Here is a 288,358-nt window from a genome sequence, read left to right as displayed (position 1 = left end):
TAAGAAAAGGGGTAGAAGAAGATAAGAATAGAGATAGAGATGCTTTGAATTCTTTTTTTTTTTTTTTTTTTTTTTTGCGGTACGCGGCCCTCTCACTGCTGTGGCCTCTCCCGTTGCGGAGCACAGGCTCCGGACGTGCAGGCTCAGCGGCCATGGCTCACGGGTCCAGCCGCTCCGCGGCATGTGGGATCTTCCCGGACCAGGGCACAAACCCGCGTCCCCTGCATCGGCAGGAGGACTCTCAACCACTGCGCCACCAGGGAAACCCGGCTTTGAATTCTTAATTGTGTTTCTTGTCTGACAATGCAGGATGGAAGTGGACTTGGCCAGGATAGGACAGGAAATGAGGACTGTGAATTTGAGTTAGGTTCCTTCCCAAGGAGATGATGATTCCCTCTCTGGTTTTTCTTCATGGGTTTATTTGGAGAAGCTCATGCATCAATAAGTCCTATGTCAGGCCTTATCCCAAGCATTGAAAATACAGAAATGGACAGAGTCCCAGGCTTCTTTGCAGGGAGTCAGAAAGTAAATGCGAGATGGCCATAGGATGTAGCGAGAAAAACAATAGAGGGAAGCACTTAGGGTGGGCACCTAATCAGGATGGGGTGGGGGGAAGAGAGAGTCAGGAAAGATTTCCTGCGGGAGATAAAGTAGGAGCTGGGGCTTAGAAACAAACAGGGATCAACAGGCCTAGAGTTCTATAAGGAAATGGTACTGGAATCTCTTGCCTCAGTCTAGGAGGCTGATGGGTCCTGGTGATGCCCCCAAAGCTAGTGCTTTGCGGGTTTCTCGCTCTGTTTGCGTCTGCCTCAGCTGTGGCTAGAGCCCCAGCATTGGGGGAATGGGGGCTCGGGGTGTGGGGTGCGGGGTGCAGACCTCGGGAATGCTGAGGGTATATGGGTGTGCCCGGGGCTCCATGGAGTTTCTCTTCTGTACAACAAGGACTTTGGACTTTCCGACGTGTTTCCTGAGAAATGTTAGATGCCTCTAACATTTCATCATTTTGTAATTTTATGAAAAATGTTTTGCAAAGCAAAGGAATAGAGTAAACAGGATTATAAAGAGAATATTTGCCTTCTTAAGGGAATAAATTGTTCTCAAACACCTCAGGAACATTCATTTGCATAGAAACAATGCAAATTCTATAGGAGCGGAGGCTTGTTTTCTTAGGTGTTTTGGTAAGTTAACTGCAGATCGTTCTTGTCAATTGAGCTGCACTAGGTATATTAGGCAGTGGTAGAGCTGCATCCATTTTAAATCTTGTATACTTCTGAATATTTGCAATTCCTTCAATGTTCAGAATATTTGAGTTTTCTCTGATCTAGCCTGAATTTTCCTAAATTATTTCTGTATTTAATGGATTATACATATACTGGATTTGCATTTCCAAGAGGGTTTGGAGAAGTCCATCTTGTGTAGCCCAGCTGAACCTCATCCACTTTTAGTTATCTGGGGTTGGCTCACGACCACCCAACAAAGTTCATACAATCTGTTAGGATGCAAAGCCCTATCTGTACTTTTAACTTCCAATGTCTTGTGGTCTTTCTGCATCTTTCTCCCCCTATAACTATGGAGTGCCCCCCATATCAATCAGACTACATAGACTTCCACTAATAATTAACACTTTGCAAGTATTTTATTTGTTTAGACAGCTCTTGAAGATTTGGGCATCATGGAGTTAGTGCCGTGCACAGAACAAAGCTGTCTTCTTGGTTCTGCTCTCTCTGTGCTTCATCCCCTTCCCTCTTGCCCCTCATTCTCTTTCTCTTCTCCCCTTTTCTCCCCACCCCACTCACTCCCTGCCATTCACCCCTCTCAGAGGCGAAACACACCGCACCCCTTGTCCTAAGCGTAGCAGTTTACCAGTCGCTTCCTGTCGCGTGGGCATTTGCTTGGGGTTTTGTTCTCTCCTCCTAATGGTTGCTCAAAAGTTTCCAGATACATTTCTTATTGTGTTACGTCTTGCCAGGGTTATTTCGTGAAAGGGTATCTTGAGGAAATATGCTTCCACTAAGTGGGATGAGAGCAGCTGCCGGGGATGAGTTCCTGGGCAAGAAGAAGAGCCTGTGCAGACTGTAGAAGCACGTGGGGGTCTGGCCGGTTCAGGAACCTCGAGTAGTTCTCTGTGATCAGAGTTTAGGGTGATTATGAAGGTGATCGACAAAAAGATGGAGCTAGAGAAGCAGGCAGCGGTCACATCGCAGAGCAGCCTTGTGACTGTATTTTTCTCCAGCGGGTGATGGAAACTTAGTGAGTCAGTACCCCAGCGCGAGGAAGCAGCACAGCTGGTTGCAAAGCTGCCAGATAGAAGACCGTGCAATGTCAAAGTCCTGGAATAGGGCATGGGTGGGTAGGGGATGCCGAGGAAATACATGTTCATGAGCGAATCAGGAAGCCAATGAGATTTGTGGTTGATTGGTTATGGGGTGAGGGAGAGAAAGAAACCAGTCAGGGAAAACCCCGAATTTCTGCCCTTGATTCTTATTTGCCAAGTTAGGGAATGCAGGAAAAGAAAGAATAGAGATTGGGAGATGTTCAATTATAGAAACATAATTTCGTCTGGAAATATAATTTTAATAACATTGTAACTATCTTAATAAATTGGGCAAAGATGACAAGCCCTTGGACGTCCTTCAAGACACAGACAGCAGGCTGAATAAGTTCAAAGTCACAACTGTCCAGCAACATGTTTGTGGAAGACTCTGGAACATAACTCCTATCTGATGAATCCTGGCCATATCATTTCATATAAGCCATGGCTCACGACTTCGTGGTTCATGTCACTGTAAACTTGCTGTCTGGCTGTCAGAAACTGGGCTTGACAGGGCTGAGGATGTCCACTTTGCTTTTTAATTGGTTTATCAAACAGCGTAAACTCAGCCTGGGATTAATGATTCGTTACATTTTTCTCTAGTCACCGCTTTAAACACGCTTGGTCTGAGCCCTTTCTTTCCTCCTGTCTCTCTCCTTGATAATATCTAAAAAGACTGTGTACATTTCTGGTCATTTTCAAAGGTGAGAACAGTTTAATTTCAGTATTTAAGACTCCTTTTCAGGTATTAAGTCCTTATCAGATGATGTAAGACTTCTATCTCGCAGCCCATTCCAGCATCCTTGCTCTCTGGACCTTCCTGGTCAGATCTGTGAAAGGCGTGATTAGTGGAAAGAAAAGCATTTTTCAATAACTGGTCCTGCACATGGGATTTTCATCTGGTTGGGACCCTGGAATCCAAGACCTGCCTGCAAGGTCATCACATCCCTCCTAAGGCAGGAACTCCAACAGGGAAGAATGTAGATGCAACCCCAAACCTGACCTGGAAACTTCTCTTCCTGAAGATCAGAGATATCCATCCCGAATTGTTCTAAGCTTTTCTCACTGCATTCTAAGACCCTGAGATAAGTCCCAGTAATCTTTAGTTACAGGGTTTTGGGTTTTGTTTTTAGATAATGACACAAAGCCCACATTGTCATCATTTTTACCATAATACAAGTTGAAACTAAAGTGAGCTCTGTGAGTATGATTGGTATGAATACCATGCAATGGAAATTGTCTCTTCAAATCGAATCACACTGAAGACTCAGAAAACAAAGACTGTCCCTCGCCACAAATGGGAGCTATGTAATGAATTCTTTTTTCCCTATGCCTTTCTTCAATTTTCTATTTAAAGAAATTTCTGAAAATACATGAATTATGCAGCTTATCTCTCGGATGGAAAAGAATTTTCTCCTTGGATTGGATGACTGCATATTTATTAATAGCAGTAAAAATTTCCATGTTCTTTTGTATCAAATGGGATGCTGACGAAAATATGAAAGAGCCTTTCCAGCAATAATAACAGTAACCAGTAATGGCTGAATAATTATAAAAGCTGTATGGAACTGAAAGACATTTTAATTTGTCATTACTTCTATGTGTTTAGGAAGGATCTGAATAGTTATTCTGACCATAAAAAAGAAGAGTGTACTATTTTTCCTCATTATGGGATTATGTTCTTAATGTACCACTTTTACTATAAGTTAAAAAAAAAAAACCTCTCTTGTGGTTTCTTCTAACAATGTAACAATGATTGAAGTCTGCTCAGCTGGGAATATATTTGGCTTTCTTACTATTATGTAGAGATACTGCACTTCAAACTCATTTTCATTTGAAAAGTGTTCATCTTTGCAGATTTTAAAAATGAGATTACGCTTGTTTGCTTAGTAGGAACTTCCAACCTTTATGTCACATTAATTCATGAAGATGACAGGGACTATAGAATTTCCTTAGGTCATGACCGGATGGTAGCAGGAACTGAATATGAGATTCTTAAACAGGTTTTTTCTTTTTATAACAACTATTAAAAAGCATCAGTGTTTACCAGTGTCATTCCAAGGTAAAATTTCAAAGCTATTTTTACCCCCAAAATGCAGGTAGTCTCCATTTGCTTTTGGTCTGCGTTATCCCAACAGCATTCAGTTCTTACTCAGGTCCTAAGAATATTTTATGACAGCACTGTTTTTTGGAAAATAAAATGTCATGATATGCTGTGTGCTTCTAGGTGAGTGATAGAGTATTTCTTTGTGGCATGTGAATTTTCATTTACCAGATTTCCACTAAGATATTTAGATCTTAGTGTTGAGGGATAGGAAAATCTATGCAAGGATTTTGATGTGCTCCAGCACTTTGCCGCCCTCCCCACTAAAATATAGCTTTAGGGTCAATGGCAATCGTTAGAAGATACTCTTTTGGCAGCCTGGTTGCAGCCAGAGGATACCTTCAGTACTGTGAGAAAAATGCCCTTCACATCATGTCGACAAGCTCTTTTGCCTTTGATTCTGATCTTTCCCAGGGTTCAGCTCCCACCCTTGACAGCTGATGACCTTGTGCCATTAACTTAGCCGATTTCGGCCTCAGTGCTCTCACCTTTAAAATGGGGAGAAATGACATACATATTAAAGGTGGATGAGGGGATCAAATTATCATGTAAAATAAATGTGAAAGTTTTGACACATGGTAGGCATGTAATACATGGAGGTATCTTCTTACCATAAAGGAAAACACAACTATAAAAACCCGTTAAAAATTAATTATCTATTTGATTTAAATCTATACTTTTGAGAGTAAAACCAGAAACAATTTCTTCCTATTTATCCAACTGAAAATTTGAATGAATCGAAGAGGGCTTATACTTCTTTGAAGTCTAAATGCTATAATGTTGTCCTTCCCTCCCCAAAAGAGGGTTTGGCAAAGAGTGATACCTGAAACTTAAAGATGGGTGTTTGCAATATGCCATATAAAAAATTCAATTTATTATTTTAATTTTAAAGAACTTTCAGAGTGAATTTAGTGTCTGGATTGCCAGTGTAGAGATATCTGTTTGCTTCTACATACACTGAAGTGCATTGGTAATTGAATTATTATATATACATGTTATTTAGAACTTAAAAGGTTCATCGTTATCAATTCAGCTTTATTTAAATTTGATGGCTAAAGTGGTATGGCGGATGGGAAGAGCTTAAGAGAGAGAGAGAGAAAGGGGGGTGGGGGGATAGATGGGACTATGTAATTATGAAAGAAGGTAAGACTGTATTTCCTTCTGTTTTATAGCCTGAAGAATAAGTAGTGAAAACATCAATCAAGAGATGAGAAAAAATAAGTTAGGATTTCTGTGCCGTGGAGAATCGCTTACCAACCACCAGAAGAAGATTCTTTCTGGAACAATGAACATTTCTTATGAGGATTCACAGATTAACATATGACTAATTTAAGTTTTGGAGAGTGAATGAGCTTTCTTTCTTTCTTTTTTTTTTAATTTTGTGGTAAGTTATGATATTTGGATGGTTTTTAAAAACTCTTTCCTGATAATATATTTAGCACACGTTCTCAATTATAATCCTATAGCAAACAGCGGGTGCATCGTTCAAACTTGAAAGCAGTGGAAAATCTCAATTTCCAATTTATTCTCAGATTTCTTCAACATATAATTATTCTGTTAAATCCTTGCTGATCGAGATGTAAACCACTTCAATCATGAAATAAACTTTATTTTTTCATCTTGTTGACGTGATTGGTGGCAACGTGCACAGGACCAGACAAATCACTATCAGTAGAAAATATATAATGGACACAAATTCCCATTTCACATTCCAAAATGTGAGCCATCTTTGCCATCTGAACCAGAATGAAGAGGGTAATCAAGGAGGGATCCTCGTCTTTTTTTTCTGATCATTCAAACAACAGTTTCTCGAGGTTAAGTCAAGTCCTCTTTTGCAAGCTGCCAAAGTAATAACTTAGGAAAAGAATTCGTTTTCCTGCATGATGATCCTCTTAGGCAAAAATGTCTTAATAGCAGTTGACCTTGATGAAACGTTTTCCCAAAGGCATTCGAAAGAAGAATGATCAACCCCATATGAGAGGGAAATAAATGAGGGCTTCTTATGAAGTTGGCCTGAATCGTGGGCTTTCGTGTAGGGCACTGATGATTTGGAAAGAAGTGAGTGAATTCTGAACAAAGGACCGCCTTGGGTATTGAGGTCACCTATTCCTCCGTTTCTCACTGAAGTCCTCTTGCTGAACTGAGATCCAACCACTTCTTTAGAGAGAACGCCACTGGCAGACTGGAAAACCATTACTCTCTGATGGGAACTGTCTCGGAGGTTTACGTTTCTAGGTTGAAATCTTCTCCGTGGCGAGTGGATTTGGAGTCCTACAGGCTGGCTGCAGAGCTGGGCGTTTAAATGCTTCTTAGGGCCTGGCTGGGGTTGCCCTTTGTGCATTGTGACTGATCTCCTGGTGTCAGGATTTTCTGTATGTCTGTGATTTTTCCACAGAGAGCTGAGGTGGTGAAAACTCAGTGAGCAACGAATGAAACGACTTAGGCATCACAGTGTTGTCACGGAGGTGTTTGCAATTTGGCACCGTTCTCTTGAGAAGGGTCCACTCGGGAGAGACCAGGCTTGTCAGTTTCCGTGTCTGCAGAGAGAAGAGGCCACGCCGGCCACGCCAGTCATGGGCCATCCCTTGGGAAGGAAGGAGCCTTTGAAAGGAAGCAGTCTATTTTTCTGTTTTGGAAAGCACACAAAAGAGGTACAAACCTCCAATGATGACTTTTCTTCAAGTGTGTAAAATAAGGCTTTCTTTGTCAATTCTGCTGTAAAATAAGCATTGTCCAAGTAAAAAAAAAAAAAAAAAAGAAAGAAAAAGTCTGTTTCTGTTTGTGGGTGAGCTCATATCCTTCAGTGTTTTTTGTTGTTATTGTTGTTAATAACAATATAGACACGCCTATGAACGTAGATCTCTTTTGCTTTTCAGAAAGGCTGTGCCACACCCTTTATAGATAAGCTCCCAGATATAATAATCAGATTATTTCAGAATTCCTCATCTAAATACCATTGCTCTTTGGCAACCTGTCCAGTGCAAGTGAATACCCTGCCAGAGGTCTGTGGTTTGTTTTCAAATTTCTTTTTTTTCTGCCCCTGCAGATAAAGGGAACTGTCATTCCAGTGTACCATGGAGGTGATGATGAATGTTATTTATATTTGGGGAAGTCTTGAATGGAAGCATCTCTGCTGGGGAAGCTAGCTACTTGTGGTTTCTGTTCCTTTTTTGGGGGGTATGGTTATATTTGCTTAATTAGGTTGTGTCTTACCTTCCAATGTCATTAGGAACAACGGGACTGAGATGTAAGGGAACTATTTTCAAATAGCCAAGTTAATTCTGGTGGAGAGGAAGAGCCCCTTGCAGACCTGCTGCTCTGGAAGGACCTGATTACAGCAGAGATTCGGGGAAAGAGAAGAGTCCAGGAGTTCCTGTAACATCTCAATTCAAGGGAACTGGGGGAGAACGCTATCTATTTGAAAGAGTGAGGATATCCAAATTACCAATATTTAAAGTATTTGCACTGTTCCAGAGTATTTGTAGCCATGTCAAGTAGACTAGACAACGAATGCCCATTTGAAGTTTGACTCCCATGAGAGAAAGATGGTTCGGAGTTAACACACAAGCCTAATGGTGTTCTTACCTTAATGTGAAATGTTTGTATTTAAAAGGATCCTTGCTAAGTGGTTGAAATAGTGTATGTTTTCTCACAGAGATAGAATCTCCCGCAGTGCTGGGCATGTAGTGCACTTGCTTTGCAGAGTTCTTCTTCTTTAACTACGGAGGAAAGCTTCAGGCTGGCTCCTGGGCCATTGGCCACAAATGCCACAGGAATGAGACCCAAGCTAATGAGCTTCCTTTGCATGTAGTCTCCGCAGCCCAACACACTCATAAATACGACCATAAAGCAATCTGCTCAGTAGAGAGGACTCCCGTGATCCCTTTGGCTGATAAAAGGAGTAACGAAACTCCTCAGCAGTTGCTTGACTACAAAGACCAATAGAATTTTTTTTTCCTTTACCTTTTAGGTGACATATAAACATACATGGGAACTGCAGGAGTCTTTATACCTTTCCATTGACCTGAGTTTATGAGACCAGTCAGACCAAGAGAAGAAAAACATGAGATAGATGAAAAAATGCTAATACTCCCACCGGGAAACTTGAGCCCTGGGGTCATTGGGGTGGGCAGGTCTCACACCTCTTCTGAAGCTGACCTTTGAGGGAGGAGTTTCTGACAGGTCACATGAGCACAGCATGTTGGAACTCCAGTAAGAAAATAACCTTTCTTAACTGTCAGGTAATCAAATAACTACCCTTTCTATGTTCCATCCAAGCTAAATATTCATCGTTCATTTGACCAGATCGTACAAAGACTTGATGGTTGTTTTTTTGTCACCAGAATGAGAATGGTCTGATCAACATACTATTGTGGGGATGGATTTTTTTCTTTTCCTGTTTCTTACCTAGTTTATTCATCCTAAAGTCATGCTAAACTACCTCATAGGTTTGTGGTGTGGATTAGCTAATTAATACATGTCAAGTGCTTAAAAATATAAATCTCTGGATAAATGTTGTCTTCGTTCTCTAGTTTAAGACACGCACGTCAGATGAACTGTCTGGTTATTTCATTGTTATCTTCATGTTGATAAATTTGACTTGAAATTTCATATCCAAATATTTTGATGTGAAATGAAATTTTGAGCGTCCCAGCATGGACTGGGGCATCTAACTCAAGTCTGCCAAACGCAGCCCCCAAGGAAACAAAAAGTACCTAGAAGCAAAACCAAAGTGTTTTCTTAAGCAGATTCTAAAGCAGGTGTTCTCCAAGGTGGGGTGGAGAGGCGATCAACACTTAGTTTAAAGAGTGTATTAAGTCATTTGCACTATAATAGTTTAAATGCCAAAAATGGTCAGTGATTTATGTTTAAAAATTAATTAGAATGGGGTGAAGGTTATGCCTATATAATGTAACCCTTAATTCCTTCACATGTTGAGTTAAAGAGGGAGGAGTCATGATTAGTCCATATATTTTGGAACACCTCCCTGCAAGAGAGACTGGACAGAAGAATGTCTACCTTGGTTTGTTTCTTCCTAGAAAAATGGTGAACACTGGTTGTTTTTTTTAAAAAAAGGATATAGCCTAAGAGAAAGGAAAGGAATTAAAATCTGACAGCTTCTTCGTAATGTCATTTGAAGGCTCAATGGCAATGAGTTAATAAGAAATTTTCCTGCCGGCTCTACTTGGTTACCATTTTCCCCTGTATGATTAGTTACTCCTTAGTCACCATTCTGAGGAGCAGTTTTTTTTGCTAATTTTAAATGTCTCAACTTCATTAGCAATTCATTCTGACCTTTAAAAACCACATTCTATAATCTTCAAATTATATGAGTGAAGGAAAAAAAAAAACCTAATTTTCCCTGTCCCCCCACCTCCAGCTATTATGCACAGGCTACCACTGTGAAGAACAGTCGAACTGTTTGTCGTGTGCTAAACTGTCACATCAACGGTGGTTCTTTGTAGTCCAAGCTCAAGTTCTCTCATCCCACAGGTGGCCACGAGAACCAGCGAGGGCTGATTCAACTTCAGAAAGCTGAAGTAATGTACAATGTCGTGCATTTGGCCGCTAAATTTATTCATGTCTTAATTAAAGGGAAAAAAGTGAAATTGCTATACACAATCATGGACCCCTCTCTTGCATCCTTGCTATTTTGAGAACTCTCAGTTCATTTTCTACTTGAAATGATTAAAAGTCTGACTGTAAGACCACCAGTGATGGGGAAGATAAGGTTTCCCTGTGGCGGCCAACTCAGTGACCAAATGTCCTACTTTAAAATTAGTTTCTTATTGTATATTCTCATATTTCTTGATATTGGCTTCATAGCTGGATGGAGTGTTAATCAGTATTCATAACAGCATCCGTACTAATGCTTTTATCACTCAGACTCAAAGAGTTGCCATGCTGGGCCTACCCCATGTCCCATCAGTTTACTACTCTGGCCGTAAATGGTCCGAAGAAGCTCAGAATGGAAGGATGTGATTGGCCTCTCTAATATTAGTTCCAAGAAAATTATGAATGCTGCATAGGTACAAGCAATGTAGTAGGGATGTTTTTTTCTTTTGTCAAAAAGGTCGTCTCTTTGGTGGCGCTTGAGAATAATGGAAAGAAGGGCAGTCATCTTGCAAGGAAGGCTACCTGCAGAAACTCTGAGAACTGTCAAAGCATAAGAAAGATCACACCCAGTAGAGAAAAGACATCCTCTGGCCTCCAGGGGTCCACAGTCAGCTGGAGGAGCATTAATGAATGGTTTGAGTTTTCCTTCCTTTTTTCTTCCACATTCATTCTTCTTTTATCTTTCATGTTGATTGGCAACAAGGACCACACCTTCAGGACTCCTCAGTGGTGTGTACTTTTCTCCACCCCTCTTGCTTAAGTAGATCATGGTGCTGTTAAAAAAAGTGATTAGTAAAAGGAAATACAGCCAGTATATGGAGAATACTTGGCATTTTAGAGACATAGTTTTTAAAAGCCAACAAGTTTCTACTTTGGACTAGGCATCTTTTTTAAAGCCTCTGTCTTCGTTATCTTGTTCTTTACCACTTAATTTAAGGCCAGTTACAAGCTCATCTCCTACCTCTTTATATAAGCTACCATCTCTCAGTGTCCTTTAGGTATAGAGAGTTTAATTGTGATGAAAGCTAACCAGGTACCCTTTGCAAGCCACCCATGGGGGTTTATAATAAACTGAGAGTTCCACCCAGGGACTCCATCGCCATTTACTTCTTTGATGGTACTGAGATGCAAATGAACTAAATACTTGAGTTATTTTCCAGTGACCCCCTGGTTCAGAAATTGCCTATCTTCCCAGATGAATGGTGAGCTCTCTCTGGGTGGATTTGGACTCAATCCTTATCCATTTTTGTACAGTAACACATGTCTTGGTTACTATAGGGCCTCATCTCTGGAGATGTTGAATGCAAGACAGAGTACCGTTCCTACTTTTAGGAAATATCTGATATTATCTGACGTTGATGGGATTTGAAGAGAACAAACCAGTTTTCCTTTGCAATCATTCTTCTTTAGCCAAAGCTCTATTTTTTGAGAATAGAGGCGGGTACCCGAGGAGGGAAAATGCAAAACCAAAATCTATTTATCTTTTTTGCAAACTCTAGTAATTCAGTTTATAACAAGGACTAAAGGGGTTGTATGGGTGTGTTTATCATATGTGCATATATTGATTTAGTAATTATTTATTGAATAAAAAATTCCAGACAAGGGGACACTATAAAAGAAATGATACAGGAGTTAAAAATAACTTGAATTTAGAATCAGTTCTGCCATTTATTTGCTCTATGACCTTGGGCAAGTTATGTAAGTTTTCTGAGCTTCAGTTTCTCAATGTTTAAGGTGGAGCTAATGATCCTTTTATTATAGGGTTGTAAAAATTGAACAAATTAACAATATGCATTTCTTTTCTCCCCTCCTTCTACCATCCAACTAGCTAATAATTGTTTAATGTAAAACAGAGCCATTCAGTGTGAGTTGGAAAAGGCCTTTAAGACTATCTTGCCCACCTCTCTCATTTTGACCATTCTTGTTTTTAAAAACACATGATGAGATAGAACCTTGTATAGAAGAAGGTTGCAGCTAGTATAACTCCAGTAGGAAAGAGCTTCCCAGAAGAGCAGAGCCCAAAGCTTTCCAGAAACTGTAAAAGTGAATTCCCCAGAGGCACCTTCATCTGTCTCACTCCCGCTGCACTCCTCCCCCATCCCCAGGTTCAAGCATCTCTGCCGGCCACCCCTCCCCCCAAGCATCTCTTCCAGTAGCTCCATCTGCCTGCTGGGCTTTTACCTTGAACCAGGACCCACACTTGCGGCTACCAAGGACTGCTCGTGATCAGTTTGGCTCTAAACACAGAGAGAGAAGACACGCATCTCCTCAACATATTTCCATAGGCGGAGCAGAGGTTAGCATATGTTTTTATACAGTATTTGTAATATAGTGTACATGCGTGTGTGTACATAAATATGAATCTGTTGCAACATGACCTATTCATTTCTATATTTGGTTCTATTTTTGATAAGATGCAGGATGAATTGCACAGCTGTGGATTATTCCCCTTTGTTCCTTTGTCTCATGAGAGGAGCCATTTAACTGGAAAAATGAAGCTGGATTTATGACTGCCAGTCTGAGTGGTAATAAATGTCAGGCAGACATTGCTGAGTCCTAAACTTTGTGAGCTTGAGCCCAACCCACTGCATCAATCAGCTCATTACACATGAGGCCGCAACTCCGGAAAGTCAGCTGACTACTCGTGGACATAAGATCAAAGGACCCAGCTCTGTAAATATGTCTGCCCCTTGGCACCCTACATTTTTAATTGTTAGCTGACTAGAATTCCTTATGCGTTTGCTCAGAAATCTGCCCTCTGGTTCAAGTTCACAGCACAGATGCTAGAGAAGCATGGCCAGAATCCCCATCACTGTGGGTGGATGAGTGCTTTCTTGCGGGGTTGGAGCTGGCTTAGTTCTGCCCAGTCCCGTTAGGGACACAGTGGGTTTAGGAGTCCCACCCGCCCCAGTCCCCAAGCCAATGAGAGCCCTACCCGGCAATCAGTGCGGTTTGGACGTGTACTACATAGCCTTCTGCCTGGAGCCTGCTGGACTTGAACTTTTCAGACTAAATATTCCAACCATATCAGGCCGCAGTGTCTCTGGACAGCCCTCGATTTGTGTCTAGCTGCTGACTGCTTTGCACAGAACCCGGCTCCTTGGTCCCCATTCCTGGAGCCGGATCGCAACAAAGAAGGTGTGTTCATTTCACCAGCTCCCTCGATCTTGATGACGTGTCCTACTGACTCTTTCCTTGAAGACAGGGGTCCTGCTCTCCTGTTGGTTCTCTGCACCAGCCATCCTTAGCCTACAACCCTTTTCCTGATATTCTTCTCATCATCAGTGGATGGGGCCTTGATGGCCCTGACAAGTGGGGGGAAAAACAGCCATGCCTTTATAAGATCCACACACATTTTAAATACAGATACATCTTCACTGCTTCAATGATGTGAAGTTAAATACGTAACAGAAATGGTCGTGAATTTAATTTGAAACTCTATGAATTAGGCGGCATTAAGGTGCAAGAAGGGAGTTGAAATGTAGGAAATTTAGGAGTTTTAGCCAGGCTCTGCCAGGAGAGAATTTGGGGCTTTTATAAAGCAAGCCCCTTTGCTCTCTCTAAGCCCAGATTTCTTGGGTAAAACAGTAGGGGAGTTATGGACAGGATGGTCTCAATTTCCGTGTAAAATAGGAAGTCGATGGAATAGTAAAGAAAGTGATAATGCCTTTTACTGTGGTACGGTGTGCTGAAGTAATACCTCCTCCGTTAGGGTTACTTCAGTTTTCAGGAATGTGAATTAAAGCAACTCAGAAAAATTAATACGACCAGATCACAGGAGGGCAAAACCGATGCCACCTGCATCTTCAATGAAGGTTGCAATTACTTTGCCCACAATATTACACTATCAAAAACTCCCAAAGATGTCCAGAGGGTTTCTGGCATTTTACTCTGTGCACTTGGCGGTGACAGGAGGATGCCTTGGTGCTGTCACCATTCACCTCTCCTACGACAAGGCTCCGACTCACGGCTTCTTCATTTTCGTGACCCCGCAATTGTCCGGTGCGTCCCAGGTCTCAACTGACAGTGAGAAAGCACTTTAATTTTATAATCAAGTATGTCAAACAATTTAGCAATAACTAAAGAAAGAGCATGGACTCCAGGATCAAATCAACGTGGAGCTCAAGGGCAGCAGGAGGAAAAGTGGCATCCCAGCCACAGTGACAGTCTGTAGACTGTTCTGCAGCCCAGGTGTCATCAAAAACTCAGATGTGTGTCCACCATCAATCATTTTCAAGCGTCACCCCATGACCACCTGCCGCAGCCCAAGCCGCACGTCCTGTTGCTGCTCCCAGGCTTGAGTCAGAGGAAAACAGCACGCACCAGAGAGCCCTTTGAGAAGCAAGGAGGCAGCATCCTCCAGCCTGGCTTTAGGCGTGTTAGGAAACGACTGTATGAGGAACAGAAGAGGCGGGGTGTTCATTCCTCAGATCAGAAGCAGCAGGGAGAGCAGGGCAGGGGAGTCGAGCTTTCCCACCCTGGAGCCCGATGCCCAGCAGCTTTCAGGCTCTGGCTTCCCCCAGTCCATCCCCTTGGAATCAGGCTGATTATTGAGAGATGGAAATCACTGTCTGCTGCTGTGGAGAACGCCCACTTGGCGCTGGATGGGACAAAGGGAACAATAGAGATAAGGCTTTGGAACACAGCCTACAGGAGACAAGAATCGCTCAGGTAATAACACCAGCCCCACGTGGTCTGAATGCTCTCCGCAGGGACAAAACTTTCTGGGGTAATCATGGTTGTTAGGATGGAGGATGCAAATAACGGGGAGAGTTTAAATTGAATATTTGGCAACACTGAAATCCTCTGAGCGTGCATTGAATTTTTACTCAAAAAAAAGCTTTATTTACATGGAAGGTCTGCAAAGGCTTCAAACAAATCCCTTGTATCATTTAGGGGGAGAAATATTTTCTCTGACCCTCACACTTGGAAATGACAGGTGCTGTCTCCTATGTGGGGGGGGGGGAAGTCCCTTGGAAGAGGCTGTTTTTAGGTGATTACTTAAGCCAGTTTGCTTCTAAAATGGCAAGATTGGCAAACTGCCCATTAGCACGTTGGCATATCAAAAGATAATGATGTTCCCCAGGAAGATTAAAGCACTATATTGGTTTCCACTTCCTGGGCAGAGGGAGCAGGTCGGGGAGGGAGGAAGCGGAGGCCTGGCTTCTGCAAAACGGCTGTAGCTACTCGAAGGCTCTAGATTGTTGGACAGGGGAGGAAAAGCAGGGGGATGGGAAAGTAGGATTCAGGCAAAGTCAGGGCTTAAGAAGGAAAGGAGAAAAGTATGAGTTTTCAGAAGTTTCTTTAGCCATTTGATGCAGGCTAAAGAGGAAAAGTTGAAACTGAACTTTCTCTGTATCACCTACACTGGGACAGGCGCACGGTTTGCAGGGTGCCTGTGGACCATCCTCTGAGGTACCCCAACTGCAAGGTCTATAAAAGGCTCAGGTGTCAGTGTGCTAATTGCAGGTCTGTCACCACCTCGGAGAATCTGGGAAAGGCCTCCTCTGTTCTTGCCCATCCAATGCAGAACGTGTAGGAGAGGACCCAGAAGTTCACCCCAGCCCACGCTGCATCCTGTTCTCTGGTTGCGTCCAAAAAAAAAAATCAAATGGAGGCCCCCCCCTCCACCTTCTGCAAAACAAACTGAGAGGGATAGCTCACTCTGCTTGAGCCTTTCTGTCGCTTGTACGCACAGTTTTTGACACAAGCCCTTTTAGAGAAGGAGATGCAGAGGGAACCTTCTGGCTGCCTGTCATTGCTGGCCTGCGGTGGAAATGTACCACAGTGCATGCCTGCCTTGTTACATCTCAGGTGCCCTCTCATGTGAGGCACCCGGGGACCCCAGCATCCTGTGTCAGCAGGGCTAAGGAAGCAGCTGAGTCCGGGCAGAGACCCAGGGGACTGAGCAGACAGCCAGGGCTCGCACGGAAAGAACTGCTCAGATGGACATTATACGATTTTCAGACAACCTTGCAAAGCCAAATGTCATTCGGAAAAGTGTTCCTATCCAGCGACAGGGCATGGTCTGAACACGGATTTGTGGAAAAGACTGAGCAGCAGGTCAGAAGTTGCCAGGGAAGAGACTGGAAAGAGAGGGGCTGGGTCCCAGCCATCCGGGTGAAAAACACATCAAGAGCTGGTCCGGGTAACACTGGTGTGCTGTCTGTGGTTGGCCAGCGCTCCTCAGCCGGCGGGGCAGGCGGCTACACCCTGCTGGCCCCAGACTGAGCAGGGCCCCCAAGCAGGGGGTGAGAGCCAAGAGAGGACACAGAACTGAAGACGATGCAAAGTCAAAGGCAGAACAGAGGATGGAGCGCAGAACCTCATGGGAGGCTCCCGGAAGCAGCACCGCTGAGACCAAGCCTGCCACCCCTAGGGCAGGGCTTCCCAGAGGTGACCCAGCTTCCCCCGACATCCACAGAATTCTACCAGATAACTGGATGCTGCTCCAACATTATTTCAGGTTTCTCTACGTGTTCCTGAGCAGTTCTGCCCCTGGGATGTTGAGGGGCTCTGCCCCCAGCTGCTGGAGACTGAGTAAATGGCAGATTTCTGCACCAGCCCATTACTGGTAGGTGGTCAGCTTAGCCGAGATATTCAGAAGCCAAGACAAATGGATGACGTAGGTCCTTCAGGGTCTGCCTCAGTGGGCACCAGGCTGCTGGTAAACATCTCCCTAGTAAGAGACAACCTTGGGAATTAGGGCAGCCGAGAGGGGCAGATGGGTTAACGTCTACCTGTAAGTGGTAACTTAGGGTCGTTTGTCAACTCTCAAATCAGCATTGAAAAACAGACCTATTTTGTGCGTGACATTCTGTGCTATTGTAGGTCTTATTTCAATGCATTTCAGATGTTAAAAATACAGTACAGACATTCTCACAGGTTAAGGAGAAAGCTGTGTTTAACTGTCACAAACTTAAAGCTCTAATTAGAACTGCATTTGCTGATTACATAATTCGTATTTAAATTGATAAACCTAGAAAAATGTAACTGCTTATTGTACTGAGGGGCCAACAGAACTGTGTAAGAGTAATGTGAAGCTCTCAAACACATAAACAGAATGCTTTCCATTTGATTAAAGACCAAGGTGTTCCTCTATTCACAAAAAAGTAACTTGTCATGTCATTTTCCTATGATAGTTTGTGAAGTATTCCAGGCCAGTTCAAGCCATCAATAGAGTCAGTGTCTTATGGCTTTAACTATGTTCTGGGAATATCTATGCTTTGTCCTTCTGAAAATCTCCCCCCTCCCCAAATCTGGGGAAATAGATGAGGTCAAATCACTCTATCGGGGGGGGGCAACAAGCTGGTTCTTTACACATTTGCAGAAAGCTATAGATCATACTTGGGCTCTTTCAATGAGGAAAGTCTGTTAAATATCGTAACTTTGGCAAAAGAAGATTAGATAGACCTCCTTAATCCTCCCCTACAAGTGAGCGAAAGTGACTTCTGTGAGAGGCTGCAGGCAGAAAACTGGTTATTTCCATCCGTGTGCCGTTGGAGCGATTGTTGTCTTGGAAACGTGAAGGCCATCACACGTGGAAACAGATGATAGATGGTGAGGAGTAATTGACAAAACCATAGCTAACACGTGCCTGTTGAACTTGGGCAGAGTCTCTTAAAGTGAATCAGAGGGAAGGCAAGGCTTGCTGGCAGACATGCCATCACGTAGCGCCTATAGCATCCTTTTCTAAGGCAAGGTCCTTGTGACGTCCCTACTCCCTCATGGCTGTGCAGTTCTTGGAGTGTGTACCAACCTCCAGCTGAGTGAAATGAGGCAAAGAATCGTAGAGGATTCACCCAAAATCCTGGCTGACTAGCGGCAGAATTAGCGCCAGACCCGCGTGGTGTGATCATTCCCTAAACTATGGTACTTGGTGTTTCCTGAACCAGAGCCCAGATAACAGCCTTGGTCTCTTTGCCAAATCAGGCCCCTAGAATGTCTCATGCACCCCTGAGGTTTGAGAACTCAGGAAAAGAGCCCCAGAAAGAAACCCAGACTCTACGAGGCTCCAAAATATTTGTGATCCCTAACTGATAATGAGAGGACTTAACCTACAACCCCAGGTATATTCCCAACAGGAAGGGGAGACCACCCTTCACAGCTGGACACACAGACATTTCTTCCCTGATGAAGTTCCCGTGAGAACTAGTCAGTTTCCATTGGCCTTAAACCAATGGGCTACCAGGGCGGGGCTCCCACGTGTGTTTTGTTTCTGTGGCCCCTCCCACATTTGCCCTGCTTCTCCGTGACCCTGCCCCTCTCCTGAGCCGACCACACAGAGGCCAATGCTGCTTTTGGTCAATCACTTCTTCCCTGCGTTTCTGGGTTATCGCTGATACACAGTTTGCTCTTTCAGAATCCTTGTAACAGTCCAATGGCTCATTTCCACAAGCACAAGCACACGCAGTATTTGTCATTTAAAAAAAATCCACTTTTAATTTATTCATGCATCATCTTTACTTTTCTCCCCATTCCTAACCAAATGTCTCTTCTTAGTGGTGTTTTCAACACCTTCTCCTCTGAGTAGTCACTGGACATGTTAAGCTTAATCATGTTCGCAAGACACTTCAATACAAAGTCCAAACATAACCAAACCGATCAACCAACCAAAAACAATGGCTTGGGCTACCGTGTAAGAACATAAGGCGGCTTCTTTTGAAGGCAACCCAAATGGACGCTCTTTTGCTCTGGAATGTAGCCCTGCTTATTCTGAATGTTATCATTTGACAGTGTGTAAGCAGAAAACATCCATAGCTGAGTAGTAACAAGCAATAAACAGGCCCTTAACTGTTTCCTAGATGTTGAGAGTGAGCAAAGCCGCTGCAGTCTGGGGCCAGGGTCCCTCCACTGTGTACAGGATGCGTCCTGAACGCTTTCAGTTTTCCATCTGCCTGAGCACCAGTTTTTCTCATGAGCAAAGCCCGACTCTGCCCTGCAACAAATTAGATGATAGGAGGTCAGAACAACAATGCCCTTCCATTCATCCCCAGCTAAGTCTTCCTCCTGTGGGCCTCTCCGGCAGCCTGGGAATCTCCGTCACCCTCCCCAGCATGGGATCTGAGGATGGGAGGGAATACTCCCTACCAGCCTTCTGAAAGAAAGGCCAGCTCTGGCCTTTATTCCTGCCAATTCCTCTCTTTGGAGCAGAATTCAAACACGACCCCGGCTCTGCCCATCTTTTTTTCCATCTGTCATTTGTGCTTACAAAGCTTCACCCCCATACTCTTATCTAAGACTGGATCCTTGATCTCCACATCTGTCATTCAGGTATAATAATACCTACTATAAAGTACAGTGGTGAGGATTTAATAAGACAATATTTGTCAATGTGATTAGCGCTAATTCTTACCCAAAGTATTTCAGAATGGTTTTGGGTATAAGTGTCACAGCTATTATATGTTTATTATAGATTATGTATCTAACATTGTGAACTAACCTTCCTAATCTGGGTTAATACTCTATATTTTATTTGCTGTTGTTAAGATTGTCCCACTCTTCTTACTTTAAATTTTAGTTTTTTCTGCTTTGTTTTTGCTTACTCTACCCCACCCCACTACCCCTGTCTTTTAGCTTCTTACGTCATTTTATTTTAGATGTGGGTTTGGTTTCTTTCTTTTTTTTTTTTTTTTAAATCACTACTGGGAGTTTTTGTCTTTTACCAGGAGAATTAAATCATTACCTATTTTGGCATTTCAGAAAATTTAGTCTGAGGTCATTTTGCTTTACATTTTGTATGTTTCCTTTGTGTTCTCTAAGTTACAAGCACTGTTTCCTTTCTTTTCCTCTAGTCATTTGTAATTCAAATAAAATTTAAATTTTGTAATGGTCACCTTTAAGCTTCTCTAAGCATATACTCAAATCTATAGTTCCTTAATTCTTGATGCAAAACAAGTCAATTTCCCCTAACTTGACTTTAAAGGAATCAGCATGAGTTAAGTCAAAATTGTTCCATCCTCTTGCCCCCCTCCAAGGAAACCCCACTGTGAATGTTGTTCAGTTGTGTTCTGAGACCTCGTGCAGAAGAGGAAGATTCGTCTAGTCTGATTTTCTATTAGCAAGAGTTTAAACACTTAGCTTTTGTTTGTTTGTGTTTTCATGTATCAAGAAGTTGAGATGTGGGCCATCCAGGGCTAGTACAGCTACTCAAGGATGTGTTCAAGATTCCAGATTCTGATTGTGCTTCTCTAGCTTTTGTCCTTGTGTTTATGGCCTGATTTTTGATCTAGGGATTCAGAGATCAATAAGGCACACTTCTTGCTCTCAACATGCTCACAGAGTAGTAGGTACAGTGGATAAAATAAGCCGTAGATTCTTTGACACTGTCCTCCTTTTGGAATCCAGACTGGCTCTGACCATGAGAATATGGCAGATGCGATGCAGTGCCCAGTTTGGGTCGAGGACTTGCAGATTGGTGGCTTCCAGTTCCTTTCTCTCACTGAGCCCTGAGCCACCGGGTAGGAAGTCTGACCACTCTGCTGAGTGGGCCACGTGGAGACCGGGAAGACGAATGGAGTGGATGAGGCACCTGGCGGAGCCCAGCCTTCCAGTCATCCCCACCAAGTGCAGACACGTGACTGAAGCCGTCTGGACTTTCCAGAGGAGACCAGCTGCCAACTGCCTGCTGCCAGGTGACCCTTGGACACCGTGTGGAGTTAACAATTCATGCGGCAAGGCCTGTCTGAATTCTTGACCCATCACATCGTGAGATAAGATAAAATGATCATTTGAAGCAAAGTAGTATTGGAATAATTTGCTACACAGAAATAGATTACGAACAGGGATGTGTAATTAAACAGACAAGTATAAGACAGTATGAAAGGTCAGGGGTAGCTGCTCTGGAGAGCAGAGTTCAGTGGTGGATTAAACAAATTTATAGTTTTAGGCTTTTTGTTAGTTAGAAAGAAGTAATAATAGGCACCTCTTTCTAACTGACAGAAAGCCTAAAACTATATGCGTGCAGTTGAACGACATGGGTTTGAACTGCCAGGTCCACTTACGGGCAGGTTTTGTTCAATGAACACCTACTGCAGTACCTGTGGTAGATTGAATTCCCAGATGCAGAGGAACTCTGGATATGTAAGTCGGTGGACGTAAGTCACACGCGGATTCTCAACTGCACCCCAACCCCCATGTTGTTCAGAGTCAGCTGTTTTTTTTTTTCAATTTCATTTATTTCTGTAATTGTTAGTCAGGTCTCTTTTCTGTGGCAGGTGGTAAAAATCTATTTCAAATCAGCAGGAGCAAAAGGACTGAGAAAAAGAAATTCCAGGGTAGCATCCAGAGGCCCAGGGAAGCGCCAGGGTCCAGGCTGCAGGGACCGCTCTCCATAACCTTCCCAGCAGTTTCATCTGGATTCCTTCCTGCTTGCTTCCTACTCACACTGGTTCTCTGCACAGGAATGAGAAGGGAAGGTGGCTGATGACAGCCCAGCAGAAGGAAAACTCCTTTCCCCTGTGTATTTTTTTTTTTTGGCTGCACTGGGACTTCGTTGTTCCACGCAGGCTTTCTTTAGTTGCGGTGCGTGGGCTTCTCACTGCGTTGGCCTCTCTTGTTGCGGAGCACGGGCTCCAGGTGCACGGGCTTCAGTAGTTGTGGCACACAGGCTTAGTTGCTCCATGGCGTGTGGGATCTTCCCGGACCAGGGCTCGAACCCGTGTCTCCTGCTTTGGCAGGTGGATTCTTAACCACTGCGCCACCAGGGAAGTACCCCCAGTGTATTTTTATAAATATTCTTGGGGAGGACTGGCCAGGCTTGGCTCACGCACTCCTGTGCTCTGAGGGTAAGGAATGGAGTCAATGGGAAGAAGGTCCACGGGCACGTCACAGACACAGCTGGAAGCAGCACTGAGACATCATCACTACTGTCAGAAGATGCTGTACCAGAACTTACAAACTCAGAAGAATTTCCAGAAAAGAGATTTTTGAAAATAAACAAAATTCAGTATATTGCAGTGCAGCATTACTTCAAAAATACAGGTTATTAGGGTATATTAAAATGATTATTAAGTTCCTACTACGTTCAAAGCACACTACAGACGCTAAGCAAGATTAAAATGAAGAGTTTGACCTTAAGAATCTTTGGATCCAGTTTTATCATGATCCATTAAACTGTAGCAGTTTTAACAGTCATAAAAGATATAACTGTGAAAAATTATAGCCTACTTTGGACCAATTTCTGAATATTGTTAAAAATGTAGTTTTATGAAGGGTTCAAAATGTAATTACCTTGAGTAAATCTGTGAAAGAAATGCTGGAGAGGCCGTACCATCCATACTTTATTTTACTTGATTTTAATTTTTTGGCTGCACGGCTTGTGGGATCTTGGTTACCTGGGCCCCAGGCATTGGAAGCTCCAAGTCCTAATCACTGGACCTCCAGGGAATTCCCAATAGCATCCTTTTTTTTTTTTTTTTTTTTTAATAGTGAGGCTTGACCCCATAACTTACACAAAGTTTCTAAAAATTTATTTAATTTATTTATTTTTGGCTGCATTGGGTCCTCATTGCTGCGCATGGGCTTTCTCTAGTTGCGGCGAGCAGGGGCTACTCTTCATTGCGGTACGCGGGCTTCTCATTACGGTGGCTTCTCTTGTTGTGGAGCACAGGCTCTAGGGTGCATGGGCTTCAGTAGTTGTGGCACGCGGGCTCAGTAGTTGTGGCTCGTGGGCTCTAGAGCACAGGCTCAGTAGTTGTGGCTCACAGGCTTAGCTGCTCCACAGCATGTGGGAACTTCCCAGACCAGGGCTTGAACCCGTGTTCAAATGGATTTTATTGATCTAACATTGAATATTGAGGAAAAAATAGACATCCTTTCAAACATATGTTATTTTTTTTACTTTGTTAAATTATTAGTTTAAAACATTTTTATTATTTTAAGATTGATTCTATTCTATAAAAATCCAGTAAAAGGCTGCAGATGAGTGAAAGCTCTGTGGCTATAGTGTGTGTACACGGTTGACTGTCAAGAGTGATATTAAGGTAGTTTACAGAAATATTAAATTTGTTGTTCTTCATATATCATCCACTTTTGAGGGCAGCTAGGTGAAGAGAGATAGGTTTGGCTGAAAACTCTTAGAATTTTTGACTAACTCTTTAAAAGCAAACCTCTCGTGAAAGACATATCTGCCTCTTGGCTTCTTTTCACTTATTTTACCAGCTTTTAATGACCTCTTTCAATCTGTGCCTTGCGTCTGTCTTTATATTTATGAATGTTTTTCCCTGATTGTGTATTTGCTTATTGCTTCTGTTCCATTCATTCCTCTTAACTTTAGTTGTTTGCATCTCTTTGCATCTTGAAAATCTACAGTCAAGTGGAGCTTGGGAAATGCATCTTCCAGATTGCTCTTTTGATCTTTACAGTATTGATTCTGTCTTTTGGGACTTCTGAGACTTCTGATGCAGACGGCAATTCTGTGATTACATTTCAATTGTCTATAATCTTTCCTTCTTTCATCTGACAAGTTTCTAACCTTTCCTGATTTTCAGCCCCCGATTTTTCCATCTCAATTTGTTGTCTCAACAGCTAATCTTTCAATTTCCCTTTTATAAACTGTTCCCATTCTTGGGTACTATTGAGAATTTAAGCAATAGATTTCAAAAGATATTTTTGTTTCCTGCACTAGATGATGAAAAATATGTGTTTGCTCTTTTATGTCTCAAAATATATTCTTGGGTCCAATGTTTATTTTCTTTTTATTGCTACTCATCCTTACACGAGGCAAGAGCTAGCAGGGTCTGTCGTTTGCCCTCAAAAAGAATGGAATTTCCTAGCTCCCCTGTTTTTACCTGTTTGAATTTACATGCAGAAGGATATATTGAAGTTTAGAAGCCTTAGGCAAATTTCTGGTGCCTGGTATGTATTTGTCTAATGGGTACCTCTTAGGCCTGCGCTGTTCAATACAGTAGCCACTAGCCACATGCAGCTATGAATTAATTAAAATTAAATAAACTTAAAACGTGGCGCCTCATTTGCACTAGCCACATTCCAAGTGTTCAACAGCCTCTGAGTGCAGACATGGGATGTTTTCATCTTTGCAGAAAGTTCTGTCCAACAGTATGCTTGACTGTGAGATTCGCCTGCTTATACGTTACAGTTATCTGACTGTGGGAAGGAAGTTAAATTTCTTTCTGTAAAATTAAAACATTCTAGTTCTTTTCTCTGGCAAGATACAGAAAATGTAAAACTACAATCCCTGATGGGTATCACTCTCGTTCTTCCCATTTCCGTCCATGTTATTACAGTCTTATTCTTCCAAGGTGTGAGACATTCCCATTTATTTACTTCTGTTGGCCGCTGCTGGGGGTTTGATTCTCAGAGAGGATGTGCTCAGAAAGAGACTAATTTCCAGAAACAGAGCCTGGCCAAGAGATGCAGGTGTGGGTGGGAGCGCATGAAGAGTGAAGGGCGGGGCCACCGCAGAACCAGCAACTTCACTTTAGAGGTGTGGTCTTTGGCTCCTGGTTGCCAAAGGCCCGTCTCTCTTAAGAGGAGACGCAGCAGGAGTAATGAAAGTCTCTTCGGAGTCTCCACGGCCAAGTTGTTGTACCTTAAATCTTCCTCTGTGTCTTGCTTAGAACAAGACCATCCACCAACCTCCGTATCTCCGGAGAGATTGCAACTTCAATTGGCTTTTGTATTTCAAAGGTTGTTCCAGTGGAAAGGCTGGGAAGGGCAAAACAAGTGTTGGAATCCAGAGATCGTCTCTTCAGATTCAGAGCTGATAGTTCATTAAGCACAGCAATAGTTCAACAAATATGTGTTGGAAGTTAAAGTAAACACACAACCCCCTCTCTCCAATAAAATGTAATAATGCCTGAAGCACGCTTTTTAGAACAGAATCCAGTTCCTAGGCACGTATCTGACATTAAGAAGATGCTTAATGAACGTTTATGGAATGGATAAATAAGTGAATAATACATCTTAAAAAAACCACACAGGGCTTCCCAGGTGGAGCCGTGGTTAAGAATCTACCTGCCAATGCAAGGGACACGGGTTTGAGCCCTGGTCCGGGAAGATCCCACATGCCATGGAGCAGCTAAGCCCGTGTGCCACAATTACTGAGACTGCGCTCTAGAGCCCTGGGTTTCCAGCTGGGTGTCATGCCTATGGGTCTCAGATCTGCTGGGAGCATGGAGAATTGGAGACCAGGAAGGGAAGGGCCAAAGAGGACAGGGAAAGAGAAACACAGCTCCCAGAGAGAGAGCTGGCCACATTCAGGTGATGACAATTACTTGTGTGGTTTTTGTTTGTTTGTTTTTAATTATTTTTGGCTGTGCTGGGTCTTTGTTGCTGCGCCCGGGCTTTGTCTAGTTGCGGTGAGCGGGGGCTACTCTTCGTTTTGGTGCGCTGGCGTCTCATTGCGGTGGCTTCTCTTATTGTGGAGCACGAGCTCTAGGTGCACGTGGGCTTCAGTAGTTGTGGCACGTAGGCTCAGTAGTTGTGGCTCGCGGGCTCTAGAGCGCAGGCTCAGTAGTTGTGGGGCACGGGTTTAGATGCTCTGCAGCATATGGGCTCTTCCCAGACCAGGGATCGAACCCGTGTCCCCTGCATTGGCAGGCGGATTCTTCACCACTGCACCATCAGGGAAGTCCCACTGATGGAGTCTTGAAATGAATTCAATATAATCTTATTTTATAGGTAAAGAAACTGAGGAGCAGAGAGGAAACAAGTTTTTAATCATAATAAGAGCATAGTATTTGGAGCTGAATAAACCTGTATTCCATCATTTGTTAGAAAAGTGTCCTTCCGCAGTGGGTTAAATGACTCAGCCTCAATTTTCTTACTTGTAAAATGAGATTAATCATTCTTGCCTTTTCAAATTCTTATGAGATAATGAGCCTGGTGGCCATTCAACAAAGAATAACAATTATAATTGCAATTATTGTTTTCAAGGACACATAGCAAGTTAGTATCAAAGTGGATCTTCTTGGGCTTCCCTGGTGGCGCAGTGGTTGAGAGTCCGCCTGCCGATGCAGGGGACACGGGTTCGTGCCCCGGTCCGGGAAGATACCACATGCCGTGGAGCGGCTGGGCCTGTGAGCCATGGCCGCTGAGCCTGCGCATCCGGAGCCTGTGCTCCGCAACGGGAGAGGCCACAACAGTGAGAGGCCCGCGTACCGCAAGAAAAAAAAAAAAAAAAAAAGTGGATCTTCTTTTCCTAGCCCTGTGCTCACTCTGTTTTACTTGGTGATGTCGGAATCACATCACGTGTGATGGGAGTTCTGACCCGGAGGTTTGTTGTTGGCTTGGGGATGGGTCGAGAGGGCAGAGCCGGAGACAGGGTGGATTTAATTAGCCCACTGGCCTTCCTCCAGCTCATCCCCACCTTTTGTATAGACCACTGGAACATATTCAAAATATCCCAATTCACTGGCCTGCTACGAACTTCTCTTGTGAAGGTTGGGCTGTTTCCTGACATTGAGACCGAGTGCCTAGTCTTCCTGTAGTTAAGAAAAACCTTCCTTTCCCCTTTGTTTCAGCAGTAAAGACTGGTGTCATGGCCTGTGTCAGGTGGAAGGAACATGCAGAACAGAGGCTGACATTGGTGACATGTAAGAATACACGCAGACTTGGATGGGAAGGCTCTACCGGGGAGACAGATGCCCTCCTCCAACGAACCCAGAGGAATGGAGACAAATCCTCCTCCGTGACAGCTACTCTCTTTATTTCAGCCCCTCTATCAGAGGCCAGAAAACTTTTTTTCTGTAAAGGGCCGGGTAGTAAGTATCCTGGGCTTTGTGGATCAGATGGTCCTGCCACTGTAGCATGGAAAGGGCTGTATTCAATACAGAAATTAATGAGTGCACTTGTATTCAATAGCCCTTTTTATAATGAGGAACTGAGATTCGGATTCCATGTAACTTTCACATATCGCAAAGCATTATTCTTCTACAGATATTTTTCAACCCTTTAAAAATATAGAAACTTTTCCTAGCTTGTGGACTGTACAAAAAATTGCAGGGCCCCATGTGGGCTGTGGGCCATTGTTTGCTGACCTGTCCCATTAAATCACAGACCAGAGGATTTTGAGACAATTCAGGGACTATAGGAGCCGTAGGCGAAGGATGCGAAGTATACAAGTGTGAGTTTCCAGCCCTGCTGTCTCCCACCCTGTGCCATTTGTGTAAATATCTCCTCCTTTAAAATGCAAATCGTTTTTGGATTGGCATACTGAGATGAAAATCATTAAAGCAGGACCAAATTCCCCTTTGGGAATGCCTGGCCCTCTGCAGTCTCAGACATTTCCCCATGAAGCAGGTTTAAAGGAAAAAAGGTCAAAAATACTGACACCTCATTTCAGAAAAGTTACCACCTCATTTGTGGCATCTCGAGTTCCTGCTCCCACGCCTTTTCTTTCTTTTTTTAAAAAATAAATTTATTTATTTAATTTATTTATTATTTTTGGCTGTGTTGGGTCTTTGTTGCTGCACGTGGGCTGTCTCTAGTTGTGGCGAGCGCGGGCTACTCTTCGTTGCGGTGCACGGGCTTCTCATTGCAGTGGCTTCTCTTGTGGAGCACGGGCTCTAGGGCACACGGGCTTCAGTAATTGTGGCACACGGGCTCAGTAGTTGTGGCTCGCGGTCTCTAGAGTGCAGGACTCGGTAGTTGTGGCACACGGGCTTAGTTGCTCCATGGCATGTGGGATCTTCCCAGACCAGGGCTCGAACCCGTGTCCCCTGCATTGGAAGGCGGGTTCTTTTTTTTTTTTTTTTTTTTTTTGCAATACGCGTGCCTCTCACTGTTGTGGCCTCTCCCGTTGCGGAGCACAGGCTCCGGACGCGCAGGCTCAGCAGCCATGGCTCATGGGCCCAGCCGCTCTGCGGCATGTGGGATCCTCCCAGACCGGGGCACGAACCTGTGTTCCCTGCATCGGCAGGCGGACTCTCAACCACTGCGCCACCAGGGAAGCCCGGCAGGCGGGTTCTTAACCATTGCGCCACCAGGGAAGTCCCCACACCCTTTCTGAAAGGCTTAGAGATCTGTCTTTCTGCCCTGTTCACCAGCCAGACTGGCAGGACTCGAGGCCCAAGGTTTCCAGCACTGAGGGTTTTCTAAGACAGAAGAGGGGGCTCCTCTTCCATTCCAGCGGCAAACACCCCTGCTTCCTCGACACAAAGGCAGCCCAGATTTGAGGGGCATATCCTTGCTGTCCCCAGGGCCAGGTGGCTCCAGAGAACTGAAACACACCCGTGTTGGCTGCTGTCACTAGAAGCACCTGCTGGCAGTTAAGCCTGACAGGGGCCAGAGGTAGCAGCCTGCAGAGCCAGTCCTGCCTTGAGAGCCCAAAGCACAGAAAAACAATAGAATATGGTGAGCCGGTGTTCTAGTTCCAGCCTGATTACTAAATAAAAAGCAACACAGTCACTTAACCTCTCTGATCCTAGACCGTCTATAAAATGAGAACCTGGATTAGATCAGCCTTCTATGTGGGGGGCAAAGGATTAGGCGTGGAGGGAACCGTCAGAAATTTAGAAATGTTCTAAATCGAATGCCAGCCTCCTTCCCCCCAAGCAACCCGAACGGATAGGAATTGGGGCGGGGCACAGGCAGGGTGGGACATTTGACAAAGCTTTGCCAGGTATTCAAATAAGAAGACCCTGCCCCAGGCGAGAACCACTGGGCTAAATCCTCCCTAAAGACCCTTTGGACTCTGACTTTCAATGATTCTTTGCAAGGGCTAGAGTCAAGAGTACTTTCCTTCTGTCCTTTCTTAGTAATCTGCTGTGGGTTGATGGAACTTAGTTGGAAACAATGGAATACTGCAATTGTGCCATGTCGATTTTTTAAAAAAAATTTGTTTAGAGGAAATTTGTTCCCTGCAGCGCTACCCTTGAGATGATATTGTGAGAGTTGGCACTGCTCTGGGTTGAGTAGATGCAAGTGCCTCTTGTAAATGGGAAGATGTTGGTGTCAGGCAGAAGCATCCCAGGTAGAAGTTACACATCATGGAAGAAGCACCTTGAACCTGGACAAGGCCAGTCCGGATGGGACCAGCTGATGGTCAGCGAGAACCTGGCTTTACATCCTTTTGTTACTCTAAGCCATGCTTCCTCTTGAGGGACGTTCTTGGGTTTTTTCCTGGTTTTCTAAGAAGGTCAAGATGTTCTTCCAAACTTATATGCTCCAACAGACTCCTGTACCTTCTGTTTTGTAATACACATCACACTTGTAGTTAGTGGCTTGTTGAGTTGTCCATCTTCTGCACCAGCGTGTAAGCTCCATGCAAGAAGAGACCTTGTCAACCCTGTATGACACTCTGCCCAGCATGGTGCCTGGCATATCATGGGAACTGATTAGAAACTTGTTGAATATGAATTATACCTTATTGAAAGATTCTTTGCCTGTAAAGACTTCCCCCCAAAGAACTGTTTGTTCTCTAAACCACAGCAGCCTGGAGAGCTTAGTAATTGCTGTTTAGGTCAGCCTAACTTGCTCAGCCTAGGTCCACAGAAATTCCTGGTACTTCAAGCCCCCATTCTAGGTCAGACTAGAATAAGAGGAAAGGCTACCCATGAGTTTTTCCTTCATCTTCCTGCCCCTCATCCCCCACTCTATCCTTCATCCTCCAGGTCCCCTGTGGGATCGCAGCCTCAGCAATGAAGTCTAACTTCTCCAAATATACAGGTATCTGCTCTGAGCTCTGAGGCCCCTGCCAAAGGCATCTCAGGGATTCGAGAATCTGATGTAATTCTGATGCAGTGCATGATTGAAGGAATGGTACCTTCAGGGCAGAGCCAAAAGTGTACCAGGAAGAAATAGAAAATATGAACAGACCAATCACAAGCACTGAAATTGAAACTGTGATTACAAATCTTACAAAGAACAAAAGCCCAGAAAAACAGAGCTGGAGGAATCAGGCTCCCTGACTTCAGACTATACTACAAAGCTACAGTAATCAAGACAGTATGGTACTGGCACAAAAACAGAAATACAGATCAATGGAACAGGATAGAAAGCCCAGAGGTAAACGCACATTTGGTCACCTTATCTTTGATAAAGGAGGCAAGAATATACAATGCAGAAAAGATAGCCTCTCCAATAAGTGAGGCTGGGAAAACTGGAGAGCTACATGTAAAAGAATTGAAATTAGAACACTCCCTAACACCATACACAAAAATAATCTCAAAATGGTGAATTCTATCAAAAATTTACAGAAGAGCAAACACCTATCCTTCTCAAACTCTTCCAAAATATAGCAGAGGGAGGAATACTCCCAAACTCATTCTATGAGGCCACCATCACCCTGATACCAAAACCAGACAAAGATGTCGCAAAAAAAGAAAACTACAGGCCAATATCACTGATGAACATAGATGCAAAAATCCTCAACAAAATACTAGCAAACAGAATCGTACAACACATTAAAAGCATCATATGCCATGATCAAGTGGGGTTTATCCCAGGAATGCAAGGATTCTTCAATATATGCAAATCAATCAATGTGATACACCATATTAAAAAATTGAAGGATAAAAAACATATGATAATCTCAATAGATGCAGAAAAAGCTTTTGACAAAATTCAACACCCACTTATGATAAAAACACTCCAGAAAGTAGGAATAGAGGGAACCTACCTCAGCATAATAAAGGCCATATATGACAAACCCAGAGCCAACACCATTCTCAATGGTGAAAAACTGAAACCATTTCCTCTAAGATCAGGAACAAGACAAGGTTGCCCAGTCTCACCACTATTATTCAACATAGTTTTGGAAGTCCTAGCCATGGCAATCAGAGAAGAAAAAGAAATAAAAGGAATCCAAATTGGAAAAGAAGAAGTAAAACTGTCACTCTTTGTAGATGACATGATACTATACATAGAGAGTCCTAAAGATGCTACCAGAAAACCACTAGAGCTAATCAATGAATTTGGTAAGGTAGCAGAATACAAAATTAATGCACAGAAATCTCTTGTATTCCTATACACTAAAGACAAAAAATCTGAAAGGAAATTAAGGAAACACTCCCATTTACCATGGTAGCAAAAAGAATAAAATACCTAGGAATAAACCTACCTAAGGAGACAAAAGACCTGTGTGCAGAAAACTATAAGACACTGATGAAAGAAATTAAAGATGATACAAACAGATGGAGAGAAATACCATGTTCTTGGATTGGAAGAATCAACATTGTGAAAATGACTATACTACCCAAAGCTATCTACAGATTCAATGCAATCCCTATCAAACTACCAATGGCATTTTTCACAGAACTAGAACAAAAAGTTTCACAATTTGTATGGAAACACAAAAGACCCCGAATAGCCAAAGCAATCTTGAGAAAGGAAAACGGAGCTGGAGGAATCAGGCTCCCTGACTTTGGACTATACTACAAAGCTACAGTAATCAAGACTGTATGGTACTGGCACAAAAACTGAAATACAGATCAGTGGAACAGGATAGAAAGCCCAGAGATAAACCCACGCACATATGGTCACCTTATCTTTGATAAAGGAGGCAAGAGTATACAATGGAGAAAAGACAGCCTCTTCAATAAGTGGTGCTGGGAAAACTGGACAGCTACATGTAAAAGAATGAAATTAGAACACTCCCTAACACCATACACATAAATAAACTCAAAATGAATTAAAGACCTCAATGTAAGGCCAGACACTATAAAACTCTTAGAGGAAAACAGAGGCAGAACACTCTATGCCATAAATCACAGTTAGATTCTTTTTGAGCTGCCTCCTAGAAAAATGGAAATAAAAACCAAAGTAAACAAATGAGACCTAATGAAACTTAAAAGCTTTTGCACGGCAAAGGAAACCATAAACAAGACAAAAAGACAACCCTCAGAATGGGAGAAAATATTTACCACTGAACCAACTGACAAAGGATTAATCTCCAAAATATATAAGCAGCTCAATATCAAAAAAAACCCAAAAAGCCAATCCAAAAATGGGTGGAAGACCTAAATAGACATTTCTCCAAAGAAGATATACAGATTGGCAACAGACACATGAAAGGATGCTCAACATCCCTAATCATTCGAGAAACGCAAATCAAAACTACAATGAGGTATCACCTCACACCGGCCAGAATGGCCATCATCAGAAATCTACAAACAATAAATGCTGGAGAGGGTGTGCAGAAAAGGTGACCCTCTTGCTCTGTTGGTGGGAATGTAAATTGATACAGCCACTATGGAGAACAGGATGGAGGTTCCTTAAAAAACTAAAAAAAAGAACTACCATACGACCCAGCAATCCCACTACTGGGCATATACCCTGAGAAAACCATAATTCAAAAAGAGACATGTCCACAATGTTCACTGTAGCACTATTTCCAATAGCCAGGACATGGAAACAACCTAAGTGTCCATCGACAGATGAATGGATAAAGAAGATGTGGCACATATATGCAATGGAATATTACTCAGCCATAAAAAGAAACGAAATTGAGTTATTTGTAGTGAGGTGGATGGACCTAGAGTCTGTCATACAGACTGAAGTAAGTCAGAAAGAGTAAAACAAATACTGTATGCTAACACATATATACGGAATCTAAAAAAAAATGGTTCTGATGAATCTAGGGGCAGGACAGGAATAAAGATGCAGATGTAGAGAATGGACTTGAGGACACGGGGAGGGGGAAGGGTTAAGCTGGGACGAAGTGAGAGAGTGGCATGGACATATATACACTACCAAACGTAAAATAGATAGCTAGTGGAAGCAGCTGCATAGTCCAGGGAGATCAGCTCAGTGCTTTGTGACCACCTAGAGGGGTGGGATAGGGAGGGTGGGAGGCAGATGCAAGGGGGAGGGGATATGGGGATATATGTATATGTACAGATGATCACTTTGTTATACAGCAGAAACTAACACACCATTGTAAAGCAATTTTACTCCAATAAAGATGTTTAAAAAAAAAAAGTGTAAGGACTCTGAAACAGACAAAAGATAGATGAATTATGACTCACCTGGGAGGCAAATGAAATACCCAAAAATGAAAAGGGAAGGAGAAAAGAAGAGCTAGGATGGAGATTAGTTTTTATTTTTCCTACCCATTCTTCTTTCTTCCTTTTCCCTCTGTAAATCATGAACCTTTTGCAAATCATTTCCAAAGTTAGAGAAAAAGAGGAGGGGGTCATAACTGGCATGAGATGCTCGCTTCTGAGGTTTTCTGTTCTTGAACAATTTCCCTCTTCATTCTCTGTAGCCCCAGCATGTACAGCTCAAGTGTAGCTGCCCGCAAGCACTCAGGGGTTTTCTTGGCCGGCAGGGCTAGTAAAAGTCCTGCAAATGGAACGGAAGAAGCAGCTTCAGAGCTCTTTGGAAATATTACACGCACTGGGGGGAAATCAACAAAACAAGGGAAAGAGCATTTTAAAATGAGTTGTCTTGTATTTATCCAAGTTCACAGTGGTCTTAGCAGGTTGCAGATTAATACTTCTGGCCAGATTCTGAATAAGCCACAGGGGACCAACAAGAAACTTCCTGCCTGGAAACTAAGAAGGCCTAATGGATCAGCTGTCACTGCCTCTGTTTGGGAGGCAGGTAGAGTTTGTGTCGAGCCATTTCTCCACGTTATGAAAGTCACAGAGTATTTTACATCTTTCAATAACACTCACCATTTGGCAGGCTAATGCATGCCTTTTCCCCTGCCTTTTTGCCAGCTCCTGTCTTTGCTGGTAACCCAACACTGTCTGGATTTGTTCTCTCTCCCAGTCCAGCAGGAAAATAATGGGGAGAAACAGAAGATCCATTTATATGTTGATGAGGAAAAGAAAAATCTTAGATTTCAGGAACTGAAAAAGATTTCCAAGCAGGGGGTACCTAGAGGGAACAGAGGTAGTGGTCTGAGCCTCCCACTGATGGGGGAGACCAGTAAGGGAAGGCATTATTTGGAAAGAACTTCCAAAAAACAAACAAACAAAAAAAAGACGGAATAACCGTCAGTCTGCTTTTTATTATCCAGACACCGATAATTCTAAACAATGCCAGTGAAGAAATATTCCTCCGGCCAGAGGGTTGCTCCCCTGGCCCCCAAGAGATGCAGTTGCTTCAAAGTAACTTTACCCAAGTCTTTTTTTTTTTTTTTCTTTTTTTGCGGTATTCAGGCCTCTCACCGTTGTGACCTCTCCAGCTGCGGAGCACAGGCTTCGGACGCGCAGCTGGCCATGGTTCACGGGGCCAGCTGCTCCGTGGCATGTGGGATTTTCGCGGATCGGGGCACGAACCCGTGTCTCCTGTATCGGCAGGCGGACTCTCAACCACTGCGCCACCAGGGAAGCCCTAACCCACATCTTTCATTTACTGAGGAGGAAAGTGAGGGTCCGGAGAGCCGATGGCCCCTGAGCTGGAGCATTTCATAGAACCCTGGTCTCTTTGCTGCCCCCTGGAGGCCTTCCCTCTCCATTACGCCGCCAGACCCCAGGTGAAAAAACACTGGATGAACCCAGTAACTGGGCAAAATTGGATCATGCTAACCAAAGGGACATATCTGAGAAACTGGGAAAAAAGCCCAGAGCAGCTGCCCTCTGTCCTTGCCTTGTTTATGAGCCATATTTGAGAATTTTCAGTCTTAAGGCTCTCTTTTTCTATCCTCTCCTTCATTTATATAAAAACAGATTTCTTTTCATATTGGAAAATACGGCTATGCTCATATAGGCTCATTTCCATTTTAAAATCATGGTAAGACCCTTCTGATTTTCTGTGTGACTGTGTAGTGGGTAGGAATCGCAGTTCTCAAAGACAGGTGTGCAAAGAATATTGTGTTTTTTTAATTAAAATTCAGTTTAATTTAGACTCACAGTTTTCATCCCACTAAGCAAGCAGAAGGCTCAAGCTCAGGTATTTAGGGGCTGTCCTATCTCAGGGTTGTGGACCCATAGTGCTTTCTTTGCGATTGGGCTGTCCTGCTGGGCCGTCCGCCTGACAGCCCCGCTGGCTTACCTTCATTCTTTGGCCTCCTCTCGAGGGCGTTTCCAGTTTCCCTGGATAACGTTTCTGCCGTGGTGCTGTTCAGTAGGCATTTTGTTGTTGAATTTCCTGGCATTTTAGTATTTATTATCACACGTGATTTTTTTTTTCCTTTTGAAGTGAATTATTTCTCTCCTGGGCTTTGGGGATCAGAGACATGTTATTTCAGGCCCAACTTGAAAAGGAATTAATCCAAGGAAATGCATCCAGAAATCAAGAGAGGCCATGTAGGAGGAATCTGACCGACACCCACATCAGGAGCGATTTTGCATTTGATTTACCCACACGAGGTAGATGAATTCACCACCCAGGGAGTTGTATCTCCCCGAGTTATTTCCCAGTCTGACGTCTCTCTGCCCACAACATCAGCTTTCCACTAAAAAGGGGAAATCATTGGTTTATACCCAACTTTTGTCTTCACTCACTAACTCCACCTGTCAAGCATTTGTCAAATGCCAAGCCTTCCCCCACCCCTGCTTTGCCAACCAGAGAGAAGGAATCGAATAAAAAAGAAGAGCCCGGCCCCGGAAGCTGGAAGAAATTGGGATAAACAGGAGTAAGTGATGGGGTCAAAGGGAACAAAGTCTAGGACTGGATGAGTTTGCCAACCAGACCCACTCCCCTGACGTTAGAATCAGTGAAAAAATACCTAGAATCCTTTCTACTCCTGTGCTTTTTTACAACTGACATAACACCTTCCAGTAAATGACCTCCTTTATTCCTCACAATAGCCCAGGGAGGCAGGCACTTTGCAGATAAACAAATAGAATTTTAGCAGGAAGTCCCCAGCTCTGGGTCATTCATTAGGTTAATAGCACGGTGGGACTGAGTGACCAACCCCTTCCTCCTATGATCTAAGGTTTGGAACCAGCAAGACCTTGACTCAAATCCTAGTTTCAGCCCATATTAACTCTGTGACTATGAGGAAATTCTTTTGTGATGCTCTGTTGGGAATTGTCCCTGTTTTTCACGAGTTTTCTTGTGAAGATTAGATGAGTTAACATAGTATTAATAAATCCCGAGCACAACAGCTGGTACTTAAGAGGGGCTTAATCTCTAAGAATAGGAAGGACCACATTCATTCCAGGATCTGTAGACAGCCAGAAAATTAAAAACAAACAAGCAGAGATTTGATAAGAAATGAATGAAAGGCTCGTTATCCGTGCTGGGATTTCCTAGTTCTTCAAATGAATGTAGGAAGCTTTAGCCTTTAGATAAACTTAGAATCCTTGCCTGACACCAAGTCACAGCCTGGAGCTGACACAGCGAGCTGCCACAGCTCCAGTCCTGCAAAAAACGAGTGTTCCGTCAAACCTCTGCTGCTTTGCATATGTGTGTGCAGTTCTGCTGTAGGGCTCAAGTTCCAGGTGGTCGTACTGAGCTATTTCCATATGTTTGCATAAGCTGCTATCCGGATTTGGAATGGAGCTGTTGGACCATTCATGCTTTTGTCTCGTCCCCATTTTGGAATCTAGCATCTCTTTTTCTCTCGAAACCTCTAGTCCTAGATTGATTATTGCTTTGACCTTGATTAGGTGAGTAACAAATTCGAGACATGAGGAAGTAGTAACTTAGAAGTGTTCTGAACCTCACTGGAGACCAGCTGGATGGAAGCTTTTAGTCCGGGTCTGGCGTAGGGATATCCTCGGAATGCGGTGCTTCATTTTCCCACCTGATGTTTCCTTCCACGAGGGAAAGCTTAGGGAGTATAACGTTCCTGCCTCCGTGCCCTTTGTCTAACTGCTTGCTTTGTTCACAATCAATGGAGAGAAAAAGTGTTATTTATTGTCTTCCTTCAAATACTTTATCACTCTTGGCTGTGCACGTCTAGCCTTCGCCCTGTACTCTGAAACAATCCACCTCGGGGTCTACAGAAGTGGTGTGGGCCTTTATATAGTAAGTGGAATATAATAACATAAGGATGGGGTAGAAGGAGAAACGGGGCGTCTGCCTATATGGAGTGTATCTGTGGGCGTGATTTCCCAAGATCATGGACCCATTTATATAAACTGGACTCATTTATATCGAAAATAACTGCACCAAACCAAAGTAGATCAGAACCCATATGCTGATGGTAAATGCATTCTGTTAAGGTGGGTTCAAAATCCACTATGCTTAGTTAGCTCCATAGAAGCGAAAACCTCTTCTGAGAAGTTGTAGACTTCGGTGGCTGTCTCACAAATGCATTTCACTGGTCACAGGGGAAACCTCATGAAATTGTGTAAATGGATCTATACAAATCCATTCCCACCAGAAGGAATGCAGTTCAAAGTGATGTCCTGTGTATAATAAAAATAGAACCGATCACGTTATTGCCTGTATCCAATGTAATAGCCATAACAGTTTGCAGCCACCAGTATTATGAAGGAGAAGATTTATTTATTTATTAAGAAAATATCTATTGCTTATTTTCTGTGGAGGTAGGTGCTCTGGTAGAAATGGATGAACACAAGGTGGGATCCCCAATGATGCTTAGCTACGAGGATGTAGTATGAGTAACATGGGAAATTAACTAGACAAGTAGATACAAAAAGTACCAAACTGGAGGAATGGATGGTAAATGCTAGGAAAGTTCTTCGAGGGCAGGGATGGTTAATGGGAGTTCAGAGAAGAGGTGAGTAGGGTCTTAGTAGTGAGGTGGGAGCAGTGATGAGGGAAAGTGAAGGTGGGAAACAGTGCCTCAGCCACAGGTACAGCATGGGCAGAAGTTGTAGGATGAAAATTACCTGGAGTTATTACTGTGGGCGGACTACCCTCGACGGCGATGGTTTTGTTAAGACTGAGTGAGAGATCAGGTGAGAACAATGTCTGGCGACCAAATGGTGGAATGTCTTGAAAGCTGCATTGAAAGGATTCAGACTTTACCCTGTAGAGAATGCGGTGTCCTTGAGGATTGTTAAAAGGGGGAGAGGCATGATTAAAATATAAAGATTTTCAGATGAAAAAAAAAATCTATACCGTACAGCATAGGCTGATGAGAGAGAACCTGGAGAGAGAGAAACTGTTCAGTGGATAATGGATTTGTTGAAACAACAGGGTATTAACTAGAATGGTTGTAGAGGCTTGGGGAAGGTAGCAAGGGTACTAGCAATAGAATGGAAGCACAGTTGTTAGGATTTAATGGTGGCTTAGACATGAGGGAATAAAGGGTGGAAAGTTAGACCTGACAAAGCTTTCAGATGAAATGTCTGAGAAAGTGGCAGTAGAGACTTACCACCATGGGAAGCTCGACTGGGAACATTTCAGTTCAAGTAGATGGTGCATCCGTTGGCCACTGCTCGCCTGTCATAGCCCTGCTTGGCCCAAGGCACAAAGGCCTTTCTCTTGCAGACTCAGCCCTGCCTAGGTGCTGCACCACTGAGAACCCAGACTCAAGCTCCACTCAAGCCCCTCCTCTCCAGCGGGCAGGCATTGCCATTGTCTGCTAGTCTCACGGTCACTCCCAGTGGCCAGGTCACTTAGAATCAGAATTTGATGTTTCTATTCCAGGTCTGCATTGGGTCTAGGACACATTCCTGAGACCATTCACTTCAATGACTTTTTGTCACATTCCTGCTACCTTTTATCCCAGGGCTACATCTTGCTTCTGGCTTATTCTGCCTCACTTGGATTTGCCACCTTGGTTTATCATCCTGTTTTCTTCCTGATACTAAGAACTGCTGCCCCTCAACCCTCTGTTCCCAACTGAATCAGACCCCTTAACGATGGATGCCAGTCTGGGATGGATTTGAGTTTGCAGTCGTGGTCCTTCTCCATCTCCAGAGATGATGAGCTCATCTTTCTTGACTGGCCCAGTCTTTGGTATCAGAACAAACCCACTGCTTGGTGTCTTGGAACTCTCGTGAGATGAGTGACTATGACTATTCCCTTAGTGATGGTTAATGATGAAAGTGTGACACACAATTAAAAATGTCAAGGAGGTAGTTCAGCCTAAAATATTGAAGCTGACGCAGGAGGTCAGGATTAGACATCCAGATTTTGGATTTATCTCCATGCATAAACACATCATTACAGTTACTACTAAAGTCAACGTCAGATACACATGGACAAATGAGTCAGCAGGAAGCAGTAACAGCAAAGCTTTGCATCACAAAACATTCCATTCTTATTATCTTTTTAGAAATAAAACACTGGTGAAAAGTTGCTATATTTGGGCAAGGACAGAGCACTATTTCCACCTCAATAATTTTTTGAGAAAAAGAGAGTTAAAAATGAGCAGAGATTAAAAGTCTGAACATTGGGAGAGTCTAACATTAGGGACATGGGAGGGAGGAGAAGAGAATTAGCCGAGGAAGGAGGATGAAGGGAGGTGACAGGGGGTGCAGCTGTGTGGGGTAAGAGGTGACAATCCTACAGAGGTGTTGGGGAGACAGACAAACCTGCTTCCCTGCCCAGGAGGGACTGCCCTCGCCCATTCTTGTGGTCCTTTTTCAGGAAAAGAGTTTGCAATAGCAAAACAACATAGGAAAACCGCCTTTGGTCTGTGTGTTTCTCTTTGGACAGAGGATTCTGAGCAGGAGTTCTCCTGCCTCCTGGCAGTCGTAATGAGAGGCTGGAAGCTTGGTGTGGTCTCTACGCAGGCACCTCGGCCACGGAGGCATCTAGGCCTGTGTCTGTGTCCACAGCACCTGTGGACACAAGACCGAATCTCACGGGGTTGGAATGCAGAACACATGAAAAGTTTCCCTTTCGATATCAAACAAAAATATATCATGGCCTCGAGCCAGTAGATATTCTGGGACTGGCCTTTTTCTTCCAGCCCCTTACATGTAACCAGCTGGAAGTCTTTTAGAAGAGCTGGGCTATTCAACCTCTGAGATGAAGGATTTGCCATTTAATGGGGAGGCCACTTTTCAATGCAGAGGTGGAACGCTAAGTCCTTGGCTTATTCTCCAGGAATTCTCATTCCTTCTTGATAGAAAAGGCTTCGTAGAGAAAGACATGTCAAGGAGCAAATATGTTTTAAGTGTAAAACTAAGCAGGTATATAGATAGGCAGATTTGAGGGGTATGAGACAGTATTCTGTATCCCCAGGGTACCAGACACCTTCTGATGAAAAGTCAAAAGGAAACACCTGAATTCCTATTTCACAGCCAGTATGAGTTTCTGTTGAAAAATTATGGAAAATAGGATCAGATAGTCTTCGAGTTATTGAATTTGGCTCCGAGTAAAGGAAGGCTCGGTTATGGTGAGGGAAGGACTAGATTGCAGGGTCTGGCACTGAACTTGGCACCATCACGTGTGTGCCCCTCCTCGTGTCTCCTTGAAAAGCATGTCTATTGTACTCCACGGTGCACCGCGCCTGAATTCCAATATCTCCATAGTATTTGGGGGCCCAAGGCATTGGATGGGTACATACAGGGACGAGGACCACAGTGAAGGTCAACAGACACGAATTCAAGTTCTATCTCTGCTCTTTACTATTTGTGTGATTCTGCAAATTACTAAAACTCTCTGAATCTCAGTGAACAAATCTGAAAAATGAAAAGATCCCTATGTGCCTTAGGGTTGTCATAAAGATTGAATGGGTTAATACTTGGTAACCTCTACAAGCATCAGGAGAAGGGCATTTTTAAAGCACCAGTCGCTATTTGGAAACCCTCCAACTTGACAAAAATCAAATCACTAAAATTATCACCCAAATCACTGGGAAATATTATTTTCTCATGCAGACAAATAGTTTATGAGACAAATGTTTGAGAATAAGATTGATTTTAACTTTCAATTACTCAATACATTATTGATATTATTTATTAAAAAAAAAATAGTAAAGCACAGTTGGCTGGAAGGAGAGCTCAGAGTTCAGAATCCAACCTCCAGGAATGCAAGTGGTCAACATGTCTTGGAGGAAGACGTCTCCCATTGGCTTCATGTCTAAAACAACAGAGATCTCCAGTATTGAGTTTACTGACAGGTTGTGAAGGACTCTGCTAGGACTGGTGTTAAGGAAGCTGGCACATTCCCACTTCTCACAGACATTACTCAAGATGGAGATGCAGCTGCGACAAAATGTTTCCCGTACGGAAACCTTAAGTGGGACTCCTCAGAAGAAATTCACATGTTTCCATCGTGCTCTGCCGACTGCCCATGCTACACCGGAGATGAAGAAAAGCTACCTGTGGTTGAAGCCAGCTTATTTCAACGTTGTTGGTCATTTATAAACTGGGTGACATCAGGTAGCATATTTAACCTCTTTATATCTGTTGTGTTTTTTTTCCATCTGCAAAAAAAGTTATAAATAGCCCAGCCAAGTAGGTTGTGGTGAGAACTACATGCAATGACGCCATGAAGACCAGGCTACTAAGCGCTAATAAGACTAATAACCAGAAGAATTTCAGCATCAGTTTCCTGCCCTTCTTCCCTGCACCCCCTGCTCAGAGGGTAAATGCTATCAAGTTAAAAAATTTAGAGCAATTTGATTGTATGCACTCTTCTAAAAGTTGCAGATGACTTGCAGTTGATCTTTCCTTTCTAATCTTCCCTTCTGAATGCATTTTCTCCTCTAGATTGGCCAACAAAATTGTGCCATCAACTTCACAATGATTGACTGGGCCACAGCAGGTATCTCCTATCTTGTGGACTGTGAAAGGCAGGATTGTCTTTTCTAAATAGAGTATTTAGGATTTCTTGTGGAATGTCAAAAAAAATCTACTTAATTAGGATGTTTCCATTTTAGTATCAAATTTTTAATTGACCCAGAACAATAGCCACCACAGAATGGTAGATTGACTCTGAGTATCTCAAGCTATTTAGTTTTTTTTTTCCTTCTTATTCAAAACTAAGGTCTTGAATAGGCTTGACGGAATAAGTTGGAGAGAAAAACACCCCACAACTTTTCTACCATCTTTCCTGGATAGTCGTTACATTCAAATTAGCAGAAAGTAAAGGGCTCTGTAAAAGTAGGGTGAAATCCCCAGTTCCTCTAAGGAGTGTCCAGCCAGCAGAATCACTGGGGTGAAGCGTCACTGCTTCCCTCCACCGGCAGGGTTGTCCTGCTCTCACGCCTCATGCTCTTTGCCCTCCCATTTACCGTCCTGACTCTGCCAGCATCACCTCTGAAACATGTATGATGGTTTTGTCACTCTCTGACCTGCCATATTTGAGCAGCTGGTATGGAGCTGGTACCCAGGCTACTGCTGCTGCTACCTTTGTAAGGGAATGGAAAACACCTCCCTCTGGTATTACAGTGTTGACTAGGTTCTCTTAGACAGTGACTTTGTCTCCACTTCCTAAAAGGAAGCTAGATGGAAAATACTTCCGTGGTTGGGATGGAGGACGTTGGCGGAACATACAGGGCATGACACCTCAGAGTGTTTCTTGAGCTGTGTTTAGTTTTCTCCAGTTGCCATAACAACTTCCTACAGATTTGGCAGCTTAAAAGGAACAGAAAAATATTCTCTCCCAGTTCTTGTGGTCAGAAGTCTGAAATCAAGGTGTCTGCTGGGCTGCACTTCCTCTGAAGACTGTAGGGGCATTACTTCATTTCCTCTTCTGGATTCGGGTGGCCGTTGACATTCCTTGTGGCTGCGTCATTCCAGTCTCTGCCCTAGCCTCCACGTGGCCGTCTCTTCTCCCTAAGTCTCTCCTCCAGGTATCTCTTACAAAAACACTTCTCATTGGGTTTAGGGCCCTCCTGATAACCCAGAATGATCTCATCTGTAGATTCTTAGCTTAATTATATCTGCAAAGACTGCTTCTCCAAATAAGATTACATTCACAAGTTCTGGAGATTAAGACCTGGACATTTCTTTCTGAGGGCCCCCATTCAACCCCCTACAGCCTGCTGCGTGGATTATAGACCTCAGAGGGCAAGGAAACAAGGGTCCCTCTTAAAATAACCCAGGCAAAAGCTGGAGGTGGCTTGGACTAGGTAGTGGTGGTAGAGGCCATGGGAAATGGCCAGATTCTGTCTGTATTTTAAATGTAGGGCTGATGGGAAGTGCTGTTGAACTGGACATGGGTTATGAAGAAAACAACAGTAGTCAGGGGTGACTCCAGAGTCTTTGGCCTGAACGGCTGGAGAAGAGGGTTTTCACTTATCGAGGTGAGCAACATTTGGGCAGAACAGGTCTGAGGTGCAACCTGGGAGCCCGGTTTTGCACATGTTACATTTCAGAGGTCTATTTGCGATCCCAAATGAAATGTGATGTAGTCTATTGGTTACATAAATCTGTACACAAGAATCATCAAGACTCAGTTTTCTAAAGTTCATGGTCATAGTTGGAGGAGACCCATGTGTAGACAGACAATAGTAATCCACCTTGATAAGAGCTACTGAAGAGAGGAAAGCAAGTCCCGTGGGGTCTAAGGAAAGGAGTTGGGGGCTGGGCTTAACGGGTTTTGGTGGCCACCCAGGCAGAACTCCTCAACCATCACCGAGAAGCTCCAGAGCAAGGAAGTCACCCAGAGGGAGAGGAGGAAGGAGAGCAGAGAGGGGGACCGTGACAGCACAGGTGGCACTGCAAAAATCTGTTTTATGGGCAGAGAGCCCAAGGTGGTTCCGCTCTGTGGACCTGTCAGTGCCCAGGGGACCTGCTGGCCAGCACCTAGGGAGGAATATTGCCCATAAGGAGTAGAGGAGAATGATACACAGAGACTGGGGATTCAGCCAGGCCCCCCATGGAGCAACAGAGGATGTGGGGGGAGCCATAGCCCATAGGGCAGGAAGGTTGCACACACCTGGGAGAAACCCCGTGACTCTGAAAGAACCAGAGGAAGATGTTTGGAACTAACCTTTATGCAAATTTGCTCCTGGTCAGATGTGGCCTCCTGCCCACTTATTAGTGTGTGTCCTGCTTCGTGCCCTCAGCCTCTGGGGCCCAAGAGATGAGCTGTAGATGATTATCCTTCTGCTGGGAGAGTACTGCAGACGGCACAGCACGAGCCAACACCCAGAAGCATAAACTACTGGCACGTACGAGGGTACTGCAGTGTGCCAAAGCAGCCCAATTCAGGCTCACATTCTTTTACTTTAGAAAAGGAATTTAGCTGTGAACTGGCTCCTCCTAATTTTAATGAGTGGGTGTTCAAGTGGGTACACATATACTATATTCACCCAGTTTGGTGGTAGCTTTCCATCTCTGTATTTGTGTGCACATGTGCTTGTGTGTGTGAATCTCAATGTACATGCCTGGGAGGTGAAATGAATTAAGAAGAAGAAAAAGAGAGCAAAAGGGGTATTTGTGTCTGTTACATACTTATCACCTTTCTTTGTGAAGCCTAAGGTTCCTTCCAGTGAGAGAGGGCAGAGCTGGGAGCTCTGCTTCTGTGACAACCTGTGACAACCTGCGAGGCAGCATCACTGCTTGCAGCCCATGTTAAAATGACTATCTGTCCAGCATGACACCCTGTCAGGATGCAAACTGGACAAGCTGCCTAGAGCATCCCACTTCAGTAGAATCTGAAGGTCAGATGTTGGTGTAATATTTTTTGGAGCCTTAAGGAGAAAGATGGGCAGAGAAGGAGAGAGACCCTCTCTAGATGCTCCTGGAGCCTTGCCTTGGGCTGCCTCGCCCCCAGGCCACCCCTTGTCTGGGATCCTGTCTCACCTTCAGCACTTCCCGTCAGGTGTGCCTGGAGTGCAGTGCTCTGCCCTAAAACAACGGAAAGCACAAGTTTCAGGGACAAAGATTGAGGGCATCCCTGTTGGCTGAGTTTTCATCACGAAGCCAGAACTGAAAGCTACAAAACGAAGTCCACTTGATAAGGTGGTGATTTTGATTTTGATTCAAAGGTTTAAAAAAAAATGTAGAGAAATGAGCAGGAGAGGTAAGTCGCAGCCAAAACCAGATCTTAAAGCGGAGAGGAACCTCTCAGGACCTCTCACTGGGGACATTTGCCTTGTTTGTTAAGATGTGAGATTGGAAAGGCGATCTTTTTTGTTAAACACCTTTAGTAGCCCTCCACCTTTTCAGATTCTTTCAGCCTTCTCTGCTTTACTGCCATCACTCAAGTCAATTACACTGAATCCAAATGATTGGATAATTCTACTTTTAAAAATGGGGAGCGAGGAAATATAAGTCCATCCAGGTCATCTCTTCTGATCGGCAGATGAGCACAGAGATGCTTGCGTGTTTTTGCGGAGCAGACAAGCCTGCACACAGCTCTATTGGTCCTGTCCAGATGCTGCTAAGCTGAAACACTAATTCACGAGTCGTGAAGTGGCAACGTCACTCGGAAAAAAAATTCGGGTAGATCTGGTTGTTCATAGGAATTTATTGACAAGAAAATATTCTTTGTCCCTTATAATCAGGAAGAAAACCACATGAGCACTGCTGTCTTTTTAAAAAATAATTGTAGCTTGTCAGAGTCTTAAGCATAGTCAGGCATAGTTGTAATTCCAAAAGATACACGCACCCCAACATTCACAGCAGCACTATTCACGATAGCTAAGACATGGAAGCAACCTAGATGTCCATTCACAGATAAATGGATAAAGAAGATGTGGCACATGGAATATTACTCAGCCATTAAAAAAGAATAAAATAATGCCATTTTCAGCAACATGAATGGACCTAGAGATGATCATACTAAGTGAAGAAAGTCAGAAAGAGAAAGACAAATACCATATGGTATCACTTATATGTCGAACCTAAAATAGGACACAAATGAACTTATCTGTGAAACAGAAGCAGACTCACAGACATAGAGAATAGACTTGCGGTTGCCAAGAGGGATGGGGGGAAGGGGAGGGATAGATTGGGAGTCTGGGACTAGTAGATGCAAACTACTGCGTATAGAATGGATAAACAACAAGGTCCTACTGTATAGCACGGGGAATCATATTCAACATCCTGTAATAAACCATAATAGAAAAGAATATGAGAAAGAATATATATGTATAATCGAAGCACTTTGCTGTACAGCAGAAATTAACACAACATTGTAAATCAACTATACTTCAATAAAATAAATTAAAAAAAAAGAATGGTCTGGGTGTAGTAAAATGTCCTGGCAGGCACCCACTGGAAGGGTGTTGGTGGGCTGAGTGTGAAGAATAGTGTTAGGCCTTCGCTAAATCACAGTATTTTGAAATTCTTAGGTTCAAGCATGTGGGCACAGGCCAAGAAATGGAACCTTAGCGACCAACACGGGCTCGGGAATGAGGTCCCAGCACCCACTCTGGGCCCTACCTTGGTGAGTGTAGGTAATGCATGAATATTTTTAAGGCAGAGTCAGCAGCTTCCTGACAAGGGAGCATGGGGCCTGGGGCTGAGATTTCCTCTTCACAGGCTCTGCTCCCTTCTCTAATTCAGTCTTTTAGAGTCTTATAATATTTGGGGGACAACAAAATTAACACACAAGAAACCTTTCATGAGCATTTGACCACAATATAGGAATGTGATGACTAAGATTACTAAATTATACGATTAAGCAAAATAGTAAAGAATTCTGTTGTTAAGAGAGTTGATACCATAAAATTGGAAAATTATGAATCAGATTACATATCCTTCATATTGATACTGACCAGGGCTCTTGGCCTTCCCACATCAATAGAAATTGACTAGAGGCCAGACAGGAAATTCAGGCAAAGCTTTATGGGGGCCTCTGCTGCAGCAGGGGGGCCAGGTAGGCAAAAACAAGTAACAGGTTCCCTTGCTCGCTCTCTGAGCTGGGACCAAGCTGGCTCCTCATATGGGGTGAGGGTAGAGGTGTGTCCAGGGGTCAAGCTGGAAGGGTGGCTTGCCCACCTCTTTGGTGGTGTGTGCAGGGGGCATGCGCAGTACACTGCTTTTGCTCCCGACACCCTGTTTTTGCTCCCAGCTCTTCAGAAGTGGCAGTTGGGTTTTTTCTTTTGTCTTTCTTTAATCTTTTGTCCATAATTTGCCCCAGCTGTGCATGCACGCAGTTATATTTAGTCCCATGTAGTTTCTTTGTATTTTGTTGCTGGAGGAGACATTTGTCCAGGTGTAAGCCCTGCAGAAAGGGTCCCAGGTCCCAGGCCTGTCTCAGTATTTGTTGAATGAGACATTAAGTGAACCTTCTTTGGCCATTTCTCTGCATCTACCACCACCCTCCCGGTCTTGGTAATCCCCCAAGTCCCAGGGAGGCAGGGATCCATTGCTTTCAGACCCTGTTCTATTTTGCTTCCTCCAATCTCAGATCAAACAAAGGGCAGCCTTAGTGATGATCGTGAATATTGAACTGAACTTTGCTGGGTGGGGGGATGGGGAATGACCATATAGTCATTTTCATCACTCTGGTTGTCCTGCATCTGCTTAAGGAAGTGAGACTCAAACATTTCGAGGTAGAAGGAAGAATACTGCCATCCATGAAGCAAGGTGCCCCAACCTCTTTTTGTAGCTCATTACAAACGTTGCTTAGAGAGATAAACATGGGGGGGGGGATAAATTGGGAGACTGGGATTGAGTTATACACACTACTATATATAAAATAGATAACTAATAAGGACTTACTGTATAGCACAGGGAAATGTACCCAATACTCTGTAATGACCTACATGAGAAAAGAATCTAAAAAAGAGTGGATATATGTATATGTATAACTGATTCACTCTGCTGTACACCCGAAAGTAACACAACGTTGTAAATCAACTATACTCCAATATAAAATTTTTAAAAAGAAAAAAATATAAACACTGTTACACAAGGACTTAATTTTCCCCATTTTGCTTTCCAAATCAGTGGTAACATTCCAGTCCCCAGTGCTCAATTTGGAGAGATTCAATGAACCTGTACACAGAAAATTAATCACATCACAGTCAGATCCTGAGCCCTCCTGAAGCCATTAAGCCTTAATATATATGTTTTTAATATTAGTTGATGTGGAGTTAATAGAAACCAAGTATCCTAGTTAATTAAACATGTTGCTAGGAATATTTTCAAAGCTTAATTCAAAGTCATATGCTATGGCTTCAGGCACCATTTTCATATCACTGGAGTATTATCAGTTCATCTGGGATAAGAAATAAACACTAGGAAATAGACAGTGAAGAGTGTGTGTTTTCCTCATTTTCCTAATACTAGCTATTTGCAAAACAAAACAAAAATACTGAATCTTTAGGAATTGTCTTCCTGGCAATCCATATGAGTTTCCTCTCTCTCTCTTAAAGATTCCTAACAAAAGCATAACAAGGCCCCAACAAAGCAAGTCTGGAAAACACGTTTGCTGTGGCTGTACCCTTAGAGACTGTATTCCCGCCCCCGAGTATAATTGGCAATGTTTGGAGACACTTTTGACTGTTATGATGGGGAAAGGGGTAGGTTGCTGTGACTTTGAGAGATATGCTAAACATTCTAAATGCACAGGACAGTCTCCCCAACAAAGAATTTTCCTGTCCAAAAATATTAGTAGTGCTGAGGTTGAGAAACCCTGCTGTAGGGAATCCATTTGCTGAGGATAAGATGTCCCAGATGTGCTAAAGGTAGCATCTCCTATAGCAGGGGTCCCCAACCCCCAGGCCGTGGTACCGGTCCACAGCCTGTTAGGAGCCAGGCCGCCCAGCAGGAGGTGAGCGGCCGGCAGGCGAGCGAGTGAAGGCGCATCTCCGCTCCCCACAGTTCCCCATCACTCTCAGTACTGCCTGAACCATTCCCCCTCGACCCCGTCCATGGAAAAGTTGTTTTCCACAAAACCGGTCCCTGGTCCAAAAGGCTGGGGACTGCTGTCCTAGAGAAAAGAAGGCTCCCTCTACTTCTGAAGTGTGGGCACACTCCTGGGTCTGCACCCACGCGCATGTGCAGATCCTTCAGGAAGCAGCTCCAGCCCAGCTTCCTCATTGGCTTCCTCCTGGTGTCCCCATGCATGTTGATAACTTCTACCCCTGACCTAATGTGCTTAGTGACAGGCACTACAGAAGGTCCCTGAATGATGATTTCTCAACTGTACCATGGTGCCAAAGCAAAACACAGGTAATAGAAACTGAAGTCTGAAGCTTGATCTTTTCCCAGGCTAGTCATCTGAGGTAAGACCCTCCCTGGTATAGGTGAGCAGACCAGGGAGCCGTAGGTCCCATGTCATCATGGGATAAACAAGCCACAGCACTGTAACCGTTCTGTACCGGGACAGCCACGCTGTTTTTCACTTAAAACAGTATTCAATAAATTACGTGAGAGATGCAACACTTTATTATAAAATAAGCTTTGCGTTAGATGATTTTGCCCAGCTGTAGGCTAGTGTAATTATTCTGAGCACCTTTAAAACAGACCAAGCTCGGCTAGGATGTTTAGTAGGTTAGAGGTTTTAAATCCATTTTTTAAATTAATTTTTAGTGGAGTGTGGCTGCCTTACAGTATTGTGTGAGCCTCCACTGCACAAAAAAATGAATCAGCCATATACACAGATATCCCCTCCCTTTTGGACTTCCCTCCCATTTAGATTTAAATCCATTTTAAAACATTTAAAATTTTCAACTTACAGTATTTTCAAGGTACAGTGAGTTTATTGGGATGTAACCCCATTGTAAGCTGAGGAAGATCTGTAATGTAATGTAATGTAAATCAGACCCACATATTAATCTTAATTAATGAAAATAGGTACATGTCTAAGTCTTCTCAGCTTTATCTCTCCACTTAGACCATATGCTCCCTCTCTTTCTTATCTAACAAGACAGTGTCTCCCTAACACCCAATACAGAGCTAGCCTCAAAGACGATTTCAGTGCATACTTGTTTGTTGATGGAATGGCATATACTTACCTGCATATATTAATTCACTTAAATTTACAATTATCTGCTCTATTAAATAAAGCACAAAACCAAAATAATCAAGTCACAATGGAAGACATTTAAACAAAACAAACCACCCCCCCAAACAACTCCACTCATGATTAGATTTGGAGGCATAATCTCACAGCATTGAAAACCTGGCAGAAGAAATCACTTATTCATTCACCAAACACTGAAAGAACAGCCAGTATGTGGTTGCCTATTGGGAACACAGGAGAATGAATAGTTTCCTTCTGTGAATCACAAAGTCTAAACATATAAGAGGGCAACTGAGTCACCAGTTCGATGGAAGTGTGATAATCCTTATACAGGTCCAAGGGCTGTGAGAGCCTAAGGGGGAGGGATTTGCTCTTTGGATCTGGGAGACATCTGAGAATATTAGGCTTAGAAAGATGGGTAGAAATTTTCCAAGTGAATAACAACACAAAGGGATTATTTCTTGACAGAGAAAAAACAAGCAAACAAACAAAGATGAAGGAATACAAACTCTTGGTGAGATCAGAGACTAACCTATTATTAGTCTGGTAAAATTGAACTCTCACATGAGTGGCGTGAAATTTCATGAAATGTATGACATCATAAATTAAGGATGGAGAGTCATAGGAACCATGCCGAGGGCTTTGGCTTTTTGTCTATAGTCAGTGTTTAAGAAGGGGAGCTCTCTTTCCTCAGGTCCAAGGTCTTATGGGTGACGATAGGTCGGTTTGCATCTGGAGAAAGCTTTGGGGGCTGCAGAGGCATTGGATGGGTGAGGGAGTTAAATTCAACCACGAAACGTCAGCTTGTTTAAGTAGACACTGAATCTGCAGGTCCAGATAGTATTGTTCTCTGTGTAACTGGGAGACAGTCAAAGAGGGAGAATGAAGACTTTTAGAGCAGTGTCACTGGCAGACCTTTCTTTCTGGAGCTGACACACTCTTTGTGAGCACCTGTGCTTTCCCGTGGCAGGAATCTGTGTGGATGCCTGTCTGCTGTGAAGTGGGCTCAGGGATGAACGGAAGCTGCAGAATCCACTCTCTGTTTGCTGCCAATCCCTTCCTGCTTTCTGTCTCCCCTTGATAGAACGAATAAAGCAAACTGGAGCTATCGGGCCTCAAAGAGCTGCACGAAAATGTAGGAATGAATAACAAGATCGTAGATGTGGGTGAGCACCCAGACTAAACCTGGTCTGCCACTTGTAGGTGGTGGGGCCTTCTGCCAGCAACTGTGATGATGTCTTGTTCGCTTTCTCCATTGCGAAGAAATTCCTCATTTCTTCTTTTACCTCCCCACCCTTCTTTTGAAAATATGCAGTTTTAAAAAATGATAAAAATACTATACACTTATTAGTGGGAAACTTGAGACACGCAGAAAAAGATAAAGAAATAATACAGGTCACCCACATTCCCAACTTCCAGAGACAATCATCGTTCATATTTGAGAGGCATGGGATAATCGGTTGAAGGCTTCATACTCTATTGCAGATAATGACCAAAGCTAATTTGATAATTTTCTATTTTGCTGGAAACCCTATCCCCATACAGGGTCTGTGAATTGGATGGAAAGGAGAAGGTATCACTACTATCAGAAATCTTTGCCTACCTTCCTTCAGGTCACCCAACACCAGGCAGTGATGAGTTAGACCCAACAAGACATGCACCAACTCTCAGCATGAGGCATTTAGCGTATCTTCAGATGTGGTACTAGGGAAGTGGATTGGCCGTGATTGGACCCTACGTGAAAGCGTATATGAGTTGTTGCCTTTGGATTTAAGGCTCTTGGGTGGAACACAGTAGCTGTTGCGGACGATGACTGCCTGGTCACCATTCCACATGGTCATTGGCCAATCATGTCAACTAACATAAGCCCATTTTATATAGACAGCTCTTTTTTCTTCCTTTTTACTGCAGGCTGAAGAGCAGGCACAGGAAGAACAAATCTTAGATTGTCAAATGGGATTCCTCTCATTCAGTAACTGATAGATCTGGAAGACCATGTTGCCACCACAAGGCCTGATGACACCTGGAGCCCACTCTTTATTCATTCAGGTCAACTTATTTCCCTGTTAGACACAAAATCACTGAGTGAGATCCACCGGAATCAAGGTGAATTTTTGCTCTCTTGGTTTACCTGATGGGGAGTCCTGTGGTTCAGTCAATTACCAGGGGCTCTGAGGAACTGTGAACCACTGCTGGGTGTGGCCAGCTCCTGGCATTCATACCTTCACAGTATGACTCAGAGAGCTTTCTGCTCCCATATAGCTTCTTAACTTGATTTACTTAAAATTCTTTGCTTTGGTGACACTGGAGGTCCCACCTTCAATGCCAAGAGGAATAAAAAAAAAAAAAAAGAAGAGATGTGTGGAGAAGGCAGGAGGTGGCACTTTTGTGCCCATATTGTGTGTCAGGGGTCTCACTTCACCCAGATCTTTAAAAATCGGTGGACTGAGCTACAAATAATGCCCGGACATGGCCAACAATGACATACAATTCAGGTCATTATCCTAGACCCCTTATTTGCCCATGATTTTCTTATGCTTTCGCTCCTGGCATGCGGCCCTTAGTCACACCCCCCAGCTTTGCTCTCCGACTCTGGCAACTCCATTGATGAACTATTGGAATCCTCCTTTGATGAACTGAATTTTGGAATCTCACTCTTTTCCAGTCTCTCCATTGGTTCTGCTTTGCTTAGTGGTATGAGATGGAGAACTATTCACTCCAGCCCTAAAATCCTACAAGCTGGGTCCTGGGGATATTTCGCCTCAAGCTCAAGGTTACCACACCCCATCTCATAAAGCATCACTGGGGGAAATGGCGCAGGCAGGGTTTTCACCACTCTATTGCCGGGTGTTTCCTCACCTTTCACTTAACCAGTGAAATTACTGACCCTGACTTCAGCCCAACGATTGCTCCCTGTCTCCCTTAAAATCTTCAGGGGACATCTAATGTTGCCCCATCATCAGTGTTTTCCTTATCAGGGGGATCGGGAAAGTGGGGAAGAGTCCAAACTCTATGACCACTGCTTCTACCTTGCCAGACCCTGGCATGGCCAGTACCGTATGTGGGAATCAGGGTTGTGCTTCTTAATTAGCAAGGAAAATGGGCCACCAGCTTCTTAGAGCAGGTTCTACCTTTTCAAGTCTGCAACAGCACCTTTCTTGGAGTCCAAATGCCCAGGCTTCAAAGTACTACACTCATTTATCACTAAGGAGGGAGTGTACTGCCAGGAAGGCAGGATGGTGGTGCCCTTCAGCAAGTGGCCTGGACGAAGTCTCAGTACAGCCCAGGCAGTTAACTTCCTTTGAGCCCTGCCACTCCCTCAACCCCATCCCTGACTCCTAGCCTCTACCCATGAGGCCGGCAATTCCGTCAGGTTGAAGTAAGACAGGAATAATAAGGATGGGTGGGAGGTATGTATTCCAATCATATTTAAGAGGTAGAACTGATCAGGTCTTGATGACTGCCTGCGTGCTTCGGGTAAGGAACCCGGATTTCTAGGATGACCAGGAGCTTAGCCTAGACTACAGAAGAAGGAGAATTTGGGGAAGAAGAGAATTAGTTTGTTTTGTCATCCATTTATTCTTTTAACAAATATCGTGTAGTTTGGTGTTATTATTTTAATGTATTAAATAGTGTTAATTTACTGTTTAACTTGTTCATTCTTTTGAAGTTGTTATTAACATTTATTAATTGTCCACCATATGCCAGGCACTAATTGAGATGTTGAGTATCGAGCAGGAAACACACCAGACTAAACCTCTGCCATCACGTAGTTTATATCCCAGTGGAGGGGGGAAGAGGATAAAAGGGAAAAATAAGTAAAATGTAGATTGTGTGTTATGGCGAGAGCTAGGAAGAAAAAGAAATCAGGGGAGGGAAGAAAATGAAATACTGGGTGGGGTGGAGGGGAGGCCTCTTGGAGAAGTAACATGCGGACTCACACCTGCAGAAGATGAGAGGATGCTCTGGGCAGGAAGGGGTTCTAGGAGGAGGAAGAGGCAAATGCAATGGCTTTCACGTGTAGGTGAGCTTGGCCTGTAGAGGAAGATGAAGGCAGACAGGGTAGCTGGTGGGAAACGAGCAGGAGAGCAGTAGGAAGTGAGGCCAGGGCAGTGGTGGGCAAACCTGACAGGAGCTTGTGCACTTCTGCAAGAATTTTGGTTTGATCCGTGAGGGGCTGGCAGACCTTTGGAGGGTTTTGTGCAAAGAACTAGAATCTACTTGATAAAGATTGTAAGATGATAATGATGATAAGACTCACACTGATTTCAGAGATGTTAAACTGTGAAGAAAAAATAAACAATTAAAATTGATGAAATGGTTATATTTTAGAAGGATCGCACTAGATATTATGTTGGTGACAGATCTAGAGGGGCAGGGTAGAAGCAAGAGACCCTTTTGGAGGCTACTGCAAATATCTAGGGGACAAAAGAGGGTGGCTTGGATGGTGGGGTTGCAAAGGAGCAGTTAGGAAGGTAACAAGTGGTCAGGTTTTGAAATACTTTCCAAGTCAAGCAGACATCATTAGTTGATGGCATGGTTATAGGATACGAGAGAAAAAAAGAGTAGACAGTGACTCCAAGATTTTTGGTCTAAGTGCCCCAAAATATGGAGTTACCATTTACTGAGGTCAGGAGTTGGAGGAATCTTAAGAGGGTATTTTGGTTTTGGACAGGTTGAGATGCCTTTCAGATGTTCAAGAAGAGATGCTGAGTAAACAGTAGGATATTCATTGCTGTTTTCAGGGGAAAGTCCTGGATTAGAGACGAAAGTCTGGAGTCCTCACCGATGAAAAACATTTAAAGCCAGAAGAGTGAATGGCATTACTAAAGAAGTGAGATGGGATATAGAAAGAGAAGCGCTTTAAAATCTGATCCTGGAGCCCTCCAACATGAAGAGGGAGGAAGAACCAGGAAGGGATGTGAGAAGGAGTAGCCTGTGAGGTAAGAGGAAAACTAGAAGAATTTGGCATCTCGGAAGCTGAGGGAAGAAAGTGTAGCAAGGATTAAAGGGTTAAAAAATTGTGCCAAAGGAGGCTGCTGGGTCAAGTAAGATGGATGGACGTTTATGATTAGATTTAGTGTCTAAGTTGGTCCTTGGTGATCTTGATGAAAACAGTTCCATTTTAGAGGGGTAGAAGGAACACTTGATTGTCCTAAGATCAAAAGATAAGGGGAGGAGACGATTGAGCAATGGTGAGTCTACGTAACTCTTGGGGCGTTTTCTCAAAGAGAAGCAGAGACATGGGGGCAGTAACTGGAGGGAGAAGTGAAATAAAAAGGTTTTTGTTTTTTCTTTCTTAAGATGGAGAAAGAATACTATGTTTATAAGAAAATGGGAATGACCCCAGAAGAGACGGAACATTGGATGATGCAGTAGAGAGGAGGTTATTTCCGGTCATGCATCTTTGCGTGGATGAGAAGGGGTGAGATCAGGCCCACTCGTGGGAGGTCAGGCTTAGTAAGGAACAGGCACAGTTCACCCTCATTAATAGGAAAGAGGGCTCAGTACAGAGGCACAGACAGAGGTAGTAAGTAGCAGCATGGTGGGAGATGAGGGAAATTCTCTCTGATTGCTTCTATGCAATGGGAAGCAGTCATCAGTTGGGCAGGAGGTTTGAAGGTTTGAGGAAACAGAAGGAATGAAATAGTCATCTTGGAGAGCTGGAGAATAAAAAATAGTATGACTGTAGCAAGAAGGGTCACATTGAGATTTGTGCACATAAATTTAAAGTGAGATCTGTCAGCATGATCCAGGGGTGTTCTTTCTAGCCAGGTGCATCTGCTCGGTGCAGGTGCTGAATAAAGGAGAGTCCAGTTGAACAAAAGATGGGGCTTGATGCAAAGTGATGATAATGATGCGACAAAGGAAAGGGTCAAGGCAGGGCTAATGAAAGGAGTGATTGTTCTAAGCTGGGTTAGGAGAGATGTGACGGTAGGTATGTAAAGAGAGACTACAGATATGCGAAGACCAATGGCTTGCAGGGAGTAAGCACATAGGAAGTTGTGAACTGAAATTGTGCTGCTTGGCACTGAAATGATGGAGGTGAAGTTACTGATAATGCTGAAGTCTAAGATGTATTGAATTTGAGTTGCTTACAAGATACACAGATTGAAGTCAGCAGAACTGGTTAGCAAAATGGACCAGGAAGGTCAGGGCTGAAGAAATGGGGCTGGTATTCGGTACCGGTGGTGGCTGAAATCATGGAGGTGAGCGGTCAGAATTGTCCAGGAGACCAGAGAGGGAGAAGGTACTGACTTCTCTTGCTTGTTGGTCTGGAAAAGAGATCAGGCTTTTCTATCATCAGCAAGAAGCAGAAGCAAGACTGTCAAACTCCTTTAGAGATGCAGCCATTTGTCAATGTGCATTTATTTATCCATGAAGTCACGTATGTGGAGACAAGGTCCCCTCGGGCAGGGGTCCTGCGTACCTTAAGGGAATTATGGATTTGGGGAGTGGGGGGAATTTGTAGTCTTGAGACCCTAAGCTTTTATTTTCAAACTTCACTCTTTGCAGAGTTTTGCCAGAAACACTCAGTGGCTTTTCACCTTTCCAGGAATTACACATTTTATCAGCAAAATAACTCATTAAAATTGCCCATCCAGAAAGAGGAAAACCTCTGAGAAGCCTCAGACATGACTTTGTGTTCCCTGGCAATAGAAAGCAAAACTCTCTTTGGGCAAAGGGGCCCACCGAGAGTCCTGCAGTGAAACAAGGCTTGAAGCACTAGAGATTTTTAGAATATTGTTGCAAGAGAACTCAATTTTTTATTGATCTCCTTTAGGAAAAAGCTAATTATTTTTGATTGTCTTGACTGAATCGCCAGCAGTGTGGTTTCTCTATTGCTTCCATGTATATATAAAAGCATTGAACTTTCAGGTGAGTTCATTCTCTGCCTCAACACCAGACAGCCTTGCGTTTCTTAATTTTAAGTGAAGTCGCCAATAACGACACTTTTCTCACTGTTTTACTCTTGCAATGCTTGAAGGGAAATGTGGCAACCTCAGTGGGAATGGCTGAGTCCAGTTATGGAGACGAAACCCACACCCTACAGCTTTGTACCCAGTGAACCCCCCCCCACAAATGTCCACGTGCCTGAGAGTCACGGGGGGTCTCTTTAAAATTTCCTGGGCTCCATTCCTAGAGAATATGGTTTAGCAAATCTGAAGTAGGTCCTGTGAATTTCTTGCAAGCACACAGTTGATGCCTAGTGTGCTGCTCTGAGGACCACATTTGAGAGCCACTACCTACACCATACTAAGGAAGAACAGAACTTTCATCTTCTTGTCTGCAGGGCTCAACTCTCAACAGAACCCTGAAGCTAGACCCTGAATTCTGGTAGACATGTGTGTTCGTTCACTCAGGCCACCATAACAGAGTAGGCCAGATTGGGTGGCTTTAGCAACAGAAATTTATCGTCTCACAGTTCTGGAGACGGGAACTCTGAGATCAGGGCGTGGGCAGGATTGGTTTCTTCTGAGGCCTCTTGCCTTGCCTTGTAGATGAACGTCTTCTCCCTGTGTCTTCACATAGTCTTTCCTCTGTGTCTCTTCTTCTAAAGACACCACTCATATTGGATTAGAGCCCACGCTAATGACCTCATTTTAACTTAATGACTTCTTTAAAAACCTGTCTCCAAATACAGTCAACATTCTGGGGTACTAGGAGTTAAGACTTCAACATATGAATCTGGTGGGACACAATTCAGCCCATAACACCACCCTTCTGTGGTCTGCGCTCTGTGAAAACAGAGCCTCTCTCACAAATGCTGCTGGGAAAGGGCAGACCCCCTGGTGGCCTCTGCAGATTCTGGGGGGCCACATGGAAAGCTAAGAAGGGCAAAGGCAGCAGCAGATGGGACCCAGGGCTGTCTGGACAGTGAGATTGACAGGTTCAGCTTCATGCCAAAAATCCCAGTGGTCGCATTCAGTTCTGGGGCTCCCAGCCCAGCTTTCCTTCCTCTCAGCCTACACGTTGCCAGCTTCCTTCACTCAATTCATGTTTCCCAAGGGCCTGTCACACACCAGGCAATATTCCAGGAGCTGAGGATGCAGAGGTGAACAAAGACACCCCTGCCCTCCTGGAGCTTACAGTCTAGTGGGGAGACAGACCATTAACAAGTCCATCAGTAGATATGAGGTCGGGCAGTGGTACATACAGGATAAAGCAAGAGGATAGGGAGTGATGGAGGCTGTGAAATGACCCTCTTATGCCACCCCTTCAGTTTCACGAATCCGATGCCCTCTCTCACTTCTTCAAGCAAAACATGTTCTAAGGGGGAAAAAAATCTATATATGGAAAAAACTTGAGCAGCCCAGCTCTCCGAAGAAAACATACAATAAAAATACAAAAGGTACTTTCGAACTAAGCCCCTCATTCTCTACCTCAGAATCTTCAAAGCCTTTATTTTAGACCAGGAGTTAAGATCATCTGGGACGGGTTCTCTTTGAGAATCCAGTGAAATTTATGAATGTGTTAGATTCCAGAAAAATGTACATGAGCTTCTGCGGCAATTTTATGGATAGTTTTATGGGTTTTACAGATTTTCTGAAATCTTCCGTGGACTCAGATTAGGAACCTCTCTTTATGGTAATACGAAGGATAGTTAGAGCTGCAATTTTTGAACATTTGCTTGATAAGCTGTACGCTAAAACCATTCAATGCACTGTTTCATTTAACCCTCCCGAGAGAACCGTATATAACGATCGTTATCCTGCAAGCTTATTAAGGATGAAGAAGCTAAGGCTCTAATAGAAAAAGCAAGGCAGTAGAGTAATCAGTGACGGAGCAAAGGCGTGATTCAAGGAGCCAAGAACCACAGTCATAGTCACACCTGGCCTCTGCCTTTCCTTCTTTAACTTTTTATTTTGAAATACTTATAGATTTACAGAAGAGTAATGAAGATAATACAGAGACGTCTCGTAAAATCTTCACCCAGCTTCCCCTAATGTTAACATGTCATATAACCCCGCTAGATTCATCAAAACAACAAAAAATGACACCGGTCAGCTTAATCAAGAAGACAAGGAGGAAATTCTCTGGTGGTCCAGTGGTTAGGACTGAACGCTTCCACTGCAGGGGGGCACAGGTTCAATCCCTGGGTGGGGAAATAAGATCCCGCGTGCCGTGCAGCACGGCCAAAAATAAATAAATAAATAAAATATAAAATAAAAATAAAGTGTACAATTGGCTTAGGAAAAAAGAAGACAAGGAAAACTGCCAGATAAACAGACACAGAATGACAGGCAAAACAAATTGGATCGTCAATTGAATTGTCTGTGAAGTTTCACCAAATGACATCAGGGTATTTGGGATTCACCATGATGATTATATAATATCGAGAAAAGTTTAATGAGATTCAGTATTCTCTTTCAGAATTAGTAGAAGTTCCTGGAACTCTCCTCTTGACAGCACTATTTGGGAGCCCAGGATACAGGAGACTTAGGAGTATCTGAGGGAGAGAAACAGAACGTTAGAGAAATTGTAAAGTGGTCGAGTACGGGGGCTCTGGAACGAGGCTGTCTGGATTTGAGTTTATTAATTCTGTAAACTTTGGCACGTTATTTATCATCTCAGTGACTCCATTTTCTCATCTATAAAATAAGAAGTACTACTTCAAAGTACTACTTTGAAGTTCTACTCCAAAGTCTTATTGAAATTAACTTAGTTAATATATATTGAGGGCACTTAAAGCAGAGCCCAGAATGTAATGGATCCTCAATAAATTTTAGTTATGATAATAATAATAATATAATAGATGTACATAATATATATTACATGGAAAAATTAATATAGTACCTTATCATGAGCACTCTCAAAGTCCAGCTTAAGTTTCTTTACCATTTCTTTATATCTCTCATTGGATTTCTAGTAAGTCCATTGGGATAAACCTTGGATGGGTGCCCAAGGTGTCCATTGGTCCCTTGTCCATTGATCTACCCCCTCCCTTTCTTTTCCTTCATACCCCTCTTCCATCATCTCAGCTTTATTCTGCCACAACCCCCAACTCTAGGGCCCTCGTATTAGCATACATTTTTCACCATGGAGCATCTGCAAGATAAACAGAAGTTTCTTTTATTGATTTTCTCTTGGAATAACTTTAAAATGTTATTAAACTAAAAGAAACTGTTTGCCCCCAATAAGGATGTAACACACTGAAGGGCATGAAGGGTGACCATTACGCTCTATCCCCTACTATAATTTTTTGGGCTTTACAGCCATGGAGACCCACTCTGTCCCTACACACTTATTACACAGAGGTGAGTGGAAGGAGTTATTACATCAGAGCACCTTAAACATCAGGCAGGATCTAGCCACATGGGAAGTGCAACAAAGACAACACTCTATCATCTTCACCATGTTCTCCTTCTGAACTCAGAATCTGGGGTTTGCAAGCTTGGATTCTAAGACTCCAAGGCTCAGGTGGGTGGGAAAGACCCTCTCCTCTGTGCTGTAGGAGGAGGAGAACCCATCTCCCTCAAAGAAGGAGTGCCATTTTCTCCCCAATCCTGGGAGTTGTCAGCTCTATCCATCTTCTTGCCCAATTTATTGCTTCCTCACTGAAGAAAGAATGTAATTCCTCCCTGGTTCTGCTTCTGGTAAGGACCATGAAGGCTCTGAGATTTCACCCTACTTGCCAGCAAACGAGTTAACCTGTTACTTTTTCAAAGATGTTGGAAGGAGACACAAGATTCCTGGGTCAGAGACAAAGGACGTTATTACTCAGGGCACAGCAGACAGCATGAGCTTCAAGTTCACACTGGTTCCTCTTGTCCCCAAGCCCCATGGGGGTGATGCAGTGATGGGCCCGGGTGGATGCTGCCCATGCAATGGGCTTATCTCAGCTGGGGAATCCCAAGCTTAGGAAACCCCCAATCTTTTAAGGAAGCTTCTAGCAAACATGCCCCACGTTTGCCTAGAAGAGACATTATCTTCATTATCCTGATCGGGAAACAAATACCCCCTCTTACTTGGAAGGACACACTTTTTATCTTCAAAGGCTGTTTGCTATGCCACCATCCTTTTAAGATAGTCTGGAAATAAGCTGTTGAAGCCTTATCGCAAGATGTGCTGACATGTAAGACACCCAGAGAGAATTGTCATCCAACATTTTTTCAAGGTGCTCCTGGACAACCAGATGATGATTGCAGACTTGGGGATGTGCTAGTCTCCTCCATCAAAGACAAGCTCTCCAGAAGGTTGTAGCTGGATGTGTCTGAGCATAATGACAGAAATACATGTGTTAGGAAGTTCTTACTTCTTAGGTCTAATGTTGAGAACCATTGGCTTCTTACTGAGTATCTAAAACCTCCTGAGCTTGGGGAAGTGTATATGACAGTCTGAGTTCATCTGTTCCATATCTGTTAATTCACACATCAAAATCAAAGAGGCATACTGACTCTAAGGCTTGGCTATAATGCAATCCAGAGAGGTCCCTGACATGAGCTCTGAAATCTTTGCTTTCTGACAGAATGACTCATCTAGAACAATTACTCAATCTTTTTAAAATTATTGCCCTCACAAGGAGTTTTTTGAGATTCTTTTTTCCTAATTGCCTCTCCTCTATGAAATGTTGATACCACAGATACGGTCTATCTCTTTATTTGTGGCCCACAAACAATTGTAATATCAAAGTTTTCTTGTGTACCCAAGAACCAATGTTCACCTCCTTTGTGGTGATATCACCCACATTGAGAGTGCATGGTCTAGAAGGTTCTTGTACTAATTAGGAAAGATATTAGTCTGGATCCTCTGAGAAGCAGATGCCAAGACAGGTTAAACATGCAAGGATTTTAGTAGGAGAAGTAGTTGTACGAAAGTATCTGGAGGGAGGGAAACAGATACGGTAGTTTGCTAAGCTCAAGCCACAGAGGCCCCATTGGATGTGGTAGCTGAATGTGGACCAAAGGTTATTCACAGACAATTGGCGTTTGTAAATAAGTGATACTTGCTGTCCAGCACTGCTGATTACCCCTCTCCCTCTGTTCACATGTGGCACCACCAACCTTATAGAGAGGGGACGGAAATCCCTTCTGATGGAATGGGTTTGCGGCAGACACATGGAACAGAAGCCAGAGCTTCTCGGGGCTGGCTGCTTCGTACACGTGCCCCCAGGACCTTTGTTAGACGGCACTTGAACTTCTGAATTTTTCCACAGTGCCATCTGCCAGAAGTGTCTTGTTAACGCACTAGAAGTAGAAGATGGGGCCTCCCCTGACAGAGGAGATTCCATGGATATGTCTAGAAGTTCACTCTTATTGTGAAAGGAGAAACTTGTAAATTTGCTCTTGTATAATGTCTTCTGCTTTTCCCCTCAATCCAGGAACCCTATGTTGTTTGTTTCCTTTACTGTGGGATGTACTTCTCCTCCACCTGAGTCAGTTGAACTAAAAGGGTGAATCCTTTTACACCTCTCAAAATGCATATGGTTATCAGGAGAGCTGGGGCTTATGGAATTTCCACCAGCACTTGCTTAATTCGCATGGAATTTATCTCACCTCATGCATCTTTCCTCTTTTCAATGTCATATGTAAAAATATTTCTAACCTCATCAAAAACTTGGAGTTCTTTTTCTGCCAGGTGGTCAATAATTTAGTACCTGCTTCCTCAGCAGTTTCTAATCTGCCAAAAAAAAAGCTCTAGGGCAAGCAGCCACTTAAGTTTCGTGACTTTTATGCCATGGGCCACCTCGAAACTCTCCCTAATCCCCTGAGTTGCCTAACCTCGGAGACATTTTATTCCTTTAACAGTTTCTTGTTATGTTTATTTTTTTTCTTGTTTGTTTTTCTTGTTATGTTTAAACCTAGTTCCAATTACTTATCCCCTGGGACCTACTGTTTCTCCCCCTGCCCTACCCCTCCGACCCACTCCAAAATCATCAGCTTCATGTTTCCAGTAATTCAAGCACAGTTTGCATGGGTTATCCTATTTCTGTCAACCGAACATCCTGAAGAAGATGAGTCTGGATCCGATGTGGGTTGGGGTCCTTCCCCCAGACTTACATCACTTATGGATCGTCTCTGAAGGAGTACAAACTTACAAAAAATTCTTTGTGGGATATTTACCATCTCTCAGCATAACTTTAAAAATGCTAGTCATCTCTTCTCCACCAGTTCAGAATAGGAAAGAAATGTACAGGATGAAGGGGACAAAGAACTGTGTCCTGCTAGACCACCTCTGTCCCCGGCTGAGCCTAGGAATTCCACCTGTAAACAAAGACAGAGATGCTTTGACATTGCATTTTCAGAGGACATAAAGGAACCGGGCCTCCAGAGCAGTCCTGGGTTGGAAGATGGGGCAGCGTGACCTGCTTCCTGGGAGGGGAAAGGGGGGTTATTTGTATTAATTTATTTAAAGAAGCTAAAACTTCTAAGTATTCCAGCCCAGGGGATCCTCTGAGTTGGAAGATGAAGTTACAACCTTCACTTGGTATAAGGTTCTCTTGCACATAAATAGGAAGTTCAACAGCAGAAAATGTTATGTCATCATATGAATAAGGAATGCAGCAAAAATAGAACATTGAGTAAAAGTAGCTCAAACTGTATGACATGCCTGTAAGGTCGGATCTTAACAAACGGCACCGCGACACAGAGGAAAGCTTCAAGTGAGCTTTATGAGGGAGCGCTCCCGGGCGAGTTTCACTGGTCCGAGAGAAAGGGGCCAGAGAAGTCGCGTCCAGTACTGGATGAGGGGAATTTTTATTGGGATAAAAGCAGAAGGCGGCTTGCAAGGGGAGGGGGTGGTTTGCTATACAGGGTAATTCCTTATTCGGTGAGGATACAGCAGGGCCAGGTGTTGGTTGGTCTGTTGTGGGGCGTAAGCCCATTTTCCCTTCCTGTCAGCCCCATTGTTTTCTGGGCAGGAAGTTAGAGTCTCTTGTTGATTCCCAGAACAGGTGAGGTCGTTATGTCCCAATGCCTCTCCTACCTCATACTGGTGGATGTTTTCTCTTACCCCCCGGGGCCTCCTTTCACCCGGGCCAACGGAGCTTACAATGCCTACTTTGCGCTTAATAATAAATCTGTAGGCACCTGATTCCAAGAGTGACACAGTGGCTCCACCCTAGAGCCCGTGGAGATGTGTGAGATTTTCTTAGTGTTCCCATAATGGTGCCAAATGGCCAGTTCAGCCTCAGTTATTAGCCCTTTGTATGACTGTGCCTCGAGGTAGGAATTAGGAGCGAGACCAGTGCAGTGAGAGAGAGTAAAGAGCATGTGAGACAGTTCTTCTTTTGACCCTCTCTTACATCAGAGATGAAAATCTTTTCTAGGAACTCCTCAACAGATGTTACCTTACAGCTCACTGGTCCGAACTGAGCTAATACTGCCCCGGCTCAATCGCTGACAGAGGGGATGGGATTTGATGTTTGATGAGGGACAACCACAGTTTACCTCCCGAGACCTGGCGCGTGGCCTCCTGAACAAAACCGGGCATGGTTGTCAAGGAGGAAATAGAGACAAGTAACAGCACTGCTATGATCGTAAAGGCAGACTTGTGACAGTCAGCTGGCGTATCTTTTTGGCAGTGAGCTCTCTTACCCTTTGTGAAATCTTTTGGAAATGACACCTAAATAAAAGGACTTTGGGGATCATCAATTTCAAATTCTCACATGCCCTTCCAAAAGAAAATCATTGTGCTGATCTCAGTTATAACACATGTCATTTTATAGAAAAACAAACACACCATGAGCTGCGTGGAGATCAGGACCCAATCTTCCTTCATTTCCCCAGGTGCACACCAGACACCTGGAAGATGTTTTCTGCTTGACTTAACGGAATGAAAGTCCATTGAATAGATGAGCAAACTTAGATCCACAGAAGAGAAATGACAAGTCCGAGGTCACTCAGCTAGGTTTCTTGGAGGGAGAGCAGCCAAGAGCAACTTGGCTCTTCCGACCTATGATTTGACTCTAATATTCCCATCTTCACACGCTACTTGTCCAAAGGAGGCATGTGAGGATTTGGGCTGGACCCCAAAAATCAGCCGCTCACGAAAAACTCTGAAGGATGCAGGAGGGTAGTTCTCTCACTACGATCACATATGGAGCTCAAGGGAGAATCAAACCCTCTTGTTTGATATTTTTTAATGACTTTTCCAGAATGTGTGAACCTTCTGTGGGTTCTCCTAAGCCAGAGGGTGGTAGATGAGGGTGAGAAAAACCCGTCACAGTCAAAGTCCTGCGTCTCTCCCAAACTGTCCCCCGCTGAATGACATTTATTGTTGAGACCACTGACGATTAGCATTTTTAAGATGCCATTGTCAGTCACAGCCTGTAACAGGAGAAAGTTTATAGGTGATGATTTCCTTTCCTTATTACAAAGAGAGAGTGGAAAACAACTCCCTTTGGCTACCTTGTGGAGACACTAATAACCCTTCGTCTCTGAGTAGAAACCTTCATGAAGAAACCCTTTCCCCGTCCCTGTCCACGTTCGACCCTGTCAACTGAAGAAAAAAAAACGCACAACCTAAAAGTTGAGAATTATGCTTTACTTGGTGGACATTCTGAGGACTTCAGGCCCGGGACACAGCATCTCAGATAATGCTGAGAGACTGCTCTGAAAAGGCAGCAGGGAGGGGCGGCAGAGGGGGAGAGCCAGGATATGTAGGAGTTTTTGCAACAAAAGACCAGGTAGTGGGAACATCAAAAGATTGCTGTTAATTAAAGAAAACCGGACCTCTCAAGTTAATGAATTGAGCCGCTTTTCTATGTATGGGAAGATGCAAAAGCCTGGGCTCCCTGAAATCATTCCTTTGCTATGCACCTCAGCTCTCTGGGGCCAGCCTCCTGTGTTTTCTCATCCTGAGTCTCCTGAGGGCTCACAGTTGGGGTGGCTGCAGCAGCGGACTGCTAGACGGCAGGCATTCTTTGTCTCCACCCTGAGTTCCCTCAGGGCTCACAGTCCGGGCAGCTGTAATGTAATGGCTTGATGGCCGCAACATCCTTTGTTTACTGATACGCAGGCAACATTTCTGATTCACAGCCACACTCCTTGGAACGGATTGTCTCCGGTGTGACCCCCAGACTAGGCTGACCGGAGCGGTGGCCTTGCCAGACTCACAGCTTCCCGACTGTCTTTACTCAGTCCCTCACCAAAGGCTTTTGGAAATTCATGGTGACTGGGGCATGTGATGATGCCCTGGGGGTCCAGGTAATCTGTGCTCCCAGGGGGTAGGGGAGTGTCAACTTATAAAGAAGACTGAGGACCCAAGCCTTAGGTCTACCTTTGCATCTGAATAATGATCTGTAAGATACATTCCACCCTCCTTTCAAATAATGGCTTGGCTAATTAAAATCAAATTGCAAGTGAGTGGGAGCCCATTAGCTGTATTTTGCTCAGAGCTGTTTTTGTGCACTGGGAGAACCAGCGTTCACTACCTTTCCCAAAGCCTGTGACGTGCGTTATGCTCTTCTCTGCGTCTCCCCTGTGCCATCTTTCTTCTCCTGCTGTTGGTGCAGCCAAGCTCCCGCCTTTGCTGGAGACACCAAGCACCCAGGGTCCCCTTGCTATGCTCCCTGCGCTAAGCATTCCTGAGTGACCGCATCCAAGGTCTCTGCCCTCCAGGGTTTTCCTTCTGCAGGTGTAGCAATACAACTGTAGACACAGGCCCTTGGACTCTAGAAAGGGTATTAGCTCACTTCAGAAAGCTTCTTTGCCCTGCCTGTGGCTCTGAGCTCTGAGTTCTGTCAGAGAAAATACTGCTCCGGCTTCACCAGCATAGGCTCAGGAAAAATAGAAAAATATTCCATTTGGTTTCCAGGTGAGTGCTATCAAACTGTCAATGAACAGATACTCCCAATGCTTTTGAGCCCATCAGAGTGTTGATTCAGCATCGGAATGTGGGACTCGAGGGACATTGTTCCAGCTAATGATTAAGAACTCTCCAGACAATAGGGGCTTCTTAGACAATGGGTGAATTTCCAGGATGTCCGGCCCCCTTCCGAGAAGGAGGGAGATAACAAAATGTAAAAAAGGTGTCTGTCAAAGACCAATCAGGCAGCTGGGGAGGAGGGAGATAACAAAATGTAAAAAAGGTGTCTGTCAAAGACCAATCAGGCAGCTGGGGACAAGTTCCCTCTCTGGTCCGAGCCTAAGCCGGGACCAATCAGCAGGAGAACACAACCCAATCTATAATTTACATACGGGGAAGTGGGAACCTATAAAACTGACATATTCGCGCCCAAAAGGGTTCCTTCTTCGACCTCCCACGTGAGGACCAAGGAACCCCGGTGCACCGGCCTTCAATAAAGCTCTTGCGTTTTGCATCGGCTTCCGACTCTTGTTGTTTCCTGGGCGAGTCGAAACTCCTAGGAGACCGCGCAGGTCTAACAGGAACAGGCTTTGGCTGGGTCAGTGTGGACCCCTCAGTCCAGGAAAGGCTTCCTGGCGGTGGGCAGCTTGGGGCTGGCAGGGAGCCCTGGACCGGAGCTGGGGAAGAGCATGTCGCTTGGGATCCGAGGGCTTTGACCTCCGTATGCCCACTTTGCGCTTGTCAGAAATGAGAAAAACAAAAATGTATCCCAGAAAATGTAGAGACTCTACACAGAACAATTACTGTAGAAGAAAAATAGCTTCCAGATCTACACAATCCCTCCCCCGCCAGCCCCTCTCAGGCTCACCGGCCAATTCTTTCACACTTATAAGGATGAGAAATGGAATATTTCCTGCCATATCGGTAAACAAAGGATGTGACAGTCTTCAGCAAATGCAGTCACCATGAATGTGAGCTGGTGAGCCCTGAGGGAACTCAGGAGGGAAAGAACACCTGCCACCTCGCAGCCATCAGCCTGGGCCACTCCCACAGTGAGCCCTGAGGAAACTCAGGATGTGAAAATACAGGATACAGGCCTCAGATAGCTGAGGTGCATAGCAAAGGAATGATTTCAGTGAGCCCAGACTCTTGCATTTTCCCATACATAGAAAAGCACTAATTTCCTTAACTTGGGATATCTGGTTTTCTTCAATTAACAATAATCTTTTGATGTTCCCGGCTATCTGCCCTTTGTCGCAAAACATCTATATAACCTGGCCCCTCCCTTGCTTCCTTGGAGCAGTTCTCTCAGGGTTAATTGAGGTGCTGCCTCCCAGGCTCAAGTCCTAAAAATTTCCACCAAATAAAACATAACTCTCAACTTTTAGGCTGCGTGTATTTTTTCAGTCAGCAAGGAACAGGGAATTCCTAGACTGTATAAATTGTTCCAGTATGTGGGAAAAAGGGAAATATTCCAAACTGATTTTATAAAACCAAGATAGTATTGATAACAAAACCTGACAAAGCGTGGTTAAAACACACACACGCACACACACACGCACGCACACACACACACACACACACACACATCCATCTAACTTATGACTATGCATTTATCATAAAAATCCAAAGTTCCAAAGTAAAACACTGGTGCATAGAGTCAAGCAGCATATTAGAAGATTAATATATTTCATCAAGGAATGCCAAGGTTTGAATGTTAAAAAATTATCAATATTATTCACCATGTCAACACGTTGTTTTTACTGCATTACCTTGGGTGAGGTATGCTGTGGCCAGATGAGGGTCAAGAGAGAGAGAAACCATAAAGGGTTTTAGTTTTGCTCCTTGCAGGTCCCTGGGGAGAGCTCTGCAGGCTCACGGGCCACTCAGGGGCAGCAGGGGTTGGGGGCAAGGCCCGGGGGAGGGGACTTTGGACAAGGGTCCGTCTTGTGGTGTCTGCAGGAAGGAACAGGCCAGGCAGGGCAAACAGGCTTAGAATTGGCTACTTTGAATGATCTCAGCTGGCTCTGGGCGTAGGGACAGTGCCTGGGTGTCTGGAACCTGGCCCTGGGGCCATCAGAGCTGGAATATGATGGTCCACAATGTAGAAGCCTCCAGAAGGGAGGTGGTGAGGTGCAGACTTAGCCGTTCAAGAAGGAGAATGGACCAGCCTTAGCCAGGTCCTTGTAACTGGGTCAAGACAGCGTTTAGCCATTTGCAGCAACATGGATGGACCTAGAGATTATCATACTAAGTGAAGTAAGTCAGATAGAGAAAGACAAATACAGTATGGCATCACTTATATGTGAAATCTAAAAAATGATACAAATGAATTTACTTACAAAACAGAAATAGACTCACAGGCATAGAAAACAAACTTATGGCTACCAAAGGGGAAGGGGGGGAGGGATGAATTGGGAGTTGGGGATTAAAATATACACACTACTGTACAGAAAATAGATAACCAACAAGGACCTACTGTATAGCACAGGGAACTATACTCAGTATCTTGTAATAACCTATAATGGAAAAGAATCTGAAAAAGAATATATATATATATATATATATATACATATACATATGAATATATATATATATAACTGAATCACTTTGCTGTATACCTGAAACTAACACAACATTGAAATCAACTATATTTCAGTAAAATTTTTTTAAAAAGACAGCATTTAAATAACTACGTTATGTAAGTAAAAAATAACATATCATTTCAGCAGATCTTTAAAAAATATTTAATAAAATATAATAACTTTACTGATTAAAAATAAACTTAATAGAAAAAAAATTAATAAAATTTAAACATTTCCTTGACAGACTTGGTGAAAAGACTAATAGAGTTCTCATTAAAGTTAGAAACAAGATAAAGATGTCTATTATCAATACATATTTAATAATATTCTGAAGAATTATCAATATATGGAGAAAAGAGAAAAAAATAAGTGCAAATGTTAGAAATGAAGTTACTTGTTGCAGTTACTTGTTGTAACCTGGAAAATGCAGGATGATTACTGAAATATTAGAAGCCATAACAAAGTTTAATAAGGAGGCTGGTTTTAAAATTAATATACAAAAACATATATCCATCACCAATCAGCTATAAGTTATAATCGACAAACAAGTTGTCGTTTGAAGTGCAATTTCAAATATAGGAGAAATATCTAGGAAGTAAATTAATGAGGAATATATAGAACTGATAAACAGGAAACTTTAAATTCTACTAAAGATCCTAAAATAATAATGAATAAATACACATATATTTCAAAATAAGAAAATTCACTAATATAAAAATTCTTTATACGTGTTCATACATGTTCTCTAAATTAATCTATACATTTGATATTTCAGTCAAAAAACAAGATGGGTTTTGGGGGGATTTGATAAAATGATATTTTAAAAGTAACATGCAAGAATAGCTGTATCTACTTTTAAAGGATGAATAACATGGTAAAATAATCATTATCAGACATTTAGGTGTACTGAAATTTGAAAATGTCTATATTGGCACATTAATAGATGGGTAAGGAGACCAGCTGATGTAATACAATAGTAAGGAATAGACCCTAATATAAATGAGGATTTTGTGGATGGTAAAGACAGCGGTTGGGGAAAGACATATCGTTAAAACCATGTTAAGGCAACCTGCTATCTTTTAGAAAAATAATAGCGGCAGATTCATTATAAGATTTGAATGTGAAAAGATGGAGGCAAATATAGCTGGATTTCTTTATATAATTGCAGTATGGAGGGGCCTTTCTAAACATGGCAAACCATAACAAAAATAATACCTTTGATTCCTCGAGGCCAAAATTTTAAGAAAACATAATATAAATAAAATTATAAAACAAGTGACAACCTGGAAAAATATTTACAATACATTAATGAAGGATTAATTTTCTTTATATATATATATGATTATTTTAAGTTGATAAGACAAAGAACAAACGACCTATTACAAAATGAGGGTCCAATAATTATATTTCTAATACTTTACTCTGGAGGCATACTCACGCAGGAATGCAAAGTTGCGTTTAACAGTAAAATAGTTGTAGTGTTATTTTTAACAGAAGGAAGAAAAAAAAAAACAGAAAGCGGGAAGGAGGGAATGGTGAGAAGAAAGGGGACGGGAAGAGAGAGAGAGAAGAAATCTTTATGAGGAAATCTATCAATCAGAAGTTGGCTCTAGATAATTAAATTTTTTTCTAGAAAAATATAATATTGCTTTCCCTTTAAATCCAAATGTGCTACCTGAAAGGCATCGATTTTTTCCATTCTATTTTAAGAAAATGTTTCTATTTTTATACTACTCCATATCACCTTGTATTAAAAGGATTCAAAACATAACATGATATGAAAAATTGAGTGAAATAGACAAAATAAAAATTCACATCACTGAAAATACAGAAAAAATTAGAAAGCAAGTCCAATAAGCCAAAGCTATGGAAAACTGCCCATGTTTTTAAGATGCTGTTTTGCAAATTCAGCTCCTGAGCTCCCTGATGGCCCAAGCAAAAAGATAAAAGTATAGAAAAACTCATAAGATACAAGTTTTTTAAATGTTGAACAAAGATTTTCCTTACTTTTGAGCTTTTAAAGTTTTTTTAATTGAAGTATAGTTTCTGTACAATATTATATAAGTTACAGGTGTACAATAGAGTGATTCATGGTTTTTAAAGGTTATACTCCATTTATAGTTATTATAAAATATTGGCTATATTCTCCATGTTGTACAATACATCATTGTAGCTTATTTGTTTGTACCTCTTAGCTCCCTACTCCTATATTATCCCTCACCCCTCCCCACTGGTAACCACTAGTTTGTTCTCTACATCAGTGAGTCTGCTTCTTTTTTTGTTATATTCATTAGTTCGTTTTATTTTTTAGATTTCACATATAACTGATATCATACAGTGTTTGTCTTTCTCTGTCTGACTTATTTCACTTAGCAAAACGCTCTCCGAGTCCATCCATGTTGTTGCAAAGGGCAAAATTTTGTTCTTTTTTATGGCTGAGTGATATTCCATTGAATATATACACCACATCTTCTTTATCCATTCACCTGTTGATGGACACTTAGGTGGCTTCCATGTCTTGGCAATTCTTAAATTTTGAAGAACTGTCTTATGTGGGTTTTTAGATTCCTTATATTTGAATGTAGGCGACACTGGACAACGTAGAAAAATGCATTTTCAACAATATTATCCCTATATCATACGCTGCAGCAAAACCGCACGTGCAATTCCAGATATTTCCAACACCTTTTCCAAATGCCAGTCTATGGCACACGTGTTCCTGGAGGAATGGCAGATGGAGAAGCAGTGTGTTATGCCACAAGAGTCAAAAAAGCACAGTGATTAAGACACGGATCACTTATTGTCTCTGGAGGCAGACTGCTGGGCTTGAATCTCACTCCCCCAACTAATAACTGTGTGATCTTTGGAAAGTTTCTTTACCTCCTCATGCCTCAGTTTCCTTTTTTGTAACATAAGGATAAAAATAATAACTCATAGAATTATGATGATTAAACTACTTAATATATGTGAAGAGTTAGAACAATACACGGTATATAGGAAGAATCCAAGTAGTGTTAGCTAAGGAATGATACAGTCAGTCCATCATATTTACCTCAGAATCATATTCAGAATGCAAAACACTGAAAAAAGCTTTTTGAAAAACTAATATCTTATTTGCCAAGATGAATAATATTTCCCTTTAATCTTTGCACATTAAAAAAGAAAAACAGTTAAACTCTGGACAGCAAATATGGAGATGGTAATTGTACATTATTTCACATTTGTTCTTTCTGTTTTCCTTCTGGGAATCCATCAGTTCTGGGTATTTGTATGGTTCATTTTGCTGACTGAAAGGAGTTGGATGTTTAACAGTGTGGAAAGGCATTTCTACTAGGACAGCAGCAGTTTGGCAGGCACACTGAGAAGCCTGGCCATTCTGTTCCTTGCCTCAGAATTCAGAAGACAGAAAGTTCCAGATGAAATACCAAGAAGCACTTATAGAGACAGGACAACTTTGGTACTTAGGAAATAGCTTCTGGTGTATCCTGGAAGAGTCTTTTCTCTGCTCAGTGGATTTCTGTGTCAAAGATTAGTTTTTGATTAAGGAGTGACCGAGACTGTGTGACCAGATGATTCAGGCCAGCCCACCACTGAGACTTGTGGTTCCATTGGGGTCAGGAATCTGCAGGGTTAAAATGGTCAGTCACAACTGGATCAAAAGGTGAACCAGTCATTCTCTGAGACTAGTGCAGATTTCCTTAGAGCAGTTTAAAAACTACACATGCCCAGGCAATACCCTAGAGATAATGACTTGGTTGACCTGGGTTATCATTTTAATGAGATGCTGATGTGTCCCCCCTGATTGAGGATTACTTACTACCTTAAATTATAGAGGTTCCACATTCAGGTCCATAGAGGCAGGTGGCCAGAGGGAAAGTGTAGCATTCAGAGCATTTATAGATATCACCCAGATTATTAGCCAGGTATATGCTGCCGTTGAAGAGCTGGATACACTTGTCTCAAATCCCAGTCTAAACCCCACAGAAAGGCCACAGCCTCACTGTGACTTCTTCCCATCTGGGGAATATTTGGCTGTTGACCTTTGGCCCTAAGCTCCAGTTTCTGCTGCAGTCACTCAGTTTATGGTGTGTTTCTTTGCCTTTTGTAAGGTCTCCTTGTTCCACCCTACATCAAGCCATAGGTACAGCTGAATTCCTGTCCTTAATTTTCATGGAAAACCACTCATAGATTGTTGTGCGTTTCTAGAATTACAGAAGTTTTGTAGAAGGTGGAATGGGGTTAGGATGGAGTAAGCCAGATGGGTTCTGACCGAATATTAAATATCCTTGATCTTAAGTAGTGGTAGCCTTCAAGGCCTTCCCGGATTCAATTTCAGCTCCATGTTACTTGACCTTCCCCGTTCTCTGCCTTGTTCTAACTGCATCCTGATTGACCATCCATTTTAAAATTAACTGTATTAGTTTATTTCACAGAAACCAAACTGTAAGCATTTAGAATATACAATCTGATGAATTTTGACAATCATATACACAGTAAAACCAGTACCACCATCAAGATGAAGAAGGTTTACATCACTCACAAGTTTCTTCATGCTTTTTTAAAAAAATTTATTTATTTTGGTTGCGCTGGGTCTTTGTTGCTGCGCGCGGGCTTTCTCTAGTTGTGGCGAGCGGGGGCTACTCTTCGTTGCGGTGCGTGGGCTTCTCATTGCAGTGGCTTCTCTTGTTGCAGAGCACGGGCTCTAGGCGTGTGGGCTTCAGTAGTTGTGGCACATGGGCTCAGTAGTTGTGGCTCGGGGGCTCTAGAGTGCAGGCTCAGTAGTTGTGGCGCACGGGCTTAGTTGCTCCGCGGCATGTGGGATCTTCCCGGACCAGGGTTCGAACCCGTGTCCCCTGCATTGGCAGGTGGATTCTTAACCACTGAGCCACCAGGGAAGCCCTTCATGCTTTTTTTCATTCTAACCTCTTTCTCCCCCAGCCACATGCAATCCCCACATGCAGGTGACTTCTTTTCACTCTTGATTAGTCTGCATTTTCTAAAATTTTTAAGAATTTTCTAAAACTCAAATCATAGTATCTACTATGCTGTATTCCTCTTCTGTGCCTGGCTTCTTTCACTCTGTATAAGGATTTTGAGATTCGTCCACGTTTGTTCCTTTGCATTACTGAGTAGGTTCCCACTGTATAGATACACCATATTTTGTCCACCATTCGCCTGCTAATGAATGTGTAGGGTGTTTCTAGCTTGGGGCTTTTGCCAAGAAAGCTGCTGAAACATTTGTGTACAAGCTGTTGTGTGGTCATGTTTTTGTTTTTCTTGGGTAAATACCTAGGAGTGGAATGGCTGGCCCATATGATTAGTGTGTGTTTCACTTAGGAAGCTGCTATATTGGCTGCACATTTCACTACATCCTTGGCAGTATATTATTAAACAGGTAGATGCACTATATCTTTGCCAACAATTGGTGCTGTCAGTTTTTGTTTTTATTTTTGTTTTAGTATTTAAATGGGTATGTGGTAGGATGACATTTATTTTCCGGCTCTAGAATTTCCACTGTATTCTCTTTTATATTTTCTATCTCTTTGCTAAGAGTCCCTGTTTTGTATTCATTGCCAGTAAATATTCCTTTGCCACAAGTTTCTTCATGTTTTTCTTTTTTAATTAATTTATTTTTGTCTGCGTTGGGTCTTCGTTGCTGTGGCGAGCGGGGGCTACTCTTCGTTGCGGTGCGCGGGCTTCTCACTGCAGTGGCTTCTCTTGTTGCAGAGCACGGGCTCTAGGCATGCGGGCTTCAGTAGTTGTGGCTCACGGGCTCTAGAGTGCAGTCTGATACATGTGTTACAGTGGTTTAAAAAATCTTTATCTGCTGATTCCAATATGTGGGACCTCACAGGATTGGCCTCTATTCATGTCTTTTCCCTTGAGAATGGGTCCCATTTTCTTGGTTCTTTTTAGTTTGAGGGTACTGGTTACTGGACATTATGCATCCAATTTCAGAGGATACTGGACATTATGAATGTTATTTTTGGTAACTCTGGATTCTGTTATTTTTCCTCAAAGATTTTGGATATTTGGTTTTAGCAAACAACTCATTTGATTAGATTCAGACTTAACCCCTTTCTCTCCTATAGTGGGCACTGCTCACAACTCAGATCACATCTTTTAGCCTTAGCTGAAAGCTACTTTGAGTCTGCTTACATTTGCCTTTGTCAGGGGCCAGCCAGAAACTTGGGCAACGTTTACATATGGAATTCGGGGCCCTCATTTGTGCTTTAACGTTTCTAGGATCCCCTTTCACTTCCGGTGGCCGGGGTCGCCTCATGTTCTTCCCTTTGGTTCCCCAGTATAGAAAGATAGCTGCCTTTTGGTCTCCCTTTCAGAATCTCGCTGCTTTTGCTCATTTTCCAGTGCCTTCGGCTCTTTTTGTTCATTTGTGTTTTGAATTTTGTGCAATGTTCATAGCTGCTCTCTGTGGTTGGGTCAGTCTGTGAGGAGCTTATTCCTTTATATCATCAGCACCAACCTCTCATTCATTTTTTATGCTAAATAGATAACTATCTCTTGCAGCTTTTTCATCTTATTCCAACCCATATTTCAGGGTCTTCCCTTCCACCCCCAAGTGACTGATGGTGTTTTCCAAAATAAAAATAGGGCTTCCCTGGTGGCGCAGTGGTTGAGAATCTGCCTGCTAATGCAGGGGACACGGGTTTGAGCCCTGGTTTGGGAGGATCCCACATGCCACGGAGCAACTAGGCCCGTGAGCCACAACTACTGAGCCTGCGTGTCTGGTGTCTGTGCTCCGCAACAAAAGAGGCCGCCATAGTGAGAGGCCCGCGCACCGCGATGAAGAGTGGCCCCCACTCGACGCAACTAGAGAAAGCCCTCGTACAGAAACGAAGACCCAACACAGCCAAAAATAAATAAATAAAATTAATAAACTCCTACCCCCAACACCTTCTTTAAAAAAAAATAGTCCTATCCCTAAAGACAAATTTGGGGTATCAGCTGTTAAGACAGATAATCTTCCCACCCCACCCCCCCTTTTTTTTTGGTAACCCAGCCACAGAGCTAATAATTGAAGGTTAGAGCCTATAGGTGAGTGTTTGGGGCAATAAACACAGGGAAGAAGCATGGAACACTATAAAACATTCTATGTTTCTGCAGACTATGCACGACTGAAGAAAAAGAGACCAAGAGAGAACAATAAGTGAGGTCAAGAGAATAAAATGAGCAGTGACCTTATCAAAACAACAGAAGCAGCCAAAGATACAAAGTGGTTGCTCTCCAGCGGAGGCAGCGAAACCCCTGTAAAATGCTGACTGGATACCACATAGGTGCAGTGCGGGGTCTGTCGTCTGCTACAGGAAGGGGCAGATGGCAGGTGATGACATAAAGACACAGAAACGGAACAGAAACTCCCAGTCATTTGCAGTAAGACTATTCCCAGCTCCCCAGCAAGGAGAGGCTGGGAATGAAAACCACCATGCCATCGTTCCAGCATGACTGATGAGTCAATGTGGTGAGCACATTTGCACACTCTGTAATGTGGTCACCTACCAATAGTTTGTGCTTGTTTTCTCCTGAAGTTTAGAGAGATAATCCTATTCCTGTCTGGTTGGAGTAGGAAGTATCTGGTCATTCTCCTACTGTGCACTCAGGCACGTTGCATGCTTGGGGCTCAGAAGACACTGCCACACCAATAGCTCCGGGAGAGATGGTAGAGAGAGACCAGAGGGGCCCATCCAGGAAAGAAAACTACTTAAAGACAGAGTGTTTCCTGGGCCAATCTGATTATCAGTTTATTAGTAATGTATATATGTGTGTATATATTCTACCTCTTAGACCCTCCAGAGTGGCTGAACCACACGTTCTCTGCTCTCTCCCCTCTTTGCTCAGTTCCTTAAATCTATGCAGCTGCTCACAGCAGCATCATACTACAGACAACCTTCTCAATCTCATACGTTCCTCACACCAACCTCCATCTGCACTTGTTCTTCTCAGTCCAGCGACTTGAAAGAGTCATTTACATTTTCTATCTTGACTTTGTCTCCTAGTCACTTCTGGGTTCATCAAAAACTATTATTATGAAGTATTTCAAATACTCAACAACAATGTATGTAATGCACGTATAAACTGTGGATGTTAATACCCGCGAAGCCTTCACCCATCTTAAGAAGAAGAGTGATAGTGATACCAGTGTGCATCTGTCCACAGTGGAGTCCCTTTCCCACCCACCTTTGGTTCCACTCTACTGATGTCTCTGGTTTTCATTTTCTTCCTATTCACCACAGTATAACATATATATATATATATATATATATATATATATATATATATATATATCCATTAGCAATATATTGGGAGTTTTGGTATATTTTCAACTTTGTATAATTTATATGATGTATTTTCCAATACTTGCATTTCCTCTCAATTTTGTAAGAGTCCTTTGTTTTGTTGCAAGTGGCTGCAGTATTCATTTTCACTGCTGTATATTACTCTGTTGTGTGATTATAGTTTAATTTATGTATCGATTCTCTTTTTGAATGGCATTTGAAGTTCCTCCAGGTTTTATCTTTAAAAAAATTTTTTCTCTTCACTCTACATTTCTTTCTTGGGAGACTTACTTTTATAACTTTTAAATATGTTCCCAAATTTCAATTACCCTCATCTTTAGATCACACATTCAAATTCTGCTGAACATTTCCACCTGTGTATTTCACAAACACCTCAAATTCATAATTCTTGAATTCTCCCTAATCTTCAACCTGCATCTAATTGATTACAAAATCCTGAGAATTTGACCCACAAAATATTCTGGAATCCATCTTCTCCTTGGCATCCCTGCTATGACTATCCAAGTTTAGCCTTTTACAGTTTCTCCCTTGGGCTGTTGAAACAATAACACAGTGAGTTTCTCTGCCTTCCCACTTACCCTCTGAGTGGCATCACTGGTATAGCCCCCAGAGTGATTTATCTAAAACTCAATGTGACTGTATCACTTCCTAATTTTAAATGTCCCCTGGTTTTGAGTCACCTACACTGTAAAGTCCAAGCTCCCACCACGGTATCCAGGCACTTCCAGATTCCTTGCACTGGCCTTACCCCCTTCTCCTCCCTGTTTATATTTTAGATGCCAAAGACCTCATGGTTCTTCAGATATACTGTGTGGGTTTCTTCCTCCAGGCCTTGCATAGGAAGTTCCCTCTGCATAGAATACTCATGTTCAGCTGACTACTTCCTTCTCAGTCAGCAAGATTCAGCCCAGTCAGCACCTTCTTATTCTACCCTGTTCCTGCTTGTCCCGTAGACCTTAACCCATCATGCTTAGAGTGTTCATTTATATGTCTATATTGTCTTCTAGAATATAAACCAGAGAAAAGAGACATTTATTTTTATATACTCAGCACTTAGTACAGTGCCTAGCTCCTAATATTTTCTCAAAAGATGAAAATAGGACTTTGACTTGAAATAGTTAAATTACCTCATCAGACCCTATCACAGTGGGCTGAATGAAATACATGTTGACACTACCCTTCTCTTCCTTAATTTTCAAGCAAGTTTCTGATGTCCAGTTAGTTTTTCTTAGTGCATTAGAATCTACAGCTTACGGTCTCTATCAAGGGGTACTTGCTGTTTGTTGTACGTTGGGTATGTTGGTGTCAGTGTGTTTACCCATTTAGCCAGTGTTCCTGGTCATTATCGCTAAATAATAAACTACCTCAAACTTAATGATGTAAAACCACCATTTTATTGTGCTTGCCAGTCCCAAGAGCCAGATACAGGGCACAGTGGGAATGTCTTGTCTCTGTTCAATGCTGTCTTGGTCCATAGCTGGAGTGCCCAAAACAGTGGGGGGCTGGCATCACTCCCATGCCTGGTACCTCGGCTGACATTACTTGAAGTCTTAAAATACCTACCCCTGGCATCTCCAAGCTGCTCGAGCTTCTCACGTAATAGTTTTACTAGTTTCTGACAGGGATCCTCTCCAAGAGAATCAGGTCACCTGGAATTATTTCTGCAATGCGTGGCTGGTTGAAGCAATCACACCTTCCTAAGCCGGAGCCTCTGAGTTCTAACCGTCTGATGTCTAGACATGAGGGACTGATGACTGGATTCACACATGGGCTGCTCTGTGGAAGCTCCAGCTCAGTGCCCAGCTGGCAATCTTAGCTGGTGTCCCTTTTAGGGTGGCCCCCAACTGGGGGGAATGATGGATTTCTCATTGACCTGGCACCCCGCCCCGGGGAGAGGTGAAGTTATCACACATTAGTAAAAAGAATGCATTTCTCAATTTCAAGGATTTGGGCCTTGTTTGTTTCAGGGGCATTCCTGACCTTTAAGGTTGTTTATCTGGGAATACACTTGGCCTTCTGTGATAGATCTCCTGGCTTCCCTGTGGAGAACAGACTCCTACCTCCCAAAGAGTAACTTTCCATGATCTCACTCTCTTTTCTCTCCCCTTTTGTTATCAGTCAAGTTTCTCTGGGTCCTGGAGAGAGAACATATTGCCCCAGGGAACAAGCATATTTCCCATAAATGCAGGCTTCACCCTGGTGCTGAAACACACCGTACTTGGAGTCCGTGCCCTTGCTCAGTTTACACCGGAGTGTGGCAGCTGTGGTTGCCTGGGGCGCCCGAGCCCAACCCCCTCTTCAGTCCTCACACCCAGGCGCTGCCTTTCACTCTCCACGCCCATCTCTTTCAGCATCACCTCTGCTCCTTCCTTCCACAGGTGCCTTCCTTCTGGACAGAACAATGTCCAATCAATCCAGATGCAGATGGACTACAGCTTGCCCCTTCTTTTTTTTTTTTTAATTTATTTATTTTATTTATTTTTGGCTGCATTGGGTCTGTTGCTGCGTGCGGGCTTTCTCTAGTTACAGTGAGCGGGGGCTTCTCTTCGTTGTGGTGTGGGTGTTTCTCATAGCGGTGGCTTCTCTTGCTGTGAAGCATGGGCTCTAGGCGAGCGGGCTTCAGTAGTTGTGGCATGCGGGCTCAGTAGTTGTGGTTCACGGGCTCTAGAGTGCAGGCTCAGTAGTTGTGGCACGCGGGCTTCGTTGCTCCGTGGCATGTGGGATCTTCCTGGACCAGGGCTCGAACCCTTGTCCCCTGCATTGGCAGGTGGATTCTTAACCACTGAGCCACCAGGGAAGCCTTCAGCTCGCCCTTCTTAAAAGCCAGATCATGTTGCCATCTTGGGAGAATCTCTGGATGTGCTTCACAATCTCCCAGATTCACAGGCTTCCTTCCGAGCTGCACGGAGGTCTCTGAGCTCCTCTTTCTGTGGCTCCTTTGCTATCACAGGTGCACCTGTCGCTTGCCCTCCAGTCTTTGAAAAGGCCAGTGTCAAAGCCCACTCTCAGGTTGATTTCCTCCTTCCCAACGTTCTTCTCTCCCCAGCGATGTGCTTCATGGTTTTCCCATCTGCTTCTTTAATAGTAATTAAATCAACGCAAAGGCCACGACAGTCACAGGGCCATTCCACAAGAGGGGAAGAAGAAAAGGTTCTTTTCTAAAATAGAAATTCTAGCGCACCAGGAGGACAGGCATTACAGTAGTCAGTACGCGAGCCATTTTGTTACGGGAAAATCTGGGTTTGTTTTGCTTCTGTCATATTTTTCCTGTTGCTTCTGTCTCTCCAAAGATATTGTCCTACTTCAGAGCAGGGGTGCTGGTGGCATTGCTTTGCTTGAGGTGGGACAGCGGGGAGGACTGCAAATCTGGTTAGCAATTCCTCTGCACCAAAGTCAGCAGATTTGCCCTGTGGCAATTGGCTCCCGGCTGCCGGGGCAAGGCTGGCCCTGCGGTGGGGTGACTGCAGGACTTCGGGCCCCCTGGTTCGGTTTCCAAATGGAACCATCCCCAGGGTGGCCAAGCTGCTGCCATTTGTCAGTTTCTACCGACACATCCTTTACAGATAAGTGGGCTGCAGCTCCGCCATATGGGCTACTAATGGTGCAGCTGCCGCAACAGAGCAGCACACTCAGGGCCGAGCGCAAGAGCTGCGCTGAACGGATGGGGCCTGACAAGGGAAGACTAAACACTGTCTGCCGGGCTCCCTGGGGCTTCAGTACGTACTGATGGAAGCCGAAGAGGATGTCTGAGAAATCTCACGTGCTGCGGGCCCAGACCTGCCTGCTCTGAGCCTGAGGTTTGAGCCTTCCATGCCACCCTCCTTGGGGAGCAAGTGCTTTGGCTTTTTAATTGGGGTACATAACACAGGTGGCCTCTGGACCAAGCCTGAGTGGGAATGCCCCTGTCACTTCACAACAGCATGATTTGGGGCGAGTTAATGGATTTTTCTAAGCCTCAGTTTCCTCATTTGTAAATCGAGGATGCTAATACTTATCTTGGAGGGTTGTTACTGTGATGACTTGAGAAACTATATGTAAAGCGCTTTACACGGGGCCTGGTACAAAGGGCCTGGGCTTTGCAATCAGACAAACCTAGGCTGTAATCTTAGCTCTGCCACCTACTGGCACCTGGAGCTTGGGAGAGACCGAACATGTTAAAGCCTCAGTGTATGCATCTGTATAATGGCTCAACGCTCATTTCCTAGTCAGTTGTTATTAGAATTAAGTGACAATCAATGAACCTAGGAAAACATCTCACACATACCGGAGGCAAGAGGATGCTGATTTCCCTTCTTCTGTAGACACAGCTCGCTCTCACTCATCTGGTGCCTGTGTAGGAAGTGATTTCCCCCGTCACCATCGCCAGTTTATAGAGGCCAGCAAGGACTTGCCTGTCAGGAGCTTGCCAAGGAGTTCATGCATCCAGCTCACACCGAGAATGGATAAAAGTCATTTCCCTTTGTTGAAAAATATGGGGTCGAAGCTGTAGGATATAAAATAACATTTAAGCTATTCCTGAAGGGAAGAGGCATTTGATGAGAGAAGAAAAAGCACCAAAAAGCAAAGAAAACAAAGGGAAGCTGTTTTAGGCAGCTAAAACAGAATGCTACAGAAAGAGTTCGGGTCCATGGAGACGCAGAGAAATTAGCACAGTGGCAAAGGGGGAGTGACAGGACAGGACAGGACAGGAAAAGGAGTGGGGTCATGTGACACTTCTTTGTCCTCTTCTAGCCTCTTAGGTAATGGGCTCTGAAATGGAGAGAGACCACCTGAGAAGGGGCCCGGCCATCCTGAGTCTGCTGGGTTCCCTGAGCGGATGGCACGCACCTGCGCAGAGGAAGCCTCAGGGCTCCCAGATGTCTTTGTGCCGCTGAGGTAGGAGGTTGAGTGTAAGAAACTTACAAGATAAATTCCGTGACTAAACCTCAAAGCAGATGGCAGAGCTGGAACATTGTGCGTGAGGAGGGAGTCTGGTGACGATGAAAGCCAGGACAGTGAGGAATCGTCCTGGGCATCCCAGGCTTGCTGTGGTCAAGGTCAGAGCTCTGATAACAGGCACAGGGCACCTTGGAGCCTTTCTGAACTGTTATTCACGTCTAATGCTTCAGTGTACCCAAGATTCAGCACCTGAGCAAAGAGAGCTACAGGAATTATTGCTTACATTTTTCAGATGGGGAAAAGCAAGTATGGACATCATTAGAATCATAGAGTCTTAGAAATGAAAGGAATCTTGGTTGTATATGTTACCAAAGGGATTTGCAATAGCTCACCATAAACAGAGAGACCCATATATACTGAAGCTGTTAACAGACTGAAAAGGCTAAAGGGACAGAAGAAGAGAGAGAGAGAGAGAGAGAGAGAGAGAGAAACCCAAACCCCAAACTCCTTTTTAAAACGCAGCAACTGGAGCTTTATGCTTCCTAGCAACAAAGACAAAGGGAAACAAGTGACCTTAAGATCACCTAATCCAACCCCCTCATTCTAGGGATTAGGAAATGAAGGTCTATATTATTTTTAAAAGCTTTTCATCAGTGAAACGTGTTTCTGGAGTTTCTGTAGCTAAGCATGGAATTATTTCCACTTTAATGCTGCAGGTTGATGTTTTTCAAATGGGCTTTTTCGTGAGGCACTGCTGACCTCCCAGAAACCAATTATGCACCAGAGCAGTGCCGAACGCTACATGAAAAGTTAACCTTCAAGGGGTTAGAACTGCTTCCACAACAAGAAAACAGTCCCTTTACGGGAGTACCACGGTCCCGACCATCTGCAAGCCTCGTATCCTGGATGCCCTCTCCACTCCCTTCAGCTAGATGACTCCACATCCCTCCCTCCTTTTATCATCCTCACCTTGCTGTCCTGATTTCACCCTAGTTTTCCACTTTCGTGCACGGTTGCTGGGCTTAGGGCAAAGTGAGAGGGGTCCCTCAGGAACCCTGCCTGGATAGTGATTATTTGCTGAAATTTGCCCCAGGAGTTGGGCAGTCAATTTAGCAGGTCATCAGGCAGGTAACTGATGTACTTGAGAGAGCAAACCCTCCCTGGTGCACCAGACAGGTTTTGAAAGGTAACGAGTGGAGTGATGGAGGCTTGAAGCCTCTAGGGCAGGAGAGACAAAAACGCTATTGGAAGGGGCCCTGTTACATCACTAAGTGTTGGGCCTCATGACTCAGCCATGGTATCTACCCCCATGAGTCTCCCTACCCAAGGCACAGCAGCTGAGCTGATCTGTCTCACTTGCTTCTTGTCCCAGCTGGTATGGCAGCAGCCAGCTCGGCCTGGATTGCCGACACCTTCACGCAGGTACAACCTGGCAACATCTCACATCACCCCTGTGCCAGTCGCCTCTTGCTTCCCATTTCAGGGCATCTCTGCTCAGCACATTGCATCTGTGACCTACAGAGTAAAACTTTGATTGGGGGGGAGAAGGGGGCGATTTTTAGTGCTTCTTTGTGGATAACCCTCCAGGACCAGTTACATTTAATGGTGGCTGTTTCCTCAATGTCTTTCGGGTTGTCTCTCTCCCCTGCCCCCTGCTTCATTCTCCTTACCCCTCTCTCCCGCTCTGTGAGGTTCCCTGGTGAATTGAAAGTTGAAAGGCTCTGCTTCAGTCTCAGCTTCTGGGAGAAGCTGGGCATAGACAGGTACTTACCTTCTGGACGATTTCACCTGCTTCTAGTTAAACCGGACCAGGCTTTCTGGTCAGGCTTACTGAGAGAGCAAGTTAGATTCTATGATTGATTTGATTTTTAATTTTGATTTTGGCCACCGAGACTTGATTTGCCTCTTTTGGAGAAAGAACCCTGATTTTCCTTGGGCGGTTATCCATTTACCACCCCTGGTTATGCAGATCTAGTGAAGTTCATTCCAAGTGGAGCTCAAGGAGTGAACATGTGGTTTGCTTCCAGCCAATCAGAGCACTGTATACCTGCTGGCCAATGGCTGATCCAGGATGGTCACATGATCCAAGCTGAGCCAATGTGACACAATAAAAACGTTTGCTAGGACTATTGGATAAGAGGCATACAGTATTTTCCACTGTACTTGCAAGCTTGAACCTAGAAAATGTGGTAACAGGGCTGTGGCATCCATCTTGCTAACCCAAGGGGGAAATCATTTCATGAGGGATCCAACACAGAGGAAAGAGAGCTCCGAGAAGCCAGGACCTGGTGACATAGTTTGACCACACTCTTCCCTTCCATTAAGCTATGGCTGGGGCCCTAGACTTTTTATTTATTTGAGCCTACCAACACATTCCCTTTTTGTGTAAACCATTTTGTTGTTGTTATTGTTCATTTACAATCCAAAGAATCCTGACTGATTTAAGGGTACAGATTTGCAGCTAGTAGATAAGTCCTGGTGATCTAATGCACAGTATATTGACGACACACAATAATACTAAATAATAAACATCAAACTTGCCAAGAGATTAGTCTTGATTATTCTCACCACAAGAAAGAAATAATAATTATGTGACATAATAGAGGTGTTAGCTAACACTACAATGGCAACCATATTGCAATATATAAATCCACCCTTCCTACACCTTAAACTTATACAGAGTTTTATGTCAAATACATTTCAATTAAAAAAAAGAATCTTGACTGATATATCGAGTTCCTTCTGCCTCATGCTCCTTATTTGTGTAGTCCATTTTGGTTGTCACTGCTAGCCTGTTTTCTAAAATTTATGTGTATTAAATGTTGAAGATATAAAAAAGAATAATTTTAAGATAGCTATCTATCAAACTCCCAATTTTTGCCACCCAGTTTAAGAAAGAAAACATGACTGTTTAAGGTTCTCTGTTGCCTCATCTAGATGCTACACCTAACTCTACACCTTCAGAAGTAGCCACTACCTTGAATTTTGTGTTAGATCCCCTTGCTTTTCTTGATAAATTTATCATATGTTTGTATCTCTAAATAATGAATGGTAGTTTTGCATGATTTTTAACTTTATGTGAATGTAGTCATGGTATACATCTTCTTCCTTGGCTTGCTTTTTATTTTTATTTATTTATTTATTTATTATTTTTTTTTGTGGTACGCGGGCCTGTCACCACTGTGGCCTCTCCCGTTGCGGAGCACAGGCTCCGGACGCGCAGGCTCAGCGGCCATGGCTCACGGGCCCAGCCGCTCAGCGGCATGTGGGATCTTCCTGGACCGGGGCATGAACCCATGTCCCCTGCATCGGCAGGCAGACTCCCAACCACTGCGCCACCAGGGAAGCCGTTGGCTTGCTTTTTAAACTCAACTCTGTACCGATGATCCCCGACTTACAATGATTTGACTTAATGGTTTTTCAACTTTAAGACGGTTCGAAAACATTACACATTCAGTAGGAACTGTACTTCAAATTTTGAATTTTGATCTTTTCTTGGGCTGGTGATATGCAGTATGATCCTCTCTCAGGATGCTAGGCAGAGGCAAAGAGCCGTAGCTCCTGGTCAGCCATGGAATCAAGAGGGTAAACAACCGATACACTTATGACCATTCTTCCTCACTTTCAGTGCAGTATTCAATATTACCACGTGAGATATTCAACACTTTATTATAAAATTGGCTTTGTGTTAGATGATTTTACCCAACTGTAGGCTAATGCACTTAAGTAGCCTAGATGTTCAGGAGGTTAGGTGTATTAAATTCATTTTTGACTTACATTATTTACACCTTAGGATGGGTTTATGGGGAAGTAACCACTTTGTAAATCGAGAAAGATCTGTATTCTGGGAATCTTCCGTATTGTTGCATGTAATTATAATGCATTCATTTTTGATGTTGTATGCATATACTATGATTTTTTTCTGCTGTTGTTACCATTTTTATTTCTAGATTTATTTGCTCTTGTAAACTACTGTGCTATGAACATTCTTGTACAAGTCCTTGTGCACCTGTGCATAGGTCTCTTTAAGGCTTATATCTTCAAGAAGAATCTTTCTTCATCTGCAGGTTCATATTTACTAAATAACTCCAAATTTTTCTTTAGAGTGGTTTTACCAATGTACACTTCCATAAATCATGAATAAGTACAGTTTTCCCATAATTTCTCCAAAATTTGATATTATCAGACCTTATTGTTTGCCAATAATGATGCCTATGAATTTATATCCCTTGTGGCTTCAACTTACATTTTTTTCTGGTTAGTAATAATGTTGAAATCATAATGACATCAAAAGGATTTGATCCATGTTTCCTCTGAAGGTAAAACATATATTATATATTACACATCTTTTATTTTAAAGTGAGCACCTGACATATCGTTTTCATCAATTAATGAGAAAACCAAAAAAATCGTGAGGTTGTTCAAAGAGAATTGAAGAGAGTGGAGAATTTGTAACGGCTGATGCTTTGAATGAGGTTGCTAATTTCTACACAAAACTAGTTAAAATCCTACAGTGTAGTAAAACTTCAATTTGGAAGATTATCACTTCTATCTACATAAATCTTTTGCATCTCTGTCAAATGGAAAAAAAATCTTTGCACTCATATCAGACCAGAATCATTTACATTGCTATACATTTTTTATATCATCTATACTTACAGACTTGAAAACTATCCTAATCAACAGTGAATAATAAATCAAACTAAGGATAACATTCCAAGTGGAGAAGCTGGCACGATTTTTCTATAGAGAACCGGATAGTAAGTGCTTTAGGCTTTGTGGGTAATTTGGTCTCTGGGGCAACTACTCTTCTCTATCCATGAAAGCAGCCATAGACAGTATGTAAATGAATAAGTGTGGCTGTTTCTATTCAATTGTATTTATTTCCAAAAAGTAGGTGGCTTCAGTGTCTGACCTGTAGGCATAGTTTGCCAACCCCTGACCTGGAGAATCAGATAATCCACAGGGGAGCCTGCCAGAAACACTCAGAGATACTGAAAGAACATTCAGTAATCCCTCTGGTCTATTTTTTTCTCAGCAGATATTTTTCTTAGCAGTCTTTCCTTTTATCGTAAATAATCTCCCAAGATTATTCTTGATCACAAAAAGCTGGCCTCATTGTGTTTGACTCTAATTCATTTACACAGTTGCCATAAAAAGTGTTAATTTACGCATATAAGCCACATTTTGGTGCTGTCAGCAGATCTAGAGCTCTATGGTGTTGGGGATTGTAAGGCCGGAAAATTAACTTCCCTCTGGAGAAATGAAATAGTTTCTATTATTTTTCATTCCTCTCATTTTCTCTTTTAGTTTAAGGCCAGGGAATCAAATCCAATGTCTATAAATACTGGTGAAATTCTCTCTCCTCTAACTAAGGTTCATGGCCAGCCAGGAAGTGGCCTTCCATACTACCTATAAGCACTGGAAGCTTTAAGCCAGGGGTCAGCAAACTTTGTGTAATGGGCCAGACTGTAGACACTTTAGACTTTGAGGTCATAACAACTCTTTTCCAACTACTCACTCTGCTGTTGTAGCGCCATCAACAATATGTAAACAAATGGGTGTGCTTGTGTTCTAATAAAACTTTATTTACAAAAACAGTTGATGGGCAGCCATGGTTTGCCAACCTCTGCTTTCAGCCATAGAGCAGGTAATAGCCTAGTTTCTCATCAGATATCATAGAAGGTAGAGAAGAGCAGATCAATATTTGAAGACAGATTTATCATTTTAATAGAGAGTAAACCTAATTCTAGTTATGCATCAATATAATATTTGATTCTAAAGGAATGAAAACTCTTTTAAAAGAATCTTTTGAATAAACTCATCAAAACTGAGCCACTTTTGACAAAATGTTAACACAGTTTAATGCTTCTTTTCAGACTCATTATTTGAATGTTATCGTAATCTAAGGAAAATAAAATTCCCTCTTACAAAAGGAATTCAGGTGTTTTTCATCACAATCCTCTTTAACATTTTAGAACATCCAGTCACTTAATTTTAAACAAAACTGTCATATTTTGCACCTAAGCAAACAAAATCACATCTAATGACCTTGCATACTAAGTTGTACCTATATGCTACTATTGCTCCTAGTAGAGCATTCATGTATGGGAAATAAAAATTTTACCAAAGTATGTAACACCTATTTCACAGAAAGAATTTGGAGGTGGGTGACATGTACAAATACAAGCATTTTAACAAAATTTCAAGCTCATTTACATATACAGCATGACTCCTGTGGCCACAGATACCTTTTTTACACCTTTTTAATGTTTATAAGCAGCAAAAGTGAAGACTTCTGTTAACATTACATAGGGATATAGCCACTTCAAAATGCATAAAATAAGAAGTTACAAAGCAAACACTATATATACATATACTATTATATATATTTTACATACATACATACATTTTTCTTGATAGTATTCTATCTTAGAAATTAGTCGAGTATTCAAAGATTATATATATTAAGCAACTCAATTAATACTTGTTGAAGACCTTAAAGTCACCTATGAGATTTGGTAATTATGTTTAAATTGAGATAATTACTACTAACATAAAAGCACTTGTCAGAGTTATAATTCAATTTAAACACATAATTTTATGTTTTTCATAATCTGAAACATTTGTGAGAGTAATGTAAGTTTCTTTATTTAGTAAATCAGTGTAAGAAGTTTAGGAAGATTAGATTCACCAAACTTGTCATCAAGAAATTAAAAAAACAAACACACAAACAAAAAGCTACATCTTCCTTTTAAAAATGAAATGAAATGTGCAGTTGTATATACTCTACACTGGTAAAGTCAGGGAAATAAACATAGCTGTGTGAAAGCAAATTAATTGTACCAGAGACTGATCTGCTCAAGGATTCATTTTATAACATGAGCTTAGCTTCTGATTTAGCACTTTCTATGAGAAGTTTTCTTTTCTTTAAAAGTTAGCAGATTAAAAGCATTAGAAACTCAGGGTTTTTTTATTTTCTGGGAATTGTGGGAATATGAGATTTAGATAAGTTCTTATTAATGTCCATAAATCGAGAACAGAGCACATTTATTTAAGGGACTTTGTAATTTAATTTATTAAAATACCCTGTATATTAATATACCCACATACACTCGTGTGCATGCACTCTCTCTCTATATATGTGTGTGTATATATATATATATATATATACACACACCCACATACACACATGTATACATACATGAGACAAAATGAGAGGTGAAAGCTTTTCCCAGTTACAGACACAGGGAGTTTGCAGCTTATGCTTTACAGCTGGTGTCACAGGACAGAATAACATAGAAAACAAAAATGCATCAATCCTGATCTCAAAGATCTATTCTCCTCTCTCGTGGAAGCAAGGCATGTTCTTGCCCAAACACACACAGAAAAAAATCTAAGAAACCAAATTCTCTGTTATCTCTCCTCCAGTGTGACTAATCCCTCTCTATCTGTTAGAGATTACCTAATGGTAATACCATAAAATCAACCCACCAATCACTGTTGCCACCAGTGGGCAATAACTTATGAGACATGAAAATCAGAACTAGAGATGAACTCAGGGAAGAAGCAGAAGAAGCAAAGACAAGTCACAACAGAGCATTAAGAAGGAAAAACAAGAAAGAGAAGAAAGAAAGAAAAAAAGAGAGAAAGAAAGAAAAGGAGGAGGGGATGGAGGGAGGGAAGAAAGAAGGATGAAAGGAAGGGGAACGAAATCTTAGGGTGCCCCAAGATTCATGCTAGAAGTCAAGACCTAAGTCATGTTTAGACCTAAACAGCCCATAATGGCACTTCTTGGGCAACACAGTTCAAGTAGCTGTAGAAGGTAAACCAACTAGCCATCTCAGTAGGACCTCCAAAAACGTGTCAAATATAATCTTCAAGAAGCTAAAAGCCATGTCTCTCATGCAAACATGAAGTAAGCATGTGTGAAAGATTTATACAACTCATTAATGATAGAACCAGCTAGATGAGAAGGCCTTCTCTAATCTTTGTTTAAATATTTATTGGCTCATTTGCAAGCTCAAAACCTTCAGTAAACCCTTATTTTCTTTGGTTTCTTGCATCTGATTGGCATAGAAAAAAAAAAAGATGAAGAAAATCTTGGATCTTATGGAAAACAACTTTCACAATAAATTTTCCACATCCTTATCATGTCTTTTGATTCCAAACCCTGAGTTCTTTCTACTGCACTGTAACCACAATTCCTGTTTCCTAGGAGCTTATAAAAACTTTGGAAACATGAACAAACAGTGAACAAATAAGGAGCCCAAGGTAGAAACTCAGTGGTCACTGTGGGCTGATTTGCTCATAAAATCAAATTCATGGAGCAGGCAGGAACTGAATGGGTTCTGAAAGTCAAAAGTCCTTCAATAAGAGATATTCAATGGAAATAGGGCAGGATTTCATCTGCAGTATATTTGGGGGGATTTAAGCCAAAGAGAAGGTGAATTCTCAACTGATGACCCAAAAGTTGTCTTTATATGTTGTTCACTGGTAGTAGGTTTTACTGTTTCAGGAGAACAATTAAATTATAAAATATTTCCTGCAATCTGTATTATCTACTTCTCAATTTTATTGTGAAAGCTCCAGACATGAGCAAGTGGTAAATTAATCGGTATGCCCTCTCTCCCATACATGCAATAACTTTGTATATCAGCTTTTAGACAATCCAAGAAACACCTTATTTGAAACCTGGTCAACAGTGAGAAGAAAAAGAAGGGAAAGAGAGAGAGATGAAACTGACTTTCCTGCAAAACTTTAGAAAACAAAGGAAGAAACCATCTTCTAAATAAAGAGCATTTAATGCTGAGCAAACTGAATCCCTAAGTCCAAGATGTGGCCAAAATGACTTGGGACTTAGACTTGCAAGAACTTGATTAATGTCAGTTCTTGGATGGGGTCAGATCAAGGTAAACATGAGATGTTTACGGTGAGTAAGCCAGGAAGGGTAATGGTATAGACATAAGTTGTTGATCCGGGGGCTTTTCTTTTCTTGTTCTCATCTTTATGGGAGAAAGGAAATAAGGTCTCTGAGTAAGACCCCTGTGAAACCACCTGCTGTGGAGCTCCTCCAAAAAATAAAGAACCACTCTTTAGGTGAAAAGTTAATAGCAGCAAGTAGGATAGAAATCTTTTGTGGAACAATATTTTTCTAAGAATGTAAAACAGATATGACTTGACAGTTCTTTCCATTAAAAGATGTTAAGTTTAAGTTTAGATTTCATAGTATTCTAATTCTCCTGCCAAGTCCAAGTTTAGGCATTCTAGCTAAATTTTTTATTTCCCATTGGTTGTCATCTGTAATCCTCAATGCATGTTGATTACCGCCCATGATAAAGAGATGAATTCATTAATGATTTATGGAGAATCCTTAAGGATGGGGTCCTGTGGGCTCCAGATATCCTGATTTAGTAGGTCTAGAATAGGAAATCAGCATGTATTTTTATTTAGTTATTTTAAAATTTATGTATTTATTTATTTATTTTTGGCTGTGTTGGGTCTTGTTGCGCGTGGGCTTTCTCTAGGTGCAGCGAGCGGGGGCTACTCTTCGTTGTGGTGCGCGGGCTTCTCATTGCGGTGTCTTCTCTTGTCGTGGAGCACCAGCTCTAGGCGTACAGGCTCAGTAGTTGTGGTACTCAGGCTCAGTAGTTGTGGCTCGGTGGCTCAGTAGTTATGGCTCGCGGGCTCTAGGTCAGTAGGTATACTGTATATATGCTCAATGCAGTGAACATTCCCTGGCCATCAGATCATGGTCACCTACCAAATGGTATCTGATAAAACATTCTTTCCTACCTGCATACAGTACCTTTCTGAAAAAGCTCAAGCTTGGGGGAAAAAAAAAACTAGGTAAGGCACTTTTTTTCCCACTTGTATCATCTTATATATAATTCAACACTTGAGGTACCTTCATTGAATTTTCTTGGTAAGAGGATGTGAGAAACTGACAAGTAAGTCAAGTAAGAGTCACTAGGGTGGGCATGGAGACATTAACTGAAGACCTTTTTATGCCTTGCGGCGGGTTGAATTGTGTCTCTCCCCTAAAAAGGATTTGTCCATGCCCTAATCCCTGGAACTGGAACTGTGACCTTATTTGGAAAAGGGGTTTTTGCAGATGTATTTGAGCTAAGGATCTCGAGATGAGGTCACCCTGGATTACCTGACAGCAAGCGTCTTTGTAAGAGAAACACAGAGGAGAGTCCAGAGGCGAAGGCCATGCAAAGACAAGGCAGAGATTAAAGCCAGGCAGCCCCTGGCCAAGGAACACCTGGAGCCTCAGAAGCTGGACGAGTCAAGAAAGCCTTCTCCTCCAGAGCCTCCAGAGGGAGCACGGGCCGACCAACACCTTGACTGTGGTCTTCTCACCTCCAAAACTGTGAGAGAATAGATTTCAGTTGCTTTAAGCCACTCAATTTGGAGTAATTTGTTACAGCAGCCCTAGGAAACTCTGCATACCTCTCTAATAAGAGCGGGGAGATGGTCTTCTCTCACTACTGTTTTGTGCAATGTGTATGTGATGGAGAAAGAAAGAGGGATAAGGCCCATGAGGAGATAAGCAAAGGTCTCAAATTACCGGGAATGGCAGATCCCCATGAATTGGAAGGCGTGCGTTCCAAGGACCATGCTAGGAGATGGAATATTATTAGTGACGTGGACACGCTAGTTGCATAGCCAAGAAAACAGAGGAAACACGGGACAAAAGCAGTGGCAGAGGAAGTAGGAACTGGCAGCTTTAGAGAATTTCAGTGGCCAACTGAATGATTTAGTCTGGTCTGGATTTTTCCTTGGGAATGGAAGTTTCATAGGGATAGAAACCCCCCATGATTCTTCTGATGGGAACCCCATGACAGAGACGACTAGGTGCACCTTCTTCTCAAATATCAGGTGGATGGAAGGAGTACAGCACCCGCTTATGCACTCAATGCTTACTCATTAAACGTTAGGTGCCAGTTTTTCCCAAAATATCCTTGCACTACATCACTGTGTCACACGAAACCGAAATGCTCCCTGAAGGGATAATTGCTAGAAAAGGAAAAGAGCCTTGGAGAAAATCTACATTTTTGGATGTTTATTCAACCTTTCTCCTGTGTCAAATGATCAGAAGGAACATTTCTCCAAATAGTCACTTTAGAAAGATTAAGGCTCAGGTCTCGTCAAAGCCAGATAAATGCAGGAGAGAATGCTAGACAGGATAATATCTTCACAGTAATATTTCTTAAATATTTTTCACTGTTTATTTAGTAGAGGAGAGAACAAAGGGATTTCTGCTAATAAATATCTTAAACAGAACTTGATACCAAATTTTTTTATTGAAGTATAGTTGATTTACACTGTTGTGTTAATTACTGCTGTACAGTGAAGTGATTCAGTTATACATATATATATATACATTCTTTTTTTAATATTCTTTTCCACTGTGGTTTATCACAGGATATTGAATACAGTTCTCTGTGCTATACAGTCGGATCTTGTTGTTTATCCATTCTCTATATAAAAGCTTACATCTGCTAACTCCAGCCTCCCACTCCCTCCCTCCCCCAACCCCTCTCCCTTGGCAACCGCCAGTCTATTCTGTATGTCTGTGGTTCTATTTCTGTTTCATAGATAGGTTCATTTGTTGTTACCAAATGTTTAAGGAAACCCTTCTGCTAAAGCAGAATAGATAAAGCAGCATCAATATGCTAAATATGGGTCAATGTGCACAGAAAAACAAGGAAACTGTAAAGTGTTTTCTATTTTTCCGTAATTGTTCTCAATTTACTTTCATTATTTCCAGGAGTGGACAACTTTTGGGGACACATATAATTGGTTTAAAAGGCACATAATTTAAAAAATCATTTAATTTTAGTAAGCCATATTACAGCCTGCATTATTCTGTTCAGAACTTCAGCTAACCTCGACTGCCTACATGAGTGACACAAAAAAACTCAACAGACAAGGTCAGCACTAAAATGGAGTGTTTTAAATGTTTGCTCCAGACATGTCTCCTTCTGCTGGTTTAGAAGTCATTTGTGGTTGACCAGCTACATGAGAAGTTGTGCCTGGAAATGAGTTAAGCGATGCTACATTTTGAACTTTTGTTCTTTATAGACAAACATCAGGGGCAACAGTCTTTCTTTCTGCCCTTTATTCTGGGTCTGGGTCTAATGTCAGTCTCTCTCAGTCTGCTTTCACCAAAGACTTGCACTTACTGACAATTTAAAGCCTGTGAAAAATGCCCTCCTGGTCCAAATCATCTCCGTTGTTTAAGGCACAGTGCCCATCCTGCAGTCTCCAGTAAGCCTTTCATGATGCTGTAATTCTAAAAAAATCCTTTCCTATCAAGTCATTGCAACTCTTGCTTAGGAGTTAAGTTTGAAACCTAATGAATTAACATTTTCTATTAAAACTCTGTGTTTACAAAGAGTTTATCATCAACTACATATTTTAATAATTATCAGAAAACTTTGAGGTAGGGTTTATTATTACTATTTTCTAATTTCAAGATCATGACACTTGAAGTGATTTGCTAAAGGTCACAAATGCAGTGATCAACTGCCCCAAGATTCTAACCCAAGGTACTCATTCATCTATTTGTTCACAAAGACTGTATTTCATTGATTTTAAGGTGCATTTTTTGTTTAAATTTTAACATCTCCAACACTGGTATGTCGTGTTTCATTGGCATTGTTTTTGTTTCTCAAGAGTACAAAATACAATGGCATTTCTCACACTAACGCTATCCTAGATTAGATGGAGTATTTTTCTAATAAGTTGTTACCATATGCCAGGAGCTGTGCTGGGCACAGAAATAAAACTGTGAGCAACACATTCATATTTCCCACTCCCGTAGCGTTTCCCGTAGCATTTCTGCCTCATTATACCACCCGACCCTAGCCTACTGTAAATTGTTTTCTATTTTGTCCCGTGTGTTAGAAGCAATAGTCTTAGATTACAAGCCATTTGAGATGCTGTGGCTGGCCGAATTGCCTTCCTTGTATGTAACCCTTGATATCTTTCCAGTGTATCTTTTTCTGATGCTTATCTTGACTCTCCACGCCAAATGGAAGGGGTCTCAGGTGGTAGAATCATTATACTGATCCATATTTTTACAACATTTTTTCTAGAATTTGGGAAATCACAGCTGCACCAGTGATAGGGAGGCACTCGCGTCTCTGCAGTTTTGCGACACTGTCATTTACCGGTGTTTAGGAGCTGATGCCTAAGGAGCACAGGAGTAGTTAATAGCTAAGTCCCCGCCCCCCACATATACTGGCCCCAAATGCCGCCATCCCACTTCCCCAAACAAGACAAAACTGAAACAGACTCTGTTTCTTTATAGCAGTCTTTACATTGGTAGCTGCCCCAGGTTCAAACGCAGTGAGGTTCTGAGAAATAGTGCAACCAGGAAACCTGAGCTCCAGCCTGGCTCTCCTGCTACCCAGCTGTCAGTCTCGGAACCTCCGTTTACTTGCCTCTAAGATGAATGTATTAGACCGAATGATCTCCAAGCCCCTCCCGGCGTTCACAGTCTAAGAAGTGGAGGCCAGCTAAGGCTGGGTTTCATCTTTCTATTATGGGCCTCCGATTAAGGATTACTATTCAGCAGGTGCTGGTCCCCTAATTAAAGGGATGCAACAACGGTTGGGTAAGAATGGGCTCTGGGAGGCCCCATGTCAGCAGGCCAAGTCGTGGCTTTCACGATTATTTATTAACCCCTATAGTGGCACGAGGCAGAGAAGCCTGGTGACTTAACACCCCCCCCGACCCCATGTCTCCTGGTGAAGGAAAGGGAACATGGGAAAACCAGGAGGGATGATGGCAGACAGAGAGTATTCTGTTACAGTGATCCACACACAGTCTCTGTGCCTACGTAAGCCACGTCTCACGACCAAGTAAGTGACCGATGTGAACAAGCAGCAAATCTACCACCTAAGCCAGGGCCATCCTAGGGACCTCAGGGGAAGTCACCACTGATGATTAGAACTGAAATACAGGCTTGCAGTTTTACTGCTTTCTTTTCGTTTATCTTAATTCTTGGAGTGAGAATGTACTTGTGTGTATGTGCCTTTGTTTGAAGCTGTACTCCCTAGGAAGTAACCAGATTCTTTCATATGTGCAAGGCTACATTCTGTTTTCCCTCTGGACATCTTAGCTCTGAGAGGGGGCCAAGGTATCAGGAATCCTTGAAGAAACCTGATGCTGATCGAGTAGCTGATGACTTCCGACCCACCCTTGCTCACTGAAGGCTGCGATGTAGAGCGAGTGATACAATCAAAAGACAAACCGAAGCCAATCAAAAAGCTGGGAGGTGCCTTGAAGATGCTCTGGTCCAAACGTCACATTTTAAGAATGTGGTGAACTGACTTTCCCAAGGTTGGTTAGTTCTTTTTTTTTTTTTTTTTTTTTGCGGTACGCGGGCCTCTCATTGCTGTGGCCTCTCCCGTTGCGGAGCACAGGCTCCGGACGCACAGGCTCAGCGGCCATGGCTCACGGGCCCAGCCACTCCGCAGCATGTGGGATCCTCGCGGACCGGGACACGAACCCGTGTCCCCTGCATCGGCAGGCGGGCTCTCAACCACTTGCGCCACCAGGGAAGCCCCAGGTTGGTTAGTTCTTGAACTTACATCTCCCTGTTCTCAGTTCAGTCTAATCCCACCAGTCCACCTCCCAGAGGACGTGGCCCTGTGAATCAATGAAGTACCGAATGCTCCAATCAAACAAATGCTCCCCGGGATGTACACTCATCCTATCATGAAGCACTGAGCTGGGAAACAGAGTTTGCCCAAGATACTGTCTCAGGAGTAGAGATGGGGAAGGAGGTGGAAGAAATGAAACATGAATTTGAAAACACTTTAATCAATAGAAATGCAAAATTAGAATGTCCCCTAAGACTTGCTTTGGTGTGTTTTTTATCTTCTCAAGTTAGAAGGAGAGGTAGCTCTGTTATGGTGGAAAGCCTGCCAGACACGACATCAGATATGCAGGTTCTAGTCCCAGGTCTTTAATTTGCCAGCTGAGCAATACAGCTTAGCAGAAAAAACCTTTGGTATGGAGTTCAAACGGAGCTCAGTGAGCCATTCTGCAGTACCTGCCATAAATATATACACAAAAATTCCTAGTGGGTCTCTCTATATCATGTCTATATTATTATAGACATGATATATATGTATATTTGTACATATATTCACAATATGATATATTTATTATATTATCTCTATACATATAATATATATGTGATATGTATATACATATAATATATATTATGTATATATAAATATATAATCAACATATTAACTGTATTTATAGTTTATAGATAATACGTAGAGTTTTTTCTTTATTTCTCTCTATATGTCCCTATGTCTGTATATTTTTTTTTACAAAGAAAATGCATGACAATTTTAGCTCAATCACGTATTAGTGGCTATAAGTACTTTCAAATCCCCTTTCAATGAGGAATGACAGCATATACTTGCAGAAATAGCTGTGTCATTAAATATGATATGACGGGCTTAGCATATAGTAGTTGCTCAAGAAACATTTTTAATTCCCCTGAGAGACATTGCATAATTCTTTATTTTTGCTGTCTCCATTTCTTCACCAAAGGAGCGGGGATGATAATACTAACAAGCCATAAGGTAGTAAAAGTTAAATGTAATTAAAATATGTGAAAACGCTATGGAAGTGAAAGGCAGTGCTGTGGGGTATCAATTCTGAATATAATGATATAAACAGTTTTAAACTACCATTGAAATCATAAAGCAGCGCTACACAAATTGGCATAAAATGAAGCCTATTCCACAATAAACTACCACTAGACACTCATCAGAATGGCTATATTTTTTTAAGTGATAATACCAAATGCTGGCAAACGAATACCAAACGCTGGCAAACATGCAGAGAACCTGGATCACTCATACATTGCTGGCAGGAAGGTAAGTTGCACAGCCACTCTGGAAAACAGTTTGGCCATTCATTGTAAAACTAAATACGTGATTACCATGTGAACCAGTAATTACACCCTGAGGCATTTATCCCAGAGAAATTAAGACTTACATTTACACAAAAATCTGCACATGAATGTTCCCAGCAGCTTTATTCATAATAGCCAAACACTGGAAACAACCCACAGGTCTTCAGTGGGTGAAAGGTCAAACTGGACACCTAGACCCTGAGTTACAACTCAGCAATAAAAAAGAATGAGCTGTTGATACGTGCAACCCTTGGATGAATCACTGGGGTATTATGTTGAGCAAACCCCAACCCCCAAATGCCAATCTTTAAAGCTCATATATTCTATTTATATTAAGCATTCTTGAAATGATAATGTTACAGAACTGGAGAAACAGATTAGAGGCTGAAGGGGTCAGAGGTTAGGGAGGGGATTGGGAGGGAGATGAAAAAACAACATGAGAATCTTTGTGGTGCTGCAACTGTTTTTTAACCTGACTGTAGTGATGGGTCCACAAACCTACACACCTACACACTATCCATAAAATTGCAAGCAAAACAGGGAACATCTGTATAAAATCAGTACGTTGTAACAATGTCAGCATCCTGGGTGTGACATTGTACTATAGTTTTCCAAGACGTTAAAGGTACATGAAATCTCTCCCTGTTATCTGTTACCACTGAATGTGATGCATGCTGAGAGCTGGAAGAATACACTGTTAGTTAGGGCTCAGCTGCACGTAGCAGAATCCACTCTAGCTGGTTTAGGTACTAAGGAATTCAACAGAAGGGAATCAAGCATTCACAGAGTATGAGGAGCTCTAGCCTGAGCTTCCAGCCATGAGTCCCCAAACAATCCTGATGAACAGGCACCGAGAAAGCTGCTGTCTCCACAGCAATCAGCAGCCGCATCAGTGAAAGCTACTGTAGCCCCCGCTGGCTCAAGACCCACTGCTTCAGCTGCCGCCACACCAGCAACTCGGCGTTCTGTGCCAGACATGGACCAAACACAGCGTGGGCGCTGTGCTGCTGCCTTTACTGCTTTCATCACTTTTTCTGCACTTGTATTATTAAAATTTTAACAAAATGAAATACTCCGTCTAGTATTTTGTGCCCTGCTTTTACACTATATCTTCCCACACTAAATATTCTTGGAGAAAATCATTTTTAATGAATGAACTGTTTTCCATTCTTTTTTTTTAAACATCTTTATTGAAGTATAATTCCCTTACAATAGTGTGTTAGTTTCTGCTTTATAACAAAGTGAATCAGCTATACATATACATATATCCCCATATCTCCTCCCTCTTGCGTCTCCCTCCCACCTGCCCGATCTCACCCCTCTAGGTGGTCACAAAGCTGACCAGGAGAAACTGCAAGCTGTCAGGGGAAACTGCAAACTCAGCAGAAGCACGAGCTGTATCTCATTTCCAAACCTCCCACGGTGCTTTGGCTTGGGGACAGGTGGATCACATGGCAAACCTGAGGTTTAAGGGAGTCTGAGAATATGCAGTTTACATTTCCAGCTTCCAAGGTGAAGTAAGACTTGCTATGGGAATTTGAATGGAGCTTAGAGAGCTTTTCTGCAGTACCTGCCACGGATCTATCCCGAAATTTCCAGCGCATCTCCATATCATGTGCTGATGAGCCTTTCTTTTTATTTCTATTCCATTCTCCATGTCTGTTTTTAATTTTAAACAAAGAAAATGTATGACATTATTATTATTTTTTTTCTTTGCGGTACGCGGGCCTCTCACTGTTGTGGCCTCTCCCGTTGCGGAGCACAGGATCCGGACGCACAGGCTCAGCGGCCATGGCTCACGGGCCCAGCTGCTCCGCGGCATGTGGGATCTTCCAGGACCGGGGCACGAACCCGTGTCCCCTGCATCGGCAGGCGGACTCTCAACCACTGCGCCACCAAGGAAGCCCTGTATGACATTATTAATGAAACCAAAAAGCTATTCCATTTTTGAAAAGCCAAACTAAACAAGTATCCAGTGAACGAGGGTGGAGGCGGGGCTACAGGGATTGGACCAGATCATCTTTAAAGTAACTTTAGAGTCCTAGGGCCTGTTTGTCCACAATAAATGACCATCTCAGTCCAAAGAGATTCAGGTCCAGAGCTGAAAACTGAAATGTCTGCAATAGAGCATAATATAAGTGAGTGAGATGGGCCAGGTGAGAGAATATGGAGAGGAGAGGGCTAGCGTAAGTATTTTCTATCTTACCTAGAGAGTCACTGTTCTGCCCCAGCTAATTATTGCCGGGTGAAAATTCAGGATCAGGTTATGCGAGCTTCTGGTTACTTTTTTTTTTTAACATTTTTATTGGAGTATAATTGCTTTACAGTGTTGTGTCAGTTTCTGCTTTATAACAAAGTGAATCAGTTATACATATACATATGTTCCCATATCTCTTCCCTCTTGCGTCTCCCTCCCTCCTGCCCTCCCCATCCCACCCCTCTAGGTGGTCACAAAGCACCGAGCTGATCTCCCTGTGCTATGCGGCTGCTTCCCACTAGCTATCTGTTTTACATTTGGTAGTGTATATATGTCCATGCCACTCTCTCACTTCGTCCCAGCTTAGCCTTCCCCCTCCCCGTGTCCTCAAGTCCATTCTCTACGTCTGTGTCTTTATCCCTGTCCTGCCCCTAGGTTCTTCAGAACCATTTTTTTCTTTTTTTAAGATTCTATATATATGTGTTAGCATAGGGTATTTGTTTTTCTGACTTCACTCTGTATGACAGACTCTGGGTCCATCCACCTCACTACAAATAACTCAATTTCATTCTGTTTATGGCTGAGTGATATTCCATTGTGTATATGTGCCACATCTTCTTTATCCATTCGTCTGTTGATGGACTGGTTACTTTTTAAAGGGAAGTTATGAATAAGGACTTTTATAGATGATATTATAAATTTAGATGTTGGTTTCAACACATTTACATCCTGGCTTCTACTGACTGCAACAGAGACAGCAGCTTCTGATAGCCTGTTGTCTGGGAAGTCATTATGGGAGGCTCAGATTGAAATATTTTTACTAACACCATGAAGTCCAGACAGAACACCCCGGCAAATTAGATTACCCAGAGAGTTCCCAGGTGTGGAAGCTCTGCTTTAAGTCCTTGCTGCACCTGCACTTCTTCTTTTTTTTTTTAATTTAATTGAAGTACAGTTGATTTACAATGTTGTATTAATTTCTGCTCTACAGCAAAGTGATTCCGATATATATACATATGTATATTCTTTTTCATATTCTTTTCCATTATGGTTTACTACAGGATGTTGACTATAGTTCCCTGTGCTCTACAGTAGGACCTTGTTTATCCATTCTCTATATAATAGTTTGCATCACTGCACCTGCACTTCTGTCTCTGAACTTCTCGTACTTTTCTGAACAGCTCCATTGGAGGAAACCCAGTCAAGCCAATGGGTACCGCTAGCATGATAAGAACTTGGTAACTTTTTCCAGAGAACCCCTTGGGACTAAGGTGGTGATGAGTTTGGGGGCTATTGCTGGGATTTGTCTCATCTCTGCCTCTTCCTTGAGCATCGTATCAACTGATGTGGCAGGGGACAAGGCACAGGGTATGAGGGACGTTGATGCTCTGAGACACCCTTCGGTACCAAACTCAGGCCTTATAGCTCCACTTTCAAATATATCCCTCAGAGGAAACATAAAAAGATGAGGATAGGCTGCCAGGGAAAGGTAGAATTGTGTACACACAGGACCTAGCATTTGATGTTATTCTCCGTGAGCCAGGCAATGTCCGAAGCACCTTACCTATATTAACTTGTTCAGTCAAGGTCAATCAATGTACTGGATCCAGCCTACACCTCACTGGAGGTCCAGGAACTGTCTAGCCAGAGCTGATCCAGTGATGGTCAACGCTGCCCTCAGCATCGAGGAACCTGGCCCCCGATGCTGCTGTGTCTGCACCTGCAGGCCGAGGTGCCACCTGCATCAGCTCCTTCAGCCTTTCCTGCTGCTTCTGAGCACAGCCCACAGCCTTAGACTCACACTGAGCTGTCCCTCAGCTCCCACCTGGGGTTCACCATGGCCTCTACAGGGTGAGACCTACTAGTCGCCCAGACATGGGCAAACCAGAAGGTCAGGGCAATTAGCTCCCGGCACTGGTGAGCTCTGATCAATGGAATTTAAGGCTCTGCAGATAAATTCTTTTTTCTAACCCTTGGGAGGTAGTTTCATACTCTTTCTCAAAAGGTATTGACAAGACTGAAGAATCAGCTTGTCCTGAAGCCGTGGTCAACCCAGTTCCACACATCCTTGTATCCGGTCTCCTCTCCCCGTCCCTCTTCCCTTTTCTTTCATTTGCCTATTCAGGAGGCTCACACTCCCCCCAGAAATCTGAGCATGTCATCCTGTGCCTTGTACTTGGGTGTCTAGGGAACCCAGGTAACACTTGGAACTCACCCACGGCTTTAAAGCAAGCAAGTGCCACTGCCAGGGTTAGAGCCCAGGAAGCTGTTCCCAGAGCTTGTGATTTTTAACCACTCAGTATACTATCCCTGAAGGAAAACCTGAAACCCAGGGTTAGAAAGTTAACATCACCTTTAAAAATAACCTCTTCCTTTCTGCCAAGTGCATGGCTGCTCTTTCATTTCTTTCTCCGGGCTTAGATCTAACCTTCACTTTGCTCCAGGCTGGGTGCCGGAAGTTTCCTATACAAACTGCTAACTTTGTTTATTCCATATCCCCCAATGAAAGGATGTCGGCTCTCAGCGGGCAAGGTCTACTTGATTGCAATGGGAGAACTTGAAATGTGGAATGTAAAAGCCATTAAATTATGGCCACACAGCTGTGTTTCAGAGTACAGCTTTGTTTAGGTTGGCAAAAAAAATCCCAGCTTCTCTCCAAAAATACTTACTGTGTTCTTTTTATGAATGAGGTACAAAGGCAGATACAAAGATATACAGGGGTGTCAAACACAGTCCTTGTGCTCATAGAGACCTCCTTCTAAGGGGCAACACAGGTATGGCAAGAAACAAGTTTAGCAGAGTAGTCAAGTGCTACACTCACATCTTATTTTTAAAGAGATCTTTGTTTTTATTCGATCAATTGAAGAAATTTAGGCACATAAGGGTTCTAACATATTTTTTTTTAAGGAGTGGCTTCCCAGATCTGTGTAGGGCAGGAAAAGCGTGGGACACTCAAGGACGATTAGCAAAACCACAGTATATTGGATCTCACCCACAGATAAAGTCACATCCAACTACCAGTCCGATAACAAATGCTGGCATCTATCAAATTCTTGTTCCATATCAGGCTTTTCAAAGCATTTTACCTATTTTAACGTCTTCGTGTTTTCCAAGTGAAGTATGAGGTAGGCGCTGTTAATGACGTCCTCATTTTACAGTGAGAAACTGGAGCACAGAGAGGTTAAGTACTTAGCCTAAGGACACACAGGAAGCAGACTGTGGCCAGCATCTGAGCCATGTGAGCTTGTCTTCAGTCACCCTCTGCATTCACACTGCCCTTCTCCTTCTCTGAGATCTAAACATCCCACTGGGCATGACCTCTGGTGGGTGAATATCTTCTAGCCTCCCTTATGATGTCTGGCTTTCTCTTCAAAATTATGCCATTAATCTTTTAGAAATAATTCAGAGTTTCTCCATATGTGACCTCTTGAGGTGATGGAGATAATATACGTATATTGCCAATCTGGGACACGTTTGAGAATGAAAGGTGAGCACTGTTAATAATTAAACCAGGACAACTGGTGAAACCAGGACTCTTCCAGGTAAGCCAGGGTGAACAGTTACCCGAACCACATCGTTTATTCCCAGAGAGAAACAGCAGAATACGAGTGCAAGGCAGTAGAACATTTATATATTGGTCTCTGCCGCCAGTTCCTGGCACAGAGCTCCTAAAACCCTTGTCATTTCCTAAGTGATAAGAATACTAAGAGCATCTCTTGTTCGAATATTTGTCTTTGAGCCCGTCCCTGACACAGGACACCTAAAACCCTCATAAATTCCTGAGTGATACCAACACTAGGAACATCTTTTGTTCTAACAAGACGACTCTGGGTGGGCTCCTGGGCGGCGGCTGGTCACCAGAAAGAAGTCATGATCAGAAGCTTGGAACGATCAGCCCTACCCTCTCTCCCATTCTCCGGAGAAGGGAAAGTGTTGGAATTCTGTGAGCTGCTCTAGCAAATTAACTGAATCCGAGGATGAGGTTGTGAGAACCTCCAACCTATAGGTCAGAAGCACAGGTGACAACCTGGACTTGTGATTGGCATCTGAAGGGGACAAGGTGGGGAGTCTTGTGGGACTGAGCCCTTCACCCGTGGGATCGGACACCATCTCAAGGCAGCTAGTGTCAAGTGGAGTTAAACCACAGGACACCCAGCTGGCATCCAGTCTGAGAGTTGCTCATTGTTGAGGGGGAAAAAACTCATATTTGGGGTGACCAGAAGTGCCAGGCGTGCTCCTGTAAGACTCGCAGGTGGACGAAAGACACAGCAAGGATGAACTGGGTTTCTCCCTACACAGGAGGTGAGAACTGAGCTTTTCATTTACACCGTACCAGGTTGGAGCCAGGGTGTTTAAACAGAAAACCTCAGCGAGAATATCACGGAGCTAGCAGAGGGAACCAAGAGCTCCTTAGAATGGAATCCTTCAAAGTCTTTCCATTTCTTTAAAGGTCCTATTTCAAACTTCTTAGTATATCATAAAAGGTCCCTCATTATCTGGGTTCCTGCCTGCTTTCCTGTCTCATCTCCAGATTCCTCCTTCCCCCCAGATCCTGTGTTCTTATCAGTGGGTTAAGTCAAGTTTTCCATTCTTCCCACATCTATGCCTTGTACATGCTGCTGCCCTTTTGTAGCCACCATCTACCCCGTCGTGCAAGGGGCAAGCTCCCATGCCCCTCTGAAGAACCAACACAGAGCTGACCCATTTTCTTGCTAGAATGTGAGTCCTTTGCAGAAGAGACTGGGTCCAAGCTCCACAAATTATCATCAGGAGAGTCAGGAGGCTTACCTGGATTTAACTGACTCCAAAGTCAGGTGAGCTGACTCTCAAAGGATTAGGAAGAAGGAGTTTGTCAAGCAGGAAAGGAGGGAAGGAGGGAAGGAGGGAAGGAGGGAAGGAGGGAAGGAGGGAAGGAGGGAAGGAGGGAAGGAGGGAAGGAGGGAAGGAGGGAGCCTAATTTGGGCCAAAGGAACAGCATATGAAAAGGCAGGGAATTTGGGAACATCGTGATGGAAAAGGACAAAAAACCCAGAGAAGGAGGCTGGTAAGGAGGGGGGACCAGGCTGTGCAGAGCCTCAAGGCTGTGCTAACACACCTCACAGAGGTAGAGACTGAACCACACATTTTGCCAAAGGTGGTCCTGAGCTACCAGCGGTTTCAAAGGCTGTTCATTTCTCAGCTGAATTCCTGAGAGCACCAGGTTGTTCCTGGGATGAAGCTATCAAACTCTCTGACACGCCAAAAAGGAAAATAGCCTGTCCATCTCCAGTGTGACTTTGATTAGAAAGATGTTATTAACCTTTCAAACACTTACCATTTTGTTTTCCTGGAGTTTGATCAAGGCCCCCCATTTATCTTGAAAATGCTAGTTTCTGCACTATTTTTAATTGAAGGGCTTTAGGGCAAATTCAATTAACTTGTGGCATAGGAACTGAAACTTACAATATATTCAAATAATTCCACTGCACAGTTCACCAATTAACCAATTTCTACTGTGAGTGCCATTGTCATTCCAAATCTGCACTTGAACTCCGAAGAAATGATGAAGGGCTTCAGCAGTCACAAATAAGTCCCAAATGCATTGGGGCTTATTTAAAGACAACCTGGCTAAAAGGATACCCATCCTAACTGGTACTTAGAGAATCAAGGCAAGGGACCTCAGAGATATTTCAAATTCTTCCTCTTCTAAATGAGTCAACTGAGGTCCAAAGAGAGCGACCCATTCAACAAAGGTAGCAGAACTAAGGCTAAACAAGGGTCCTGCCCATTGCCTGTCTCAGTACTGTCCCAGGCTGGTTGGCTTCTACTTGTGTCCTTGGGTGACATTTACTTTCTAGTGGCCCTGTAAGGAGGGTCCTCGTGTTTTCGGGTGATGAAGCAGTGAAGAAGGTACAATTAGGAATGGAGCTTTCCTGGTTTTCTCCTTACAGACTGTGTAAATTATTGGGTTTATGTTTTATCACCATGAGCCCCAACTGGATCCAGCTCCTCCCATGCAACATGCTCCCAGATCACCTTCTGGAACTATCTCTCTGGAACATCCAGCTCAGGAGGGTGGAGTCCGAGGAGAGGAAGGGGGTGAAGCAGGTATGAGGCTCTAGATCTGTATTTAAGTCCCTCTGTGTAACTGGCCATTCCAAAATGCACTTCAAGGCATAATTGGGATTATCTATTAGCAATTGTTTTTCATTAACCACAGCTGTCCACCCTTGCTAGCAAAGCCAAAGCCGAGCTAGTGAACAGCTGCTTCATATCCCCACACAACTGTTAGGGCAAATGTCCATAAATCATTATGCAAATTTGCCGACTGTGACTATGTTGATAGAACGATTCACAGTTGAATGTACTGAATTTCATGGGTCAAGAATTTTCTAGGCAGGTATATCCATACCTCATCCAGAAGGAGGTTTTGCAGGAATTACCAGGAAGAATTCACAACATGGAGGGCAGTCCTAATCGTTCCCCTGCTTAATAAATATTGTCGCGATAACATCTTTTCAACTAAAATAAAACTTTTGTGAAGAGAATACAATACTGCTGATCCCATTGCTCAGCACAACTATTGCATTTTTGCCTATTTACTTTCCAGGCTTGATATTTAGTCTTGAAAATTTAAAAAACATCCTGAATCTGCCCTTTCACAATTTTGCTTTTTAAAAATTTAATACATAATAATTTCCCCTTATTTCTAGTTGTAACTTCTTATTTTAAATACAATGTAATGTTTTGTCACCTTGATGAGCTATAATTTCACGTAACAATTTCTCTCTCTTAATTGTGTTGCTGTTATACATTGCTGCCATGAATATATTTATGCTTTCTTTTTTTTTTTTTTTTTTATGGAATTGTTTCCTTAGGAAAAAATGTCATGTTTGGACATAAGATGTGAACACATTTATGGTGCAAGCTGTACCTTATTATATTGATTTCTAAAGGGACATACTAATTTGCAATGCCACCTACAGTTTATGTGTTTGCCCGTTTTCCAGAAGTCTCACCATCTTGTCTTTTACTTATTTATTTTGAATTTTTATTTATTTTTATTTTTTTAACATCGTTATTGGAGTACAATTGCTTTACAATGTTGTGTTAATTTCTGCTGTATAACTAAGTGAATCAGCTGTATGTATACATATATTCCCATATCCCCTCCCTCTTGTGTCCCCCTCCCACCCTCCCTATCCCACCCGTCTAGGTGGTCACAAAGCACCGAGCTGATCTCCCTGTGCAAAACTAAACATAGAACTGCCATATGACCCAGCAATCCCACTACTGAGCATATATCCTGAGAAAGCCATAATTCAAAAAGAGACATGTACCACAATGTTCATTGCAGCACTATGATTTATTTTTAAAAGTTTTGCTAATTTGCTAGGCTGTAAAAGGCACTCAGGTTGCTATAGAGCATGCATTTGATGAAATGATTGATTTCAATCACTCGTATAACTTCTACCCTGGTATTTCTCTAGCTTTCTGGATAATTGGGTTTGTGTTGTCCACTCTGGCAAGCTGGTGGGGAAGAAAGAGGCAGCTAAATACTTCCTAAGTCTTTAGCATTGGCAGAGCAGCTCCTAGCTCTTCCAGGACGTTGATAAACCATCACATTGTAATTGGAACATGCCTTGACCTTGACCTTGACCTTAAAAAAGACCTGTGGGGTCCACATGCCTTAACATCTGCCCACACAGTCAATTGAGAGACTTACTCAAGTTGGACCAGAGTCATTCCGAGAGGCTACTTTACCTTCTGGTCTCTGGGGTTTCTGTCTAAGCCTCTGTCTTGACCTTGAAGAATGCTGGTTCCTTCCTTCTCGAATCCCACCCTTTTTTAGTGCTTTCCAAATTAGTGTAAACCATAAGGTCGTTTTGCATTAAGTGGTGGTTGAGAAAGGATAAATCTGAAGAGGTTTTTCTTAGCTGGAGTCTGAGATAAGCAGATTGTTTTTTGTTTTTTGCGTTTTTTTTTTTGTTAGAATGATCACTCTGGCAGCTGCAGAGGATGGATTGCTATAGATTGAGGCAGAAACACCAGATGGGAAGATGTTCTATTAATCCACGTGAGAAATGATGAGAGCTGGAACTAAGACAGTGGCTGTGGAGACAGTGATGGGGGGGATAGACATTAGATATTGGTGAGACTTGATGGATCATTTAAGGAGCTTTTTTGCAGCAAATAATAGGAAAATAAACAGCACAAACTAGCCTCAACAGTTGTTTGCTAATGAGATATTAAATCCAGAAAGAAGGTAGACTTCAGGAGTTGCTTACAGTGATTCTTACTCTGTGTGTCCACTTTATTTTCTATGCTCACTTCTTTTTTATTTTTTTAAACATCTTTATTGGAGTATAATTGTTTTACAATGGTGTGTTAGTTTCTGCTTTACAACAAAGTGAATCAGTTATACATATACATATGTTCCCATATCTCTTCCCTCTTACGTCTCGTTCCCTCCCGCCCTCCCCATCCCACCCCTCTAGGTGGTCACAAAGCACCGAGCTGATCTCCCTGTGCTATGCGGCTGCTTTCCACTAGCTATCTATTTTACATTTGGTAGTGTGTATATGCCCATGCCACTCTCTCACTTCGTTCCAGCTTACCCTTCCCCCTCCCTGTAAGCTCACTTATTTGTGTTGATTTTATTCTCAAGATGAGAGCAAGATGGTCACAGCAATTCTAGACCTATTATCTATCCATGTATGAAATCATCCAGAGAGAGGATCATTTATCATTTCCAGAAGCTTGCCCAGCAAACAGGGACAGACTTTCCTGAAAGCTCCTAATATACTTCTCCTTGATTCTCACATGATTGGGTCACGTGCCCATCCCTGAATCAACCACTGGCAAGGGGGATAGGATTACTGTCAAACCAGTTAGGACTTTCCTGAAGTTGATGGTGGGATTCACTTCCAAAGAAGCAAGTGGGCTGTGTTGAGGGGAGAAGAGGGGAGAAAGCTGAACAAAATCAGAGTTTTCTAGGAATGGGGGAGGCGAAAGTGGGTGTGTAGTAAGCAGTCAACATTACTCAATACAGGTAGGAATTGTTTGGGTGTGGGGGGTGGAGGGGGTGATCATTACGATTCTCAGGTTGACTGAACTGCGTGATAAGGTAGGTTCACCAGGATCAGAAATGAAGCAGGATAAGTGGGTTCAGGCAGAAGACCAGTGTTGAAGGGCATGAGGCATATCTATGTAAAGATGTCAAATAGACAGTTTGAAGCTAAGGAAAGGGTTTGGAGTAAAGATATGTATTTGGAAGTTATTGGCACGTGGAAGTAACATGGCACACAAGTGTACAGTGCGGTCATTGTTGGACAAGATCACCCAAGGAAGTGAGTGAGGAGAGACAAAGAGAAGAATTTCTCTCTGGAAAAGCCAAAGTATAGGCTGGAATGAACTAAATGCATTTGCATATCAAAGAGGTATTCTTGAATTTGGATAGCTGTGGCCATGAAAACTTCTACATAACCAAATGATTTCTAAGCTCCGTTGGACAGCTCATTATTTTTAAAGCAACATCCTCTGCTCAACAAAATTCACTAAATAGTATGAAAAGGGCTTTGGCGTTCTTAGCAATGGGATTGGACCTAAAGTAATACATACTTCATAGATTGTCAAAGTGTTTGGAAACCTTTTATGACACAAATAATCAGCTATGGTTAATAGGCTACATGGTTTCTCTTGGAATGAAGAAATGTTTGATGATGGACTTCCCTGACAGTCCAGTGATTAGGACTCCGCACTTCCATTGCAGGGGTATAGGTTGGGTTGATCTGTGATTGAGGAATTAAGATTCCTGCATGTCATGCAGTGTGGTAAAGAAAGAAAGAGAGAGAGAGAGAGAGAGAGAGAGAGAGAGAGAGAGAGAGAGAGAGAGAGAGAGAGAGAGAGAGAAGAAAGGAAGGAAGGAAGGAAGGAAGGAAGGAAGGAAAGAAAGAAAGAAAGAAAGAAAAAGAAAGAAAGAGAAGGAAAGAAAGAAATGTTTGGTGAGACTGTCGTTGGTGACTTCCCTATTAGCTGTAATAAATTAAGCTTGACAATCTTATAGGAGGACCTTAGCAAAAGCTCAAAGAATATTAAGGTCAAATCTAACTGAAAGTATGGGGATCTCATTCTACCAAATGGAAAGTGAAAGAACAAGCATGCAGGGGGAGAAAGCATCTGAGTCTGCTAGACTTCTGGGAGCTATGGGGACTGCAAACCTGGCTCTGCTGGCTGGCAGTCCCCCACCTGGCAGGCTTGCCCCATGGTGCCGGGATGGAGAGAACCTCCCTCCCAAGTGTGCAGGAGCAGACAGGAAGCAAAGCCCTTCCCACCTGCAGGAGCTGACTAGCCTGAGAAGAGGGCAAGAAGGCTCAGCAGACAGTCCCAACTTCAGAGCTTTCTAGTCTCTTATTTAGAGGACATTTCCCATGTGCATGAAAAGGACCTAATGGACAGTGTTTCTAAGTCAAAGAGAAAAAGTCGATTCAATGCTAGATAGAAGCAACTAAAGGGTCAGTTTTGACAGATGCCTTGGGAAATTCAGGAAAAGTTTACAGGTGAGGGCTGTCTACCTCCGCGGGGTAGAGGTGAGCTCCAGGCTTTTCCGTCTGGCTCTGGAATTCTTTCTATGGTCGACTGGTACTGAGCTGTAGAGTCAGAGAAATTGACCGGGACGCCCAAGGTCAAGTGAGATCAGCTGCTCCCTGGCCATGTGACCCTGGACTCCACTGCATTTCTTGGATTCACTTTCTCTATTTGGAAAAGATGTGACTCTCTGAGGAACAGTCAGTGCAGTGGTTAAGGGCAAATTACCCCCATTTACAGCCTTGCTTAACCACCGCTGGAACTATGGGGGGTTATATTAACCTCCCCGCACTTCAGATTCCACACCTGGAGAAAGGATCCAAGGCCTCCCCGCTGCCCAGAATAGTGCCTGGTCCATACTGAGCAGCGTGTAAGTATTGGCTACTTTTAGTCTAGCTCTCATTTTATGTAAATCTGTAATTCTAGGCCCAGCACTTAACATGCCTCTTTTACCCCGTATCAAGATCCCTAGAAATTAAACGTGTTTCCATAGTCTTGGATGTGTCTTCGCGAAATTCCATAGCCAGAAGTTAGTGTTGCTAAGTTGCCTTTTTATTACTTTTAAATACTTCTAATCCCTTTTAGGGAAAGTTGTTTTCAAAATAAAGTAAAAAACTTGCAGTTAGGCTTTGCAATATCTTATAAAACCATGCCCTCGAGGGTTTCTGTCCTTTGTATTAAATGGAGCTGTAAATAGAATTAATTACCCGAAGAGATGGGTGAGAGTCCATTGGCTGCCTGATGAGCGCTGTCACTGCTCCCGGCTCAGTAACCCTGGCTGCTCAAACTGAGGTCCACTCTGAGTGCAGGGGGTTGGGAGGGCGTAGGGAAAGGATGCTACTTAAGTCTTTCCACTAGAAAGAATAGTGGCATTTTAGGTTTTCATTCATCCCTCTTCCCCCTCATTTAATAACCCTTCAGTTATGAATTTAATGACCCTTGAGATTAGGAGTATGCGTAAGAAGTACTCGTGGTTACTTGTTAAAATATAGATTCCTAGACTTTTCCTTCTGATTTAGTAGAGCTACACTGAGGCCAGCAATCTTCATTTTTAGACAGAACAGCAGAAGATCTGGGCTTCAACTTGGAAAACACTTCTTAACTATGAGGCGTGGTGAAGCCAACACTGGACAGACTTACAGGCAGTGTAGACAGAAGAAAATTTCATATTTTTCCAACTTGTTTTTTTTAACATTTCAACATTTGTTCTGGGACATTTATTTGGTGATAAATTTATTTGGAAACTTATTTAATTAATATTTCTATTAATAAATATTCCAAAAAAATTACCTAATAATACACTTCTACCATCTGAAGCTAACTTCGGGCTGTGAAGAAAGCCAGCAAACGAGATTATAACATGCATCCTTCTGATTTGGAATTCAGATCTTGAATGCCAGTTTCAGAGCACTAGCATCTGATTTATCTTAGACTTGTACTTGCAACATGTAAGTACTTAATTTATATTTTTAAATTTTAATTTACCTTCGAGGATGCTGTGGAAGGCTGGGCCAATTAACATTTCACCAGTTATCTAATTAGTCCCCATGGAAACCTGAATTAATTGGCATTATAATTCCTATTTATTGCAGTGATATTTTAATGTCCTTTTCAGATCGGTATGATGAGTGGTTGCCCAGCTCTTCTTCCCATAATCCAATCTGGGTGGGACTATTGGATATAAGTAGGAAACAGTGCAAAAGAGGAAAGTCTGGGGCTTGGACCAGGCACTAGATATTTGTCAGTGTCAGAAGTCATGGCCAATGACCCAGAATGGTACTGCTATCCAGGCTGTCCAAGGTGTGGATGTCAGGACACTCCACAGGGCTCTCAGGAAAAGATGGCGGCAGTGGTTCAGTGCGAACTACTCTTTGGAAAAGTAGCCAGCAGTTAGTACTCGAAGGGGGCAGGATTCTCAGGAGAGATACTTGCAAGCGTTGCGCGGGGCTCCATCACTTGGTCTGAATTCAAGGCAGAGCTCTGTCCTGGAGTGACCAGCAGGGGCTCACATGTGGATGGTACGTATCCAGGGCTGTAGGACCAATGGGTATCTGGGTGTTCAGGGTTCAACCTAAAGCCATAGGCCCACATTTTGGGCAGCTGGCCAAAGTCCTCTCTCACTCCCTTTTTGGGGATAAATTGCTTAACTTAAAACTCTTTTCTATCTGGTTTAGAACAGCCTCGGGATATAGAAAAGACTGTCTTAGAATTTAAACAAGTTCCTAGTTCCCATGGCTGGGAAGAGAATAAATGGGTTAATCCCCAAGAATAGGGCTTTATAAAGACTCTAACCTGTTTGGAGGGTAAATGCTGATCCCGGAAATGATAACTCCCAAGAGTCAAGTGTTAAGGGAATGGTGTGATCTTCAGGTTTAAATATGCTTCTCTCCTCGTAGGAAGGCTGGGATAGGTACAGGGTTGAATTTCAACGCCCACACCGGTGACATTTCTCCCCGCCCTCTTCACAGCATTTACTTTGATCCGGGCACGTTGCCAACTGCAACGTGTACACCACACATGCGTGTTTCTGACTTAGCCCTCACGATAACCCTAAGACTTAGCACTATTACTTCATTTTACAGATGAGAAAAATGAGTCTTAGAGAGGTTAAGTACTGGGTGTGTCAAAAAGTGCCTTCGGTTTTTTAAATAAAAGACACATTTTTCATTTTCAGCAAGAACTGTATTGAACAACTTTTTGTTCCACTACTTTCTGCTATTTTTCAGGCAACTTCATAATTCTATCTTCCCAAAACTTTTTATCTTTTTGAGCAAAGAACTGTTCCATATGTCTGTTACAGTCTTCCAGGGAATTGAAATTTTTTCCGTTAAGAAAATTGTGTAAAGACCAAAAAAATGGAAATCCAAAGGTGCAATGTCTGGTGAATATGGCGGATGAATCAGAACGTCTCGGCCGAGCTGTAACAGTTTTTGCCTGGTCATAAAAGAAACATGCGGTCTTGCGTTATCCTGATCGAAGATTATGCGTTTTCTGTTGACTAATCCTGGACACTTTTCGTTGAGTGCTGCCTTCAGTTGGTCTAGTTGGGAGCAGTACTTGTTAGAATTCATTGTCTGGTTTTCTGGAAGGAGCTCATAATAGAGGACTCCCTTCCAATCCCACAATATACACAGCATCACCTTCTTTGGATGACGACCAGCCTTTGGTGTGGTTGGCAGTGGCTCATTTCACTTGCCCCATGACCTCTTCTCTTCCACATTGTTGTACAGTATCCACTTTTCATCACCCATCACAATTTGTTTTAAAAATGGAATGTTTTCATTGTGTTTCAGTTGAGAATTGCGTGCGGAAATACGGTCAAGAAGGTTTTTTTCACGTAACTTATGTGGGACCCAAACATCAAAGCAATTCACATACCCAAGCTGGTGTAAATGATTTTCAACTCTTGATCTGGATATTTTGAGTATGTCAGCTATCTCCCACGTGGTATAACGTTGATTGATCTCAATTATTTTTTCGATTTGATCTCTATCAACTTCAACTGGTCTACCTGACCATGGAGCATCGTCCAGCGAGAAATCTCCAGCACGAAACTTCGCAAACCACTTTTGACACGTTCAATCAGTCACAGCACCTTCTCCATACATTGCACAAATCTTTTTGTGCGTTTCAGTTGCGTTTTTGCCTTTCTTGAAATAATAAAGCATAATATGCCAAAAATGTTGCTTTTTTCCTTCCATCTTTAATATTAAAGTGGCTACACAAAAATTCACCAATTCTGATGTCTTTTTTTAAATGTGCACTAATATGACAGCTGTTACATACAATCTAACAAAATCGTTTCGAATGAGGTTAAGGACAACGAAGTGCTACTAGAGCCATCTTACATAAAAAAATGAACGAACCTTTTGGCCAACCCAATAACTTGCCCAATTGCAAAGCAAGCATGTGGTGAGGCTGGGCTCAGAACTCTTTCAGTCTGCCTCGAGATCCTTCTCCTTAACCATATTGCTCTGCTGTTGAAGGCTATACCCTGCATAGAATATACAATGAAGGTTACATCATGTGTGGTGTGTACAAGGAAGGCTATATCTTGTGTAGAGTATATAGTGCAGCTAAAGGAACACAGGGGTGGGAAGAGAAGATAGGGTTCCAAGTGACAGATCTGTCCTTAGTAAACTTAATTTACTTATCTTCCATTCATTAAAAAGTGTATATATATATTTAAAGTGGCTTCTATGCTCCAAGCCCTGCTTTAGCAAATAAAATAGGCAATTCCTGTCCTCATAAAGCTTCAAATAGTGGCAGAGGCCACAGAAGATAAAAACATAAACCTAATAAACACATTACAAAATATAATGCAAACATGGACTTCCCTGGTGGCGCAGTGGTTAAGAAACTGCCTGCCAATGCAGGGGAAATGGGTTCAAGCCCTGGCCTGGGGAGATGCCGCGGAGCAACTAAGCCCGTACGCCACAGTTACTGAGCCTGCACTCTAGAGCCTGCGAGCCACAACTACTGAGGCCCGTGCGCCTAGAGCTGGTGCTCCCCAAGGAAGGGTAGCCCCGGCTCACTGCAACTAGAGAAAGCCTGCGTGCAGCAACAAAGACCCAATGCAGCCCAAAATAAATAAATAAATATTAAAAAAAAATAACTGATCAAAATATAATGCAAACTATTGTTACCCCAAAACTGGGTTCGCCTCTTGGTACGTGTTGAGCCAAAAGACACAACCAAGGCAAAAATCCGGAGAAGGAGGGATTTTTTTACTTGCAGCAAGTGAGGAGAACACTGGAGATCTTTCCAAACCCAGTGTCTCCCCAAACTGCAAAATTGGGGAAGTTCCAAGCTAAAGATACATGCATATTCATGAAGGGCTTTGGGCTGTCAGTCCTCCGAGTCCAAGCTTTAGTTGACTGAGGTCATGAGGGTCAGAAAAGGTCAACATCGTCACCCCTCAGGTTTCAGCTGGTCTGGTAGTTGAGCACTTCAGGCCAACCCTTACCATTGAAAAGAACTGGGAGTCTTTCCAAATGATATATTATCTTTGCTGTTGTTACTTCTCTTGCCTGATAATAGTCATTTGTCTCTGCGTTCTTTGGTCCCCTTAAGATCATTAATTACTGAGACCTGTTCAAGGACAAGCACTGTTGACAGGCTTAGAGGACAAAATGGCTCAGGCCAAAAATGGCTTCTCTTCTGTCAAGAAGGCCATGCCTGGCCCTCTTTCTCCCGGGACCCCCTACCCTATCTGCTTACACTATTCTATTATTACAAATTACAAAATAAATACAAAAGTAAACCTAATAAAAACAAATATTATATTGTTTGTTATCAAGTGACAAGTCCTGTAAGGAACAAAAAGTTGCAGTGAAGAGACTTTGGGAATGTAGGAGGTGGCTACACGGCAATTTTAAATATGGTGATCAGGATAGCCTCAAGTTCACTGAGAAGGTGATATATGATTAAGAAACAAACTTTAAGGAAGTGAAGGTGTTAGGCACATATGAGAGGAGAAAATTCCAGGCAGAGGACCTGAACAGTGTGAAAGCCTTAAAACTAGAGGTTATTTGGAATATTGGAAGAATGACAGGTGGCCAGAGCGGCTGGCATGGAGTGATGACAGAGACTAAGGGTCATGCAAGCCATGAAGGGCCTCCTAGACCATTGTAAGGGATCTGGCTCTTACTCGGTGGGAAATGGGTAACCATTGCAGGCTCTTGGGCTCTTGAGCAAAGGAGTGACACAACCTGAACTCACTTTTTTTTGGGGGGGCCATGCCACTTGACTTGTGGGATCACAGTTTCCCGAATGGGGATTGAGCCTGGGCCACGGTAGTGAAAGCCCAGAATCCTAAACACTAGGCCACCAGGGAACTCCTGAACTCACTTTTTTAAAAATACTTTTTAAAATTGAAGTATAGTTATTGTACAATATTACATAAGTTACAGGTGTACAATAGAGTGATTCATGATTTTGAAAGGTTATACTTTTATAGTTATTATAAAATATTGCCTATATTCTCCATTTTGTATGATATAACCTTTATAGCTTCTTTTATACCTAATAGTTTGTACCTCTTACTCCCCTACCCCTATATTGCCCCTCCCTTTTTCCCCCTCCCCACTGGTAACCACTAGTTTGTGCTCTATATCTGTGAATCTGCTTCTTTTTTGTTATATTCACTAGTTTGTTTTATTTTTTTAGATTCCATGTATAAGTGATATCATATAGTATTTGTCTTTCTCTGTCTGACTTATGTCCCTTAGCATAATGCCCTCCAAGTCCATCCATGTTGCTACAAATGGCAAAATTTCATTCTTTTTTATGGCTGAGTAGTATTCCTTGGAAGTTCTTGGTGCCCTTGAGAAGAGCCATTTCTGAGGTGTGCTGGAGATAAACACCCAAGGGGAATGGCCTTCAGGGAGAACGGGAAGAGAGGGATATCTGACAGCAAGGTAAACAATTCTTTCTAGGAGTTTTACTGCAAAGGGGAGCACAACAGTGGGTCAGAAAGTAGGGAAGAAAAGAGGGTCGAGAGAAAATATCTGGGGTGGATACACGGCAGCATGTTTCCAGTGATGATGGAAACATTCCAGTGGAGAAGAAATGAATGATTCTGGAGAAAGAAGGGAGAATTCCTAGAGCTGTGTCTTAGCTCTTGTGTCTTCTGTGGAAATGGACTCAGAATCTTCCTGTCATTTTTGAGGGGCTGTTTAGAGAGTGAATGATATACACCTCCCCCCCCCCCCCACCGGCTTCAGAGCATCCGTGACTCCCTCCAGGGCAGGAGGAGCCAGTTTCTTGGCACCTGCCAGCCACCGGGCACTGTATTTCGTAAACATTAACTTTAAACTTCACAATAACCCAGAGCTTTATCTCTCATTTACAGAATGGAGAAGTTGCATGGCAGTGCCTCAGGGAGGTTAGGAATTTATCATCGGCCATAGCTCGCAGGACACAGAGCTAAAATGCAAATCCTTGTCTTGATTACAAAACCAGAAGTCTAGTCTCTCTCCCTGGCCAGGCTTCTCTTCCAGTTTTCTTTCCCTGCATCACTTTTCTCTCCTCTCATTCCCTCTGGGCTCTTCACTCTCTACGCCTTGTTGTCCAGACTCTCTATCTCCTCACTCCCAGCCACTTTCCCCTCATTCAAAATCAGCTCTGATAACGTTAACACCTAATGGCAATTAATACCGTAAGTTGCCCCCCAAGAAGTATTATTTCTCTTCTAAAAGGAACCCCCTCCCAAGACAGATCTCCCTTCCCTTCCCACAGTGAGTCTCTAATGGTAGACTTTCACGTATGGCAACTGTTGGAGGACAGAAGAGAGACTTGTAAAAAGCTCCTAAAGCAGCGCTATTCACAATAGCCAAGACATGGCGCAACCTCAGTGTCCATTAACAGATGAATGGATAAAGAAGATGCGGAACATATATACAATGGAGCACTACCCAGCCATAAGAAAGAATGAAATCATGCCATTTGCAGCAACATGGATGGACCTAGAGCTTATCATACTAAGTGAACCAAGTCAGAGAAAGACAAATACCATATGTTATTATTTATATGTGGAATCTAAAATATGATACAAATGAACTTATTTGCAAAAGAGAAATAGACTCACAGACATAGAAGACAAACATGGTTACCAAAGGGGAAAGAAGAGGTTAATGGGTAAATTAGGAGTTGGGATTAACAGAGGCGCACTACTATACATAAAACAGATAAATAACAAGGTCCTACTGTAAAGCACAGGACACTATATTCAATATCTTGTGATAATCTATAATGAAAAGAATCTGGAAAAATATATATATACATATACACATATACATACATATATATATAACTGAATCATTTTGCTGTACTACTAAAACACTGTAAATCAACTATACTTCAATAAAAATTTTTTAATTAAAAAATAAAAAAATAAAATAAAATAGAAATAAAAGCTCTTGAAATCTAGCTGTGAAGGCTAGTCTTTATGCCCCTGAAAGACTTCTCTGTCCCTCCATGCTGTTCGTTTGGACTACTACTTACTCTTCAAGTCCTCAAAACTTTATGACCTCAACATCTGCCAGGTCCACACTAGCTGTTTTCCTCGTTTAAAACTGAGCAATGCTATTGTCCACCCCATTCTAAATACTCCTCTCTCTCGCCCTTTATTCTCTCCTGTTCTCCCTTTCTTTTGCTCTCTTTGTTACACACACACACACACACACACACACACACACACACACGCGCGCGCGCGCACACCCTGCTCTCGCTTGGAACTTGGAGAAGGTTTGGGGAGGATGGAGTGACCTGCCACTGTCGCTAATAGGTCGGATCAATATCTCGAAAGGCGCCCCATCCTTCTTCATTTTCTCACCATGTGGCGATCAATAGTCTTGCCTGACTGTAAAACTTTCTCAGAGGTTCCACACTTTTCATTTCTCCTTATTGTTTTCTGGGCTGGGTCTGCTCTCTCCAAGATGCTCGGGGCAGAAAAGGAGGAGCTGGTCCTAAATTCGCCAAGCTCGTGCTCACTGCTGTGTCGCCCCCGTGGCACACATGTTCACAGGTGTGTGCAAATGAGCTTGTATGCATGTGCACCCATGAACATCTATTTCTTAAATGTAAGAAGATCAATAACAACTACTTTTCTGCACCCTCGGGGAATGGAACCTACCAGAGGAGGAGCAAAGTGCAGGAGGATTTATGCGTCCCTATAAGTTAATGTCATATGGAATAACTCCTTTACGCTAATGACTCGCTGCAGCCGGCAAATAACACGACCTGGCTTCCAGGGATGCTACTCAGCCCCAGCTCACGACGCTCACTCTGGATCCCGAAGCTTCATGCTCTGATGAAGGGCTTGTGGGACGTGGCTCTGACCTTACACAGCACAAGCAAATGTCAATATGCTGTGGTTTGAAGGGCTAGAATGTTCCGTTTACCCAAAATGGAAATGACACCTGCCTGGGCTCATCACAATAGCTCCAGGTCCTGTGTGACGGACTACATTGGGCTGGGTATTGAAAGTAGTGGCTGAAAGGCAAACACACTGTGTGTGTGTGTGTGTGTGTGTGTGTGTGTGTGTGTGTGTGTGTGTGTGTTTATAGTGGGCATATAAACCCACTCACTCCTGATCACGAATTAGTGTATCAAATTAGTGTTAGGAACCTAGACAACCCTGAAGGAATGGGGCCAAGAAGCATGTGGGATGCGAAAAAATGGCATCGCAAAGATGGTCACATCTTAGTCCCTGGCATCTGTGCATGTTACCTTACCTGGCACTTTGCAGATGCCATTGCTTAAGCACCTGGAGATGGGGCAGTTATCCTGGATTTTTCAGGTAGGCCCAGTGAAATCACACAACTTTTAAAAGTAGAGGGGGAGGCAGAGAAGGAGAGGTGATGACGGCGGGAAGGTAAGAATGCTGGGACCACAGAAGGACTCAACTGGCCATTGCGGGCTGCTGGACGAAGGGAGGAAGCCAGAGCCGTAGCACCTGGAGAAGTGTGGCGGGAGCGGTGTCCAGAGGCTGGAAAAGGCCAGGAAACAGCTTCCCTCCCCCGCCACCCCCCCACACCGGGAGCCTCCAGAAAGGCACTCAGCCCTGCTGACATCCTGATTTTAGCCTAATGAGACTTTCGTATAGGACTTCTAACCTACACAATCGTAAGATAACAGCTTTGTGTTACTTTAAGGGACTAAGTTTGTGATGACTTGTTACACTAGCAATGGAAATTAATACAAAAGGAACGTTTTGAAACAGAAGAAAGAGTCCAGACCTCCGGAGCATGGGAGGGCGGGCTAGGATGAATTGAGGGCTGGGAAGACAGGAGGTGGGGCCGCACTAAGTGACCCGGAAAACATGAGCCAGGGCAAGGGCAGTTGTAGCGTGAGGCCTCGGGTGCCCTTCTTGCGGGAGGAGGGAGGCGGGGCTCCGGAAAGGCTGGAGGAGGAGGGATGAGAAACACGTGACTAGGGCGTGTCCACCCCACTCCCCACCCCCGCAGAGCACAGGGAGGGAGCCCGAGGCTGGCTGTGCCCCGGCTGCCCTGGCTCCATTTCCGGATCATCACCTTCCTCTTCCTGTTCCAGCGTTCAGTCTGAGCCCAGCATCTGATGAGGGCTGTCAGATGTAGGCTGCAAAGGACTTTCTCTCAATCCTGGCTCAGCCCTTCGGGTGGTGAGATTCTGTGACACGTGATGCAGGTTTGTCAAGTATAGCTTCACGGATGAAAATTGAGATGAAGAGAGGGTAGCAGGGTAGATAACTGTTTTCTGGAAGCAACCTGTATTTCACAACCTGGCTGGTTCAGAAAAAACATTAAGTTACAGAAACATATGGCATGTTTTTTGGGTTGCTGGAGACAGAGGGTGCGGGCATATAATTTCCAGTGACAAAGGACTCACAACTCGTAGCTTTCAGGGAGAAACTGCCGTCTGTCTGTTCCTGGATCTCAAGTACTGTCTGCAGAATGAACCCTTGATGTGACGTGGTACATAATGATGAACCAAGTTAGCAATGTTGATCTTTCTAGAAATTCTCTCCCCATGTACCCAAACCCACTGAATGGGTGTGAAAATACTGTGAAAAGAGGGGTGCTTGGTGCACTTTATACAGTGACAACAGGCTTACAGTTTAAGCAAGAGGCATCTTTCTTTTCTCTTCCTCCTTAAATATGCCACAAGTCTATAACATCTGAATCAGTGACTGTGACATGAATTTCTCCAGGTGTTTGGTTTCATGGGCTTTTGCCAGGGACCATCCCTCACTCCAGTCTCTGCACTCCTGAGACTATCTCAACTATGGACAATCATATCACAATGTAATGTTAAGAAGTGCAACTGAGCAGAAAATTCTACACAAAATGCCAGGAGTGGAGACGGCAAAGAGAAACTGACAATTCCTAGTTAGATTTGGCCATGAAACCCACTCACCCCACCCCCTCTCCATGGATAAGGTGGTTCTTTTTAGATGGGCATTTGAAGCCCAGAGATGCACTTGCTTCAGTTTTTAGCTCCCCAACTCTCAGGATCCCCACAGACCTTGCGCCCTCCCACCTCCACCCTGCCACTGGGATAACAGCCTCCTTCCTCCAGGCTTGCTGGGCACCCAGTGTGCCCTAAGTGTTACTGCTGGGCAGGAAACCCTCTCAGGCAGGCTGTGGGGATGTCCCACGGCTGCCACCCTCAAGAATCTATGATCTCCCGATACTTAGCCGACGCTTTCCCATGACACTAAATCCTTTTCCTGCCCCCAGGAGATGAGAAAGCTCATTTCCTACTACTCCACGACCTTACTGTCTTTCTCTGATTTTGCTGTATCCCTGCCTTTTGCCCTATGCTTACCAGAGAGAGACTTTTAATCTCTGAAACCTCCCTGTCACACTTTCCTGGGCTATCGCCTCGCCTCTGTACTTTTGGTTTACATACAATTTAGTTCCACTGCTCTCATTGTCAGTCTCTGCAGCCTGGGATGGCATGGTGACAGTATCTGAGTCTCCTTTCTCGTGTACCCCCAGCTTTGAGAAGTTCAATAGGTTTTGGCAAAGTGCCTTGATTTTACAGGTTCAGAATTTTTCACACTGACCCAGTTAGTAGATTATAGTGGGATGAGAAAAGGGGAGCAGGAAAAGGAAGAAGAAAAAGAGGAGAGAAAGAAGGAGGGGGAGGTGCAGAGGAAGTCCTCTGCAGTGTTTTCTCAGGAATTAATTTAAAAAATGAATTTCCATCTAGATTCTCCTGCAGGTCGCTCACCAAGAGAACTTAGCAGAAGTGCGCGTTGCACACACCCCCTGTGTTTAGAGCACCAACGATGGTCCGGTTAACATAAGAGGTGGAGTGGGAGGGCAGTGGTGGAGTTTAGCCCTGCAGCCGGACAGCCTGGGTGCAAATCGCGTCTCTGCCACGTCTCATTGCCATGACCTTGGACATGTCAATTGATTTCTCATGCCTCAGTGTTCTCTTCTAAAAAATGGGAATAATAGGAGAACCTCTCTCCAAGTGTATTAACAGAATTAGATGACTTTGTAAGCAAAATGCTTAGACCAGTACCTGGCACATGGGAAGATTACGTGGCATTTTCTATCTTTGTCATCCCATTGTAAGCGAGGTGGAAATGCAGTCCCAATGCTCCAGATGATTCAGTTACTTAAGAAAAGGTAGAAATTGGATCTTTATTGTGATGTTTAAATATTGGCACCTCATTTAATAGCCTTCAGCACTGTACACACCAAACAAAATACGGCAGAGGGTGGAATTCAGCCTGGAGGCCTCTAGTTTGACAGTCTCTGAATTGGAGAAATCTATAGTAGATGCATAATCGCATGTAATCTTTCCCAAGTTCTGGGTCTTGGAAAAGTCGGTTTGAAGCAGGGCTGCACCTAGATCTTGAATGGACGCAATTGGTGTGAAAAAGAAAAACAAGCACCTGCTGTGTGCCAACCTCGTGCCAACACCTGACAAACACGATTTTATTACTTTCTCACTATGATGTGAAAGGTGGGCACTGTCATCTTCTTCTCACAGATGAGAGGACTGAGACTCGGAGAAATTAAGCAATTTGTCCAAGTTTACGTGGCCATGATGGCAGAGCAGAGATTCAAACTCAGATCTTGCCCCAAAGCCTATGTTCTTGACGACCTTTTAAAACTACTTGTTGGACTTCCCTGGTGGCACAGTGGCTAAGAACCCGCCTGCCAATGCAGGGGACACAGGTTTGAGCCCTGGTCCAGGAAGATCCCACATGCCACGGAGCAACTAAGCCCGTGTGCCACAACTACAGAGTCTGGGCTCTAGAGCCCGCGAGCCACAACTACTGAGCCTGCACGCCACAACTACTGCTGAAGCCCACACACCCAGAGCCCGTGCCCTGCAACAAGAGAAGCCACCGCAATGAGAAGCCAGTGCACCGCAACAAAGGGAAGCCCCTGCTCGCGGCCACTAGAGAAAGCCCCCGCGCAGCAACGAAGACCCAACACAGCCAAAAATTAATATAAGAAAGATCATAACCAGCAACCGAATCCAACTGGAACTAGTCCTTCAGTCCTTCCACAGGCTGATTAAGAGCAAGCAATACTATGCCAGGAGTCTATTTACCAACAAGACTGGGCTTCTGAATTATGAACGATCAGCTCCAAGAAACTCACAGGGCACCTTGCCATTGGCCATGGCCTCTGGCATCCAGGGGGGACCCCCGCACAGATGCCGGGGATACAGCACCAGCTTCAGGGACTCTCACCAGCCCATCAGGAGGCTGTGCTCCATTCTCCCTGCAGGGAGCTCCTCGCAAGCCCTGTTTCTTTCACTCTGACTCCATCTCCATTTGTGTCCTTCCTCTGTTCTAATTGGAGCCTCAGGCTGTAGGAAACCCCAAATATCATAATCAAACAGGCCTCCCAAGTCTGCAGAGAACTGATGGGTAAATGAACCACTGCAAGGAAAGCCACAGAAAATAGACGTTGATCCAGACTTGGAGGTGAAGGCTGTGAAATTGTTTATAAATTGTCTGGATGATTGTAGGCGCTGGAGTGGGGCATGAGGGCTTCCGTCCTCTCTGATTTTTGCACAACTTTAATTAACTTTCAGACAGGAAACAGCATACTCTTCAGAGCCAGGCAGGGCTGGATTCAAATCCTGCCTTTCATACTTACTAGTCTGATTTGAGAGTGGTCACATTTTCATCAAGTTGCAATTTCCATATCTGTGAAATGGACATACTAAATTTTCTTTGAGTGCTGCAGTAAGACTGAAATGAGGTAAGTTACATAAAGCATATAGAACTGGGTTTGGCATATACTCATTCAATGGCGACTCTCTGGCATTCCTGGATCCTCTTAGAACTAGGACCCAAATCTCCAAATACTCATCATGTACGAACTAATGTGTCATTTTCTCCCCTAAGCCTGCTTTTCCTCCCTAACTCCTTATCCATCTGAAGGCTGGAGATCTTAAGTTCCCCTTCTTCCTGGCATGAGGTCCTCTCCCCACCCTTCTGCACTCTGTTCTCTGTCCCTGGAGACCCACTTGCCTGTAAGGATGACAACAGGCTCTCGTGGGTACTTTGTCTCTAGCTGGGAGTGTCAATAGAGAGCCTGAACAGGAGACCAGAACAGAGTGGGAGGGTGAGGTCAGGGTGTTTATCCCCTGGTTCCTTCCCCAGGGGGCTGACCTGGGCTGGCAGGGTCCCTTTTCAGAAGACCAATGCTCCTCTCAAGGGGTCTGCGCTACAGAACTTGCCCTCTGATAACAGATTCCTTCCCTTTCCCTTAGAATCTTGCCCCAGGTTCCTATACAGTCCCTCGTGGTCCCCTACAGCTTTGTAATCAGACTCTTCGTAAAACAAAACAAAACAAAGCCTACTCAAATTAACCTAATTTGATAGGTCATCTGTGTCCTGTATGAATTCTAACTGATTCAGGGGCTGTATCTCTCCTGATGCTCAAATCAAGAATCTAGAAGTCATTTTAATCCACCCTCTCCTGTACCCCTGATTCGCACCAGCCATCAAGCCCTGTCAGACGTACCACCCAAATGCTTCTGTACGTGGTCATTTCCTTTCTCTCCCCAGTGATGGTCTCATCAGCTGAGATCTTGAGCATTGCATGTTTGGGTTTCCCAGCTGCCAACTAAATGATTTCCTTGACTCCACTTGTACCCCTCTTTGATCCGTCCTTTCTGTTCCCAACAGGATGGTTTGCAGACTGTTTCCCGGGTCCCCAGTCCTTAAAAGACAGTGTCCAGAGAACTCAGCACGGCACACAAAACACATCACAGTGTGAAGCTGACTTACTTCCCTGCTTGCTCTCCAACGCCTCCTCCCCTGCTCCCAGATGTGGCCCCTCGGGCCACATGTGAACTGTGCAGTCCAGCCACACGTGACCATCACAGGCAGATTCGGTGGTGCCGTCTCGGCCTGAGAGAAACAGGGATGGAGAGGAAGCGATGCTTTGAATGGATGGTGTTGTTGTGCTAGAGCATTTGTTCCAAGATGCGCAGAGACAGCAGCTGTAAACGTGCTTAGCTCCTGCACTTCTCCCTTGCCCCTCCTAGCGTGAGCTCCACCACTCAGCCTGGGGTTTGAGGAGAAACATGTTTTGTTGAACACAACTTCAAAAAGACGCAGACGCTGAGAACAGACTTGAGGACGTGGGGAGGGGGAAGGGGAAGCTGGAACGAAGTGAGAGAGTGGCGTGGACATATATACACTACCAAATGTAAAATAGATAGCTAGTGGGAAGCAGCCGCATAGCACAGGGGGATCAGCTCAGTGCTCTGTGACCACCTAGAGGGGTGGGATAGGGAGGGTGGGAGGCAGATGCAAGGGGGAGGGGATATGGGGATATATGTATATGTACAGCTGATCACTTTGTTATACAGCAGAAACTAACACACCATTGTAAAGCAATTATACTCCAATAAAGATGTTAAAAAAAAGAAGGAAACTCAAGCCAACTCCATCTGCTGCTTAAACGGAGAAACACAATCTCCTTTCAATATTGGGAAACAATCTCTGTTGGATTTAGTAAGAAACGATGTATCAGTTTCCTAATGAGTTTCCAAAAGTATCCTGACTGTTGCAGTCTTCCTTTAAAGGCACACCGTTACTTGCCCCACAGTCCTTCACACCAAGATGCTGTGTCCATGCAGCACCTCTGCCCAGAGTGTCCTGCCCACCCTTTTCTTATGGGTAAAACCTACACGTTCTCCAAGACTCAGCATAAAGCAGGCAGACACTCCATCCTTTCACCCCTGGAAGCCCTTAGTAGATACGTCTATTTCAGGACTCATCTCATTGTGTCGTAACTGGTTGCTGGACTGGGAACCCCTTGAGAGCAAAGGTGGATCTGACTCTGTCCCCCTGTGTACTTTGCCCTTCCCTGTCACCTGCCATTTGGTCTTCTGGGGTTCCAACTCTGGATCACATCACCTCCCTGGAGTAAAACGTCCACAGCAAGGCTGCCAAGCTGTGGTCATTTATCAAGTAGGTCTGCTACTTCTGCTCCGTGGCCTGGGAGAGACACAGACATATCGGGGAGTGACCAGGCACTTGGCTCCATCCCGTCCCAGGAGAAGGGAGCTTTGCTATGTTGTCAAGCCACTCTAGCCTCTCAGAGAGGCTGGAGTGGTCGATCATGTGCTCCTTTGAGGGACTGTTCTTTACAGGACGCTCAGTCAGAAGCATCAGGTGGCCCCACTCAGCTGCTAAGGCGGAACTCACTTGGGACTTTGCATTGTTACTAAGCGTTTACTCAAAGGGTCTCATTGAAGAGGGCTTAATGAAGGGAATTTGCAGAGGTGTAGCCAGGGTTACTGGACTAACAAGGGACCATGAAGCGCCCAGGGACAAGCAATAGCACAAGCAGTACCACAGCTAGGCTGAAGGGGCAAGAGGAGGCTGCTGTTGCCAGAGCCGGCAAGAAATGCAGCCTTGGAAGTGGGGATCTGCCCCACAGAGAGTGTGGCTCTCAGTGGGGAAGAAGCAGGAGGAAGAAATACCCCAGACTTTCTCTTTTCTTTCTTTCCAGTTCTGCCAGTGCCTCCTAGTGGATGAACCCAATTGTAATCCAAAAAGCAATGGATCCCTGCATGGTCAGCATGTGGGCATCAGCTTCATAGGCCCAGACTTGGAGAGAAGGCTGGAGCACAGATTCAGAGGGACAAATACAGACAAGCCAGTGGTCATGCTGGAATGTTCTGAACTGTCCACGGTGCTCTGCAAGGTGGCCTGGAATCTCGAGGGACTCTTATAGACTAAATTGTGTCCCCTCCCAAATTCATATGTGAAGCCCTAATTCCCAATGTGTTAATATCTGGAGATGGGGATCTGTGGAAGAAATTAGGATTAAATGAGGTCAAAGGGTGGGGCCCTAAACTGATGGGATTGGTGTCTTTTTGAGAGGAGACATGAGAATACTCTCTCTCTCTCTCCCTCTTTTCCTGTATCTAGGTACACACACACAAATGCACACAGAAGCAGCGTGGCTGTCTACAAGCCAGGGAGAGAGGCTTTACCAGAAACTGACCACGTTGGAGCCTTGAGAAAGCAGAGTTTCCTATAGCAGCCTCTAGAACCTTGAGAAAATAAATTTCCATTGTTGAAGCCACCTCACCCATGGTATCCTGCTATGGCATCCCGAGCAGACTAGTGCAGGACCCTCAGAAGAGGAGGCCAAATTACAGCAGAAGGACCACCCATTGTTCCACCTACACCAGTAAGTATGACTTGGCAAAAACTGCTCTACTTGGCTTCCTGGGAAATCCAGATTTCCATTGTATTGATTATGAGATTGAATTCACAGATGGCTAAGACATCTAAATTTCTTTATTTTCTATAACTGATATTAATTCCTACTTTGAGTCTCAACTTTGCAGGTCTCGAAAACCTATTTCCATTGAGTTCAAGGGCCTTTTTACACAGTGGCTTCTATAATGCCAGGTTTGGGGGTGGGCATTTGGTCTTTGATGTCATCCTGTATCCATGCAGGCCCCTCCTGCTGCCCCTTGGTCCAGCCCCAAGGCCTCCTGTGGGCCACAGCTCCATGTGCCCTGTTTGTGCCATTGCTTGGGGGCATTCCTCTGTTCCCACTCTTTCCGTATGTGAGAAACGCTGCCAGGCTGTCTCGGGCCCCCCTTCCCAGGTGCACCCCACAGTCACATGGTCCTCCTCGTCTTCCCATCTCTGACCTCTCCTCAGGAAGGATGGAGGCTGCCGATGTTTGTCACTGATCCCCTCTGATCTCAGAGTCTTCACACTCTTCCAGTATCTCAGTCACCTCCTCCCCAGGGCTTAGACATCTCCACAATGAAATTATCTTGGTCTCCCTTCTGATTCCTTCCCCTCCCACAACCAAGAGAATCATTTATATTCTTGGGAATAGAGACAATGTATTCTTTTTCATATAGTCTTCCAAAGTCAAGAATTAGTTTCCTCTTGTTGTTCTGCTATGTCTTCCTTCCCCTGGAATAATGAAAGGGGAGACAAAACAGATAGGAAATTTGGGTGGCAGAAAAAGGAAGCATTGCCTATTTCAAAGTACCCTCCTCCCATACAGATGCGGTTCATGAAGATTGTAATTTCGGGGGAAAGCCTGGGGGTCTCAGAAGCCACTGCTGCTCACATGTTGCCGGGACACAGAGCAGGGCTACAGTGGCTGCTTCCAGACACCCCCAGCTCCGCTACCTGTGCTGCTGGCTCGGCCCTCCATCCGCCAGTTTAGCCTTGCCTGCTGCAGGCAATACGTGTAGAGCGCAAGAGGGATTCATTCATTTTTCCCAGGTGGGAGACTGAATTCCAGGGAAGGTGGGTTTCAGGCAGATGTTTGCATCTATTCCGCAGTCTTCCTGGATGAAGGGAATGAAGACCGGGTCCTGGATACCTAACCAGAGACACCCTAATCCTTCAGAGCTGGAAGACAGGGTAGTCCTGCCAGCATCTGGGAAACCGAGGTTAAAGCCCTGGAAGGAGGGTGCAGTGTGCACTGAATCTCGACAGGCCAGATATGGCATGCAGAACTGGGACAAGAAGCCAAGAATTCAAAGCCAGGGACCCAGAAGAAACTTCACATCCAGAGGAAGGTGAGCTGAGTGGAGGGCTGTGCTATAAGCAGCCTGCTTTTGGGGTCTGCTGGACAGTAGCTGTCTAAAGAACCAGCTTAGGACTCCAGAGTGGAGAAGGTTCCAGCACTGTGATTGATTAATGCAAACTTTCCTAAAGCTCTTGACAAACGCTGCCTGCTCCAACCAAGCATTGGTGGATGGAAGAAAATATTTTGTCAAAGGCAGAGTAATATTTTTGGTATATTTATGGACGTGGACGTGAACAGTCATTGCTCTTATGAGGATGTATGTATAACAGGTTTTTTGGGTCTGGGAGACATTCTATCTCTGATTTTTATGAGTGATCTGGAAGAACAAGTTTACAGAGATATCCCCAAATTGCCAATGACATTCAGCCTTTCAGCATTTCCTGAATGTGAAATATTAAGCAGACAGACACAGATAAGCTTTCCAGAAGATGTCTGCCCACTTTGAGAGAGGAGGGGTCTTGAGATGAAGGCCAGATGGCTCTTTCCCAAGTCATCTAACAGGGAGGTATTACCTTGGAGAATTCACCATGCCCTTGAAGTCCAAACTCTGTCATTGTCCTGGAGTCACATGGAAGCTGGGACACTAACTCTCACTCATCAAATTAAAATCAAAGTGAAGTGCATCAGGAGATTGAAAGCTGCTTTGGATACAACGGAAGTTATTTTGATCCAGTGAAAAGAGTTCTCATTTTTACTGCTGGGGGACAGCTCTCAAGTTGTGTAGTAAGCACAGAATCAGAGCAAAGAGGTGGGGGTGGGGGGCGCATGGAGAGTCTGGGAGATTTTTGTCCAGGCAATGGTGTGGTATGATGACTCATCCCTACCCTTTGCTACAGAACTCCTCTCTAGTAATTAAATTAAGGTTGCCTTGCAGATTCAGTGTCTTCTTAGCTTGGCCCATGCTGGAAAAACACCGCCAAATTTTGTCCTGTTGAGCGCGACTTTCGTGATCCAGACTGTCCCTTTATGTTCATGCATTAAAATACAATTGAGTAGGCTGTTGCTTCCTAAATATTAACAACATTCTTGTCCTGCCTCTCTGAGACCCAGGTCACCTTCTGTGGAATTGAGGGACAATGCAAATCCTTTGGTCACATATTTACAGACAGTCTCTTATCTATGTATCCACGTTTCTAAACATTGCATGTGGATTTTACTAGTTGAACCCTTGGAAGTGAATCTTATTTCTCTTATTTCCAAGCTCTTAGGGGACGACTCAGACCTCCTCCCCACCCCAGGCTCACATCCACAACATAATGTTCTGGTAGAAGGGTGACAGAGAATATCTACGTGTTGCCTACAATATGGGTAGGGTACAGGGCCTCATTGGTAATCCACTCTAAGCAGAGGGTACCCCTTAAAGTTGAAAAGAGGTTTCATTTAAGGACTTCTTTTATTTTTCATTGAGGTAGAGTTGATTTACAATGCTGTGTTAGTTTCTGGTATACAGCAAAGTGATTCAGTTTATATATATATTATTTTTCATGTTCTTTTCCATTTATGGTTTATTACAGGATATTGAATATAGTTCCCTGTGTCATACAGTAGGACCTTGTTGTTTATCCATTCTGTATATAAAAGTTTCATCTGGGGGCTTCCCTGGTGGCGCAGTGGTTGAGAGTCCGCCTGCCGATGCAGGGGACACGGGTTCGTGCCCCAGTCCGGGAAGATCCCACATGCCACGGAGCGGCTGGGCCTGTGAGCCATGGCCTCTGAGCCTGCACGTCCGGAGCCTGTGCTCCGCAACGGGAGAGGCCACAACAGTGAGAGGCCCACGTACCGCTAAAAAAAAAAAAAAAATTTCATCTGCTAATCCCAAACTCCCACTCCATTCCTCCCCCAACCCCTTGCCCCACCTTGACAACCACAAGTCTGTTCTCTGTCGGCAAGTCTGTTTCTGTTTTGTAGGTAAGTTCATTTGTGTTGTATTTTAGATTGTACATGTAAGTGATATCATACGGTATTTGTCTGTCTCTTTCTGACTTACTTCACTTAGTTTGACAATCTCTAGGTCCATCCATATTGCTGCAAGTGGCATTATTTCATTCTTTTTTATGGCTGAGTAATATTCCATTGTATACACATACCACATCTTCTTTATCCATTCATCTGTCAATGGACACTTAGGTTGCTTCCATGTCTTGGCTATTGTAAATAGTGCTGCTTTGTACATTGGAGCACATGTATCTTTTCAAATTAGAGTTTTCTCTGTATATATGCTCAGAAGTGGGATATATGACAACTCTATTTTTAGTTTTTTAAGAAACCTCCATATTGTCCTTAAGTATAATTCTTTAATAAACTGTCTAATAACATAAAATTATGAAATCAATTTCCCAAATAGGTGATACAGGTTAGCAACATAATAGGTACCTGAAGGTCTCATTAAATTCTTGACAGACCTTTTATAGATTATTCGAGGAAAGATGGAGTTTGGAGGTCAGCCAGAGCCTCTGAAGCTGTTACCAGTGAAGGGTACCAGGTACCCCTGCAGCATAAACCCCCGGTCCGGCCATTAAAGAGATGACACTGGACCACGTGGATCATGACCCACAGAGGCAATTTCTGATTTGCCTCTTCACCCCCCAGGCAGGTGTAGGTCAGGTCTCTTGAAAAAACAGATTGAGACTTAGATCTGTGTGCAGACTTTTTACTGGGGATGCACTTTCAAAAACAATATCTAAAAGAGATGAGGGAAGCAGGACAAAGCAGAGGGAGATTCTGGGCTGTGATACAATTGTGACAGAGATGTCTGAGTGCTGTGGGAGACTCCAGGGCTGGGATGGCCTTGCTTTGAGGAGAGAGAGTCAGGCCTCCATCAACCCTCCCAACCCTAGGGAGGGTGTGTGACCTCGTATGAAGTGGCTCCTTTGACTGAGGGCAAATCCTAGAGTGGTCCTCAGGAGAGACCCTTTGGCCACTGATGCTCCCAACAGCTGGGGACATGAGTGTCCCACCCTGGACAGGGCACGGGCACATCCAGCAAAGTGGGGCTCCTAGACACTGACTAGATGACAGTATCTGGTCATGCAAATTGGGGATAACCCATTGTTAGAACTGATATCCCTGGTCTGGTGTATTGCCTGCTAAGATATGGAAGCACTGGGGGAGAGACATCATTCTAGAGGCAGAGTGACCATTTCACCATAAAGGTGATGCGTCTTCCATGCCACCTCCACTCAACATCCCAAAGAGGAGCCAACACATGGCATCACCTAGCACGGCCTCTTGCCCCCCACCCCCTCACATTCATAGAATCAAGATGGTACAGCACGGGTGACCTGGAGGGCTGCTCGGGGGGTGACACTCTGGGCAGAAAACATGCTTTCCAACTGTGACCCTGATACTGCTGGGACTATGTGGAAGGGAAGCTGTCATCTGCCCATGACTCTTGGTGAAGACGCTCAGAAAAACAAATAGAATTTCTCTGGTGTCCGACTCCCTTCTCTGCTCTGATGCCTGGTGCCCTGATTGTATCCTCTCCTTCACCTCCTTCTCTCTCTTACATCAAACCACTGTTGGGAAATGACATGAAGCTTACTGGCATTAGATGTAGATGACTCATAATCCTCGTTCCCTTTCCTCTCCCCCCACCCCATGAAATATTAGCTTTGATCTTTGGCAGTCAGCTCTAATGCAGATGAGGCATTGGTCACAGTCCTGGCAGCACAAGGCAGAGAAGACAGACTTCTGGAGAACATGAAAGAGACTGGTAGTCTCCCGCCCCGTCTTCTTTCCTGTCTTCTGTTTTGCTGACAGAAACCCAATTTTATTTTGCGTGGCCATGTGCTAAGCTAAAAGACTACCTTTCCCAGGCTCCCACGCAGTTGGGTGTAGCCAAATTGATGTAAGTGACAGTCACTGGGAGACACACAGAAGAAGAATTTCACATCAAGCTGACTCCACTGCTAGGCTTTAGTTTTCATTCAGCATCCCTGCCCTTCTTCTTCCTCTTGTTTGGAACATGAACGTAATGGCTGGAGAGTCAGCAGAGATTTCGAAAAATGAAGTGACCTTGAGGATGATGGAGCAGAAGAGTAGAAGCAACCCAGTCCCTTGAGCACCCTAGTGCTAATATAGCCATCCTGGACCACCTGCTTCTTTCATGTGAGAAAGAAATGAACCTCTACCTTGTTTAGATCACATATTTGGGCTTTCTGTTACATGCAGCTGAAACCAACTGTAATCGATATAGAATTTGGTTCCTACAAGTAGGGCGCTAGAGAAAACAGAACCCAAAATATCAACCTGGCAGGACAGAGGAGGTGGAGAGACTTTAATGTCAATTAAAGATTCAGGTGTTGTAGTCTGCAATCCCTCCTGTCCTCGTTACTGCGGTGGTTGAAACATTTTGTCAATCTGTTGCCTACTGTACCTTGAAAATCAGACCTCATGCTGACCACAGTCGAAGTGTTGGGAAAAGTGGTAGGAAAATTAAACATTTTGGTATGTGCTAGCATCCTCCTGCTGCTGTCAGCGGAGTCCTACCAGAGAGTAAGAAGCTCGTCTGAGAGCTAGCCACACTGTAGGCACTGATGGAAAGAAATACCAATTTACCAAGAGAGACATTCCTGCCTACAGTCTGCAATCTAGGTTGAATAGGAGTCTCATAATTTAAGTCTCTCGGGGTTGAAAAAGCCAAATGCATTTGTACCCCAAACAGAAGCAGTTATGAGTAGTGGCTATAAAATTGCTGAGAGGTAAGATTGATATCCCTTCACAGGAAGTTAGGAACTTGCTGACAAATATAAGATTAAAGGTATTACATTCCCATCCAAGTTCAGTGTATCAGATTAGTCCAGGAAGTGACCATTAATTTGAGTGGTTGAGAAAGCAAGACATAGCAGAGCACAGAGGCCAGTAAATAAAAAATGAGACCCTTCCTGCTAAAAAGCTCCTTTTAGCCTGCAATCACTTTGCATATGACTGAATAGAGGCAAGAAGTCTGGATACTTGGTCAACTTTAAAGAAAACAAGATGAGGGGAGGGGTAAATTAGGAGTTTGGGATTAACAGATACACACTACTATGTATAAAATAGATAACCAACAAGGACCTATGTATAGCACAGGGAACTATATTCAATATCTTATAATAAACCATAATGGAAAAGAATTTTCTAAAAAAATCATTCAATGGTTTCCCACTACAATTACAATACAGACCCCAGTCCTAACTTATGTCCTCAGCCTTGGCCAGTCTTTATGCTGTGAGAGTGGAGATTCTAAAAGCCTATGGTTAGAATAAAGCAGGAAACGCACTCCATGGGGCATGATCTCTGAAGCAAAGCAGGCTGTGTCTGAGTTCTCTAGGACTGCTGGACAATGGAACCGTTGATAGGTCAAGTCCAAGTACACACAAGACAGACAGACATGAGGACAGTTTGCGTTTCAGCTAGCTTGCTACAAGTCCACGGAGTCTAGATGCTTGGTCCCCTGTCTTATCAAAAGCATACTATTGGTTTCATTGACTAAGAGTTATAAGTCCCATGGCCCCGCAGAGAGAAAATTCCTGGGCTTTTCCATTTTAGTTATGACTGTGTGAAAATAGGAAGTAGAGCCTGCTGCCTGATTTCTTTTTTCCCAGGGTGCTAGGGTTCTATTGCTGCTGTAACAAATTGCTATAAACAGGGCTATAAACAGAATTTATTCCCTTATGGCTCTGAAGAGCAGACGTCCTAAAATGGGTCATCGGGGGGGTGTTCCTTCTGATTCTAGGGAATGATCTATCCCTTCGACTCTGCCAGCTTCTGGAGGCTTTCTGCATGCTTGGACTCTGATCCCCTCCTCCATTTTCAAAGCTCCATTTTCAAAGCATTTTCAAAGCTCGGGATCTTCCAATCTGTCTCTCCGTCCCTCTGCTTCCATCCTCACATTGCCTCTAGCGGACTCTAACTTTCCAGCCTCCCTCTTATAAAGACCTTTATGATTACATTGGACCCATCCAGAAAATCTAACCCCCCATCTCAAGATCCTTAACTCAGTCACAATTGCAAAGTCCCTTTTGCCATGACAGGTGACATATTCACAGGTTTCAAAGGTTAGGACATGGACATCTCTGGAAGGTCATCATTCAGCCGACAAACACTAAGGTCGGTTTGATATTCTCTTGTGTGTACTTAGTGGCCTGTGTTTCCCAGATCCCAAAATCTCTTCCTCTGCAAGCCTACCGTATCGTCTTTTTTGCCATTAATTTTTTCTGCAATTAAAACTTTTATCAAGAGACCTCTATTAAAATAAACTTGCAGTGTTAATGTATAAAGCTGTCAGCTCTTCTTTTCATTCCTTGTCGACCTGCACCTATCTTGGAGATAAGGAGAAATCGTCTTTAGACCAATTCAATTTTATTAGGGGAGAAGATGACACGAGAAGTTATATTGCCAGTGTGAGCCTGCATGGGGCTTTGCTGTAGGGACCTTAAGCGAGGTGGAACCACTGGTGGTCGGGGAGTCACACCGTAACAGTGAATAGTGGGAGGGTGGAAAGCTAGTGCTCAGGAAGAGAAAGAGGGTATGATGGCAGAAGCAGTAGGGAAGCAGAGGCTCCTTCTCTGAAGAATGTCTAGGAACAGCATCACTGCAGATAGCTAACATTAACAGAGCTTTGATTACATGTCCATGTAGTAGACTAAATTATTGGTCCTAATTCTTTATACTGCTTCCCATTCAAATGCATGTCCTTGGCCATAGAACTTTTAAATTCCTCCACCAGAGACAGACTATATTTCCCAGGTCCTTGATTTTGGGCTCATCCTTATGACTTGTTTGGCCAACAAGATGTGACCAGATGAGAGGGAATCGGGGGCTTAGTGAACTTGCTTGTTTGGGTTTGCCCTCTTGTGCTTCTGCCGTAGGAATAGGAGACTATTCCTGCCTGGCCCAAGGACGATAAGAAAAACATGGAGCCGCCCAGTGCAACGTGCACTTGGAGTTGCTCCCCCTGGATTCACAGACATATGAGAGATCAGTGCTGATCATTTCATGCCATCGAAATTTTTGTGATTGTTTATGTCAGGTTGCTTATTGCCTGAGCCAGTCAGGAATCATTCTAAATGTTTTACATGTATTAATTCATCTCAACCTCCCCTCAGTCTTACAGAGTAGATATTATTCTCTCTATTTTGCAGATGAGGAAACTGAGACATTGGGCCATTAAGGAACTTGCTCAAGGTCATGCAACTAATAGGTGTTGGAGCTAGAGTTTGAATTTAGGTAGTATTGAGTTCTTAAAATTCACTACAAGATTAGACTCTGGTCAGCAGACGTTTCCTTCCTTTCTGTCTTCTACTCTTTATGGTCCATTTTTAATCTGTTTTAAACTATTGGGGTTTTAAATCTTTCTGTGAGCGTATCAGAGGAGAAATCCACTGGGCTGAGTCTGGGGCCCTGGGTTCTGATCCCACTACCAATAAGGAGTGCAAGATTGCCCAAATGGGAACAATCTAGAAGAAAAAAGATATCTTATTTGCCAATTCATGACCCACATTTTCAAGGCCTGATCCAATGAACAGTACACTGGAAAAACAAGGACATGTGCCCGGAAATCAACCGTAGGTGACTCAGTGGATGGCCAGGAAATGCCCAATTCCAGAGAACTGGCTGTGTTTGAGCTTTTTATAAATAATACTTTCTTTCTTGGCCTCAAACTCCTTAAAAAGAGAGTTTTATTTTTTTTGGAAACATTTAGAAACTGAGTTCACAGGAGGATGATAGAAGCCTAAGAGGTCGTGGTCATTTACAGATGAGACTTAAGGAACCCAAAACATGAATCTGAACAAGACACTGCAAAGTGGGGTTTCCATGAGGCAAATAGTTGGCAAAGGCTGGAAAGAGACCCGAGGTGGTTCAGATGTTTCTCGATAAACACAGGAGGCCCACAAGTCTACTGAGACTCAAAAGAAATAAAAGATTTAGGAATTACTGACCAGGAACAATGAGAAAGATAACTTTGCAAGAATTAAAAAAAAAATTTGTGTGTGTGTCACATATATGGTATCTGCTATCTTTTTAAAAATTTATTTATTTTTTAAAATTTTATATTGGAGTATAGTCGATTAACAGTGTTGTGTTAGTATCAGGTGTATAGCAAAGTGATTCAGTTATACATATACATATAACTATTCTTTTTCAAATTCTTTTCCCATTTAGGTTATTACAGAATACTGAGCAGAGTTCCCTGCCGCTATACAGTAGGTCCTTGCTGGTCATCTATTTTAAATATAGCAGTGTGTACATGTCAATCCCCAGATCCCAATATACCCCTCCATACGCCCCCCACCCCCATAACCATTAGTTCTTTCTCTAAGTCTGTGAGTCTGTTTCTGTTTTGTAAATAAGTTCATTTGTATCTTCTGTCTGGCAGCGATTGGTAGTTAAAAACAAGCTGATAATGTTATTGTGGGAATCATCAAGGTAGCAGAGGCCCAGGAAGACTATTGCCACTGTTCAGTCTTGGATGGTGAGGATGATAATAGCAATGATGACGTCCATCAGATTTATTGTATTGAGTTCTTTATGCATTACTTGATTTAATTTTTCAAAGCAACCCTGGAAGGAAGATACTAATATCTCTTTGACAGATGCAGGGTTTGAGACTTATAGAGGTTACATGATTCTCAAGTCACAGGGTGTCAATGGTGGGACTAGTCTTCAAATACAGAAAGTTTGACTTAGTGCCTCTTAACAAACAGAAAAACTTATAAAAACAGAGGAAGTGGTTTCCATTTTGGAAAAAAAAAAGCAAAGGTGACAGACTCCCTTGGAATTTCTGTAATAGATGAAAGGGCACACATATTGCTGGCTGATGAGGAAACCTGTGATATATGTGAAAAAAGTAACCTATTAAGCTCTTGACCACCCCATCTCCCTGCCTGTCCCAGGGTGAGTATATAAGGGACCTCAGTCCTCCATGGCTTCTACCGTGTTGATCCAGCCTATGCAATATAAACTCTATCCTCTAGCTGCTTGACCCTTGGCCCCTCAGAATGCATCCTCATGCCAGGTGAGGGCTGACCAAGGCAGGAAGAGGACCGGCATTAGAACAGGGGCAGGGGAAGCGTTTCCTAAGGCCAGGAGCCAGAGCAGGAAGTTCTGTCCAAGATAGTGAAAAGTATCAGGGAAGCAGGAGCACACTGAGCCAACATCAGAAACGGAAAAACAGAGTCTTGGGAGAGTCAGGGATGGGCATCAAAGTCAGACCTTTGGAATCAGAAAGCCAAGACCAAGAAAAAGCGGTTAGGGGCAAAGTGGGTTTGCAACCAGGGCGATTATCTTGAATGCAGCTCCGTGTTTGAAATGGGCTTCTGCAAGCCTGGAGGGCGTGACGCGTGAATGTATTCATTCTGCAGGAAGGACCAGGCTGAGGTTGGCACTGCTGTGACTGGGGCCAAAGCTCTGTGTGATGGAGGCTTAAACCCTGGGTTCACAGCTTGCCAATTGCTCCCCAAGGAAGCCTGTTCCTTAAATCACTAGCTGCTAGCTGGAATCAAGCCGCCCAGTGAGCTGGCCATCAGGAACTACAATGCAATCATAATGTCTGATCATAAGTATCTTCTATAATTTGTATTTCTGCTGCAGCCTCCTTTTCCACCAATGCCATCAGTTGTTACTCCCAGACGTCAACACAAGTCCACATGACCCCGACTTCCCCCTCTTCCCACCCATTGCCCAGGCCCAGGTTTGCAGTCACACCAGCTTCCCCTGGCTCCATTTCTGTCACCTCTCTGTGGCATGTACTGGGTGCAGAAGGAAATCTTCTCAGGACAATGGAGACTTCTTTAAGGGTAACAGAGGTTGACAGAATGAACTGCTGTCCAAGGTACCTGTTTTGTTTTTGTTTGTTTTGGGTTTTTTTTTTTTTTTTTTGCTTGTTTCTCTCAAATTAATTATTAATTCCCCCACATCTTTTCTACTCTGGCTTACATTACAAGAAGTTGACCCATGAAAACTACATTTCTCTAAAGCTCTCCTGCTAAGTTTTTGGGTCCAGCTACTGGGAATAATTGGCAGGAGCCCGGAGGGTAGAAGGAAGGGAGAGGCCAGGGAACTTCTCTCCCTCACCCCCCCTCTGCTTTGGGCTGCATCTCTGGAAGGGACTGTGTCTCCCCTACGGTACCAGCTCCCGTCAAACTACACCTCTCTTTGGGCCCAGCTCCCACAGGTGGCCCCCGGCGTGGGTCCAACTTCCACTGCATAGTTCTACCTCCTAAGCTCCTTGTGTTTCTCCAGATCTAGGGGTGACTGATGGTGGTTTCCTCAAATTGCTAAATCTCTGGGTTGCCTCCCAGGGCCCTCTTTGAAATTTCAGGTCCTCCAATATCTTCCAACTATTTCCCCATGCTGAAATACTTCTGTTGGCAGGAACCTGCCTGATACACACTGAAAGGCCAATCAACTGGTGTAGGAAAAGGAAAAGTGTAGAGAAAAGAAGATTGCAGGGCACTAACGCAGACTTTGGAATTGCCGATTTTTCCCTGGGTTTGACCCTGATGTTGCTGGGTGGGCAGGATGCCGAATGGGCCTAATTCATGTTTCCAAATGTGGTGGCCACTCACTTCTACAGATTACCCAAGTTCCTTGCTGCCCTGGGGATCAGACCTGCCCTGGGCCAAATTTCCCAGGAGGAGATTGGTCTGGGCCCCTTCCTTCTGCATAAGTGGTCTCGAAATGCCTTGTTTTCCAGAATTTTTTTGTCGTTGAGATTCAAATACTGTCATAAAATATCTTCATCACAATAAACCCACAAAGTACAAAGTTACTGTTCTGCACCACATCACAGAAGGATGCATAGACATTATTCAAATGTGTTCAGGGCAATTGCCACACAGGCACTTGCAGCAGGCGGATGGGACTTAAAAATAGCACGTTCCATTAAAAGGAAAAAAAGACTCTTTGGTAACAAAATAAGTGACTGTTCTGTTTTGTCCCTTTTTTATACAGACACCAGCCCCCTCAGCAGACTCTTTGCAGAATTGTGGTTTTCCAGGAAATGTAAGGGACAGGCAGTCGTGATACCAAGTGGATCCAGGGAAAGGGGAAGAGACAGAGCTATGGACAGGAGAGTGTGAGACCACCGCCCTTCCTCTGCCTGCGGTCTCCCCAGTCCCCACAGAACTTCCCTGCCTTAGCGAGAGTACCTGTGATGGCTGGTGCACAGGGGCCTGTCTGGAGAAAGGCTGCAGTACCTGGTACTGGAGGGGGAGAAGAATGGAGGGACTTTATAAAAATTCAAGGTGCCAGCGATTTAGAGAGGTTTTGTCATTGTTTGTTTGTTTGTTTGTCATACTTCCCTACTTATATTACAAGTGGAGAACTTAGAACCAAAAGAACCAATTGACTAGACTTGGCCAAGGTGCCTCAGCTACTTAGGGGCACAGTCAGAACTTGGGGTCCCAAACCAATGTTCTTTACCCTCTAACTTGGTGCAGTGTTGAGTCTGTCTACCAAAAAAAAAAAAAAAAAAGTAGAATGTGAGAGTTGTGAGTTAAGTTTTATTTGAGGCAAAATGAGGACTACAGCCCAGGAGACAGCATCTCAGATAGCTCTGAGGAACTGCTGCAAAGGTGGGGATGTATGATTTTAGTGAAGGGGGTACGTGCAATGAAGTACACATTTTGGCAGAAGGTGGCTGCTACTCACGAGGAGCAGATGTCTCCGTTCATGATTTTAGTGCTTTTCTCGATATGAAGAGATGCAAGAAATTAGGCTCATAAAATCTTCTGAAAATCTCTAACTACCTGAGGCCTGTTCTTCTAGTGTTTCCCAGAGCACAGAGGGCCTCGTTCCTGATCTCCACCCTGAACTCCTTTGAGGGTGTGTTGAAAGTCAGGGACTGCAGTGGCTACTGACTTCATCCCTGTAGAGGCAGATGGTGAATGCCAGTCTTTAGGTGCAAGTCTAAAAAAAGCACATGTGTAATAACTTGAATTTCAATTCTTTATCCCACTTATCTCAATAAAGCTGGGATGGATGGATGGCTAGGTAGATAGATAGATAGATGGATAGATAGGTGTGTGGGTGGGTAGATAGATAGATAGGTAAATAGATGGTTAGATGGATGGATGGATAGATAGAAAGATAGATAGATGATAGTTGGATGGCTAGATAGATAGATGGATAGATAAATAGATGGATGGATAGATAGATGGATAGATAGATAAATAGATGATAGATAGATAGATAGATAGATAGGTAGACAGATTATTCACTCCCACACATACATAATAGGAAGTTTCCCACTCAGAAGCTGATGCAGAGTAAGAGTGCACAGAGGATCAGACAATCATTGGGAAATCTCAGTGCCCGTCGCTCCTGGTCACTTGTACATGAAGGAATCGGGGCTACTTCTGTGACCCTGCTGATCTTCATTTTTCTCATCAGCAAATTGTGCATAAAGGCACAAGCCGTAAGTACTTCATATGGAGTATGCTACTAAAATGAATCAAAGTATAGAAGAATGTGGAAAATATGGCATGTTTACAGATATTAGAAAAGAAGCAGGGGTGAGCAAACTTTATCTGAAGGGCCAGATAGTAACTATTTTAGGTTTTTAGGCCAAATACATTCTCTATTGCAACTACTCAACTCTGCTATCATAGCACAAAAACAGCAATGGACAATACCTAAATGAATGAATGTTCTGGATGCCAATAAAACTTTATTTACAAAACAGACAGAGGGTCAAATTTAGCCTGTGGGTTATAGGTTGCCGATCGCTGAGACAAAGTCCTCCCATTCTGTTCAGTGCATCTTCACTGAAAATGCCTCCTGGCTTCTCCTCTACCACATCCCTTCCCTGTCCCAGGGCTTGATGACTCAGCCGCAGCCTTATTTTTGGAGCGCCAGCTTTTTAAGGCAAAACATAGCTCACTAGAGGGGTTTTAAGACACACAGTCATCTGCACCAGAGGAAGGAAAAGCTAAAAGCGCATTTATAACCGTTTATAGCCACAGTCACAGCCAGCCTCCTTTATGAATATGTTTATGTCTGCATTTCAACTCCCAGCCACGCACATAAAGTGATGTGGAGAAGTAAATGGAGTCGTGGATGGAAAGACACGTCAGTGGATTTCATTGACGCTGTAACATAGGACGAGATATAAGCATAAACAACAACTCTAGGTATTTATAGCCCAGCTCTAACTTTTTAAAGCACATTCATATTTATTTTCAGTTATCATGATAAGATTAGGAGGGAGTTTTTACAGATTTGAGAGAAAGATTCTTAGCTAAAGTCACAATCTGAATGGCTTGTAGAACTTGGGGTGAGAGAAGCTCAGAGACTGTCTTGAGGACCCAGCCAAGCACTTCCCCTCAGAATGAGACCTGGGTTGGCCACAGAACGCTCTTCAGCCATGGTCATGCTTCTTCCCAATGCCCTTCTTCCCAATGCTTCTTCCCAATGCCCTTCTTCCCAATGCTGGAGAGTCGTGGACACAATCTTCCTTGAGGACATGATCTACTTCTCTCCTGATTGAGTCCCCTTGATCGATTAAGTCAAAATGAAGAGGATTTTAAATGCTCTGGGATGGATGGGGGAAACATAAATCAATCCTCGCAAGGACCTGGGGATTGGATGAGGCTGGATTGATTATTTCTCAGACCATGGGTGAATTAGTCATCTATGGGTAATCTGGAATCAGAAAGGCTCCCCAGGCTAAAACCTGAAGTTAGATGATTTCCACTGAATGTATGGTAGAGGTCCCCAGCCTTGGAACAGGAGAGGCAGACATCTCAGAAGAAGGGTAGGGGAAGGAGCCCAGACACTGACTTCATCTTGAAAGAAGAGTGAAGATGCTTCACAGTGGGATCAGAAAAACTAAATCAGGTAACTGATGAATACGCTTCAGAAAACTAAAGAGGGTACCAGCGTGGAGAGAGTTCTGCAATGGCTGGGCCACACGACCCATGCAGAGGAAGATAAATTGCCTGTAATACAAGTGCAGGGTAGTTTTGACCCCAGGGGACGAGCATAGGACACATATAAAAGTGTCTTCTTATCCAAGGGCACCTGATGTTGGGGGACCACCTTGGGGGTCAAACATAAGTAAAGATTGGAAAGGTTCTGAAAAGAGCTAAAGAGCCCCTTTGAACTACTAACCTACTACCCACACAAATACTAAGCTGTCATCTTATACCTTTGCCTGGCATCCACCTGAAACCAGCCTTTGTTGAAATCTAAGCTGGGAATCATGGAGAAAGGAGGATGGGGCTAAGCCCAATTTATAATCACGTGTGGTCAGTGAGAATTTATTGCCATAAATTGAATGTAAATACACAATTTGTCAAGCACTCCTTGTACTTAAAATTTCTCGTGATTTTAATTCTGTCAATATTTACTGCTTCACTTAAACCCTCTGGTTTACATGTAATTAATCCTTGCTTTTCTAAGGCAAAAAAGCAAGGATTTCCTGATTTAGAAAGCTGAGAGGCATTTTCCCTTAGACACATTGCAGTATATTAAAATTCTTCAGGAACATTGGTGTTCAAGAGCACGTGGGCCTTTATGACTGTGCAAGCCGGCTGACTCTACTGTGGAGTATTGTTTCTCTGAAAAGTTGTTCCAAACAACTGATTTATAAATGGCTGCTGTCCCTGAGGGTCAGTTTTAAGTTTAGGACTGCAGGTCTGTGCACACAGGTGTGTGTGTGCGCGTGTGCGTGTGTGTTTATTCAACACCTCCCCAGCCCCGTCGCTGTCCCACAGAATGAATACCCAGAAGCCTGATCTTCAAATCATTGTTTTGTTTATTTAAAGGCTTATTTCCTTTATTTCCATTGTTTATTTATATATTCACTTATTTCCTTTTCTCCCCATCCCCTGTCAAATGAAAAATTGTCTGTCGGAAATCAATGCTTCCAGCAGCACCTTGTACTCTCAGCCCATTATGTCCCTGAAGGAAGCTGCAGTGCCACCCATGGGCTTCGTCTCTATTGTGTGGACTAAATAGAATCACTGAAGCTATATTTCTTTTCTATTTTAAGCAGCAGCAAAAAAGAAAGGGGGAGAAGAGCCCTGCGGTTATTTCTTGATTATGCTCACAATGGGGGGATGAAACACGCTCCCCCTCAGTGAAGTGAGTGAAAGCCTTCAATGCAACTCAGGTCGGTTCAGGCAACAACGGATCAGTTCAGTGCGGAGGACACCTCAGTAGAAGAAAAGGTCCGAGGATCAGGTTGTACCCCCAACCCTTTCTCAAAACTGTGAATTTCTTCTTCTGGGAGGTAAGGGGAAGAAGAGGAGGCCATTAGAAAAAACACATTAAAAATATATCAAATTATTAATATAATCTTTTTTTTCCTCTTTGTAGCTGAAAAATTTACTTCATGACCTATGATCTGTTTCTAGGTTAACTCCAAACTTTGAAAACCATTGAACAATGCTTACATCATTAAGACTACATAATTTTAATGTCTGACAAAATGTTATTCTCATCTTCCATGGACATATTTCATGTTTCCTGACTCTTTTTCTTTCAATATTCTGATCTGATTAAAAGTAAGAATAAAAAAGGAAAGAAAAAAGATAGGAAGAAAAAGAATATTCAGCTTCTCTCTTCTACTTAGGAGTCCCTCAAGGAGATAGATGCCAAGAATTAGTCTTCTCTGCTACCCTCTTTGGTCTCAACCTAGGTGTGCAGAATCACTTTTGCCGTCTGCAACTGTATTTCCAGGACAAATCAGGGTCTCTGCTCCTCAGAATTCCTGGGGATAAATTCATGTCCACAGAAGATCTCATAGAATACTAGAATATACAAGGATTGAAGGCACTAGAAGGTTTCACTTCTTATACTGAAAAAAAAAGGGACTTCCCTGGTGGTCCAGTGGGAAAGAATTTATGTACATATGTACATAAATAAATAAATAAATAAATAAATATATATATATATATATATATACACACACACATATATTTACACAACATTGTTAACTAACTATACCTCTATTAAAAAAGGAAGAAAAAAAGAGCCATAGACAATACATAAAGGAATGGGCATGGCTGTGTTTCAATAAAACTTTATTTATAAAAAAGGACTGCCCTGGTGGTCCACTGGTTAAGAGTCTGCCTTCCAATGCAGGGGAAGAGGGTTCGATCCTTGGTGGTGGAACTAAGATCACACATGCCATGGGACAACTAAGCCCGAGCGCCACAACTACTGAGCTTGCGTGCGCCTCAGCAAGAGAGCCCGCATGCCGCAAACTACAGAGCCCATGCGCCCTGGAGCCTGGGCGCCACAACTAGAGAGAGAAAGCATGCACTCCACAACTAGAGAGAAGCCTGCATGCCGGAATGAAGAGCCCGCACCGCAATGCATGACCCCGCAACTAAGACCCGATGCAGCCAAAAAAATAAATAAATAAAATAATAAATATTAAAAAAAAAAAAAAAAAAGAGGGCTTCCCTGGTAGCGCAGTGGTTGAGAGTCCGCCTGCCGATGCAGGGGACATGGGTTCGTGCCCCGGTCCGGGAGGATCCCACATGCCGCGGAGCGGCTGGGCCTGTGAGCCATGGCCGCTGAGCCTGCGCATCTGGAGCCTGTGCTCCGCAACGGGAGAGGCCACAGCAGTGAGAGGCCCGCGTACCGCAAAAAAAAAAAAAAGAAAAAAAGACTCGTGTGATTTGCAAAGAACTGGGCAGGAGAACTTAGTGGATATTTCCCCCGGGGCCAAAATGAAACGGTGGTTTAAGCTGATCTGCCGAGAGAAGGGATGATTGTGTGTTTGCTTGAGAGGCCAGGGGTGGGAAGAGAGGCTGAATAATCAAGATTGTCCATCCATAGAGTTCACTCTATCTGTGCTATAATGGAAAGTATAGGGGAATTGAAGTGAGAGAACCTGCAAGCAAGTTCTAGCTGCACCACTGGTGCAGAGTAGTTGTATAACCTTGGAATGACATTCATACTTTCTGAAGCTCAGTTTCTTCACTTGTATACACATTGGGACAGTAAGTGTTCAGTTAGCATCAAAGTATTTCATGATAATTGAAGGAGAAAATGTGCTAAAAACATTGTGAAAACTAAAGTGCAAATAGATGTATAAGGGGCCTACGCAAGCCAGGTGTTAATCAGGCCCTGATTTCCTGTCTTTCGAAAAATGAATTCTGAATAAGATAGTTATTAAGTCTTGGCGAACATATAGGTGGTTGCTTTAGCTGTATAACAAGCCTATTATTTTGTTCTATTCCTGTTCATTAGTTCATCCCATAACATTGTTATCTGGATACTTAGCATACAAATTGACAAATGAACCACGGTTCTAATTTAATTAGATTTGGAACAATATTTTTAGCACATAATGACTTTCTAATTTGTAAATTTACATGTGGGTTTTTTGAATTGATCTGGGTGAATAATAATAATCCTTTAGAGTTACATAGCATTTCAGAGTTTACCAAACACTCCCACGTAATTTTAATTTGTCTTATTCTCTTAAAAACTCTGTGTTACGTAGACCATGGATTATTATATTTATTTTTTTTTACAGATGATAAACTAAGACTTAAAGAGATTATGATTGTTCCAAAGTCTCCCAGTAAGAGACCAGATCCGGGTCTGGAACCCATAAGGGCAAGAACCCTCCCCATTACAGAACCGTACTTGTCCCTGGTCCCAAGACCCCAATACCACTACCTGACCTTGCCGCACACTTGAAAGTTTTAGGTTACTCTGGTCAGCGCTGAAATTGATGGATTTGTAAAGATGTGGGTTTGCTGAATCACTGCCACTCAAATAATAACATCCATTTCTCTTCTTGGTGAAGGAGAAAAAAATGTGAGAATGGCAATCAGGTTCCTGGATTTCTAGTTACAATTGGGTAGATGTTTGACTCCCAAGGTGGTCCCTTACTAGCAGCCGCCCTGGGACAAAAAGGCACTTTTTTTTTTTTTTTTTTGCGGTACGCGGGCCTCTCACTGTTGTGGCCTCTCGCGTTGCGGAGCACAGGCTCCGGACGCTCAGGCTCAGCGGCCATGGCTCACGGGCCCAGCCGCTCCGCGGCATGTGGGATCTTCCCGGTCCAGGGCACGAACCCGTGTCCCCTGCATCGGCAGGCGGACTCTCAACCACTGCGCCACCAGGGAAGCCCAAGAAGGTACTCTCTGATGTGGCTCTCCAACTCTCTCCCTGGGGTCAAGACTGCGCTTGACTTAGAGGCAATTTATCTTCCTCTTAGTGGTTGTATGACTTAGCCATGGACATGAGAGAGACAGGAGCCAAAATGGGACCACTGTATCTTTTACGACCTGCAATTGGAAGGGACATACCATTGTTTTTGTTGTGTTCTCTTGGTTCCACAGACCAATCTTGGTCCAATATGGGAGGGGACTACAAGGAAGTGACAACCCAGAGACAGATTACGGCTACCAATCTTAGGGTGGGTGTGGGCTATTAGTAACTTCACAGATGGTACTCGGGCCATCACAGGGTAAATGCTGTTAGAGGAGAAATGTTCTCTCTGGAACCCAGGAAAGCAGTCACCTCTGGAGCACTTCTCCTGGCACTATAGCAAGGAAGAATAAGAGAAAAGTTGTACACACAAGGTCCCACATGCCCATGAGGAACAGTGCAACCATTTCCCATTGTCTGAGACACGCAATGTTATAATCGCAAGAGGCAGAGGGCCTCAGGCCATCTCACAGTGGTGGTGAGAGAATGTAGCTCCAGATGGTGTGAGGACCACTGCTGTTGGAGGCCAGACACCGACCTGGTGCTATGACACTCCTTAAGTCAGTCTGGGTTCTTCCTGGTGTGTAACGTTAGCCGCCAAAAAGTATGAGGTGGCAGAGGATTAGCTATAGCTTCACAATCTTGCTACGAGATTTATAATGAAAGAAAGTCTTAGACCAAACTCTTCCCCACATTAGGACATTTACTTCAAAAAGTTTTTTGTTAACAAGTAAGCAAAAAACAATGTGATCAACTCCAGGTTTCTAACCTTAATGCTCATCAAACCAATTCTGTATAGGAAGCTCACCTAGGGCAGATAGAACAATAGTCTAAAGACAGGATTCTGTTATCAGTAGAGCAGGAAATACACAACCAAAACCTTCTGATCCTAGAGCTGGTCACAGGACCGTGTAAAGATCCAGCTTCAAACGCTTTCCCTTAGAGAGAAGGTTGCCAGTGTGGTTAGATGCTCAAGCAAAAGTGAGGGGTGTCTCTACAGTATTCTAGCCGTGCAGCACACTTTGAATCTCATCTATAAGGACCTAAAGCCTTTGATGTTGTTGGCAAATAAAGATAACTGAAGTATTGTGGTATCATTCATGGGTGAATATGACTTAGTATTTTCAAAGCATTTAGCCCAGAGCCTGGCCTAAAGTAAACACTATGTACTTGTTCCGTTTACAAAAAAGAAAAAACATAGCAGCTACCCCTAGAGTGTGCCAGCCCACAATGCTAGGAGTGTGAGTCCCAGAAGAAAGCTTCTGACTGCACTAAAGTATAGTTTTCACTAACACACAAATAATATCACGCTGTTTAGGCTGATGCAATTTTACGTAAATTACAGATTCCACGTAGGTGCTAACAAGCCTAAACAAAATTTGCAGGTAAGCAAAGATCAAATGTGATGAGTTGCATTTCAGTAGATGCTGGCGGAGGAGAGAGTACAGGTGCCGACCTGGCCCCTTCCCCTCGTGATGCCACAGAAGTACCCCTGAAAGTCTGGAGAGAAGGATGAACCTGACAAAATAACGATTTCCTGAAAGTGACTAAATTCAGTTCTTTGCTCCACAGGTGTGGGAAAATGCAGTAATTACTCTAGCACGTAAATTTCTTTCTTAAGTCCTTTCAGATGCTTCAGTGGTATCAGTCATTACTTGAGGGGTGTACTCAGCACTGTGGGATTCTCTGCATTCTGCACTGCAGTAAACCCTCACCTAAAGGCTAAGTGCTTTATCTGCTCTTAATCCCCGACCCATCACCCCAAACCTGATGTTATAATCCCTTTATTGAGTTTCAGGCGGGAAATGACTACTTACATTCTTTATGCCCTTGAAATGTTCTCCCCAAATAAACTCATTGCCCCCTATCTCTATGGTAAGCAGCAAGTCTCTCTCCCCGCCACCCCCAGTGACAGCAGCTGCGTCTAAACCACCCATCTGCTGTCTTTCTGGGGCTCTGCCGTGTCCTGCTTTATGCCCATTTGCAAGTGCACCACATTTCTATCTAGAAACATTCTGCCTACCCTGGTTATTTTTGGTTACTTATCAATCATTGCGCATCTCTTTGGCAGGCAGTGGAACTGCTGAACTGTTGTGCCCCGAGTATGCCCAGCATCTGTAGGCTGGGCCGGCAAGTGGGTAAAAGATGTCAAAATGAGAGGGCAAGTGAGGTCTCTGGTACCTGATACATGGCGACTGGAGCTGGTAGGATGGTGGTGAGGTGCAGGGCGTCTTAGTCTGTTCTGGCTGCTCTAACAGAGCACCAGCCACTGGGAGACTTATTCGCAACAAAAATGTATTTCTCACAGTCCTAGAGATTGGAAATCTGAGACTGGGGATGTCAGCATGGTTGGGTACTGGTGAGAGCTTTCTTCTGGGATGCTGTTTCGCCTTCTATCGTCACATGCTAGAGGGAACCAGAGAGGATGACGGATCTTTCTGGGGTCTTCTTAATTTTTTTTTTTAAATTGAGGTATAATTGACATATAGTGTTGTATTAGTTTCAGGTGTATAACATAATGGTTTGATATTTGCATACATTGTGATCACTCTAAGTCTAGTTACTATCTGTCACCATACATAGTTACATTTTTTCTTGTTTTGTGTGATGAAGACTTTTAAGATGTACTCCCTTAACAATTTACATATATGTAGTACAGTACTATTAAATATAGTCACCGTGCTGTACGTTATATTCCCTTGACCTATTTATTTTATAACTGAAATTTTGTACCTTTTGATCCCCTTCGCCCATTTTGCCCTCCTCCACCCCCCTTCCACCCTGGCAATGAGCAAACTGTTCTCTGTAACTATAAGCTTGGTTTTCGCTTGTTGGTTTGTTTTGTTTTGCAGATTACACATATAAGTGAGATCATACAGTATTTGTCTTTCTCTGTCTGATCTATTTCACTTAGCATAATGCCCTCAAGTTCTATACATATTGTCACAAATGGCAAAATTTCATTCTTTTTTATGGCTGGGTAGTATTCCATTGTGAGATACTCACATCTTTCTCCATTCATCTATCTTTGGACACTTAGGTTGTTTCCATATCTTGGCTATTCTAAGTAACAGCGAAATGAACATGGGGGGGGGCAGATATCTTTTCGAGTTAGTATTTTCATTGTCTTTGGATAAATACTACCCAGGAGTAGAATTGCTAGATCATATGGTACTTACATTTTTAATTTTTTGAGAGCCCCCATACTGTTTTCCTCCATAATGTTTCCATAGCGGCTGCACCAATTTACATTCCCACCAACAGTGCACAAGTGTTCCCTTTTCTCCATGTTCTTGCCAGCACTAGTTATTTTTGCCTTTTTTGATGACAGCCGTTCGGACGGGTGTGAGGTGATATCTCCCTGTGGCTTTCATTTTGTATTTCCCTGGTGCTTAGTGACGTGGAACATCTTTTCAGGTGCCTGTTGGCCATCTGTATGTCTTCTTTGGAAAAATGTCTGTTCAGATCCTCTGCTCATTTTTTAATCAGTGGTGTTTTTTACATAAGAGCACTAATCCCATTCATAAGAGCTCCACCTTCATGACCTAATTCTCTTCCAAAGGCCCTACCTCATAATACCATCATGTTGGAGGTTAGGGTTTCAACATATGAATTTTGAGGGGACACAAACACTCAGCCCAGAACACAGGGCAGAAGGAGGAAATAGAAAGTTTAAGTGTTGGGACCTCTGATCATACGTCATCAGAATAGAAATTCACGTGGGTTTGGAAATATGCACAGAGCTTATATTTTTAAGTTGAGGTAAAATTTGCATAACATAAAATTAACCACTTGAAAATTTACACTTCAGTAACATTTCGTGCATTCATAAAGTTCTGCAAAGGACCTTCTCTATCTAACTGCAAAATATTTTCATCATCCCTAAAGAAAATCCCATGCCCATTAAGCAGTGGGTCCCCATTCCCCCCTGCCCACAGCACCCAGCACCCAGCACTCTGCATTCTGTTTCTCTGGATTTACCTATTCTGTATATTTGATGTAAATGGAATCATGGAACATGTAGCCTTCTGGGCTTGATATCTTTCACTTAGCATAAAGTTTTCAAAGTTCATCCACCTTGTAACATGGATCAGAACTTCATTCCCATTTATGGCTGAAGAATATTCCATTTTGTGTATAGATCACATTTTGTTCACCCATTCATCCATTCATGGACATTTGGGTTGTTTCCACCTTTTACCTCTTGCGAATTATGCTGTTATGAATATTTGTTTATGAATATTTGCTTGACCACCCATTTTTAATCCTTTTGGGTATATACCTAGGAGTGGAATTGCTGGGTCAAATGGTAATTTGACGTTTAATATTTTGAGGAACTTCATATTATTTTCCACAACAGCTGCACCATTTTACAGACCCATCAGCGATGCATGAGGGTTCCCATTTCTCCACATCCTTGCCAAAACATATCATTTTTGTTTTTATTTTTAATTTTTTTATTATAGGCATCCTATTGGGTGTGAAGTGGTATCTCACTGTGGTTTTAACTTGTTATGGATTGCATGTTTATGTTCCCCCAAACTTCATATGTTGAAACCCTAATGTCCCACGTGATGATATTTGAAGAAGGGAATCTCTGGGAGGTGATCAGATCATGAAGATGGAACCTTTCTGCCAGGAGCAGACACAGCAAGAAGACAGTTGTCTGCAAGTCAGGAGACAGCCCTCACTGGAACTCAGCCAGGTGGCACCCTGATCTCAGACTTCCCAGCCTAATAGTTGTTAAGAGTAAGGGAGGAGCAGATGATTTTAAAGTACGCATACCTGCTCTGGAAGGGGACATAAAGACTTTTCCTTGTGTTACCACATTGCCAGCAGTCAGAGTGCTGGACCTTCTCAGGGTAAGCGTAGCAGCAGAGAAGGAGGGTTAATATCTGGGGTGGAACAGGTGGGTAAGTTGATTTTCTGGTCAAGAAAACTGGTGATGCCACGGACCTCTGTGGACTCGGGTGGGATTAAACCCTCTCTCCAGGGACTGAAAGTGGTGCTGAGAACAGCTTATGTGATTCGTGTGGACGGCAGGACTTGCCATTTCTTTACTTCCTATTGCTAAACAATTTATGTCATTTGCCTTTCCTGACTCAATTAAATTTTCTTTACCTACATTGCGGCCAGAGGATTTGGAGGTCAAGGAAAAGCAAACTATGGCGTGGATGTCCCTCTATATCGGGTAGGGGCTTGTTCCTAGAGACAAACTTATGGTTACCAAAGGAGAATGGGGGGGTGGGATAAATTAGGAGCTTGGGATTAACAGATACACACTACTATATATAAAATAGATAACCAACAAGGACCTACTGTATAGCACAGGGAACTGTACTCAGTGTTTTTTAATAACCTATAAGGGAAAAGAATCTGAAAAAGATTCTATATATGCATAACTGAATCACTTTGCTGTACACCTGAAGCTAACACAACATTGTAAATCAACTCTACTTCAACAGAGAAATTAAATTAAATTTTTAAAAATCGCCATAATGTTACCACTTTCTTCTTTCTACAGACGCCCCAGGATGGAGGTTACATAAGACAGCCATCCTGTCCCTCCTGTCCTACAGTGGCAAAAGCAAAGGCAGCTGTGCTGAGCACAGACAATGTCCTGGGGGGATGTTCCAATGCATTAAAAAAAGGCATCGTGTGAGGAAGCCTAATCCCAGATGCATTTACAAATCTCTCCAACAAACTCAAGTGCTATTCTTCCTTGAGGAGTTTAAAAAGAAAAAGAAAACTCTCAAGGGAGGGAAATCTCAGGTATCCTGGAACATCTTCCATTTTAATGAGAAGAAGAAGTTGGCTCCTATCTTGAAACAAAATGTTGAAATTTCCAAGGTTCCTGTACCCACTGCTGTAAAACAAACATGGAGCAAACAGAAACAATGACAAGAAGATATGTCTTGCTGCTCATCTAAAAGAATGGGCTAATAACCCTTAGTGATGCTAAATGATAAAATTACAAACATGAAAGCAAATAGTCTTGATTTGAAGGCTACACATTTTGTCAAACCCCTGCTGATACCAAACCTCTTTTTTTTTGCCGAAGGCACCTGTCTGCTGCTCTTGAGCCATGAAATGATTTGTCATTTCTCCCTAGTGAACTTTTAATGGAGAGCACGAAAATTCAATTTAAAATTGGGAGTTACTACATAATACTATTGTTGATGATGGATTACGGGATTTAAAGGAATGTCCACATCGTAACTTTTTAAGAGTTGTAAACCATCAGAAAGAAATGGCCTTTGTAATACGCTAATGCAGGATCAGCTAAATATGTTCTCGAGAAAATAGTTATTCATGAGACTCTATCATCATCTCATGGACAAGATCATCATCTCATTTCAAAGATCACCAACACCACCACCACCACTCAGGAAGAGGGCACTGGATCTAGGTGGGTAAAAATATGATTACGTCTCAGATGGGATATTGACAGCCAGTGGTAGGGACTGCTACATGTTACCAGACCAGTTTCCTCTACCTGCTGGACCACAGCTAGACTCCTCTCTTGCCCTGTGTGGTGGGATGCGGGGACATGGCGTGTGATTGGAAGTGACTCTGATTCAATGTGCTCCATGCTCCTTCCACACACTCCCCTCCTTGGCCATCCCACAGAAACGTGGCTGAGCCAGGAGATGGAAGGAACCAGGTCTCCGAACGATTGCACAGAAGATGTCACTGATTAGATATACACGCCTGGGTTTTACATGAGTGAGAAATCACTTCCTGTTGGAATATGCCATTGAGATTTTGGAATTTATTGTATCAGTGGCAAACATTACCATCATTTCTTTGACTTAACTGACAAGTAGTTTTATTTTTTTTAATGTTTCATTCATTCATTAATTAATTTTTGGCTGCGTTGGGTCTTTGCTGCTGCATGCGGGCTTTCTCTAGTTGCAGTGAGCTGGGGCTACTCTTTGCTGTGGTGTGCAGGCTTCTCATTGCAGTGGCTTCTCTTGTTTGGGAGCACGGGCTCTAGGCTCACAGGCTTTAGTAGTTGTGGCTCGCGGGTTCAGTAGCTGTGGCTCGCGGGCTCTAGAGCGCAGGCTCAGTAGTTGTGGCGCACGGGCTTAGTTGCTCCGAGGCATGTGGGATCTTTCCGGACCAGGGATAGAACCCGTGTCCCCTGCATTGGCAGGCGGATTCTTAACCACTGTGCCACCAGGGAAGTCCAACAAGTAGTTTTAAAAGGTCGTCAAGAACATAGACTTTGGGGCAAGATCTGAGTTTGAATCTCCGCTCTGCCATCATGGCCACATAAACTTGGACAAATTGCTTAATTTCTCCGAGTCTCAGTCCTCTCATCTGTGAGAAGAAGATGACAGTGCCCACCTTTCACATCATAGTGAGAAAGTAATAAAATCGTGTTTGTCAGGTGTTGGCACGAGGTTGGCACACAGCAGGTGCTTGTTTTTCTTTTTCACACCAATTGCGTCCATTCAAGATCTAGGTGCAGCCCTGCTTCAAACCAACTTTTCCAAGACTCAGAACGTGGGAATGATTACATGCAATTATGCATCTACCATAGACTTCTCCAATTCAGGGACTATAAAACTAGAGGCCTGGGCTGAATTCCACCCTCTGCCATATTTTGTTCGGTGTGTACAGTGCTGAAGGCTATTCAACGAGGTGCCAATAGAGATCACAATAAAGTTCCAATTTCTAGCTTTTCTTAAGTAACTGAATCATCTGGAGCATTGGGGCTGCATTTCCACCTCACTTACAATGCGATGACAAAGATAGAAAATGCCATGAAATCTTCCCATGTGCCAGGTACTGGTCTAAGCATTTTGCTTACAAAGTCATCTAATTCTGTTAATACACATGGAGAGAGGTTCTCCTATTATTCCCATTTTTTAGAAGAGAACACTGAGGCATGAGAAATCAATCGACATGTCCAAGGTCATGGCAATGAGACGTGGCAGAGACGCGATTTGCACCCAGGCTGTCCGGCTGCAGAGCTAAACTCCACCACTGCCCTCCCACTCCACCTCTTATATTAACCAGACCATTGTTGGTGCTCTAAACACAGCGTGTGTGTGCAGCACGCACTTCTGCTATGTCCTATTGGTCGGCGACTTGCAGGAAAATTTAGATGGAAATTCACTTTTAAAATTAATTCCTGAGAAAATATTGCAGAGCACTTCAGTGACTTATGGATGTAGACTAATTACCCATGACTTCGGTCAGGTAGAGAGAGTGACAAATGACATGGAGAGAAAGCCAGGTTCAGACAAAAGGAAATATCTACCAGACGCCTCCTTCTTCCAGCTCCGTAGGAGAAAATAAACTGCATTGCAACAAATATTCAGACGCTTTTATCCTGCAATAATGAGGCAGCTTCTGAATTCATTTATTTATGGGTCCTTCATGTCCAATTATGCCCTGGCTAAGATCTCAACAGTGAGAAAAAAAATATCAAGTGCCCATGAGACAGCCTTATTTAGGGTAGTGAATATCCTACAATCCCGTGAGGCTGATGATGTTAATAATATCACCATGTAGCTCCTGGAAGCCCTGAAGTATCACAAGTTTAACCAACTCCTCTAGGTCCACAGTTGGCTACTACCCAGTGCTCTGACACTCTCCCCATAGTTCCAATAATAATAATCCCTAAATTGGTATGTTGACTATGGAATTGTTTTTTCAAAACTGGAAAGCCTTTTTATTTGATTTTGAATCTTATAACAACTCTATTGCTTAGGTAAAACCAACTTATCCAATATGTTCTAATGGTAAAACCTGACCCGAAGAGAGATTACTAACTTGCTTCTGGTCAAAGCACAAGATAATGGAGAAATAACCCCACATTGTCTGATTCCAACTCCAATAAGTATTTTATTACATTAACTTGCCATGTACCCTTTCCTTCTTAGAGTCTGGACTTCTGCAGCTGTTTCAGAAGGCCGAGAACAAAGGAGGTTTATCAGAAAGCATTCTGGGGTCAAAAAAACAGGTCTGCTTTCTAGGTGTGTTGTTAGAAAAAGTACAGGATCAGGGTACCTGGAAATAGGAAGTGGGAAGGAAGTGAGGTCAAAGGCTAGAGAAGCCATTAAAGAGTATGAGTTGTGAGACCTTGGGACAGGAGAAAGCCAGGAAGGTTATGTGAAGTCAGCATAAAGCAACCAGAATTGGAGAAAAGTGCTAACTATTGCATTATATCTGTACATATTACATCTGTTAGCATTGCATTGGCTGCATGTGACAGAAACCCAACCACAGCAACTCATCCAAATATGGATCTGTTTTTCTTATGTAGCAAGTAATCTGGAAATTGGAAGTCCGTGGCTGGTACCGTGACCACTTCGCTGCTCTTCCCTTCTTAGCACATGGCTTTCATGTTCACGCTCGAGACGTGGGCATGGCATCCACTGTCCGTGAAGGAAGAAGGTCAAGGGCTAAAGAAACAGAGAGGCAAACCTGCTGAGCCCTTCCCCTTTTAAAGAACATTTCCAGAAGGCGCCCACCCCTCCACAATTTTTGGTTTCCCCCATTGGCCTCAGTTATGTCACATGACCACTCCTGGCTACCAGGGAATAAGGTAAGCTAAGTTTTTGGTTTGGGCTTGAGATCATCTCCTTGCTCTCCCAAACAAAATTTGCATCTGTAGCTGTATCAGGAAACAGATGACACATTCAACTGAAAACATTAAGACAATAAACAGATTGCACACAATGTTGTGGCTAGTGTAGGGCATCTTTGAGGATCAATACAGTAACCGGGGACTAGTAACAGACCATCCTTAGGCCTAGAGAGACGAGGAGAGAGTGTGCAAGAACCAGGAAGGGTTGAAGCAGGTAGAGGACGCCATTTTGAAAGGAGCAGAGAGTTGGTCCAAGGACATAATCACAAGACCACCCCAGAAAGAAAGAGCAAAGGGACTAATAGCCTGAACTCACTTTCTACCCTCCCTCTCATAGCTGCCAAATCTCCCTATTGTCCAAACCAAAGAGAAGCCAGATAAGTAAGAGTGCTTGGGAAGGAACAGAGAGCGTCTGTGCTCTGACACACGTAGGAAACCATCCCAGGCTTTTCACCCTCACGTTTTAGGGCTCCCTCTTCTTCCTTTCCTATTCAACACTGGGGATTTCCTCCATTTCTTTTAAGGGTTTTCTTTTTTGAGGGGGGTCCATTTTCATAGGGTGAAACGATTTCACTAGTCCTATTTTTTAATCAGCCGAAGTGTCGATGTTTCTGCCTTTGGGGGAAGTTTGCCCATCAGGTACGAATGAGAACAAGCAGGTCTGCTGAGGAGGACAGAATGGATCACAGGACAGGATGGGAAAGAGGCTTTGCTAAAAACAAGAAAGGCATCGCCCTGCACTGGCCGCGTCTTAGTATAAAAATCTTCATCCTACTCTTTCTTAATTCTTCACAATAAAGAAGGACTGATGGCAAGATTCCTGCTACAATCCTCATACTAGGATTGAATTTATGTGTAGTTAACTAACCAGCATCTCCCCCAGTGAGGGAAGCTAGGAATGCCAGCCGATCACCTGGCTGCTTGAGCAGACACTCACAGGGTCACTCCAGCAGTCCGCCGGGACCCCCTCTTGAGTCTTGGTGGCCAGAGGCTCAGGGATGGTTGAGTTGGATGACCTGCACATGATTACCAGCCCCACGGGAAGTGGGTTTATAATCGAACAGACCAAATCCTTCTAGGACTGGAATTTCAGAATAGGGCATCTTCCCCCACCCCTACCCTTGCTCTCTTCCTCTGTTCCCTCTGCTTGGGACACTATTATTCCTGCCCACTGCCTTTCTCTCTCAGTAAGCGCCTCAACCTTCACCTTGAGAATCACTTCCACAGGGAGGCCCCTCTTGGCCCCTAAACTGGACCAGCCCCGCTGCCGTACTTTCTCAAGGCATCAGGAGCCCCTCATCTGAGGCATACACTACCTACTCAAGGGACATTGTCCCCACCAGGCTGCATGTACATTTGTTTATTCCTTATGGCCCAGTGCAAATATAGCACTGAGATAGTCAGATGTTCAGTAAGTATGTATTTCAATTTATTCTTTGAAATTGAAATTGCTAAATTGGCCACAGCTTGGGGAGCCTGGGGTATATAACATCAACAGTTGGTTGTCCTGTGCAATACTTCATCTCAGCCTGGAGGACTGGCCCTGTTCTAATGCTGAGAATAGCTCTGTGAGACCAAAACAGCAGATCCAAGGTCTCTGCCCTTGACCATGTTGGAGAGACACGAACTTATACTTCCAGGGCTACCTGCACAGCTCTGTCCTTTGATAATGAACCTGTAGCTCTTCTCTCTCTGGCTTGGGTTATGAAGGAAGAGGTGGAGCAGATAAAGAAATGGCTTTGGGGCTTCCCTGGTGGCGCAGTGGTTGAGAGTCCGCCTGCCGATGCAGGGGACGCGGGTTCGTGCCCTGGTCCGGGAAGATCCCACATGCCGCGGAGCGGCTGGGCCCGTGAGCCATGGCCGCTGAGCCTGCACGCCCAGAGCCTGTGCTCCGCAACGGGAGAGGCCACAACAGCGAGAGGCCGGCGTACCGCAAAATAAAAAAAAATAATAAAAAAAAGAAATGGCTTTGGCAGGGGAGGTGTGCATGTGAATGTGCCCGTGGATGTGTGTATGTCTGGGTCTGGGTCTAGTTGGGCACACATATGGCCGTGAGCAGGCCAGTCCTCTAGGCTGAAATGAAATATTGCACAGGACAACCAACTGTTGATGTTATATACCTCAGGCTCTAATACCCCAGGTATTAGAGAGTGGAGCTTGGTCAACTTGTCCCTGCACATCCCTCTGGCTGTGAGAGAAGGAGTGATGTGCGAATGATGCAGGGAAGCTCATCACAGCCGTAGCCCAGGACTTAGCAGACTCGGCCCCTGATTTTGTCCAAGGATGACAAGAATTTCTGGCTTCCTCTTAGCAAACAGCAGGAGGATTTTCTAGTTGTGTGCTGTAGTTCCACTAATAAAACCTTTGCTCATTCTACCCCCAGGAGAGACAAGAGTCCTTAAGTACTCTTTGTGCATTCCTTTCATACTCTACAAGGATGTCATCCACTTAATCATAGAATATGAAAAAGACAACGAGACTGAGCACTTGTTTATTGCTAATTTGTTCAGTATTTTAATCATGTCATGTCGTAAGCAACTGAGAGCTGCTAAATAAATATAAACATAACACACTGTCATGATACCCGGGGACTCCGGTAGAGCCCTTCTCTCTTTTGTGTCAGTACTTCAACCCCTTTTATTCGTCACGGTGACACCTAGAGTATTATAATCCTCTAGTCCCATAGCCCCTCTTCCACTTCCTGTGTCCCACTGTCTATATCACTGCTGGTACCTTCAGCTGATCCACTTTCTGGGAATGCAATGACCTCAAAACATATGACATGCTACGGTTATTCAATTACAGTTATTCTTACTTTAGTTATATTTTAGTCTACTTGATCATATTTGAGAATGTCTGGATGAATATTAGGATGCAATCTAGTGTGATTAAAAAGCAAATTTTCAAAATTATTAGGAGATCGTGGTTTTTTTCCTTGATTCTGAGATGCTGGGGAAGATGCGACTCGGGCCTATGAACTGCTATGGGTTCTAAAGACGAGGTGCTCACGCTTATGTGGGTGGTCAGGATAACATGAAGATAGTCTTGCCAATCATTTAACTTATGCAGGACTATGTTCACTTGAATGTTCTGTGTGTAGATTTCTACAGCACCTTTAAAGCTGCTTGGAATGCCTAAATTCCACGTGTATGGTAAACTGACACCGAACTTTCATTCACTGCTGACCATTTCGTTACTCCTTCCATCTGCCGGGCCGCTTCCCGTTCTACCTCCCAGGCCCCAACCAAGTATGGAACCACCTCCTACTGATGATTCTCGTACTCCATTCTGTTTCTATGCTTTATCTATTTCACCCCAGGAAAGCCCATTTTCACCTATCTCCCTTATTTCCTACTTGTCTATAATGGGTAATTTTTTTTTTTTTTTTTTTTTGCGGTATGTGGGCCTCTCACTGTTGTGGCCTCTCCCGTTGCGGAGCACAGGCTCCGGACGCGCAGGCTCAGTGGCCATGGCTCACGGGCCCAGCTGCTCCGCGGCATGTGGGATCTTCCCGGACCGGGGCACGAACCCGCGTCCCCTGCATCGGCAGGCAGCCTCCCAACCACTGCGCCACCAGGGAAGCCCTATAATGGGCAATTCTATATTTCATTATCGAATTTCATTTGTTTTATGTATGTACACATCTTAAGCCCCAACTCATTATAAAGGCTTATGTTTATCGAGCACTTTCCCATTATTAATTCATTTGATCTTCCCTGTAATTCTAAAGGTATGTACTGTTGTCATCTCCATTTTCTCAGATGAGGTAACGAAGGCAAAGCAAGCCTAAGTAAGTTTTGCCAGGTCACACGCATTTAGATTAATTCATCTGTTCCTTCAATAGTCATTAAATATTCATTTGTATCCATGCTGTATTAGGTGTTAGGCATCGCATTATAGGTTGTTCCTGAGTAGGGCCAGCAGTTTTGCAGCTATAGCTACACCTACAGCTTTAACCATAGGTGTCAGGCACGTAGCAGCTGCCAGATATATACTTGATGACCGAGTCACTGTGGATTGCAATATTATATATGACATATGATTTTTAACCGACTGTAAGAAGAGCCTTGTTGCCGTAAGTGTAATGTTAAGCTAATGGCAGTCCTAAGAAATCACGTGTCCTATGAGATCTGTTCCTTCCCACTGAGTAGACTGGACAGCTGCACAGCCCAGCTCACCTCGCAGAAGAATGCTGCGTTGGAGGACTCTGCTCCTTCCCGAGAAATCTGCTGTGGGGTTAAGAATGCACTTTTAAGCCAAATTGTCCACATCCTGCTGTTTTGTTTTGTAATTGCATATTGACCTCAATGCTGTAAATGTCAAGGTGCCTCTGTCTAGCTGTCTGTGACTGGGGACCTTCTCGCTGGGATCTGACCCAATTGATCAAGGGTTTCCTTACAGCCAAAAGATTTGTTTCTGTCAAGGTTTTTAGTGAGGGGAAAGGTATTATTTTCTACGTAGAGTTACATAAAGCAGTTCTCCAGTGCTAGGAAATACAGCTTTGCTAATATTTCTGCACACTGGGAAAACAATAGGCGAGGTCCCAATTCCAGAATATATGGCAAAGAAAATATAGTGGAGCCACTAGCATTTCCCAGCTCAGACTCACTGAATAGGTAACACTGAATGCTTTGTCAAAGAATTTCTGGAACGGGATGGTGTCTAGTTTTCAACATTTCTCACTTTGCACTTGATTAGATAAAAATCTTTATTGGTTGGGACTCGTCCAGAGCTATGATTATATAGCTAGGTGGTATCAGAATGGGTAATAGGATACAGCCCTCATCTCATAATCCCTGTTCCAGAATTATTTTGTCAGTACTCAGGTACTCTTAACTGTTTACAGAGTAATCCACCCTAACTGCATTGAAAATATATCTCAGTTAGGGAAATTCGGACAGAAACAGAACTATTTTGAAGCACAATCTGTGAGGCAAAGTGAAGCCTGCCTCTGACATAAACTAATATATTGTTACATAACCTGAGGATTGGTTCAACACAGAAATGGCATCTTGCTCGGACCCTGTGGAAAAGACAAAATAAAACCGGAGACAGTTTTGAATGTGGTACCAGAACAAAAGAGCTGAATAACATTGAAGCAAATACCCACTGACTGCACCTGACTTGCCAGCATCTTTTACTTGCTTCTGCCTCTGCTTTGCTCATTCTTTAGAGGCAGCATTAGGACCATTCTGTATATTTGGAAGCCCCGGAAGCCTCACAGTCTTACCTAAAATGTAAGTGTCAGTGGATGAGCGACCTAGAAATTTCATGGTCTCTAAGTAAAGTTTGGGGACGTGCAAAGAGTCAAGTCCCATTTGTGTTTTGCTGGCTAATCCATCCACTGAAGGCCAGATCCAGGCCAGAACTAGAAGAACAGACCCCAATCAATATATTCTCTGTAAAGGACAGGCTGTTGTTTTCCCCATGCCTCGCAAAAACGAAACAGGAGCATAGAGGTCAAAATGCCTTGCATTGCAACCAGAAAAGACTAGTTCGCAAGATTTAGAAGGAGGAATTTTTTTGCATAGAATAAAACTTGTGAGAAAAATCTGTCTCAGGGGTCATGCATATGTAGCAGTGATTCTTAAAGAACTCAACAAGGTGATTCAGAAAAAAAAGATACAGGAGAAAAAGTTTATTTTTACAATTTTTTATTTTTACGGAGGTGGGAGTCTTTTAAATGTTTATTTATGATGGTTTTAATATGAATATTTAAGGCCATTGCTTTTCCTCTTACTCTGCATTGATTATGGTAACTTAAACACTGATCTTTCTGAAGATGATCATTTCCGTGGTTGGGAAGGAAATATCGTCTTACTCAACGAGTAGTTTTGATGAGGTCAATGTACCATCATCCGTAGGAAATGCCTTTTCATTGTTACCCACTTAATGGTAGCTGGCTTTCATTCATCTAACCCAGATTTGGTTGCCTTCAGGATATGCACAGATTCCTGGTCCTATCAGCTTTGGTTAGAAGAGCAGGGCTGTGTCCTTCCTTTTAGGTGCCATGAATGTCCATCGCTCACGATCAAATGAACCGCTCAAAGCTCCCTTTCTCGGAAGGGCTCAGTGTACCTGACAGATACCATCAAGTATTATGGACTTCTGCTGTAACCTGCCCAGTAGAATGAAGAAAAAAGATAATTCAGGTTTCGTTATGTTTGCTTTGACAAGCCAGTGGGGCCTCTAACTGGAGCTGTTCAAGAGGCATTTTTTACAGAGATGTGTGTGTACATATAAAGGAACTCAGGGGGAAGAAAGAAACGGGCTTGTACAGCAGGGAAGAATTCTAAGATTTTCACCTCCTGGTGTACTCGTCCTGTATAATCAATCTCTTAAAGTGGGAGTGGGAGTGGGACTTGTACGTATAATGATGTTTCACTTCCATGACTAGTTAGTTGACTCCCAGTGAATCAAAAGAGAGATTATCCTGGGTGAGCCCTTAAAAGGGGGACTGGGTCCCTGCTCAACAGAGAGATCCTCCTGCTGGGCTTGAAGACATGAGCTACTATTTTGTAAGGGGACCTACAGAGAAGGACGCTAGCAAGGACCTGAGGATGGCCTCCAAGAGATGAGAGTGTCACCTGCTGACCACTAGCAAGAAAACGGGCACCTCAACCATACAGCTACAGGGACCTGAATTTACCCAACAACACGTGAGCCTGGAATACCTCCTGAGCTTCAGATGAGATCACAGACCCAGCCACCACCTCGACTTCAGCCTGGTGGGAATCTGAGCCGAGGACCCAGCTAAGCCACACCCAGGCTCCTGACCCACGGACACTGTGTGATAACATGTCTGTGTCGTTTAATAAAGAAATGCATTTGTGGTGATTTGTTACACAGCAATAGGAAGGCAGTTTTTGGAGTCACGAGCATATTGATGATAGTGGAAACCCTGGGGGAGTATGAGATTAGATGTTAAGAGTATGTGTACACAGAAATGAGGAGAGGGATTGAGTGAAATCCTAATGAAGCGTGACATTTAAGGGAGAAAAGAGGCAGGGAAGCTGTGAAGGAGGGGCCAGCTAAGGAGGAGTAGAATCAGACAGATAAGATGGGATACACCATGCTCCTTTTCTCCTGGCCTCCTACCTTATCTCGTAACAAAGGAACATCTACACCCTCACTCACTGCTGTTTGGTGAGATGGTCAGAAGCGAGAACGCCTGATCCAGCCTTTCAGGGTTGCCAGGACCACGAGCCCAGTGTCCTCTTCTCTCCATCCTGCCTTGCCCGTGGGGCCAGCTGCCTGTGATGGGGGGGGGGGTGTGATGGGGGGAGGTGTGCAATTGTCAGCTGGGTCACTGACTGGATGGGAGGGAGCTATGATCTCATGTGGGTCCAAATTTTGGGGAGAGTAGGGGAATTCTCATTTTATCTATAAGTAAACATCCCATAGTTTTTCTGCAATAAAGCAAATGCATTGATTCCGATTTGATTCCTATTATGTTTCTCAACTTTTTAGAACTCACTGGGGAATTCTGTGATTAACATTGTAGGAACAGCCAACAGCATTAGCAGCAAAGGGGAGACAGAAGGTCAAAGAGAAGGAAGGTACCACAGAATCAAACGCTTCAGGGAGGTCAAGGGCAGTAAGCTCTCAGTAAATGGCAGCGTATTCGTCAGGACCTAAGCTAAATTCATTAAATACATTTCCTCACTTAATCATCATGACAGCACTTACATAGGCAGAAATGAGGTTTAAAATCAGGCAACTGCGGAAGGTCAAACAGCTTAGGAGGAGCTGGAATTCACAACCGAGAGTATGTGAACCCAAAGCCACTTCCCACATCCAAGGGATCTGACAGCAAAAGAGGTTCTTGATGACCTTGGACACTATTTGCTGTTTCAGGGGAGCACGGAGATCGCGAACCAGATTGCGACTGGCTAACCAGATCATGGGTGGTAAGGAGAGAGGAAACAAATATAGTTAAATATTTAAATGTTTAAATGAAGAGGTGTAGTAGGGGAACATGGGATGCAGGGTGGAGGGATTTTTTTTTTTTTTCATTAAGAAAGGAGAGAGGGATTTCCCTGGTGGCACAGTGGTTGAGAATCTGCCTGCCAACACAGGGGACACAGGTTCGAGCCCTGGTCCGGGAAGATCCCACATGCAGTGGAGCAACTAAGCCCGCGTGCCACAACTACTGAAGCCTGTGTGCCTAGAGCCGATGGTCTGCAGCAAGAGAAGCCACTGCAGTGAGAAGCCCAGGCACCACAACGAAGAGTAGCCCCCGCTCGCCGCAAATAGAGAAAGCCCTCGTGCAGCAACAAAGACCCAACACAGCCAAAAATTAATTATTTTTAAAAAAAAGGTAGGAGAGATTTTGAAAATATTTTAATGCTGTTAGGAGGAAGAGCAGGTGGTAGGGGTGAACATGCCTGAGAATTTGAGGCGAATTCGAGGCTAATTGAGAGAGTGGGGTGTCTGGTGCGGGGCTGGGGGCAGGGGGAGACGGAGCCATGTAAGTTTCAAGAGTTCCTTTTCCTGGTTTCCATTTTCTTTTTTTCTTATTTCTTTAAATTAAAAAAAAAATTATTGGTTATAGTTGTTTTACAATGTTGTGTTTAGTGAAGTGGAGTAGACTTCCCTGTGCTATACAGCAGGTTCTCATTAGTTATCGATTTTATACATATTAGTGTATGTATGTCAGTCCCAATCTCCCTATTCATCCCACCCCCTCCCTTCCCCCTTTGCTGTCTGTACGTTTGTTCTCTACGTCTGTGTCTCTATTTCTACCTTGCAAACAGGTTCATCTGTACCATTTTTCTAGATTCCACATATATGCGTTAATATACGTATTTGTTTTTCTCCTTCTGACTTACTTCTGTTTTCTCGGTGAAGCAGAAAGTGAGGTTATCCACCCAGAATATGTGAAGCAGAAGAAGAGGTGGAAATGATTGTCCTTTGAGAGATGACTATGAATTATGGAAGAGTTTCCAACCAGACACGACGACAGAGGAAATGACCCGAGAACCAGCTTGTCTAGATGGCCCAGCCTGTCAGTTCTTTCTCTACAGAAACTATGTTTGGAAAGGAAGTGTGTGCTCATCACCACCTTTACTAAAATTTTAATAATTTAATTGTTTTTAGTTTTCCTATAATTTCCTTTTTGCCATAGACAAATTTTGTCATTGTTGTGTTGTTGCTTTGTTTATAGGTTCCTCTTTATTGTTTGTGTGCTTTTTTTTCTTTAAGAAAACCCGGTTTTCAGGGATGCTGATTTGAATAGGATTGATCTCATTCAGTTTTACGTCATCAGCTTTGTCAGTGAAAGACACTGACTGAGATCTACTGTCTAGGCTATGACTTCAATGCAGTCCACTCTAACTCTGACTTGTTGGCCTTGGAGAATGTAGTTTTAAAGGTTCTAACTGATGCTGTAAACTCTTTGAATTTTCTCACTGAGTTCCCCCCTCATTAAGTATCCAATTTTTAAAAAACAAACAGTCACATGTGAATGAGCTCTTATAATGTATCCATGGTACATGCTATAGAACATAAAACACTAACAAAACAAAGCAAAAAGCAAAATATATAGTTTCTAAACTTAAGGAGCTTATATTTTGGATGCCAACCTAAAACAGCATGCAGTAAACAAGAAGGGAACAATATTGAACAGAAAGTGCTACATCCTTTAGGGCAAATGATGATTCGTGTGGGCTGGCAAGGTCTTCACGGAGAATACAGAACTGAAGTGATGACTTGAAGGATAGTAGACAGACCAGCCAAGAGAAAGAGGCAAGCTCACACCATTGTACAGCAATTATACTCCAGTAAAGATATTAAAAAAAAAGAAGAAAACATCATGCAATGTAAAAACTGTATTACACAGCAAAAGAAATGATTATAAAATCCTATTTCTTAAAAAAATAAAATTTCAATAGTATGAAAAAAAAAAAAGAGAGACAAGCTATTTCCAAAGGGGAGACAGAATGAAAAGGGTTAGAGATAAGATTAACTAGGGTATGGATGAAGGTTAGTGAGGAATCTGTGGAAGATGGTGTTTGTATTAGAGAAATCTGGGTAAACAAGTTTGAAGGCACATAGAATCATATGATGCAAGGAACTTTCAAGTCAGCCTATAACATCCCTTATTTTAAGACTAAGGCGGAGAGGTAAGTGATTTCCCAAGGATGCCTCAGTGATCTTGTTGGCAGAACTGGGTTAAGGATTCAGTTTCCATTCACTGACATTCTCGATTGCAAGATTGGGGACTTTGCCATATACAATGCTGCCTCTTACAGGGATATTGACAGGGAGGCATAATAGCACAGGACTTAAGCTTCCTGGCTGTGTGATAGCTCCAGCTGAAATACTGGTTTTGATTCCTATACTCATGTAACCTTGGACAAGGTTGTTGTCTTTTTTTTTGTGGTACGCGGGCCTCTCACTGTTGTGGCCTCTCCCGTTGTGGAGCACAGGCTCCGGACGCACAGGCTCAGCGGTCATGGCTCACGGGCCCAGCCGCTCCGCGGCATGTGGGATCTTCCTAGACCGGGGCACGAACCCGTGTCCCCTGCATCGGCCGGCGGACTCTCAACCACTGCGCCACCAGGGAAGCCCGGTTGTTGTCTTTTTAACCTCTCTGTCTGTTTCTTCATCAGTGTCCTGCGGATGCTGATAATGTCCTCCGAAAATGGTTTGTTTGCGTGTGCCTATTAAATAACAGAGGTGAAGTGGTATCATAGAACATATTAAGTACCCAGTATATGTTATCTGCTGTTTTATTCATTTTCATTCAATGTTTATTTGAATGTTGACTATGTTTGGTAAGGTTATTTGAGATGTATAAAGGTAGGTTAGATAGAATACTTCCTGCTTAATAGGAGAGATAAGACTAATAGATAAAAATGTATAATACTAGGTAAAAAGTGATTAGCGTTGTCAGTAAAGCATAGATAGAATAGACCAAATACTGTGAGCATTAAAATGCAAGAGGAGGGCTTCCCTGGTGGGGCAGTGGTTGAGAATCCGCCTGCCGATGAAGGGGACACGGGTTCGTGCCCCAGTCCGGGAAGATCCCACATGCCGCGGAGCGGCTGGGCCCGTGAGCCATGGCCGCTGAGCCTGCGCGTCCGGAGCCTGTGCTCCGCAACGGGAGAGGCCACAGCAGTGAGAGGCCGGCGTACCGCAAAAAAAAAAAAAAAAAAAAAAAGGAATTTCTTCCATGTGGAAACAGCTTTGTGGAATTAATTGTGAAAGAAAGAGGCTGGAAAATAAACAGCTAAATAAAAACACTACCTTTCAGTCACCTTGGGCGGCTGTATATTTGTTAATATACGTGAGCCTGCAGCTAGTGGTCAGGAGACATTTGGCCACCCCTTTAGGAGCCACCTCCACACACACTTCCCCAGCCGCCCCAGAACCCCCTTCCAACCTCACTGCAGAAGCATGCAGCGCTTACGCGGATTCTGTTGCTCATTTATTTCTGAAGACTCTTCTTTGTGGTGGCTTTATTTTAAAAATTAGTTTTCTTTCTCTTTCTTTTTTTTTTCCTTTTATTACCTACAGTGATCTAATTTTCCCTGGAACTTTAAGGAATGGAATGTGTCAAGGCTTGGGCTTAGAGCCCTTATTATAAAGAGAATTTCAGTTTGCTTCTGCTGGGCCTCTGGGAGCCCTATTTACCTGGGAACACTTCAGACTTAATTTGATACTTGATATTTTTCAGACCACATCATTACTGTAATTTTTAGACCCAATTTCACGTGAAAGTTGACTTGTAGTTAAGAATTCTCGGGCGAGGAGGTGTTCTTGTTTTCCTTGTTCTTCCTGTATCTGGAGCCAAGGCTGAGAAGGGTAAATTTCTTTGTTTTTTAATTTTAATTTATTTATTTTACTTATTTTACTTTTGGCTGTGTTAGGTCTTCGTTGCTGCGCGAGGGCTTTCTCTAGCTGCGGTGGTGCGCGGGCTTCTCATTGTGGTGGCTTCTCTTGTTGTGAAGCACGGGCTCTAGGTGCACAGGCTTCAGAAGTTGTGGCACGCAGGCTCAGTAGTTGTGGCTCGCGGGCTCTAGAGCGCAGGCTCAGTAGTTGTGGCACATGGGCTTGGTTGCTCTGTGGCATGTGGGATCTTCCCAGACCAGGGCTCGAACCCGTGTCCCCTGCATTGGCAGGCGGATTCTCAACCACTGCGCCACCAGGGAAGCCCCAGAGAAGGGCAAATTTCTTGATTGTTATCTGGTGTAAGGGGGGATGTTGTTTTCTTTTTAGGTTACACCACCCGGTGTTTCCTTTTGTGAGTCCTCATTTACGTCAAAGTCTCTGGTCCCAAGTCATCTTTCATTGTCGTTAAAATGAAAGCTCTAAGCCATAAGGGACCAGCATCTGGACCTTAGGCAGTGCCAGCTTCGACACTCACTCTACTCCCGATTTGTGTTCTCTCAACATTTTTCTTTTGAAATAGTTTATTCAACATTTTCAGGAGGTTTTCACTGGGTGGGATTTTGGGGACCTCTAATCTCTGTGTTGACAGAAATGGCAATCAAATTGATCAGATTTTCAAAAGAATGAATGACTCCCACTTCCCCCCACCAAAAAAAAAAAAAAGAGCTTCAAATTATTACAGGGACACACATTTAGAGCATGATTTTAAGAGTCAGACTGACCTGTATTCAAATTTTTAAAGTGCCGTTTATGTTAATGAGCTTTTGTTTCTCTTTTTGTACAGTAACAACAACAAATAATACACCTCTTAGGGTCTTGTGACATTATATGAAATAATCCCACATGCCATTCTTAAGGCACAGTACCACTTACATATAAGAGCTCAAAACACAGTGACTATTTTGACTATTTTTAAGATCACCAACGATATAAGGCATTATGCACCTATAGCCAACTGAGACTAACAGACCATAAATGAGCTAGTGTTGAAAAAAGGGAGAAATCAGTTACCTGGAATAGCTAAGGAGTCTTCTGAAAGAATTTAATATTTAACTGAATTTTGGGAATCGGGAGAGAGACTGAGATAGGCAGACAGATGGACGAGCACATACCAAAAGGTAAGAAAAAAAATATCGCTGTTGAGATGGGATAAATTTTTCAAGTACTATCCTTTGTATTACTCAGATCATAAGTATATTTTGTAAGTTACTAATATACCGTCATTCTCTAGTTTTCGTCTGCTATCTTTGTCTCCCCTATGAAACTATTTAAAGAAAATGAACCCCTTGTCTTTTATTTCTTCAGTGATTCCCCACAGCTTACAGTGCTCTTTATACAATAAGCCCTTAAGCAATACCTATTGAATGAATGAATCCTCACTTTTGAGAAGCACCTCTTCTATTTGACTTTCAGCAGCTTATTTTTGTCACAGTGAGGGTGCCTGCAGAACACCTAGTTACCATTAGGTGAGAGATCTAAACGTAAATTGTGCCGGGATTATTTGGAATCAATTCGCAGAAGGAAAGACCAAGAGGCTGCTGTAGCCAATTGACACTCCTTTGGAAATGTTTTTTGGTCAGAAGCTTCTTCAAGGTAAAAGAGAAAGCTCTCTTTTTCCCATTGATAGCAGAATGCTATTTCCATCAGGCTATACTAGACACTAAAGGGACTTCTGTCAAGAGCCTGGATTCTCTTCCCAACCACAGGAGCCAGACGGATAAAATCTTATCTAACGATAAGGAAGAACTATCTAATAGGGAATTGAGAATATTACATTATTTAGGATATAGCTATTAGAGAAAACTAAATTACATATTTAATGTCAATTTATTTAGCATTTAATGAGTGTCTACTTACCGGCCACATTGTTGGTTCTTGGAGACAAAATGATGATTATGAATCTTACATCCTTAAAGATCTTACACTGAACAACCAGGGAAACTCACAGGTATGAAAACTAGAATATAAAGTCAGACTATGCCCAGGGCAAGGATAGAGAGAGAAACAAGGAGTTATGCCATTAATAATCAGGGGGAATTAATTTTGACTGGGAGTCAAGGAAGATCCAGAACAGGAATACTAGAGATAATTCAAGTACTAGTAGAATTTAAACATGTGTGAGGCTAGGGAATTTTAAATACCCTGAAAATCGTGATGTGTGTGTGGAATGGACCACAGGCTGGCAGAGCTGCAATTGTGGGTAAATGTGGAGGGTGATGGCGTAGTGTTAGCTGCATACTTTGGGATAGGATTTGGAAGGTCATGAGAAAGCACAGAAGGTTAGATATGAGAACCACTGTAAGGACATTATTTGCTAGAAGTTGACAACAAGTTGAATGACACAGGTGAGAGAGATGAAGGAATTAATGATGAATAAGCTTTGTAGCTTGGGAAAATCATACACAATGGCGTCTATTCTTGTGATAAGAAACCAGACCAAAAGAAACAATTCGTAAGTGAGGTAGATGAATTAAAGTTCAGATATATTGAAAATGAGACATCGTAAGATAAATGTGGCTATAGAGTTGCCTTAGGAAACCTGAGATGGGAAAATATGTGGCCCTAGAAAGAAAAAGGAACACTTATGAGACTAGTGAGAAGTTAGGATACGTGAAAATTAGGCTTGCAGTTTAAGTGGGAAGAAAATAAGTTGCTAGAATTTGACATAGATAGCTTTAAATACCAGCTATACCCAATGACTCCAAAATTTATATCTCCAGACAGACTCTTACCCTAAAATGAATGGCTATGGATTCAACTAATTTCTCATCGTCATTACGTGGTTACATGATAGGAATCTCAAACTTAGCATTTCAAATTCTTGTCAAATTCTTGCTGCCTCCCAGCATCACCTTATAATTAGCCAGCTCCTCCCTAAACCTTCCTCATCTCTGTAAATGGCAAGTCTATTCTTCCAATAATCTAGGCAAAAACACTGGAGTCCTCATTGCTCTTGTCTCTAATACATCAAGTACTGTCACTTATATCAGTTATAGTTAGCGCTAATTAAATGTGATTTTCCCTTGTTATCTACATGATTTATACCCTCATTTCTTTCAGGTGTCTTTACCAAATTCACCTATAAATACAGCCTTTCCTCACGACCCTATATATAATATATATCCCCCCACCAATTTCTATCCCCCTTATTCTGCTTTATTTTCTCCGTAGCAGTTAGTAATACTTAACGTACTCCGAAACTCCCAGTCCTGCCCAAGCTCTGGAACCTCTATTTGGCTGACAGCTCCCCAGTGGTTACTTACTGCTTGGCATCACGGAGTCTTGCCCTACACACAAGCAGCTTAGAGTTCATCCAACATTCAAGGAAACTCCTTTGCAACTTTATCTGTTTGTTTGTCTGCTTCCATGCTCCCTACTAGAATCTAAGAACACAGATATTTTATCTTATTCTTGCCACCTGGAACAGTGCCTGGTGATACGAAGTGTTTAATTCCTAGTTGTTGCCTCTGTACCATAAAATTTCTCAGTATTTGGAGTAGATGTCATCCAATTAATAAGCATGAGTGAAAGCAGGATATTGAGAAAAGTAATAAATGTGTGGGCTTATTATAGGGAGTGTTAGAGGAAACCACTAGAAATGATTAAAAGAATTTCTGAAGAGCATTGAGAATCTTCCTGCAAAGGAAATCATACATTTGGGATGGGTCCAATTAATACAGTGAAATCTCTTGTTTCCCATCAAGACTCAGCGTCTCAGGGATGGAAGGAGACTAAGCTGGTCAAACAGTGGCAGTTAACAAAGTTACTGGGGCAGAAGGACAAGGAAGGAGGAGGGCTGAGAATATAGATGAGCAGTGTAGGCTGGTCATCAGGACGTTGGAGAACCTAGGAGGGGAGCCCATCCTTGAATAATGGGACGGTATCAAAGATGAGTCATGAGGGACCAAAGAGCCTCCAAGGTGGGAGTGAAGATGAAATCTAGGTGGTTAAGTCTTAAATTTCTCTGGCCTAACTTTGAAGGGATAAACATATCTTAGTGATGGCTTGACCTAAGTTACTCATTTTATCAATGAAGTGGTTAAGTCCCAAAGTGGCAAAGTGACCCCTCCAAGGTCTCCCAGATAAAAAAAGGAGTATCTGAATGTAGCCCAAGTCCCCAGCGACCACTGAAGAGCACGTCTGCCCCTGGGCAGCTTTTCCCACCCACCTTCCCTTCCACTGGGACCCCAGCTACCGTGGCTGGCTCACTCATTCTTCCTCAATTTCAAAACTTCAAAATTCTCGATGAAAAAGAAGGGAATATCTAAACGGGAGCCCTGCACTGTTTTCTCTGTGGCTCAATAAGTTTTTGGCTTCAGGGCCATTGGAAGTTTGTTTTTCAGACAAGTGAAAATGTAACTGCCTCTAAGTGTTTAGCTTTGCCAGCAGGAAGCCGTCTCTAGCTGACAGGACCGGCTGCCTTGTGTTGTTTGGGTTTCTAAGCAGGTTGTAGGACAGCAGGGTACTTTTTAGTTTGACCAAGGACAATGGGCTCTAAATCAACGCTCATCATTTGTCAGGCTTCCTTCTCAGACCCGGAAAACCTCGCTGCCACGTCGGCTGTCGGTTCAGCTGGGACTAGGGGAGAGGCGAACGTGACTCGCTTGGGTTATAAGTTACACAGGCATCTTCCGGATTCAGAGTGGTGTGGAGGAGAGAGGTCTGAGTGGGGAGTCAGGAGAGCTGCATTCCAGTCCTCCTCTGCTATCTACATGGTGCATGTTGTAAATGAGGGCATTTCACCTTACCGAGCCTTGATTCAATCGCCCCCAAAGTGAAGCAGTAGACAAGATCATCTGTAGGGTGTATTCCTGTTCAGAAATCTGGAATTGTATGGAAACAGACAGGAATCTTTTCATGTGAGGACCTCTAGAATAAAACACAAGTGAAGGGAAGTAGCCTAAGAAATTCCTATTATTGCTTCACTGCTGCTTAATGATCGTCATGCAAAATACATTAAGGAATGGAAGGAATGGAAGATTCATAGAATGGGGGGAGGGGTGGACAAAGCCCCCTCGTCACCACATTTCTTCATCCCTTCACTACTGTCATAAACTATGTGTAAAAGCAAAATTTCGGGTTTCCCTGGTGGCACAGTGGTTGAGAGTCCGCCTGCCGATGCAGGGGACACGGGTTCGTGCCCCGGTCCGGGAGGATCCCACATGCCGCAGAGCGGCTGGGCCCGTGAGCCATGGCCGCTGGGCCTGCGTGTCCGGAGCCTGCACTCCACAAGGGGAGAGGTCACAGCAGTGAGAGGCCCGCGTACCGCAAAAAAAAAAAAAAAAAAAAAGCAAAATTTCAACACATAGAGTTTCCTGCTAGTTGGGACATTAGAAACCATCTCAGCTAATTCCTTCCCTTTATGGTTAAAGACAACAGTTAGCATGGAGAAGAAAAGCTATTGGCCAACGATAGTTAAAGCCTGGATTCTAGCTCTTGCAGGTGAGTCTGGGAGACTCAGCATCCTGGCCAGGAAGAGGTTAAACTCCTTCATATGAAGCAGAGAGGGGAGGGAGGCCTGAGCCTGGACAGTCAGTAAGCAGAGGAAATAAGCTCCAATTCTAGGAAAGAGGTTTTGCTTATTGCTGTGTTTTACACTGGAGATGAATTGCTTTGGTTTCTCAGATGTTAATTGTAGCCAGAAAAAGGCCAGAACACGGCAGTAGCACGATATATTTGGAAAAACACATGGTTTGGAATTGAGCAGGCTTGGAGTCAAATCCAGTTCTGGTACTAACTACCCGTCCTTTTCTGAATCCAAATTCTGTCACGAATAACTTGGGGATAATTATATCTGCGTGGATCTTATGAGGATTAGAGATAATATATGCAAATTTGCTAACTGGTATCTAATTTATCAACAAGATATGAGGAAAAGGGCAAAAAAATTAGCCCAAATAGCAATGTAGACACACTGCAGTGTTGCCAAATTCGGCACATTGAGGGAAACCCCCAGAGCTGCACGGATTTTGTGGAGAGGTCCTTGATACGGCCCTATGGGGAGAGCAGTATTCTTAGGACCCATGGCGCCTGCTGTAGAAAGATGCACAATCGTAAGTCTCTGAGCTTCCCTTTGGGGACTACAGGACTTGGTGACTCCAGAATTTCTTTTCTTTTTTTTTTTTAATAAATTTATTTATTTTATTTATCTATTTTTGGTTGCGTTGGGTCTTCGTTGCTGCGCGCCGGCTTTCTCTAGTTGCGGCGACCAGGGACTACTCTTCGTTGCGGTGCGCGGGCTTCTCATTGCCGTGGCTTCTCTTGTTGCAGAGCACGGGCTCCAGGCGCGAGCTTCAGTAGTTGTGGCTCATGGTCTCAGTAGTTGTGCCTTGTGGGCTCTAGAGCTCAGGCTCAGTAGTTGCAGCACACGGGCTTAGCTGCTCCACAGCATGTGGGATCTTCCTGGACCAGGGCTCAAACCCATGTCCCCTGAATTGGCAGGAGGATTCTTAACCACTGTGCCACCAGGGAAGCCTCAACTCCAGAATTTCTATAGAAGAGTCTTAAGGGGAGCAATTTAGTTAGAAATGGGGCCTAGGAACTTGCCCTGAAGTTAAGTTTGCATATAAGTTTACAAATGATTGAAAAAATGTCAGTTGTGCATATCAAGGATGGAAGACTTATAGAGTCGGGGGTGGGGAATGGACAAAGCCCCCTCTTCACCGCATTTCTAGATGCCCCCATCGCTGTCATAGCAAAAAATGTATAAAAGCAAAATTTTGACACACAGAGTTTCCTGCTAGTTGGGACATTAGAAATCATCTCGGCTAGTTCTTTCCCTTTATGGTTAAATACAACAGTAAGCATGGAGAAGAAAAGCTATTGGCCAAATGTTAATCAGGGTCAAGGGACGAATATCTACAAAATCTGACAATGGACTTCAATCTCCCTCAACCCTCATACGTATGCATGCATCCACAGCTACACACACACACTCATTAGAAACAGGACAAAAAGTAAGAAAGGCAACAGGGTTTCCATTGATCCTACACTCGTGTACTATTCATTTAATAAATGAGATGACAAAGTGTCTCTCCTTAACACAACTGTAGTTGGGTCCCTCCAAGCTCTTTTTCAACTAGACATGCCCTGAAGAGTCCTGTTTTAAGCAAGAACCCTGTCAAGTTGGTTTAGCCAGAATCCTCCACCTTCAATCTGATCTCTCTCATAGCTGACCAAATTCCTCATCCTCAACCAGCCCCCAGGTGACGTGCGATCACTTTGGCCTGTCTTCAGCAAGAATACCATTAAGTCAATCTAGAAAAGAATTACTGGACCCTCTTAGTAATTTTCCATCTACAGACGGCCCTCCTCCCATACACACTCCCCTGTCCTGCCCAATTCTTCTCCTTATCTTTAAATTCCCACTTCTTTTAAAATTATATTCAGAGTTGAGCCCAATCTCTCTCCCTTACTGTAAAACCCCATTGCTGTGGTCCCTATACCTGTCACAATAGTCCTGAATAAAATCTGACTTACTGTTTTAACAAGAGACAGAATATTTGTTTTTTCTCTAACAATGAACATGGAAAGAAAGAAACTAGACTTCAGAGCAAAGATGGGCAGAGAACTGAAAGCAGCCTCTTTAATCAAGCAACTGTGGTGACCGAAAACATTATGTTAAATGTAATAATTAATTAATCAAATGTAATAATTAATGTAATAAATTAATGTAATATTTGCAAATTGGTTTCATGGAAATTCAGAGATAAAAGTTACCATTCTTCTCCTCAGTGAGTGCCAGTCCAATATGCCACTGAACTGTCTACTCTTATAGTGGTTTGATGCCAGTAGTGCTACTGCAGGGAATGGAAGGACCATAGCAAGGGGCTGGATTGTTCTATCTGCTTAATAGATAAGGGGCCTTGAGCACCTAGGACGGTGCTTTGAGGATCTGTGTCCTTATCTCTAATAAAAAGATGATAATGCCTACCTCGCTAGACTGCAGGGAAGATCAAATGAGTAAATGTAAGCAAAGGAGCGCTACAAACTTTAAGAGGCCAATATACAAATACTAATCCTTGCTGTTTTCTTCTCCCTTCAGAGTGTGGTTGGTCCTTCCGATGAAGCTTTTCAGAGAAAGGCAAAGTTGACTCCGGGCTTTCAAAAAACTGCCCTTTCAAACATAGTCTATAAAGTATGATTTGAACTTATAGAAAGTAAGAATGGATAACTTTCAAAATACCCAATTTTGGCATATTCTCTCTGTTCTCCTTCTGTCATGTTTCATTGTGGTTTCATGCTGTTTCTCAACTGTTAGCCATTTCTTCTCACCTCTTCCTGGTAGGAATTTTCTTCCTGCTTTTCTCTACCCTTCTCTTGATCCAAAACCTCTGAGAGAGGAACTGGCTAGTTAGGAGATACTCACAGAGACCTCTAAGAACATGGCAATTATGAAACTCTCCACAAGAAAAGGTATAAGCTGACATTTAAGACAAAGTTATGGTCACTCAGGTTGTAGAAATGACTGTCATATAATAGGTGCTTCTTTGACATACCATCTTGTTTGATGGTAAGAAAATACCACTTCTAAAAGCAGAGTAGTGTCCTAAAATTAAACACACACACTTCAATGACTGAAGGCAACAGATGAGAATCTGATGGGTGAGACAGGGGTGGGGATGCTGGGCCCCGTGTTGACCAGGAGAATACAAACTGGCTACAGGGATCTGCAGCTGCTTCCCTCCAGTTAGTCTAATGCGTAACTGAGGCCCCATTACAGCCAGAGTGATCGATCTGGATTTTTTTGTGAAATTTCCTGATTTTTAAATATTGTCCGTTGATTGATTTTAAAAATGTAAAGGTCCAACAACGCTGGGGAACAGAAAACACATTTACAAGACATCATGGGCCTACCTTTTGACCTAAAGGAGCTAGAACAGAAGGATAGAAATTCATCAACCCAGATCCAGCCTCACTACTGGATATTAAAATAATTCAGAGTGTTACGTCCTACTGAAGGTATGTGAAGTGCAACCACCTTGGACTTTCAGGGTCACTTTTATTATACTACATAAACATTTATATTGACACATTTATTCAGAAAATATGTATTTTGTTTTGGTTGAGAACAACTTACGCTCAGAGACTATCTTTGCCACTATTTATTTAACACAGACTCACTGCGGGAATTATAATAATTTCATAACCAAGCGCATACAGGATAATGTCTGTTAATAAGCCAATAAAAACATAGCATCACCCGAACCAATAATAGATTCATCACATTATTGTTCCAGGCAAGGGGGAGATGAAGAGAATAAAGTCCAAATTTAGTTGAGATGAACCTTTCTATGAGTTTGTCCCCGGGAGAGTCTGCTTAGCCAACCAAAAGCTGGCATCCAGCTGCCAGAGCAAATGCGAAAGTCTCTTGTTGCTTAGAAATGTTGCCCGGGAAAGAAGACTGTGTTGGTGGCAAGATGCATGGTTTTCAACACTGCCCACAACGAGTCACGTTGCCCAGGCAGGAGCGAGTGCCCCAAGGTCTACGGAGAGCTATTTAGATCCGCAAGGCGTAGGCTTCTCCAGACAGAACACTCTCGAGTTGCTAGTCAAACCCTCTTGGTATTTAAGGCTTAAACTCCCCCCGGCCATAGTCGTTTCTCCATGTGTTTTTATAGCTAAGCCCCCAGCAGTGCTTGTTAATAGCTGAGCTACTGAGTGCTACCGACCACTACAGATGTCGACGACAACATCCTGACATAGCCTCCTCCATGTGAACAACCCACTCTTAGAACCAAACAGCTTCATTCCTGGATGAAAACAAGTGGCTCTGAAATCACAGCAAACTAATACATGACATATCTATTGGGCCATTGTAGATTTCTGAAAAGAGGACTAAGCAAAGAGAAATGAGACAGCACTTAGATTTCGGTCCCAAGGAGCATATAATCTAAACAGAAAAGTACTATGGAAACAAATTATGTTATGATCATTGAAATAAGTCCATATAATGCAGTGATTAGTACCATTGGCCATGGAATCGAATGGACATGGCATCAAATTCTATCTCCTTGGGCTTCTCTGGTGGCTCAGTGGTTGAGAGTCTGCCTGCCGATGCAGGGGACACGGGTTCGTGCCCCGGTCCGGGAGGATCCCACACGCCGCGGAGCGGCTGGGCCCGTGAGCCATGGCCGCTGAGCCTGCGCGTCTGGATGGAGCCTGTGCTCCGCAACGGGAGAGGCCACAGCAGTGAGAGGCTCGCGTACCACAAAAAAAAAAAAAAAAAAATTCTATCTCCTCCTTGTTGTTTGTGCCCTTGGCAAATACTTATCCTCAGTCTCCTCGACTGCAGACAAGGTATAGTAATGGAGCCTATGTAAAGGGATATTGTGAGTGTTAGATGAGATGATACATGTAAAGTTCCTTGCCGTGCCCTCCGGCAGCAAGTTGATAGCACATGCACAAGTAATAATAACAATGGTAATAGAATAATAATAGAAGGGAAAGGACAGCTCAGATGTCACAGGCAGCAAGTGATGAGGATCACGTGAGTGGTACAGGTAGAGCGAGACCCCTTAAAGGTGGGTCTATGGGCTAGTAGCGTTGGTATGTCCTGGAGCCTGTCAGAGCTCAGGTCCCACTCCAGATGTACCGTATCAGAATCGGCATTTTATTTAGCACGTTCCCTGGTGATAGGCATGCACATTTAAGTTCAAGAAGCTTTGTGTTAGAATATATCACGAGAAGGGTGAGCAATGTGTTCTAGAGACGAGCAGAAGCCTCCAGGCTGAGACAGAATTGATCAGATCCTAAGTCGCCAACAGCTTGGTCTCAGAACCCCTTTACTCTCTTGAAAATGATTGAAGACTCAGAAACCTTTTTGTGTGTTTTGTCTGTTTAACGTCTAACAATAGAAGGCAGCTGGGTTCTCAGATTCTTCAGCGTTCAACCTGTTGTGTTACGTTATTTTGGTTGACGTAGGGGAAGAAAATTTGGCCTCACACAAGCATGTAGTTTGAAAATGTATGAGTATTTTAATGCCGTTTTTAGATAACTGTGGATATTCTCTTTTGTTATGCCACAGAAAATTCTATAAGTGGTAGTTTCTTAAATGTGTGGAATATCAAATTTAATGAGTCAACCTTGGGAAGACTTGGATAACTCAATGAGCAAATGCTTTCCAAATGACCAATGCATGCTGTTGCAAAAATCACAACACGGGTAAAGAGTCCACTTAAAGTAGACTAATGGATTTTAATGTACCAGTAGAATATAGACTAATGGTTTTTAGTCTATAAAAACTAATGGATTTTAAGGTACTAGTACAAAAATTCACTGCACAGTGTTTTTCCTCGAGATAACCAGCATATGCTGCAGAAGATCTTTTTTGTGTATGTCCTACTGAAAATAATAAAAAGAGATATACTTAAGGGTCAAAATTAATGCTTTTTACTGCTTCATCTGGGATACTGTTAAGTGAAACTGAATGCATGGTGGTGAGCAATACAGTGAGGATTTGTCCATTGGGGACCACTGCCTTGATTGACATCAGACACTAACAGTTTTACCACCAGTGCTTTTGTACCATCAGTGCAAACTTTAACAAAGTGTAAAAAGCAAGTAAGATCTGAGTCATATTGTAAAAATAGTTTTGACCTCTCAGATGGCCTTGAGAGGACCTTGGGTGCTATAAGAGTCTTCAGACCACCCTCTGAGAACCAATGGACTAGAACAATGGAAGACAAGGGTCAGATGAGAGGCTAGGAGGGATGAAAGGCCATATTGGACAAAGGGAATTATTCCAGTGGAGAGCTGGAAAAGGGGTAAGCAAAACTCTTTCCACAAGTCTACGTGAAGCAAGGCTTACACAATTCAGAAACAGCTGCTCGACCTGCTTTGTTCTGCTACAAACAGAAGCATATAGAGAAAGCCACTTTACTCTCAGCTTACTTATTGAATCAGCCTCAATTTCAATTGGTCTACATTTTGCTGCCTGAACTTGAAAATCTGGGTGATTGATTAAAGTCAAAATTCACACAGAAGACACACATGGATCAATTTCTTTTGCCATTCTAACTGAAGAAATGTCACTCTCCTTTTAAAAAAGAAGGGAGGGGTAATTTATTATTTTATTTTTATTAATTAATTTATTTTTTAACATCTTTATTGGAGTATAACTGCTTTACAATGGTGTGTTAGTTTCTGCTTTATAACAAAGTGAATCAGTTATACATATACATATGTTCCCATATCTCTTCCCTCTTGCGTCTCCCTCCCTCCCACTCTCCCTATCCCACCCCTCTAGGTGGTCACAAAGCACCGAGCTGATCTCCCTGTGCTATGCGGCTGCTTCCCACTAGCTATCTACCTTACATTTGGTAGTGTATATATGTCCATGCCTCTCTCTCGCTTTGTCACAGCTTACCCTTTCCCCTCCCCATATCCTCAAGTCCATTCTCTAGTAGGTCTGTGTCTTTATTCCTGCCTTACCCCTAGGTTCTTCATGATATTTTTTTTTCTTAAATTCCATATATATGTGTTAGCATACGGTATTTGTCTACCATATGACCCAGCAATCCCACTACTGGGCATATACCCTGAGAAAACCATAATTCAAAAAGAGTCGTGTACCAAAATGTTCATTGCAGCTCTATTTACAATAGCCTGGAGATGGAAACAACCTAAGTGTCCATCATCGGATGAATGGATAAAGAAGTTGTGGCACATATATACAATGGAATATTACTCAGCCATAAAAAGAAACGAAATTGAGCTATTTGTAATGAGGTGGATGGACCTAGAGTGTGTCATACAGAGTGAAGTAAGTCAGAAAGAGAAAAACAAATACCGTATAATTTATTATTTTAAAGAAAACTGCCACTTTAGTTTTATCATTCATATAAATACTATTTTCCTGTATAAATTACACTCCCCACCCTCAAAATCCAAGGAGTGGGGGATACTGTTACTAATTTTTATTTTATATACTTTAGAGAAAATGTTCATAGCTTGGAAAACCTAAGGCATTAGATTTGAGATTGCAGGTCACCTTTATTTCTAAATGTTTAACAATTATCCTCATGTATTAAGAGATTTGCATTGTTGACTGTGGGGAACACAATAGAAGACTAGAATGAAAATCCCAGATTTTTTGTCCCTAAATTTCAGCCAAAGATCAGAGGAGTCTGTGAGATAGCGACAAAATGAAAGCTAGATCTCAAACGGTCTGGCTTGCCCTGCAGACAAACGTTACCCATTGAATTGATGAGCACCTGTGAGGTCTGTAATGCAGAGATCATCCAGCGAGTAAAGATATAACAGCCTAGGATCTGAGGATGCCTGGGAATCTCTTGCCTTCTTGGGTCATGGCCATCTCTTCCTCTCAGGCCATTCCAATCTGGTCCAACCCTACAGGGACCAGGTGTGGTACCTTCTTGATCCGCCGCCTCTTCCATCACCAAAACTCTGCAACTCAAGCTCGCATGGTTACCTAATTTCCCCAAGTGGTGAGCCCTGGCCTGATAGCTCTAGGAGACAGTGTGTAACTCAGAGAAACGTACAGTGAAGCTCCTTCTCACCCAGATGAGGCTTTCACAGCTCATGCCTAGGGTCACTCTCATTTTCTCTGAATTAGACTTTAAGAGATGCTTGGCTGCTTAAAATCATTAGATTTTAAGATCGTTAGAAAATAACTCACAGGAGGACTTTGTAGTTAACACAGCTGAACGTGCCATTAGAGTCCCATTCAAAATCCTGCTCAGTGTGTTTTTCCTCTCCTAACCTGACTTAGGTATTTTACTCTTATATTTAGAGCCAAGTATAAAATAGTCTTTTTTTTTAAATAAAATTAATGCTTATCTATTTTAGAGATTTTGTAAAATTATGATGACGAACACTAAACTTACTCATATTTCTGATAATAAAAAATTATTCAACACTTGGAAACAGAAATATGCATGGCATGTCCTTTCAACACCATGAGGGCAAGGACCCACCCAAGGATTATCTACGACCAAGAGAAATATCAAGTGAAACACAAGAGCAAACTGCGTAATTTCAAGTGTCCTAATAGCCATGTTAAAAACATAAGCAGGTAGAATTAATTTTTATAATATGATTTATTTAACTCAATATATCAAAATAGTTTCAATTTAATATGTAATTGATGTGAGACATTATTAAAGATATATTTCATATGATTTTATTGTACTACATCTTTGAAATCTGGTGTGTATTTTATACTCACAGCACATCTTGATTTGGACTAGTTCCAAAGCCGTTTGTGACTGGTGGCTACCACCTTGGACAGCACAGATCTGGGGAAAGATATGTCGTTCAGCTCACTGTTTACTCTTAATTAAAATTCCCAGTCTTACTGAAGCCACATGTTAACTTATAGATTTTTTGTCCAGTAGAGATCTAAATAATTTCTGTCTGGTAGGAAAGATAACATCCATCATCACCATCTTGTGCGGTAGACTATTAACCAGTTTTGCATCTACTCCAGCAATCATATCCTAGCATTCTGTTGTTGTTAAACTGACTATACATATCTAGCTTCTTACATATTCTTTGAACTAGTCTTAATGTCTTCCCTCATTACTTAATCAATTGAACAAAATGTTGGACACGTGTTCATTTTATACTTTCATGAGTCATGGATTTTACCTTGTTGAAAATGTGACGTTAGCATTTCCACTACCCAGAGTTATCAACATGTAGCTGTCTTTTATTCTCTCTCTACAGAACTATGCATGTGCATTTAATATGCAGAACTCCATCATCTCACTTCTATCTACATAAACACTGAAAGCACTGCATTAAGTAAACTCATATATATATATTTATTTATTTTAATTTTATTTTTTCCACAGTCTTATTGAAATATAAATTCACATACAGCACTGTATACATTTAAGGTGTATGGCATAACGACCTGACTTACACCATGAAATGACGACCACAGTAAGTTTAGTGAGCATCAGTGCATATAGATACAAAATGGAAAAAACATCTTTTCCGGGCTTCCCTGGTGGCACAGTGGTTGAGAGTCCGCCTGCCGATTCAGGGGACACGGGTTCGTGACCCGGTCCGGGAAGATCCCACATGCCGCGGAGCGGCTGGGCCCGTGAGCCATGGCCGCTAAGCCTGCACGTCCGGAGCCTGTGCTCCACAACAGAAGAGGCCACAACAGTGAGAGGTCCGCATACTGCAAAACAAAAAACAAAAAACAAAAACCCACATCTTTTCCTTGTGATGAGGACTCATAGGATTTACTCTCTTAGCAAGTTCCAAATATAACACATAACTGTTAATTATATTAACTGTGTTGTACATGACATCCCTGGTACTTATTTATCTTATAACTGAGAGTTTGTGCCTTTTGACCCCCTTCCTCCAGTTCTACTCCCTCTCTCCCACCTCCTGCCTCTGGTGACCGCAGATCATCTCTTTTTTCCAGGAGTTTGTTTGAAGCACAATTGACCTACATCACTACTTTAGCTCCTGGGGCACAGCATGGAGATTTGAGATTTCTATACATGACAAAATTATACGTATACAACTTTTTGCTTGTCTGGAATGAAAGATTCTTGATAACCATTACAATTTGGGTACCAAATTGTCCTTCTGAAATGTTTTATCACAAACATCCTTATTACCAGACTACAAAAGTTCTCGACTTCTCCTTGTTTAGAAGACTTCTTAAAAGAATTGATATTATCGCTCTCCTTTTTGAAAATTTAGATTTATTTTATCTTATTATAGAGAGCAAAATGTTCAGAACAGTGACGAAAGTGTCCACAACGTAGTAGTAAGCAGAGGTTTGTTTGTTTTATGTCTGTCTTAGGAACAATGCCATTAACATTCTTATCATAAGGTAAGATGTTTGCTATTGATTTTGCAATTTTTTTTAATCGTATTAGGGACATGCTCCTCTACTCCTATTTTGCTAATAAAATATGGAATAAAATTTGAACTCCACCAAATGCATATTTTTCCTTTGTTCTCCTAATATTATAAATTATGTTCTAGGTATTCTAATATTTAATTAACCACACGTTTTTAGATTAAACCTTACTTGACAAAGTATATTATTCTTCTAATATACTGACATACTGATATACTAATAAACTCTAATATATTGAAGAATTTGATTAGATATAATTTTTTTTAGTAATTCAGCATCTAGATTCATAAGTAACATTGATCTAAATGTTTCATCTTTAAAACAATTTAATCAGATTTTAATAGCAGAGTCGTACTAACTTACCAAAGTGAAATTAAAATTCGTCAGCTTCTTTTGAATCCTTAGGCACCATTAGGTGGTAACATAATGGTAGGGATTATCTGTTCCTTGAACTTTTGAAATAACTCTCCAGTAAAGCCCACTGGCATCTTTCTTGGAGGTTATTCTTTCATAAACTTCTAAAATTTCTCTCTCATTTTTGGTCTATTCCAATTTCGTTTCTCTACTTGAGTCATTTAAAGAGCCTTAAATGTAGTCAGATTTCATTAAGCATTCTAATTAGAGTACTGAGACTATATACATATGAAACTATATATAATTATATATGTGAAAATATCATCTCTGTAAATATATATTTATATCTTCTTTCTTATTTTCTTAATTAAATTAGACAGAGATTTATCATTTTTATTTGGTAGAGCATCCACTTTTCATTAGAGTTGATCAATTTTTAAATTTTCCCTGGTTTCACCTTTTCTATTCTTTTTCCTTCTGCGGGCAATACAAAGTCACTGAGGACTTTTAAGCAGGGGAACAGCCTCTGAGGAGGTCTGTGCTTTGAAAGATGCGGCTGTCTGCTGGGTGGGCCAGGAGCTATGGGGACATGGAACGCAGGCTGAGCTCAGACCCAATGTAACCTCCAGGCCCAGCTTTTGGGCAACAGAGACTCAGGAACTGGACCAGAAGGACAATTGACTCACTCTAGTGTAAAGCTATTCCCTGATGGGAGGTTGAGGCGTGGGGAGCAGCTGTATTAGAGGATTTTCCCTGAATCAGGCCCAGCTCAAGTCCCTGGATACGCACAACACAACTGGCACTTTTCTGAATAAGATGAAGCAGACGTAACGACTTGTCGAGAGAGGAGCGTAGCCAAGATTGGGGATTAAGAGGCTTAACCCCTCACTCACAATTGCGGTGTTGGGATGTGGCACCAGGACTGTCACTGAAGGTCATAGAGTCTGTGCACGCACGACCCCAAGGAGGCTGATTCACCTGAAGGGCATCATTTAAAATTGTGCAGGGCTGTGGGCACCCCTGGTCTGGGAATCTAAATAAGACTCCAGGCTCATTAAGCAGCTGAAGATAGAAGAAGAAACCCGTACGTATTAACTGGGATAACTTGGTGAGGGTCTGGGGGGAAGCTGCAGATCAAAAGGGATCAGGGAGTCCTGGGATCCCTCCAGGAACAAGGTCCTACCAGGTAGAGACGAATTCCACACTTCAGCCGCAATGAGGATGAGATTGCTATTGTACTCTAAGCTCCAGGATGGGGCCAGGAAACAGGTTCACTCAGTAAACCTGGTGAAAAGGGCTTGAACGATTGCATTTCAGAGGGAGGGTGGGAGATATTACTTCTAAGGGTCATGCTCCCACCTCTACAAGCCACACACCTTTTTTCCTTCCTACTTTTTCTGTTTCCCTCATTCTTTCTTCGCCCCTCCTCTCCCATTCATCTGCCTTTGCCTACATCTCCCTCTGACTTCTGCTGTGCCAGGCTGTGCGATGGTCTCTTAGTGCTAATGAAGTCATCAGGCTCTGGGTACCACCCGGCGAGAACGAGCCCCGAGCTGATGAGTCTTCTCACTCACGGGCAGGGTTGCCCAGAGACTCGTTTCAAGACATATATCTGCCACAAACCAATGGCCTCTACTGCTGAGAAGAAATGAAAGCTACTGCTGGGTAGAGCAGCCCAGCACATAACCGTCTTGTTGAACAAGGGAGGAGGGTGGGTTTTATTGTGCAGTACGCGGGCCTCTCACCGTCGTGGCCTCTCCCGTTGCGGAGCACAGGCTCCAGATGCGTAGGCTCAGCGGCCATGGCTCACGGGCCCAGCCGCTCCGCGGCATGTGGGATCTTCCCAGACTGGGGCACCAACCCGTGTCCCCTGCATCGGCAGGCGGACTCTCAACCACTGCGCCACCAGGGAAGCCCAAGGGAGGAGGGTGTTTGATGGGGATGGCTGGGAAGCTAGGGCTGATCAGGGCTTCACCCGCATCGCCTGCAATCCCAAAGCAGCAAAAGACCGCATTCAGGTGTTGGGGGAACTCCAACAAGGCAGGAAGCAGCCGGACCAGGACGCACTCTCCCTGCATATCAAAGTGGGGCTGCGAAAAGAAAAATCTGGGAAAGAACAGTATGGAGGACAGGCGAAGAGTTCAAGCAAATTTGTTGCAGTGAGATCAAAACCAGGATGTGAATAGGATGTGACAACCCTTCCCATTAAAACAGGACCCTTGTCAAGTAAAATAACCCTCATGAATTGGCTGCAAAGCCCACAGCAGGGCAGCTGACCTCTTGGTCATTTGGCAGTCAGAAGCTAAAAACTAGCTCCAATTAAATTTTCAAACAAGACAAAAAGCACTGTGAGTAACAAATATTATTATTTCTCTGGGGCAAAGGCATTCATTTTTCCCTTCAGTGACCTTGGAACAATGGATTACTCATTTCCCTCTGGAGAGCAGAAACTGAGGCTTCGTACTTGGCTGACATAGCTCTGTCCCCTGCAGGCCTCCAGCAAGGGGTGGAAAGTGTGAGGTTCTTGGCCACAGGCACCAAACTGGGGTGGAGGAAAAAAGGGCGAGAACCTGAGTTTGAATATCAATTTCCCCACAGATTAGCTACATGACTTTGGTCTAATAAATCACCCTGAGATAATCTTGTCTGTTTAAAGTCATAATAATAATCATATATATCTCATAAGGCTTATGTGAGGATTCATTGAAAAAAAATACATGTGAAGGCACTCAGCACAGCGCCTGGGCTATTTCAGGGAGTCAGCAAACATGAAGTCCTTTCATCTTCTCTGTTAAAAAAAATCTCCATATCCCCAGAAACGAACACAGCACTTGGAATAAGTATGGATTCAATACAGGAATGTATAGCTTAGTATATTAGACAGCATGGTAGTTTCCAATAACAAACCATGATATTCTATAACAAACCATGGTAGTTTCTGAATGTATTGTAATTATTTAGTTCACTAAGGAAACAAAAGCGCACAACTGAAGTTCATTTATTCACTCAAAATTGTATTGTGCGTGTCGACTTTGCGTTATGTACTGTGACAAAGATAAACATGGTCCTTACCTGCGTCACTCAGGATGCTTTTGATCCCATGTAACAGAACACCCAGCTCAAAGCAACTTAAATACTAAAAAGGAATTATTGCCTTGCATAACCAGCAAAGCCAAAGGGAAGCCAGCTTCAGGCATGGTTTGATCCATCAACCCTTGAGGTCCCTGGGGACTCTTGTTTCTTACCATCTCTGCTCTGCCTTCTGCAGCATCTGCCAGATGATAAGGCTGGTTGCTGTCAAGGTTGTAAGGTGGCCACCAAGGTTACTTGCTTCCTCTTCCATATGAAGAAATCCCCATGTTCTGGGAGCTCCCAGCCAATCTCTCCTTGCGTCTCATTGGCTTTAATGGAGTCATACTTACCACTGAATATACAATAGTTGGGATTGCATTGATTAGTTGAGGCTGGAGCCACATGCCCTACTCTGGAGTCAGGGTCTATGAGTTGAGGGCAAGGACCAGAGACAACCAATAAACCTGGGAAGGGAAGGAAGAGAAGAGGGATGCTGCTGGGGGTGATAATCACAGCAGTCGCATTAGGGTCCCCATAGAGCTTCTGGTCAGGCTTGGCAACTTTGCAAAGTACACAATTTAAGAAATAAAAAAATAAAATCTTGTGCTGCTTTCCTGGGGAGAAATGTGTCTCAAGAATGAATAATGTCATTTCATATTTAATTATGGAGTCATTTAGTAAATTGAATAGCTAATATATTCAATAAATGGTGCTAGGCACAGTGAGGCACACAGAAAAATGTGCAATTAGAGCCACTGTCATTAAGAAGTCAGCGGTACAATAGACAATACATTTTATTCACTTATGAGATGACAAATAGAAAAATGAGGCCGTGTGGTAAGTGCCCAGTGAATTGAGCATTCATTTCTGTAGGAGTGTGGGTTTCAAACTTAGATGTGCATAAGAATCACCTGGGGTGCTGGTTAAAAATGGAGATTTTTTTTTTTTTTTTTGGCAGTACGCGGGCCTCTCACCGCTGTGGCTTCTCCCGTTGCGGAGCACAGGCTCCGGACGCGCAGGCTCAGCGGCCATGGCTCACGGGCCCAGCGCTCCGCGGCATGTGGGATCTTCCCGGACCGGGACATGAACCCATGTCCCCGGCATCTGCAGGCGAACTCTCAACCACTGCGCCACCAGGGAAGCCCCCAGAATGGAGAATTGTTAACCCAGAAATTCTGATTCAGTAGTTTGAGATGGGGCTCAGGAACCTTTTTTTTTTCTATATGAAACACTTCAATGATGCAGTGCAAAAGGGCCTACGGTGGTCAGACAGAGCTCCGTGAAGGAAGCAACGGAAGTCACAGAATAGTGCTGTGCAGGCGAATGTCAAGAGTTCTCAGGATTCTATGAGGAGGACGTATGTCTTGGTTTCTTTATTATTCCTCGTTGGGGACCCATCCCTTAGAACAGTGCCTCCTCCAGGTTAGATACTTACAATGGAGCGGAATGCAATGGAATGAGTGAGTTTGTGGAGAGTGTTTTTCAGGCTGGGATGGAGTGGAAATATAGCAGAAGCAGGGAGACGAGTGCATTGCATGAAACGATATGGTATCGGTCAAGAGAGCATGAAAAGAAAGGAAGAAATTGCTACCCAAAGCTCTTCTACAGATGCTGTAGTTGCTGAGTGGATAATTTATACGCCATAGAAAAGATGGCAGAATATTTTAATTTCTTTAAAGAAAGTGTGAATGGTGAGAAAAAGAAATCCAGAATCCCCCATTAGAATGTTACCCTATTTCACTCTGTGTTGGTGGACAGAAGAGTGAGACTGGAAGACAGGACACTTGGGTTCCAGCATCAGCTTTGCTTCTCAGCTGTGTCACCTCTGGGAAATCCCTTCCCTTCTTTGGAGCTATTTCCTCATTGGTAAAATATAGGGATTGAACCAGGTAATCTTCTGTGTTCTTTGTCGCTATCACTGTGTGCACTTCGATAAATGTATTATTAATTTAATTTACTGTTTATACTCTTAAAATAACTATGGTGAAAACCAAAATGCATATTGTATTCAGTTTAGGAGTAATGGTGTGCTTTCTAATTATCTGCCCAAGCAATGTAACCATAGTTAAATTTATGATGAGAATAGCACATCCAATTGGGCTGATCCGGTTGTAGCAATTAAAACTTACAGCTGCCCTTTGTATTAATTTAAAGGCAAACCTCTGCCACCAGCAACAGAAGTCTTATCAGCATATGAATGAGGTGCATTAACACACAAAAGTTGTATCACATACTGTCAAAGTCTTGTGCTACGCATCTAACCTTATAAACACTGAACTTGTACCTAAGGAGAAATTCATGTTTATCATCTCTGGCAACGGCCCAGCTTCTCCTCTACCTGTAACTGAATTCAAAGGCATAAAATAAAAGGTCAGGAATACTTTCCTTCTTTTTCATGAGGGCCGCAGGCACCTGTCGCTGGCATAGGTGCATTATATCCCAGTCAAGGCCAACTTAAATTTAAATATCTAGACTAACCGATTGATCATTTAAAGGTCATAGTTTCCTTACAGAAAGATTGTTCTCTTTTCAAAATAAAAAGAAAGTTAAAGGATTTTATTAGAGGCAAATTCCTAAGTGTATTTTAAGTATGATTTAAACTTAGAAACTTTATACCCAAATTTTCAGAGAGATGGTTATCACCTAAATAACCATAAAAGCTAACTTTTTGAGCCCCTACAAGCTGGCAGGTCCAGTGCTAATAGTGTTACTAAAATTCTTCCTAATATTTCTAATGAACCTGAAGGATAGGTACCATCTCCTATGTACAGCTGAAGCCCAAGGACTTTGTCACGTGTTCAAGGTCAAACATAAGTGAGGATTCAAATCTGCATCCAATTGACTCCAAGATACCTAATCATACCACTAAAAGCTGGTGCTTTAAAAAAAAAAAATCCAGGGCTTCCCTGGTGGCGCAGTGGTTGAGAGTCCGCCTGCCGATGCAGGGGACACGGGTTCGTGCCCCGGTCCGGGAAGATCCCACATGCCGCGGAGCGGCTGGGCCCGTGAGCCATGGCCGCTGAGCCTGCGCGTCCGGAGCCTGTGCTCCACAATGGGAGAGGCCACAACAGTGAGAGGCCCGCGTACAAACAACAACAACAAATGTGAAGGTAAAAGTATATGGTAGATTCTTTAAACAAGAAAATTCAAACTTCGTTGTAGCACAATGTGATATAAAAGTGGCATCTAAATATCTTGTTTAAAAGGACCAAACCATATTTGGTCATTCCCTCAGCAAGTCAAACTAATCACAAGGTGATATCAAATACTTTTGGAACAAGGGAGAATATTTGCATTTATGTAACAGTACATAATTTCATATATTTTTATATAAAATATATTTTAAATTTTTATTAGTTAGCCAGTTCTAAGAAACAAATTGCCCTAAAACTTAGCAACCTAAAAAACAAACATTTATACTCTTACAGTTTTTGTGGGTCAGAAATGAAGGAGCAGATTAACTGGGTGAGGGTCTCTTGTGAAGCTGTGACCAAGATGTCAGCTGGGACTACAGTCACGTGACTTGACTTCAAGATGATTTACTCCATGGCTGGAGGCAGGAGGCCTCAGTTGCTTGACCAAGTGTCTCTATGGAACTGATCGAGTGCCCTCGCAACCTTAGCTGGATTTCGAACAGCAAGCAATCTGAGAGAGAGAACCAGCAGGAGCTGTAGGGTCTTTTATGACCTCTTCTCAGAAGTCACACATGTGATGGTGAGAAAGGAAGAACTGAGTGTGTTGAACAGACCAGAGGCTTCTCTCAACAGCTCATTTTCTGATGACAGTGATATTCCCAGGACTGGGGGTACTTGGCTAAATACCAGCCTGAGCAAGGGATAGGATGCAAAGTTCTCCCCTCCTTTCCTCAAAAACTTCTCCCTTATCATCAAGTCTTAATGCTTGATGTGCCGCACTTGGATACACATTCCTTTTGACTAAGGAAAATTATCTTTAAAACAAATGAACAACTTAGTGTAGATACATATACTCAGGTACGTTTTCTTCAGTAGCTAGTTGACAGGAAACGTATGGGGCAAGCATACTTGATGAGGAAAACTCAATAGAGGAGACAATGAAGGACTCTGGGGCAGGTTAGAACAGGTATTAGGGGAATTTGACCACTTAGGATGAAAATCCAGCACCTGAAGAGGGTAGTAAAAATGAAGGTGGAACAGAGAGTGCTAAAGTGATTTCCAGGCTCTGAAAGTGCTTTGATGATAAAGAAGAGGTGAGAGGAGCCCCGAGGGGGGAGGTGAGAGGAGCTCTGAGAAGGCTAGAAGGCGATCTCCTGAGGTACGCTGTCACTCTGGTCCTGAGGGTGAGCTGAATCCTCATCTTACCCTTTTTTATATCAATTAAACTGAAAGTGTTGTCAAGGGTGGACGGCAGATTCCTCATTATAATGGTGACAGGATACACCTTCTGCTGGGGCCATTTCTAGATGGTTAAAACCATGCATTATCTTACTACTGAACTATAATTGATAGAGTTTTTTCTTACGCTTATACATCACTGGATGTCTTCCCTTTTCCCTAGTTTTCTTACCTCTGCTCTTTGTTTTTTTCACTTTAAGATTCTATTTTTTGTAAACCATGTCAGTCAGAGCCCTGTTTACTGACTTAACAGTCAATGAGTATGTTTGTTACAGTGATGATGGGAGAAAAAGATGAAGGGTGTAAGCCAAAGGAAATGTAGGTTACCTAAGGGGGCACATGTGTATGTAAGTTACGTACATTACCAAAAATCAGTGCTCTTTTAAGTAACCTTTTCGCTAAATCTCTAGGTCTGAATTTAGACTGTACTGTCCCACAAAATCTTAATTGTTTTTGAGAAATTTTGTACAACCCCTCACCCTCCCACCTCTGCCCAAATTTGGACCCAGGATAGGAGGAGACATGGTGGCAGGCTAAGCAGAGGGAAGCATCTTTGCTGGCTTATGGAGCACAGTAGCCGGACAATGGGTTGTTTAGCCCGAAGCCTGTCTTTTATTAATTATGACCATCGGCTACTACTGAATCTTAGGAAAAAATGTATTAAATGCTAAAAACATTTAAGGGAGGGGTGCACTTCCATGCTTAGAATGAAAAACGAAGGGATTGAGGCCCTACTGGCACTGCCTTTCTTCTGAGACCACTGTAGATATACCAGCGTTTTCAAAGGAGAGTGATGGTCTCAGAGGCACAGATGCACATGACAACAGCCATGGGTTAACTCTCCTACCCAGTCTCTGCAAGTCTTCAGAGGAAGGAAATCTTAAAAACAAAAAGGTCAGTCTTTGCAGGGAAGGGCTCTGCATCCAGCAGCTATCTGTGCTCTGCCTGCACCCTTTGGGTCACTGTCCAAAAATGTCCCTGTGATGTAGATTTCCCAAAAAGTCTGGATGAACCAGACATTTCTGGAACGCAAGACCAATCCGTGACCAGCCAACGAGATAAGGGGATTGTGGCCAATACACATAAATCTAAAGAGTTGTCAGGAAACTCTCAATCAATTTTTAAGCCTGGAGGTTGCATCTTCTCTGCTGGTTAAAAAGTTCATTCATACATGCCCCTTTCATTTCATTATTCATGCAACACAAATTAAATGGCTTAGCTGTTTCAATACAGATTAATTACATTAGGCACAAAGCACATTTCCAGTTGAGGCCATGGTTTCTACTTCATTTAATTCATTATCCCATGTGCAATCCAGTGGCGTCCTGAAGATAGCAGCTAATTTCAATCACATACGTTTTTGTCAGCACTCTCTTCTTTTTCTTTCAGGTTTGTATAAGAAGATTGCTAGCTAGAATAAAAGGAAAAGTACGTACTTGGACCAAAGGAATTTTATTCTAAAGGGCTTTTTCTTTTTTTTTAATCTTATTGTGTTTGCTTTTTGTTTCGGTGTCCTCTGATTGAGGCGACATAGAAAGGCATCACCTGGCCTCCTGGAGAGAGATGCTACTTCTGCTCCTATGATGCGTGATATACCTGGCAGAGGAACTTGGGGGGCAGGGGTCTGGTTAGGGCTCCAAGCGTGTGTATGGAGACCACTGCTTATGACTCCAGAATGAGAGGGAGAAGTTTCAGCTCCAGGCAGATCTGTTTACCTTGGCACACTCCTTGCAGGGTATTTGTCATTCAGCAAAAAAAAAGTCGGATGCAGGCGTCTGTATGTGTGTTTTACACAGGGTTTTTTCAAATGATAGCTCTTTGAAGATTAACTACTAAAAATGCTGAAATATCTTTCTTTGCAGCTGTGAGCACAGGTTTATAGCACAGAGGAAGAACCTGAAATCCAGAGTTGGAATACTTACATACACCCAAATTTATTATGAAAATGAAGTTAAAATGCCAGACACAGGAAACGTTCTTACTGAAAAGTATCTTGGAAGTTGTTCTCCGGATTGAAGTCGTACTGAAATAAATAAATAAATAAATAAATAAATTAAAAACCTGTTCTGTTCTGTTCTGTAATCAACAAAGTCTTGAGATCTTTGTCAAGGATGGAGGAATACAGGGTGTAACATCCAACATTCTGCAACCTGAGAAGACGGCCAGAGTAAGGAAGCCAAGATAAGGGAAACTTCATTTATACTGAGCTTTGTGAAGGGAAAAAAAAATTAAGATTATTTACTTTTTTATCTCAAAAAAAAAAAGTTTCTGAGCCTTGTGGTTTAATCTAAAATGTCCTTCATGAACTTTCGTTTCTTCAGCTCAATTCCAGTATATTAAGATAAGTAGATTCGGAAATGACAGTGCAAAGTGGATAACATTTGGGGAATTACAATGAATTTTCTGGAAAATTTTTTTTTTTTTTTGCTATGGGGGAACTAACTTTTCTCACTGATTAACTGCTTTCCCACTTGCCCCTAAATTTTATACTATATATTTCAAAGAAAGGCTGTAAGAAAACCCCCTCCCCATGCTGCTTTTTTGCAAATCCAGACTCTTGGAGGATTTAGATGTCTGATCTTCGGGGCTCCGGTTCCTTTTTGTAACTCCTGCCAAAACATCACACGAGAAAGGGAAAGATAGTAAGAAACCATCTAAAGGCAATCAAACGACCATTAATCCCCTACTCTTTCCACACGCAATAAACATTAGCTGCAGCTCAATTAAACGCTACGGTTCACAGATGTTCACAGTAATGACAGCCCCACGATAGCGTCCTTCTCATTAAGGTGTTTTGGAACTGTGCACACGCCAATGCCACCCACCAGGGAACTGGGAAAACTGAGGAAAACACAGGGAACCAGTCAGGCCTGGTATAGGAAGCAGAAGACAGTTGTCTGTTCTCTCCAGAAGAGAGGCGTCGGCAGGATTTATCATCATGGTGTTTTTGGGGTTGTTTTTTTTTTTTTGGCCAGCCCCTCACCCCCTGGCCCCCCTTTGAGTTATTAACAGTGAAAATACACTGTGTTTCAGTGAAAATACACTGGAGAACTTGACAGAAGCAGAGACCAGAAATGTGTCCCTAGAGCCTGGAACCATCTGGAAGAAACACACGTTTTCCCTGTGCCTGGGAGCTGCCAGACAGAAGGCAGCTCGGCTTACACATAAGATGTGCTCTTTGCCTGGCTCCTTCCGAGGCCCCAGACGCTTCCAGCTATGCTTCCTTTGGGGAAAGTAGTCGCATAACAGGGATGAGGAAGGTACCAGAGACGAGTTTTAAATAGTTCATTAGATAGGAAGTGTCAGCAGAAGTGGAATCCCTTTCCTTGAAAAGCCAGGGGCTAATCAGCTCAGTGAAGAGGGTGTTTCCATCACAAAGACCGGGTCCTCCACTCGCCCACCAACCAGACCTGAGCTGCGGGTTCCCAGCCTCGGGCCCCGGCTTCCCCAGTTCGGGTGCCCCAGTCGTGGGCACAGTCGTGGCATCACCTACATAACACATAGCAAGGCTCTCTGCTCTCTGCATGTGACTGTAGTTACAATCTCAGAATACATTGTTTTCATTGGCCAGACCTTTATGCTCCTAAATGTCTCTGTCTCTGAAGCCTTTCGCAAGGATTACACAAGCATCTTTACTTTTAGAGAAGTAACAAAGGCATTGCAAGTCTAGGGACCTTAGCTCTACAGATCCCAAGACTTCCTGGCTGGGCCAGATCCTCGTTGAGAACATGTATTTCTTGGAATAAAATATCATAGCTGCAAAGGGACACGTTCGGAGCAGGAACCTTGAATCCAGTATTCTCCATCCACCTGAGACCTGGCCTCTGGTGCGGTCAGTCAGCACGGGTTCTTCTGCGATGGACAGGTGAGGCTCACCGGCAAGAGCGGTCGGCCTTGGAGGGCTCAAGCTGCCTAACATTTTGTCAGACACTATTAAGTGCGAAACCTTCCAGATGCTGTACGGCCAAGTCTGAACTGGAAGGCCAGTATTGGAGCAACATCTAGGAAAGAAAAAATACTAGCACTGAATTAGCTGGTTTTAATTAGGGATTAACTTTGTCTTTGGTAAAGAAAATCAACCCACTATTAAAAACAGAAGAAAAAATAGACTATAAGGCATTTTAATGGTAGGAAAATTCTAAATGTGGTTCATTCAACATTGTTTTGTTTGTTTGTTTGGCCGCACTCAGGGGATCTTAGTTCCCCTACCAGGGATCAAACCCGGGCCACTGCAGTGAAAGCACTGGAGTCCTAACCACTGGACCACCAGGGAATTCCCCATTCAACGATTTTGCTAAACTTTTATTGAGGTAGTGTTATCGTTTTAATAATTATCCCAACTGCCTTGCAAATACAGGGAACTGGAACAGCTAATAAGCATCACATATACATATATAATACATATATAATTATATATACATGGAATTTGAACAGTTATAGGCATCGCATATACAATATGTGTGACGCCTAGAACTGTTTAAATATATATATATATAGTACTTATATATATAACATATATATATATACATGTATATATATATATCATATATATAATGTGTAGCACTTCCCACAAAGATTGGTATTAGGTAAAGCTTGTCTTTAACTCACCTCTAACCTCCATACCCCAGTTATCTGCACCCCCATCCCCAGGACAAACACACACAATCACACACACGTAAGATTAGAATTAGGGTTAGGATTTGCCTCTTTTTGTCTTCTAGTCTTTTCTCCCTTTCTCTTCTTCACATCAAACAAGTCTGCGTTGGCCTTGCCCTGGAGCTCCTGCCTTTCCATGATTATGATGACAACCGCTGTGCGTTCTGCATACTCTGTTCTTTACCTGGTAGCTAGCTGTGGGTGGTAAGGACACCGTGCTGCCTGGATGGGTAGAAGGAAACCACGAGAGGACAACTTGCAGGTCCAGAGTGTGGGTGGCCTGAGGAGAGGGCTGCTTCAGGGCTGTATTCACGTGGCCTTGGGACTCAGGGAGTCTTTCAGAGGGTCTGAGAGGTCCAAAACATTCATGGGTTAAAACATTTAAATGGCAAGACAGACCCCTGAATGTAATGTAACAGCACCGGAAATAAGTACAAGTAATTATTTCAGGTGTACACACCCAGGGGCCAGTTACTTTTGAGAAACTACCACGTGGAAAGTTTCAGGTGTAGGATCAAAGAAGAATCTTCACAATTATCTGAAGAGATTCCTAATATACTCCTCCCTTTTCTTGCTCTATGTCTGGATGAGGCTGGATTTCCTACATATTCTTCAACCAAAAAGTCACAGCAGATTGAATGCAGAGCAGATTGGAGCATCCAGTTCTCTTAGCCCAGATATTAAAGACACTGGCAAAATGGAAAACAATGCCATTTTCTACTATTTTTTTTAATAGAGTGACTTTTGTAAAAGATACGTTATTTATGTAATGCTGTTTAGGTAATAAAACCATGTAGTTCAATGAACTAGTAAAATATATTTTAAATTTTTAATTTCTAATATAGTAAATAATGATCCAGCTTATATAAAAAACCATTTGGGGGATTCCTTTTTTTTTTTATACAAGTTTATTTATTTATTTTTGGCTGTGTTGGGTCTTCATTGCTGCACGTGGGTTTTCTCTAGCTGCAGTGAGCGGGGGCTACTCTTTGTTGCGGTGCGCGGGCTTCTCATTACAATGGCTTCTCTTGCTGTGGAGCGTGGGCTCCAGGCCCGTGGGCTCAGTAGCTGTGGCTCACGGGCTCTAGAGCGCAGGCTCAGTAGTTGTGGCGCACGGGCTCAGTAGTTGTGGCTCGCGGGCTCTAGAGCGCAGGCTCAGCAGTTGTGGCGCACGGGCTCAGTAGTTGTGGCTCGCGGGCTCTAGAGCGCAGGCTCAGTAGCTGTGGCGCACGGGCTTAGTTGCTCCGCGGCATGTGGGGTCTTCCTGGACCAGGGCTCGAACTCGTGTCCCCTGCATCGGCAGGTGGACTCTTAACTGCTGCACCACCAGGGAAGGCCGGGGAGTCTTAATACTTTTAAAGAGTGTCAAGGGCTCCCCAAACCCACAGTTGGAGGCTCTCTCTTCCGTTACATCTGGGCACCCAAAGCCTTGGGCCTGAGACAGTTGCTCTTATTTACTCTCTCAAGGGCCATTGTTTTCCCAAGGGCTTTGCCTATTATGACTTTCAAGCTCTGCCCTGTTGGCAGGACATGCTGCAGTTAACTGTATATTGGAGATCTTCAGTCTAGGCTCTACAGCTTCCTAAAATGGCATGAAAAGAACCTGAACAACTGTGTGGTTACGTGCCCTCGCAGGAGAGTTTAGCTAGCTTTCCTCGGCGTCCAAGGGCCTCGTGACCCTGCAAGGTCAGCAGCCTGTCTCTGCCTCACGGGCCCCAGGTGCCCTCAGGGGTTTTGCTGTGAACTGTTTGTCCTCTAGTTTCTGTCACAATTCACCTGACGTGTGGTTATGTTGGTGTGGAGGAGACAAGCAGGAGAATATGAAAGTTTACAAGTACTAGGAATGTGAATTTCCACAAGAATAAAGATTGCAATGGCATATGCAAAAACAACAACAAAAATAGCTTTGACAAGTCTGGAGAATGATGCCTCCCTCATCCTCAAAGCTGATTTGAAAACCTTTTTATGTTGTTTTACTACTAGAAAGTGATGAGATGAATGCTGGGCATAACATTTTGATTCTCCTTCTGAGCCTTCTGGAAGCTTAGAATATTTAATGCTCTCAGGCGGTAACTCTGTTCGCCTACATATGGCTGTTTTTCTCCTCCTCATCTAAGTTTCCATTATTTTATGGTCATTGCAGCTCCTACATGTTCATTGTAAGCCATGTTGGATTTCTTTTTTTTTTTTTTTTGCGGTACGCGGGCCTCTCACTGTTGCGGCCTCTCCCGTTGCGGAGCACAGGCTCCGGACGCGCAGGCCCAGCGGCCATGGCTCACGGGCCCAGCCGCTCTGCGGCATGTGGGATCTTCCCGGACCGGGGCACGAACCTGTGTCCCCTGCATCGGCAGGCAGACTCTCAACCACTGTGCCACCAGGGAAGCCCTTGGATTTCTTTTTAAAAAACGAACTTTTCAGACAAAGCTGATGAATGAATCCTTCTTAGTGTACTGATTTCCATGAAGATGGCAAGTGCCTTGCCCCTGAGAGCCTGTGGCTGCTTTGCATTGTCACAGCCTGCTGGCTCAAAGGTACATCCTCGGAAGAGTGTCCAGCTAGAAGAGAGAGACTGGGAGGAAGATGGACGGGAGGATCTAGCATGAACCTGTTTGTTTAACTGTCTTCGCATATGAACCATGTCCTCTTAGGAACACTGGAATGATGATAATTCCCAAGGTCCTTGGAACTCTTGGAAATGCCTTAAAAATGAACATGTGCCTCTCATCTGGCATGAAGACCACTTACCCAGGGCAGCACCAGGTCTGGAGAGAGTCCATCCAATTCAGTTGGGTTTGGGAATCCTGAAACTCACTTTGGAGCTCCAGCTGTGGACCTGGTATGTGTCCCCTGGTGAGGACCATTTATTGTCAGGCAAGAACTTGGGAAAGGGCCTCGGAGAGGATCCTGGTCCCACAGTGGTGGCTCATCCCTGGCTGAATTAAAAGCATCGGAAGTTCTACTTGCTTTTCTCCCCACAGTTCTTTCTGTTTTAGAAAAGAAAACGATACAGTTATAAATATTTACATTGGAAACCAAAACATTTTGACAACAATTGCAGCTGCTAAATGATTTATGAAACTTGTGAAATTGAGTAGAGAAAGACAGAAGACAAACACGTTGTTGCTAAGAAGGAAGATCTCCCTGACTCTGATTTAGGAGACGGTGGAGGTTTCCTAGAACGTAATTATACAGTAATACTTCTTAAGGGAGTTTGGTTTAAAAATACGATACACTTAATTACCATTTGGTCATTAGCATTGCTGTCATTAACCTTCAGCTGACAAATTACCTACTTAGGAGAGATATATTTCAATGTAAGCTGTTAGAGTGGATGGCATACTCTATGCATTAGGGTCAAAAGCCAGGTCCACGGATAAAAACGCAACTCTGGAACTTACAGAAGGGAATACCTCAGTATGGCTTAAGTTTTCCAAACTACGTGGGTAATTCTCAAATAATTAAATGTGCTAATCAACAATAAAGCACCTCTTTTTGTACATTTTAGTATTTTTGGTCAAAGTGGACAGATAACTGGGCAGCCTCTGTTCCACACTGAGGCTCCATCCCATGGAGTTAAATGACTGGCCTTGTAAACTGAGAATTGCAAATCTAAACCCGCCTGGAGATTCTGCTTCTCACGGGGGAGGAAGCCTGTCAGAAGAGAAATGGCATGCATTCTACAGAGTCAGAAGACTTGAGTTTGAATCTCTTCTTTGACTCTGATGGACTGAGTGGCCTGGGGCAAGTGAATGAACTTCTCTGACTCTGTTTCCTCACATACAAAATAGAAAAAAAGAATATTTGCCCTATGGTGATACCGTAAGGATTTAATGAGATAATTCAAGTAAAGAACCTGGCAGCCTAATAGAAGCCGGACAAAGGGTAACTCTAATTGCTGTAGGGGTTCTGAAATAGAGCTTTCAAATGATTGACCTCAACTCACATTAATTTAGAGTCCATCAGGGACAGGGAGTTACATAAGCGAAGTGGGGACTGTAGTTAGTGAGACAGATATTTGTCCACACACCCCTTCCTGTTAAAGAGCGAGCATCCATCTCTGGGGCCACAGACACATGTGTAGGTCTACGAATCCAGGTGGAAGGAAATCTAGCCATGGAGTGGGGATGGGTAGATTAGAAACTGCCCCCAAAAGAGGAAGGAAGGGCAAAGCTGGGGGTGGAAGAAACCCACATGCCTCGGTCAGCAGCAGGTACCCATGTAAGCCATAGGACCTGGTGTGCCCTGCATCCCCACAGGTATGGAACTGCCATGTGTGTGTGTGTGTGTATGTGTGTGTGTGTGTGAGATGTGTATGTGTGTGAATTAGGGTAGAGCAAGGGACAGAGAGGAAAAGGCAGCAAGTGTAGTGTAAGTAGTGCTCCAAAATGACAGCAATCGAAAGACGATAGTGAAGGTAAAAAAAAAAAAAAAGTTACAGAGAATGAGCAGATAAGGGGCCTGGCTTGCCTTCTGTGAGCTAAGAGCACCTCGTCCCCACCCCATCCTATGCCAGGACCCGAGAAGCCGAAAGCAAGCCCTTGCCATCGGAGAGAGTATGTGTGCCCAGAATTACTGACCACCCTCTTCTTCCTCAGGTTGGTGGCCCAGAAGATGCTTTGGGTGAACAGATGCTGAGTCCGAATGCAAGATGATTTGTGAAAATGGTCACATGGGCCATCGACTGATTCAAGATGAAGGAGAAATCACTTTGGGCTGCTGAGGTCCAAGAGAAGCTTCATTTCAAACTGAGTCCTAAAGATGAATGGCATTGAGATTTAAAAAAAAACCAAAACATTAAAAATGGAAATTAGCATGAGCAAAACATGAGGGCTGAAACCTGCTTGCCATATTCAGAAGTCAGCAACTGTCCTATTAGAGTCAGGCAAATAGACTGGAAAGGTAGGTGTCCAGACATGAATAGGCACTTGATCCAAAGCCAAAGAAATATGCAAATATTGATTTTAACTGGCCATCAAACTCTGTCATATAGTACGAGGAAAAGTGTTAAATATATCATTTTTTCCCTCATGGTTATTCATGGTTGACAATGATATTTTCAAAATGACAGATACTGATTGTAAAAAAAAGCAAGAAAAGAATAGTTGTTAAAATCTATTTCTGTAAAGACCACTATTGCTGGTTCCTCCCCAAATGCCTGGCCATGAGCAAAGAAAGATACTGTTCACATTTAGTAGCTGCTGTAGTCACCTTGGCATAATAGAGGGAACACAGCCTTTAATGGCAGTTTAATTAGATTTACCATGGGGAAGAGGTCACATAGAAGACGCCATGCTTTTATATTTACAAACCTGGATAATGACATGAATAAATAAAAAATGCACACAAAAGAAAACATGGTGAAGACCATGGCAGCTCTTTCTCTTTCTTTTCCCCTCACAGTTTAAATTCATAGGGTGTGGTTTTCCTGTAATGCAAGTGTCTAAGTGGCTTTAATGCTTATGGAAGTTGGCTGCATATGGAGAGGAGGATTATATGCCATGTTTTATATTTTATGAGCAGCAGGATATTTCCAAGAAAGATTTTTAGTTGATTCTACTTTTTGTGGAAGAAGAAGAGACAGCAATTTTTATCACTACTATGGAAAAGTGTAGAGGTTCCCCTACAAACTCAAGAGGCAGTAGATAGTCAATAAGACCAGGAGAACAAATACTATAGACAGCATTTTCCCCTAGGACTACAGAGGTGGAGAACTCAAGAGACCTAGGCAATTTTTTTAATCTGTTGCCATAGAAAGAGGATAAAACCTTCTGTGAGAGAGGCAAGGATGAAAGAGAGCATGTGGAAAGAATAAGTTCTGACTTATTTCTGTAGTTCCAATTTTAAAATAAGGCGAGAGAGGGCAGACAGCAGAAGCAAGAAGAACTACTATCCTGCAGCCTGTGGAACAAAAACCACATTCACAGAAAGATAAATAACATGAAATGGCAGAGGGCTATGTACCAGATGAAGGAACAAGATAAAACCCCAGGAAAACAACTAAATGAAATGGAGATAGGCAACCTTCCAGAAAAAGAATTCAGAAAAATGATAGTGAAGATGATACGGGACCTTGGAAAAAGAATGGAGGCAAAGATAGAGAAGATGCAAGAAATGTTTAACAAAGACCTAGAAGAATTAAAGAACAAACAGAGATGAACAATACAATAACTGAAATGAAAAATACACTAGAAGGAATCAATAGCAGAGTAACTGAGGCAGAAGAACAGATAAATGACTGGGAAGACAGCATGGTCGAACTCACTGCTGTGGAACAGAATAAAGAAAAAAGAATTAAAAGAAATGATGACAGCTTAAGAGACCTCTGGGACAACATTAAATGCAACAATATTTGCATTATAGGGGTCCCAGAAGGAGAAGAGAGAGAGAAAAAGGACCCAAGAAAATATTTGAAGATTATAGTTGAAAACTTCCCTAACATGGGAAAGGAAATAGCCACCCAAGTTCAGGAAGCACAGAGAGTCCCATACAGGATAAACCCAAAGAGAAACACGTTGAGAAACATAGTAATCAAATTGGCAAAAATTAAAGAAAAAGAAAAATTATTAAAAGCAGCAAGGGAAAAATGACAAATAACATACAAGGGAACTCCCATAAGGTTAACAGCTGATTTCTCAGCAGAAACTCAACAAGCCAGGAGGGAGTGTCATGATATACTTAAAGTGATGAAAGGGAAGAAACTACAACCAAGATTACGCTACCCAGCAAGGATCTCATTCAGATTCGATGGAGAAATCAAAACCTTTACAGACAAGCAAAAGCTAAGAGAATTCAGCACCACCAAACCAGCTCTACCACAAATGCTAAAGGAACTTCTCTAAGTGGGAAACATAAGAGAAGAAAGGGACCTACAAAAACAAACCCAAAACAATTAAGAAAATGGTCATAGGAACATACATATCGATAATTACCTTAAACGTGAATGGTTTAAATGCTCCAACCAAAAGACACAGGCTTGCTGAATGGATACAAAACCAAGACCCATATATATGCTGTCTACAAGAGACCCACTTCAGACCTAGGGACACATACAGACTGAAAGTGAGGGGATGGAAAAAGATATTCCATGCAAATGAAAATCAAAAGAAAGCTGGAGTAGCAATACTCATATCCGATAAAATAGACTTTAAAATAAAGACTGCTACAAGAGACAAAGAAGGACACTACATAATGATCAAGGGATCAATCCAGGAAGAAGATATAACAATTATAAATATATATGCACCCAACATAGGAGCATCTCAATACATAAGAAATGGCTAACAGCTCTAAAAGAGGAAATCGACAGTAACACAATAATAGTAGGGGACTTTAACACCTCACTTACACCAATGGACAGATCATCCAAACAGAAAATTAATAAGGAAACATAAGCTTAAAATGACACAATAGACCAGGTAGATTTAATTGATATTTATAGGACATGCCATCCAAAAACAGCAGATTACACTTTCTTCTCAGGTGCGCATGGAACATTCTCCAGGATAGATCACATCTTGGGTCACAAATCAAACCTCAGTAAATTTAAGAAAATTGAAGTCATGTCAAGCATCTTTTCTGACCACAACACTATGAGATTAGAAATCAATTACAGGGAAAAAAAAGTAAAAAACACAAACACATGGAGGCTAAACAATACGTTACTAAATAATCAAAAGATCACTGAAGAAATCAAAGAGGAAATAAAAAAATACCTAGAGACAAATGACAATGAAAACACGATGATCCAAAACCTATGGGATGCAGCAAAAGCAGTTCTGAGGGAAGTTTATAGCTATACAAGCCTACCTCAAGATACAAGAAAAATCTCAAATAAACAATCTAACCTTACACCTAAAGGAACTAGAGGAAGAAGAACAAACAAAACCAAAGTTAGCAGAAGGAAAGAAATCATAAAGATCAGAGCAGAAATAAATGAAATAGAGACAAAGGAAACAATAGCAAAGATCAATAAAACTAAAAGCTGGTTCTTTGAGAAGGTAAACAAAATTGATAAACCATTAGCCAGACTCATCAAGAAAAAGAGGGAGAGGACTCAAATCAATAATATTAGAAATGAAAAAGGAGAAGTTACAGCAGACACTGTAGAAATACAAAGCATCCTAAGAGACTACTACAAGCAACTCTATGCCAGTAAAATGGACAACCTGGAAGAAATGGCCAAATTCTTAGAAAGGTATAACCTTCCAAGACTGAACCAGGAAGAAATAGAAAATATGAACAGACCAATCACAAGTAATGAAATTGAAACTGTGATTAAAAATCTTCCAACAAACAAAAGTTCAGGACCAGATGGCTTCACAGGTGGATTCTACCAAACATTTACAGAAGAGCTAACACCCATCCTTCTCAAACTCTTTCAAAAAACTGCAGAGGAAGGAAAACTCCCAAACTCATTCTATGAGGCCACCATCACCCTGATACCAAAACCAGACAAAGATACTACAAAAAAAGAAAATTATAGACCAACATCACTGATGAATATAGATGCAAAAATCCTGAACAAAATACTAGCAAATAGAATCCAACAACACATTAAAAGGATCATACACCATGATCAAGTGGGATTTATCCCAAAGATGCAAGGATTCTTCAATATATGCAAATCAATCAATGTGGTACACCATATTAACAAATTGAAGAATAAAAACCATATGATCATCTCAATAGATGCAGAAAAAGCTTTTGACAAAATTCAACACCGATTTATACTAAAAGCTCTCCAGAATGTGGGCATAGAGGGAACCTACATCAACATAATAAAGGCCATATGCGACAAACCCACAGCAAACATCATTCTCAATGGTGAAAAACTGAAAGCATTTCCTTTAAGATCAGGAACAAGACACGGATGTCCACTCTCACCACTATTATTCAACATAGTTTTGGAAGTCCTAGCCATGGCAATCAGAGAAGAAAAAGAAATAAAAGGAATACAAATTGGAAAAGAAGTAAAACTGTCACTATTTGCAGATGACATGATACTATACATAGAGAATCCTAAAGATGCCACCAGAAAACTACTAGAGCTAATCAATGAATCTGGTAAAGTTGCAGGATACAAAAGTTATCCCAGAAATCTCTTGCATTCCTATATACTCATGATGAAAAATCTGAAAGAGAAATTAAGGAAACACTCCCGTTTACCATTACAACAAAAAGAATAAAATACCTAGGAATAAACCTACCTAGGGGGACAAAAGACCTGTATGCACAAAACTATAAGGCACTGATGAAAGAAATTAAAGATGATACCAACAGATGGAGAGATATACCATGCTCTTGGGTTGGAAGAATCAATATTGTGAAAATGACTATACTACCCAAAGCAATCTACAGATTGAGTGCAATCCCTATCAAATTACCAATGGCATTTTTTACAGAACTAGAACAAAAAATCTTAACATTTGTATGGAGACAAAAAAGACCCCTAATGGCCAAAGCAGTCTTGAGGGAAAAAAACGGAGCTGGAGGAATCAGACTCCCTGACTTCAGACTATACTACAAAGCTACAGTAATCAAGAAAATATGGTACTGGCACAAAAAAGGAAACATAGATCAATGGAACCCCATAGAAAACTGAGAGGTAAACCCATGCACCTATGGTCAACTAATCTATGACAAAGGAGGCAAGGATATACAATGGAGAAAAGACAGTCTCTTCAATAAGTGGTGCTCGGAAAACTGGACAGCTACATGTAAAAGAATAAAATTAGAACACTCCCTAACACCATACACAAAAATAAACTCAAAATGGATTAGAGACCTAAATGTAAGACCAGACACTATAAAGCTTTTAGAGGAAAACATAGGAAGAACACTCTCTGACATAAATCACAGCAAGGTATTTTTGATCCATCTCCTAGAGTAATGGAAATAAAAACAAAAATAAACAAATGGGACCTAATGAAACTTCAAAGCTTTTGCACAGCAAAGGAAACCATAAACAAGACCAAAAGACAAACCTCAGAATGGGAGAAAATATTTGCTAATGAAGCAACTGACTAAGGATTAATCTCCAAAATTTACAAGCAGCTCATGCAGCTCAATAACAAAAAAACAAACAACCCAATCCAAAAATGGGCAGAAGACCTAAATAGACATTTCTCCAAAGAAGATATACAGACTGCCAACAAACACATGAAAGAATGCTCAACATCATTAATCACTAGAGAAATGCAAATCAAAACTACAATGAGATATCATCTCACACCAGTCAGAATGGCCATCATCAAAAAATCTAGAAACAATAAATGCTGGAGAGGGTGTGGAGAAAAGGGAACCCTCTTACACTGTTGGTGGGAATGTAAATTGATACAGCCACTGTGGAGAACAGTATGGAGGTTCCTTAAAAAGCTACAAATAGAACTACCATATGACCCAGCAATCCCACTACTGGGCATATACCCTGAGAAAACCAAAATTCAAAAAGAGTCATGTACCAAAATGTTCATTGCAGCTCTATTTACAATAGCCCGGAGATGGAAACAACCTAAGTGCCCATCATTGGATGAATGGATAAAGAAGATGTGGCACATATATACAATGGAATATTACTCAGCCATAAAAAGAAACGAAATTGAGCTGTTTGTAATGAGGTGGATAGACCTAGAGTCTGTCATACAGAGTGAAGTAAGTCAGAACGAAAAAGACAAATACCATATGCTAACACATATATATGGAATTTAAGAAAAAAAAATGTCATGAAGAACCTAGGGGTAAGACAGGAATAAAGACGCAGACCTACTGGAGAATGGACTTGAGGATATGGGGAGGGGGAAGGGTGAGCTGTGACAGGGCGAGAGAGAGTCATGGACATATGCACACTAACAAACGTAGTAAGGTAGATAGCTAGTGGGAAGCAGCCGCATGGCACAGGGATATTGGCTCGGTGCTTTGTGACAGCCTGGAGGGGTGGGATAGGGAGGGTGGGAGGGAGGAAGACGCAAGAGGGAAGACATATGGGAACAGATATATATGTATAACTGATTCACTTTGTTATAAAGCAGAAACGAACACACCATTGTAAAGCAATTATACCCCAATAAAGATGTTAAAAAAAAATTTTTTTAAATAAACCTGGAAAAAAAAAAAAGACACATGCACCCCAATGTTCATTGCAGCACTATTTACAATAGCCTGGTCATGGAAGCAGCCTAAATGTCCATCGACAGACGAATGGATAAAGAAGATGTGGTACATATACACAATGGAATATTACTCTGCCATAAAAAGGAACGAAATTGGGTCATTTGTAGAGACGTGGATGCATCTAGAGACTGTCATACAGAGTGAAGCAAGTCAGAAAGAGAAAACAAATATCGTATATTAATGCATATATGTGGAACCTAGAAAAATGGTACAGATGAACTGGTTTGCAGGGCAGAAATAGAGACACAGATGTAGAGAACAAACATATGGACACCAAGGGGGGGAAAGCGGCGGGTGGGTGGGATGGTGGGGGATGAATTGGGCGACTGGGATTGACATGTATACACTGATGTGTATAAAATGGATGACCAATAAGAAAAAAATCAATCAATAAATAAACATTTAGAACCCCACAAAAAACAAAAAACAAAAACAAAATAAATTAGTCACAGTCATAAAATGTACAGCATGAAAAATATAGTCAGTAATAATCTAATATTTTTGTATGGTGACAGATGGTAACTAGAGTATAGTGGTGATCATTTTGTAATGTATAGAAGTACTAAATCAGTATATTGTGCACCAGGAATTACTATAGTGTTATAGGTCAATCATACTTCAAAGACAAACAAACAAACAAAAATTTAAAAAATTAAAAAAATAAAGTAAGGCTAGACACTCAACAGTGGTGTCTACACCTGTAGTAGAAACCAAGCACCAAATCCAGCAGAGGGCAAAAGCTCCGACTGGAAGATCCTGGAAAGCTGTGGATGCCTTCTGAGCACTTTGGAAAAAGACTCAAGGATTCTGAAATGATGGTTTAAGTATCCCACTGGGAATCTTCCAAAAAAGTTAGGTTATGTGTGGGAACTGTCCACACATAAGGTAGAGATTTCTTAAATCTCTTGAAAGAGCTTTAAAAGTACAGAGAGTTCTCAACACATCAACTACTGAGAAAATCAAATTTAGTAGCAATTCAATAAATCCATTGAGCCTATTGTCAGGCTCTAAGCTAGATGCTAAGTCTGGGCTCCTCCGTGGACCCACTGCAGGAAAGTGGGGGGTGGAAGAAGCCGTTGATAACACAGATTCCTGCCCCTTCCCCAAGTCTACTGAAGAAGAATCTTCTGAGAATGGGCCAAGGCGTTGATCATCTGCATTTTACCCACGCCCGTGCCGCAGGTGAGTCTCATAAATATGAAGTTAAACACTCCAGGAGAACTGTGGAAATTTAATTAAAAAATAGGAAAGAGGGCGTCCCTGGTGGCGCAGTGGTTGAGAGTCCGCCTGCTGATGCAGGGGACGCGGGTTCGTGCCCCGGTCCAGGAAGATCCCACATGCCGCGGAGCGGCTGGGCCCGTGAGCCATGGCCGCTGAGCCTGCGCGTCCGGAGCCTGTGCTCCACAACGGGAGAGGCCACAACAGTGAGAGGCCCGCGTACCGCTAAAAAAAAAAAAAAAAAAAGGAAAGAATAGCAAGGTCTCCTCAAGATTTCATAGTGACCCTTTCTTGCAAGAACAGAGGAACATACACTTTGATTATTATTATTTTTACTGAAATCACTCTCTGACTTGATCAGAAGTGGCGTGACAGAATAAGCAGGACTTTTCTTTCTTTTTGATGACTTGTTGCCAGGCACTGCTCTAAATCCTTTGCATGTATTATCTCATTTAATGCTTACGCCACACTTACCTAACAAGCAGGTGCTTTTATTATCTCCAATTGACAGAGAGTTAGATAAAATCTCCTAAACCAGATCCTATTCAATGCAAGTGGCAGTCAGGGAGGAGATAAATCAGAAAAGGAAGCGAAAGACGCTTGGATCTTGTCCAAAGCAGCATATCTAGTTGATTTCCCCTCTGAGTAGAGAGATGAATGATACACAGTTAAAGAAGAAAAAAAAAAAGAAGATGATAAAAGAAATCAGAGTGCCCTTTAAGTCCTAGAAACAAAGGTAACAACTCTTTCCAGATCTAATAAAGAGCTAACATTCTGTATGTATTTGTCATTAACTTTTATGTATTTAGTAAGGTGAGTTACTCTAGGGTGGTCAATCTACCTTGAGTTACTTGTTTTATGTATAGAATAAAACAGCGGAACATTCCCATAAAACACATGACACTCCTCTCCACGGATTTATTAAAAAGACCCCCAGAGAAGAAAGTTATAAAATCTGATCAAGTCAGCAGTTCCAGCTGTGTAATTGATATCCACTGTTTTCTACTGACTGCTGAGAAGAACCTCCATTTCTGTAGCATAAACAGAATTCCCATTCCTTTTACAAAGGGACTGCCATGGGGTAAATCTAAAAATAAGGTTCATCAACAAAATTATTTCATAAATTCCCAGAGACTTTCAGGAAAGCTCTGCAGACAATGGTTTCCTATAAATGTACTTCTTCTCTGTAAGTCATTTTTATATTTCAAGTCATTATGTTTGTTCTACATGATTCTTTTCTGTGTATAACATATAATATAGGCAGAGTATTAATCTCTTGAAGGATCAAGGAAGAGCTAAGAAAAAATGGGAATGTTGAAAACTATCCATGGCTCTGTTTTTCCTTCTTCTCTCTTTCACAGATTCCTCTGCTCAAACACTACAAATATTCCAGGCTTTATAATTAATATTGCTTCCATGACCCCAAAATATAGCTTCATGTTTTACCTTGGAAGTGAGGGGTACTAGGATATGCCACACCAAAGTATACCTCTCTGGAATAAGAATTATTTTGAGCTGATTACTTTGAGAAACAGCAGACCCAGGAGAAGCTCTGCAAACCACAGTAGAAGTTATCCTTTTATAAGGGAATTTTACTTTGATAAAGAAAACCTCCATTTGTAAGGGTGTCTCCCTCTCTGTATCAGGAAGGGAAGGATGACTGAATCACAAGAGCATCTTATCTATTGGCTCGGTGCTTTGTGACAGCCTGGAGGGGTGGGATAGGGAGGGTGGGAGGGAGGGAGACGCAAGAGGGAAGACATATGGGAACATATGGTTATGTATGACTGATTCACTTGGTTATAAAGCAGAAACTAACACACCATTGTAAAGCAATTATACCCCAATAAAGATGTTAAAAAAAAAAAAAGAGCATCTTATCAATGGAGAAGACACCAGTTGAAATCTACAAGAACTAACCTTACCCTTGTTTACCAGGCTTTACCTGGTAACCTCCCAAACTCTCCCCCCGCCCACCCCCATACTTTTCCTTCTTTTGCCTTTAGCTGAAGACGGTCTTTAAGGTGGTGGTTCAGACCACCTCGGAGTGTTACTCGTTTTCCCTGGTATCTCTCTTTTATACGTGGGGAAACATGTTAAGAAACTTCTGTTTGTTTTTCTCTTACTAATCTGTCTTTTATCTCCGGTGGTCTCGGCTGAGAACTCAGAAGGTAGAGGCAAAATTATTTATCCTCCCTGACTGGAGAAAATAAGATTAAATATTGCCCTCATGAGATTTGTAAATTCTATAGCTGAGTTGTAGGAAACAAAACAGGTGCCTTTGTAAGTACCTGAAATACATTAGTAAGACCTACCCTTTTCTCATGTTAATCTGTTTCAAAAGACAGTCACTGTGTTACAAACAAAAGACTTCAAGCTCCATGGAGGTAATAAAAGGGTCTATGAATTCTGCTGAGCCACCGAGGTTGGTTCACCCCAGCTATGACCTGAAACCTCTCCAGCCCTTATATTTGCATTTATAAAAAAAAACTTTTTGGCTGCACAGGGTCTTAGTTTCCTGATTAGGGATCAAACCCAGGCCACCTGCAATGGAAGTGCGGCGTCCTAATCACTTGACCGCCAGGAAATTCCCTATATTTGCATTTCTGACTTCAGGATGAGAATTTTAGTAGGCAGACCTATGATATCTGGGCCTTCCATTCAAATCCTTTGTGTTCTTAATTTTTCTTCTGGAACCATTTGCCTATTGTAATTTTAGTCTCCTTGGTGGGTGTGTTAGTGAAATTACTTCTGTAAACTTTTGGGGGGAAGAAGTGTGAAGTCAGCACAGAGTGAAACTAAAGTAAAGACATTTTCCAAGCCTCTGACGGTAAGCGCTGATCTGCTCATAATCACTATTTCTCCTCGAGCAGAAACTGTTCCTCAGTGATTAGCTTCCTCGGCTAAATATCTTCAGCAGCATTGCCCTTCAGGCACGGAGACTAGGGTTAGTTGTTGCCAAGTCCATGTGATGAGCTCCCAGTTGGTTAATGTGGTCCATTTGTTTGTGTCTCTTCCAGAGGTCGGAGGTGTTTGGAGAGAGCATTTTGGATTCCAGTCAGAGAATTCACAAAGCCCTGCCCCCGGGTGAAGTGTCAAGTAGGAAGTGACAACATTTGTCTATGTTTTTGACATTTTCTCACCTTTTATACTTTCTCTCTCTTAGGGCCCTTGCTATTCCATCAATGTCTCTTTTCCCAGGGAACTGACATCTTACCTACTCATCCCAGTGTGGTACAGAAGACTGGGTCCTTTGCTGCCCTACATGTCCTGATGTCCACCCCCTACCCCATATGCTCCACCCTGCCCTGCCACCCTATTTTCTCCCATATGGCACGTGCCCTACCCAGATCCCCCGTCTCCTATCCCACTACCCACCCCACGCACATCTTTCCAACTGCACCACGCCCAGTATATAGGGTTAAAAGGTGAACGGAAGCATATTGAAAGGGTTCACAGTGTATTTGAGCAAAAATTGATTTGAACCAGGCAGCATCCAGTCTAGCAGGTGGAAAGGAGCTTCAGGAACTCTACAAAATGAAAGACCTTGGGCTTCCCTGGTGGCGCAGTGGTTGAGAGTCCGCCTGCCGATGCAGGAGACACGGGTTCGTGCCCTGGTCCGGGAAGATCCCACATGCCGCAGGGCGGCTGGGCCCGTGATCCATGGCCGCTGAGCCTGCGCGTCCCGAGCCTGTGCTCCGCAACGGGAGAGGCCACAACAGTGAGAGGCCCGTGTACCTCAAAAAAAAAAAAAAAAAAAAAAAAACCACATACAAAATGAAAGACCTTTACAGGCAGAAGGGAGTGGGAACAAGGGAATTATACTGGCCAAAAAGCAGGTTGGTTATGGTGAGGTCACTGTCTTTTAGGGAATACAGGGGTCTATCAGGCAGATCCCCTAAACAGTGCTAGCCAGGTGATTCCCACTTGACTGCCTTAAGATTCCATTTCTGGGAGAACCCACATTGTAATTGTTAAGTCTCGGTTTGACAACTCAGGGGCTTAGCAGAAGCAACTGCATTTGGGGCCTGTTGTCTTGTTTGTCACAGTAATTTAATATGGCTCTTGAGATACGAGCTGGTTCACTGTCAGCCCTCCACAAATGTTTCTAAGATCTTTCCTCCCTGTTCTCCTTACCCCGTCTCTCCAGGGATCTTTGGGCCCTAAGAGAGGACACGCATCGAGGGCAATCTAATCACGAAGATGAAAGAAAATCACCGAAAGATGCACTTCAGCTTCAGGGAAACTGGATTTGGTGGGGGAGGGAAGGAGGGTATATTAAATCACAGATCTGTGACAAACAAGTAAGACTTTTGTATTTCTTTTATTTGAGTGTAAAAAATTATGTGCACTTTTCAGTCATATTTTGCTTTGTACGGACAATCCAGGAATCGTCTGTGTCTGACACAGTGTCAGACAGCATACCCATCTGTGAACCCAGTGGAGAGCCGGTCTCTCTGCTGAGCTGCACCTTCCTGGGGCAGGAATACCAGGAAACGGGTACTTTTATATACAGCTCATCTCCCATGTGCCACACACTCTGCACCGTCATCCCCAGGAAATATTTTCTATGTGTTTCCGTATCATTCCTTCCCTTCTAGACCTCCAGCTTCTCAGCAGAAGAGCCACTCATTAGGTCTGATAAGAGGTAGAAATGGTCCCCTTTGCTCTGAGTGAAAGGAAGCAGTGTAATTACCCACTTCACTCACTCAACTGCTGTTAGAGGGTTTCAAAGGCTCTTCTGAAGGGGGTGAAGAGAGGACAGGGCAGGAGGACACTTTCCTCTGTCCAAACATGAGCTACAGTCAGGAGGAAACACGCAACACTCAGCCACTGCAATTGGCTCACATAATTCCCTTCTCCGATATTAGGCTCCTGGAAGGGAGTGAAGATACCGAGCAAGTTAAACTTCAAGTAAAATTCTGCAGGAATAGAGGGAAACAGCAGAAGCAATGAGCTACGTAACATCTCCAGATTTTTCCCTATCTCTCCTCATTCTGGTCTCTGGGTTCCTGGCTTTGTCTTATCTGTTTTCATTCGTTAGGATGTCAATTGCCTGAACTTATATGCTACTATAGTGGCTTAAACAAATTGGGATAAATTTTCTCTCCTAACAAAATGTCCTGAAGCAGGAAGATGATAGTTTGGGTTTACCTGTTTAGTGATACTATCACGGCCCCAAAGTCAAACTCTCTTTTTAACTTTTTGTTTCATTGTTAGAAAATTGCCTTTTGTTCTCATGTTCTTCCTTTCATAGATGGGAGTTGGCGGTTGCTGCTTCAAACACTGCATTCACATTCAAGGGAGGAAGAAAAGACAGATGGGGGATGCCCAGAACCTTTGCCACTTTGATCAGGAAAGCAGAAACCAATTCCAGAAAATGCCTTCTCTTATGTCATTGGTCAAATATGGTCACATGATCACTCCTCACTTTTAAGTAAAATAACTAGGTGGCCATGGGTTGATTTTTCCAGTCTTGTAGAAGCAGGCAAGGAAGTGGCCACCATCAAACTATACAGAAACATGATCTGATTCTATGACCTTGATCCTTGTTGGTGAGAGGAAAAAAAACCTTCTTCTCTACCCTTTTAAGTTGTTATGGAGGAGTGCAAGTTAAACTGACAAAAGACATTAGTGAGAAAAAATACAGATTTTTATTTATACACATGTACATGGAGTTCAGAGAAAAATGTGACTCAGGAAGGCTGTTAGAATTTGGGGCTTTTATACCATCTTAATAGTGAATGGGGTAGGAAAGGGGGAACTTCTGAGAGATAAAAATGACTTTTTAGAAAGGGGGAAGAAAGGACACTTATGGAAATAACAAATGGCTTTTTTGAAAGATGAATAAATAGACCCTTGGGAAAATGGTACTAGCTCTTTACCATCCTTGGGAGAACTGAGTAAATATCATGCACACGTATACTTTCTGTGGTTCAGATGAGTCCCAGCTGAGAAAGGCTATCTGGGAGTCAGTTGTAGTTGAGCCTGTGAGCAACCATGTGACTTGAGGCAAATCATCTCTTTGGTAACCTTAGTCTGCTTATTTAAGAAATGAGTGGATTGCTTCAGATTAATTCTATGATGCCTTCTAGCTATGATAGAAAATCTGCTCTGCAGAAGGTAGTTCTAAGAAAGATCTTAGGGAAACATATTGAATACTGTGTTTAGTCACACATTCTTCTTTTTCCATCTCATCAAAAAAAAAGTGCGATAGAAATTCAAGAGAAATATTTTCTAAGTTATCCCTCTCCTTCCCCCTGTCCTCATCGGCCCTCCAGCTCGCCCCTCATTTCTGCTTTGAAATCATAGGTGCTGAGGAGTACCAAAGCCCTCATTCAGTTAAACACTATTTGAGCTCTACAAGTTGCGAAGGGTTAAGCTCTTTGATGCTGGTTGGGTTGAGAACAAATTCGGCACCTTCTCCTCTACATTCGCTGCTCACCTGTTTCTCTCCTTAGGTCTGTCTCTCTGCACTTGCCTAAATTTGGAAATATGGAACTAGCAGTCCCCCATGGTACCTCCTAATGTGCACATAGATGCCGGGAGACATGAGCAGCGTCAGAAGCTATAGAAACTGTCAGATCTTTTTCTTTCTATCTCCCTTCCTTCCTTCCTTCCTTTCTTTCTTTCTTTCTTTCTCACCAAAGTTGTTACACTAATTCCACAGTTGAAATAAAAAGGAAAGAAAGAAATAGGAAAGGGAAATAAACAGGAAAGGAAAGATCATCTGATGTCAAAATCGTGTCTTTTGTTCAATAATCTCCATATTGTCTCCCTGATGCTTTTATTTCCCTTGTATTTTCAGGGTCAGAGATTGATTAATAAAAGGAGTAAATAGACATTTGATTATAAGTAACTCTTCCGTTGATTCCTGTGCTGTTTTGAATTAGTTCCTGTTCTTTGGTGAATGAAGATATACAATGAGGAAAGAAGGGGTCTTGAGACTAATCAGGGAGATGCAGGACCCAGTATCACAACCTGATGTTGCATAACCAGTGGGGATAAGTGTGTATGAGTCTGACAGTAGTAGAAAGAAGATCTTAGAGGTTCACCAAAGCTTTGCCTCTCCATTCTAGAGATAAACTCTTAGGACTAATGTAGGAGAGTGAAAGATGTGTTTTGAGAAGAATTTTTTTTTTTTGAGAAGGATTCTAAAACTGAATCTGAGTTATGGGAAAATGCCACTGTTGCTTACGGATGTCTGCTATGGCTCAGGTTAAGAGAGGAATGCCATGAGTCTTTTCTGGCCTTACAGACTCTCTGGTTGGCTGCCCTAAAATAACTTAGACTTAGTCTATGAAGCAGAGCTAATCAAACTCTGATAATACATAGTCTTCCTTGTATGCCATTGATTCAGATTTTGCATTCTGAACACTAAAAATTACTATTATGTCAATAGTATCCAGGAAAAAAACATTCAAATACTATACAGCCAAAAAGTTTGGACAAATGACCTTAAATATTCATTTTGACCTAGAAATTCTATGATCCAGTGAAACACTGATTTTCTATCAGTAGCTCCTTTTTATTGTCTCCCTCTTTATTTTAACACATTATTAATAGGACAGTCTGAGTATATCAGTAAAATATTACCTATTCAATATGGGCTAATCATCAATTTTTCATCCTAAAAGCCAGATATGACACATTTAAAATTCTAAAAGAGTAAAAACCTCAATCTGTAATTCTATATCCAGCAAAACTATCCTTCAAAACATGAAGGAGGAATTAAGACATTCCCAGGTAACAATAGCTGAGGGAGTTTGTAGCTAGTAGAATTGCCCTATGAGAAATGCTGAAAAGAGTCCTTCAGGCTGAAATGAAAGGACACTAGACAGTAACTCCAGAACACTAGTAAAGGAAAACTTACCACAATTCAAAAAATAATGGGAAAAATATCTGAAAGAGGTTTGACTTATAAATATAGATTATTAACCTGTTGCTTAAATTTTGGCAAAGTTTTTAGTGGGGAGTTCTAAAATTTTACAAGAAAAGAAACAAATATGATAATATTTAAAATAATCCTTTATATAAAAGGTCTCAATGTTTTAGAAAAAAATTACAGGAAATACTGTATCAGATATACAAAGTCTCATTTTTCATCACCTTTACCGCTTCTTTTGCTTAGAATTTATAAATAAATGGATTCCGAATCTGTGTTTCTTTAAAGGTGTAGCTCTCTTTTGCTGTGCTCTTGTCTCTCTGTTGCGAGACACAAAAGCACAAAATGCAGTAACCCTCCAGAGGGCAGCAGAGACTATAACCATCAACCAAGAGCCCAGTCCTGGCAACGTGGGGGAGAAAGCTTGGAACTAAGAGAGTTATTCCACCTCTGAGCCCTTAGGACTAGACACACAGACTAATTTGTTTGGTCATAATGACCTCTGTCATGTTATATGAACAGTGAAATTTATATGATAACTTTTCATTACATCTGTCTGTCAATCTCTACATTTTTCCCATGAGTCAACAACATACAAAAATCCCACTTTTAAGAAACTTTGATTTGGGAAAATTCATAGCTAGCAAAACAAAGCATGTTTACAAATCTAAGTAAATATTCTACAGTACAATTCTAAAATTCTCATATTCATTTTGTAGAAAATAAAAGTACTTCTCCTTAAGGGCCAATATAGCCTAGGTTTGGGAGTCTCTTGGGTTCTAATCCGATTGCCACCATTTATTAGTTGTGTAGCTTTGGCTTTTAATCTCTGTATGATATTCTTCTGCCAGCAGTATCTTCCTCGTAGAATGTCCGTGAAGACAAACCATGCTGTTCATGCATATTATTTAGGTTCTGCTGAAGTAACCCTGCATAACAAACAACTCTCAAATCCCAGTGGCTCATAGAAACAAACATTTCTTTCCTGGTGGACTCTGGCTCCACCAGGCCAGATTGACTTGCGTTCAGATCTGTTCTCGTCTCTCATTCTGGACGCAAGCTGAAGGAGCAGGAATCACCTGGAGTCTGTTCATCTCACGTGGATGATAGAACAGCAAAAGGACAAGTAGAACTAGGTGATGCCTTCTGAAACTTCCAGTCGGAACTGGTACATATTGCATTGGTTAAAGCTAGCATATGACCAAGCCCAAAGTTAGTGAGATAGGGAAGTATATACGATCCCTGGGAGACCATGGCAAGACTGGTAAAGTTTTATGAACAAATAGGACACTGAAATGGAGCAGGATCCTATGATCTTTCCCCCCACCCCCCATGTCCTCCTCCTGCCTTTTGTCTGTGAAAAACTTTACCCAAAGAATAAGTTTAATCAGAGAAGTGGGAAAATGCAGAAGCAAAGAAAATCAGTCATACAGGATAAAACAATGATAGTTTAGTCAGTAAGTAAAGTCAAGGAGCTTTAGTTCCTCCTCAAGGACTATAGATGATATTCTGAGCCATGTCCTGTGAGCTGCTTTGTAGATACTGAAACTCCCACCAGGTGGAAGAAGCTAACTACATGATGACCAGGCTGTAGCCATGACATAAGCTGCCACAATTCCGAGAATTGGTCTCAGAGGAATGTGAAAAAACCGACCCTGGAACTGAAGATTAACTGCACCTATGACAATCGAGATGACACTGGTCAGAACACCGATGACTAATTTCAAGACGACTGTCGGAGCTGACTGTACCTCCCTCCACCTATAAAAGCTCTTGCCCGCGATTGTCTGGGGTGGAGGTGGGCAGACGGCCTTTGGACAGGTGTCCACGCCACTCCCCCGCCCAGTTTCCAGCATGCAAAATAAAGGAATCTTTCCTTTCCACCAACCTTGCCTGCTTATTGGCTTTTGAGTGGCGAGTAGCCAGACCCCACTTTCAGTAACAACACTTTAACCGTATGTAAAGTGTGTTACACACAGTTGAGTATACACACTCAAATATTTCCTATCATTGCTGCTCCCAGGACTCTCCGTCCACTTTCATCTAGTCCTTCACCAATCTGCTGGCTCAGCTCCACATACCATTTATGAAACTAACTATTGTAAAACTGGGGTGGACCTTATTAACCCATTTACTTGGGTCTGTTTCCCCAAAGCAGAGTAGAAGAAGGGGAGTCCACTTCCTATTCTGCAGGCATCTTATACAGCATCCTTCTCTGATCTTTCCTCTCTTAAGCTTTCTTTGATCACCAGTGTTGAAAATAGATCTCTTTTCTCTTCTTCTACATCAACATTATCCCACTGAAATATGATGTTAGCCACATATATGATATAACACTTTCTAGTAGTCCTGTTAAAAACGTATTCAAAAATGTTCAACAAAAATGTCTAAAGTATCATCATTTCAACATACAATCAATATAAAAATTATTGAGGAATTTATTGAGATATTTAAAAAATTTTATTCATAATGTCTTCAAAATTCAGCATGTATTTTACATGATAGCACATCTTAATTTAAATTCTCCGTGTTTCAAGTGCTCAATAGCTACAAAAAGCTACTGGCTATACTGAAGAGTACAGCTCTACATCTTACCTTTCCTTTGTCATTTATCATTGTGTGCCTGACTTTCTTCTTTCCATCAGAATGGATGTTTTCAATTTTGTCTCTCCCATGATACCTCTGATGTTTGTTTGGATGTTGATCTTAATCTAGGTCTGACCAGGCATTAAGAATAAATAAATACACACATAAATAAACCATTTAGAGTAAGAACTAAAGACATAAAAACGCTGAGGTACAGATTAAATAATTTACAGACTAAACACCTATCATGTTTGCAGATATGTAATCCTACCTTGGGCTTCCTCAGATCATCCTAGATAAGATTTAGAGGATAGAGTATCTTAGAATGTAACACACATTCAAATGATTTTTTTTTCAGTCATTAATTTGATCGACCTATGAAGAGCAAAGTTCTCTCTCTCACCAGGTAGCTGAGGTTTACTGAAGCAATTCAACACACCTTACTTTTTATAGACACTGCTTAACTGAAATGACTGCAGGGATGTTATGTGCCTATAAATAAATCCATAAGAAGCCAACAGTGCATGTAAGGCAGTAACTTGTGGGAAGAATCAGTGCAGTATCTATTGAGATTGGGTAGGAAATCAGAAAGACAGCTCATGATCTATAGGTTAGGATGTGCTAGGTATCAATGAAGAATGGTTGTCTATAGCCATTTGGGTTACTGACGGTCAAGGATCCTGAAATCTTTCTTTCCATACTACTCTGCCTTTCCATGTTTTGTCAAAGGCTGGTTAATTATGTGTGATGGGTGCTACGGGGCACAGAGGGGTATAATGGAAATACAACTTGTATATTTCCCATGTCTGTTTTTTCCCAAGTTGGTATTTTGATATACATTTATCTCACGGGTGAGACATAGTATTTAATACTAGATATTGATGGGTAAAGTTAAGACTTTTATTTAATAAAACACATAAATCTTATAAACCAAAAGAATATCCCAGTCTTAGGATCTGTGTGAGTACAAGATGTAAACGCACAGATTCCCACAGATACATGAAGAGATGTTCTTTGTAGAGATAAGCTGGTAGAGACCACCAGCTTTGTTCAGGCACTCTGTGCTTCAAAACTCACGCTTCTGAATGTGAAAAAGAATACATATATACATACATACATACATATATATATATATATATATATATGGCTGAATCACTTTGCTGTATAGCAGAAATTAACACAACTTTGTAAATCAACTATACTTCAAAAAAAAAAAAAAACCCAACTACGTCTTCCATTTATTAGCTGTGGGTCCCTGCATAAGCAAGTTAAACTAAGCATCAGAATTTTTAAAATTGATATGATAATAGTAAGTCCTTCATTGTCAGGGTTAGCCTTGCATATACAAGCACTCAATATGTGTTAACTGTTGTTAACAATTTTAGGAAGGAGACAATATTTTTGGCCATTTTTTTCCTGCAAAATCTCTTCTTCTATACCTGAAACAGAGAATAAAATACGTACTGCAAAGGAACGCTGGACAAGATTCCCAAACATGTAGCTTTCTTCATACTGTTTTTGCCTTGCTTTCTAAAGCTTCTTTTTAAACTGACATATCCATGAAGAAATAAGGACCTAATAGGCACATTTCAATTAACTCTAAACATTTTGAAACTGGGCATTATTATTCATCACCGATCTTCTGGTTTAAAAATTGGAAGAAGCAGAAAAACCCGATTGCCGTGGAAAATGACAGTCATCCCCTATTTGTTTTCTTTGTGTCTCATCTATGGCAGCAACTTCTGACTTCTACATCTTAGAACTGTTTCTCAATTATGCCAGACTTATTATTTTGTTGGAATCTATCCATCATGTGAAAGATACAGATGACAATTGTATCAGCTTATACATCTCAAATGCATCTCAAATCATAAGGCGCCGAGAAAGTTGGTCTTAGAAGGTAATTAACTGCTTTGTCCTCTGTGAATTGAATTAACAATCTAGTTCTCCAATCCAGTCTAGCTGATTGTTTCTATTTGCAGCCTGATACTTTGCTCTCCGACTTCGTGTAATAAAGGATAATTAAAGACATTTACACTTACTTTGCCAGTAAGAACATTGCTCTTGCTGTTAAGGAGTAATTCTAATCTAATGTGATTTCTATTTGCATAATATCCTGTTGTAATATCAAAAAAACCACTTTGCTGCAAAACACAGGAAGGTATTGCAATTGGGGTTTATAGAAGGGAAAGAAAGGTCATGAATAATCACTGTCAAATAGGACAGTTAGCTTATTCAATCAGTTTGCTCCAGCAAAATTAAGCCTATTTTCTCTTGGAGGTGGTTAAAACACAATGTAGGCAACTCCGTCAAATACATGCTCTATGGCATTATTCAAACACCCAACTGGCTTCTTAACTCAGTGTTCCTCTTTTCACCTGGTTGGGTGTAATCCCACTGGCAAACAGCATTTTAAAATTCAGTTTTGCTTTCTCTACCTCCTGTGAATCAAAAGTCAACCAAAACAAGTCGTAAAAATGCTATTTTTACCAAGGGAGAACAAGTTTCCACAGGCAAATGAAAGTGAAATTTATGATCATCATTCATTCAAATTGTAATTTTTGAAGACCTCAGTGTCCCAGTTTAATACAATGTTAATGAACTTCGTGGTTCAATTATAATCATATGGATAATTCTAACTGACCTTAACCTTACAGCTGAAAAAGCATTTCTAGTCACACAATTCTGTTTCCATGTTAAACATCTAGATGCAACCTGAGAGGCTGTGGGGTGACCTACCATCTCATTTTCCCCAGGACTGAAGGGTTTCTTGGGAGGCAGGGCTTACAACGCCGAAACAAGAGCAAATTAGGATGGTTGGTACTCTATAATATAAAACTCAAATATCTTAGGATAGCTCAGAATTTAAATTGGAAATCTTCTGCAAAGTGAAGAAAGCCTGAGTCATTTATTATGTGTTCATATGGTTACACTTTATTTAGCACTTTCTGTAAAGCAACTATTGGCCTGGGCAGCAGAGATTCAGATTCAGTTCTTGTCCCATATATATGCATGATAAGAGGGAAATAAACAAAAAAAAAATCAGAATAGAGGTATGTACAAGACCCTAAGGGACATAGAGGAGAATGATGAGAACTTGTATATTTCTTTCTTTTTTTTTTTTTTGCGGTACGCAGGCCTCTCCCTGTTGCGGCCTCTCCCGCTGCGGAGCACAGGCTCCGGATGCGCAGGCTCAGCGGCCATGGCTCACGGGCCCAGCCACTCCGCGGCATGTGGGATCTTCCTGGACCGGGGCACGAACCCGTATCCCCTACATCGGCAGGTGGACTCTCAACCACTGCGCCACCAGGGAAGCCCGAACTTGTATATTTCTGACGTCTATTTTCTAAGTTTGACTTTTGTTATTTATACCTGTTAAAGGGTCACATATTTTTTTTTTTTTTTTTAGTATTTAATTTAACAAATTATTTAATTTTTTTTTTCAACATCTTTATTGGAGTATAATTGCTTTACAATGGTATGTTAGTTTCAGCTTCACAACAAAATGAATCAGTTATATATATACATATATTCCCATATCTCTTCCCGCTTGCGTCTCCCTCCCTCCCACCCTCCCTATCCCACCCCTCCAGGCGGTCACAAAGCACCGAGCTGATCTCCCTGTGCTATGCGGCTGCTTCCCACTAGCTATCTACCTTACGTTTGGTAGTGTATATATGTCCATGCCTCTTTATCGCTTTGTCACCGTTTACCCTTCCCCCTCCCCATAGCCTCAAGTCCATTCTCTAGTAAGTCTGTGTCTTTATTCCTGTTTCACCCCTAGGTTTTTCATGACATTTTTTTTTTAAATTCCATATATATGTGTTAGCATACGGTATTTGTCTCTCTCTTTCTGACTTACTTCACTCTGTATGACAGACTCTAGGTCTATCCACCTCATTACAAATAGCTCAATTTCGTCTCTTTTTATGGCTGAGTAATATTCCATTGTATATATGTGCCACATCTTCTTTATCCATTCATCCGATGATGGACACTTAGGTTGTTTCCATCTCCGGGCTATTGTAAATAGAGCTGCAATGAACATTTTGGTACATGACTCTTTTTGAATTATGGTTTTCTCAGGGTATATGCCCAGTAGTGGGATTGCTGGGTCATATGGTAGTTCTATTTGTAGCTTTTTAAGGAACCTCCATACTGTTCTCCACAGTGGCTGTATCAATTTACATTCCCACCAACAGTGTAAGAGGGTTCCCTTTTCTCCACACCCTCTCCAGCATTTATTGTTTCTAGATTTTTTGATGATGGCCATTCTGACTGGTGTGAGATGATATCTCATTGTAGTTTTGATTTGCATTTCTCTCATGATTAGTGATGTTGAGCATTCTTTCATGTGTTTGTTGGCACTCTGTATATCTTCTTTGGAGAAATGTCTATTTAGGTCTTCTGCCCATTTTTGGATTGGGTTGTTTGTTTTTTTGTTATTAAGCTGCATGAGCTGCTTATAAATTTTGGAGATCAATCCTTTGTCAGTTGCTTCATTTGCAAATATTTTCTCCCATTCTGAGGGTTGTCTTTTGGTCTTCTTTATGGTTTCCTTTGCTGCGCAAAAGCTTTTAAGTTTCATTAGATCCCATTTGTTTACTCTTGTTTTTATTTCCATTTCTCTAGGAGGTGGGTCAAAAAGGACCTTGCTGTGATTTATGTCATAGAGTGTTCTGCTTATGTTTTCCTCTAAGAGTTTGATAGTTTCTGGCCTTACATTTAGGTCTTTAATCCATTTTGAGCTTATTTTTGTGTACGGTGTTAGGGAGTGATCTAATTTCATACTTTTACATGTAGCTGTCCAGTTTTCCCAGCACCACTTATTGAATAGGCTGTCCTTTCTCCACTGTACATTTCTGCCTCCTTTGTCAAAGATAAGGTGACCATATGTGCGTGGGTTTATCTCTGGGCTTTCTATCCTGTTCCATTGATCTATCTTTCTGTTTTTGTGCCAGTACCATACCGTCTTGATAACTGTAGCTTTGTAGTATAGTCTGAAGTCTGGGAGCCTGATTCCTCCAGTTCCTTCTTTCGTTCTCAAGATTGCTTTGGCTATTCGGGGTCTTTTGTGTTTCCATACAAATTGCAAAATTTTTTGTTCTAGTTCTGTGAAAAATGCCAGTGGTAGTTTGATAGGGATTGCATTGAATCTATAGATTGCTTTCGGTAGTAGAGTCATTTTCACAATGTTGATTCTTCCAATCCAAGAACATGGTATATCTCTCCATCTATTTGTATCATCTTTAATTTCTTTCATCAGTGTCTTATAATTTTCTGCATACAGATCTTTTGTCTCCTTAGGTAGGTTTATTCCTAGATATTTTATTCTTTTTGTTGCAATGGTAAATGGGAGTGTTTTCTTGATTTCACTTTCAGATTTTTCATCATTAGTATATAGGAATGCCAGAGATTTCTGTGCATTAATTTTGTATCCTGCCACTTTACCAAATTCATTGATTAGCTCTAGTAGTTTTCTGGTAGCATCTTTAGGGTTCTCTATGTATAGGATCATGTCATCTGCAAACAGTGACAGCTTTACTTCTTCTTTTCCGATTTGGATTCCTTTTATTTCCTTTTCTTCTCTGATTGCTGTGGCTAAAACTTCCAAAACTATGTTGAATAAGAGTGGTGAGAGTGGGCAACCTTGTCTTGTTCCTGATCTTAGTGGAAATGCTTTCAGTTTTTCACCATTGAGGATGATGTTTGCTGTGGGCTTGTCATATATGGCCTTTATTATGTTGAGGAAAGTTCCCTCTATGCCTACTTTCTGCAGGGTTTTTATCATAAATGGGTGTTGAATTTTGTCAAAAGCTTTCTCTGCATCTATTGAGATGATCATATGGTTTTTCTCCTTCAGTTTGTTAATATGGTTTATCACATTGATAGATTTGCATATATTGAAGAATCCTTGCATTCCTGGAATAAACCCCACTTGATCATGGTGTATGATCTTTTTAATGTGCTGTTGGATTCTGTTTGCTAGTATTTTGTTGAGGATTTTTGCATCTATGTTCATCAGTGATATTGGCCTGTAGTTTTCTTTCTTTGTGACATCCTTGTCTGGTTTTGGTATCAAGGTGATGGTGGCCTCGTAGAAGGAGTTTGGGAGTGTTCCTCCCTCTGCTATATTTTGGAAGAGTTTGAGAAGGATAGGTGTTAGCTCTTCTCTAAATGTTTGATAGAATTCGCCTGTGAAGCCATCTGGTCCTGGGCTTTTCTTTGTTGGAAGATTTTTAATCACAGTTTCAATTTCAGTGCTTATGATTGGTCTGTTCATATTTTCTATTTCTTCCTGATTCAGTCTTGGCAGGTTGTGCCTTTCTAAGAATTTGTCCATTTCTTCCAGATTGTCCATTTTATTGGCATAGAGTTGCTTGTAGTAATCTCTCATGATCTCTTTTATTTCTGCAGTGTCAGTTGTTACCTCTCCTTTTTCATTTCTAATTCTATTGATTTGGGTCTTCTCCCTTTTTTTCTTGATGAGTCTGGCTAGTGGTTTATCTATTTTGTTTATCTTCTCAAAGAACCAGCTTTTAGTTTCATTGATCTTTGCTATTGTTTCCTTCATTTCTTTTTCATTTATTTCTGATCTGATTTTTATGATTTCTTTCCTTCTGCTAGCTTTGGGGTTTTTTTGTTCTTCTTTCTCTAATTGCTTGAGGTGCAAGGTTAGGTTGTTTATTCGAGATGCTTCCTGCTTCTTAAGGTGGGCTTGTATTGCTATAAACTTCCCCCTTAGAACTGCTTTTGCTGCATCCCACAGGTTTTGGGTCGTTGTGTCTCCATTGTCATTTGTTTCTAGGTATTTTTTGATTTCCTCTTTGATTTCTTCAGTGATATCTTCATTATTAAGTAGTGTATTGTTTAGCCTCCATGTGTTTGTATTTTTTACAGATCTTTTCCTGTAATTGATATCTAGTCTCATGGCGTTGTGGTCAGAAAAGATACTTGATACAATTTCAATTTTCTTAAATTTACCAAGGCTTGATTTGTGACCCAAGATATGATCTATCCTGGAGAATGTTCCATGAGCACTTGAGAAAAATGTGTATTCTGTTGTTTTTGGATGGAATGTCCTATAAATATCAATTAACTCCATCTCGTTTAATGTATCATTTAAAGCTTGTGTTTCCTTATTTATTTTCATTTTGGATGATCTGTCCATTGGTGAAAGTGGGGTGTTAAAGTCCCCTACTATGAATGTGTTACTGTCGATTTCCCCTTTTATGGTTGTCAGTATTTGCCTTATGTATTGAGGTGCACCTATGTTGGGTGCATAAATATTTACAATTGTTATATCTTCCTCTTGGATTGATCCCTTGATCATTATGTAGTGTCCTTCTTTGTCTCTTCTAATAGTCTTTGTTTTAAAGTCTATTTTGTCTGATATGAGAATTGCTACTCCAGCTTTCTTTTGGTTTCCACTTGCATGAAATACCTTTTTCCATCCCCTTACTTTCAGTCTGTATGTGTCTCTAGGTCTGAAGTGGGTCTCTTGTAGACAGCAAATATATGGGTCTTGTTTTTGTATCCATTCAGCCAATCTGTGTCTTTTGGTGGGAGCATTTAGTCCATTTACATTTAAGGTAATTATCGATATGTGTGTTCCTATTCCCATTTTCTTCATTGTTTTGGGTTTGTTATTGTAGGTCCTTTCCTTCTTTTGTGTTTCTTGCCTAGAGAAGTTCCTTTAGCAGTTGTTGTAGAGGTGGTTTGGTGGTGTTGAACTCTCTCAGCTTTTGCTTGTCTGTAAAGGTTTTAATTTCTCCATCAAATCTGAATGAGATCCTTGCTGGGTAGAGTAATCTTGGTTGCAGGTTTTTCTCCTTCAACACTTTCAATATGTCCTGCCACTCCCTTCTGGCTTGCAGAGTTTCTGCTGAAAGATCAGCTGTTAACCTTATGGGGATTCCCTTGTGTGTTATTTGTTGTTTTTCCCTTGCTGCTTTTAATATGTTTTCTTTGTATTTAATTTTTGACAGTTTGATTAATATGTGTCTTGGCATATTTCTCCTTGGATTTATCCTGTATGGGACTCTCTGTGCTTCCTGGACTTGATTAACTATTTCCTTTCCCATATTAGGGAAGTTTTCAACTATAATCTCTTCAAATATTTTCTCAGTCCCTTTCTTTTTCTCTTCTTCTTCTGGAACCCCTATAATTCGAATGTTGGTGCGTTTAATGTTGTCCCAGAGGTCTCTGAGACTGTCCTCAGTTCTTTTCATTCTTTTTTCTTTATTCTGCTCTGCAGTAGTTATTTCCACTATTTTATCTTCCAGGTCACTTATCCGTTCTTCTGCCTCAGTTATTCTGCTATTGATCCCATCTAGAGTACTTTTAATTTCATTTATTGTGTTGTTCATCGTTGCTTGTTTCATCTTTAGTTCTTCTAGGTCCTTGTTAACTGATTCTTGCAATTTGTCCATTCTATTGTCCATTCTATCTCCAAGATTTCGGATCAACCTTACTATCATTATTCTGAATTCTTTTTCAGGTAGACTGCCTATTTCCTCTTCATTTGTTAGGTCTGGTGGGTTTTTATCTTGCTCCTTCATCTGCTGTGTGTTTTTCTGTCTTTTCATTTTGCTTATCTTACTGTGTTTGGGGTCTCCTTTTTTTTTTTTTGCAGGCTGAAGGTTCGTAGTTCCTGTTGTTTTTTGAGTCTGTCCCCAGTGGCTAAGGTTGGTTCAGTGGGTTGTGTAGGCTTCCTGGTGGAGGGTACTAGTGCCTGTGTTCTGGTGTATGAGGCTGGATCTTGTCTTTCTGGTGGGCAGGTCCACGTCTGGTGGTGTGTTTTGGGGTGTCTGTAGACTTATTATGATTTTGGGCAGCCTCTCTGCTAATGGGTGGGGTTGTGTTCCTGTCTTGCTAGTTGTTTGGCATAGGATGTCCAGCAGTGTATCTTGCTGGTCGTTGAGTGAGGCTGGGTGCTGGCGTTGAGATGGAGATCTCTCGGAGATTTTTGCTGTTTGATATTATGTGCAGCTGGGAGGCCTCTTGTGGACCAGTGTCCTGAAGTTGGCTCTCCCACCTCAGAGGCACAGCACTGAGTCCTGGCTGCAGCACCAAGAGCCTTTCATCCACAGGGCTCCTTAATTTGGGATGATTCGTTGTCTATTCAGGTATTCCACAGATGCAGGGTATATCAAGTTGATTGTGGAGCTTTAATCCGCTGCTTCTGAGGCTGCTGGGAGAGATTTCCCTTTCTCTTCTTTGTTCTCACAGCTCCCAGGGCCTCAGCTTTGGATTTGGCCCCGCCTGTGCGTGTAGGTCGCCGGAGGGCGTCTGTTCTTTGCTCAGACAGGACGGGGTTAAAGGAGCCGCTGATTCGGAGGCTCTGGCTCACCCAGGCCGGGGGGTAGGGAGGGTCACAGAGTGCAGGGCGGGCCTGCAGCGGCAGAGGCCGGCGTGACGCTGCAGCCTGAGGCGCGCCGTGCGCTCTCCCGGGGGAGCCGTCCCCGGATCCCGGGACCCCGGCAGCGGCGGGCTGCACAGGCTCCCCGGAAGGGCGTGTGGCTAGTGACCTGCGCTCGCACACAGGCCTCCTGGCGGCGGCAGCAGCGGCCTTAGCGTCCCATGTCCGTCTCTGGGCTCCGCACTCTTAGCCGCGGCTCGCGCCCGTCTCCGGAACTCTCCCAAGCAGCGTTCCCAATCCCCCCTCCTCGTGCACCAGGAAACAAAGAGGGACGTAAAAGTCTCTTGCCTCTTCGGCAGGTCCAGACCCCTCCCCAGACTCTCTCCCGGCCAGCCGCGGCGCACCAACGCCCTGCAGGCTGTGTTCACGCCACCAACCTCAGTCCTCTCCCGGCGCTCCGACAAAAGCCGGAGCCTCAGCTCCCAGTCCCGCCGGCCCCGGCGGGCGAGCAGACAAGCCTCTCGGCTGGTGAGTGCCGGTCGGCCCGATCCTCTGCGCTGGAATCTCTCCGCTTTGCCCTCCGCACCCCTGTTGCTGTGCTCTCCTCCGCGGCTCCCAAGCTCCCCCACTCCGCCTCCCGAAGTCTCCACCCGCGAAGGGGCTCCTAGTGTGTGGACACTTTTCCTCCTTCACAGCTCTCTCCCGCTGGTGCAGGACCCGTCCCTATTCTTTTGTCTCTGTTTAGTTTTTTCTTTTGCCCTAACCAGGTACGTGGGGGGTTCCTTGCCTTTTGGGAGGTCTGAGGTCTTCTGCCAGCGTTCAGTAGGTGCTCCGTAGGAGTTGTTCCACGCGTAGATGTATTTCTGGTGTATCTGTGGAGAGGAAGGTGATCTCCGCGTCTTACTCTTCCGCCATCTTCCCGGAACTCCGGGTCACATATTTTTAATACATAATTAAACTGAAAGTTTAGCAACTTAAAAAAATATTCTGCATGCATAATCAACAAACTCAGCCACTAAGTCATATGTGAAAATCAAATAATTCTTGAATAAATCAGTTTTGGGTTAGCATATAATTAATCTTATTTCACAAACAACCTCAAGGTTTATGAATTTTACAGCATTTTTGACCAGCCTTATATACTGATAAAGGGGAAAATTCACCAAGAAGACACCAGTTCTAAGTGGAAATAACTTAACAAAGAATTTCAAAATACGTGAAATAAAAATTGATAGAATTGAAAGGAAAAAATAGAGAAATTCACAATTACAGTTAGTAAATTCGATACTCTTCTCCATAACTGATAAAACAAATAGACAAAAGTAAATACAGAGAAAATTGGAACAACACTATCAACGAGATTGACCTAAATGACACGGATAGATCAGTACACATCTACCCAACAACAGAAGAATATACATCCTTTTTAAGTGCACATGGAAAATGCACTAAGGTAAATAATATTCTAGGCTTTAAAACAATCCTCAATACATTTATAAGAATTGAAATCATTCAAAGTATGTTTTCTAAGCGCAACAGAATTAAACTAGAAATCAATAGTGGAAAGATACCTGAAAATACTCAAATATTTGAAAATAAAACAACACATTGGTAAATAACACATGTGTTAAAGAGGAACTCACAGACAATATTGGAAAATATCTTGATGGTATAAAAATAAAAACACGGTATTGTCCATATCAAAATCTGTGGGGGGGCTTCCCTGGTGGTGCAGTGGTTGAGAGTCCCCCTGTCGATGCAGGGGACACGGTTCGTGCCCCGGTCCAGGAAGATCCCACATGCCGCGGAGCGGCTGGGCCTGTGAGCCATGGCGCTGAGCCTGTGCGTCCGGAGCCTGTGCTCCGCAACCGGAGAGGCCACAACAGTGAGAGGCCCACGTACCACAAAAAAACCCCCAAAAAACCCCTAAAAACAGCAACAACAACAAAATCTGTGGGATACAGCTAAAGCAATGTGTAGAGGAAAATTTATATCTTTAAATGTTTCTATTAGAAAAAAAGGAACATTTCAAATCAATGATAAAATTTCTTACCATAAGAAACAGGGGGCATGTGGAAAAGGGGAGGAGAATTAAAGACAAAGCAAACCGAAGAAAGGAAATAATAAAGATAAGAGCAGAGATCATTAAAATTGAAAACAGAAGAACAATAGGGAGAATCAAAGAAACCAAATCTGATACTTTGAAAAAAGCAGTACAATTAATGAAGCAGTGCTAATGGGAATGCAGAATTGAGATAACCACTTTAGAAAACAGTTTGGCCAATTCTTTTCTTTTTTTTTTAAACATAGGCATAAATCTTCATAATCTTGGATTAGGTAATAATTTCTTAAATATGGCAATTTCTTATAAGCTAAATATTTATATTACCCAGCAATCTCACTCCTAGTTGTACACTCAAGAGAAATAAAAACATATATTCACAGAAAAGCCATGCACAAATTTTTCTAGTGACTTCATTACCAAAATTGGAAATTAACCAAATTTTTGTCAACTGGAGAACAGTTAAATAAACTTCGGTACATCTATAAAATGAAACACTAGTTAAAAAACAAAAAAGAAACTAGTGACAGTCATTCAACATTGATAAATCTCAAATGCACAGTGCAATGTGAAAAAATCCAGGTTCAAACTGCTATATGCTGTATGATTCCATTTATATGACACTCTGGAAATATCAAAGCATTAGGGACTGAAAAGAGATCAGGGTTTGCCAGGAGCTGTGGCTGAGAGTAAGGAATTGGCTGTAAATGGACATGGGGATATTTTGGTGATGGAAATATGCTGTATCTTGATCATGGGGGTGGTTATACAACTGTATGTGTTTATCAATATTCATAAACTTGTACACTGAAAAAGGTGCATTTTACTGCTGTGTAAATTATAGCTCAATAAACCTTACTTTAAAAAGAAAAAAGGATATATGGATAAAGAACATTTTATTTCTTTTATGCACAGTTTCAAGAGGGCCTTGTAATATAGAACACAGATACCTTCAAACTGGTAAAAATTAAATCATATACTTAAATTTCCTGAAAATGTAGTCATGGATGATACTGTAAAGAAAATTCGCTTATGGGCAATGAAGCTGCATACATTTATTTTCATACTTCAGTAATTAATCCTCTTTGTGTGGCTTTTATAAAAGTAAGAACTTGGCAAATGCAATTGTCAGATGCTCTATGTAAATACTGATTGACTCCATAAATGAATAAATGAGTTAATCAAACAATGAACAAATTAATTAAGATGAACGTTCTGTAATCATGTACTCCAAGCTACATACGAGGGGTGTATGCTTCCTAAATGAACTCTATAATAACTCTTTGTGTAAATGAATAATTAAAACATGAAAAACAAAAACATCTGTTTTAAAAACAAAAGACCGTATTTGATAGGAATTTTTAAAATACTTGTATTACAGAATGTTTAAAGTTCAATTCATTGAGATTTCATCACATCCTAGGTTAGTTTTCAGAGTAATTATTGATGATTTTCTTTCTTTAAACCCCAATGCAGAGATTTCGAAATATAATACCTAACATTTATGCTCACCATGTGCCTGGCACTCATAAACGTTTTACGTATAGTACCTCATTTATTTTTAACATCAACCCCATTACACAGATTTCTATTATCATACCCATTTTCCAGCTGGGGAATCTGATGCAGAGGAGGTTCAGAAACTTCTCCAAAGTCACAGAACTATTGTTCTGAGGAGGATCTGGGATTCAACCTTGGGAAGCCTGGGCTCTGTAATCAACAAATTATGATTAAGTGTTACCTAGGTGCTTATAGACAGCAACATTCACTATACTCCTGCTTTATTGTCTACACGGAGATTATTAGGTGCGTGGATACGTGGGCCAAGACAGGCTGGCTTTGGATGGTGTGCAAAGCCTTCGTTGTGGCCATTTCCTCATTGTTCAAAGTCAGCTTTTATGACACCCTTTACCTCCATTTAGGAAATTTATGAGCAGCGCTTGCACCCCATTGGTACTCTTCAGAAGAATAAAACCATATCTTTTATCTAAAAATTCTGTGATTTTCCCCTTAATGCCTCCAAATTTTCACTCTCCAGAAGCTAACATCCACGCCCAACAATGACGGGTATCATCAGATGGTAAGAAAGAACATCTTCCTTTATCCCCTTTGCAGAATCAGGGTATCTTGTCATTTCCCCTGCAATACTGAGAGGGAACAATTCTTTCCTCCTTGGCTCTGATCCTCAATCTTTCCTCCATTAAAGATTCTTCTTACAATATTTATCTTCTTTCTTTTTAGTCACTGCCTCTTACTGAGTACATTTCAACCTGACTCTGCTGCCCTTTACACCTGTCTTCTTAATTTTCTACTTCTTTAGAGCCAAGCGGTCTAACCCGCTACTGCCTCACTTCCTCCCTGAGCCCTTGCTATTGGGCATCTTCCCCTTCTACCTCGTTGAAACCCCTCTCCTGCGGGTAAAATCCAACCACGATTTCCAGTTTTAATACCCCTACGCTTTCTCCAGAACGTGCCTACATTCAACACCATGGCTTCAACTATCAAGTTAATACTGTATTGTCTCCTCTGTTATTCCACCTCTCACCTTTCACTCAAGCCGAAATTCTGTCTTCCATGTGGCTCAAAGGACATGCACTTGAAGATACCTGGACATCCATCTAATTAAATAAGATTATTTTATTTGAAACTAAACCTATGCCCCTCCCCTCTTTCCAAATATCTGTTAAAGGCAAAAGTTTTAAATCACCATAACTTAGTTCCCTTCTTATCACCTAAATCCTTAGTCACTTAACCTTACTCATCTTTCCTTCACACTTTCTAAATGGACATCTCAGATCTTCCTCTCATACTTGGATTATAATTCCGGTATCTCTGTCCTTACTGTCTCCCCCATTCTGACCCCCAGTGCACTTTATAATCATTGTAGTTGTTACATCGTTTTATTTCCAACAGGTTCTTCACAATAAGAGACCATTGCATATTTGTCATCTACTGTACAAATCTCAACTCTTCATTTGTGACTGAAATCAATGCACCCACTCTACCTTTCTATAGTAAACACCTTTGATTTTGGTCTGCCCAGCTGCTCTTACCCTAACTCATGTAGGTTTTTTCAGTCCTAGTAACTGTTCTCTCCATCCTATCCCTTGCCACAAGTGGGAACAAGGACCCAGGCTTAATCAATTTTGGTATCACACCCTTTCCTGCAAAACTATGACTGGATCAAGAAGGGTCCCCTGACCGAGCTGAACCAATCAGAATCCCTCCGCAAGATGGATTACAGACCTGTGAGGGAGAAGCTGTCTCCTACAGGAATCTGACCTGGGAAATACCGGTCATATTTCTTTCAAGGAAGATTGCACACTTCTGGGTATATCCAAAGAGAGTAGACAAAACAGAACACAAATTAATGTTGTTTGAGCTTATTGATCAAGACATAAATAGAGCCAGACCTACTCTTGGTCTTCTCAGTTACGTGAGCCAACACATTCATTTTAGATTCAACTTTTTATGTTGGGTTTCAGTCACTTGCAACTAAGCGAGTCTGCTTATTACCCAATATCAATGTACCCGAGGTTTGGTTTGTTACTGAAAAACCATGTATAGAGTCCAGAGATGAAGATGAATCAGTGTCATTTGGAGTTCACGGTCAATTTGGAAGAAGATTGCCCTATGTTAAGGTAATATATAAATGTTTATATTTGGCAAGTGCTTCAAGAGAAGTAAAGAGGGCTAACAAACTGCAGAGAAGGGAGTGATTCATTTTGACCAGGTAGGATGGGAAGGCTTGTGGGCACAGGAGCTGTTTTCCCGCATCTTATTATTTATTATTTTAATTAATTAATTAATTAATTTTTTAACATCTTTATTGGAGTATAATTGCTTTACATTGTTGTGTTAGCTGCTGCTTTATAACAAAGTGAATCAGCTGTATGTATACATATATCCCCATATCCCCTCCCTGTTGCGTCTCCCTCCCACCCTCCCTATCCCACCCCTCTAGGTGGTCAGTCACAAAGCACTGAGACGATCTCCCTGTGCTGCATAGCAGCTTCCCACTAGCTGTCTATTTTACATTTGGTATATATGTATATACCATATGTATATATGTCCATAGCATTCTCTCACTTTGTCCCAGCTTAACCTTCCCCCTCCATGTGTCCTTAAGTCCGTTCTCTACATCTGCATCTTTATTCCTGCCCCTGCCTCTAGGTTCTTCAGAAACATTTTTTTTCTCAGATTCCATATATATGTGTTAGCATACAGTATTTGCTTTTCTCTTTCTGACTTACTTCATTCTGTATGACAGATTCTAGGTCCATCCACCTCACTACAAATAACTCGTTAAGATGTGGCACATATATACAATGGAATATTTTTTTTTAAGAAGGCACACTTCAAGGTAGTTTTCACAGGGACTGAAAATGTTTGTCAGCATCCCACTTCTCCTTCACAACTGAGTGAAACATAATAAGATTTGTGCCCCTGCATGAGAGACAGGATAACATCATGGTCAAGAACATGGATTCTGGGGTCAGCCAACTGGGGTTCCAATTCCAGTTCCACTAGGCACCAGCTCTGTGACTTTGGGCAAATTACTTTGCTTCTCTGTGCTCAGGTTAAATGAGTGTGTGTGCCTACCTCTACAATCATATCTATATCTGTATCTGTACAGTGTCTGGCACGTGATAAATACTGTGTGTTCGCTGTATATGTCAGAAGCAGAAATGAAGTTTTGCAAGTTTAGTTAAGGTATTTTACACTTGATCTTAGCCAAAAGGCCGAGAAGCGATAGTTAAGGTATTTTAGAGACTGCCTTTGAGTTACTGTAAATAAGTTTTTGAACATCATCAATGATCATAAATGAAATACAATGAATGACTCCTTACCCAGAAGCTAACCAAGCATTGGAGATAGAATTTCAATGTCCTATTTATGGTGGCAATTCACTTTTTTTTTTCCAGTTTTATTGAGATATAATTGACATACAGCATTGTGTAAGTTTCAGTTGTAAAGCATAATAATTTGACTTACATACATGATGAAATAATTATTGCAGTAAATTTAGTAAACATCCATCACCTCATATAGATACAAATTTAAAGAAATAGAAAAAGAATTTTCTTGTGATGAGAACTCTTGGGATTTTCTCTCTTTACTACTTTCATATATAACATACAGCAGTGTTAATTATAGTGATCATGTTGTATATTACATCCCTAGTACTTATTTATCTTAAAACTGGAAGTTTGTACATTTTGACCACCTTCATCCAATTCCCCCTCTCCCAAACCCCCAGGGCATAGGTGCTTTTTGAAGTATATCTGGAAGGATGAGTAGGTTGTCAATACTACTCTTAAATTTGATCTCCAAACATATTGTTATTATTATTTTGCTTGCTCAAGTTCATTTTTTAAATCCTTTCCAATCTTGTTTGTTATCCTGAAATTATTTATATAAGGCCCCAGTTCATAGGTGGCTTTGTCTCCTTCCTGTTTGCCTTGCTACTAGCTTGTACCAGTTTTAGTTACTTCATGTGTACATACCTCTTCTCCTAATTAGACCATAATCTCCTGAAAATATAAAGATCATGTTATCATCTCTTCACGTCCCCTAACACAGCTCTGGGCACAGAGTATTAGGAACCATAAAGTATTAGGAAACCATTAAGTTTGTGACAGTTTAAGTGTCTGTATATGGTATATGAACTTCATTACTCAGTGATCCTGAAAGTTTCCTGTTATTTTCAAGTAAAAAAACCTGGTAGCTGGAAGAATGCCTTTCTCTTCCATGAAATTATTTCGAGCATGCAGAGGAAAATAGATTAAATTGTGTTTGACTGACAGGTCTAAATTGAGACTAATTTTTTTACCTGCTTTCACCTCTAAGCTTTCAACTGGCATCTTGGGATTAATGACATTAAATAACTTAGTTATTGAGGAAGTAAAATGTTTGTGAAGAAGATGATAAAAAGAGACAGGAATAAAAATTGAAAGAGTATTCAGTTTAGATGATTAGATTGAGATAGCAAATGAAGTAATAAGGTATCAGTAAAAATATATGAGACCTTGGCAATTCTTTTGCTATAGAACAGTAAGACACCAAAGCCATTAAAACACAATAGTTCAAAGTCAAAGACTTAGCAGGTTGAAATTACTAACAGCTTAGAGCTGCTTTGCTACAGGAGATATAACTGAAGGTCATATCCTTGAGATCAAATGTGTGGAAAATAGTTCTTCCCACAGAAAGTGTAACACCAACTGATGTGAGGCCAATCAATGTATAACAGTAATTTCACAAATAGAATTACTGTGTAAAGATATAATGAGATAGAGCTACAGAAAAATTGTATCTTAGCACAGAGAAGACAGAGCCATCAGAGAAGAAAGGAAAAATCAGCAAATATCTGGCTGGGTTTACATTAAGGTAGACCCAGGTTTTGTAGGGCCTAATATTAATTTGGGGGACACTGTTTAAAAAACAACACCATGAATGAGAAATTTGGTACAAAAGTGAATATTTATTTAGAGTAAGAAAAGAAATCACAAATGTAGATAATGGTACAAATATTACAAAATCCAGAAAAAATAACAGCTCATAATAGCCTGACACATCTCTTGAATTTTCTGCATTTTTTTTTGCTGTGTATTATTTGATTGCCTTTTCATATGACAAAGATTTTCTTATAACATCATTCTCTACAAACAGAATAGAAAGATAATTGGTTTTTCCTCTAGCGCCATTGGTCAAAATATTTTTGCTATCAATTGTTTAGAGAAGTTTTTCTGCTTATTAACTCAGTGTTGGTCATGTCATATGAATTATTAGGTTGGCTGACAAATTTGGGAATCCTTCCCCCAAGTCTCTTTCATATATGAACCATTACAAATGTAGTTGCTGTTTGCGATACTGCTACAGATTTAAGCCTTACAAACAAGAATTTGGATAAATTCTGTCTTGCACAAATTCCATCAAAAAGAAAAAAAAATCCATGATGCTTTTATAATTGTATATGCTGCTTATGAATATATTATTGACATGAGGCAACTCTTTTAACTAGATGTTGTGAAATAGAATTCTCTGCTTGTAATTTTTTACAGGACATGATTAGAAACAAAAATTCCCACAGGATAGCTTGTAGTTCTTACATTTCACACGTCCTTCTCTTTTACTGTCTCCATGCTTCCCATGGTGGACACTTTCAGATTTTGATACCAACATTCATATCATGATACAAACCATGACCACAGATGGCCAACGATAACTATACCCAGAAGTGACTAGGAACCAAAAAGATACGTCCCACTAAACCCAAATGAAACGTATCCTCAATTCAACTGTGACAAGCCCCATCCTCAAAATGCCACTTCAGTGCCACCCAACAGACACCAGGGAAGGTGAGAAGTGGATCAATCTCAATAGATTCCAGTTACGTTAGGTTTGCAAATTTTACAAAACTGTATAACTATGTAAACAAATTGTTAAGACACCTCCCAAAGCTAGACAAGCAAGGATTCCTGAAGCTTAATGGTTAAAAATTCATCTATTTAGAAAAAAACACTATTTAGGAAAAAAAACTCTATCGAGCATTCTCCTTTTAGGAAATGTTTTTTTTTTAAATCTCCATTTTTAAATTGTGAAATTTAACTCGTAAAGAGGAAAGTGCATGTATTAGTCCCCTAGGGCTTCTGTAACAAAATACCATAGATGAAGTTGCTTAAACAGCAGAAATTTCTTTTCTCACAGCTCTGGAGGCTGGAAGTCCAGGGTTAAGGTGCCAGCTGAGGCCTCTCTCCTTGGCTTGCAGATGACAGCCTTCTTTCTGTGCCCTCACGTGGCCTTTTCTCTGTGAGCGTGATTCCCTGTGGTCTTGTCCTCTTCTTATAAGGAAGGACACCAGTCCTCTTGAGTTAAGGTCCTACCCTTATGACCTCATTTAAACTTAACTACCTCTTTAAAGGCCCTATCTCCAAATACAGTCACATTGGGTGTTAGGGTTTGAACGTATGACCTTGGGGACCGCAAAATTCAGTCCATAATTATGCAGAAAATATATATGTGCAGTTTAATAAATAATCATAAAGCAAAGATATCTATAACCACCACCCAGGTCAAGAAATAGAACATCATTATCCCCAAAACACAATTTTTTCACACACATAGCCCATGAGTCATTCCTTGATCATAATATTCTTCTTCGCATCAGAGGTGAGCACTCTCCTGGCTTCTGTGACAGTTATTTTCATTATACTTTTACCACCTATATATGCAGCTTTATACGATCTACGTATAGTTTGGTCTACTTTGAAATTTGCAGAGTGGAGTTCATCTCATATGTATTGTTTGGGGTCTTGCTTTTTTTGTGCAACATTTTATTTGTGAGATTCATTGTAATGCATTCAGTTTGCTCATTTTCCTTAAAGGGAACGAGATTAAATATAGGGTAAATATAGGGCTTGAGGGTAATGCGGTGTCTGTCACAGTTCTCTTGATTCTGCCACTGCACTGTGAAAACAGTATAGACAATATACAATTGAATGGGCATGGCTGTGCTCTAATAAGTCTTCATTTGCAAAAATCAACAGCAAGCATGCAGGCCATAGTTTTCTCTTTTCTGATCTATAGCATCTTCTATGCCTCAGACCTCGTTTCTATTTTCCATAATCAATCTCAAAAAAAGTTAATATTAATAGTATTTAAAATAAATTAACTTTAACTTGGTTGATTCACTGGGCATAGATTTTCCAGAGTAGCAGTAGTTTTCTTTCAGCAAATTGAAATTATCGTTTCATTATCTCCTGACTTCCATTATTGCTGTTGAGACGGCGGTGATAAATCTCACTCTTCTCTTTTTTTTTTTTTTTTTGCAGTACGCGGGCCTCTCACTGTTGTGGCCTCTCCCGTTGCGGAGCACAGGCTCTGGACGCGCAGGCTCAGCGGCCATGGCTCACGGGCCCAGCGCTCCACGGCATGTGGGATCCTCCCGGACCGGGGCACGAACCCATGTCCCCTGCATCGGCAGGCGGACTCTCAACCACTGCGCCACCAGGGAAGCCCCTCACTCTTCTCTTTTGAAGATGATCTTTCCCTTCTTTGGCTGTGATTAAGATTTTCTCTTTGTCTTTAAAGTTTTGAACTTTTATTGTAATGTCTTTAGATGTGAACGTTAAAAAAAATAGTTGTTTCTGGAGATTCATTGGAATTCTTGAGTGTCTTTTATCGTGTCTGGAAATTTCTCAGTCATCATCTTCGCATCTTTGCCTCTGACCTTCTCTCTCCCTTCCTTCATGAACTCCAATTAAATACATATTATGTTTTCTCATTTTATCTTTCATATCTCATCTTCTGTGTGCTCATCTTTTCATTTCTCTAATATAATTTCCATACAATTTCCTCTGACTTATTTTCCAAGTCACTTATTCGTTCTTCATTACGTTCTATTTGCTCTTAAATCCATCTATTAAGTTATTATATTTCAAAATGGTAATCTAATCTCCATTTTTAGAATTTCTATTTGGCACTTTTTCTAAAATGCTGGATTACTTTTTGTAGTTTCCATTTTTGTAGGTACTGCAAGTTCATCTTTTTTTCATAGTATAATCTATTTCTATAATCAACGTTTTATAAGTTATGTCTGATAATTCTATTAGAAGTGTTTGTAGATCTGTTTACATAGTTGTTTTTAATGCTTCTTGCGCATGTTTTTTTTTCCTTATGTGCTTAGTTGTATTGTCTTTGAAAATTTATTTATGAGTGTTCTTTGAAGCCTAAGATAAAGGATAAATGTCCATTTCTACAAAGGGTGCCTCAGGGAACTATTCTCAATCATTTTAAATTAAACTCACGAGCCAAAGGTTTTTTGTGTGTATGTTTTTGGTCTTTTTTGTTTGTGTGTTTGTTTGTTTTGTTTTGGTTACTCAGGTGACATGAATTTGACCTCAAATCTACAGAAGGGTCAGCTTCTGTTTATGGCTTCAGGGACAGTATTATCCATCTCTTACTTGGAATAAAGGCACCTTTCCTAAAAATGCCATGGAATTTGATGGTGAAGGTGGGTTTTTCTTAGCTTATCCTTAACTTGAGAGTGTGCTTCTCTGTGGTCCCAGCAGAATACGTGAAGGTCACCTCTTAGACTCCCTAACTAGACTTCCTGGGCTTTGGTTTTCTTCCCAGGGGTTGTAAGGTGATCTAGCAAAAAGTTCAAATGTGCTTTTGTGGACAAATGTTTCCACAGCAAAAATGGCTTCTGTCTTTTCTTGCTTCTTCAGATTCCTTCTTTCCCTTTGATTATACCCTGACATTCCTTTCTACCTGCCACATCGTCAATAATTTTAAGACTTAAAAAATGTTGTTAATCCATCATTTAGTTATTTCTTAGTGGGAAAGGAGTCCAAACGATCTAGACCACATTAATAGAAGGGAGAGTTTGAAAAATCTTCGGTGCATCTCTTGGTATTTTCCCCCCTACATTGTATTTAGGAGGTTTAGTAGACATGAGCCTTGAATGTTTTCCCCGGTGCTCAATTAGTAACCTATTGTGAATTGAGCCTGCAAATGCTTAAACCGGAAAGTTATCTATTACGGATTTTGTTCTACTTTCAAAGCTCCGTACCTGAAACTAAAACACAGGGAGATTCTATATTATTTGTGTTGTTATTTCTGACCTGCAGCACTGAGCTGGAGCTGACGATCATGGTGACAGTAGGCAGTGTTCTGAAGACATTGGTGAACTGCTGCAGTCACATGTGTCATCACATGACCCTGCTTCTTATACTGTATGCAACACAAGTCCACTGGAGAGGCAGTTCTGGTCTGAGTTCCCAAGAAACGACACCTGCTGTGGTCTGATTCCAAATTCTGAGATGTAGCTGTCATTCTCCGCTGAGGGGAACACAATAGGCCACCCCAAAAGGTCCCACTTTGACATGTGGATTATTTTGAGCTCAAGGCAATTAAAACCCAGCAGACTCAGGAAAACCTTTTGCCTCTCCCTTAGTACCTGGAAGAATTTAGGGAGGGGCCTGTACCGGGGAAAGAGCTGTTATCAGAGATAATATTGTTTTATTGCAACTGCCTTTTTGGGGTTTGTTTAGTTTGGGGGGCTTTTTTGTTTGTTTTTTGTTTTATTCAGTTTTTTTAATCTAAAAGACTTAGCTGCATGGCTAAGTTCTCATCTTCCTGTGAAGCGACCTCCCGCCTTTTGAGGCCCAGACCTCATCCCGTTCCACGGGATGGGTGATACGGGTGGCAGATAAGCTTCAACTTGCCAGACTTGCCCTTGGGTCTTACATTTTGATGGCACTCCGTATGTGCAAAATTAAATTCGTCTTTCTCTTGTTCCTCTGTCTTATGTCAATTTAATTATTAGACCAGGCAAAGAACCTAGAAGACAGAAGGGGAGAAGGAAAGATTTTCCACCCTGTCCCCTCAGCCCAAAGAGTAACTGGCCGCACTACTTACCGAGAAAAGAGCAAAGAGCCCAGAATTTTCCACTAGCTTATAGAGAAAAATACAGGAACATTAATGTTTTATTTGCATAAGTTGCAGTGATTCAAGTGAGCTGCCTCTCAGTACAGAAAAACCCGCTGCCCTATTATATCCCACTGCTCCCTTTGTGCTGAGGAGGGCCCGTGTCCTCTTTCTGGCTTCTCATCAAGCCGCCGGGACATGCCTCACAGGCAGTGGCCTGGCCCACATTGGATGCCTGCCCCACTGGGTACCCCCAGCCTTTGCTTGAATCCACTACTGCTGGAGTCTCTCTGGCCTCGCGTGATAAGTACTGTTCTAGGCTCTCCTGCTGTGTCCCAGAGACACAAGAGACCTTGACAAGAATTTCTCATTGCATAACTAAGATCAGGCTGTAAGTTCTGACAAGACATTATGGAAATTTCAGGAACAGTAAGTCCACAGCATACAAACCTTCAAGTTGTGAGCTTTCAAAGATGCACAAGTACGTTCCATCAGCTGCAGGCATGAGAGAAATGGCAGCTTGCCCTCCGTCTCCTATTGCTGACTATCCTTCAGCTCTGCCATCTCCCACCTGCTCTCCCTCCTCCAGTCAGTAACTCTTCTTGCCTGTCCAGCCGATGCCAGTCCCTGTATGCCAGCTGTTGCACTGTACTACTGTGTTTTGCAAGGTACTGTACTGTAAGATTAAACATGTTTTCTTTACTTTTTGCTTGTTTTTTATGTATTATTTGCGTGAAAAGTATTATAAACCCATCACAGTACACACCATATAGCCGATTGCGTTAGTTGGGTACCGAGGCTAACTTTGTTGGACTTATGAACAAATTGGCCTTACGAACGTGCTCTCGGAACGAAACTCGTGCGTATGTCAGGGACTTACTGTATATAAGAAGGAAAATGTAACAAAGAAAAATTAAAAATACTTCTGGGAATGGCTACTCTCTGAGACCACAGTTTCAGACTCATTCTCAAGGACTCCGACATTGTACCTGTGTCTCTCTGTGTAGGTGGTCAGTTTACAACTTTCTAGAAAGCCCCCGTGGCTCTTCCACATTCTTCAAGTCAGCGCCTCCCTCCTGGTCATTGTTTCTGTTCTATGCCTTCACCACGACTCCCACGTCTGCAGGATTTCCTACCTACCCCAGAGGGACACATTAATCAGAAAAATTTCTAATAACACCAGCAGCACATTCCAAACTGAATATCAAGAACCTACGTAAGTATCCATTTTGTAGGTACTTTACGGTATGTCAAGCAGTGTGGGGTGAAGACTTTACCTGCCTGTCCGTGCTGCAGACTCTGAATCATTCTAGGTCTCCCCAAAAAACCTGCACATCTCCACAAGGATGAGAAATAAGTTGTACTCTAAATCTATACTTGGAAATAAAACGTGTTTTCCTAAGGCAGCTTTTTTTTTTTTTTTTTTTTTAACTATAGATTGCAACCGTAGGGGAAGAAAAAATAATCTTTCCTCTACCTGTTAGGTTTTGTTTTGGGACCTGTGAATTAAACTGACAAGAGACATATTAACGGGAGAAATGATTTATTTCCTATGCATACAGGGTTCCTCACAGAAAAGAAATGAAAACCCTAAAGAGGCAGTTAAACCTGGGGATATATATATATATATATATATATATATATATATATATATATATATAATTTTAACAAAGGGTGATAAAATGTGGACAAGGGTCTAGACAAAGGAAAAGGGGGGTTGGGTAAATTGTGGGCAAGGGACTAGGAAATGTAAGATAAATAAGGTAAGTAAGAGTTGTTTAGTAAGGTTTGCTGTGCACTCTCAGTTGATAAGAATTGTCTCTGGTGACAAAGAGGACAGGAGGACACCTTTACCAATGGAAATTTCCAAGTTTCCTTTACAAAAGGGAAACTTTTGCCCTGCTTTTAGGCAGAAGGCTTAAGACTGGGAGCTCCTCCTGTGTTTGCTGTTACTTAACTGTCTTCACCTCATAATAATCCTTATGCAATTAATTCTTTGCCAAAAGAATCCTTTGGCAAGCCGCAGATTGTAGGGTGGCTTATTCTGCTATCCTTCACAACCCAGTGGAATTCTTGAAGTCAATATAATGGATCACTGCAGGCATTTAAAAAATGGAAATAGAAATGATCAACGCCTTGGGTTTGATAAGTGAATTTGTTTTGTGAAACAGGCACGTATTTGTGTACTCGGCCACGTGTAAAACGTGAAATCTATTTCTCAGAGAGCGTCTGTTAAAAAGTTTGAGAAACGTTGATTTCATGAAACAACTCATCTAAATATGTAACTTTAGCTGCAACAAAGGGGGACCCTTCAGACTGTATTCTTTACAGAAATTTAGCTTCTTTGAGCCCTGGTTTTGCAAGCGTCCGTCTGTGCAGCCACTTTGCATCACATTTGCATTACTAAATGTACCCAAATGATTTTCCAAAAGAAAGGGACTCCCAAAGGAGTACTAGTCTCTACTTCTGGAGAAAAAACATTGCATCCCACTTTAAATGCCTTTTTTTCCTCCTCCAGCTTCTATCTATCAACATTTGCAAAAACGTCTTAGCTGAATTTCAATCAGAGGGCACTAAATACATTATTTTACCTTGCTCTTTTTTCACACATCTTTTCATGGATTTATAGCTTGATCCCCAATGAAAATAAACTCCTTGAGAATAGATACCCAATGTTGATTTGAATTTCCCATTAAAAAGGTACTTAATAAATAAACTTTATTAGGACCATGATGTGATAGTGGAGTCCAAGAATTAAAACGCAGGTTAGCGTCACTGAAAAGTGAATGAGATGAACGTGTGAGCCAGTTCAGCTAAAATGCTGCAGTAGCAGGGGTCCATCCCTCGTCAGTCTGTCCCTGTCCAAGTAGTGTTTGGTACCATCCGGTGGCTGTGGCTGCTCCATTTTAAAAATCACCAGAGCCAGTTCTGGGTCTTAGGACTGACTGGAGATCAATTTCCAGGCTCATAACAGGGATTTGAGGGATCTCCACGTCAGCTGATACACACTTCATTGGCTGCTTCCATGACAAGTGCAAGGGGAGAAAACTAGGAGTGTTCAGACTCAACATCTACCTCCTGGCTTCTAAGCTGGGGTTTTCACCTTTTCCTTAACTGGCCCACCATCTCCATCCTGGACACCTGTGTTGAAGAATAGAGGCCAGAGGGACAAAGGAGGTACCATTAAATTTTAGTTCTTATTAGAGAGGAGTTTTACAATATATGTTGACATATTTTAAAAAAATACAAACTTGGTAAGGAGAGACTTTATTCAGAAAGATTATCGCAGGGGGAAGAGAAGGGAAAGAGAAGAATGCAGCAGAGAGAGAGAGATCACAGCAATAGGAAGAGAGTTGTGACGTCAGATCTACAAGCATCTCCAGGACTAGGCAAAAAGGGCTTTCTTTTAGAGAGAGGGGTAAACAAAGTTAGAAAGAATGGGATGAAAGGGTGGCATGATGGAATAGTAGATGAGAGAAGGTCTCACCCTGAGGCCAGCCTATTTCCTGGGAAGGGTCTTAAAGAAGGGCTGTGTGCTCTCTCGGCTGAGGTGAGCCAAGTTTCAGGGGGCTGGGGGAAGGAGAGAATCTTAATCAGCATTTGGTTTATACGCATTTTGTGCTTATTGATCAGTGAGAGCAGCAGTTCCGCTCATCACTTATGAGGCCAAGAATAGGACTTTGGAGGGTCTGAGTCTGACCTTGTCATAGGTAAACAGGGGGCATCCAGGAGTCATCAGCAAGTTATGTGGGGAATGATGGTTCTTAGCAATAAGTCATCTCAGGCACATGATAAAGTGTGAGGGGGTTTCTGAATCTTTACGGTTTTCCAGGAGAACAGGTGAAATTCAGCATTGCTGATGTCGAATGATTGATACTCAGGCAAAGGAAGAATAGGCTCCCTGATCAGAGCCCTAGAGGGGGAGGGGGTCTGAGTAGAGATGGGGTCAAGGGGAGGCCTCGGGACCCTGGGGGACCTGGTGTGACGCTGCTACCACCACTTTCTGTTGACGGTAGCTTTCCATATTGGTTTTCATCATTGAGAATCTCTCTTGGGGAAATAGAAATGATTTCTACGTGTTCCTGTCTGCTTTCTCCCACCTATCAAACAAAGACCAGAGGATTTGTTGGTAGTGATAACATAACCCTGTCCTGGGACAGAGATGGCTTCAAGGGGAGTCTCAAGCCAGAGGATTTGTAGAAGACACCGATATAAGGTGATTTATTTAATCATTACAATATTGTAAGATTATCTTACAAATTATCTGTTGTCATAATTAAGAGACTAGGCAATAACAAATTCCCTAAATCACATTCTGAGGAATTACATAAATTGCTTGGGGGAAACATGCACCATGGGGTAAGGAGGATAAGAAAAGCATTGGCTAAGAACATCATTTTTTTTTTTAAATGCAGAACTGAATCATTTATATGTATTTCTTTTTAAATTGACAGGATTTGTGGGAAAAAATCTTTGAGGGGAAATTTCTTGGCATTTTCATACATATGTTACCTGAACTAGCAAGCTATGAAACCAATCTGTCAAAATTTAAGAAAGCTTTGCATCTAGGATTGCAGAAATACTGACTTGTGATTTTCTTCCTTTATTTTTATCCTGCTTGCCTTTGCTTCCGTTCTCTCTTAGGCTGATGTACAAGCAAAGTTCTTGGAATTTATTAATTTTTCTTTTTGCCATAAAAATAGAGAGCTTCGTGTTTATTAGTAATGAGATTTTTAGCTCATGACAGAAAGAAGGTCAGTAAGGAATCAAAGAGGATAATTCCAAGAGCTCATGTCTGTTTATGAGTCAGTCAAAGCAAATTGAGAAAATTAATAGAAAAAGGAGGGCCTGAATTTATATGAAAATGAGAATTTAAATCCTGAATTAATGAAAATGATCTGAGGTGATGTGAGAGACTTATTTCTATCCCCCAAATACTGTGTACATGTGTGGGGCAGATGGAAAGTTTTATCTATAAGTAAAACAACCTGTTATGATATAAATAAATAGAGTCATACGAGGTGCAACAAGGAGAGCACACAGACAATTTAGGGTGGGGTCTGAGGATCAGGGGAAATCTTTGGGTTGATTGATTTCTTGAGGTCAGAGTGAAAGCAAAATTCTGCGCAAAGAAGAAAATACTGTGCTAATCACAAGATATTCATTGGTTATAGTTGTCAAACTACAGGAGATAGTCATTCAGACTCTCAGGGATTATAATCTATACCGCCTTGAAATTTAAGGATTAAAACCAGGATCCAGGATCCATTTCAATATGTACATCGCTCTTCTAGATGTTTTTTTCATCAACTGGTACAAAGGCAGGGTGAGTTGGTGGTCAGAAAGTCATCCACGATCTAAAGCAATTTACACGCTCTATTGGCCTGGTATTGTTACGATTGAAACATACATTATTTTACTCGTTACTTTATGTAGCACACCTATATGGTTAAGTAGTAACATCTGATGTCGTAGTAAGATGCACTGCCCACTATGGGTCACCCATCACAGTCAACGGAATAGAAAGCCTAGAGAGGAACAAACCCTGACCTTAGTGTTGGCAACCGGTAAAAGGATTCCCCTGATATGTCAGCATCTTTGAGGAATTTCTAGATAGAGTGCTGATGGGAGAAAATTGAGGTTGCTCCAGAAAGATTGACTTCCACCAACCTCTCTGAATAAAAATAACTGTCAGTAGGAAACACAGAGCAGTTCTTGAGAAAATCCCCCTTCAACCTTTTGATTTAAGGAGCCTCAGGGCAGGGGTGACGACTGGCTCTCAGAGCATTGGGGAAAGTGTTTGCTAGGTATTTATTTCTTCATACCGAGGTGCAGCACATGGAAACTATGCTTCACTGGGAGGCTAAAGCAAACAAAACAGCCAGGTATTGGAAGCTTAACCCTGTCTGTGCAGGGAGCAGCCTGGGAAGCTTTGGTTTTAAACACCAGAGACCAATGCCAAATGATTTCAGCAAAATGTAAAATTAGGATATTAGGTCTCTTGGAGAATCGCTGGGATGCTGAGGAACTGGGATTATTAAACAGTCAGGAAACAGATTGTAAAACTGGACATGGCAGTTTGTAGCGTGGTTACCAACAGCTGTGGGCGCCCAAGGCCAGGGTCAGTTCTGTTCCTTCTGAGCCTTCTCGAAAGAGTGATTTGCTATTTGCTTAACTACCCCAAAGTATTTATCACAGTCCCGACTTCTTTGCATCTTTGGTTAATGGTTCAAGAGCCCAGGCAAGTACACCTCATTGTCTAAGTCTATGCCAGGGGGAAAAAAAAACTAACCAAATAGACATTCTGTTGTTTTGCTGAACCAGCTATCATTCGAGAGAAACAAAATTTCAGATATACTTTTATTGAACAAGTCATCAATTAAACAAAATCTCGTGAATAAGAAATCCATGGCATAAAAGACTGGTGGTGAGAGTCACAACTAGTTAGACATAGCTTTAAATATAAATATAAATAAATAAATAAATATGTATATATATTTAAATCGTGCAGCAATATGGAAGGCAAACATAATAATTCTTCACATATAACAAATACAATATAAATAATCAATAATAATAGTAACTAAAGCCCTAATTTATGGGAAAAAATTGGGAAGTTAGTGAAGTGAAAGTAAAGGTATGATCATGTCTTCATGTAATACAGATTTTTATATAACAGTTATATAATGAAGCATTGGTTTAATTATTGCTATGATAACTAGAGATATAGATTAAATTTTTATTTTAAAAAACTAGTAATAAAATAGTAACAAGATACATATCTTTCAAATTTATAGAGAAAATATTGAATATAATATAGCTCATAAGGTAAAAGATAGAACAACAAGAATAAGATGCAGAAAAAAAGCAAAGTGAGATTGGAACAAAATGCATTCATTTTGACAATAAGAGAGAGTTAATATGACCTAATATACTTTTTTACTTAAAGCTTAAGTCTTTTAACTTGAGAAAATATACTGGACATTTAGCTGCATTCCTAATATTCATTCATCATACCTTTCCTAACAGAACCCAGATATTTTTAAGATATCCACATTATTCCCCCCACTCCTCAAGATAATCCTGAATAATTTAAGCTAATCAGTGTGCAGAATTGTCCTCCAGACTGTTAGTCCACATATGGGCACAAGGTCTAAGCTGACCCTGTCCCACTGAAGGGAAGAAATTACAGTCTATGCTATAGGCCATCTTGAAACTATTAGGAGAACAAGATTTAGGATGGAGTCACTGCTGAGATGGTATCATGGGGAGATGGAAGGTCGTGGGTCCTTGGTGACATAATTGAGCCACTGATTACACCACCTAGGTTTCCAAATAGGTGAGATACTACATTTTTATATCCTGAAAGCCAGAGATTTTTGTTACTTTGAGCCTAGAACAGAACTCAAACTATAAGCCTGGTTTTCTCTTTACAGTCAAAAATCAAACTCTAACTATATGCTAGCTACAAAGCATACATGTTCATAACAGGGGCTTGGTTAAAAAATTATGGGACATAGATGTAGCTATTAACAACATAGGCTTCATATGGAAGAAATATCACGGTATGTGATGGGCAATGTAAAGAACAATGTGTGTGTGTTGATAACATTTCTGTGAAAATTATATATATAATCCATTTTCTTATATATTTAGAGAATTTCTGGAAGGATTCACTAGAAACTGTTAAAGTGCTTTCCTCCTGGGAAGGGCGGGCATGGCTGGGGCCGACGTGCAGGAGGTTTACTTTTCACTGTGTATCGTTCCGGTCCCTTTGAATTTTGTACCATGAGCTTGTATTATCTAATCAACACATAAAGTTAAAAAGGAGACAAAGATTAAAACCAAAAGGATGGGAAAAATAAATAGAACAAATGGGGTCACAAAGTTAGCATCAACATAGTAAATTTTGGAGTACAAAGCGCTAAATGATAAAAACATTAAGTAAATAATGGAAATAATCAGCAATAGTAGTATTAATGTCAAAAATATTTATGTGTCTACTAACATAAATTAAATGAATCAGAAACGTATGAAGATATAGTAAGAAATGCATTAGTCAGGGCAGAATTTAAAGTTTCTGTTCATTTTGACTGTATAGGTGAAATACCATAAACAAAATACAATAAATAATGATATAACTGATAAAAATTATAGTCTTTCTAATGTTGATTTAATAGTTACATAAAGATTATGTTAATATTTTGAATACTACAGAAGTAACTCTTTAAAAGGTGCCCGTGGAACACTTATGTTAGGTCTATAGTCGTACAGAGTTATTTCAAGTATCTTAAAATGTGCATGTAGAGACTCAAAGAGCGTTCTGTTTTGGTTTAGTTTTTGGCTTTTGTACCTTCATGGTTTTTTTTGTTTTGTTTTGTTTTGTTTGCGGTACGCGGGCCTCTCACCGCTGTGGCCTCTCCCGTTGCGGAGCACAGGCTCTGGACGCGCAGGCCCAGCGGCCAGGGCTCACGGGTCCAGCCGCTCCGCGGCATGTGGGATCCTCCCGGACCGGGGCACGAACCCGTGTCCCCTGCATCGGCAGGCACACTCTCAACCACTGCACCACCAGGGAAGCCCGTTTCATGGTTTTAATATGGATGTTCCCCTCTGAGAGCGAATGCTTTTCTACTTGTCGTTCTTCTCTGTTGTTTTGCAAGCTCAAACTAAAACACTCAGTAATGAGGGGCTTTTGTCTGTGTTCACTCTTACACTCTGCACATTTTCAGGCCCTCCTAACCGTTCTATGGCTTCATTTACCACTTACAGTCTAATGACTCTTAAATTTACATCTCCCGTCAAAACCGCTCTTTTTATTTCCACATACATATGTTCAACTACTTACTAACATTTCTATTCAGATGTAGCAAAGACAAGAGACCCAAGAGAGATCTTTCCTTTCAAGTCTAATTCTCTCTTCCAGCGCTCTCTGTCTCAGAGAATGGGGTCACCGTTTATTTTCTTGTTCAAGTTAGAAATCTTAGAGTCACTTAACTCTTTCTCTCCTTTTCTCCATACCACTGCAATAACCAGTCCCACATCAAACTAATTTTAAGTGAATTGGGTCACCATTAAATTTCTCGTAGCAATTTTTAACATCTCTGTCTCCTTACCGTATCCCATATATTCAAACAATCATCAACTTCTATTGATCTTAACTCATACATATCTTTGGGAAAAACATATTATCTCTACTTGATCGTCTCAAGAGCCACTCTCTTACTAATCAAATCCATCTTCCACATTTCGGCTTTAATGATTTTTTTCCCCAAATATAATTATAATTTTCCCCAAATATATATAAAAAATATAATTTTTTCCCCAAGTTATAATTATACCATCCTTAAGTGTAAGTCCCTTAAGCGGATGCTCATTTTATTTATGATAAATACAAAATATTACCTCTGGCCCATGGCTGTATGATTCAGCACAAACGTGTCTCTTCAACCTGGTCTTGCTGCACTTTTTCTTTTGCTCTCTGTACCTCAGCCACACAGGCCTCCTTTCCGTGTCCCAAATGTGCCATTTTTTCCTTCTGGATCACATCCTTTGTATGAAATCCAAGAAGCGATTTCAACCTCGGGTCTGGATCAGGTTCCTTGGATACACTCTTATAGATTCAGTTTCCTTTACTTCAAAACATTGTGTAACAATATACACATTATTTGAATTAACCGGGTTTTTTTTCTTATTGCTATTAAATGTCAACTCCACAGTTTCAGGAAGCATATTTATTTTGTTTTCCATTATATCCCCAGCTTACAGTACAATGCCTTCAACATAGCAGAAGTTCAATATTAAACAAAATCTGCTATTTAATATTATACTTTTGATATTTTTACTTTCAGTTAAGTACAAGTGCTACCAGTATCACACCCTTGAGAGGATTAGTCAGTGTTGAGGCATTAAAGGTTCAGTGGTAGGTGGGGAATGAATTTACTTCCTCTTTTTTTTTTTTTATCTTGGCTGTGTCTTGTGGCTTGAAGGATCTCAATTCTCCAACCAGGGGCTGAACCCTGGCCATGGCAGTGAAAGCACAGAATCCTAACCTCTAGACCACCAGGGAACTTCCTGAATCTGCTTACTGTGTTTCAAAGATATACCTCCCTCCCATCACACACAAAACTACCCTTTAGGAAATTAGCTCTACTGTCCAAGAAGGGGGTTATAGTCAGTCTTTTGTATTAAGAATCAAAAAGTGGAGGCTTTCCAGTATACAACTGCTCCTCCAACAAGACAATCAATAAATAGGCCTCTATATCTGTCTCAGAGTCTGTGCCGCATTGGAGATGCTAAGTGAAAGAGGAGTATTAGAGCTCTTTACATTTTGAGGATTAGAAACACGTGAATATATTCATGGTAAGATACCCCAGGATTAGAAAAGGAGAGAGAGTTGAGAGTTCTGTGATGAACTTGTGAGCTAATCAAGACAAAATGTTCCAGGGACAGTGGCAGATAGGTGTGTAAACAAAAACATGAACATTAAGAAAATCCAGCAAAGTAGCACTAAGCAAGTGAAGCCACCCTCCCTCTAAAGGCTTTGTTATCTTAGGAGCTGAGCTAGGGAAACTGTGCTGCTAGGTGGTCCATCAGGGAAGGAGAAGTATCGTTCATATCAGTACTATGTGTCAGCAGTGATGGCACCTGATTCTAAAAAGGGAGTTAGAAGAACATCATCTTTGGAAATCTCTTCAAATGCTCAGTGGACACCTCCCCTTATACCTTTGAAAAATTCGGGCTTCATCCCACTGTTGCTGACGCTTTAGTAATTCTCCAAAGGTGATGCCACTGTCACACTCAATGAATCAGGAAAATGTATGACTAGAGAAACCAAATTCTCAGGTTTCTTAAGGATGTCTCAGAGGCCCTTTGTGAGAGGAATAAAAATGAAAACGCAACATATCAAAACTTACAGGAAGCGGGAAATACAATGCATAGAGGGAAATTTATTGCTATAAATACATATGTAAAAGAAAGAGGAAATCTTAAATTAATAACCTAATTTCCCAACTAAAGATCTACAAAATAAAGAAAAAATTAAGCTCAAAGCAAGCAGAAGGAAAGAAATAATGGAATGGAATTAACAAAACAAAGAATAGAAAAGCACAGGCAGAAATAGAGACACAGATGTAGAGAACAAACATATGGATTGTCAACTGCAAATAGAAATAGTTTATTTCTTCCTTTCCAATATGAACGTCCATTATTTCTTTATCTTGCCACTTTTCCAAGGGAGGAAAGAGGTGGGGTGTGGTGGTGGTGGTGTGATGAATTGGGAGATTGGGATTGACATATACACACTAATATGTATAAAATAGATAACTAATAAGAACGTGCTGTATAAAAAATAAATGAAATAAAATTCCAAAGAAAATGAAAAAAAACAGACAAAAAGCTATGAGACGAAAAGTTGGTTTTTTGAAAAGATCAACCGAATTAATATACCTTTAGCTAGACTCACCAAGAAAAACAGAGGGAAGACTCAAATAACTAAAGGTAGGGATGAAAGAGAGACATCACTACTGATTGTACAGTAATAAAGGGATAATGATAGAATACTACAATATATTAGATAACTTCAATGAAATGGGAAAATTTCCAGAAAGACAAAAACTAACAAAAGTAACTCAAGAAGAATAGATAATCAGAAAAGACCTATAGCAGGCAACAAAACTGAATTCATAATTTTAAAACTTCCAACAAAGAAAAGCCAAGCCCAGAGGGCTTCACTGGTGAATTATATCAAATACTTAAAGAAAATTGCTAGCAGTCCTTTACAAACACTTCCCAAAAAATTATAAGAGGAAGTAATACTTCCTAACTCTTTTTATGAGACCATTATTTTCCTGGTGCCAAAATCAGACAAAGACAACAAAAACCAGAAAACCACAGACACACATCCTTTATGAACAAAGACATAAAACTCCTCAGAAAATAATAGCAAACCCAATGCAGCAACATATAAAAAGGATTATACATTATGACCAATTAAGATTTATCCCAGTAATGCAAGGTTGTTTAACCACCTCAGAACAATAAACTTATTACCTTATATTAATAGAATAAAAGATTAAAACCACATGACCACCTCAATAGATGCAAAAAAAGTCATTTGACGTAATTCAATGGCCTTTCATGGTAAAAACACTCAACAAACTAGAAATAGAAAGAGCTTCTTCAACCTCACACAGGCTATCTATGAAAAACCCACAGTTAATATGATATGTGGTGGAGAAAGTCTGAGTGCTTTCCCTATAAAGTCAGGGACAGGGTTAGAATATCTGCTCTTGCCACTTCTTTCTGATATTGTACTAGTGGTTCTAGCCAGGAAAACTGGTATGATAAAGAAATAATGGACGTTCATATTGGAAAGGAAGAAATAAACTATTTGTATTTGCAGTTGACAAGATATTGTATACAGAAAATCCTAAGGAATCAACTAAAATGCTATAAGAACTGATAAATGAGTTCATAAATGTGGCAGCACACAAAGTCAACATACAAATATCAATTACATTTCAATATTTTAGCAATGAATAATCTGTAAATGAAATTAATGAAAGAATCCCATTTATAATAGTAAAAAAAATTCTAGGAATAAATTTAACAAAACAATTTCAAAACTTATACACTGAAAACTACAAATGAGTGTTGAAAGAAATTAAAGAAAATCTAAATAAATGAAAGGACATCATGATCATGGACTGGAAAACTTAATGACATTAAGATGACAATATTCTCCAAATTGATCTACAAATTCAATGCAGTCTCTATCAAAATCCCAGTTGTTATTTTTTTAATGGAAATTGACAAGCTAACTCTAAAATTCATACGTAAAAATAATACGTAAAAAACCCAAAATAGCCAAAACAATCTTGAAAAAGCAGATCAAAGTTGGAGGATTCACAGTTTCCATTTCCAAACCTACTACAAAGCTACAATTATCGTGAGATAGTGTGGTACAGTCATAAAAATCGACAAATTGACACTGATATAGATCAATGAAATAAAATTGAGAGTCTAGAAATAAACCCTATTATTTATAGGAAATTTGATTTTGACAAAGGTGCCAAGACAATTCAAGGCAGAAAAAATATTATTTTCAACAAATGTACTGGGGCAACTGCATATCCACATGGAAAAGAATAAAGCATACCTTTACGTCACACTACACACAAAACATAACTCGAAATGAATCATAGACTTGAATATAAGAGCTGAAACTATGAAACTCCTGGGAGAAAATTTAGGAATAAATTTTGTGACCTTAGGGTTAGGAAATTGTTTATTAGATATGACACCCAAAGCACAAGTGACCAAACTTTTACTTCATAGAATGGGGAAAAAAAATATTTGTAAGTCCTATAAGAGACAAGGCACTTGTATCCAGAACATATGAAGAACTTTTACAACTCACCAATAAAAAGACAAGGTAATGTTTAAAAGGACAAAGAATTTGAATAAGTATTTTTCCAAGGAATCTTTACGTGTCCAATAAACACGTGACAAAATGTTCAACATCATTAGTCTTCAGGGAAATGCAAATCAAAATAGAAAGTAGGAGTTTCTCAAAATGCTAAACATAGAATTGCCATGTGTGGGACTTCCCTGGTGGAGCAGTGGTTAAGAATCCGCCTGCCAATGCAGGGGACACAGGTTCGATCCCTGGTCTGGGAAGATCCCACATGCCACAGAGCACCTGAGCCCCAGCGCCACAACTGCTGAGCCTGAGCTCTAGAGCCTGCGAGCCACAGCTACTGAAGCCTGCAAGCCTAGAGCTCATGCTCCGCAACAAGAGAAGCCACTGCAATGAGAAGCTCGCACACCACAACGAAGAGTAGCCCCCGCTCGCCGCAATTAGAGAAAGCCCGCGTGCAGCAACAAAGACCCAATGCAGCCATAAATTAATTAATTAATAAAAAAATAAAAAGAAATTAAAAAAAAAGAATTACCATGTGACCCAGAAATTATACTCTTATTTAGAGACCCAAGATAAGTGGGTCTAAACCCCATAGGTCTAAATGTATGTTTATGCAAAGCCTGTACACAAATATTTCTAGCAGAATTATTTATAATGTCCCCAAAGAAGAAACAACCCAAATGTTCATCAAGCAATGAGTGGATCAACAAAATGTATATCCAAACAGAGGAATATTATTCAGAAATTTAAAAACATTAATAAAGTATTGATACCTGCTACGACATGGTTGAATTTTGAAAACATTAGACTAAATGCTAAAAGCCAGTCACAAAAGGCCACACATCTAGAACAGGCAAATCCATAGTGACAGAGAGTAGGTTAGTGGCTGCTTAGAGCTGGTGGGAAGTGGATGGAGGGGAGATAAGGAGGAATTGCATGTATATGGGGTTTATTTTTGGCCTGTTCCAATGTTTTATACCTAGCTTGTGGTGATGGTTGCACAACTCTGTGAATATACTAAATACGCTAACATTTCCAATAGGTAAATTTTATTATAGCTGAACTATATATCAATAGAGCTATAAAAAAAACTGCTTGAAAAAGATTAACCAGACCTGACTCCGATCATTGGAATTCTGTAACTGATTAGTAAATTATAGCATATGTTTTCCTTGAAAAAATCATGTATAACCATGGAAATACATAAACATGCAATTGTATATTCAATTGTTTAAGTCCGGCATATTTTTCCTATACATGAAATTGACAGACAAATGAAGAGAATCAAAATAAAAAGACATGGTGACAGAAGTGTCTCAGAATTTGCAAAAGATATCTTTTTAAAAAGATTTTGAAGTTTTTTGTCCCACCCTCTTCCTTTTGCTGTGTACTAGGTGGGAAAGATGGATTTCCTAATATGTGTAGGAACTGTGACCAGAGCCCCAGATCACTTTCCCAGATAAGGATTTTATTGAACTGAAGATGTCTTCTTTCTGAGAGCATCCAGATGAATAAGCCACTGGATTTACAAAAATTAGAGAAATCTTAATGGGGCATCAGAAAAAAGCCACATAGCTGTGAGGTGGAATTGATTTTCCATAAACTGAGCATGTCCCTAAATGGTCATGGATGGATGCAACACTTCCATTTTATACTGATTTTTGTTTTTCAGAAACAGCAAGCCCAGCATCTGATTTAATTTGAAAGATGACAAAATTATATTTCTCTGCTGATTCTCTAGGTGTTAGAAGCAGATGAGGAGTTCTTTCCCACCACTCTTCCCTAAGTTAATTTGACAGAAACGGCTTTTACAAGACAACCTGTGACAGGAATTGCATCAGGAATAATAAAAGTGTCAGACAAATGGCAAAGCATAATTGGGGTAGCTTATTTTTTTTCTCCCTGAAATTGTAATACATTTGACCAACCAAGATGTCATATCTGCTATGAAAACATCACTAGGACAATTCTCTAATAGTACTAGCTAGTTGATACTAATTAATAACAACAGAAAGAATATCCCAAGCAAAATTTCTTAGTAGTCTATAAGAGGACAAAATTCTATGAACAAGGCTAAAACTCCGTGGTTTTAGTTCTCTGGATAAGAAAGTGAGGTTTCAGTTGAGGATATCTTAAAATAATTAAGAGCATAAGTTTGGATTTTTCGTAGGTTGTTCTGATGTGTTTCTCGGTTTACTCTGTGTAATTGACTATGTGCCCTTAAGCAAATTACTTTTCCATCATTTTTGCACCTATTATTTCAATATTTATATATTTTTTGTTTTGTGTGCCAGGTCTTTTTCTAAATCCTATTTACAGAGATCAGTTAGGCATTTCTTAAGAAGTTGAACACATGGTTGCAGGAGATGAAAGGTTTGAGGGGTTTAAAGAAGTTGGTGTAATGGTACTAACACACTAAAACTAGAGAACCCATAACTGAATGGCTTAAAAGAAAAATTACAACTTTTTATTTCTTTCATGTACAAGTCTCAGCGAGACCCGCCCAGGTCAGTGGGGAGCTGGGTTCCTTACAGTCTATCATGGACCCATGTTCCAAGTCATTGCTTTTCCATGTCACTATGACATTGCTGCTGTCTAAACAGTAGAAGCTGGGTCACTGTCACAAGGAAGATGATGTGGGTGGTCAGTGACCAAAGATCCAGGCTGGAGAGTGGTAGCCATCACTCCTATTCCGATGGCAAGATCACGTCACATTGTCAGGTCCAAAGGCAAGGGAGTCTGGAAAATGTAGTCTAACTGAGCAGCCGTGATGGGCAAGGAAAACGGGAGACTGGATGTTAGTGACAACCGGCCATCTCTGAAAAAGAAAGAAAATTTAGAAAGCACAATAATTGCTGCATTTCTCATGTGTAAAATAAAATAGGATTAAGTTAATTTGATTTAAGTCTTTGGAAAGGATGTCTCTTTGGCACACGACAGTCTCTAATGTTCTCACTTTGCATAAGAACACGGACATTCAAAATTAAAAGATTGCAAGTTTGAAAGAACAATACAAACACATTGAAAGGGAGATGCTATACAAATTTTAAAGCAAACAATAATTAAACTGTGGACCAAGAGATGCCCTCTGTGGCTAATTACTCTTTCTAATTATGGCTATCAGCAGTCTCCGTCAAATAACTAGAGTTAAGTTTGTAGCATTCAAGGCACATTAGGTTTGATAAAATATTCCTTCTTGGCAAATTTACTATGTTTAACCTTTGCTTGGCTAAGTTAAGTGTGGCTGTATCTTGAATAGCTCCAACCCTATAATGTAGCTAAGGTTTGAAGTCATCTTAATGACCTTTTCAATTATCTCTAGGTCCCTTTCCTTTCAGAGATTCTAGATATATACAAGCAGAGTTCAGGGGTAGATCGACTTTTATTATTATTATTAATAAATAATATTATTATTGATCAGAAAAACCTCAGAATCACCCACGAAAGATTCCAAACATGGACACTTGGTCCTAAGCTCAGATACTCTTTTAATGTTTCTCTGCAGGGTCCAAGGGCTGCATTTCTTATAAATTCATAAGCCTGATTGAGAATCACTATTATTGTGAACTCAGGAATAGAAAAGAGTAAGAAATTCTTTTTCCCCAAGTCTAAGATTTTTCTCAAGGTCTTCAAAGGCCTAAAGTGAATAGGACACGGGCCATTAGAAGTGAGGGTTGGAGAGAGAAATTGGAGGCTGATTGAGTCTCTGTTTGAGGATGTCCCCCTACCCGCCTGCAATTCCACACTGATAACCATCCCCACGGCTTCCAGGTTTCTGTTTTGTATCAGGTGTGGGAAATGTCTTTTCCCAAGAATCCTTTTTACGTGTTGGGCTATTTCAGCCAGAATGAAACCATTTCTCTGAAAGAAATCCCCAAGTTTCCTGGGCATGATTCTCGAGCTTCAAGCAGGTTTGACACCTCACTGTTGAGGTCAGCACTGCAGAACATTGGCAAGTTCAGATGGAGAAAGGAAGCACACTCCCCAGGCCCCCTTTGAGCTCTTTCAGAAGGTGGCACAGAAGAGAGTTCTTCCCGTCTTCCAGAACACATCAGTGTCACTCTATAAACAAATAACAGCATCAGGACGAGATTCAGGTTCATCAGCATCTACCCCAGAGCTCACTAAGCCATATTATTTCAATTTACCACATGCTTTAATTTCAAAAGTTTTATTAGTAACTCATGATATAAGAACATTTAAATTCTTGACCCTGATTAATTATTAACTTGTCCTATTTTTAGACCCATCTTTGAAGGAGGTGGTGGTACAGAGTGGAGAAGTCGTGTAGAGGCTAAAGACATTGAGTAGAATGGAGTCAGAAAGTCAGAATTTAGCTTCACACTCTCTGAACTCCCCTCCCCCACTCTCCTTTACTCTCCGTCCTTCTCCCTCTCCTTCCTTCCCTCTTCCCTAAGCTCCTTTGGAACAGCTGTATCCTAGGCATTTTTTCCACTAGACTGTGTTTGGACTTAATTCCAGTGGGACAATTTCCATCCAAACAGACCATTTAGCAAGCCTTGCCTACGGTGCTCGCTGTGGTACTCAATTGCTTGAGCAGGGACAGTGTTTAATTTGCTTTCAAAAGAACCTACCCTGGACTTCCCTGGTGGCACAGTGGTTAAGAATCCACCTGCCAATGCAGGGGACACAGGTTCAAGCCCTGGCTCCAGAAGATCCCACATGCCGTGGAGCAACTAAGCCCGTGCACCATAACTACTGAGCCTGCTCTCTAGAGCCCACGAGCCACAACTACTGAGCCCACGTGCCACAACTACTGAAGCCCACATGCCTAGAGCTCGTGTTCTGCAACAAGAGAAGCCACAGCAATGAGAAGCTCATGCACCGCAACAAAGAGTAGCCCCCGCTTGCCGCAGCTAGAGAAAGCCCGCGTGCAGCAACAAAGCCCCAACACAGCCAAAAATATAAATAAATAAATAAATTAATTAATTAAAAAAGAACTGAAGTGATCAACTTATTAAAAAAAAAAAAGAAACTACCCTACTGTGAAAGGTGATTACCATATTTACTCATATAATTTCACTCTGTAGTTTGCTACTAAAAAGGAAGATTTTACTGATGAATATACATGAAAATACTGTTGTTCACATAGAAAAAGCCTACTTATCTTTCAAGATATCTCTTTGTGATATCTTCCTATAAAGACTCTCACTTTCTGCTCTCAGAGAAAGTTAATTTTTTTCCCCTGCCCTGTAATACTTTGGCATTCTTTTATTACGTAACTATACTTAATTTGTATACCCATCACCTACTCTAGACTGAGTCATATCCAATTTTAAAATTCAGCTACACGCCTGGTTTGAAATTTTTTGGACCAATTTAATGAATAAAAAATGAGTATACATTAAGGGTTTTTTGGTGGGGGTGGGGAGCAGTCAATGTGGTCTACGTAGAGGCTAATTTTTCCCTTAAGTATGATTTAACTAAGTACAGTTACCAACTAGTCTTTTAAATTTCAGGGGTAAGGGATATACTAATAAATATAGTCCCTATTCCATCTCCTGGGGCTAGGAGAAGCAAATAAAAATATTGTGGATAAAGAAAGTAAAACTATTCAAAGCAGAATTACTTAAGAAAACAATAAATAGCATTCTCTGTGTTCAATGTGCTACACTTTTTAATCTGTTGCTTAATTTGACAACAACTCTTCGAGGGAAGTAAATTAGGTATTGTTTCACCATGCTATAAAGAGGGAGGGTGGGAATATTAAGCAACTCCTCCAGGTTACATGGCAAATAGTAGACCCAGAACGAATCTAATTTCCAGTTCCTAGTGCAGTATTTATTCCACTACATCTCACCATAGATTCCAAGTGTGGAGGCTTAGCTGGCATACTCGGTGAAGAACACAAGCGTCCTCCCTCCTTCAATCCAGAATCTGTTTGTTTTGTTTTATTGTGCACATGTGTGTTTGTGTTGCAAGTGGTCTGGATTCCAACTGCCCATTTGGGGGTCCATTCAGTTCGCAGTTTTATAGATAGAATCTTGGGCCAAGTGAAGAGATCTATGTATTTACAGCTCTCTCTGAACATCCAACAGACAGAAAGGAAACAGGATGTCTTTTTTTTTCTTCTTTTGTTTCTTTTCCTTTGTTTCTTTTCTTCTTTTTTAAGCCACAAACTTATCATTCATATACTCCCAGAGCCTCCCCTGGACACCTGGGACTGTGAAGGTTCCTGTTCATCTCTGCCAGGACTGACACTGGCAGACTCCCCTAAATCTGAATGCAATTGATAATGCCGCAGAGTTTGCAAGCGCTGCTCTTTTCCCCAGGTTTGAACTGCCTGAGATAAATGATACTGTCAGGGCCTTTTCCTTCTATTTTCTGTATCTTTGTGGTGTCTTATTCAGATAGATATACATCAAGAATAGTCTCAAGGGGACAACCGACAGAGAAGGTGACAGCAGAGGAGAGCAGGTCCTGAAGGGGGATGGTGGAAGAGGTGAGACCCTATTGCAAAGCAGTTAGCTCTGAGACAGAATCCGGCCTCTGTACCCTGACAGCAAATTAAATCTCAGAGCCAGAGTTTTGGGTGAAGTAGGAAAGAATAGCTTTATTGCTTTGCCAGGCAAAGGGGGCCACAGCAGGCTAATGCCCTCAAGACTGTGTGCCCCAACTTGGAGAGGGGGCTGAGAAGTGATGGTTCAAAGAGGACATGATGAGCTCGTGGACATTCTTCTGACTGGTTGGTGGTGAGGTAAGTAGGAGGCAGCATTTGTCAACCTTCTGGTTCCAACTGGTCGGGGGTCTCCGTGCTTGTGGGCAGCATACCATCCTTAACCATTAACTTCTTCCACCTAGGGGGGTTTCAGTATCTGCAAAACAGCTATTGTTGTGTGTATCGCCTGATGGGGAACCAGGACCTTGCCCCAAGGCTGCACGATTGTTTCTCTTCACTGTTTGTTTCTCCCTGGTCTCCGCATCCTCTTCCTTCCTTAATTATCAACTGCTTAGATCTGCCCGTTGGAATTCAGGGAAGGTCATGGAGGCTGAATGAAGCCTATTTCCTGTAATCAAAGAAATGGGGGACCTAAAAAGGCTTTTGTGCCCAGGAGCCCCACAGGGCCCTGCTTGGTATCCATCCATAAGACTTTGATGACTTCGGGGTGTCTGCGTGAGTGGAGGTGGTAATCCTGGCGGCAGCTTGGCTGCGAGGAAGATGAGAGGGCAGCACATGGGTACCAAGGGTCAGCATCATGTGCCCATCTGCCTCTCTGTGTTACACAGCAATCCTGGGGACTTGAGGCTCTGAGCAATGTCGATGCTCACGTGGACTTACCAATTCACTGGGCTAGGTTAAGGCCCAGGAGAACCAGCGTTCTCCACTTGCTTTTCAAACAAAAGTACAGGTTTCCTGACCTGCTTAACAATCTCAGAACAACTGTACTGTCAGTTAGCTTTCGGTTCACAACTTTCTGGCCATTATAGGAAACAGCTTACAAAACAGGAAAACTTTTCATGTCCCAGGTGATCTCCCAGACTTACTTGCCGTGAAATGTCACCTTCTCAGGTAAGAGCAGAGAATTCATCACAATTAAATAAAGGGTTGACATGTGGTTTTCTGTAGTTAAAGAGTTCTTTTTAATGTTCAATCTCTACACCATTTGTTACACACACAGCCGTGCATGGAAAATTTATTCCAGCGGTAAACGTTCTGTGTTCTTTAAGAATGATTATATAATTTTTATTGCTTTCAGAAATGTCTGCTGCAAGAAAAGTCTCTTGTCTTTGAGGAACTAATGAACCACGTTTATGATCTACAAATGTGTACTGAGTGGTGAAGTCATACACACTGACCTGCTGGGTCCCCATTTCCACCTTGTGCTATGTTATGACACAAAGTGAACAAGACAAATTAGGATAATTATTAGAGTGATGCTTCCCAGTGTAATTTTCTCCAATCAATTGACAAGGTGTGAAGACATTAAAATCTAATTAGACTAGATGAGAAATGCACTGCAATTGGAGTTCCTGCATGGCCTTCTTAATCTGGAATTATTACATCAACTTCCAGCCAACTCTAACAGCAGATGCAGTTGCCCTCTGTAGTCATCAGCTGTAGAATTTGATTCTTCATTGCTCCGCGCACTTCTGTTGATTTGGAGCGCTAATGACATCCTCCGTCTTCTCTTTTGAATGTGAGTACATAGAGAAATAGTCAAGGAAGCAAACAAGAGCCAACTATGGTATCAATTTATCAATGGCTTCCCAATAGCTCTCAAAGTATAGGGTTTTCTAGCAACGTTGAATTGGAGAAAGGATTGGGCCTTGCTGTCTCACTCCAACTGAACTCTTGCAGCGAAGCTGGGAAAAAGGTAGAGAACGCCCGAAGACAGCAAGCCTTCCCTGGGGAGTTTTTTGCATGGAGACAAGGAACAGAGGAGAGTGTAAGCCATCCACAAAGGACCCAGCAGCTGGACCCTTTGCTACTTCAACGTGATGGCCTCAGTTTCTACTTAACATTGGCCACTGGAAGCCAATATTTCACCATTCTGCTCTATGGGGAAAACTGGGTAATGGGATAAAGAGAAGAATAAGATGTGCTTGTTCCCATGTGGCTCCTTCTTGGGGAGTAGAAGGCAACACTTATTATTAGTTCTTCTTCAAAGGTTAGCTTTTAAGCTTCATACCGTTTAAGAACTGTACTCCAATAAAAAACAATTTTTTTAAAAGTGATACTGAAGAAAACATTCATGTCATTGAAATCAAATACACTAGGTTGTGAACATATGCAATAATATAAAATAAATTAGAGCTAAAAAAATACAAATAGATGAACAGTAAAACTCCAAGAACCCATCAATCATCTAGGTGAGCTTTTCTCTTTGGCCTTGGAGAATTAGGATTCATCAGGTCCTACTCCTTTAGCACGAATGGAATCACTGTTTTTAGGAAACAGTGCCAACCCAAGAGATAGCAGACTGTGGTGGCAGTTGGTGGCTTTGGGTCAGAGTAGAAATCTTTCTCCCCTAATTCTCACAACTAAATGCAAAACTCTGGTGTTTGCTGTTTACTTGAAACACATTGTTGCCAGTCAAATGTCACAGTCAAATATTCAAGTGTGACTTTAAGCAGATTTCTTTAGTCCAAAAGTAAAAGAAAATAATAATGAAGTTAACCGAGATCTGTTTTTCACATTCCCAATAATAAGCAAGCAGGCCTAGTGAGGACACTTTGGAATTTGACGCGGGGGACCTGAGTCCATCTTTACCTCTGTCTAAATGTGTGACCCTGAGCAAGTTACTGAAAGCCTTCACCACCACGTTAACGCCCTCCAAAGCAGAGATTTATAAAGTGTTACAGCTGGAAGAAACTGAATATAACCTGGATAAAGAAACATAGGGCAAACCTTAGGAGTCTTTCCCAAGTTAGATCAATTAAAAGAAAATCAAGAAGAGGACCAGAGTCGTTTTGCTTTAAAATCCTTTTTCGTTTCTTTGGGTTTTTTTTTTTTTTTTTTTTTGCGGTACGCGGGCCTCTCACTGTCGTGGCCTCTCCCGTTGCGGAGCACAGGCTCCGGACGCGCAGGCTCAGCGGCCATGGCTCACGGACCCAGCCGCTCCGCGGCATGTGGGATCTTCCCGGACCAGGGCACGAACCCGTGTCCCCTGCATCGGCAGGCGGACTCTCAACCACTGCGCCACCAGGGAAGCCCTTTGGGGTTTTTTTTTCCTAGTGCTGTGTGGAGAAACTGAGAGTGTGTTATGTCAGAGAATGGCATTCTATAAATCTAAATAAGCATCACTAATGTTTGCCTGTGTATTTTGAGGGAAAAATCATAAAGATTGAATTTTTTTACACTGGACTGAAAAAAACTTGAGACATTGAATTTACAAAAAAAAAAAACAAAACCCCAAAACAAAATGGGTATCCTGTAAGGATTTATTTTAGCATTTAGAAAAAAAAAAGCCCCTTGAAATGTTTAAAACCACAATCAATTTCTTTCCACTCAACATTATTATAGTACCTTCCCACTTGCATTCATTCTATTTCATTGTATCAATTCCAGCTCCTTTGCTCTCTGCCAGTTTAGCTGGAAATACAATGAGCTAGAATCCAAAAATTGTTCCAAGATATACTTTAATGATAATAACTAGAAAAGATAAGACCAGACCTGAAAGCTGTGCTTTAAAGGTTCTGGAGAAAAAACTGTGTTTATAGACACACATTAACAAGGGTTGTCATTACTTGTATCATTGCTGCTCATAACCCTTGGCCCACTGATATTTTGCCATGAAAAATAAAAATTCAGTAGTACTTTTGCTGAGGTTATTGCAACAATCACCTCTCACAGGCCTCACTGGCAGGATTCCCGTGAGCTGCAGTGTCCTTGAGGTTGCCCTTGTAGGTGTCCTTCATGAGACCCGTGGGTTCCTGCCCCTCCTCTGAACCACACTGACACGGATGGGCTGTTCTCATTTAATTAATGGGATCCAACCTTTGATGGCCCTGGTCTCCTCTCACTCCTGTCCTCGAAGCCAGCCTGAATGCATTACTCACTGATATTTCAAGAGTGATCACGGCACAGGGATTCTCAGCTGTTGGCAGGTCTTGGTTTACTCAGTCAGTGTCTTCAGAAATTATATATGGACAATTCTGGTAAAGTAAGTCACGTCTTAAATAAGCTAGAAAAACTCACTTTTTCAAAAAATTCCATAAGGAACGGCTCACCCTCACCCCATCCCTTAACTCCTTAACTGGCCTGAATTACAGCTCAAGATTCTTATATATTAAGTCTAGTTAAAAATTAGGTCAATTGTACATCAGCTTAATTGTTAATCGAATCTTCAATGCAATCAGTAATTCAGGACAAGGAAAAAGCTGTGGAATATTGAGAAAATTCAAAGTCTCAACCCAGCTTTTGGTTTTGTATTTATTACTGTTTGTAGCCAGTGTCTGATGCTGGTTCTTGACTGTAGTTTATTAAACAACTAGTAATAAAAGAATAATATCATTTTAAAAGAAATGTGTACAATTGATCTTGTGGAGGCCAGTTCTCAAATAACTCTCAAAACGGGAATGCCATCTTACGAATTTCATTTAAACTCATAATAGTTGTGTTATACATTGCAGATGCATTCGATTTGCTTTGAAAAGTATTTTGTTCCATTTAACTGTGACAGCAGTAAAAGGTTAGAGATTTTACAGAAATATTTCATTACGTTTGGCCTTTATCACTTGATTGAGCAAATCTTTTGCCAACAATTTGAGGAGGTGAGGGATTCGAAAAGAAAACTGAATTTTTTCAGCCTGAATTATCTGCTTAGTGGTACTTAAACTTAAGGGGACATTCAAGTTTATGTGAAGTAGTGAGTCCGCTGTCAACGGAAATATTAAAAAGAGGTTGTTGAAGAAATGTCTGGATTTCAAGAAGGACGTTTCCCACCCAGTAGCTTGCAACCTTTGTTAGGCGTTGGAATGACAAGTAGAGCTTTAAAAAAAAAAGCCCTTGTATTTGTTTGCACTGTCTGTGATCCGGTCTGAGTGTCAGTATGTTGAAATTTTCCCCCTGTGATTCCAACGCACAGCTGTGTTTGAGAGCAATTCCTTTACACAGTTTCTCTATTTCCTTCAAACTCTTAAGATTCTGCTAATCCAAGGATGAGTTGTACTTTATACTAGCTTAGAAAACACCAAAAAAGAGCACCTATTTAATTTTGCAGTTAAAAATATAATGTGTCTTCTATGACTTAAGCAACCTAAAATGAATTTTAATTAAAAAATCTAATCTTTATATAGGTGTCTACTGTGTTTCAGGCATGGTCTAAGCGCTTTACATGTATTAGCTCACTGAACTCTTAGAATAACTCTCTGTGGACGGTACTATCATCATAACCACCACCACCATCATCATCATCATCATCATCATTACAGATAACTGATAGAGACAGTAGGGGACATGCCTATCTGCTAATAGGTGGAAAAACTGAAACCAGGCAGTTCGGCTCCAGAGGAAACATCCTTAGCCCAAATACTGTACTGTCTCTCTATACTGTACTGCCTTTACAAACAGGACCTGACACAACTTACACACCCAAATAATTCATCAAACCGAGTGGTCTCCTTTAGGACATTATAAGGCACGTGGGAAACGCTTGATTTGTTTTGAATGAATGAGTGCAGAATTCAGCCCTGTCTGAAAGAATGAGCTCTCCTCTCCAATACCATGTGGGCATTCCAGTAGAAACATATCCAAGACAGATGGGAATTCATCCTCGTTGTGAAACTCTCCGGAAAACGATGTGGCACAATTTCCCTGAGGTAATACATTTTCATATCTAACCTCCTTCCTTCTGAAGGTTTCTCCTTCTATCTACTCCAAATCCTTATATTCTGCTTTAGACTGTTTTATTTTTTTATATTCTCTTCTGTCTACAGAGATGCTGGGGGAACATTTGGGCTTGGTGATGTGCTGTTTCCCTCAGCCAATAGCTGGTCTATAGGTGGAGCTTTCGGTTCGGTTCCCATCACGAAGCTAAAAGTTCTGCAGCCGAGGTTCTCAACCCCGAAGACCAAGCACATCGCCTAGGGAGCTTCAGAAAATGAGCCACACCCAGGTCCCACCTTAGACCAATTTCCTCTTGGGGTCATCTTTTCATGTCAATAACCGTCTACTTCATCATCGTCAATGTCTCTTAAATTATTTGCATAGCTGGCACTTTTGAAAACTTCGGTTTTCTTTTCAGTGAGTATATGTCAGTCTCTAATAAATTCCATAGGTAGTTGCTCACCTTGCCTCCCCACGGGGCCAGTTCACGGGGCCAGTGAAGGATCACAGACGTAGGTAACTCACGGTGGGCATCCAGTGAAGTCTAGCCATTGCTGCTTCACAAAATTCCAGACACACGTTTTGATTTCCTCAGCCTTTGTCATCGGGGTGGGTAGTTATCTCAGTCAAGGCTCAGGATCCCTAAAACATCAGGAGGAGTGACTGATTCTTTGCTACCCCAGGTAACACTTTACCTGTGATACAGCAGCTGACCTGTTGAGATGAAGCCCTCATCCCAGTGACAAAAACTCCCCTAAGAGTTTGAGCCACTGAAAACGAGCGCTCATGAAACAGAATGTGGACCAAGCCAATAAATCTCCTCATTCTGATTTTTTTCAAGTTCCACTTCACTCACCTAAATGTTTTCTGTCTATCCCCAAAATGTCAGCTTAATCCAGTTCTCTCCATGCAATGCTAAAAGGAAGTTAAGGAGAAATTCTCCTCGCTTTTTTGCAGTGTCCCCTTAAGACACACATGTGTCTTGTCCTTAAATAGAAAGCAAATTCTCTCCTTTGTCTTCAGAATGGCAACAAGGGATTGATTGTAAACATAGTTCCCAATTGCATATGCAAAAAGCATTTGACATGTGTTATGAAGTCAACGGTTTGGCAGGCAGCTGGATACTGTATTGTTTTCTTATTTACAAAATAGCAGGAGTTTTGGAAACTGAGGAGTATATATTATACAATTGTGCAGCATAACAAGAAATCTACATGGGATGTAATAGGGCTATTTTGAAAAGTTAAAAAAAAAAAAAGGCTTGCTAAAACAATAGCATCAAAGCACCTGCTTGGGTGCTGCCACAATAGATCTGTTTGCTGTCATTATGGACTTCAACCAAAATGATTCTGAGGCGAACAAGCAAACTGAAACGCCCGCACCTGTTCCTGTGATAGCAAAACAGCAAGAACACAAAAATAAACAAATAAACAGCCCAACGCCAGCAGCAGTAACAATGGCACCAGAACTCTGCAGGGCCCAGAGTCAAGGGCACAGAGCAGCCTCCGTGGGGCAGCTGAGGCCGCATAGCTGTGCCCAGGGCCGGAATGACAAGACGAGAAAGGTGTCCACTTCGACTTTGTACCTCCGGTTTTTTTCATAAGAGCTGCCAGTTCTCTCCTCGGTGATTTATTGCTGTCTCTTAAAGGGGGAAATCTAATATTCAGTTAAGGAATGTGCCATGAAATTAAAGGATACCGAGAGATGCTCTGAGCTGCTCTGGGGATGAAGCAAAATGCTTTGCAGGTTTCTGCGGACAGCAGATTCATTTATAGCATAGTGGCAAATTTTTTATAAAACCTAGGTTTTGAGTTTCAAGTTTCCCTTTTCTGTTTTTCGGGGGTTTTTTTGGCCGTGCCACACAACATGCGGGATCTTAGTTCCCTGACCAGGGATCAAACCCGTGGCCCCTGCATTGGGAGCACAGCCTCTTAACCGCTGGACCACCAGGGAAGTCCACCCTTTTCTGTTTTAAAGGAAAGATAGTCACTGGGCTCTACCAGAGATCTTGGAGTCTTCGTATAAGGGTGACGCCTTTGCTTCCCACGTTCTGCTTAGAGGTAAGGGTTACGGGGAGGGTTATGCTGATTCTTTGACACCAGGCTCAGCATCCTCCTGGACGTCTAAGCAGAGGGGCTGGAGGCCCAGAGATGTGCAAACAGGATGTCTCTGTAAACACGGCCTATCAGTGCCCATGCTACCCCTTTCATTGATAGCCTCCGCCAGTGGTCCCAGTGGGGACAGACCTGCACTTCAGCTTTGTGTCCTAGGAGCTAAGGAATCTGAATTCAGGAAATTTGGATTTTCTGTGGGCAAATAACAATCTTTCTGGGCCTCTGACTTCTTACCTTTAAAACAATAGGTGAGGATGAGTGTGAGTGAAATAATCTCTAGCCGGGTCTTCCCAAGCCTGACATTGTCTAATTCGTGATTTAGTCTTTTTACACACACACACACACACACACACTTCCACAGTTTGAGAAATCACGGTGCAGGGTGTTAAGAGCTCCAGTTTTTCATCCACAGGGACACAGAGCTGAGTCAAGCAGAGGAGGTTGTCTAGACGTTCGTATTTGCTGCTCTCTGTTGCTGTGCAGACCCTGTGCTGGCTTCTCTTTCACCTGTACCAGGAGTGAAGGCAGTGGGCCACCACCATCATGCTCAGCCACTAATTACGGTCACTTCTGTACATCTGATATACGTTTAGGTGAGACGGCCGTGATTAACTTTGCAGTGTTCCCAGCCTTCCAGTCACACCCAATCTCAGCCGAAGAGAGTCTGATTTCTCCCTCCTCACCTTCTTTCCCATCCTCGGAGGGCTTCTGCCCTCTTCTCCGGTCTCTACCAGACTTGAGTTTTTATCATGCAAAAATTGGGAACCTCGTTCAAAGAGAATTCATGACACTAGAGGAAAAGGAGGAGGACTTAGAAGGTATCAATTGAAGTAAATAACACAGAAATGAAAGGCAGAGGAGACCCAAGTTATAAGAGCTGGAGCAGAGAATTATTTTGTTCGGGGACTTTATTTATCTTTTCTTTAATTTCTTTAATTTTTAGCTGCGTTGGGTCTTCACTGCTGCACGCAGGCTTTCTCTAGATGCAGCGAGCGGGGCCTGCTCTTCATTGCAGTGCGCGGGCTTCTCGTTGCGGTGGCTTCTCTTGTTGCGGAGCACGGGCTCCAGGCGCACGGGCTTCAGTAGTTGTGGCTCACGAGCTCTAGAGAGCAGGGTCGGTAGCTGTGGTGCTCAGGCTTAGTTGTTCTGCGGCATGTGGGATCTTCCCGGACCAGGGCTCAAACCCGCGTTCCCTGCATTGGTAGGCTGATTCTTAACCACTGTGCCACCAGAGAAGCCCTGTTCGGGGGCTTTTAAGAGAAGAGCGTCTTAGTTGCCGAATATGATGGAAGGCCTGGGAAGGAATAAGGGAGTTTTACGAGGTTGCCTTGAATTGTGTGTTTGGATCCTCTTTAGGCTTTTTAAGAAAAGCAGGCAGAAGGTGTGAGCTCGGGCTTCCCTGGTGGCGTAGTGGTTGAGAGTCTGCCTGTTACTGCAGGGGACATGGGTTCGAGCCCTGGTCTGGGAAGATCCCACGTGCTGCAGAGCAGCTGGGCCCGTGAGCCACAACTAACTGAGCCTGCACGTCTGGAGCCTGTGCTCCGCAACAAGAGAGGCCGCGATAGTGAGAGGCCCGCGTACCACGATGAAGAGTGGCCCCTGCTCTCCGCAACTAGAGAAAAGCCCTCGCACAGCAACAAAGACCCAACACAGCCAAAAATAAATAAATAACTTAATTAATTAAAAATAAAAAACTATTAAAAAAAAAGAGATGTGAGCTCTTTTTGCGTTTTATTGACTGTTCCATAGCTCTGGGACTAAGCCGCACAAGACCAGGTGGTATAAGGGTTTTGGTTCTTTTTAACAAGGTAATGAAAAGGTATCCCAGAAGATGAAAACTTTATTTAGCTCACAATTTGAGCCAACTTTGGTTATGATAAAAATGTAAACGTCCTCATCCCCAGAGGAAAACAGAAACAGCTAGCATTCATTAAATCTTGATTTCAGATAATATCCTCGGCACTTAAAGCTTGTACTGTCTTCACAGAGTGGCCCTCTGCTTCCTCCACTGCTCCCCTTGGCCAGTTGAAATGATGATCAGATGGTGATTATAGGAAGCTGCTCTGTTTATTCATTTTGGGGCATAAATGCGTGACTGTCATTATGCCAATAAACAACACTCGACGAATGATAATGAGACCAATTCTGAACTCCATCCAATCTTACACCATGTTTCCTGAGCTATGAAGCACCGATGTGCCAGTTGTTACTTCACCATAATGACCAGGAAGTTATCCCCAAATTCCCAGGTCCGATTGGGCTGGGAGTGTCTCTGCTGAAATAGGGGAAGGCGATGCAATGAAGAAAGCCTTCCGAGTCCAGGTCTCTATATCCAGCTAATGTCAAATTAGCCATCTAGAGAAGGGGAGAGTCCTCTATTTCTGTGAAGTAATTATCTGGAATTCATTTCTTGGGGGAAGGATAAGCTGTTCTACATCAAAATATCCATTTAGAAACTGATCATTTATAAAATTAAAATGTACTCAACTCTCCCTGTCTAATAAAATTGCACAGTAAAACTACCCATTTTTCAAAAAAGCAGATTACATGTAGTTAGTGAGAGTGGCTCTCAGAAACTGCTGGAATCACAAACACATTGACACCGATGAATGTGGGTCTGGGAGAGATACTCCACTTGAAGTCTGGAGAAAATGGAAGGGGATTTGGACCTGACGGATTATTCAAAAGGGAATGATTTGAACATCAAAGCATGAGCGAGGCCCTTGGGAAAACTGAGGTATCTATTCAGTGTTTTACAAACTGATCTTCTATGATTGCTGTGTTCCAGTTAAACCTGGGGTGATCAGCATTGCATGTTGCTATCCTATGATCAGTTTGAAAAATCAGGCTTTAAAAAAAAATCCAAATTGTGTTTATTCTAAGAATTAGTATAGAATGCAATTATATCCCAAATCTTTCCAAATATAAAATAAACGTTCGTTGTCTTACTTGCAAGGTTTACTTTCTCCCAAGAACATCTGAAATAAATTCCTCTATGTGTGTATATATGTATGTATGTGTATGTCCGTCTGTTTGCCTGGACTGACCAATGATTCCATGCTACCCCAGAATATACACCACCTCTCAGATGTGATTTTTGTGGTCATGGTGATAGGGATGGTGATTCTGAGATGAATATCAGGGAACTGGTACCACTTCCTCTTCCTCTCATCTCCATTTGAATTGAACCTAAATTGTTTCCAAAGGCTGAGTCTTTTTGCTTCTTAGCTGCAGCTTCCCATCAGGACGCGTGAACCCTCCACCATAGGGCACTTCGCTGGGTCGGCCGTTAGAGGGCAGCCGTGTTGCAGAATGTGCCGTGTCTGTCCTCGCCAGGCACCTGGAATCCTTTTCATGCCGCAATTTCTGCAGCAATTTCTCAGGGAGGAAACAGGTTCCTTGTGACGCTGGCTGAGCATCAGGAGAAGATGACTGTGTGGTATTATGTAGAGGAACTTAGCCTATTCCTTTAAGGTAAACAAAGAGTCAGTTTTGGTTCAGCTCTTGAAAGTGGTCCCCCTTTGTTTATCCGTGATATTAACCCAAGACCACCCCTCAGCTTTAATGTATATGGACCACACTCAAAGGTGCCCTGCCACTGGGGGGGAAGAGGTGTGGATGAATCATCTAATGGAAGGTGACGGAGAATAGAATTTTTTGTCAAATGTGAAAAAACACATTAAATATTGATAACCAGGAAACTAAAATACAGTCATAGTAGAATGAGGAAATAAACATGTTGAAGAGATTGTCCAAGGACACCGTCTCAAGGATGTGCTGAGCTCAGATGTTAAACTAGAGTTTCATCCCAGTGGGATTCAGATGGATCCAGGCCAGAGATTAGGAGGTGACATGCTGGTGCTCATATAAAAATGTTGCATTTTGTTAATGTGAGATAATGTAATTAGATAAATGTGACAGTATGTAAGTGATGTCCATTAGTGATAGTGGATCATTCCCTCTGCAGACTGTTCATGAAAATCTTTAGTACCAGACAGTCTGATGTATTTATAAGGGAGGGCATGTTAATTTTCATATGGGTCTGAAAAAAATGAATTGGGAAGAAAGAATTCTCTTCTTCAAATTCCCATTGTAATACATTGCAAAGACTAAGAGGAAGGACCCCTGGATGATCTGTTCCACCGTTCTGTTTCCTTAGTGCAGATAACTGATATTGGAATGTAGCTTGAAGATGTCGCTTGCAAAAATGTAACATCCGAGCAGAGCTAGGGGCAGATAGGTCCGTAGATAAGCCATCAGGCCTGCTATTCAAAATGTCACTGTGCGGCGTTACAGTCCACGTGTCTGTGAATCGTCTTCCTGGTTCTGTTGGTGCAGGTGATTGGAAGAATATGATGCTGCAAATAGAACCAAGGTCACGCGTTTGGCTCCTGTGCACTCAGGATGCTGAGATCGGTGAGGTCTTCTTTTGCATTGTCACAGCCTCCTTGCAAAGATTCTAGGCCCCCTCCTGGCCCAACAGCAGCTTCTCTGTACATGTTCTTATTCCAACAAGTCCAGAACTGATTCCATTTTCAGCTCCACCTTTGCCTTTTTTTTTTTTTTTTTTGTCCATGGGATTCTTTCCCAAAGCCCACATCTAACTTCTGAAAGCCTAATGACAAGCTACATTCTGCATAAAGCCTTCCCTGATCTCCAGAGCTAAGGAGGAATTTTCTTCCTCTGAACTCTTACGGCATCTGTGGGTCACTTTAGGAAAGTTGTCTTATTTCACTTGTGATCAGAACTTTTCTCTTCTAATTTATGGTAAGTTCCTTGAGGACAGGTGTAGTTTCTTCTTTTTTATATTCTGCACACTACTAACATGTTGCTTTGTGAAACTCAGAGGCTTCAAAAGGATTTATTGGGCTTCCCTGGTGGCGCAGTGGTTGAGTCCGCCTGCCAATGCAGGGGACACAGGTTCGTGCCCCGGTCCGGGAAGATCCCACATGCCGCGGAGCGGCTGGGCCCGTGAGCCATGGCCGCTGAGCCTGCGCGTCAGGAGCTTGTGCTCTGCAATGGGAGAGGCCACAGCAGTGAGAGGCCCGCGTACCGCAAAAAAAAAAAAAAAAAAGGATTTATTGACTGGATTAATGCATTAACTAAGTTAACAAATTGATTGCTAATGTCCACTAAGGAATAGAGTAAGTTTGGAATGATACCATGCCTGGAAAACCAATGAAATAACATCTTCCAGTAGTAATTCATTTGTGCATAAAAGAAAGTAGTCTTGTTTTCTCTTCTTTTTTCTTAAATTACAGTTGTACTGTGTATTCCAGACTGGGAGGAAAGGAATTACGATGGTGAATACAGCCAACAAAGTCAGGAATAAATATGAAGCCTAGCTATTCACATGTATGGTTTGACTTATCCTTGGCACATGTAGCACACAGATGTGAGTGACAGGTGGGCTATCTTATGTGTCAAACGCCCATTTCCTCTCTGGGGAGGGACAGAGGGAATTCTTAAAGAAGGGGAGGTTGTTTGTAAGGCAAAAGAATCTATGCCACTGAAAGAACACAAGAGGGTGCCCTTTCCAACTCAGTCACAGGAAAGAAACACGTCATTGGCTCTAGGGATGGTGACCGCACTCATGAAGCATCTCTAACACTGTATTCACTTTTTGCCCTTTTAAAATTCCCTAAAATGCAATATATATATATATATATATACACATATATATGAAATATATTTATATATTTTATTATATATTATTGTTTCATATGTGTATATATATAAAATAATAAACATGATAAAATATACTGAGTTATCAAGAAGTATGTTGAGATTGTATCTAATAAAAATATTCTACTAAAGTCTTATTTTTATGCTAGAAGCAACAGCTGAATTAACTATTTAGCAGTAAATATTTGTCTTTCCATCTATGTATATGTGTAAACTCTGCATGTTGTTCAGTGTTTCATGTGTTTCGTTCTGTGCCCTGTGATTTAAAGGAAAATATCCTGACCTCAGCTTCAGGAGATCTGAATTTCACCCCATTTCCCCCAATGCATGACTTTAAATAAGATAACGAACCGCTCTTCCTTTCCATTTTTCAATCTGTAGAATCAGAAGGTTGGATCAGATGGTTTCTGAGGTCCTTTCCAGGTTAAATATTCTACCGGGTCTATGAATTATGATGTTCCTATTAAGTCTTTGATCAATATTTGGGATATGAATATCAAATGAATATAAGCCGTAATATCTAACTTATAGGTTTCTTATGAAAAGAGCGAAATCAGCAGAAATTGAATCAGTAGAAATTGAATAGGTATAAATTGACTATGTCAAAGACGCAATGTTTTAGAAACCAGAAGGGGGTACATGTTTTTAAAACTTTGAGGTCAAAAGGTTTTTGTGAATTTTCTACACAAGAGTGCTATTTATATGGTCTTGAAGTGACTCAGTTTTGGTGACTAGGTTAGTTCTATAAATACATGAAGACATTACTTGATCTTTGTGATTAGAGTGTTGGTTTAACTGATCCAAGGAAAAGGCTTTATTTGCGGGGACTGGAGGTTATGGTGGCTAGTTTTGTTATTTTGGTTTTCGTTTCTTAAGCAGTATTTATAAATGTCTGTGTTTGGATGAGTAAATACAACTTCACTAGACTGAAGATGCTGTTTAAAGGACTTACATAATAACTATCGTAAGTAGGGGGTAGACAGCATTATGACTATAATGCCGAGAGTTAAACTACGTCTGTCCCGTCCTCAGCCCATGGATGTAGTAATCATGCTAGCTCTTGGTACTCATTCTTCACCCCTTTTTGTGTGGGACGTTCTTTTTTCTCCTACCACCTTCCTCATCCTGTCCTCTTTCTTTCTTGGGTTCTGGGAATCCTGCATTCCTCCAACAAGCCCTAGGAATCTTTGGTAAGTCAAATGTTCTGACTAACCCTGGGGAGGAAACTGAAGACTATAAAAGAATATGGAAGAATGAAGACTCAAGACGTTATTTTCTGGGGGAAATTGACAAAATGCAGAGGTTTAGTGGTTTGGGGGACAAAGGGGTGAAGATGCATATGGAAAAGAATGGAAACTATGTAACCATAACACAAAAGACATTTGGAGCAGACAGATAACCTAAAGCTTAGGCATGAACTTCCTTCCTCCCTTCCTTCATTCATTCTCTCAACAAACATTGAGCGTCTTCTACGTGTCAGACACTGGGCAGGCACTTGGCATCAAGGTTGAATTAGATGGTTCTATGGCAGCAGTCCCTGACCTTTTTGGCACCAGGGACCAGTTTCATGGAAGACAATTTTTCCACGGACAGAGGTGGGGGTAGTGGTGGGTGTTCAGGCGGTCATGCCAGCGATGGTTCCAGAAGTAAAGTGAGCGATGGGGAGCCATGGGGGCGGCAGATGAAGCTTCCCTCACTTGCCCGCCACTCACCTCCTGCTGTGCGGCCCAGTTCCTAACAGGCCTCAGACCGCTACCAGTCTGGGGGTTGGGGACCCCTGCTCTATGGTTTCAAGACTATTGGAGTCTAGACAGGAAAGTAAACAGGTAAACAATCAGAATGGAAAAAATAAACATATACAAAAGAGAGTGGTGGCACAAGGGAAGGGTGATGATTCAGCTGGTCTAGAACGCAGAAGCTTCACGGAGGAAGAGCCGGTGATGTTAAGTGCAGGATGGTTGCTAGTCTTCCAGGCAGGTTTAGAGCAGAAGGGCACGGCAAGCAAAAGGAAAAGTCTCACAACGGCACGGGGATAGTAACAGTGGCACAGTGGATGAATCAGGTACGGCTCAAACAGTCAGAAGCCTTGCGAGTCATGTTGCGAGTCATGTTGAAAACTTGCGAGTCATGTTGAAAACTCTTGCCAGTGTATGCCAGTGTATGCTGACAGTGATGCGGGTTATATGGGGGAAAGGGCACTAAGATGAGCATTTTAGAGAAATGGTTGCTCGAGTTCTGAAAGAAGCATTTGGGGGTATGAAGATGGAGGCTCCGTGCAAGCGTTGACAAGGATGGATTGAGAGTAAGGTTTATATAAGCACAAGCTTCACCTCATCTACCTTTTCTGACTTTGGTTGTATACAGGTACACCTACTTAGGCTTTGGGTTTGCAACTGTTTTGTAGTTTTATTAATTAATTTATTTATTTTTGGCTGTGTTGGGTCTTCATTTCTGTGCCAGGGCTTTCTCTAGTTGCGGCAAGCGGGGACCACTCTTCATCGCGGTTTGTGAGCCTGTCACTATTGTGGCCTCTCTTGTTGCGGAGCACAGGATCCAGACGCGCAAGCTCAGTAGTTGTGGCTCACGGGCCTAGTTGCTCCGCGGCATGTGGGATCCTCCCAGACCAGGGCTCGAACCCGTGTTCCTTGCATTAGCAGGCGGATTCTCAACCACTGCGCCACCAGGGAAGCCCTGTTTTGTAGTTTTAAAAGTCCCTCTTCTCACTTCATCTTATCCTCTTCTCTGATATGGAAAGTGTTATCATTAACTTCATTTGCAGGTAGGTAAAGCATCTGCAGTGAAGTTGAGATTAGAACTTGCACTCCTAGACCTTCATTTTTCCCTTTTTCTTTCTCTTCCTTTCTCTCTTTCTCTCTTTCTTTCTTCCTTTCTCTCTTTCTTTCTCTCTTTCTTTCTTTCTTTCTTTCTTTCCTTCCTTCCTTCCTTCCTTCCTTCCTTCCTTCCTTCCTTCCTTCCTTCCTTCCTTCCTTTCTTTCTTTCTTTCTTTCTTCTTTCCCTTCCTTCCTTCCTTCCTTATCCTTCAATCACAGGAAGACTCTCTCCTAAGTTGCTAAAGAAAGACATTATATAGAGATGGAGCAGTGCCCCAATTCAGTCAGCATGCTTGCTAAAAAAATCAGACGATAATCAATGGAGTGCACTTTACTGGGTGAAAAATTCAGTTGCCAAACACACATTGTACACATACATGTCTGTAAATATATGTGTGTGTGTGTGTGTATAGTTACATATATACCAAGTTGCATATAAGTTGTGTGCTTTCTGATACAGATGAATTTGGTTAAACATGGTCACACTTTCTTCTTGGTTTGCTATGTACATGAGTTAGGAAAAACTGTACCTTAAGTTCAGAGGCATCTGGTCCCGGGAAATAGAGTTTTTCTGTAGGTGCCTTTCAAATGAGAATCATTGAATAAGAGCTATAATGCCATCCATGTGCTTCACTCCTGCTGGTTTACAAGAGTCCAACCAGCACTCCTGTTACCCAGAGAGAATAAATTTCTTTAGGGGTCACATTCCTCCATGAGGAGTCTTTCAAATTCTAGAAGGTGTGATTCCTCTAAGGATGGAAATATGTAGGGGAGGCACAACTGGGAAGCAGCGGGACTAAATATTTGAGAGAGATTGTTCTTTTCTCTGGTTCCTGTTCTCCTGTGTCTGCTTGAGAACCCCATGGTGTTTGGGCCCATTTGACCCCGGGATCAGAATTAATGGAGCTGTTCATTTAAGCTCAATTATGGAGAATTCACCTAAGAAAGTGTAAGGAGCAGAACGGCAGATCTTATCACCAAATATTGAATTATCCCTAATTAATTTACTTAGGGAATTGAGAGCCCTGCAATCAAATGTGTAAAGATTGATGATGAAAGGACATTTTTAAGAGGAGGAGGAAAAAAGCTTTTCATTTTTCTCTGGGAGAAATGCCTCTGAACAGCAGGGTTGTTAAAGCTAAACCTGATTTAGAACGTGGCGGTCGAGTGACCCGTTGGTGCCAGGCACCCTGCCCACGGCGCCCAAAACACCCTCAGCCCATACTGCCCATGGCTCCCTCGCAGTCTGTCAAAGAGGAAAGGCGGGACTTCCCTGGTGGCACAGTGGTTAAGAATCCACCTGCCAATGCAGGGGACACAGGTTCGAGCCCTAGTCCGGGAAGATACCACATGCCGCGGAGAAACTAAGCCCGTGCGCCACAATTACTGAGCCCGCGTGCCACAACTACTGAAGCCTGCATGCTACAACTACTGAAGCTCGTGTGCTACAACAAGAGAAGCCACCACAATGAGAAACCCACGCACCGCAAGGAAGAGTAGACCCCGCACGCCGCAACTAGAGAAAGCCCCTGCGTAGCAACGAAGACCCAACGCAGCCAAAAATAAATAAAATAAATTTACATATATATAAAAAAAAGATGAAAGGCAAACACGAGTACCTTTTCCCTCAGAAGCAGAAAGCAAACCAAGCTGGGCAGAGACTACCCCAGCGTTTGTTTGCCTTTCTGCTCTTCCCATGTTAAAGGAGCACAGAAATTACCCCAGAGACGGCTTTCTCCCCGTCCCTGTTTTACAATCTCCTGATACAGTGGACCATCCTGTCAGCTCTGTGTTTGCTTCCTTCTGAAGGTGCAGAATTACCAAGAACATTGAACTGGATTTCGCAGGGATCAACCATTACAGAATCTGAGGCATTCCCCATGTGCCCTACCACAGATGTTATTACTACGCCATCTTGAATGAAAAGGTAAGACCGTGTAAAATATTCAACAGTAAAGTTTCCTCAGATACCCCTTAGATTTTTAGAGGTGATGGGTTATGTAAAATATCAAACCAAGCAGTCAAATGTCTTAGTTACAAACAGGGGAGCCTCAGTTTTAAGAGTTGCTGGGTATCTTATATTTGTGAAATAAACCAAAGTTGTAATCCACAGATGAAGACACAGTTGTGTTTCTGAATCACCAGCAGGACTTGCCCATGGCAGCCCAGGAGATCACCCTCAGGTGTCCCAAAATCTTTTTAGCGGGGGAGGTGCATTAGAGGATGTCCTGAGAGCAAGTCCCACAGGTTATTCAGACATGAACGCCTCTCCCCCACTCCTCCAGCCCCCAACACACGCATTTTGAAACTCCATTAATTCAAAGCAGTGATTCTCAATGCGGGGTGATTTTGTCTCCCAGGGGACACTAAACAGTGTCTGGAGACATTTTTGGTTGTCACGACCGCGGGGAGGAGGTGGGGCTACTACTGGTATGTAGTGGATGGAGGTCAGGGACACTGCTAACCACATGCTCAGGACAGCCACTTACCACAAAGAATTATCTGGCCAAAATGTCCCTTGTCCTTAGCGCTGAGGTGGAGAAACCTGATTTAAAGTCACTTTAGATCGAGGGGTGGCACACTGCAGCCTGTGAGCTAAATCTGGCCCTCTGCCTGCTTTTGTAAATAAAGTTTTATTAGAACACAGCCACACTCATTCATTCATGTATGGTCCACGGGGCTTACAGGCTGCAAAGATACAGTTGAGTAGTTGTGACAGAGATTGTGTGATGCCACAAAGCCTAAAATATTTATTATTTGGCCCTTTACAAAAGAGCAAAATGGCATTTTGTAATGTAAATAAGCATTTTAATTTTTAATATTTCAGGTAAATTGAGGTAATAGTTAGGTAATAAAGATAATAATGACATTCAATGAAGGTCCATATGCAGAAGTAGATCTGAGTTCTGTGAGGCCTGAATTGGATTTTAAACATGACTTCTTAAAAAAATTTTGGTATAAAATTACATATTTATTTATGGCATGAAAATAAATCTCGATAAACACATTATTGGAGCCTTGCAAATTCAAGCCCCTTTCTTCTAACACCTATGTAGTCAAGTTTCCAGAAATGCTTGGATAAAGCATCTTCCTGGTTGTGTTCTCTCTTACCCTCTCCCACGGCAATGCTACAGCTCAGCAGTTCCCAGCACCTGCAGGGACTGGTGCAACCCATGGGCTTTGAACCTCTAATTAGCTTCTCCATATCTTCAACTCTGCACAAATATGTCCAGCATGATGTCTCTGTTCATTGATCAATGAGCATCTGAAGATCTGGCTTGAATTCTGGCTTTGCCAGTCACTATCTGTGTGACCATGAGCAAGTGAGTTCATCTCCCTGTGTCTCATTTCCTTAAATAGTTAGAATGTAGGCTCTCCCTTTAAGTGCCTAATCTCTATAAGCTATTGCTCAATTCTCTTTGCTTTAAAAAAAAAAAATTGGATGCTCTTGGATTTGCCTTAGAAAGTTTTTATTATCTCTTATATTGCCCCTTTTCCCCTAGTTAAAAGAAAATTGGTGTCTTATGACCAATATTCTTATTCAGTTTCAGCTCTATTCTAGACCTAGACATTTAAATCGTTCTGAATTGTCTGTCTGTGAATCATTATTATTCCTTCAGATCCTCTCTTAGGATTTGTCCAACAAGCCTACTCCATCGAAACATCTGTTTCCTACTTTGTTACTTATTTTTCATGCTTATAAATAGGCCTGAAGCATTCCATGTAAGAGGCACGAATAATTCAGCTGTAAGAATATGAGATATTCCTTTTTCCTGAGGTTTTTTTAAACTTTCAAGTGGCTATCAACCTCAGCTAATTTTTCCCCAAGTGACCAGCAGATTATTAACTCTACTGTTCATGTTTCAAACATGAATAATTCTCTCAACTGGATTCCTTCACCCAAAAGAGTTCTCTAGCGCATAACTTTAAATCAGAGTCTAATTTGAGTTTGCCTGTTTAGGTCAAGGACAAAAGAATTGCAGGATTCATGCTGCCCAAAGTACTACTTCTGACATGGTATCAAGGTAGGGGGGAGATATGGCATTGATGGGGGATGGGAAGGTGGTGGCCTTGACAACAACCATCATTACTGTCCACTGTCATGTTCATGATGTTTCCAGACTGTACACAGGGTGTACTAGATGGTGTTTCCCCATTTTACACATCACTACACAGGAAGAGCTTACCCATATTTTCTATGACCATCACGTGTTCCCACCCAGCCCTCATCCTGTCATGAGTTTTTAGCATAATTGTAAATGAGCATGACTTGAAAGCACTTTAGAGATAAAGTGGGTAAACTAAAATGCAGATAATTTTAGTGACAGCTGATTATAAGTGGAATTGAGTCTTGGAAACAGGATTCTGAAATCCTAGTTGAAAACTCTTCTTTTTTAATAATTCATTTTCACTTTAAGCAAAGTCATGCAAGCATATAAGTAAACACGCATGAAAAGGCTTTCAATGAAAAACAGTTTTCCCTGACCAAGCGCTCTCAAACCTTCCAGTCGGGACCCTCAGAGGCAAACCCTTTAGCCGAGCTGTTCCTTGGAGATTTACCTTCATAATTCTAAATGAGATGCTTTTGTAATAATTTCCTGATTTCCATTTATAGAAATAATCTATTGCTTGCTGGTTGTGCTAACTGACTTGAGGGACAATCCAGGGTAGAAGTTAGAAGCAATACCAGTGGAGCCGGGTGGCTTGGGCTTAGACCTTGGGGCCAGCACTTCCCAGCTGTGTGACCCGGAAGAGGTTCCTTGCTCTCTGTACCTCAGGTTCCTTGTATGTGTAATGGACGTAAGACCTGCACCCTTCTCAAGGGGTGGTTGTGAGTTAAATGGATGAGAACGTGTAAAGCATCCAGAACGGTCTCCAGCGCACAGTGCGTGTTCAACAAGCAAGCCATTCTCCTACCTCCTCCTCCTTGGCCCAATCCCACATTTACAGGTAATTCTCTAGTGAGTGAACACGTAATTAGGATCCCAAACTACTAGGAACTGAGCTATGGGACTCCTCCAATTTCATTTCTTTTCTTGACCAGATGTTTGTTTCTTTCCAGAAACCAATTTTTTCCAGAAATTAAAAATACCTTCATTTATTTTTCATCTCTTCTCTTTTCATGATACTTATCACTTGAAAGAAGCCTCTATGGTAAAACTGTTTTTCCAAGGGACCTTTTCCTAACCAATGACTCTCTACATAACAATAAAATAAAATTAAATAAAAAATAAAAAGTTTGGCAAAGTGTTCTTTCTTCTTTGGTTACATTCCAGTTTTGCAGGAAGACTATACAGGGTTCCCTATTTTGGGAATCCCATATCTTCCTCTTTCTTTTTCTTTTCTTGTTGTAAGAACATGTTTTCCGGTAACTTCCACAGAAAGTGCTCACAGAATATACTTTTTTGACACCTTGCCTTTCTTCTAGCATCATGCTTGATTGACAGCTTGTGTAGAATTCTAGGTTGAATGTCGTTCCTTCAAAATGATTAGGATGGTGTTTTCTAGGTTCTGAGGAGTTCTTTCCTCTTCTGATTAATGGTATTCGTTTTTAAACAATTTTTATTGTTCTGAAATCTTGTAAGATCTCTATCCTCAGTGACTTTTCACAATAATGTAACAGCTTTCTGTTTGTTTTTTAATTCCTTGCTTGATACTTGGTGAGATTTAAATTCAGAAACTCATATTCTTCAGTTCTAGAATGTTCTTGCATGATTCCTTTCATAAATTTCCTCCTGTCCATTTTGTCTATTCTCTTTATGGAACCCCTATTAGCTGAATAAGGGACATTCTGGATTTAATTTTCTAATTTTTTTCCTACTTTTTACTGCATTTTTCAATCTATTTCCTGAGAAGTTTCCTCAACTCTATGTTCTAATTCTTCCATAAGATTCTCTCACTTTTGCAATCAGGTGTTTTGTTTTCAAGAACTCTTACCTGTTCTCTGATAGTCACTTTATACTTAGCAATTTCTCCTATTTCATGGCCTTAGGCGTGAACAAAGAGGATTTGGTTAAAGTTTCAATCATGTCCATATATCCACCATACTTTACACCATGGTAATCACAGTCCCAAGAGCATTTCTCAGCTATATAAATTGAAGGTAGTAAGGTTGTAAGAGATAAAGTCCCAGAAAAAAATACATTAAAAAATCAATTTATAGAGACCGATCTGTCAGGACGACAAGAGTGTTGAGATATGTTAGGGCAGTCTTGCCCAGTATCAAGATTCTTAGAAATGTTGCCTCTAAGTTTGATAAGCATGGGATTTTAGAACATTTCATGTATGGCATGAAATGATAATAATTTTATTTACTCATGAAAATGTTAAAATATGTCTGTATTTTCTATTTCTGTACTTCTTCTAGCCATATTGACCTACTTTTCTGCTCTACCCTCAGGCTTTAAAAGAGCTCAGTTGGTGGAAAAGAACCTAACTGGACTTAAGAATGATCTGGGAAACTAGTTTTGTAAACATGTATATATACATATATGTGTATGTGTGTGTGTGTGTGTTTATTGTATATATACATATATGTGTATGTGTGTGTGTTTATTGTATATATTTCAGCGACAAATCCAGACTTGCTGGATCAGATTCCTTCGGCATTGGTCCCAGCATCACTTTCAAGCACATCCCTGTGGTTCTGCCCACAAGTACTTGAAAATCCCTGAAATAAATGCTCAGATTGGTCTCCATCTGACTCTCCTATCAAGATACAAGACTTTAGCTCAAAGCCAGGTCCCCGGGAGTCGCTGCCTTTTTCCTTAGAGTTCTGAGTCTACTTGACTCTGAGCTGACTCTATTGTCAGACCGACATGGTTTTTACCTCATTTTGCCACAATGTATGAACTTGGCTAAGTTATTTAACCTCTGTGAACCTGTATAAGGGAAATAAGCACCAATATGGTAGAAAATATGCTCATATGTGGGAGAGTCTAAAAACAATTTTTTTTTCATTTCCTCTCTCTTTTGATGACATTTGGGTTGCGTGCTTCCGGATAATCAGGTGAGAGCCCGTAAACTCACTGATAACGTATCTCTGGCTACTCGACCTGATGACTTGCTCTCGGTAGGTCTCCTGCGCATGGCGCGTCCCATCCCCATCCAGGGGTGTGGGTCTTCCTTAGATTCAGCCCCAGACAGTGGCACTTCCTGATCTGAATGCCTTATCCTTTTCCTGACTTTGTGATTTCCTGACCTTGTGCATCTCGAGAGGCGGCAGTGGTCGAGGGGAAGGAACATTGGGGTTTGGAGCTTGTCAGGACTCTCTCACCTACTAACAGCATAACCCAGGAATTTCCAGAGAGGCCTTTCTGGACTGTATGACATAAAACAGTTTTCTTCTGGTTTAGTTTCTCTTAGCACATTTTCTTCATGCCACTTATCTATATAATGTGAGTGTTGTATATATATTTCAGAAATATTATGGGATAATTGGCTTTATGTCTACTTATCCTTCTGAGCCCTGAGCTCTGTGTCTGTTTTGCTTACCGCCATATTTCCAGCACTTCTTGTGTAATGCTGATGGTCTAATAGCATCCCAAAACGTGTTGAATGAATGAATGACTAAATGAACAAATAATATAGTGACAAAATCACTTGCCCTTTCTTCCTCGTATGGCAATCATACAGCTCAAATGAGATAACTTTTGTGCAAATGCTTTGTAAGCAATATTAATACAAGCATAACATACCATAATTTTGTTAACCTGTACCTCTCTGCAATTTGTTGACAATAAGCATTTGGCCTGTAGCCACTCAAAGTGTGGTCCAAAAGCCATTAGCAACTACCGCCATCTGGGAATTTGTTAGCAATGCAGATGTCTAGACCTACCCAAGACCTACGAAATCAGAACCTTTGAAGGTGAAGCCCAGGGATCTGTTTCAACGAGGCTTGTAGGAGGTGATTCAGACACGTGCTAACATTTAAGACTTACTAACCTATGGGGCACGCCAAAGAGAAGTTTTTAGAATTACATAAAGTAAGCTCATGATTTATCTTTAAAAGTTATCCTTTTGCTAATGTCAGATGCGTTATCCATAGTAGAACAAAAGAATTGTGTTCTGCCTGGAGAGGTTTGGGAGGGCAGAGAAAGCCTGGGTGAAGCACCATGGAAAATGAGGGATACATGAGGTTTCTGGTCACTCAGAATGAGGATGAAGAACAGGATGAAAGAGAGCATCAGAGACATATTTCACCTTTTTATTAAGCCTGAAACAGAGATTCAAATCATTTAAGACATGAAAATGACTAAAATGACCTTGTAGAAGTAACAGTTTCCAGAATCGAATTTCTTCATTTTAACATGAAGGAATTCAACGTGATCACTAAGCTATGTTCAAGCCTCGAGGTTCACCAATAAAGATTTGCCTTGAAAAAAAAAAAAAAAGTTATGCTTTTCCTTACCTAAGCAGATCCTCTGAATCTCAGCTTCCTCTGATCATTTAGGTCTCAAAAAGGCCAAATCATCAGAAAGACTCTCCCTGTATGCTCACTCGTAACCATAGCCCCTAGTTTATTAACAAATAATTTATATTTGTGTTATTATTTGTGGTCTGTTTACTTGTTTCATGTCTGTTTTCCCAAGAAAGGTAACTGTTCCACAAGAAGGGATGGAGTCTGTTTTAACACATGTATCCATCCCCAGCGCCTAACACAGTGAATGGTACACAGTAGAGCTCAGCACCTATGTGTTAATTGCATCCACAGCCTGAAGAATGTATTTATTGGCAAAGAGTGTTTGTGGATTGAAGAAGTACAGGATTAATACTGAGGGTCATTCTTTGGCTCATATTGAAATTAGTACCTGCTTCCAGGTTCCCGAGAATCAATAAAGATTTGATGGATTTGATTCTTAAATCCCTAAATGTTGGTTTTCCATTTTTTTTATTAAAAAAAAAAAGTTGAGATTTCATCCATTGGTAAGGACTGAATG

The sequence above is a fragment of the Leucopleurus acutus genome (assembly GCF_964270905.1).
Source record: "Leucopleurus acutus genome assembly, chromosome: 21".
Lineage (NCBI taxonomy): Eukaryota > Metazoa > Chordata > Mammalia > Artiodactyla > Delphinidae > Leucopleurus > Leucopleurus acutus.
This window is presented reverse-complemented; position numbering follows the sequence as displayed.